Source organism: Calidris pugnax, unplaced genomic scaffold (genome assembly GCF_001431845.1).
Source record: "Calidris pugnax isolate Ruff unplaced genomic scaffold, ASM143184v1 scaffold171, whole genome shotgun sequence".
Taxonomy (NCBI): domain Eukaryota; kingdom Metazoa; phylum Chordata; class Aves; order Charadriiformes; family Scolopacidae; genus Calidris; species Calidris pugnax.
In genome coordinates this window covers 1,188,379-1,459,069 of record NW_015091064.1, presented here as the reverse complement: position 1 = coordinate 1,459,069, position 270,691 = coordinate 1,188,379, and the positions used below count along the sequence as shown (strand labels likewise).

Here is a 270,691-nt window from a genome sequence, read left to right as displayed (position 1 = left end):
TGGCGCGGCGCCCGCCAGTGGCGTCATCACCAGCTGCCGGCGAGGGGGGGAGGGGGGCAGACTCCGCGGCGGAGCGCATGCGCAGGTGGGGGGGGGCGGGCCTGCAGGAGCGGGCGGCCATCCCGGCGCTACCCCTCTCCCGGCGACAGCGAGAGAGGAAGAAGGGCCCGCTCTGCGCTGTTATGCCAAAAGCCAGGCTAAGGAGCCTGCTGACAACCAGAGAGGGCGGGCAGTGGCCCTGCCAGCTCAGGTGCCTGCCTGGGCTTTGCTTTCTTATAAACAGGGCCTCTCGGCCGCCTCTGCTGAGACAAACGTCACAGCAATCGGTTACTAAACTGTCATTAGGCTGGAAATAACACATGAGTCTTCAGCTGCGTTCAAGGTACCAACTCAAGATACAAGAGTCTTGGGCTCCGTGTATTCTCTCATTACTGGATGTGGTTTTTGTTGCGTATTGTGTTGGTATATAACAAGGATGGCACAGTTATCGCTTCCCTTTGCGCCCTGCTAAAAAGAACAAGCCGTGCTCTAGTTTTGAAAGAAGCGGCCTGCCTGCTGATCGGGGTGCTTGGGCTGGCTGTGCCTCTGAAGCGGAGCTAAAGCCTTGCCCTGCTGGGTCTCTGTACCCCAGGCCAGATCCTGGCCGCACCGTTTCCCCGTTGGCCAATTCAGAGAAGGTCCGTGCTGAGGGGAAGGCCCTGCTCTGGGGCAGGTGTGCAGCTCTCGGCTGGCTGCAGGAGAGCTGTGCAGAGCCCTGCTGCTCTGCTCACGTGCCCTGAGCAACCCTGAGAGCAACCGACTTCAGCTTGTAGTTCCACATACGCTATTCCCATGTGTTTTAACAACTTCTTAGGGGCTGAGAGGCTGCCGGCGGTGATGGCAGGAGGGGGACAGCCATGAGGGCTGCCAGGGAAGAGGGCACCCAAGAGACTTCACCCCTGGGGCCTTCAGTGTGAGGGGTTTATGTGAACTGCTGTGCCCTCGCAAATCCCGTGCCCCCCTCCCACCTGATTTGGATGGCTTTTAAGATAGAGCTATTGTGGCGTTACCGCAAACGGGCAGATAAAACTTTCTAAGACTCAATTCAAAGTTTAGAAAGCAGGCACAGGGGATAGCTCCTCCCATTGTGCACACCAATGATGATGTCAAATTTACACACAACAGGGATACATATTCAATGTAATTGCATGAAAACATTAGCATATTCATTACATTTTTGAGAGTTCATTTAGATATTATAACATGTTGGGCATTATAACATATTTGGGCATGTGTAGTTGTGCCTTCTGGCTGTCCTCATTTTGAGTGAGGGTCGTTTCCCTCTCAATCTTCATCTTCTTCACCTGTCCTTCGGCTCACTTTTCACGCTGGCAAAACACTCTAACTGCTTAATTGCTCGTTAAAACTAATGATCTCCCTGTTGCCACCTGTTCGTCAGAGGGTGTCCATGTTTATTGCACCCCTCTCAGGTCACCATGTTCTCAGGGCTGCAGACACCCTTTCTTATCTCACCGAGTCCTTGTAACCCTTGGGGACGGTGACTGCAATCGCTACGTTTCTTTTCCAAAATAAGACTCTCTCCGGTTTAACCGTTTATAAGCTACGTAACACCTGCCTCAGGTATCAGCGGGGCAAAACACAGCCCCCCAACCCCCTGGGCTTTTCCAGCCCTTTCGGCCCCTCTGGCGGCCCGTAGGGGGCAGCTCCCGCCGCGCGTGCGCGGGAAGGGGCGGGGCGGGGCGCACGCGCGGTGGCGGGGGCCCGGCGGCGGCGGCGGTGGGAGCGGGGTGTGGTGGTGGCAGCCCGCCCGGGGCGGAGGGGAGAGGGGCGGGCGGGCGGATGCAGATGGCGGCGGGGCTGCGCCATGTTGCGGTGGCTGGTGGCGGTGCTCAGTCACTCCTGTTTTGTCTCCAAGGGCGGCGGCATGTTCTACGCGGTGCGCAAGGGCCGGCGGGCGGGTGTCTACCGCACCTGGTAAGGGCCGCGGCCGCGCTGAGGCGAGGGGTGTGTGTGGGGGAACCGGCCCCGGGCCAGCCTCACCCCCCCCCCGGGCCAGCCTCACCCCCCCGCCCCCTGTGTTGCAGGGCGGAGTGTCAGGAGCAAGTGAATAAGTTCCCCTCCGCCAGCTTCAAGAAGTTCGCCACCGAGAAGGACGCCTGGGCCTTCGTGCGGCAGCAGCAGCCCGGAGCGGCAGGTAGCTCGTCCTCCGCCTGGGGTAGGGGGAGGCCGCGCTGTGACACAGCCCGCCCACTGACTGTGTAAACAGTGCGGCTTCTGGCCTAACTGGGGGTGGCAGCTTGGGGTTTCTCATCCTCTGCCTCCTCCGGCGGAGGCCTGGTAACCCGGGGACGCCGGGCCGGGTGCCGCGGCTCTCCGGGCACTGCCATGGGTTTGTCTGCGCGGTGGGAGCGTGTCTGTGGGCGCTTGGAGGGCATGGCCTGTGCCCTGTCCGGCCTCAGGGCGTGTCTCCGCTGCTGTCTGATCAAGAGCGACCGGTGTATAGTGTAACGTGTTTTGCCTAGTAGCTTGGGGTGGTATCAGTTTAACAGGCTAGCATTGCTGATAGGTGATAACAACTGTTGTCTTCAGAAGCAGTTGTTTCAAATGAGATTTGCTCTTGTATAGAGTTGAACTTCTTCTTTTTTTTTTTTTTTTTTTTGGAAGTGGCACACGGTCCTCCAGCTGTAACACAGGAAAACAGAAGCCAGGGAGAGGAACCAGAAATAAATGTCTTGTGTTGCAATACGTGCAAAAGGCCCTACGAACAGTCTACAAACGAAGAACACGTTGCAAAGCGTGTGAAACATGAAGAAGTGTACTCAGCGCCAACAGTCAGTGAAGATAAATTTTCATATATGGGTAAGCTTTTTCATTATTCCTGTATTTCTTCTGAGTTCTTTGTACTCTTTCATAAATAACCAGTGTAATTATGGGAAAGCTTTAGGGACATTTGTGTATGGCAGCACCAGGCCCTGTGTAATGTTGTTTCTTTTTAAAATGGAATCATGTGATATTTGTTCACATTGTCTTTCAGTGTAGTATTAATTGCCTTTAACTGGTGTCATTGTATAGCTTAATCTGGTCATTATAAGTGTGTTTTTATGTGTGTCTAGATTACGGACTACTTAAATACAGATGTAGCTGGGAAGTTTTAAAGTTAGTAGTAAGAATATGGAACGTGAGGCAGAGATGCTTCTTGAAGCTGACTGATTTAGGAGCAGCGAGGGTGTGAAGCTGCAGTTGGACTTCTGGTGTTCTGCATTACTGATTTTCATGGCTTCTCTAGTTAACATTTTGAAGGGCTCTCTGGGGATGGAATTTTGGAGGATTAATCTGCTGGCAGACATTTCTTTCTGCTCGGAGAGACTACGTCCTTGAAGGAGAGCTTGAACTTCTGCTTTTGGTGATTCTTTTGTAGGTGACTTTGCAGTCGTTTATACAGATGGTTGTTGCTCAGGTAACGGACGTAACAGGGCACGTGCTGGAATAGGTGTCTACTGGGGACCAGGCCACCCTTTGTAAGTAGCTGGGTGGATTCTTTTTTTAAATAGGTGCTGTTTGTTTCTGTGTATTTTACAATGCCAGTCTCCTTTTGAACATGAAACCCTGCTATAGAGACTCTTAATGACAGTGCTATGAGACTAGGGAGTTACTGAAGGGAAAAGAGAAATTGACTTCTCTAGGAGTTAAGAATGTGGGGAAAATCGGCTTGGAAATAATACTTTTAGGGGCTGAAGCTATAATTAAAGTGATGTAGACAGTTTTAAAATTGGTGTGCACAGAAAATAACAAAAGAAACTGCACATTGTTGGCAGGTCCATATGTGCAGCTTGCACTATGCAGGTCAAGTTAGAGTCTCCATTCATCCTCTTTTATAGAAACAAAGTTAGCATTCTTGTATTTATTTTTCTAATATGTAGTCATTGTACACCACTGAATGTTTGGGGTGATTAATTTACTATACATTTCTTGAACACAGAAATACCAGTGAAAGACTTCCTGGACGGCAGACAAATCAAAGAGCTGAAATACATGTAAGTAGTAAATGTCCTAAAATGCTTCTGCATGTTGGACTGTGGTATATGCTACTCGTGACTGTTTCAGCTCCGGCCTTCAGAAACCGGTTATGGAGCTGTGGGGGAAGTGCACAAAATACCAGGAGTTATGACTGGAAATGAATCGTTCTCTTCAAGTTCTATCGATCCTTATTTTTTTTGAACAAGGAGTAATTCACCTTGGGAGTTCCCAAATATCATTTGGCCAAGTATAGGTTACAGCCCTGCATTAGGAAAGCCTGAATCTGTATAGTATTCGTTGCATTTTTAATGTGGATGTCTCAGACCTTGGGATGAGGGCTGCTGAGAAGTGCTTAAGAGGAGAATTGACTTCTTATTTTGATAGGATCAGAGTATCATATTCCCTAGATAAATACAACAAACAATTCTAGGCTCTCAGGAGTAACTTCTGTTACTTCTGAGGTAAACTTCTGTTGGCAACGTCAGATTTAGTCTTCCCTTCTCGCCTCATTCTTAATTCTGGTACTGCTGCTATCCTGCACTGTGTGTTTGGAGATGAACTGAAATGGGGAATTGATCTGCTTAAAAAGTACAGCAAGTTCATTGTAGCGAGGGACAAACAGAGATGATGGTGATGTGCCAGGGTCAAACTTGTCACTAACAGTTTTTCAGCTCTATATCCAGACTCAACCACTTCTCCCTGTTACTATATTTCAGTGCCAAAAAAAACCCAACAAAAAAAACCCAAAACCAACCTTTTAGGGTTTCCAGACTGTTCAAACTGGTATGAATCTTTGCTTCCCGAAGTTATGGAGAAAATGTCTAAAACATGATGTGCAGTTGGTAGAGGCTTTGATAGGAAATTGGGCAGAGCTGCTCCTACAGTACAGATTAAGCATCAGAATGTTTGTGGTTTTTTTTTTTTGCCAGTGAAACCTAAGTGGCTTCCTTAATGCTTGATGCATTAAGCAGTCATCTGCATGCATAATTTTGGAAACCTCTGTTCCGAAGCATGTTGATACTCATTGACAGAGAGATTGCAGTAATAGTCTTTGTAGTTCTGTGTTAGCATCAGGTACTTGGGTTATTTGATTGCATGTGTTCAAAACACTGTTCTGAACTGTGATTCTGTTGAAATGTTCTTAAGGCAGCCTGCAAAGCAATAGAGCAAGCAAAAAGTCAAAACATCAAGAAACTAATTATCTACACTGACAGCAAGTTCACTATTAACGGTAAGTTAATGATTTTAGTTTTCCTGATTCATAAAGACATGCTGCACATGTTTTCACTACATAAGGCCTGCAGAACATACTCTGGCCTGAGAGGAGGAGTATAAGGAAGAAAATGCATGATTTCAATAGTCATGAATGCTTGGGGAAAGACTTCAGGATATTGTAGGGATTGGTTGGTAACCACATGAAATACAAATAGAGAGAAGGTGCCTGTTACGGTAAAGAATGACAGGAGTAACTAAAGGATTTCTATCTTAAGGCATTCACTGTTCAGTGTAGGATAAATGTTGTTCGTGTGTACTCGGTTAAGGATGTGCTCAGGAAAGTACTCGGGAGTTGTGATCCTGCAGGGTTCGGTTTTGTTTTGTTTGGATTGGAGAGCCTGCCCTAATACACAAATGTGGAGCATATTCAAGTTTCCTTTTTACTTCCAAACTCTCAGGCTAGAATAGAAGACTCAGAGTGTGTATTTGAGGTTTCACCTTCGTCCAAAGATTTGGAAAATACTTTATTGCCTACAAATGCCACATGAAGTAGCCAGTAGGACTTAATCTCTTAATAACTCTTGCCCTTTCCCACAGATCTTCCTCCTTTGATACTTCTGAACTGCCTAAATATTTCTTCTTTGTATCTCTGACTTTTACAGAAAGAGTACATGCGTTAGCTGTTTCTGGATCACTTTTGGGTTGTTCTGTTTTTGGTTTTTTTTTTTAAATAATTCTAAGCAAAAACTTCTGGAACTGTTGACAGAAAAATTAAATGTTGCTCTTTCACACTTCAGTGATTTGTTTGTTTATTTTGTTTTGGAGTGGGTGGGTGTGATTATCCTGTTCTTAGGATGACTTCCTATAATTGAATGCTGATGTTGAAAGTAATTATTTGTTTCATTGCTTGTTACTAAAAAAGCAAATAAATGGTTTATATGTTAAAAATCTTTATATCTGTTCCTCCAAAAAAGTCACTGTGCTTTCCAGAACCTCTCCCTGATACCTGAAAGTGGGGGAATAGGAAGGAAGAGTATCACTTCTCTCCTTTTTCAGGTGGTTCATGTTTGGAAGTAAAACAAAACTTACCTTGAAAAATTTCCAGTGTCGCCTTAAGTAGCAATATCTTAGGACAGAAAGCTACTGAGTGGGAACAAGTGACTGCTAGGCAAGGAAGGAGCTGTTGGAGCTGTCACTTGCTGCTTGTTTCAAATTCCATTAGCTTGCATGTGCATGAAAGAGGTTCCATCCAGAAGTGAAAAGTGTTAAGGGCTGGTGCTTTATCCTCCTGATTCTAGTTTGTAAATTGAAGAAGGGACAGTAAATATTAAGAAACAACTTAAAGGAGTTTTCCATTGCTTCTCCCTAAGGAGGATCTCATAAATCTCTCCTTCGAGTAGCTTATTTTCCCCAAAAGATTAGGTATATCATTTCCTAAAGGAGCAGAATGTGTGTGTTTGTTGGCTGTGGTTTGGTGGATTTTTTGTTGTTTTTTTCAATCTCTGCCAGAAGCATTCTGAAAGAAGGAAGAGTAAAAGCAAGAGTCTCTACTCTTCAGGACTGGGTGTTGCATGATGATCAGTAGAATCCAAGTTCAGAATTTGTTGCAAGAAGCAAGTTCAAAATATTAAGGAGCACAGAAACATCTTTGCAGTTCATTACTTTGTAGGAGAAAAGTCTATACCATCTTGTCTGTGAAACTGGTGTTATGAAGGACAAAAAGTTGCTGTTGGATAAAAATCCTGTTAATCTTAGGTATGACACATAAGTATGAGGGAGGAGAAGAATAATCTTCAGGTGCAGTATCTTAGTCTCTGGTTTTGCTTGCAGTTTGCTCTTGCTGAGTCGCTGAGGTGCAAGTTCCACTCTTGTTGAATCAAAGCTATTTTGTAAATGTGTAGGAGTTACATTTTAAAATACCAGAGAAAGAGGCTTGTGATTAAGTAGAAATGGATGTTGTTTAGTTTGCTTTCTAGGAGGTTTTGCATGTCAGGTTGGCGATTCTCTGGTTCGTGTCTGTTTGTCGTGAAAGTAGTAAGGATGTCTTACATTGTCAACACTAGCAAAGATACTTAAAAAGAAAATAAAATTTGAAATTCTTATTTAAGGAGTAATATGGTAAATTTTCTGGCCAGCAAGGGACAGCCAGAATGTTAGACCTTGTTCTGTGGAAATCTTATGTGGTCTTTCTCTGAAGGATTCTGTTTAGTGTGGAGAAGCTGTTAAGTCAGGTGGCCATCAGTTTTTCCTCTGCATTGTGTCTTCCCAACTTCTCAAAAGAATTAAAGCTGTAGGATTGTTCTGGCTGACTGTACTATCAAGCTAATCCTTAGCTTCAGTTTATTTGAAGTTCATGTTGTAACTTTGTGTGTAATTTGTATATAAGATCGTAGTCTTTAGATTAAATATCTATTCAGGAAAATGGTAATTCAGGTAATTCAAGTAATAATGGAAAAATACAATCCTGAAAGACAGTTGTAAAGAACCAAACGAGAGTGTCTTCTATCTCCAATGTCTTATCCTGAGACTTTGTACAGAGTTAATGTCTTATTAAAAGGCTGTTTGTTCCATCTTGATCCTTGCTTGCTTCTTTAATAGCATTGTTATGGTATTTGCATAGGTATTACGAGTTGGGTTGACAACTGGAAAACAAATGGCTGGAGAACAAGTTCAGGAGCAAGTGTAATAAATAAAGAAGATTTTGAAAGACTTGATAATCTATCAAAAGGCATAGAAATTCAGTGGGTAAGCACCTCATTTTTATTCTTAATGATACCTTAACTGCGCTTCTTGTAAAAACTTCACCATAACTAAGAATTTTATAAAACATATTATTATATGTTAAAATGTACAAACATTTCTTTCATTGCTTATTATTGAAAAATTAAATATGTGGTTTATACGTTAAAAATCTATACATCTTTTCCTCCAAAAAAGTCACTCTGTAAAAACATACAGAGAAACTGCTTGTTTTATTTAAAGCGAATAAGTAATAGAACCTAGGCTCTTGGAACCAATATATTACTTATTTGTTTGCTGTCTCTTGTTACTACTTAGAAAATGCCTGCAATAATTATTTTTAGTTTGTCAGTATTGTTAGTAGAGGAAACTTATGTTCGTGGAAGCCTAAGCTTAAAATGTAACTGTCTTTTAGCTCAGTTTCTGGTTTTGCTTTTCAGAACTTTTTAAGCTGCTGCAGTTCTGAAAGGCTAGGTTAGGTGGTCCTCACCCAGTTTGCTAGTTCTTGTAAAGATGATTTTCACAATTTAGCAAGACTTCCTAGAGGAAGGCGGACCATGGGCATTCCTGGGAAGAACCCAGAAGGATTAAGTGTAAGGAGAGAGCCTCTGAGGAGGTGCTACCCTACTATGAATGAAAGGGTACTGCGTGATTGAATTGCATGCATGTGCTTTTTTCTTTATTTCTTGCATATCTAACGCTCTGGTACTTTTGTCCAAACAGATGCATATTCCGGGCCATGCTGGCTTCCAAGGAAATGAAGAAGCTGATAGACTAGCAAGAGAAGGAGCTAGTAAACAAATGTCCTGATGTACTGGGACCAGAGACTGTTGCAGTGGGAGGAAAAGGACTAACATCAGAGTGACAACTTGAACTGCTGTAATTGTTTTGGATTTGAACTTTGAACTGTACTTCTTTCTGGCCTGAAGCGTTAAACATATACCAACTTCTGGGGAGAGAAAAAACCAACCAAGTTCTCTTCTATAGTGGTGGTTTTTTTTTTTATTTTATTTTTACAATCGAGTCAGTATTTAGTTGATGATGCAGAATGTTTGCTTTTCTCCATCTTACTGAAGGGCCATGGTCAGTGTTTTTAGCTGTCATGTAGACTTCTGAATTCACCGTAAAGACAGACTTCTGAAGAAGTAATATTAAATCTTTATCCTAAGTGTTCTGTATTTTCCTTTTAGTGAAATAAATTAATTTTTTTGTACAGAGAAATATATTAACAGCCCAAAATAGCTGGGGGCAAGGGGACTTTGGGATAGTTTGGTTTGGTAAGAGGTCAGTGGCCTAACACTGAGGTGTCCATTAATGTGCTCTGGCACTAGCAGTAACCTCTCTGCAGATGGGCTTGTAACACCCACCTGTGCCTCACAGTCTTGTCAGGTACACCATCTGTAGATTTCTTTATAATGTTACTTTGCAAGGCAGCATGAACAAACTAAAAAGCCAGGTCACAGGAAAATCTGAACCATGAATTTTTACTATTCTCCTCTCTCTGACTGCTTAATGCCCAAGCTCTTGGTTTCTGGCTTCCTGTTTCCATTAAGTATGGTTTTTTCTGCATACTGGTTCTCATTAGCATTGTTAGTTCCTCTTCAGTGTTGTCCCAGAGGTAATAATTGGCCATTTTATCTGAAATGGAACTAGAAGATGATCAGCTTGTCCAGATCTTTCAGATGTCAAGTGTTTGACTTTTTTTTTTTTTTCCAGTCAATGATAAGATTAATGGAATGGCTAATGTGCACTTGAATTCGAGTGTAATTACCAGTAATCAACATAGTTTTATTTTCTATGCATCTATATGGGAAGACGAAACAGGTTTGGTATGTTACCTTTGTCAACTTCTTTGTGCGGTGCCTTCATCCCATTGAATAGTAGGGCTTAAGCTGAGAGTCACCAATATTTTGGTATTTGCTAATTGCTCTACAGAATGGCAGAGCTGCTGCAGTTTGATTTCTTAATAGTTCTCGTGCATTATAATATCCTTGTTGAGGCCAAGTACGAGCTCTTAAGTCTTTTGAGTCACATGAACTGTGATAGAATGAGGAAACTGGCTAGGCAGGAGTTAATAGACGAGTGAGAATTTTTTTTTTCTTTCATCAAAAGCTGCACAGTGAAGCTCACCTAGGAGTAAGGTAGTGCACTGATGAGATTTTCCCCTCTGCTTTCTTTGTATATATGCACACAATTATCCATCTATTTATTTATCCTAATAGAAGTTTGGCTTGAAGGAAAATACCTCATCATCCCTGATCAGATCTCTAGTTGAAGCAGAACAGTGTGACAAACAATGTGCTAAAGAGGTAGCATTCAATAATCTGCCACTCCTACATCTCCAGTGAAACATGTAGATTCTATCTCCTGTATGGATATCTGTATTATTTTTGAAGCAGCAGCTTTGGAAAAAAAGTGTAAATAATGGTGGGCAAAATCATTACTACCTGAATCTAATAGGTAGATCGGTTATTAGGAAAAAAATTTACACTAAAAGGGTTATTAAACATTGGAACGGGCTGCCCAGGGAAGTGGTTGAGGCACCATCCCTGGAGGTATTAGAAAGACAGGTTGACATAGTGCTTAGTGACACGGTTTAGTGATGGCTTTTTATCAGAGTTAGGTTGATGGTTGGCCTAGATGATCTTAAAGGCCCCTTCCAACCTAGACAATTCTATGATTCTATGATTATAATAGGAAATCTAATTGGAAAGAGTTTGTTAGTTTGATGGCAATGTTTATCATTCTTACCCTTAAAATTCAGCTGAGAGGAAAGTTACAAGATTAAGGCTGATTAAAGGATGGAAAGCGAGTAATACTTCTAACAGCTCAACAGGATTTCACAGGGGCTGAAGGACCCACAGAGGATGCTGGCTGTTCGAGTCATTCTTTTCGGGGAGCTGAACCTGTAGGAGAGTACTGATTTAGCAGCTGTGGGCTTGTATGTGCTTCTAAAAATATGGACAATACCAGCATTAGACCAGGTTAGCTGTAATTTTATGGGTCTTGTCTACCCTAGAGCTGGTCGCTCAGGATGTGAGCATCTCCAGGGATGGAGGTTACACAAGCTTTTTCAGCAGAATGGCAGCAAGTCTTAGCACTGTATTTTCCTTTTTTTTAAGATCATCAACCTAATGCTGACAAACCCACCACTGAGCCATGTCCCCTCAGCACCATGTCCCCTCAGCACCCACTGAGCCATGTCCCCTCAGCACCATGTCTGTCTGTCTCTTCAATACCTCCAGGGATGGTGACTCCACCACTTCCCTGGGCAGCCTGCTCCAATGCTTGATAACCCTTTCGGTGAAGAATTTTTTTCCCCAATATCTAATCTAAACCTCCCCTGGTGCAACTTGAGGCTGTTTCTTCTTGTCCTATTGCTTGTTCGGTGGGAGAAGAGACTCATCCCCGTCTTGCTACACCCTCCTTTCAGGTAGTTGTAGAGATTAAGAAGGTCTGCCCTCAGCCTCCTTTTCTCCAGGTTGAACAACCCCGGTTCCCTCAGCCGTTCCTCATAAGACTTGTGCTTTAGACTCCCAAGATCAAGTCCAAGCGCTAACCTACAGCCGTAGGTTAAATTAACAGCTCCCTCAGCCCCAGTTGCCGAGTTGCAAATGGCGGCCGTTCCAGGCTCCCCCCACAGGCTGGCGGTGCGGGGCCTCTCCCGCTGCCCGCCCCGGCCCCCTCCAGCCCCGCCGGGGCGGGACGCTCCCGCCCAGCCCGCCCCGGCCCGGCCCAGCGGAGCGCAGCGCCCGGCCGCGACATGGTGGAGGCCTGGTACATGGACGAGTCCCAGGAGGACCAGCGGACGCCGCACCGCCTGCAGCCCAACCGCCCCGTCAGCCTGGAGCAGCTGCGCAGCCTCGGCGTCGCCTACCGAAAAGTACATGGCGGCGGGACGGCGGGGGGGAACGGGGGCAGGCCTCGGCAGCGCCTCAGGGCGGCCCGGACACCCGGCGGGGCGGGGAGAGGCCTGAGGGAGGCGGGCAGAACCGGGGCGGTGCTCCCCCCAGGGAGGTTGGCGGCAGGTCCCCGCCATGGCCGTGCGGGCCGGGGTGCCCAGCCCGGGAAGGGGGAGGCAGGAGGGGCGCCGGGCGGGTGTGTGGGCCGCGGGCTGGGCACAGGCTCCTGTCATGGAGCTGGCACGCCTTGTGTGGCCATGGCAGCTGCCAGAGCTACCCCTGGAGCCACCCCCTCTCCAACCGCGCTCCCCACAGCCCGGGCTTTTCTGTGGAGGCTGAGGGGAGACCTTATTGCTTTTCAAGAGGAGGCTGAGGGGGGGCTTATTGCTCTCTACAACTACCTGAAAGGAGGGTGTAGAGAGATGGGGGTCGGTCTCTTTTCTCAAGTCACAGGTGACAGGACAAGAGGAAATGGCCTCAAGTTGCACCAGGGTAGGTTCAGGCTGGATATTAGGAAAAATTTTTTCACTGAAAGGGTTATCAGACATTGGAATGGGCTGCCCAGGGAGGTGGTTGAGGCACCATCCCTGGAGGTGTTCAAAAGACGGGGTGATGTAGTGCTGGGAGGTATGGTTTAGTGATGATGCTCCTTGTTTGTTGTGTGGGTGTCTATTTTTGTCAGTTAGGTTGACAGTTGGACAAGATGATCTTTAAGGTCCCTTCCAACCTAGAAGATTCAGTGATTCTGTCTGAGTGTTCTGAACTTAAGCAATTGTGTCTGAATACATTCTGCCCCCCGCCCCTATTTTTATTTTTATTTTTTGTAGTTGGATGCTGATAACTATGAGACTGATCCGTGCCTGAAAGAGATTCGGAGAGCAGAAAATTATTCTTGGATGGATATCATAACCATACACAAAGACAAGCTCCCCAACTATGAGGAGAAGGTGCGTGAGGCTTTGCTTTGGAGAAGGCTTTGCAAGGTGAAGTCTCGGCTGCCGCTGGAGTGTGCGGCCGGCTGCCCGGCCCTGAGCAGGGGGGAGATTTCCAGGTGTAAGATACCTCCTGTGCTGAAGTCCTTAACGTTAAAAAATTCAGTTTTGATATTACTTAAAAAGCCTTTTGCTTCTGTAGGCTGCCTTCAAAGGGTTTAAGGATAGTTCTCGTCACTGTGTCATTTTGAAATGAGGATTCCTACCAGCAGAGCCCCACCGATGCTGCCCTGTCCTTGGAGAGCCTCCCCAAGGAGGAAGGCAGGCGGTTGCCAGCTGGGCATGGGCTTTGAAGGCTGGAACATCCTCACGGCTGCTGGCAAAATAAGTCTTTTCAAAGTGAATGTTAACCTTGTGGAATCGGGAGGGGTACATTCCCCATACAAGATTTTTTTTTTTTAACTTGGAAAGCTGGTGCCTTGGCTATTTCAAAACAGCTAAAAAGGCTCTCAGCCTCCTAGAAGGAGCTTCCTCCCCCTGGCTTCAGGGTGCTGGTGTGCTGCTCTGGCCTGAGGACAGCAACCCAGTGGCACTTCCATATTTCCATTAAATTTCCATTTACCAGTTTGTTTTAAGCCCGTTGTGTTATACTGGTATTAAATTGATGCGAAGGTGAATGAGGTAGTAACTTAGGTTGCCTGGATGGGCTCTGTCTGACACAAAGATGGGCTGTTATTGGCAGGGCACGTGGGCTTTTGCTCCCCTTGCCACGCTGGATCAGTACCTGCTCAGGGACACCTGCAGTAGCGTGGCTAAACAGCACCCAGATCTCAGCAGGTGATGGTACCTGGCATTGCACTGCTCTCTGTGCACTCACTAACCTGCTCAGACTCTGTTAATTGAACCTTTAAAACATGTTTTATTTTGTGCTGTGTATACAAAGGATTCACCATTCTGGAAAATAAAAGAACCATTGCTGCTGCTGCCTGGGAGGAGGGAGCCTGGAGCTGGGGCTCACTGTGTGGGGGCAGGAATGACATGGTTTTTACATCAGATTGCCATAGATGGGCCATGTTTGGCAATAACTGCATTTTCACATGGAGTTATATTAGCCTGTGGGGCTAATTCAACCCTATACTAGTGTTAAAGAGGGGGGAACACATAATCTGTAGCTGTGTTTTATTTTTGCATGTCAGGGAAAAAAAAAAGGCACGAAATGACCAAACTGAACAACCGCGAGGACTAAATCCTTCAGTGGGAAGTTTTACCTGTCTCTCTCTCAGATGGGTGTAGGCTTTACTGTTGTTGAGAGACTGGTTATGTGCAGCCATAGCTGCTGTTTCTTGCCAGAGAAATTCCTGTCTTCTAAAGGAAATGTAGCAGCCTGCTTAGAAGTGTGCTGAGACAGGGGCTGGCTGTCTGGATTGGCCGTTTTAACCTCCTTGGTCTCATCTGTTAGTTAAATCACTGTGCAGTTACCCTTTGAAAGCCTTTGTCTGCTTTGCAGACAAAGGTTTCTATCAGATTTCTTTGCGGTTTTTCTGTGATCAGTAGTTTTAAGAGATACTTGCTGTTCCTAGATAAAAACGTTTTACGAAGAGCATTTACACCTAGACGATGAAATTCGCTACATCTTAGATGGATCTGGCTATTTTGATGTTCGAGACAAGGATGACAAATGGATCCGGATTTCCATGGAAAAAGGAGACATGATAACCCTCCCTGCCGGCATATATCACCGATTTACACTGGATGAGAACGTATGTTGCTATAGATTAGCGTAAATTTTAATGACAAATCCATGCAAGTGTGTATATAGTATCACATTAGTAACTACATGCCCTGAGACTTGCAGTTCATTAGCAAAACATATTAAATATGAAGTAGGAATATGAAAAATACTAAATAATTCACAGCGGCTGAACCTTTCATCTCCAGGTCACAAATCCAGCTTCCTCTCCTCAGCTGTAACTGCAAGTCACTGCCACGTGGTATCTGTAGCATCTCTTATGTGACAGCAGCGTGAGAGCCGGGCCCTACAGCTGTCCCTCACACAATTGCCCCCACTGTTGGCTGAGGTAGAGATGGTGGAGATGGATCCTTCTGTGCTGCCTTGTTGTGTATCTTCACAGGCATAGACACAGCGTATCTGTGTCTGGCAGTGGCGTTTTTTGCAAGTGCTAAATTCACCTTCAAGGGAAAGAAGGATTTAAGAGTCCAGAGCCACTACTTGCAGCTAGCGTGTGCTAGGCTTGATGCTGGCTCCACAGGAGGTGGCCTGCTTTTGGAGGGTATTTTTGGCAGTGGGATTGTGAGACTGGCACACAGAGTCCTGACCGGTGTGTCTGTCCTTGTGGGCTTTTATAAATATGTTTGTAACCTTAGCGTTATCCCTGGAAAATGGGGAAATGACTGCTGTGTGGCAAAATCCCATCTCTGAGAATGGTGTAATTTTGAGTTGGCTGTCCAGATAGCAGTTATTGTACGTGTAAAAAAGAGATCTGCCGCTTTGGTGAAAAACTTGACTTTTGGTATTTGCATTTTGAGATGATCCACAGTGAATCAACTACCATTGCTCATTGAAGGCTTTTACTTTACATAGACAAAATGTCAAGGATTGAATCCACAAGAAGTCTTAAATGTTTGTCCACTTCAGGAACTTTAGTACAGAAGTGCCATCTTCAAAGTCAAGTCTTCAGGTGCTTCTAGACCTTTGCATTTTGCAGCTCAGCTCTTTGTGTACCTAACTTTATTCTTGACATTGCTGAGCACCTGGGTGCACGATAAGCACTGAGCAGTGTTTACAAAATAGGTAGGGTCTAAACCTGTAGCATTGTTGACAGGAGAGTTCCCCATAACTCAGTGGTTTGGGCACTTCTGCAGGATGTAAAATCCCATTCTCTGCTGCCACAGCTGGACCTTTGCACTTGGCATACTTTTGGTTAACTGATGGCAGGGGCTGTTGCTTTTCCCATTGGAATCTGGAGACTTTTCACTTCTCCTAGTGTTATTTTTTGGCTGGTGTTTGCAGTTCCCATTCAAGCTTTTTATGGCTCTCACTTTGAAGCCTCTGGTATTCCTCAAAAGCACTGTATAGCCATCTTGAGTATTCTGATTGCTGTTATTTAACTAAGCAAGTAGGAATTAGATCACAGAATCATATGGGGTTGGAAGGGACCTTTGGAGATCATCTAGTCCAACCCCCCTGCCAAAGGAGGTCCTCCTAGAGCAGGCTGCACAAGAACGTGTCCAGGCAGGTTTTGAATGTCTCCAGAGATGGAGATTCCACCACCTCCCTGGGCAGCCTGTTCCAGGGCTCTGCCACCTTCAAAGTGAAGAAGTTCCTCATCATGTTTAGATGGAACTCCTCATGTTCAAGTTTGTGCCTGTTACCTCTTGTCCTGTCACTGGGCACCACTGAAAAAAGACTGGCCTCTTGACACCCACTTTGCTGCGTTGCTCCGTATTGCGGGCCCAGCGCAAAATAATTTGTGTAAGAAAGACAGAATATTTTTTGTTTTCTTTGAAAGGGGCAGAAGTACTGTCTCTGCCTGACCTGGAGATGCTGGTTGTGACAAAATATATCACTGCATAGGTGCAAAATCTTCCACTGCAGTAGCAGGGAGCAGGAACGACAGCGTAGTGGTACAGTTTTTTGGAACATGTGAAGCTTTCAGTCCATCTTGAAATGGTTTCAAAAATTGATGCAGACGTGCAAATGAAACCATTATCATCAGAATTAAGATCTAATGGAAAGGAACTCTTAAATTACTTGTGACTTCTTATTCTTTGACAGAATTACGTGAAGGCAATGAGGCTATTTGTTGGAGAACCTGTCTGGACACCATACAACAGGCCGGCTGATGATTTTCCTGCTCGGAAACAGTATATGAAGTTTTTGGCTGAAGCAGCACAGTAATGGTATCTGAAACCTGAGAGGTGGAACAGCCTGAACCCTGCCAGAATAAATGTGACTGGTGGCTTTTTACTGATTAGACTTCTATTTGGATTACACTTAGAATCACAGAATCATAGAAAAAATTAGGTTGAAAGGTCATTTGGTCCAACCTTCTGTGAAGTACCAGGCCAACTGCAAAGTTAGACCAAGCTGCTCAAAACCTTGAAGTCTGGAAACCTGCAGTGGTGGAGGTTTCACAACCTGTCTGGGCGCCCATTCCAGCACTTAGCTGCTCCCATGGGCGAGTGTTTCTTCTTCCTGGCCATCTCCCTGATTGCAGCTTGCTGTTGTTGTCTCTTGCCCTTTCACTGAATGCCTGAGAAGAGTCTGGCTCTGCCTTCTCCACAGTCCCTTCTGTAGTGGGAAACTGCAGTTAGGTCTCCTCTAAGCTGTCTCTTCTCCAAGATAGGCAAGGCAGTGTCCTTATCTGGGCTTTCTGCGCCCCATGTTGCTAAGGAAGATGTTCAACATCATTTGCCCCAGTTTTGACTGCTGAGGAATGTCACTTGTAACCACCTGACAGAGTTGAACCACTGACTGTTCTGAGCCCGATGGTGCGGAAGTTTTTCCAGCTGCCTTGTTGTTCATCCACAGCCTGGATACAGGGCTCCTGAAAGCCTCCCTCTGGTCAAGGGGAACGACATCTGTTTCCCCTCCGCCATGGAGCCTGTCATTGCCTCCTCGGTGGCAGGCAGGATGGTTGGGCAGAATGCTCCCTTGGGAAATTAGCGTTGCCTGGTTGTTCTCCATCACCTGGTGTTTCATGTGCCTTGAACAGCTTTCATAATAGCTTATTCCATAATTTTCCTGGGGACTGGAGTCAGGCTGGTCAGCCTGTAGTTCCCCACATCCTCTTTTCTCACCTTTTTGAAGGTGGCAGTATCATTTGCCTTTTTGCTAGTCAAAAAGATTTCCCTGATCACCGTGACCTTTCAAAGATGCCAGCAGCCTTGCAGTGACTTCAGCCAGTTGCATTTACAGTTGCTGAGGAATCCATTTTCTAACCTTTTTTCCTTGATATTTCTGGCAGGTAGAATTGGGAGAGGTGGGCTACATTAATATTCATTCTGCTCTGAATCCATGCTAATGAACTATGTAGGATTCTGTTTTTAATTAAAGAAAATAAACCTTGCTTCATTCTTGTCTAAAAATGTTCATAAGAGAAATTTGCATAATCGGCATTTTAGTATGCAGCTTCCCTGGCTCTGCCCGGGTACATAAAGCTGTGGTTTTCTCTCAGCAAAATGCAGCAATTTGCTCTTGTGAGTTATTAATAAAATTACTTTGACTTGGGTGTGGGCTTTTTTATTTTTTTTCTTGCGCTGACATTAAGGACGCATTGAACAGCGGTGTTACTGTTAATTGTTAATCAGCTTTTATTCCTTGTGCTGCTGCTGACTCGTGCTGTAACCTGGGACAAAGCGCTGAGCGTGTGCCTCGGGTTCCTTAGCTGGGAGGTGGAGGAGGGTAGACTTGGACACACTGGTCCAGTCTTCAGTAAATGCCTGGTGGTTAGGCAGGACATGCAGCTCCTCAGTGGTGGGCACCCAAGTGTTTTGGAGTGAATTTGCTGTTTGCAGTGAGGAGTGATGTCAGCTGGGCAGAGGCACGGCTCGCTCCAGCCCTCAGTGGATGGATGATGAGAGCAGGGGCTCTGTGCTGGCTGTGTGCCCCGTTCAGCCCCATACAATGCAAGCTCCTGCCTTGCAGTTTCCCGAATAAACATGACTCTAGAAAGAAGTTGAAACCTGGGCTTTTGTGCGTTTTCCTAATGTAGCAGACAGACAGTAGATAATTGAACTTTCCCCACTGTTCTTCCCTATGGATGTGCTCACAGCCCTTCTTCAGCAGGCAACAGCATTTTCCTCACTTTGTGGCTGCATTATGTTTAACGAGGTCTGGATGCTTTATTTCATTAAGGCTTTCTGAAAACAAAGTGGCAATATTGAAGTGGAATTGTACTAGCTTTTATCCTAACAGCTGGAAAGGATGAATAAGAAAGGCATGTGTTTCCTGCTTTACGGTCCTGGGTTGCAAGCTGGGTGAGATGCAGAGACACAGCTGGCCCACCTTTCGGCCACTGGGGGCTCAGTTAGTGGCAGGGGGTGCAGGCACAAGCCACGCTTGTGAAGTGCAAGCCCACCCAGGGCTCCGTTCAGCCTTTGCTGGCTTTTGTGCAGTGGTTCATAAGCCTGTCTGGCAGATGGGTGTTACTGGCAAATGGGAAGTTCAGCAATAGCCAGCGACGCGGGGGTGCTGGGGCCTCTCACCTGCCTCGTGGGTTCAGGGATTTGTGTGCCACTTGCCTGGAAGGAGCACTCCAGTGTCCTCTTATACAGCACACAGGGGCATCCTGGTCCCAGAATAAACATAGGGGATTTCTCGAGGTTCAGCTGCAGGAATAAATGACAGTTACTGCCTGTGGCAAGTTTTATTCCTTTGACTTACATGCCGCAGAAAATTGTGTTTCTGAATGTAAAGTAAAATCACTGTTTTCTCCTGGTGCTGGTATCAGTCCCGGGTATCCAATCGAACACATCTTCTCTCTGCTTCTGTTTTCAATTTTTTAACAGAAGTCAAGGTGAGACTGCTCGTTCCTCCGATGGGCCTCTCCAGTTGGATACCTCTCCCTGCAAAAGGAGAAGCAGAGGCAGCGGCGTGGGCTCTCGGGGACCCCATCACAGCGCAGAACAGAGCCGGGGAGCGACTGGGAAGGGAGAGCAGGTAACACTCTTGGGGAGAGATTTACAGTGTGGAGGGATGATGAGGGCTGGGCGGGAGAGCGGCTGCCCGCTGCGATTGCTTCCAGCAGCTCGCTGATGTGGGATGTGACCTGGGAAGCGGGACTGAACCACCTTGTTTTGTTGCCTCTCTGGAGGAATATATACACCCCGAGCAGCTCCCATCTCCCGGCTGTCAACAATAACACACGATCCCCCTGCTGAAGATCGTTCATCATTTTGATAGCACAATGCATTCTGCCACTGGGAGGTGGCGGGGGCTGCGGGGGTCTTACTCTCATCGCTTTTGAGTCCGTGCCCTTTAGTGCTGTAGGTGTCTTTGAAAGGCTGCTTTCTGAAAGTGGGTTGTTTTTTTTTTTTTTTTTGCCAGCCATAATTAAAGAAAATAAACCTTGCTTCATTCTTGTCTAAAAATGTTCATAAGAGAAATTTGCATAATCGGCATTTTAGTATGCAGCTTCCCTGGCTCTGCCCGGGTACATAAAGCTGTGGTTTTCTCTCAGCAAAATGCAGCAATTTGCTCTTGTGAGTTATTAATAAAATTACTTTGACTTGGGTGTGGGCTTTTTTATTTTTTTTCTTGCGCTGACATTAAGGACGCATTGAACAGCGGTGTTACTGTTAATTGTTAATCAGCTTTTATTCCTTGTGCTGCTGCTGACTCGTGCTGTAACCTGGGACAAAGCGCTGAGCGTGTGCCTCGGGTTCCTTAGCTGGGAGGTGGAGGAGGGTAGACTTGGACACACTGGTCCAGTCTTCAGTAAATGCCTGGTGGTTAGGCAGGACATGCAGCTCCTCAGTGGTGGGCACCCAAGTGTTTTGGAGTGAATTTGCTGTTTGCAGTGAGGAGTGATGTCAGCTGGGCAGAGGCACGGCTCGCTCCAGCCCTCAGTGGATGGATGATGAGAGCAGGGGCTCTGTGCTGGCTGTGTGCCCCGTTCAGCCCCATACAATGCAAGCTCCTGCCTTGCAGTTTCCCGAATAAACATGACTCTAGAAAGAAGTTGAAACCTGGGCTTTTGTGCGTTTTCCTAATGTAGCAGACAGACAGTAGATAATTGAACTTTCCCCACTGTTCTTCCCTATGGATGTGCTCACAGCCCTTCTTCAGCAGGCAACAGCATTTTCCTCACTTTGTGGCTGCATTATGTTTAACGAGGTCTGGATGCTTTATTTCATTAAGGCTTTCTGAAAACAAAGTGGCAATATTGAAGTGGAATTGTACTAGCTTTTATCCTAACAGCTGGAAAGGATGAATAAGAAAGGCATGTGTTTCCTGCTTTACGGTCCTGGGTTGCAAGCTGGGTGAGATGCAGAGACACAGCTGGCCCACCTTTCGGCCACTGGGGGCTCAGTTAGTGGCAGGGGGTGCAGGCACAAGCCACGCTTGTGAAGTGCAAGCCCACCCAGGGCTCCGTTCAGCCTTTGCTGGCTTTTGTGCAGTGGTTCATAAGCCTGGCTGGCAGATGGGTGTTACTGGCAAATGGGAAGTTCAGCAATAGCCAGCGACGCGGGGGTGCTGGGGCCTCTCACCTGCCTCGTGGGTTCAGGGATTTGTGTGCCACTTGCCTGGAAGGAGCACTCCAGTGTCCTCTTATACAGCACACAGGGGCATCCTGGTCCCAGAATAAACATAGGGGATTTCTCGAGGTTCAGCTGCAGGAATAAATGACAGTTACTGCCTGTGGCAAGTTTTATTCCTTTGACTTACATGCCGCAGAAAATTGTGTTTCTGAATGTAAAGTAAAATCACTGTTTTCTCCTGGTGCTGGTATCAGTCCCGGGTATCCAATCGAACACATCTTCTCTCTGCTTCTGTTTTCAATTTTTTAACAGAAGTCAAGGTGAGACTGCTCGTTCCTCCGATGGGCCTCTCCAGTTGGATACCTCTCCCTGCAAAAGGAGAAGCAGAGGCAGCGGCGTGGGCTCTCGGGGACCCCATCACAGCGCAGCCAACCCAGAACAGAGCCGGGGAGCGACTGGGAAGGGAGAGCAGGTAACACTCTTGGGGAGAGATTTACAGTGTGGAGGGATGATGAGGGCTGGGCGGGAGAGCGGCTGCCCGCTGCGATTGCTTCCAGCAGCTCGCTGATGTGGGATGTGACCTGGGAAGCGGGACTGAACCACCTTGTTTTGTTGCCTCTCTGGAGGAATATATACACCCCGAGCAGCTCCCATCTCCCGGCTGTCAACAATAACACACGATCCCCCTGCTGAAGATCGTTCATCAGGTTTTTTCTGAAAGTGGGTTTTTTTTTTTTTTTTTTTTTGCCAGCCAGGAAAAAAGCAATTTGGGGCGGGTATAAAGATTCTACACCTGTGAAGAGATTACATGGGAGATTACACTGGGAGGAAACAGCTGGGCAGAAAAAATTGTTAATATTAATAGAAAACACTCCAGAGAGTGGAGAGAAGGGAGGCAGAACATGCCGTTCCTTCAGATGAAAAACATGGTTTATTTTCATGGCAATTTTTTCTAGTGTTTGTTTTTTTCTTTTATTTTTTTTTTCCCCATATACCACATACCTAAAAGTGCAAAGTGAAATCGATTTTTGGTCCAAAAACATGAGTCTGTTTTACTGCATCTAGTGGAAAATCTCAGTGCATTGATGTAGTATGAAAATTTATGTAAGTGGTTCCAGCAGCATCACGTTGGCAGCGTTAACTCAGGCAAGGGGAATATTTCAACTCCTCCAGGATTAGAGTTAAAAAAAAACAAAGGTAGGAGAAATGGTATTGAATTGAGGGGTTTGAAGGTAGCTTTTTTGGCATCTATGTGTTATTTTCCGCTTTAATTCAAACTTTTCCCCGGTGGCATATACCTCAGTCTCTCAGTTATTACCACCTTGAGAGTGCTTTCCTGTGAGTAGGCTCAAAGTGAACCGTGGATGGTCAGTGGGATTTTTAATAAATTCGGCGGGCAATGCAGGTGTCTGCACAATCTGTGATGCTGCCTCCCTTGTTTCATGTCCGGGGCCGAGTGTCTTTGGCTGGGTGTCCTAACTGCAAAGACGTTTTGGCAGTGATCTGATAACACCCACACCAGGCGCGTGGGGATGCCCACAAATGGGCGATGTTAGGAAAGGGAATTGCTGTTGGCGGGGAGTGTCTCGCCCCGAGCTGCCGAGGGCAGGGGCTTTGCACGTATAAAATGCTGCACTTGACACGTATGAAATGCTGCACTGGGAGCATGGGGTCCCGCTGGCAGAACCGGTGCTCTCCTGCCTGGTTTCTGACGCCAGGATTAAGCTTGAACGAGGAGTTTATGGGAGAGAACGGTTTCCTGACAAAGGCGATGGTTGAGTATCAGCCAGCAGATGCCACCGCACGTAAAGGCTGAGGTGGCAGCTGAACACTGCTTTGAAGAATATCTCTAGCAGCCAAATCATGGGTTGAGATGTCTGGCTGAGGCTGTGCACCTGACCTGTGCTATGCTCAAAAATGACATCATCTTTTTGGGAGTCTTCCCTGCGAAAACAATAGAAATTCCCAGATTTCTTCTCCTCTCCCCAAAACAGGGTCACTGCCAGTTGTCTTCTATTTCCTGAAGCTAAATAAACATAGCAATTCACTGGGGGATGAATTAGTGTTACAACTTAAATATTCCTGGCTCAAAGATCCAGATTGGATCTGATCTGCTGCACTCATTGTGACTTCACATTTTCTGGGTTAGCAAAAAGGTACTCTGCTATCTATACCTGCAGTTTGAAAACCCTGGTTTATGCAGCTGAACCACTAGCTCTCATTTTTTTTATTAACTGTATAAGTACCCAGATAAGACAAGAAGCAAAACTTTGAAAACCAAAATGCTTGGGGAAAAAACCGAGCGATTAAGGCAGCTGTGGAGCTTTTTCAATGCTGGCTCCCCCCTCTGCAGTTCCCTCTGAGATACCCGCGCTGGTTTTGAAAGGTGCCCCTCCGTTTCACTGCCTTCTGTGCTGCTTGAGCAGTAAATCACTGCTGTGCCTGGCGGTGAGCCGCTTTGCCTGGTAGAAAATTGGGCTGGGTGCACTCCGTGCCTCTGGGATCACCTTTGGTCCTCGACACAGCCCGGAGCAGCCAAGCCGTGCTCCTGGCTCCGGCGTGCACTGTCACCACAGGCATTTCAGCCTGGAGAATTTGAGTTGGGTCCACCCTCAGGTTTTTTTTTATTTTTTTTTTTTCCAAGTGATTCAGGCAACTTAAAGCTGACTTGTTGGAAAGGTGGAAGCTGTTCCTGGTGATGCTGTAGCAAGGGGACACGAAGGGGTGGCCAGGTTTGGCTGCTGGGGCCCCATCCTGCTGCCTGCCACTGGAGTGTGCACCAGCAGCTGCAGTACTTGCTCACACCCTGCTCTGCAAACAGTGGGTTTTTTTTTTTTTTTTTATGAAGAGCTCTAGTAATTCTATTCCACAGCTTTTAACTTCAGCATTTTCAATTTAGCACTGACAGTTTTGACAATTTTTCAAAGCTGGAGAGGAACCTTCTCCCTCCTTCCTTCCCTGCCTCAAGCAAGTAACATCCAATTTCTTCCCTCTTTGTGGGCAAATTACAAGCCATTTTTGCTGGCTTTCAGATGGATTCCTTTTAATGATTCTCATACATAGTAAACATCTGCAAATAACTGCCCAAAGCCAGGACAGGATGAGGTGTTGATCCAGAGCAGCTCAGAAAGGTGGCACCTAGGTCATCCTCCCCACCCACACTTTTCTGTTCCTCCCTAACGCCAGGGTTGTGACTGTCTCACACACCCCTTGAAGAGGAGAATCTCTAAACTTGTAATTCCTGAGCTGACCAGGAACTAAGCAGGAAAGCAGCTTTCCACTAACGTTAGTGCTGGAGCATGTTTGCGTTCGGTGCTACTGAACTGCTGTGTTCAAACACGGCAAACTCCGTGCAGACTCCTACGATGTAAAGCACCTCACTGGTAAAACGTGTTTTTTCCCCCCCCGTGTTTTATTCAGTGGGTAGAAGGCAGGGTGGAAGGATGTACGGCATCTTTCTCTGAGCTCGTGTTATAGGTATGAGCTAATGGATAAAATCCACCTTGTTCTAACATCTCCGGTTTCCCTGGCCTCTGCTCAGGACAGCAGCAATCTAGGTTGCCACCTGAGCTGCCTCAGAGAGGTTGGCTCTGGCTGCTGTGGTTCTATCTATTTGGAATAAATTTAAATCTATATTTGACGCCTCAGTCCTACATTCACACGTTTCTCAATTGCAAGTTGAACGGAGAGGGAAGGTATGTTTCTCGCTACAGCTGAATGGGCCCGGAGGAGGGGGCACCACACAGCTTGCACCTCCTTTTGGAGGGCTACACCGCGTGCGGCTGATGAAGTGCATCAGCTGACATACAAGACAGACAGACAGAAGTTAGCTGTACACGCAGACCACTCCTCACTAATTCCCCTTTCCAGTTGGATTTGCAAGACACCTGCAGCAAAGGCTTCGGGAAAGGATTGTCTGTTTACCACTTCTTACACCCCTGCAGGGCAGGAAACCCGGCAGCCTCCAGGTTATTCCCAGCACATCCTTGTGTTGATGACAAATCTGAAGGTGGTGTTTGCTGGCTTGGTGAGGTTTTTCCACCAGGCCTGTCAGCTCATCCAGCTTGCTCACGGCTGCCATGAAGGATGGGGTGGGTGGAGGAGCCTTCATCCTTAACCACTGCCCTGGCTGAAGCCCATGATGGAGTCTCAGGCACGTCTGCACGTGCCTTTTGGGGAACACTTAACGGGTCCAGCCCCAAACCAGAGGCACCTGGAAAATGTAAAGGACCAGCTGGTTAGGGGATGCCGTTATCACCTGAACTGCAGGCAGGTACTAGAAGCAGCAGATAGATGCTTAAGTCCTTTTGAGGATCAGGGACTCTGTGCATAACGTAATTATCTGAATGTCTGAAGCACAGCTTCTTTGCTCCTCTTTTAATAAAAGAGGGAATTTAAATGCAAAACTTCTGTTAAGGCACATTAAGCTTTAAGACTTGAATACAACAATCAGCTCATTCGGGCTACACTTTCCACAGCTTTTCTCACTTAGCCAGATGACACACGCACGCTGTGTTTTAGAACTGAGCTCTGCCCTCATTTACACCAGGAACCCTCATTAAATTCAGCTGAATTCATTGAATTTAACCGGATTGCCTGCTGTAATTAATGTTTTGAGGACAAATTTTGTCCTTAGCTTTAATGCTTTAACACCGTACACAGCATTCGGATGTGTAACTGGCTGAATATAGGGGAGTCAAACACTTAAACTGTATATATGTTAAATCCAAACCATAAAGTGACATTGACACTTTCTTGCATTTTATAAACAGTTAACAATTTGCATACATCCAGCAGTGATACTATGCCTTTGCATTTAAATTTTAATTATTCTGCAGGTCTACCAGGATGTCAGTTGTTTAATGGCTCACTGAGCTTAGAGGTCACCCAGTCCAAGTCTCCTCCACTGGCATTTTTATGCGACTAAAAGCTTCTACTAATAGGAGCACAGCAAACATCCTGAAGTGAGACCTATGTAGTAATATATATGAATTAGAATTTAGAGAAGCTTGGAGAACAGGAGATTATGTTTTCAGAGTGTTTCTTTTTTAATGGTTATTTGACTCTGACTGGGATCATAAATTTTTATTCTCTGCCGATCAGAACACAGGCTGTCATTTACACGTGCAGCGAGAATAAGGCAGTACTGCATCAAAAAAGGAAGCATTTTACTCCTCGATCGTAAAGAGGGAAGTGGCTTCAGCATGCTGGATGATGGGGGATCATCCCACTTTCACTTACAATTGGAAAAGACAAACAAGCTTCCTGAGAGCGTAGACGATAGTATAACAATATAACACGACACCTGACCTTCCGCTAAATGCATAAGAATCTCTGTTATAAAATATGAATTTACGTATCATTGTAAAAATTTTTCACTGGAATCACAGAATAGTTTGGGTTGGGAGGGACCCTTGAAGATCATTGAGTTCCAACCCCCCTGCCATGGGCAGGGACACCTCCCACTACACCAGGCTGCTCAAAGCCCCATCCAGCCTGGCCTTGAACACCTCCAGGGATGGGGCATCCACAATTATTTTCCCAGGCAACCTGCTCCAGTGTCTCACCACCCTCACAGTGAAAATTTTCCTTATGTCCAATCTAAATCCACCCTCTTTCAGTTTAAAACTATTTTCCCCTGTGACTACATGCCCTGGTAAATTATACAGTGCTCTCAAAGTCTATAGGATGATGGTGGTTACGTACCAGGATTGTTTCCTATCTCCCAAGAAACCCCGTGCCCAAGAAAAGTGGAGAGGAACTGAGCTGAACTGGGTCATGTTTCTGCCCTGCCTAACTGGCAGCACTCCTTTCTCTGCCCAGCAGAATGCCAGAGTGGAGCCTAAATCCGCAGGCTGTGGGGCAGGCTCAGGAAGACTGCTGTAGGATAAGAGCTGAAAATACACATGCACAAGTTAAGCAGTTCCTGTAACAACCTTGTGGCTTCTGCTGGTGACACCCAAGTAGAGATGTTGGCCAGAGAGTGGGAGAGGAAGTGAGCACTAGTAGTGTTAGACATACTGAAGCACACATTAGTTTGGGAATAGAGAAATCCTCCACTCCTACCCACAGCTTTCCAGAATCCAAATGCTTTAATCTGAAAGATTTAATGGTGTCACAAACCCAAGAAAGCATAGGGATCAGTATTATTCAGATGATGCAGTCCCTCATACTGTGGGAAATTCACACTGGGGGGGACTCTATGACTCCCTCAAACACCATCTGGGCAACCTGCCTTAGGTGGCCCTGCTTGACTGGGGGATTGGACCACAGTTGACCTCCAGATGTCCCTTCCAACCTCAACCATGCTGTGATTCTGTACGGTGGTTATCAAGCAACCTCCTTTGAGAGCAGTGGACACACAAAGGGATAATACTCAATAGTCAGATGGGGGCAAAACGAGACACACAGGGTAGAAGCAACTGAAGAAAAGTGCATTCAGCATTTCATTTCTGCAATACACATACTGATACTCTGTCAGTAACTCTTACCTGGTGAAATCAGCTCTTGTGATTTGCTCACTAATTACTGAAAAACTGTAACAATCATCAAGACAGCATAAGGTCAAATTCAGTTTTTCTTCTAAAAAGAATCTGAGTAATTGACTGTATATATATGTATAGAGTACACTGTAATGAAGAATAACTAAATGGTAATAGACTTGGAGGGATGAAGCTGGCTCTAGGTCAGCCCAAAGTCCTCACAATGATAGGACTGTTACAGAAAACAGATTCTGTAGTAATGCCACTGAATATTCATAATTGAATAGATTTTATTTCACATTTACACATTAGCAATAGTATATACACTTTAAAAAATCAGCCTCGCTGGAAAAAAAATGAGTTGGAAATGATCTATCCTAACTTGAGACACTGAGTATTAAAGCTATCGCCCTCTTTGATGGCTACAGCCTCTAAAAGTGCCTGCTTCTTCTGCATACTGCGGGACGACTCCAGTTCATACATAGTTGTCAAGTTGAAGAGCACACTCTCGTGTAGGTAGTGTTTAGGGTCCTGCTGAACCATTCCTTCCAGTTGCCGGAGGGAATCCTTCAGTTTTCCCAGATAAAGAAGACAAACAGCAGCGTTGTTATTAGCCTAGAGAAAAATATATTGCAAATATATAAGTAAGTGTGTGTGTATATATAAGTATATTTATTTACAAGTGACGAGAGAGAAGGAAAAAAACAAGTCTAGCATCTGGAGTTACAACAGATTTACTGTGTGCTAAGAATTACTATTTTGTGTGTGCAAATAACTAACATACATTATCAACCAGCCAATCCAGTCCTTTTCTTCTTGTTATTTTCCAGATTTATCCTGTGCCAGCAGGACCTGCTGACTTCTAAGAGCTGAAACTCTAAAAGACAGAGTCTAAACCAAAATATAAGTAGTATAAGACATTAGTCAGTTAATTTTCAAAGTCTATTGAAACAGATTTCAGAAACTCCAAAAGGCTCTGCATGCTGTCCTTCTCATAGTTTGGGGTTTTTTTAAATGACTTCACTCTATCTTCAGAAGTGTTCTCTCTTGCTTACATACAGAAGATCCACATAAGCAACAGGAAGAAATTATTACAAAGGCATCTACCACTGACTTCAAGTAAATTCAGCAGAGAGGGCAGCCTAAATACATCATAAATGATCAAGTCAGGTTCTATTTTCTTTTCTACACAAAACGGGTTTTATGAATTCCCCAAAGATTCCAACAGCACTAAGTCATATAACATGTTTAGCAGCAGAAACTTTCACACATTGTGAAAGCTTCAGAGAAAGGAAGAACACAGCCTTTTAAAAAATAGACGTTGGCAGCTGCCCCTTTCTTTTTCTGACGTGTGTCTACGCTAAAAACAGTGAATGCAAAAAAAAAAAAAAGTGCTTCTGCGAAGATCCCATAAAACATGATGTTTTGGAATTTCCACATGCATGCCTAAGTGTTCATGCCCTTCATATAGACTGGTTCCTCATTTCCCACCCCATTTTGAGTCTTATCCTTATGTATACTAAACCCCTTTGGCACACATGCCACATCCAATTTTTCTATAAAGCTCTGAGCATACTCTAGGTACTAATTAAATCCACGCATGAAGCATTACGAGAATAATTTAGGTGTTCATTATAAATGTAGCAATTTGGAGATTTACCACAGCGTTGGATGAGTCGATCCTTAAAATTTCTGTGAAAAATCGATGAGCTTCTGCAAAATTATTCTGACCAAGGTGGAGAAATGCTCTAGAAAGTAAGTGACATATGAATGAGTTCTCCTCAAAACCCCAAGGTGATAATACATTTTAAAAAGAATGGACACCATTTTTTATTTTTCCTGTTATAGATGTGAGAGTTTCTGACATTTGCTCTTCACGGTGTAATTACAACCAGCAAGGAGACACTGATTTACAGACAAATGGAATGACAACTCGGATCATTTGGCTATTATATATTCTGCCGACCAAAGCAACAGTCTTCATTGTGTTCTTATTAATTTAAACACAGGTACTCTCTTCCTGGAATTATTTCTCTTCATGAAATTAGCCATGCTATATAATTTTCAGAGCACTTTTGAATAGTTTTTTTCTAAATATATTAAGCCAATGTGCTAACCGTTACAACCTGAGTCACCCCCCACCACGCAGCTCGATGTCCTACAGCGTGTTCCAGCATCCTGTGGAACTACCAGGTGGTAACTGTACCAGGAGATCTGACTGGAGGGTAAGGGCCCAAAATAGCTTCTCCTCTCCTAAGAGCTATTTATGCAAATATATATTGAAAAAGCAGAGTGAAAATACGCAATGCCTGGAAGAATAAGAAAAAGCTTTGTAAAATCAACTGAAGGATCACAATTTCAATCCAAGATAATGTGACTGTACCGAGTAACACGGATCTCCTGGGTCTATGTGCCATTCAGTTCCACTTATGACAGATATAGTCATATAAAAGAAAGAGAATGGGATTGTCTCGAGGGTAGTTTAATGCTCAAAATGCACACTTTGCAAAACCGTATTTTAAGGTTTCATTTAGCGATTAAATTATCTACCTGTTCATTAAAACCATGATTTGGCTCTGTAGTCCATCCAATTTGTGAGTCACTTTCTCAACGTCTTGGAAATATTTTTCGGCAGTTTTTATGTCTCCAATCTAGACAGTAAGATCATAAGAAAGTTACCACAACAAGAAGAAAAGAGATTATATCTATTACAAAGGATAGCAACATGAAAATGTATTAAAGTCCATCATCTAATTGCCTGACACCAAGCTGACTGGGTAACGTCTGCTATCAAATGAGATGTTCAAAGAGCCATGCTAAGACCGTGAAAAGAACCCCAAAAGCGTGTGCAGGTTTATCTAAGGCTGCATGTCTCAGTTTCTGTGGGTTGTGGAGCATTCATAGACTGTATGGCAGGGGTGGGCCCATGTCCTCATTTGGCTCTTTTGTTGTTACTGACTCCAGAGGTTATATAATTAGAGATGGAAGAAGAAGAAAACTTAGTACTGGGTAAAATAAATCTATCAAAAGGAGTAAAAATAAACTAGTTCAGAAGCATAAAGCCATGGAAACTGGGCAGCGCTCAGGTGAGGAGATTCAGGGGGCCTTCAAAAGATCACCTGTTTGTTCAAGAACAGGACCAACACTGCCAAAAATATTTGAGACAAACGTGTTGAAGTCTCCTTAAAGCTCTCAGATGGTGAGTATTACACAGCCTCCCTAGGAAACTTATTCCAGAATTCTTAAATAGACAATACTAGAAAATACACAAGTCTACCTTGTGCTGCACCCCAACCCTTTGCCCCATCCATAGTGGTCAGGGAGAACAGTACAACTCCTCTTGTTTAACAGCCTGTTACATACTTGAAAATTTTATTGCACTTCTCCTATGTTTCTGCTTCTAGAATGAGAATCAATTTTCACGCAAATGATTGTTCATCCCTTCCGCACAGATAATACTTTCTGGATTCTCTGATCATTCTTGCTGTTCTTCTCTGAGCTCTCCCCCGTTACTTCACATCCTCCCCAAGTGCCTCCTGAGCTCCAACTGATCTCTCATCAGCAGTGAGAATGGGAGAATTACTTTATGTTTCACATGCAAATATGAAGTTTGCTTTTATGCTACAGTATTTTGGAAGTCCAATTTGTTTGCCCATGTGTAGTTTGATTACCCTTAGCCTAGTTCCTTTCTGCAGAACAGTGTGTTGTTAGCTGTTTCCCATTTTGTGTATTTGTGCATTACTCCCAGTCTTTGGTAGTATTTTGCCTTTACTGTTTGAATTGCAGCCAATTTAACATTTCAGTTTCTCAACTTGTCAAGATTATTTTGCATTCTGATCCTGCCTTTCATAGTGTCTGTACCACTCCCACCTTGGTATCATCTTTTTTTACAAGCACGCTTCTAATTTCATCATACAAGCACCTAACCAAAAAATACAGAGGCTGCAAACCCTAGAGATCCTTGTGGAAAAGCTCATCCAGCAAGTCCTTCTAGTCTACCAGCAAATGACTTTCCAAGTAAACTTCTCAGACATAGCAAACATGCATCTTCAGGTTTCATCTAGATTTCTTCCCAATTTGCTTATGGGAATATCATAGTGGCAGTATCCAAAGCCCTCCTGACATCACTGATACAACAGATGCTGCTTTACCTCTAGCCACAAGACCTCTCCCTTGACAACTTAAAGAAATTACTATTTTTCACGTTTAGGGGATGATCCAATTGGACACTGCACTCAAAGATGCAACTGTCCGTCTACCAAAGCGTTTATGGAGTTTCCATTAATACTCCATCTAATGAAACAGATGCATTTCTCCCAGATGTTACATAACTGGACTCAAACAAAACAAACATTATTCATTCTAAAAACTTTTACATTCAGTTATAATGATAAAAGATACGATTTCTTTCTGTAAATACCACTAAAGTTGCAAATCACCAGGTAAATAACTACATTTATCTAAAGAATAGTGCTGGCACAAGTGTAAATGAATCCATCCTTGAGTATTTTTAGCCTGGAAATTAGAAGGAAGCCTTTAACCATGAGCATAATCAATTTCTAAAGCAAACTACCATTTTGTTCCACTGGGAGCTTGATGAGTCCAAATATAATATGCTTTGAGACTAATCACACCGTATTTGGGTTTTTTAAGAGTTCTCATTTCTTAGCAGCATCTTGTATCTTCTTTTTTAATTCTCATTTTTCCACAGAGAGGAAACAGTTTACTTTTTTTTTTGCAAAATATTAAAAAGAAAGAATTAGAGCTAATTGGTCATTAAAATGTTACATTTTTTAAGTGATCTTCATCACTTTATTTATTTAACTTAGTTCAAAAAACATGACTTTAGTATCCAATAGTTATTATTAGCACTTTGAATAAAAATGAAAATTCCTCCATAAACCTCAAATAATCATATTCTCTAACAAGGACCCTCCAATATACGATGCGCTTAAATTTGTTGTTTGTCTGGAAATCAAGCTCCAGGACAGAACCTGGACAAAAGAAGGAAACTCCCAAATGCTTTCTCGATGAAGGCGGCAGTTACGCAGTGTGACTGAGGGCTGCATGCAGTTTGAGGCAGTGAGAAATGAGACTTTTAATGAAATTCTGGCTCTCTGAAGTCAATGGGAGCTTTACCATTAGTTTTAGGGAAAGCAGAATGTTGCTCTTTGGTTAAATTACTAGCATAATTTTCTACGGCGTGTTCTTTTTTCACTAATGCACTAATATTAGAGGTGTGCTGCGTTTCCTAACTTCACCTAATATCACATGGTAGAAGTTTTGTGTGTTTTGACCACTGCATCACTACAACAATTTTCAAATGCAACAATTAATCCCCACACAGCTGTCAACAGCAGCATTACCTAGCAGATTCAGAATAAAATGCATACCTGCAGGAAAATCCTTCCAATTCCACTCAACAGCTGAGGCTCTTGCTGTGGGTAGTACTTGATGACGGTGCGATAAGCGTCTACAGCAAGCACATAGTCCTAAGGGGTGCAAAGCACACGATCAGATATTTAAGCTCAGCATCCTTCAGTCTTTATGGTGCCTTCTTTTTACAGGCACAGTCAAACAGAATTGCAGTAATTGCAACTTGTCAGTGGGACAGAATGTCTGTCTATCACAGTAGGCACAAGTAACCGACTCCATTGGTCTCCATCATAACCGAACCGCAAACACAGGGATCTTCCTTTCTTTTTTTCAACTGGACCATATCCTGATCGTAGCTAAATGTTGAGAATAAAAAATCTAAACATTTATTTTTCATCGTAGGTTATGATCAGGATGAAAGTCAATGACTGGGGCGAGTGGGTATACACACTTGAGAAGCGTTGCCTGCTTCACATATGTGTACAATTTGCCTGGTTTAGCAAACTGTTCCAGAGCTTTGGGAACGGCTTGTCACATGCTCTTGGGAAAAGCAGAATGTGACAGAAGCTGCAATTCATGCACATTTTCAGATGACTAGCACTGCTGCCAAGGGAAATAAGACCTTTTCTGTCCTTCCACCCAAACTCATGTTCCCTTCTACCATACTGTGTAAAAGGAAAATAAGCAGGCAATCTAAACAGAAAACTGATTTGGGCTAAAACTAAGTGAGGGGTGGGCTGGTTTTGAACTCCAGGAAGCTTTGCAAATGACACCCCCACACGCACACCTGTGGAAAGACTGTGCTGGCAAGTGGCAGCTCTGAGATCTGCCTGCTCGAGATGCTGTGCCACCTTACCCTCCAGATAACCATCACTGACAGAGGATAAAACAACACCCTGGCCCAGTTTCCCCCAGGAAAGAAACGCCAGTGTGACTGGTTACTGCAGCCCAGCTGTTACCGCAGCAATTCAATGATCTGGGCAGTAAATGCCTTTTAGAGCCTGGCTACATGGTCTTTGGCAGGGGTACATGAGAAACTCTGCATGTTCTCCGTGCTGACCTGAGAAGAGGGGGCACAGGACTGCACGAGCCTCAGCTACAGCATCTCGGCACAATCCAGAGCAAAAGCAGAGAAATCCAGCCTGTGGTTCTAAACGCCAGGCATATGCAAAGAGAGAAGTCTCCCTGTGCTGCTCTGATTGGGTGCTTCCTGACAGAACTGCCCTTCAACTTAATACAAGAATCTGTAGTGGGTGTTAAGAAGCAAAAGACATCAAAGAATAATCTCTCAAAACTGCACAGACGTCTTGGGATACTCTCTACCCTGCCATTTTTCTTGGTCAAATTATAGTACTCATTTAACTTGCCTCTAATGTGATCACAGCTACTGGTGAAGGCACTTACCCTTCATCTGCTGCTTCCTCTGAGGCTGCAATGTGCCCCAGGTGTAAGGAATTTATTTTCCCGAGGTCACACTTAAAAGGATTGAACCCTCCTTGACCCATGCACCAGGTCACCATTTGGAACATACTAATTGTTTCATACACGCAAGAAATCAGGAGAAGCCTGTGGAGTCTGATCTGTACATGAGAGAAATTGCATGTCCTGTAACAATAGAGACTGCCTTAAGCAGCCCAGGAGGCACTCTGCGGGACCTGGTATACTTCTATATTGTGGGTATAAGAGTTAATTTTGAATAGTTAAATTATTAACATCTAGAGTTTATTCCAAATCTAGTGTGCCATGCCATGTTCATGCTTATTATTTGTAATGGAAAGAGTTCAGAGCAAAGACAACAGGCTATATATGCAAAAATATATTTATTTAAATTCTGATTTATTTAGAATTCAGAACTCCAATGTGACAAAGTTTATGCTACCAAAATTTTTTATAAATTTATGACTTGGGAAAAACTCAATTTTCCCTGTAACAGCTCTCACTAAAGGACTTCATTGATCATGCAGTCCCACTGAGTTAGGCAGGCATAAACAACTTGGAATAGGGACCCTCTGAACTGGCTCCTTAGAGGAACCCCAGCCTTGTGTTAATACCTGGAGAAGAGTAATTTACAAAATCTGAAGGATTGTCTGTGACTGTGAATTTTATCCCTTTAAGCCTAAAACGTGCTCACTGGAGAAATAATTTTCCTATATAAAACTTTAGCTTTTGTGCTGTGTGGTGGGAAGCTGCCCCCTACCCAGCGCTCAGGCTCCCGCACGCTCTCAGGCTCAGCCCACGCCACGAGGGACGGGGCCTTTGCAGTCCCATCCCCAAACTGATGTGGGAACGACTCCCGGGAGCTCGTGCAGTTCAGCTGGTAGAGGAGTGCTCCTGTCAGCTGAGGTTACAGCTCAGCACCAACTGACTGCAGAAACGTCTCGGCCAGAAGCAGCTGCACGAGGGGGCACTGTTTGCACAATTATGACACCGCAGGCTCCCGAGCGTAGGCACCAGCCAGCCTTGGTGGGAACATGCAGCCAAGTCCTGGAGGCCCACGCTGCAGTGGCTTCATGGTCTTGGCCTCATCGGGCAAACGAGGCCTCTTCTCCTTTTGCATTCCCTATCAATTATAAATATCTAAAGGACGTATGTCAAGAGGATGGAGCCAGACTATTTTCAGTGGTGCCCAGTGACAGGAAAAGAGGTAACAGGCACAAACTTGAACATAAGAAGTTCCATCTAAACATGAGGAGGAACTGAGGTGGTGGAGTCTCTGTCCCTGGAGACATTCAAAACCCTCCTGGACACGTTCCTGTCCAACCTGCTCTGGGTGAACCTGCTTTGGCAGGGGGCTGGACAAGATGATCTCCAGAGGTCCCTTCCAGTCCCTACCATTCTGTGATTCTGTGATCAAGTCACTGTACATCAGCATATGCATTATAACTAGGAGTACGTCACCACTCACACCTCCTAAAACCTGAGAGTAGAGGTGAAGCATTAGGAGTGTCTGCACTGTACTGGTGGATATGGCACCCTGTTTCCATACGACAGGGCAGCACAGAGCATCTGTGCTTACCTACCCCAGGCCTTGCAGTACCTACCACAGGAATGGGACCCATTTCTTACAGCAGATGACAGGACACTAGGTTATATATGTCCAAACCAACCCCTAAGCATAAGCAAGGATGGCCCCAGGATAAAACTGCAAAACATTATCGCAATATCCAGGCTCACTTCTAAATACAATCTCATTTTGTAGTTACTCCAGGATCCCACAGTGAGTTTTATATGCATTTACTCTTCCCCCATGCTATCACGGAAGCAGCAGTATATTTCCAGAGTATCCTAACGTGACACAGAACCATACTATTCCATGGTAAGTTGTAAAAGCATCCTGTCTGACAGTTCCTTCTGAAGGAGCATATTGTAAAGTAGATGAGATTTGCTCTCATTTACTAAAGACTTTGTTTCCATTCCCAGCTTTGCTAATGTCACATCAAAAATTATGAGAATAAACAACAGACACCCTCCCAAAGGAGTGAAGTTGTGGTTGATACAAACTGTGGTTGTGAGGAGTAAGAGATACTAGGTACTGCCGTAATAAAAGCAGTAACTACAGCTTGTAATCTTAAGACTAAAAGGTGGGGTGGATGTAATGTCATGGTCTTTAATGTCTAAAGATTGTGAGCCTTCAGATTTTCCACACCTTCATAAAAAAATTCCCAAAGGCGGCCTAAAGTTACACCATTCAGGATATGAGTGAGAGTTGGCCTGTTATTTCATAATTCAGTATCTCTTTTATTATGAAAATTTGGAGCTAACATTAACATACTCATCCGAAATAGTTCTAGTAAACCGTTGGATCTACCTGCACACAGATGCTAAGTGGGGTTTGTTTTCCTTTGATGCAGTTGCAGTGTAACTGCATTTCCCTTGCATTGTACATTTTCGTGTTTCCCTTAAGTTTCCCTTAAAATATTTATTATCAGCTATTAGAAATAAGCATGTAAGACCCTGATGTGTAGATTTTGAGAGCAGGTTCAATAAACCCTAGACTAAAAATCAGCTTTAGTTATATAAAGTGCATAGTTCATAAATACTGTATTTTGGGAAGAGAGGGCAGGGATAACTCATCTTTCCTCTCCATCTGGTGCACCTGTGGAAGGGGCATGAGAGCCGAGGTTCACAGTTAGGAACCCAAAGAGCAGCACAGTTAGGCAAAAGACAATGATTCACGCAGTTTTTCTCCTTTAAATCATCAAGGAATCAAAGTCCTTAGGCATCAGTCCCTGGCGTCATTAGTACAAGCTGTTACCTCCTCCTTTGTACAGTTTTAATTGTATTAGACGCAAATTAAAATAAATTCTAATGCTTTTGTTTTTACGAAGGGCAAGTTCTACAAAAGCTAAGACAACACAAAGAAATCTAAAAAGTGCAAAATGTGCCTTTAATTAGAGTGCATTTATAATATATATGGAAAGTACTTAAGTGTTTATTCCTCAGAGAGGTAAAAGTCTGGTAAGAGAATGTCAAAAACAATTTTAGCTCAGATGAAAAGAACTTAAAAAGTTTTCAAGGCACTTCCATGGTGATTTAGTAAAATGACAGATGTTTTGCAATTAGATTGTTGAAATGAAGCAATGCACACCATCAGTTGCATTTTAAATTGATATTCCCTCAAGCTGCTCTATTCAGGGTACGCTTTCATAGTGACTTACACCCACAGCTTTTGTAAATGGAAGTCTATAGTGACACGTTGCGCCGTCTCCCCTTCCCTTACCCCTGTATTTCCACCTCCTCCCTTACGACGCCCCTCGTTCACATGAAATGGGAAAAGCCAATTCAGTTGGTAGGACTGAGACCCGGCCTTTCTTTAGCTTTTTCCACTTCCTTAAGTCCAACAGTGGTGCAGGGAAGGAAGCTAGAATACATTTAAGAAAGGCTGTACAAAGAAAAGGGGATGAGCAGGGAAAGACCACATGGTAAGACTGCCTTAGGCTGCTACCGAAGAGGATCAGCGGTCACACAGGTAAAGGGAAACTGCAGGTCGAGTTCAGTGCCCAGGAAGGATGGTCCCAGGGTAAAGGTTCATCTCCTGTTGCACTGCAGGCGTCCTACGCACATCTGGGCGAATCGCTTCTTTGCACCTCACTCACTATTTTGAACCAAAAAAATATATCCCTCCATCTGAAGAATTTAATGAGTTGTTTAGCTGTGCAACTAATGAGGCCATATTTAAACAGACAAAAATCATTGTGCTACATAAACAGAATTCCTGGAGTCAGATAAGTAATGCAGAAGAGAGATGACATGAAATAAACCTAATTAGAGGTGAGAATAACTGAAATAGATTCAAATAGTTATAGGTCCAACACCTAATCAAAGTCTTTTTTCTTATTTTCAAGAGTCAATCCTGACAAGATTGTTCCCTATTAAATACTACTGAAGTTTTCTGGCCATAGAAAGAGGTTAGTAAAAATATGATAATAAATTTTTCTTTTTTTTACCAATGTCGCATAATTTTACTTTAATAAATGATTATTATTAACCTACTAATAGCATAAGCTATTCCATTCACTTAATATTACTTGGGGATGAAACGTGACCATATTGCAATATCGTAGATGTCCACTAGATGGCAATAGATGGCACCGACTTGGAGAATGGAATCAGTTGTGGGTTTTTTTTGAAATACCTGAATAAAAACAAGTGCAGTTTTTATTGTGTATTACACAACAGCAAAAAATTATAAACATGTGGAACGCTTTTCAATTAATATAATTGTTCATAAGAGAATTAACAAAAAAATATTTGAAGATATAGTTTCGTACTGAATACTCTAGAAGGTGGAGATGATGATTATAGCATTGCTGCCTGTTAGAATGGTCTTACAAATTATTAAATTTATAAATAACCAATATAATTCTCTCACAGAGGATCTGTCACAAAAACGGAGAAATTACATTCATTTACCACTGATTTTAACTGCAATATGACTATGTTTGAAAAAATGCACTGAAAAGCAAATTTGAGATGGAAGTAATTATGCATAAACATGCAGTTGTGGGTAATTTGGAAGTTACGTGGAACCATAAATTTTTAATTTAACAGCTGTGAGACAGGCCCTAAATACAATTGGTCTTAAGAAGTATCTAAGCTGCAGCATTTCTGGTGATACTTGGTATTCACAAACATACTTCTATTACTAGAAGAAAACAGCACTAAAAGGACCACAGTAGAAGAAAGGTGAGAACTGTGCATACACATGGATTTGTGTGTACATGAGAAGAAAACCACTGAAAGTGTTAAAAACAATGCACAGTCAAAAGTAAAGTTAAATTCTTGAAAAAACACATTACCAGCATTTTCCTATTTCTATATTGTACTGGTTTTTGGGATGGCAACTTGTGCTTTCCTGCACTTGCTTTTTGAAAAAGAAAGTTCCTTAAAAAGTGAACCCATGTCAAGTAACTGCTTCAAACACAAATGATTACTAATTCTTAAAAATACCTCGTGGCTTAATGGACAATTATTTCTATTCAAGACAGAAAAGCTCTGATCACAATATCATTTTGAATACAAATTTATGTTTTCTATAATTCTCATAAAAAGGATATTCCAATTCATGTCAAGCAGTATTTGGATAACTATCTTATCTAAAAAATGCATACTTTGTGAGGTATTGTAATATGAATAATGAAGCCCCGTTTGGGAAGTAGCTTAGTAAATATCAGAGGGTCAGGTTTGGCATGTCCTTGGGCAACCAAAGAGCAGGGAGCAAGAAGTGCAAATCTTGGCCCCTGAAGATTATACTGCTGACAGCTCTGCTCCGAGGCTGCTGCTGCTAATTGATTTGTGAAGTACAGTTAAGCTCAGGATAACAGCAGTTTGCTGCAAGAATGGTGATATCCCCGTTCCCCTGACCGTGAGGTGAACGGCAGAAGCAGCTTTATTTCTAGTTCCTGAATACAAGGAGAAGCTGAGAGTTGTTGCACCAAATGGAGCAGGATTGGTAAAGAAGTTAGGAGGAACCAAGGGGAAAAAATGCAACAGTGGAAACTTTTGCTTTTATTCCTTCCACCCCTACCCACTAGTGAGGATTTAAACTTGAAAGAAGGTATCTTACAATTAAGATAAGCTGACAAGGGAGGATGTATTTAGATGTTCTGGATCTTCATCGTATACAGAGGCTACAGTATTATTAATGCTCACAAACACAGCAACATTCCTAGTGCACAGTTTGAAAAAGACAGAGCACGTAATTGCTTTTAATTACAGCGTTTAGTTAAGTGTTTGAAAAATTCAATTTAAAAATGCAAATTCTGTATTGTTATTGCACGTTCTCCAGGATGATTTGGGGAGAAGTAAGTACAGATACGTTCCCAAAGAACATTACTGCAAACGGTTATCTATTAAATAAGACATTATTAAGTCTAATTAATTCTTCACTAAGCGAAACCTCCACGTACAGTCAGGTAGCCTTCCCTTATCTGTGCACCAGTAATTCTCTTGCACTTGCTCTGGCATTCTATTCCGGCATATACGGTACCTCTGCAGCTGCTGCCACCCACGTACCTTCATCATTAGCAGACAGTTTGCCATGGAGTACATCACCCGGCCCAGACGTGACCTCCACAGCTGAACAGAGGCTGCAAAGTAAGAGCAGCTTGTGAATTCACACAAATAAATCAGAGGTTCTCTCTTGCCATCAATTATTGGTTCTACGAATTACGATTTTGAAAGATCCCCCTCATTAACACCACTGGGTTTTAGCCGAGAATTGGTAATTCTCAGCCACGCGGCACCACGGGATGGAGAATTCTGCATCTCCCTGAGGGAACTGCTCCAGTGGCTCTGGGGACCCCACACCATGCACAAGGGAGAGCGATCCACAGCTTGGAGCTCAGGCCAAACACTAAACGTTAAAAAGAAGCCACACATTCTTCCATTATCAGAACAAAAGGTGCATAAAAAGACTCAAGTGATAATGAGCATCAGTTTAAAAACATGTAATCTACAGCATTAAATGTGATAAACTCAAATATCAAACATAGCTAAAATGTCATTTCAGAGCCAAAGCATGCAGGGTGAGAACTGTCTGAGTCTGGGACTGTTTGTGCTTGCCTCTGGCTTAGAGATATGTTGGAAAAAATCTGCCAAGCCTGTCTGCTTCCCCCATGCTCGGGAGCTTGCAGGCATGAAAAGCTGCAGCAGCAGATTTCTCTCTCTTGCTTTGCAGACAGGCTCCTGATGTTGTAAGAGAATGGTTCACATACATCCTCATTTTCCCTTGTGTTACAGCACCGTAGATCAATGCTAGAAATATTCCTCTAATCCTCAAAAATAAACATGAGGAGTATTAATTTAGTACATCGGGAAAATAAATGTATCTCAGTCAATCAGCTGTCAAGGTCACTGTAATGATTTGAAAGGGGGGGAGGAAAGGGAGAAGAGGCTATTTCAGTGAGATTGTGATAACTGAGACCACTCATTTGTATCAATAATGTAGTCTCTGATGAAAGCATGGCAGGTCACACAGATAATTCTTTCAGCACACATAAATGCCATTATAAATAAGAAGAGAGCTTGGTGAATTGTCTACTCCCCTTCCTAAAAACAAAAAAACTCTTTTAATCCTCTCCAACAACGAAACAAAAAAACCCAACCTATGAATATTTCCAAATTATCTTTGTCAAGAGGAGCGTACTGTGGGACCCAAGACTGAACCCACTGTACCTTAAAGTCATTCATTACTCCTACCTTTTGTTTTAGAAATTCCCCCTTGACTGCACATCCCTCCTGCTATTAACGGAGAGGATGCTGTAAACCATGAGCAAGCATTTTATGCTACATTTCTATTCTTCTTTCCTTGTGGGTGTCTGTAAAACCTCGATGTAATTAAGTAACCCTTCTTCATTATTTCAGTTATGTTAATCTCTCCGTTTTGCATGTCCTCATAGTTTGGTAACAACATTCAGCTTTTTAGGACCTAGGTGACAAATGAGATGCTGATTCCTGCAGTGGAGGTATCTGGGTTTCCTGTTAACAATGCAACAGCACCAGGCACAGTTCTCACAAGGGCTGCAAAGCAGACAGACCCGGTGTCTCCAGTCTGTGCTATAAACTGAACAGCAACCTCATCTGGAAATGCCGTAGCCCCGTGGGATGAGGCTTCTTAGCACTGACAAAAAGGGGTTAGGGTTAAAGAAAACCTGCAAAGCAGTAAACAAAACTGAAAACCCAACAGCTGATCACTGTATGTCACTGAAATGCCTGACACCCACTCTGCAGGTCCATACAGCCAAGCTTTTGCTCCAAGCATTTGTTTTCCCTTGTTATTTATCAAGGGCTCCGTACTCCACACTGCCATTCATTTCAATAGGAGCTCTGTGCACTGAGAAGTCACAAAATTGGGATCTTACAGAATGCGTTACCAGGCAAGTGGTGCAATGCTAAATCTCTCTGCCTGTTGAAAAACTGGCGCTGTGTTCCAGACTAGAGGAGATGTACACGATAAATCGATTGGTGTGGCACCTTCTTACACCAGCAATACGGAAATTACATGCTAAGCATAATCCCTATAATGAATTAAGGCTGTCTTCACATAAAGTTAATAAGGGTTGCTTCAGCGAGTCTCATATGAAAGAAACCAAGGCCATTATCAGCCTCCTGGAGCTCCAAATGCAGGGAAGAAGCAGACAGGGAGCAGACCTGGCTGACCTCCACCGACAATAGCAGTCAACACTCTCTGCAAAGGTCCCACGGGCTTTTTGGCAGTCTTAAGCCTACAGGCAGCTGCACAGCAGCCATGCGAAGATCTCTCCAAATTTTCAGCAGCCTTGTCCCTTGGTAACTAGTAGCTGCTGCTTTTCTAACTACGCCTCCTCCTGAGCTCATCTCAGCTCTAAAGCAGCAGCAGCAGAGAGGAAAAGCAAGGAGCCAGAAACTCAGGAGCGAAACAGACTGCGGGATGCAGGATTATGACACAGCTAGGAACAAGTCCTTGTACCTTAAAGGAGGATCAGTGCCTTGGTTTTAAAGGGGTAAAAAGGAAAAGAATGTGAGGATAATAAGGACAAAAATGAAGGTAGAAAGGGGAAAAGTAGGTAGAACAGAAGCAAGAAGAATAGTAGTTACAAGGAGAGAAGAACAGAAACTCCTGGAGCGCTGTGGATAAATCATCACTATCAGATGATTTCTCTTTTTCTTAACCCTGTTGAGGAGTAAATGTATTTGACTATATTTGCACATGCCTCTATGATATATGCTGCTTACATGTGCGTTCGCTGTTTCAGGATGTATCTAGATGGTACAGTACAGTAACACATTAAAGCTGCTTTACCTCCAGTCAATTTGAAAATCAGGCAGAAGAATTCAGACAGATCTTCACCCTTCCATACAGACACTGTTCTCAGGAATTGTTTATAATAATGTTTTAACTCTACTCGGCCTCTTCCTGTCTCAGAGGCAGACTTTTACTTCCCACAGGCTGTAGGTGAATGTTACCATCCTAGAAGGAAGCTGCTAAGACTATTAGCTGAAGCTGAAAGGTTTTTGATTTCTCAGTGTGAAGTTTTTAACTTGCTTGGCACCACAAGTGGTTCATATAATCCATAACAATGCCCCAAATGTCACCTCTTGTCCAAGTCTTAAGTGTACTCAAATGACCTCACTAGTATAAATTCTATCAAAAAAAAAAAAACCCACCCAAAAAAATGCTTGGACAACTGATTTGTCCTGATGACCCTTCTTTATGCAGTAATGTATCCTATACTATTGAAGTTAAACAACTAGGAGGGAAGGAACAGGAAAAAAACATAACTGCATATAAAATCATGAAAATGATGATGTAGATTAATATAATTTAAATCTTATTCTACAAAGTGACTTAGGTATTTCAGGAGCCTAAGTACTACTTAGAGAATCAGCCATCCATGTAGCCACATCCTAGGCCAGTGCAGCCCTTGCATGATGGCAGTTCCATCTAAACAATTTCAGTGGATTTCAGACATGAGGACAGAGAGGAGCCAGTCAGCCAAGGCTTAAGATGAAACATCCATCTAACCATGACACTTATATATTCATCACTGAAAGATAGCAGCCATGTTCTTTGTTTCTTCTAAGCAGGAAAAAAAAATTGATTTAGTACATCAGTTTGATCAAGGGCAAAACTGTGAAATTAATTCCAGCAAATAGAAGTACAAGGTGTATCATTTTGGAAGCTGAGCAGGCTATGAGATTACAAAAATACTGTTTTAACAACTCTGGGGCATTCTTCTGAAAACTTTTGGCATACTTAGGCAAGCGATAAAAACACATTGCCTGTGAAAAAAATGTTTAAAGAATACCTACCTTGTCTGTTCTCCTGTGTAATGTTAGTCATACTTCCATCTTCAGCTAAGCCTTGCTCCAAATTTTCTAATATCTGTAGTAAAATTTTTAAAGTAACCAACATGAGTTTAAACAGCACTATATATTAAATGCAAATTATCTACAATTGACAGTCTACAAGTAAACCAATTCAGGCAGGAATGTTTCACCGAGGTACAGTTCAAAATTACTGATTATTACTACAGCTAGATCAAGTGCACAAAGGAATAAAACCATTGTACAGTAGAAGGTTGTTAGAGTTCAGGTTTATGATACTTACAGAACATTAAATGTCAGCACACTCTAGGGACATGCACATTTTGTTAAGCAAAACATGAAATATGTTTCACCAGAGAATGAATGTTGATGATCATGAAGAAAGTCAAACTGATTTTTCATAAAAAGCCACTGCCTCCTGACTCCCCCCTCCTCCCCAGGCATGGGCTCTGGTTTCAGCCTTTTGTCCTTAATGAAATATTCCTCTTAGTTCTTATTTAGTTCTACTTCTCAAAGTTTGGGTTTTATTGCTTCTTTCTGTTTATTATAGATTTTAAATCACGTAAACTGTTGAGTGAATGAAACATTTGTTGTATTATTAAAGAATGAAACAGTATACTTAATGAAGCCTGTGTCTTAAGCACTTTTACAGTATATATGCAAGTTTCCACTTGAAATTCAAGTGGAATTCCTTTTTCTAATCCTGTTACAGTTTCTCCAAATTCGTTTTCTGATTCCCACAGATCACCCCATTTTTCCCATTACAGATTTATAACTCTGGTTGTAGAGCAAAGCTTGAGATTTCCTTCAAAAAACCATTAAGGCCACTTGCTCCTCCATCAGCCGCTGTGGTTAGCCAATTAGGGAAATACAAGGCGCTTCCTCTTCCAAGGACTAAGTGCACTTCAGAACACAGAGCTCTCAGCTTCTGTCACTGTAAGTAGTATTTTTTTTTTCCTGCACCAGCAAAGCGTTCCAGTTGTGCTCAGTGCTTTGTAAGAAAACAAAGACAAGACAGGAAAACCTCCAAAGCAAAGACAGGTAGAATTAATGTGGCCTCAGACAGCACGTTGGTGCCTCCTACAGCCAATTGGTACCTCCAGGGAGCGAGTTCATGACACCTATTTTATACATCTTAAGGTGGAAGGAATTGTCCTAAGAGATGCCAAGCTCTTTTCACAGCCTAGAGTGAAAGCTTGAAGTTAGGTGCCATAAATTTTGCTGCAAGGAACTTCAGAGCAAGGAGAGACATATGATGAAACGACAGCAGTTACCGCATGCCAGCTGAGCCAGAGCAGTTTTCCTGATAGGAAGTGTTAGCCTGTGACAAATACAAGGTAATATGATTTAGTGTAAACCTTGTTCACAGAGGACTAGGCTAAGTTGCCTTACCTCAAATTCTGAGGGCCTAGGAGCATATGCCAGTAGGTACCACAGCTTTCCTGACAGGTAGCAGTTTCTGAGATGGCAGTGGCACGTCTGAGACTGAATCTCAGTCCCACTGGCAAAAGCAGCGTAGCCACTTAGAATTCACTTAGAAACCAAAGCACCACATTTAAGTGTTAAATGCCTAGTGTGTAATGAGACACCCTGTCAGAGAAAAAAAGGTTCCACTCATCTCCCACAATCCACTTTTGGGTCTATTTTCTGTCCAGTCTAAAACCCACAATCTTCCTCTTCCCCTGAAAAACATGTCGTGACCACTTCTCATTCTCAGTAAGGCTCCATGGTCTTACTCTTGAAATGGTCTAAGCATAACAAAGTGCCTTCATCAACAAGACAAGCTGTCTTTTTCAAAAAGACAATGGCCCTTCTCTGAAAACATGCTCAGTAACATTATCAAAAAAGAAAAAAATAGATACTGGCATACAATTAGAATACTATATTAACTATTCTGTGACATTACTTGGGGATACCATGCCATCACCTCAAGCTCAACGTAATTAAAACAGAACTTGGTGCTGATTTAAGGCTAATTGGTTAATTCCCTAGGTCTATCTCCTTTTGCCTTTAAGTGTAGTAAAATCATCTGCAGTCTTTCAATAGTCGGGTATTTCCTAGTTTTCCAAGAATTGTTTAATAATAATTAATAATTTAATAATGATTCAGGTAGTTCCTCAGTGTAAGCCATCTGGGTTAGTTGATATGAAATATTTAATTTTAGGAAATCCCTTCATCCCACTTTTCCACAGATGGTTAAAAGCTTATTCTAGCACTATCACATGGGATAGCTCTAAACATTCTGGTTCGCAATATAAAGAGAAATATGACTGAACACTTCTACCATCTACATTGAACACCAGTTTTATGTATGACCTGTGCTTTTTCTTGTTTTGAGTAACAATAAATACACACTCATTAGTTTTACTGGCTAGTATTATTTCACTGATTCTTCCATTTCATTCCCTATCTATTGCTTGTATACTGTTAACTCCTAACCTATGTGCGCCACCAAAGCAAAACCAAAGAAACTGAAAAGGTCATCAATTTGGAAGCAAAACAGAAGATCAGGAGATATGAAGAGTGTGTATGGAAGGGCCAGGGAGGAGCAGAACTACTCATGAAGGAGAGTGGTGGAACTACAGAGGGAGAAGCTGATGGACAAATAGCACAAAGTATTTTTGAAAAGTTTTGCAGAGGCTATTTTAAGAAGCTGGACTGTTAACCCACTTGCCACTGCTCCACCCACCTGGTAGAAGAGCCCAGTGCAGCTCTGTCACTTGGAGGATTAGGGTTAAAAAGTAAAATAGGCTACACTCTGAGATGTGTGTATTTCCAGAGCTCTCCCAGAAGCTTAGGTACAAACAAGGGAGGAGTTTAATCAGCTTGTTCTCAGTGGCATTAGCACTAAAGTCATCACATCTATATTTTTAAAGGAATACTTGAACAAACTCTTTTGTGATTTAAAAAACTATTGTTGTTCTTACTGCTTGGCTGTTTGGTGAGCATTTATTTTAAGGCAGATCTATAAAGGCAACAACTCCTTGAAGTAATTAATGGGAAGTCATTGAGGCTGGCTGGGAAGACCAGGAACACAGAGACGGTAACAATTTCACTGGATTCCTCCCCCAGGACATAACAGGCATTTGGCATTACAGATTATTTCTTTCCCCAATGTTGCACCTATAGGCAGAGATGTAAAATACCTGACCAGATCTTCATGACAAATTTTCAGGAATACTGGAAAAGATAAAAACTTTACTGTCAATACAAGGAAAATAAAACCTATGTTTTTGCACTCAACCTCCAATCCTGCTTCAGGTACCAGAAATACGCAAGTTGATGGGGGCTGAAGAGACCAAGTTACCAAAATAGTAACAAGGTAATTATGGTTAGATCTTGAAGCCTAATGGCTGATCCACAGTTGACAAGTGCCTGTAGAACACGTACAACAGAAGGCAAGAGGGAATTTAGCAGGTTAAAAAGAGGTATCAGACAGAAATAACACAATTACATTAAGAAAGAGAAACAAAATAGCAAGACAAATTTTCTTGTGATAAGAATGCATTAGCATTAGCCTGGAATAGCCTCCCAGGGGATGTGGCCTCGGCTCCATAGGCTGCCTCATTAAAAACTAGAAAACAACCTTGCATTGCAGAGAGACAGACTAGGTGAGCTAATAGGTCTTTTCTCTCTTCTAGCTTTTATGACTCCAAGATCATCTCATTTACATAATGACTATTCGTGCACCCTTCTGTAAATACAGATGACCAAAGATTATTTTTCCACTTTTTAAAATAGGGAAGTAAAACACTAGAGGCTTTTGGTTGAAAGCTCCCCAATTAATTCTGTTATAACCCAAATGGTTCCCAAGTGTCATATACAACTATTAAGACTAATGAGTGTACATCCTTTATGTTATTTTCTTGGTTATGCCATGGGTTTTCATAACTATCATGCACTTTATTCTTGAGCATTCCAGGTGAGATCGAGATTATTCAACTAACAGCATTCTATACAGAAATCAAAATATATATATAAACAATTGTCAGCCAACCTTGACTTCAAACAGTTAAATTATCACCAATTTACAACTGTCTTTTAAAAATGTATTTATCTTTACAAGCTGTCCTTTTCCACACTCTTGTTTCTACAGTTGTCTTTGAATTGCTCCAAAAGACAAGGTATTTAATTGAATGCAAACAAATGAAGTAATCTGCAATGAGGTGTCTGGAATAACTAATCAGAAATAGTCCCTTGTGAAGGATGGAATGTTTTATTTTCTCGTTTGTAGTTATCTGTGTACCGTACTTTAAAAAGGAGCATCCAGCAGCACAGACAATGGCTTGTCCTGGCTACTGTACCCTGGCTCTAGTGGAAGCTGTCAGAGGCAAAGGGAGATCATTCTCTTTCTGCCCACAACTGAACATGCCAACCCAGGAGAAACTTTGTGAGCTCAGACACGGGAAGGCAGAGAGAAAGAGAGGTAATCTGCAGCCAACAGCAAGTGTGGAGAAGAGGGGGCTCCTCCCTCAAAAGAGTATGTGGAAGCTGTAGAGCCAGCCTCAAAGAAGCTTTCCCCAAGGGCACGAGGGATCACACAGAATTCATAGTGACCTAGGCAACTGTAAGCTGATGAATGAAAACATGAGTAAGCAGATCTGTTCTTGAAGAACTTAACAGGCAGGGAAATATGTATATATTAATTTGTAAATCTCCTTTATTTCTACTTCAGCTTCTCCAGTATATTGAGTTTCCCTTATTTAAACAAATAATCAGCCTAGTTCTTGTTCAAACAAAATCTTGTATTGCAGTTTGAAAGCTTCCTTGGTACACTGGGTATGCTCTAAGGATATGCACTTCAAGGAAAAGACCACAGGCAGAGCCACCTCAAGGTTGTACGTGACTTTAAGGTCTTGTAAAGAAAGAGGAGGGGAGTAAATTTCCTTTTCTTTCATTCCTCTATTGACCAATAATCTTGTGGAGAATCACGGCTGGTCACACTGTAACTGAGATAAGGTCTTTCCAAAAATCAAGCCAGATGGCTGATGAACGCCCTGCTCAGCACTCACTTCCTTGCTCACATTCATACCATTTTCTCTCTCTGTTACAAGATAAAGGAACTTAGAAACCAGTTAAGTTTTTGGAATCTCGTGGCACCTTCATGCCTGAGCGGAGAAAATGCAGCACTTAATATCAGATCGCATAAAAACAAGATGTGAAACAGCTGATCTGCTGGAGACTGGGGTAGGCAAATATCAGTAGAAGCACTGTGAAATCCTGCAACAGAGAGGTATGACTTTTCCAAGAAGAAAAAAATTACTTCAAATTGAAGATGACTGTTTATGAAGGAAAAGGCTGGAGAGAACCGCCTGCCAGCAATATTGTCAGATGAGATGGTCATGAGCAGGTAACAGCATTCATGAAGTGCTAAAAAGTAGCACTTCTGGGCTGCTTCTCAACTGCTTCCAAATCAATTCTTTCCAACTCTGTAACGAATGCCACATTCATCTTTTATTACCTAAACCTTTCATCTATTTCCCTCATAATACAAAACCTGTTATTTTTCCACTGTAAACACTGGGTCATCCTAGTAACTACTGTGCTAGAAGCAAGTTGATTTTATATACATAAGGCCATTATAGTACACAACTGGCAATTATCAAATCCCTTCACTTCTGTTATCCACACTATTTTCAGAAGTAAATACAGGAACCTTCCATGTAATACTGAAAATAAAAATTAATCACATGTATTTATCTTACATACAGTTTTGAAATGTCAAGTGTCTCAGATAAAACAATAATGTTGCATTTCTTCTAGAATTTACCACACTGTAACATTCCTAGTCACTCTTGCATTAGACTACTTGGGAAAGATTTCTGTAAAAAACCTCTAATGATGAAAGATTAACAGTCAAGGGTATTGGGTTTAGTGAATAAGGTTAGTGGTCACAACACCATCTCTCCAATTTCAGCACCGACACATCCCATGTTACAATTTAGGCCATGATTTTGTATTACAGCACTTGACAAAACAAAACAAACACACCAAAACAAACTCAGCAGGTTGTATTTATATTCCCAAATGAGTCTTGTTTCCAAAACCAGCTACTCAGACTATTTCTGAAGGATCAAGACTATTTTTTAAGGATCAAGATCATTAACAACTGCGTTTTGAGCTAGCTGGAGACAGCTGAGTGAGGGAAGAAAGCTCTCCTACTTGCCCTTAAACACATCTGCTTACTGTTCTCCATGTCTTGTCTGGTAAAAGCACAAAAGCAAGAACTATGCAGAACCATGGTGCCCTCTGTTCTACTCATTTTGGTCAGAGGTACCACAGAGGAGAGAAGGATGTATCCTCAAATGGAAGCACTTCATGCCTTCTGTTACTGAGTTCCTTACTTGTATCAAGATGAAGTAAAAAATGCGATCGTTGAAACTCAATGTTCTTTGTAAGTACCATAAAATATATTTCTTAAACATTAAGAAATGTTAGTGCATAAAGAAGCTGTTACCTTGGCGCAGATTATCTTCATGCTATGCAGTCTGTCAAGTGATTCCTGAGGATTTCCTAGGTACTGAGGAAGTTCAGCATGTAAAATCCGCATGGAGAAAGGAACCATGGAACCTGGAAACATAATTAATTTTATCAAATGTGTTTGCTATAATGGTCAGTTTGTGATTTGCCTACATTAGACAAAGTATTTCTCACTAATGTATATGACACAAAGTCCATTTTACCTTCCTATCTTTTTCTTCTGATGAAAGATGTGAAAGATGAGAAAATAGCAAATATTTTCTCAGCTATAAGACGTTATCTATTGTAAGATATTTTAAATAGGTAAACACACATTTACCAATGACCCAATCCTCTAAATTTATGAGCATCCTGGCCGACTTCAAGGGCAGTTTCAGGAGCTGTAGGGAATCGTAGTGTGTGCAACATCTTGAAAAGTTTACCTGAACATATTGAAAAATTACCTGAAAAAGTAACTGCCTATCCTGATACACAGACAATAATTCTGTACACAAACTAAACGCTACTATTAAAAACCAATCAGAACTAGCATAACGGGGAAATAGGCCTCGCAACATACTGTGCCACAGTTCTAATATTTTAACATAACTTATTTGCTTACTTAAGACATATTCTAAGGGGATTTCCCTCTCAAGTCACCTCTTGCCTCATCTTTTCTCCAAAACAGGACTCAGGAGCTTCTCATAAAGGCTTTTGCACCTTTTCTTAACAGGCCTGTATTTCAAAGAGGTAAATGCTATATACAATGAGTCACTGCCTCTAGACATTTTTTTAAAGGTTGACAAAATTTTAATCACAAAACTCACTAATTATGACCTTCAGAGTAAGCCACTTATATCTACATAAGTACTCTTTTGCCAATGCTAACTACTCCCTGTGGCTTCCGTGACTGCTGTGTTCTCGTAACAGACGTACACACAAGTTTCATGCATCATCATACATGGAATAGAGACTAAGAAAAGACTTTCAAAGGCAGTTTTGCTAAGAGAAGAGTGAAAGGTTATTCAATCATTAACAAAAGACAGGAAGCATTCCATGTATGTATCCTGACCAGTACCTAGCATGACACAAGTAAAGACACAGTCAGAGTGTGGGGGGTGAACTACAACAAAAAGGAAGGCAAAAATAATTTAAGAGTAAATTCTGTGCCAGAGCACCACAGAAAAAATGCTTTGTAGACACACTGTGAACCTAAGAACCTGCACTGCAAACCTATGGAAGCAAATGTCACCTGGGGCTGGTTCCACCTCTACCACCCCTCTGCTGACCAAGTTCTAACTCCATCATCCAACAGCAACCCTGACAAAAGCTGCAGAGAAAAAGACTTTTCTCCAAAGAGAAAGAAGAGAAAGAATTAAGAATAGTCTTAATTTACTGCAAATACATGAACCATGCACCTGCTGCTGCACTCAACAGGACTTCTGAGGCAAAGGTAAGAAGGGGAGAACTTTTGTTCATCAGCAAAGCTTTGGAAAATCTGAGATATACAACAAAAGGAATCTAAAGTTTTATCAACATTTTTGGTTAATGACTGTGTTCTAGCATTTTCAACTCCAAAGAAATTTGTATCATTACATTCCCTTGTAAAATGTGGCAAAAGGTCAACTCAATAAATACTCACACTGCAAATCTGAATTGGTAACAGAACAGCTCAACGTACAGATAGACGAGTATTTAATGGAGCGCAGATGAAATGTCTCACGTTATCCATTTTAATAAAAGTTTTATAATGTTTTGTAAAACACTTCTTAGTATTGCATATTTTGTAAAGTATTGATCTTACATATTGCTGAATGAAACCACACTATTACCATCCACGCGAGGGGAAGGAGTAACCCATTACCAATCTACATCATCAGAAGCGGTGTCAGAGGATGTCAGAGTGATGAATGCTACTCCAGGCCAACTTAGATTCCATAAGAATCTGATTTATTTCCTATTACAACTAAGACCTCCATTGTAATAGGCATTCAGAACTATATTACTTCAAAATGTACTCTATTAATGTTTTATTTCGCAACCACTTTCCATCAGAGCATGTGACCAAAGGCATTCCAGTGTGATCCTTAGTAAGCACATCAAGTGTGATGACGAGTCTCAAAGATAACCAGGAGGAAGCTGGCCCATGGCGTAAGGGTAGTCAGTGTAATGACTTTTCAAACCATAGTTTATATTACTATTTCATGCAGGAAGATCTAAAACTCTAGCATCTGTTTCTTTGTGAAACTCATGGCATAACTAGTGTCCTGCAAGAAACTTAACTGTAAGTATACAGCAAATCCATCCAGTGAGTTTCTGTTACTGCTTATTAAACAGGCTGCTAACTTCATTTAAAATGTCAGAAGCGCCAACAGTTTCTGCCCTCTTCCTCAGTTTCCCTGTAATCCTTCTGAATAATAGAAAATTTTTTTTTTTTTTTTTGGAAGAAAGCACACAACTGTATGTGTGCTCTCACACAAGTGTGGGAACTGAGGAAAACAAAAGAGAAAAGAAACAAGCTTTTACCATTGGTAAGTCTGTCTTACCACTCCATGTAAACAGAGTTTTGTAACTTCAAGTCAAATCAGATAAGCAAATTGTTCATAAAAAATCTGCAGCGCTTATCCAAGCCACTCATCCAGACATACTCCTTAAATACTCTGTTTAAAAAAGAGAAACTCTGAGATTTTTGGTTAAGTGTATTTTCCCAGATATATTTCTGTCTCCAAGTAAGCTTCTTTTTAGTTAGATGATATGAGGTATGGGTAAAATATCTAATTCAGTTCCCACATTAATAAACTGATTTTCTGGTTAAAAGGAATGACCATAAATTTACTTCAGATTTGGTAAAGCACTACTTATGTAGTAGCAATGAGTACTACTTAGATAGTAAGTGCCCATACAATTTATATACACGGATCAGGAAGAAATATGTGGCGGTAATGAAAAAAAATGCACGTGAAAAGAACTCTTCACCAACATAATCCTGTAACTCCTGGTTAACAGGTGTGTAAAAACTGACAACACTCCTCTACCCCAGAGTACCCTATTTCTGCATTGTCTCCAGCATCCAAAATCTGAATCTATAATTTTCTCAATCTAAGAAACTGGAACAAACATCTTTGAATTTGTCTGAAACAAAGATGTCAAGAAAGAGCCTGAGAGGAGCAACAGGAAGTTACTAAAAATCTTTTCAGAGGGTGGATGGTTATGAACCTTTGTTATCAAAGTAGCTGTGTGTGCACCACGGCGATGAGAACACCATGAGCATAATGGGTTTGAAATGCAGCCCAGCCCAGCTTCATGGGGTGAACGGGAGATGAAAAAGGTGAAGGCAAACCATAATATGACTTCAGTGAGTCACATCAGTTTACTGATAAAAAGGTAAAAAAGCAAAAAATAAGAGAATCACAGAAAGTGCTGACTTTGAACATTTAAATGAGTTAACTCTGAGCTCATAAAGAATTTTGGTCTAAACAACAGGACATGGATCTGTTCTCCTATGACAACACTGTATCATGTTGCATCAAAGGCTCATCATTCAGCCGTTTTCTGCTGCAAGAACAACAGTGTAGAGGAGCTCATTCCTGTTGTTACAAAGTATATACGAGAGGAAAAGAAACTGCACACAAATCTACAAAACCACAACTTCCATTCTTTCTTGCAAATGCGGAAATTGAGCCTTCTGATTAAAAAAGTATTCCCTAATATTTTAATGTGAAGATGGTGACAAACAAAAAAGAAATGAGATCTAAAAAAGGTGTGTCTGGGACTTCAGAAAACACTGTGATTTTCATTTCACATTGTCTAGGTTAATAAGAAAACAGTTGGGAAGAGGTAAGTGATGATTTGTTGATGACTCTAATAGATCAATAATAATATTGTTAGGAAGGTCTGCAAGGCAAGTTGTAGAATTCAGTGTACAAAATTTAATTAAAAAGCAGATCAACATTAGGCGAAAAAACCCTACACTTGCCTGAATAAACATAGTTACATTGGGAGAATAACAAAACAAGAAAGTAAGATTGACTATATTAACACTAAACTGTAACAGAAATACATGCACTTGTTAGATTAAGAATTACAGTATATTGTCTGAAAGATTTCACCTACTTGCTTACTGGGAGGCCACGTATTTAAGGCACACAGCGTGACACATATTTCTTTGTAATAGGCTCCTCTACAAGTGGGCATATATATATATATTCCTGTGCTATCTCACTAGGGATAAGAGAATTTTATGTAAAATAAAATGGATTTTGGCATGTGCTGCCTTTTGCAAAACTACTTGGAACCAAACCCATGTCCTCCATTATATTTCACTCAGCACTGAATTTAAGAAGGCAACATGTCAAGGAAATATTTAAAACAAGCAGCGTATCTTGTAATTAAAATGTTTACTGAAGAGCTCAGGAGAATGGATTTTGCTCTCTACTTCATGCTTTGGATTTCCAAAGAAGTAATGCCACCTTATACAGCACAACCACATCAACTAAGCCTAGATGATTTCAACAAAGGGCAGTATCCTGCAGTTATTGTATTGAGATTTTATTTTAACTAAGTCTTCTTCTAGCTTGCTGTTTTACAGTTGACCTCTGTTGCTCCCCTTTAGGGGTTTCATAATAATTTAATCTATAAAAAATTCATAATGGAAAAATGGTTTAAGACAATTCTTTTCTTAGCTATTGCTTTTAAATAGAGATATTTTTTCCAAAGAATATTATTTTTGATTGTCACATTGGCATGAATTAATCTCATTCATATCTACGTTATCAGCATATAAAGAACAAAGCTAAAAAGTGAAAAAAGGTCAGCTGAAAGGAAAACAGATACACCAAAAGCATGGTAACAGATGGAATAAATAGTAAGATCAGGTAGAATTTTCTAAGACCACAGATTTCAATTTCTATTTCGTTATGAACAGCTGGACATTTCCATAACTGTCATAACATAAACATCACCTCATGCCAATCAAATTCAAACTGCAGCCCTCATCTGCAGCCCCTTTAGAGTAGAAAAATCGAGGATTCCAATGGCTATGTGTTTTATCTTCGTGTGTTCCTGCTGTAGAATCAGTAACCAGAAATGCTTTCTGATCTGCATTCTACAGCTTATTCAACAAATCTTAAATACCAAAAAGCAGCAGTAGAGCAAATTATCATTTACTGAAAGGATAAAGTGGAATCTTATGATAGGTATACACACAAGATGTATATCCTTGCATTTATATGCACACAAACACTTTTATGTAATTCTACAACAGCAAAATTTATAAGGGGATTTTTAAGAGGGATGATATAGTAACTGTGAATCTTGGTCTCACTGGCTGTCAATTAAAAGCACGCTTAGAAATCCAGATTCAACAGACTAGTTGCCAAGGTTTTGTTTATTACTTTAATTGCAGACTGAAGAAGAAATAGGAGCCTAGTTGTTTGTAACCATGGAAAGAAAATGTTTCGAAAATTTTATCTCAAATGGCATGTTTTCATATATGTCACAATTTAAAATGCACCTGACCTAAGAACACAGCTATTCTGAATTAAGATCTGGTTTTGAAAGGTTTCAAAAATACTTTGTCAGTAATCTGGAGTTATTTGCACGGAAGCAAGAAAAACAGAAGAGAAAGAATGCAGAAATACCCTGCAACAATTGCGCTACCCCAGAGGGATCACCATAAATCTTACCTACTGATAACCGGAGTAAGGCAGAATTTAGAGTTACTCGCTCACTTAAGAAATACTATTAAAAGTTGGTACCGTCTACAATGAGACTACATAGCCTTGGGTAAGAAAGCACAATTAAGTGCAGCACACTACCCCCTTGAAATTATATATACATTTCTTAACTAAAATATCTGTATTATTGTAGAAAAATTTCTATTTGCAAGTCTGTCTACTCTGAAAAGCCAACTGGAACCACAATACTTGAGTGGTATTTATTCAAGTCATATAGCTGGTTTCATAGGTAGAAGGTAGCTCTGAGTGTTTTCACAGTAAGCGTAATGTCTCTGTGTCAACAGACATATGGCAAGTTTCGCATTACAACTTTTGCTATTTTATAGGCTTATTAAATGTAATGATAATAATTTATTAAATTTCACCTTAGATGTCAGAGCTGAAAACTTGTTTACAACATAGGCTTGAATGACAGTTCTAGACCAGATGTGATAGGATTCCTTTCAGGAGATCTGAATTTCAAAACTGAATAAAAGAAACAAATTAAGAGCCCTGCCTGAGCAAATAAGGACATATAAAAAAATGAAATCTCATACAGCCAACTACTTTTTGTATCAATTTTTTGATGTATTTCTGCTAAAACTTCTAACTCACGTGGATATTGGTAAAGTCAGAAAAGTAATATAGACCTAGTGAAATATGCTAAAAAAGTAGCAGCGATGTCTAGACTCCCACTACTTTGAGAGAAATATATATATTTTATAAATACATAACATAAGTATTATTTTTTTAAACTGTCACTGTCTACCTGAAAGTATCAACCTACTGCAGCACACGCTAGTCGGAACACAACCACACCTTAAAAAACCCTTGTGTTAGAATCAGTAAGAGGGTTCATGGGAAGGTGTACATTGTGAAGCTTCTAGACCACATACAACTAAATTTTTAAGAATATGCTCCTTATTTAGGCACTTTCCGCCAGAAAAATGAAAGAATGACTTCATGTTAGAGAAATACAGATGATGCTGTACCATCACAAGGAGAATGAAAAGGGGAAAGGAAAAAACCCACCCCTATACACAAAAACCTCTGGTCAGGGGAATTAAAGTCCTATTTTCACTTGTGCGCTGGGTTATTTTCTTCCTTTGCAGTTCAAAATAAATTATTCTCAATTATTGTAGCTTTAGAACACTGATTTTGGTAGCATTAACTTTTCTGTAACTTACCGGTCTATTTAGCAGAAACAAGACCAAATTATCTCATAAAAGAATGAGATAGCATTTTAATGTTGCATTTTAATTGTTGGCTCTCTCTCTCTTTAGAGACGCACAGGCATTAGCAATGGAAAGGATAGCTCAGGTTAGCCCATCTAGCGTACCAGAGACTTTATGAAGTATCACGAGGAACACAGGAACAAACAATATGAATAGAAGTGGGTCAGACAAAACCCTAAAAAAAAATAAATCCTGAAATCCATTACTCACAAGAATGATGACAAAAATTCAGCCTTATATACCCCATAGAGTACAGAACAGAGCTCCTAAACTAAGTACCTACCTATTGCAAAACAAAAAAATTCTATATAATCAGGCTTTTTGGCTTCTCTCCACAGATGAATTTAGAAGAAATAAATCTGTAAGAGATATTACTAGAAAATGAGAGTGGGATGCTCTCTGCCCCATATCAAATGGGAATGATCAAAGAATGACTTAACTAATTTCACTGGCTGATACAAGGATCCCAGCAGATCCTACTCCCCCCAACAGCACACACCTACAGGCAACGGAGGTGACCACAGAAAGAGACTTGACTGGTAGAAAGCAGGAAAGGAAGACTTTAGAAAGATTAAATCTTACAGCCATGATGAAGAACAGTAATGGGATCAACACACAGCACGGCTGCAAATGCCACGAAAAGTCTCAAGACAAAACAGATATTAGAAGCGTTGCCGAAAGGGAAGAACCTTGGGAGACCTTCAGAGGAAAATTAAGAGGACCTACCGGGCACAGTAAGTTAAATTAATGGAAAAAAACATCTTCCACTCCTCATACATTTACTTGGAATTTAAATTCTTGGAGGTGTATTTCTTAGAGATTAATGGATGAGGGACTATCCTCACTACTGTAAGAAGCTCGGGTATATAAACTTTCCCTACTTCAAGCACAGAAAACACATAAAACCTTCTAATTTGTTAATTTCTTATTATGAATATTTTGAATACAAAGAAATGATGCAAATATTGTATGCATTACATCTAATACATACATCATTTATATCTATACTCTCATTTCTTAAATTGATTTTAAAGTGCTTGCTCCATTTATAGACCATGAGTCAAAATTAAAATGTTGAAACAAAACTCTTCCTTTTACGCTTGTTACACCACAAAACGATTTGCAAAATTACCAAACACCAGTGGATTGTGAATTCATACTAACATATATCAACCAAAATATATGAATGATTTATATCCACTTTATTATTTAAATTAGCTGGTTAATGATGCATGTATACAAAACTTCTTTATCCATAATCCAGCACTGCACACTTGAATGCTGGCCAGATGAGAACTGCTTGCTTTCTTCTACATCCCTGCAAATAGCATCTCTCCATCTCCTCAAAACTACATAAGGAGGGTTTGATAGATCTTCCTACATCTTAATCACATTGTATTTATATGAGGTATCTACAACCAGCATGTCAGCTCCATCCAACCTTGGTCTTATTTTCCTTAAAGAGGATCAGATTATGGTCCCAGTTGGTATGTTCAACTGTAAAAAAATGAACTGAGGAATATAATCATGAAATAGAATATTTTGCTTATGCTCACCTTTTTACCACTGACAACTTCATAATTTGTATGAAATAACTGTGGTGGTTGAGTGGTTGCTGCAAAGACAGTTTGGATCCATAGTTCAGTCACACGACGGGTGGCTGTAACAGCTGGCCAAACTGTCCAGAACTGTTGGTAGCTTTATGCTCCATGGCAAGAGGACTGAAATGCCTCAAATATTGACATGACCTGCAAAGATTCTTTTCTTACGCAAAATAACTTAACTAATACTGAAAAAAGATGTGGAAACATACATACAGCTGAGGGAAGACTACTTCTGTGCAACACTTTGTCATGTGCAAAGCTGCCAAAATATAACCAGATCCATACAGCTGTCCAACCTGATGATCAACACCTCTCTCTCAAAAATAAAACAGTTCCTTCTCAGTGCAGTTAATATATTCAAAGCAAAACATGAAATTTTTGCCTGTGATTGCCTGAAAGATGCTGAGTAAGGTCAGATGGCCTTGTTCTAGGCAGTCCACACTGGCCTTGCTGGGCTACAATTGATTCTTGCATCACTAAACAGATGAAACAATCTTCTGCAAAAGACCCTGAGCTTTCTTGACACCAACTCCCCTTCCTCAGCAACCTCGAAACCTCGGTGTCTTTCTAGCTTTCCTCATTGAGACTACAAGCACCTACGTAAAATAGACTATATTTTTTTCAGAGTGACACTGCCTATTACAACTGTTACAAGCATTTTATTATACATTGTGGTTCAAATATGAACGCCAAGAAACAGTAGGATCACTCAACAGTGTACTTGCATCAGAGTTATTTATTTCTAAATAACAGATTTAGGAAAAATAAGATTTCAAAATAGCCTGAACAGGAGTGAAATAGCTCTTAAAAATAGTAATTTTTCAAATTCAGACTCCTGGAGGACTAAAATATCCTGGGTAGTGGAAGTATCTGGTTAACCTATTGGCTACTGGGAGCGGTGGGAAGTAGTACAATTATAACTAGAGATAAACCGCTTATAAAGAAATGAGGCCTGTGGTGTCTGTTTTCCTCTTCAACAATTGTACACATAGCATGTTACTGATCTTTATTTAGTTTCGATTACTAAGCAAATAATTTTACATTTAAACAGTATTTTTTTATTAAGGAAAAATATCAAATTAGCTCTAATTTCTTATTCATAATCGTAAAAACCAGGAAACCTAAGAAAGCGCATGGACATGCGAGTGTTAAAATAGCATATTTTAGTACCTGGATGAATGTAAGAAAATAATAAAGTTAATCACATTCTTCTGGGGAAAAAAAAACAAAAACAAAAAACCCCCAATCAATCCAAAGTTCACCAATGCTTTAGAATTAAAAAATATAAAATAAATCCATTATTTTACAATGACTGGAAAGAATAGCAAAAATAAAAAGCATTTTATAAATCAAGTATATTACCTTTTCGTCCAGGGTATACATGAGGGTAATATTCATAATAAAGATCAGGCTGGTCTAAATTTCCAAATGGTTCAAATTCCATTTCTGCATTTTGGAATAGATTCAGTTTTACCAGCAACGCGAGTCTTACAAACCACAACTAAAAATTAATACAAAAAAAAAAAAAAAAGAGGAAAAAACAAGGTCTGTTATTACTTCAATCTCAAGCCACATCCAAACACAATTTCAACTTTCTAAATTTTTCTGATAAAGTTGAGTAAAGAGTTTCTGTTACTTACTGAATTGGGATTTCTATTTACATGCTTTTTCACAGAATACCTTTCACAAGATCATTAAATCAAAACCCAGAGGACTGACATTTTAGTTGTTTGTAAAGGTATTGAGATTTTGAAGATGAGGTTTAAAAACTAGCCTGCTTCAAAATTAGAACATCTCTCTTTAAATTGAGCTAGCACGTAAGAATTATTGATCTGATTTTTAATTGTTTTTCCCATTTTATGCAACTCTTAAAATCTGCTATGATTTCAGTGAAATTCCTTTAGCTTAATAGTTACTAGGCCCAGAACCATGACTTGTCATCTGGTCATATTTTGTTCAGAAAAACCCTTGTAATGTTTCATGAACCTTTATCAATTTGGGTTCTTATAATCATAAAACATTCTTGTAACATTTGAAAACTTACTATAAATTCACAATCTAGATAGCATCCATAAACTTTAGCACAATGTGTCTTCCAAGTTAGCAAAACATATTCCTTTTGACTAGTTTGGTTACCTTTAAAAACATACAATCAAGATAGAATTTTACTTTAAAAAAATGCTTTGTTTTGAATGAAGACCTACTTTACATAAGCAAACAGAAAAAGTAATTTGCTACAATGCTTTAATAAGCTCAGTTTCTAGGTGTCAATTAGGAAACGAAGTTAGATAACGTTAAAAAAACATGCCACTGTGAATCTTGCTGGAAAAAAAGCGTTGTATCTTGTACAAGGTTGTATCTTTAAACATACCTGTAAAGAATCTGTTGTATGGTTAGTAGGCAGTCCACTTTTTTTATAGCCTTGACCATGTGCACCTAGAAGCCGCCCACACAAGTCAACTGCTGCCCTCCAGTTTTTACTGCTCTGGGAAGAAGAAGAGAGTAAATAGCAAAATCATGAAGTCCCTAAAATGCCCAACTGCTTATTTTGCCTGAAGCAGCTACATGTACCCATCAGTAATAATGACAAGGTCAGGAGAGCTGGCCGGTGAGAAGCAGAATGTCATTTGTCAAAGTTGCACATCTAATTAGGCAGAAAGTGAAATCAAGCATGAGATAAGAGTTAATATTATCAGACCATTAAAACAAAAGAATATACAACATCATATGAGATTCTAAACTTAAAGCTATATCACGTTTGCTAATATACCTGACTATAATATTCAATTTTGTTTTCTCTCCAAAAGGAGAAAAAAAAAAGCCATATTTCAATAACCGCATCCAAGTTACTCTACTTGTTATAACTACTGTTATAAAGCACTTAACACCTATTCCTGCCTCACTGACTTCAGTATATCAGATTGTAACCCCCAGTGCAGTTCGTTTAATGAAAACACTTTCCTAACATTGCCCAGAACACAGAATTCCCATCAATTAAGAACAAAGGACAAGAAACAATACAATACATAAAATGGTTAAGAACAGTAACAATTGTTTCACCTATACAATGTAAACATTTGAATTTCCATGGCACGGCTAACTTAAAAATATTCTTATATATATTTTCATTAATAAAACAAAATAATTACTAGTTAGACAAGACAAACTGTCTTGTCACACTGCAATCCTATTAATGTATACAGTAATGCAGCCATGTAAATAGCTAACACTACCAAAAACTTAAAACACAGGCTAATGCTTTACATGTTTTAAGCTATCATGCTTTTCTGTCATACAGCAGAGTTTTTCAAGAGATGTATCCAGCAGGCAATTATAAAACAAATTGTCTTGTTCCTGAAAGTAGCCTTTTCCCAAATAGCTTCCTATAAAAAAAAAAAAAAAAAAAAAAGTAATAGAAAACTGGTAAGTTGCCTGGTGAAAGGTACAGGAATAGAATATGTTCATATTGGTGCTTGCAAAGTTCAGGTGCTCACCCTGAATTGGTATTTTATTAAATTCTCTCCAATGTTTAGAGTTTAGAAAACATGTCGATAGAGCAAACATAAAAACTAGTAGTAAAGATGAAGAGTTTTCATACTCTCTGGTCCCCAGTTTGCAGCCATATAGTTCAAGGGGCCACTACAGAGATCCACCTCATCTCTCTCCTCTGCCTTGTCAAATCCCAGATAAAAATTTGAATTCCACTGGAAATACAGAAGTTGGCTGACAGCAAGACCACAAAGCAGCATAGTAGTTTCTGAGACATCTATTGGCTGACAGCAAGACCACAAAGCAGCATAGCAGTTTCTGAGACATCTATGCTCTTACGAAGAGCAGGAATTGATAATGCATTTGTAACATCCTTCAACATGTATCCGTATCAATTTAGAAAAGCTGAAAGACACTGACATGGATTACCTGAAATTTATTCCTCTTCTGCCGAAAAAAATTATTTTCTTATTATCCTTAGAACAGAAACAGACACAAATTCTAAAACTGTTCAGCTTTTTTTCCCAAGTGACAGTTAGGACCCAAAAATAATAATGAAACATTTATGACAAACCTAGCAGCTACAATTTTAAAAATTCTATTTCAGGATGGACAAAAAGTACTTTTTCTTTATCGAACAAGACAGACAGGGGAATCAAATCTGATGACCATTGTACAAACAGTCTTTGCTGGAAAATAAAACATTACATTCATAAGGATTTCAAAATTAGAGCTGCCTGCTGGTCTCTGTGGAAGCTTAATAGAAGGCTGCTGGAAGTATAACTTAGTTTGCAATTAGTACGACACATTATTGTCTCTGGCAAATTGTACAAGACTTACAGTTGCCAGCCCACCAGAAATCTTTATCCAGTTATTTGAAACACTCCCCAAAACCCTGCAGGTCCCTTTCACATTTGCTTTGGTCTACAGCCACACAGTCCTTACAACCCAGGTCTTGTTCCTGAAAGTAATAGGGATTAATTTTGTTTGTAAGTCATAGGTAGAAGCTCAAAGCAAATATGGATACTACAGCTTCAGATACAGCATTAAAAACACTGAAAAATATTCTCAAAGAATAAAATAATTATTCTGTGATGATCAGGACATGGTCCTCCAGCAGCAATTGTGTGAAAACAATTTCTCCTAGAGAAAATCCTGGCAAGCAAATATTATTGTCAAACAGTTCACCAACACCGTATCGGCCTAACAGAATTTCTTTCTACACCAGACATTGGCAAATCTTTTTTTCACAAAAAGTACAGAGCTCTTGCTCTTTTAACGAAAGGCACCAGCTTGTATGATTTCTGTGCTTTTTACGCACTACTAGTCCAGATGTTTAACTTCTGAAGGGATTTCTTTGGGTCCATAAAACATAACCAAAAATTAAAAAAAAAAACCAAAACATTTTGGTACTGACTACTATACACACACCAAAGCTAGGACAAGCAGATCAGCCACCCAACAGACAATGTGATTGCATTATTCCTTGCAGAACTTCTGTCTTCTTCACAAAATCAGAGAAGGTCCTGGGGGAGGTTTCCTTCAGATGGGGAAACTGCATAGGAAAACAGGTTTCAAATAAAAAGGATTCTTTTTTATTTTTTTCTTTAAGAAAGATAGAACCAGCTCAATAATTTTTTATCTCTTCATTGAACTTTTAAAGTTGTTTGAGATTTGAATACAATGACTCCAGTTTTAAATAAAAAAAAGTAGACATAGTGCCAGGATTTTGTCAGACTATTACCCCACAGAAGTAGGAACTAAAAGTTTTATGTCGCTTGAGGTGATAGACTTGTGTGTTACAGAAACCCCTCACTCATCCTTTCTTTTTTTTTTTTCTTCTTCCTCGATCTTGAATGAGAGCTTACCTTGCACACAACTCCAACGTGCCTTTTTTGGAACAAGTACAGTATGTTTATTATCTTATTGCTTCTTTTGATCGCACCTCCAACCTAACCAAATACTGTATCTGCAGTTTTAAGAGACACAAATGACAGTGTAATGGGATCAACTCTCAACTTCTCATTTTACTGACTTACATTCCACCATTTTCAAAATAAGAACCCAACTAAGACGATCATGATCCCCATTTATGAAAAGCAATAAAAGAAAACAGTCTAAAAACTATCTGAAATGGAGTAAAAAAAACTGAGTTATAAATCCTGATAAATGCACATCTAAAGATCTGGTAAAGTTTCTAGTCCATTTTGTCAAAGTTAAAAGTAACTGAGATATTCTGTACACCTCAATACCTTCTATAAGCTTATTTTCTACAAAGAGGAGCGAAGGAATGGGATGTAGGATAGAAAAGATTTCCAGTGACTAAAACTAGAATGTTAGTAGCTCAAATACAAGAAAAGCACTGACGATGTTCTATTTTTTAGATTCAGAAATGAAGAAAACTTCCAACTGAGTAAAATGACCCAATACAAACCAAAACTGTTGTCTGTCCAGAAAAAAACATTTTTTACATTTCTTCCTTTTCTAACAAAGTGTCTTAAGAACTTTAATTATCAGAGTTTACACTATATCTGAAAGAATGTGTTTTCATTCAATGATGAAGTCATTCAGTGATTTGGACTGAAAACAATACTACCGAATAGCTGAGTACCACTGTCTCACATGTATAACTGTTTCTTGGAAGTCTCCTTGTGCAGGTCAATTTTGCTTAATCTTTTAATTACAGTTGAAAAAAAAATCACTGGCATTTGATTGCGAAAGTCTTCATATTTCTCTTTCATATACAATACTGTACACTGTCTTCCTGACTGAAAGCAGTGAAGCAACAAATACAGCTAATACTCAGGTAGAATTCTTATGTCAAGCAAAGAGAGTCATGCAGATTGGACACCTGCAGAAAACGTGTTCAATGGAAAGGGAAATCATCTGACACATGAAGAGAATTTCTAACACTGTTCAGTCGCTCAGGTAAACAATTTTGACTCAGAAGTAAGCCCTGAAATTTTATCCTATTGGATTGATGCTTTTTAGTGTAGAAACGCAAACACCCCCCACAAGCCCCCAGTTACTGTTTGTGCGACTCGTGTCTCTCATATTCTCCCAAATCATCTACAAAAACTCTTGGAAATTGCTCACTGATTTAGAAATAAAGGAACACAGCCACCCCTCCCCCATATTTTTACGGATAATTTCTAACTTACTAAAGTGAGTATGTATGCCATACCACTGTATCCAAGTTTGTTATATCTGCAAATATATGTAAGAGTACAACATTAATCACGTGCAAAAGTAACAGTATATGATTTTTTTTTTAAAATAGACTCAAAGGGAGTCATTAACTCTACATGTAAGACCATTAAAGTGATTAAAATGTCCTCCTCCACTAGCTATGACATTCTTCTCCCCTGTAAATTACATTGGTAGAGCACTTTCACATCAGTTAAGAAAATGTAGTTAGTAACCCTTTCCTGGTCTAGTAGCTTGAAGAAAAAATTGCATATTTAAAGCAAACTTTGCGTATTTAGAATCATAGAATTGTCTACGTTGGAAGAGGCCTTTCAGGTCACTGAATTCAACCATCAACCTCACACTAACAAAAACCATCACTAAACCATGCCACTGAGCACCATGTCTACCCATCTTTTAAATACCTCCAGGGATGCTGCCTCAACCACTTCCCTGGGCAGCCTGGTTCAATTTCTGCTAACCCTTTCCATGTAGAAATTTTCCCTAATATCCAATTTAAACCTTCCCTGGAACAACTTGAGGCCATTTCCTCCTGTCCTATCCCTTGTTACTTGGTAGAAGAGACTGACCCCACCTCTTTACACCCTCCTTTCAGGTAGTTGTAGAGAGCGATAATGTCTCTCAGCCTCCTTTTCTCCAGGCTGAACTATCCCAGTTCCCTCATAAAACTTCTTCTCTAGACCTTTCACCAGCTTTGTTGCCCTTCTCTGGACACGCTCCAGCACCTCAATGTCCCTCCTTCAGCGAGGGGCCCAAAACCAAACACAGTACTCGAGGTGTGGTCTCACCAGTGCTGAGTACAGGGGATAGTCCTGCTGGCCACATTATTTCTGATTATTTCTGATACAAGCCAGGATGCCTGTATCAGCAAGCCACCTGGGCACACTGCTGGCTCATGTTCAGCCGGCTGTCGACCAACACCCCCAGGTCCTTTTCCGCTGGGCAGCTCTCCAGCCACTCTGCCCCCAGCCTGAAGCGCTGCAGGGGGTTGTTGTGACCCAAGGGCAGGACCCGGCACTTGGCCTTGTTCAACCTCATAGCGCTGGCCTCAGCCCATCGATCCAGCCTGTCCAGATCTCTCTGTAGAGCCTTCCCACCCTCCAGCAGATCAACACTGCCACCCAGCTTGGTGTCATCTGCAAACTCACTGAGGGTGCACTCAATGCCCTCATCCAGATCATTGATAAAGATATCAAAGAGAACTGGCCCCAATACTGAGCCCTGGGGAACACCACTCGTCACCAGCCTCCAACTGGACTTAACTCCATTCACCACCACTCTCTGGGCCTAAGTGGGCCATCTTTATAGTAGCAAGACACAGTAGTGGTTTTTAGGTATGACAAATATCAAAGACGTGATTCTCCAATGGCTGCAAGCACCTTAAAACTCAAAATATCAGAAAGATCTCTATAAGAAGTACTGTGCTGTTTATTTAAATGAGGGTAAACAACCTAAAATATGGAATAACAGGAACTAACATAATTGAAGCTTGCACCTTGTATGTATAATTAATTTTTTTGCTGCTGTAAAACAAAGCAGTGCTGGGAAGACAAACTCTTGCTTACATTTATTTGCTCTAGTGGTAAATGCATGTTCCTATACCAGATTAATAAAACTTTTCAGAAACTGAAAACGCAGGTTTTCTGTTTTCAGTTGAATAATATAAACACTTACAGATTTTTACACTACACAGCCTTTGCAGATGTGTAACTATTTACAAGTTATCACCTTAATGATAAGCACATAGATTTACAGTATTGCTTTGCTGGACTGCTCCAGCCAGCACTCCTGTATCTCTTAAAAGCCTCAAAGTTGTAAAACTAGTTCAACTGCACAACCTCCCCACCATTAGTCTACCAGAACTTCCAATTGACTGTTACACATTCCATGGTAGAAATTTAAAATGCAGAAGTATAGTTGCTCAATAAACCAACTACCCATCTTTGGGTTACTGGTACAAATCTTACTAAAATAGAACAGAGACCAAATTCATGCTGAACAAATAATTTTGTTAGCAGAGTTTAACAACCTGAGTTCAGTTCCTCATGAATGACTATTTATCTTAGAAATGATGCTGCTGTTGGTGGTCTCATCAGAAAAGTGTACCTTTGGAAGTTCAGTTTACTACCTTCTAGATAACATTTGCCTTCTGACAATTAATTGTACTCGAGGAAACTTTTGCAGACTGTTTGCACAATGAACCACCAAAAAGTTTTTTTTTTTAAAATAGACTCAAAGGGAGTCATTAACTCTACATGTAAGACCATTAAAGTGATTAAAATGTCCTCCTCCACTAGCTATGACATTCTTCTCCCCTGTAAATTACATTGGTAGAGCACTTTCACATCAGTTAAGAAAATGTAGTTAGTAACCCTTTCCTGGTCTAGTAGCTTGAAGAAAAAATTGCATATTTAAAGCAAACTTTGCGTATTTAGAATCATAGAATTGTCTACGTTGGAAGAGGCCTTTCAGGTCACTGAATTCAACCATCAACCTCACACTAACAAAAACCATCACTAAACCATGCCACTGAGCACCATGTCTACCCATCTTTTAAATACCTCCAGGGATGGTGCCTCAACCACTTCCCTGGGCAGCCTGGTTCAATTTCTGCTAACCCTTTCCATGTAGAAATTTTCCCTAATATCCAATTTAAACCTTCCCTGGAACAACTTGAGGCCATTTCCTCCTGTCCTATCCCTTGTTACTTGGTAGAAGAGACTGACCCCACCTCTTTACACCCTCCTTTCAGGTAGTTGTAGAGAGCGATAATGTCTCTCAGCCTCCTTTTCTCCAGGCTGAACTATCCCAGTTCCCTCATAAAACTTCTTCTCTAGACCTTTCACCAGCTTTGTTGCCCTTCTCTGGACACGCTCCAGCACCTCAATGTCCCTCCTTCAGCGAGGGGCCCAAAACCAAACACAGTACTCGAGGTGTGGTCTCACCAGTGCTGAGTACAGGGGATAGTCCTGCTGGCCACATTATTTCTGATTATTTCTGATACAAGCCAGGATGCCTGTATCAGCAAGCCACCTGGGCACACTGCTGGCTCATGTTCAGCCGGCTGTCGACCAACACCCCCAGGTCCTTTTCCGCTGGGCAGCTCGCCAGCCACTCTGCCCCCAGCCTTAAGCGCTGCAGGGGGTTGTTGTGACCCAAGGGCAGGACCCGGCACTTGGCCTTGTTCAACCTCATAGCGCTGGCCTCAGCCCATCGATCCAGCCTGTCCAGATCTCTCTGTAGAGCCTTCCCACCCTCCAGCAGATCAACACTGCCACCCAACTTGGTGTCATCTGCAAACTCACTGAGGGTGCACTCAATGCCCTCATCCAGATCATTGATAAAGATATCAAAGAGAACTGGCCCCAATACTGAGCCCTGGGGAACACCACTCGTCACCAGCCTCCAACTGGACTTAACTCCATTCACCACCACTCTCTGGGCCTAAGTGGGCCATCTTTATAGTAGCAAGACACAGTAGTGGTTTTTAGGTATGACAAATATCAAAGACGTGATTCTCCAATGGCTGCAAGCACCTTAAAACTCAAAATATCAGAAAGATCTCTATAAGAAGTACTGTGCTGTTTATTTAAATGAGGGTAAACAACCTAAAATATGGAATAACAGGAACTAACATAATTGAAGCTTGCACCTTGTATGTATAATTAATTTTTTTGCTGCTGTAAAACAAAGCAGTGCTGGGAAGACAAACTCTTGCTTACATTTATTTGCTCTAGTGGTAAATGCATGTTCCTATACCAGATTAATAAAACTTTTCAGAAACTGAAAACGCAGGTTTTCTGTTTTCAGTTGAATAATATAAACACTTACAGATTTTTACACTACACAGCCTTTGCAGATGTGTAACTATTTACAAGTTATCACCTTAATGATAAGCACATAGATTTACAGTATTGCTTTGCTGGACTGCTCCAGCCAGCACTCCTGTATCTCTTAAAAGCCTCAAAGTTGTAAAACTAGTTCAACTGCACAACCTCCCCACCATTAGTCTACCAGAACTTCCAATTGACTGTTACACATTCCATGGTAGAAATTTAAAATGCAGAAGTATAGTTGCTCAATAAACCAACTACCCATCTTTGGGTTACTGGTACAAATCTTACTAAAATAGAACAGAGACCAAATTCATGCTGAACAAATAATTTTGTTAGCAGAGTTTAACAACCTGAGTTCAGTTCCTCATGAATGACTATTTATCTTAGAAATGATGCTGCTGTTGGTGGTCTCATCAGAAAAGTGTACCTTTGGAAGTTCAGTTTACTACCTTCTAGATAACATTTGCCTTCTGACAATTAATTGTACTCGAGGAAACTTTTGCAGACTGTTTGCACAATGAACCACCAAAAAGGACTTGTCTCCAACATTCTTTGCTGTGAGAACTAACCTCATCTTATTCACAGAATCATCTTTTAACTTGTACAAGTAAATGTATTTTACTGGAACTTTTATAAGGAAGGTGAGAAATTACTACTCAAGGATGTACACTGCAATCAATCCAATTTTAGATACTCTTTTGTGACTCTGGTGAACAGAGCTGGTATCTGCATTTGCAGATGTAGTCTAGGAAGTGTTGTCAATATATGTAAGGACCACGTAACTGAACCGGGATCAGATGATTTACAATATCAGAATAATAGAAAAGGCAAACCACAATTATTAACATGGAAAGTTATGTAACTTACAATATAACGTGTCTGAGTTCTAGACAGCGATAATAAAAAGATGTTAGCTGCAACTGGAAGAGACTGCGAGAAGAGCTCCTAGGGTAATTATGAAGACATTCATGATGAGAGAACCAGAAGAGTTACTTTTGCCTTTAAAAAGAAAATCTGAGAAGTGGAAATGTCATTGCTGTCTACCCATACAAAGTATCAGGGGGCAGGAAGCAAACACTGAGAAGAGAAAATGACTTAAAAAGCAACATGAGATCAAAACACTTAAATTGTTGTAAACAACTTTATCTTTGATTAGAAAAAAGATTTTGAGAGAGGATTGATTAGAATTCCTTTGATTAATCACCAAAGGAATTAAGTTCTGGAATAGCCTTGAAAGTAGTAGCAATCTGTATTTGTTAAAACAGCAAAATAAGCCAACAGAAGCAACTGTATGGTAGAATAGAGGAGCTTCAGAGTTGCCACTGAAGGCCTGTGGTATGAAGATTTGGGATACTGATGAGCCATTTAGTGTGATTTTCCCATTCACACGGGATTAAACAGTAGCCAGATACAAATGAAGCATTTTCCTCTGGAGTAGACAAGCTTAGAATACTGTTTGGTATTTCTTTTTTCTTTTCTTTCCTTCCCATAATAAGATATAGTTCATCCAAGATCATCTGAGACTTTAGCCTAGCAAATTTCCTTAGAACAGGACTTAACATCCACTTCTGGTTTCAGCTGCCACTGGTGCCGTCCTACAGCATGTGATAGTTTTTGAGACTTTCAGATGGGATCCCAGAATTACGCGTCTAAATTTAGATGGGATCAGTAACTGTAGTGACTACATCTCTTTTGACTTAAGAGTTCAGACATCAGCTCACACTTAAACAACTAAATAACAGGTATCAGTCTGAAGCTGAAGTCTATCCTAATTCTAATAATTTCTCTTCTGTACTGTGGACCTCTTTGAAATAGTCTCTTTTAAGTGGCTCTCAATTGCTGCAAGGGATTGAACTGGGTGATTGAAATGACGTCATTAATTCTCATGTTCATGTGTGGTTCACATGGATACCAAACAAACAGCTAAGGAAAAAAAAAAATATCTTAACTCTATGGAAACTCCACAGCAATATTTCCAACTTTCACCAGTTTTTATCCAGATGTTAAGGAAAATATCCCCATAAGTGGCTCTCTGCATTAAAAGATACATTCACTGAACATATGTGGTCAGAAATTCACTCATAGGGAAAGTAAAATTTGTGGTTGGTAACAGAGCACTTACTATATTCCGGCCCACTGTGTATGTAAAAACCACGCATCTTTTTAATTAATATCATCTAGCATGGGATTTTAATGTTTCTAGGTCTGAAAGACCTTTTACCTTTAAGATTGTTCTCATAAGAAATATATTTTCCACAGTAAGAATTTCAGAAGAAAGAGCAATGTTTGCAAAGAAAAAAACCCACCAAAAAACTAATTCCTATCATAAAAAGAGCTCCACAGACAAAACTGAAAAAATAGTTATAGTGCATACTCAACAACCAACAGCTAGTGATTGAAAGCCTTGAAAACTGAGGAACATCCTGATTTCTGGCTGAATGGCCGCAATTTCACCAAAAAAAATTCCTTCTAATAAGAGAAGTTTTAAAAAAAATCTGCTACAGGTAGCAAAAAATTTGACAGCTGCAGATTGCCTCCTTATTCTCTGCTTTGATACTAGAAGCCTTAGCACTGCTCTTCTGGAGCTTAAGAGAACACTCAAAGCTAAAACAGCTTCAGTGGCAGCACCGTATTAAAGGTACAAGATGGTCTGCAGCACAGAAGAGTATTTTGCACGTACACAGCTACCAGGGCAAACAAAAAAAGACTTCCCATGCATCAAAACTCCTCTTCTGGACAGAGGAAAGGAAGCGAGGAAAAAGGCTTTTCCTACTTAGACACTGGTGGGGACAGGATTTCTTAATTTTTTTCCTGCCTTCAAACTCTCAAGTTAAGCAAAACACTGAAACAAATAGAAAAATATCTAACTCCGGGATGGAGATCACAATCTGTTTTTTCAGTTTAAGTCTCAAAAATTACCTCTGAATTGCTTTAACAAAGCTTAAGGATACCACCTAGAGTTTTCCTAACACGACAAAATGTCTCTTCTGGAGCTTTACATGGAATGTAACTTAGTTAAATACTAAATACAGACTGCCCTAACACTTAGAATTCCTCACTGCTTTTCCTCAGTAATTTTTCATCTTTTTTTTTTTTAAAAGCCTAAAATATTTTCACTTTTACACAGATTAAGTAAGGCTCAGTCATGTAACAGTAATGAGTTTCATACAGGAACACAATGGCTGAAAAAACAAGGCAAGATTCATGAGGCTGCAACTATTTCCAGGTCCGAAATATGTACATTAAGGAAGGGATTTGAACTTAGAGAAAATTAAGTTTTCATTTGGAAGTAATTTAGTTGAGTTTTCCTGTACTGAAATAAAAAATTAAAGTAGTTGAAACTATTACACCAGCATGTCTTACCTTTTGTAAAACACTAAGCTGAAAACATAAATACATATGCAGATAAACAAAAAAGACAGTAAAATCTGTTTTGCAATCATCTATCTTACATAAAAATTATCAGCTGAGAAGATAAACAGTAACTGAAAATTACCTTTTTTCTAACTTTTGCTTATTAAAAAACCACGTTTGCTACGTTATTTACAACTCAGTATTTAAAACCCAGTGTCATTCCCACTAAAAACCTGGCTAGTACTTTTGCAGGATCATGAATAAACTGATATACAAGGTTTATTTTTTAGTTTCTCTTCGCAGTCAGTAGCTCCCAATTATCTCGAGAAAAGCATGGTATTTAATACATATTGAATTATGAAGATTGTTACTTACAATTAGCTGTTTCAAGCCAACAAATGACTGTTCTACAGAGTTGGCGTTTAAAACTTGTCTCTTCACTGCAGCTTGCTCCCCCAGGAAGCGAAGCATTAAGTCTTTTACTGCATCTCCCTTGGTGGTCACAAAACAGAAAAAGAAGAAACATAACAAGACACTTTTAAACATTATTTCAGCAAAATAAAATGTTGAATTTAAGCTAAGCAACATAGGTGTTTTCCCTTTGAGAAATGCTTGTTTTCCAGTACTTTTTGTGTGAAATGACTATAAATGCATATATATTTACAGCATTTTAATGAAACACCTTGATTTACTCCACTTTCTTTGCTTTTTTTTTTTTTTTTTTTTCAATGTTTAGGTTTCAGTTAGCATAGAAACATTCAGGCTTATTTGCTGCTCACATTATTATCCTTCAAAGATCTTACAAAATAATCTTCAAATATCTTAGAAAACACAGTAAGTCTTACAGGTTTTTATAACAGATATTAATGTTGAAAGGTGCAATCTACTCACTGAAGACAAACATGCCCATGATTGGCTGGCCCTAAGTATTCACAGGAAATAAACTTGGAGAGATCACAAAACCAAGTAGACAGCGACCCTTCAAGATGTGTTCTTAATTTCAAAAGAATTAACTGACAGACGTGCCTCCTATGACATTTGTCTTCTTCATTCTTCAGTCTGCTTTTCTCAACAGAAATACATCCAAGGGCAATGAATTCTACAACTTACAAACAGCTACATGGGCTGCGGAACAGTGACTCCTTTTGTTACCCTTATTACTCAACAGTTCCTCTGCCATAAAACCTTTCGCCGTGAAACTATTTATCTTAATTATTTTATGAATTTTAGATCATTATTGCTCTTGTAAGTCAAAAGGTCCCCTTCCTTTTAGCTACCACTCACAACAGAGAACCTCCGCGCTCCTCACCATCTGTCCTCTCCCTCCAATTTGTTTTAATTCCATTTTATCTTTTCAGATCTGTGTTAACTAGAATGGTATGCAATATTTAAGATGTTAAAGCAGAAAGTGACTATGCAAAAATGCAAGCATACCACTGAATATTTGCAAAAATCCCTCTAAAGGCATATAAAAACATTCACTTGAAGAACTGAGGCAGGAAGCTGCTAGCACAGAAAGCAAGCCACTAAGCCTTTTCCCTAAAAAAAAGGTGAGCTGCATAAAACATGGTAAAGCTTAGCTATGCTAAAGATAACTGATATTAACTGTTTGCACTTTCCACATGGACAGTTACAGGAAATACGCTTGTGTTCTCTCTGTCTAGTTTCTTGAAGAATGAGACCACAACTACTGCTTCCCTAGATGGAAATTTTTTACCTCTAATGCTGTCACCTATCCTACAAATAAACCAGATTTCCATCTTTCGGACAGAAGAGTCTGAAGGATTAAGAAAAGACAGTGTGCGCAAAATGACATAAATACAAAAGAATTTTTAATTCCCCCCCAACAGTACTTTGGAGTGGGAAACATTACAAATGAATGTAATGAAACAAAGGACATAATGACAGCAGACAGTAACTGATGAAGAAAGGCGTAACAGAAATAGCATAAAAAGCAGTGCTTGTTCCCAGACTCAGAGAGCACAGGTATGGATAATCTGTACCATACACAATCCAAGACAGTTTAAAAAATAATGTTTCTTGAATGATCAGCAAAAAGCACCACATAGCTGAAATCAAGAACATTTAGTATTTTTCTAGGTGTGATTTATCCACTTAATTTTTAAGACAACATACTCGTAATAAGAACAAAAACCTTCTGAGTGAGCAGAGAAAAAATAACTACCGAGCTCTTCAATATACATCATACAGAATTTCAGTCTTTCCCTGAAGCACACTTACACTTCACTGTAAATGCACTTTTCAACTAAGTCCTTTGTCAACTGCATGCAGTTTGGTTTAACACCTTGCATTAACATTTAGCATTAGCAAACTACTCATGCCAAGAGTTTAATGACCATTGTTGGAAGCTGATTTAACATTGAAAACATGCCTCCCACAATGTTTCAGTTGGCATTTCAAGTACTCTACAATTATAGTTTCAGTTAAATACACAATTTGCAGTACTAGAAGCATATGGAACAATGATACCAAACTAGGGGATGTCAGGTCAGTCAAGGCGTGCGCTCAGCCCACTGAAAAGCAGTAACTGGAAGTGAGGAAAGTTGTATAAACACAAAGCACTTCAAAACTTGTCCCTGATGACATGCCTGTGTGACCGTTTATACATTATAATCAAGGTAGAAAGCAGCAGGAATCCCCTTTAATACCACTGATTTTACAGCAGGTACATGTAGAAATACATCACATGGACGATGCCATTACATCTTATTTTCAGTTACGTACTGAATGGTCGATCTGCATATATGCACATGCCCAGATTCAGGGAATCACCAGCACACCATAGCCTTTCACCCTTGACTAAACCGAGGAAGGTGAGAGAACTACTGTGAAAAAGAAGGCCTGCAATAAAGAGGCTCTCATCCTTATAAGGCCTGTGGAAGGGATCATTCCTTTTCTCCATCCCATTAGCTGTTAGGAAAGAAATACCACACACTCTTGAATTGCTCAAAGTTTATGGGATTTTTTGGGAAAGGTGGGAAGGAGCCTTTTTTTTTTTTTTTAAGAAGGAGCAGAGGAGGAGTATCTTCCTATTAGCATGTCTTCTTTCACCCTAACTATTGGGCTCTGTGAAGACAAACAAATGTTTTAAGATAAAGCTAACCCATGAAGTAGCAGCAGGACAGCATACGTCTAAAACTGATATCATCTGTTGCTTATGACGGAAACCTAAGATTAATCAGATAATTCAGCAACAAATCTGCACCTGATTCACTCCAGAAAGTTTTCTGATAGTTCCTGCAGATTGGGAAATTACTGCAGACTGTTCTCTGCTTGTATTTGACTATTGACTGATAGTCTTCGTTATACTACAATTAAGGATTAAAGTATCAAAAGCATCAGCACTATATCTCTAAACAGCAATTCTACTATCCAGAGACACAGTTATGAAAGAGTAGGATTAGCCTATTTCAAGAAAAAAATTTCATTATGATACCTGGCTGAGCAGTCAGAATAAAACAGCTTCCTGAGAAATACTGAGTAGATCCAAGTGAAATTTCTCAAATTCTGAAAAAACACTTTATGCCTTCTCAATAGTTGGGAACTCTGATAGAAGAAAAGGAAATGAGATGCTTAAGGGAAAAACAGTAGTGGAAACCCATCTGGAGTTTTCCCTTTAATTTTGGGGTTATCCCTTCCTAGTAGATTGCTCCAGCACCCAATTTTTCCTCCAGGTTATACCTTTCCACTGCTTAGGGAAGATAAAACCAATTCAATTTCAGTCATTATTGAGAACACTGTGAACATCAGTGAAAAATGGTATTTCTCACTTGGTTGCAACAGTGAATTCCACAAACAAACAAAGCTTTCAGACTTTGCAGTACGGCATACTGATTTTACATCTATTCCAAATGCGAGCATTATCTTACTAACTAGGAGGACCAGAAACAAACTACTTAAAAATACAACCAGCTTTGGATTCCATGGAAACTGTCAACTCTGTTTTTTAATGTACACAACAAATTTCACAATGAACAAAACAGATCTGTTTTTAGGCCTTTCATGTTTGAGTAGGCAGCAACATTAGATTTTCTAATAAGGATCTTACACAATATTTCTAAAATATATTAATGCACTGAGATACAGTAATAGACTCTTACCTGGATATTATCAAATTTTAATCCAGGCATGGTGAGATTCTCTTTATCTATGAACACAGTGCTGTATTGCTGTGTGGCAACTGAAATTAGAACATTTCTGGTTTCCTCACTAGGAAGCCAAGCATCGTTTCTTCTATCTAGTTCACTCATATTTAAGGCTGTGGCAAAGGGGTCATCGCTTCCAGCAAAAACAGCTTGGATTTGTGAGAATGGCTTTGGGGACTGAGTTATTTCTACAGATGATGGAGGATCACCTGCTTCAGGCCTCCCATTTTGCACAGAGAAAGTAGGGTTGGATGAAGCACAAGAACTGTCTCCACCATTAGAAAGAGAGGACATTTGTTCTGGAACTGATGAGCTTGCATTGGGATTACTAACAGAAATAAAATTGGATGTGGTAAATGAATCAAAAAAATCAGAAGCTAAAGTATTAGTGCTAACGGTATCGCCGAAGAACTTGCTTAGACTAGGACTTGGCTGAACCACCTGAGGATTAGACTTCACTGGAGTCTCAATTATACTACTAAAACTGGGAGATTTTACCATCTGAGGCTCAAAACCATCAGGTAGGAACAACTGTGGCTGGGTATTAACATTGTTTGCTTGGCTGAAGATGGTACACACAGGAATAGGCTCAGCCTCCTTGCTAGTACTGGGTGACATTATCTGGTCCTCACGTTTGTTTTCATCAATAGGATTTGGTTTTGTTTCAACAGGAACATTGTTTCCCAACTTTGGCTCCTCCTTCACTGCTTCCTGAATTAATTCTTCCTTTAAAGATGCCTGATCATCTGTTCCAATCTCAGAAATGTCTTTGGGTGTTTCTTCATGTTCAGTTTCACTCTCATTACTTAAAAACTCTTCTTTATCCACTTTTTCTTGTGCGTTTTGATTATCTTTAGCTTCCATTTGTTCTACAATCTCCTGGAGACAACCAAGTTCACCTGTGTCATCTTCACTGTTGTTTGGAGAATCTGAAATAATGACACTCTCCATCATTTGTTCATTAAGTTTATCTACAAAGTTATTTGAATCTTCTGACACAGTTTCATTCCCTTCAGACTCAAATTCATCTCCACCAAGATCAATGGTTTCCTCATGAAAAAGAATTTCTTCCTGAGCTTTCTGCTGAACTATGTGTCCGCTGTCATCGTCATCTGAGGTGCTCTTTGCATCCTTAGGATTACTTTCGTTATTCTCCATGGTAGCTGAAGAGGGAAAAAATGCCCCCAACAAAACAAGTATTAATTTTACTACTCAGGTATTGCTCAGGTACCACCCTGAAACCCTTAAGTATCATACTTATAACGTTTAATACTTAAATACTGAAAATTTTGCTTCAAAAATACAGCCGTTTCGCTCACACCTTTCATTTAACATCTACCCGGACAATAAATTCATTCCGAAAACGGTCTTCTCTTCATCCTTTTTTTTTTCCAAGTCGCAAAAACAGTGGGATTGAAGAGCAAACGCCTCCCACCAAACACAGACGAAACGGCATTTGCTGTTAGGCTGCCCAAGGCCGGCTGGGCCCCCACTGAAGGGCAGGGACGGGGGAAGGCGGGTCCGCGGTGCCACCGCTGCGGGCTGCCCGGCCCGGGGCCGCCCGCGCAGGCTGCGCACCCCCACCGCCGCTTCCGCCCCGCCGCCTCGGGGAGCGGCCCTGCCTCCTGCGCCACCCCGGGGTCCCCGCCGCCCCGGCCTCCCCGCAGAGGGGGCGGGCGCGGCCTCACCCCCACAGCCCCCTCCCGGCGCAGCCCAGGGAGTGTGCCGCCGCCCCCTCTCCCTCAGAGCCGGGGTCCCAAGGCTGCCTCAGCACCCGGCCGCCCCTCAGGCAGCACTGGAGCCGCACCGGCCGCCTTCCCCTCAGCCGCTCTCCCCTCGTCTCCCCTCACCTCACCTCCGCGCCCAGCGGCGACACCTCCCCTCCGCCGCCGCGCCGAGCGCCGCTCCCCACCGCGCCTGCGCTGCGGGCCGGGGCGGGCGGTACTGCGCCTGCGCAGGCGCACCTCCCGGAAGCGGCGCCGGACGGGCAGCGCCGAGGGCCAGAAAGGCCGGCGGGACAGCGGGGTGTGTCGCGGCGTGTGTGTGTGTTGGAGGGGGCCACCATGGAGGACGACGCGCCGGTGATCTATGGGCTGGAGTTCCAGGTGGGTGCTGTGGGGAGACTGAAGGAGGCTGGCAGGCGTCGGTCCTATCTTCGGGAAGGTGGTATCCGCGGGGCTGGGGGTGCGGTGGGGCAGGGGAGTGCTGGGGAGGGCTGCGGGGCCCGCTGGCGGGGAGACCGGCGGTCTCACGGCCTCTCTCAGCCGGTACCGGTACCGCTGTTGGTTCTTGGTACCTGTCCGGTCGCGTTGCGGTGTGTAACGGTGGCTGAGCGGGTGGCAGGAGTTGGTCCTTGTTGCAAAACTTGCTGTTTCTCGGGCGGGGGCCGCCGGTGCTGGGGCAGGGGCCGAGGGTGGGGGTCCTTCCCCTCATGGCCGGGGGCAGCCTGGGTGGGGGGGGGCCTGCTGTGTCACCCTCCCTGGCTCACCTCCGGAGAGCTCTTCTCTTGCTCTGGGGTGGCAGGAGGGTACTGGCAGTCTCAAAGAGATGACTGTAGTTGTTTGTTCATTTTCAGAAATAAAAACCAAGTTGTGTGAGGGGAGGGTATGAAATAGTTTCTGATAAGTTGTAAATTTCAGCCGGTTATACCTAACCGTAAAGCTGCTTGATGTTCTTGGGTTCCATGGGACAAATCTGGCCATCATATTGGTGTTCGTGGCTATAAGGAGGTGGGACTGCTGTTGGACTGTCTAATTTAGGAATTTATTTATCATTTTCATCGAGCAACACAAGTCTTGCATTTAATAAAGTTTCTATAAGTTCTGGAAAAATAAATGGCTGGGTTGCTGGGTGGGTGACAGAGACCCTAATTTATGGTTTGCTCCCACAATAAGGGTTTTATGCAGCTGTTAAGTGTTCTCTTTTGCAACAGCTGAATTATCATCATTGCCATTATGGCAGTAATAGGAGGTGCTGTGTTTCCTCTGCAGCTCACAGAACAATGTTTTGCTTAGATGTGTTAATATAAATATTTACACATCCACTTTTTTTTTAGTCACCTTTACCAAAGTGTTCTCAGAAAGTAATATATGAAGGTTCTTTCTAACAGGTTTGGGTGTCCTGGCTACAGAGTTGTGACTATGGTGATAGATTTCCTTAGCAAATTGTGTATTTGTTTGGCTTTCCTCTTGTGTAGGAGCTAGGGTGTAATATCCACCTGTCCTAAATGTTAAATCTACATAAATCAGATAATATACTATCATTTTATGATTGGCTAGAGATGACTGTAACTTGAACTTCAAAATTAATAAAAATTATAATGAAATCTCCTTTGCAGAATAGAATATATATCCTGTACTTGATAAAAGTTATAGCTTCTTTCTAGGAGGTCATACATAATAAGTCTTCCAAAGATTTTGGAAAGCTAACCTTTATGTTGTCTGGGACGCCTGTGGATTTGTGCCCCCTCCCCTTCCCCCATCATACGTCTTCTACAGACCCTTTTCTGCAAAGTATGTAATAGGGCTGTCTGCTGGGAGGATAAAGCAAAAGGGCTAAGAAGGTGACTGTAATCAAAGGGAATTACAGATAATACAGATAATTTAGGGAGAAGGTAGGGAAAGAAAAGATGGTTTATGGCAAAGTTGGGAAAGGAGCGCAGAGATGAAGGTTCTATTTCTGATCTCCATTAACTGCCAGTGTGGCTTTAAAACAAGATGCATCTCTGTGCTTCCTGAAAAAGGCTCTGATGGAGCCTAAATCTAGTATGTTTTTTCCAACTTGCATGTCCAGGTCTAGTAAGAAAGACGATTATTCTGTTTAAGCCTGGTTTCTTCTATGTTGCTAGATAATAATGGCTACCTGCATCATCACAACTGCTTTTTTCCAGTGTGTGTCAGAAGCACTGTGACTGAAAGAATCAGACAATTGATTTGAGCGCGTGTGTAAGCACTACTTAATGTCTGGAAATGCTGTACTGGTGGACTGGCTGATGCTTACACCCCTGGAATAAGCTGTGTGGAGAGGTGTTTTCCAGGAGAGGTGTTTGGGTCAGTTGCAATGCCAGCTGTGGTTCCTGGGGGGGGATGGCCTACATCTCACTTTTTTAAAAGCGTGCAGATGTTAGCCAGCATCATAGGGGTAGGGAGGAGGAACACTGCTTGTTCCAGAGAGTGTTAATTACGGAGCATGCGTTTGGCACATTTAAGGGATTTTGGGTATACCGCAATACCGAGCTGACTTTCAGCCAGATACTCCTGAATGCCAGATGCTCCTACTGCATGTTATATGCCAAAAATACACAGACTCACAAGGGAGAAGCATAAGGAGCAGGTGGGAAGGCCAGGAGAGAGCCTGCTGGCTGACCACAGGGCCATACTACACAAGGGCAGGTCAGCCTGCACCCTGAGATGGGATCTGGCTGAAGATGGCTCAGAAAAAGCACTCTCTGACAAGGCATTAGTGCATGTACTGCATTGTGGCCCTGTTGGCTTATTGGATAGGCAGTACTTGGCCCACATTGTATTACCAGTTAGTTGTTAACAGGTTTTATGAATCAGAACAGCAGCTGTTGACTTTTAGGACTTTATTGCATGTTTGCAAGAGTAAGGCGAAACAAAAGTAACTTCTTATTCCAAAAAAACTTAAAACAGTGCAAAATGCCAACTGAAATAGATGGGTTACAGGTCTCATACAATGTGTATATATGTATAGTATCAGTATGTATTGAGAATAGCTCAATTGACCTACCTTTGATCAAGTAAAAGGCAGGTGAAGATTTCTTGGAAGGAGGGGGAAAGGAGACTTCATAAGTTGGTGTGCGTTTCTTGTGCAGTAACCTGGGAGAACTGCTGCCAGTATGGGAGTGGAGCAAGTGCAGAGACTCCTGCTGGCTGTGGCGTTTTCTTCCCTGGGAGAGCTTTTCTGGTCTTTTGTGGGATGAGAGAGAATGATCTAAACAGAATGAAGGATATAATTTTGATACAGCTTTAGAGGTGTCTTTGGAGGATTTATTTTGAAAATTGAATTGGTTCAAGAAATTGCATGATAATGTCTTAGTGAAATTTCTAGGTTTTGTCTCAATCCTGTTTTTTCTAAGAATCTTGCCCTGTGAATGCCAATCCTGTATATTTCAATCCAGGCTGAGTGTCTGTTCTCTTGCTTCTTTCCCTGTCTGCCTCTTGAGACCTTCTTGAGAGCAGTGTTACAGTTGGAAGGACTTCTTGTGGAAATTCAATCTAACATATTGTTAGCTTTAAAGTTCTACTGGGGGGTGGGGTGGGAAATAGCTAAGTGGCAAAACTCTTAAACTCTCTTAACTAATCCCCCACAGATCTTCACAATACAAGAAGTAGATTGGGTGGAAACTATTTCTTTCTTTTTGGACCCTCAAAGAATTAGCAGGATCTTGGTAATGTTGGTACAGATGGATCTTGCTGTGGTACAGGCTAATGACAAAATGAAAACATAATTACATGAACTTGAAGGAAACTTTTAAAAGATGATTGTTAAAATAATGGTTCATGATAAATGAACAGCAACAGTGTGACTATGGGATTTCTAAGGATGATTGTGCTATGCAAGGGTTTGTGTGAGGGTTGCTTTTGTTGCTGTGAGGGTTTACAGAATCTGTCAGCCTTTGGAATAGGGTCAGTGCACTAAATACAGTAGTAGTGGGAATTCTTGAGCTGTGAAAGGCTTGGAGAAAGCAGCTGTCTGAGAGCACAAAAGGTCACCTGGGTACGTGTGCTGCCAGCCTCTTCACTCAGAGTCACTGCAGCTTATTACAGTTGATGATAGAGGTCTCCTACTGTGGTGGGAGGAACAAGGCTGTCCTACCTAAGTAAAGATCAAAGTATACCTACTTGAAAATTGAAATTATGCCAGAAGGCAGAAATAATATTCATGATGTTATCAGCCTAGGGCTTCCCTAGAGGAGGGTGGGGGGGGAAACCTTGTATTTTAAGTCTAGAATGAGGCATCAGCAAAGCCAGCCCCCTTTCCGTTCCCTTCTCTGCTCCCACCCTCCCAAGTAGCAGTATACTATTTCTGGGTTTGAGCATAAGCAGATGGCCAAATAACTTTGAATTCAGATTTGGGGACTGCAAGCCAAATTCTGTGTCCTTTACATTTTGTATTGCAAGTTCACTGCTTGTTACTACAGATTGATTGTAGGCATTTCAGATGATACATAGGTTGCAGAAATTCTTTTGATTGTGTTACACTTCATGCACTTAAATCAAAAGTTTGGGTCGGTGTATATTTTCTTGTTTGCTGATACCAAACCAGTATAATGCACGAGCAAGACAAGATATGTACTGAAGAAGTATTGATGCTTTTTTCTTTGCTTATTGATGCCCTAAGTAGTAACAGTGTAATTAAAAAAGGTTTTGTTTTGTTTTTTTTTATATTTGGGTGGTATTTCAAAAGACATGGAGAAAGGAAAGTTTCAGGAGAACTTATGAACAAAATGTACAGATTCAGTGTATTATGGTTGCATAAAGCACTTGCTTCAGACCAACCTTATCTTTTTGAGGTTCATTTTGGTCCTCTGGATCATCTCTTGCTGTTGTCAAGGTCCCTTCTCTCTGCAGGCTCTGTTCTTTTTCTTTCTCTGAGAGGTTTTCATTATTCTGCAGGTGGTATAAATTGTCACGGTAAGATAGAAGGTGGTCTTTGCTCAACATCACACTGACCTTGGTGTAGGCATGGACATGATGCTGGGTCTCCAGTTAGTTGTTCCTGCGTTCTGCCAGAAATTACCGTTTGTCACACTGGTATTCTAGGTTTTTGCGTGCCCTTTGCATTGCATAAATAAATGTCTTTTTGCAGTGGATTTGCAGTTAAGTCTTTGTTGTCCTTTGCCTTTACATGTGATGCATTTCAGGACAAGGGAGCAACTAACTTGTGTGGTGTCAAAGCTGTGTCTTAATTCGGTGTAAGCTTGTTATTCTTTTGACCATAATTATCGGGTATGCAATAAGCTCTGTTAAGCATGTGTGCCAGATAGGAATAGCTTTTCAGGGACTGAGTTTCTCCTGATGAGTGCACCTGTGGTTTTTGGGTTGGGCTTGGTTGTTTTTTTTAGTAAGAGTTTGCTCAAGCCTTTGCTCAAGCCTGCCTTTGTTACCTTATGGTTTATGGCAGTTTTTTTTCCTTGGGTTAGCTTGTCCCTGATGTGTAGCTGCACCTGTTCCCCATCTTAATCACTGGGTAAAAATATTTGGTTGTGTTCCTTGTAATTTTTCTTTCTTGTCTCATGGAAACCAGACTATGTATTTAGTTACCTATCCTGTGAACTTTTGGCAACATCCTACTAGCTTCCTATGAGTCCTTTGTTGGGTTTTTTTGGTTTTCTTTGCCTGCCATTTGAAGATAAATATTTGAAGTTAATGTAGAATTTAAATTATTCTTTCCACATTTTAGCATTTTAGGACAATTTTTTTTTTTTTTTAATTTGCCTTAGATTGATCTTAAACTTTCTTGTTGAGATTGGATCTTCGTAGCCTTAGGCTGAATGGCTTTCCCTGGAAGTTCAAGCTTACTCTAGGAAACAGCCAGAATTTCCTTTGATTAATATGTCTCAGCTTTTTTTATTTCCCTCTCAAGCATGTTTTGCTGTATCTTCATTAGGCAGTTTGGCAGCCTCTTGCATATTAACAGGATCTCTGCTCTTTGCCCACAGTGCACTCAACAAAATCTGATTTAAAAAAGTGCATGACAAAGGTTTCAAGCTTTCAGTCCTTTCTCCTGTGAATCATTTTCACAGGTGTTCTTATAAACTGGTAGCAGTTCATGGTAGGTGATGTGCTATTCCTTTCATTTGCCCATAAACAAGCAATATTAATCTGGTCTTATTTCAGATGGATATAGCATGGCTTTCTTCAGTTGGTATAATCTTGGTCTTCTAAAAATATATTGGAATAAGTCTTTGGAGTCTTCACGCTATCAATATTCAATCCTTTTCAATTTTTTTAAGCCATTTTATATTCCCTTTTCTATTCCCATATGAGTATCTTTTCAGGGAGATGTGTCTACACCTTTGTCTTTGGTAAGGGCAATGGAGTCTAGCAGGAGTCTGTCAATTGCCTATTTTAGTTGTAGACTTGATAGAGATTCTGATATCTAGTAGTTCTGGGTTCTGGTGCTCTTTTTTTTTTCTGTTGTGGATTAGCAAATTACTCAGTTCTGTGGCACAGATTCAACTAAGAGCATGAGGATAACTTCCAATAGTGGAGTCACCTCTCTGAAGTGAACAATAGTAGAGACACATCAGCACTGTGTTTCTCCTCAACCCGCTGTATTCAAACCTAAGTGCACTGTAGGAGTAAGGTGTGCTCATCTGGTGGGTGTTGGAGATGTGGACAGAAATCTATTATGTCAGCTCCCATGGAAAGAAGCTGCCACGACAGTCTGTACAGCTCTGCTGATTATAATGGTGCAAATTCCGTGACCAATTCAGTTTACTTTGCAAGAGTTTCACAGGATCACAAACTAACGTAGGTTTCAAGGGACCTTTGGAGGTCTTCTATACCAACGTGTTGCTTAAAGTAGATTCAATAGATGAGATTGTTTAGGGGCCTTGTCCAGCTTCCTTCTAGACTGTTAAAATATTTGATTAGAGCATCAATCACAATGAGGTTGCCTCTTCAACTGTTTTAAAATCCTTGTTTTAAAACCCCTGTTTTATAAATCTTTACCTGCTTTAAACCATGCACGTTTCCTCATAAAGCTGTTGGTGCATGTGAAATTTGGACATGTAACCAAAAGGTTCTTTGTGCTTCACAATGTTTTCATCTCTGCTTGCTTGTAGTTTTTTGCTAGTCTCAGGGCTTCTTTAAAAGTGGAGTTATCTAATTACATGCTTTGTTGCATTGTGTGGAAACATCAGTTCAGTGGGGCTTTGCTGTGATGGTGTGCGTAAGGACAATTTGTGTTCTTACTGTTCACATCTTTCAGATGTGTGTTCTTGGTATTTTCCATGCATGAAGGCAATTTTCTTAGTAAATAATATTTTAATATGTTAGGTCATAAACTCTTTTTGGGGCTATATGCAACTTAGTATTCTGTGGATGCTAACTCTAAAAACAATAAGCTCTATTGGTTTAGATTAATTGATATTCACTATACCTGCTTCTCTTTTATTTTTCTATCTGGTAGCTGCAATCATGAGGCAGGAGGCTTTTGTGAAGGATGTTATTTGCAGCCTGCTCTGACAGGTTATACTACAAGATGACAAACTTAAGCACTCTTCTTGATCTTGACAGCACTCCAAATTCAGTTATGTTGTTCATCACAAGGGTTACTCAGTGTCTTAATCATCTGTTAAAATAACTTCTGTTTCTCTAAAAGCAGCTCAAAGTAGACAAAATTAGACACATATCTGTGTAGGAGACAACAGATAGTCCATTGTTATTTCTATCATGAATCAGATTTTTCCGATTTGTGAACGCTTGATGAGTTTGAACATCTTACTCTATGGCTATTGTAGTTTTTTTTATGACAGAGAATAAACAGTAGTGTGTTTCTTGTAGTGAAATGTGTTTATTTTTCTCAGGCCTTTGCTTTTTTTTTTTTTTTTTTTTTTTTTTTTTTTTTTTTTTTTTTTTTCCCCTTGCAAAAGGGGAAATAATTTTTAAAATACTTTAAAGAAGGGATAGAGAAGCTGATGACAAACATTACCATGTATTGACATAATCTTGTTTAGGGCACTTTGTGTCTAACCTGATGCATTTTTTAAAGCAGCATGATAAGACCTACTTGAAAGGCTTTAAAAGGGGTTTATTTCTTTGTTGTACTGAAGATCCTGGAGGTCTCTTCTGTTTGACTTACAGAAACAACAGAAGCTTTCTTGATTGAAAGAGATACATAGCTGTTGGCTTATTTCTAGTGTTTTCTTCAAAATAATTGAAAGCGGATCTGAAATGAACAGAATTTACATTTGCAGATCTTTGGCAAGAACTCCTTTTCAAGACCAAAGAAAAGCTTTTCTGCGGTCTTTTCAGTGAACTCTAGTTGTTTCTGTCAATCAGAACCACTGTCTAGGCTTGTTGTAGCTAGTGCTGCATAAATAGGAGAGTACAAACAAATCAGTATGGATTCACACTGATCTCTGATCTGCATTTGAGTATGTTTTGAACACAATCTACTCATCGAATCATGTTCTCTAGTGCTTTTTTCTATATAAATGTTACGCTATTAGTAGTTACTAAGCTCATTGCATTTTTTAACTTTTTATGCTAAATCTTAAGCAAAATATTACTACTTATCTTGCATCTGAAATGTGTGATTTAGACAATGTATCTACTCTGTAGGAGTTCAGAGCTTATTCTGAAAAATTAGTTGGTTCTTATTTTTACTTCCAGACCAGAGCTTGGATTGCTTTCCTTATTTAAGAAAAATCAAATCGGTTCAAGTTGCCATTATAGGATTAAATTGTTCTAAATATTTCAAATATTCCCTTCCAAGCTTCTAGTCATCTTTCTGATATTAATTTTAAAATAAGCTTCAAACAGGACTATATTAAAGTGAAATGTTCCTGAATCCAGAATGTAACGCTAGCTGCACACCAGGATAGCAGTAGGGAGGGCTGTTCAACAGTTGCCTGTGATCCTTCTGAAGTATTTGCTTGCACTACATGCTTTGGTGTCTGAAGAGATCTATTTTGTGCTGAATAGGATGTGAATTATAAAGGTTTGTTTTTCTGTATTGACAAAAAATTCATATTGAACAATATTATTAGGGTATCTTTTGAATGGGAAGTAGGGAATATTCCTCACAGTTAGCTTAGGGTTGCTGAAAGTGCCTTTGAGTGTTAGTTTACCTTCTATTTATTCAAAATTAGCCAAGAGAGTCTTTACTAATGACTACTGCAAACTAGCAATTGTGGTTTTACTTCAAGCTGTACTTGATTCCTCAGTGTCTCCCATGGCCCTTAACCGTTTTGTTTTGTTTTATTACAAGACTATGGTTGTTGCAAGCTGAAGGAGAAAGACAGAGTCTAGCATTCTCGTTAATGATAATACAACAAAATAACAAGATTATGACAAAATTTGGATAGGTAAATAACAAATTGTTTCTTCTGTCGTTCAGACAATTCTTACCCCTAGTGACCTGGAGTGGAAGAGAAGGGGTTTGGTTTTTAACTTTCTTCTCAACTTGGTGGTTAGTGGTGAGAAGAATTCATTTTTATACAGGCATCTTTATTCTGAAAACTTCTGCAAAACAGCCTCTTTCTTGGATATTGTAGCTAATGTATTTAAGAATTGTCGACTGTTCTGTGGAGTTTTTTCAGTTGATAAAGGAGAATCAGTTTGGAAGAACTGCTATAATATTGGATGTTATCAGTGCTATAATGAAGGCCAGATAATGTAAAGCACCTGTATGTTCCACGCACCTCACAAATGTGAGAAACTACACCAGAACCAAAATAGACATAAAGGGCAGGAAAGTCTGCAGGTTGTAATAATATAATGCTTAACATGATAATTGATACATAAGCTTCAAGATTTGTGCGGAAATTACTGGATTGTATTAATTGGACTTTTCTAATGGCTTTCTCCCTCCCTAGGCAAGAGCTTTAACACCTCAGACAGCAGAAACGGATGCAATAAGATTTTTGGTTGGAACACAGTCTCTTAGATATGATAATCAGGTAATTTTTCTGTCAAATGTCAGTTGTAATTTTTTTCTTCTTTTTTTAAACATTGTTCCAATATCTTTCCTTCTCCTTTCTCCTCCCTGTTGAATTTGAACTTTTGTGACTAGAATGTAAAGGTGTTGGTAAGAACTGGAAGTGAATGAAAGCTGTGTGTGATTTCTGAAAATTAAATTACTCTTCTAAATTGTATTACTAAATCGGATTGGTTTAGTAAAGGAACTGCCGTATTTTTGTTAATTTAAATCTATAGATTCTCTGGAGCTATCTTTAAATCACAGAAGAGATGTAAAGTAAAACAAATGTCTTCAACCTGTCTTTGCCTCTGATGTGCATGAAGGAGGAGGCCCAGTTCTGTGTATGTGAAGCTTCATAAACTGTTTTTTTCATTATTATTTGTTGACAATCAGCTATGTCCTTTCTGATAATGTTTATCAACAATTTAAACTAAAATTTGAGTGACTTTTGCATCTCAATTTGTATTGGATTGTTTCTTCTGCAGTTAAAAGTACAGTACTTCTACTTGTGCAGGAATTTTATTTTTTTGTGATGAAATTTTAGTAAATACCTTCATACTGAAAGAAGATCTTGAGGCCAGAAGAATTGGAAAGCTGGACCGAGTGCAGGTGGTAAGGCTTTGGTAGCCAGGGGGCTGCAGTGGTGGCCTCTGTGAGAAGAGGGCAGGGGTTCTCTCTCCCAGACATGACTGGTTCCAGTGAGCCTGCCACAGGACGCAGCTGAGCCAGTCAGCCTGGTGGCACCTCTGTAAAAACATTTAAGAAATCAGGGAAAATGCTGGATGCAAAGAGAAGGAGGGAAAGACTGAGAAACAGCAGAGTAAATGACAGAGTCAGTCCCTACTGACCAGGAGCAGTAGGAACAGAAGATGCTCCATGGTGGAGCAGGTATCCGCTGTACCCTGTGGAACACCTGCAATGGAGCAGATGAATGTTCCTGAAGGATCTGTGGCTCATGAAGACCCCACACTGGAACAGAGGAAAAGAGGGAGAAGTAAGAGAGAAAACACTATATACTGACCATAACAACCACTGCCCCATGGCCCCCTGTGCCCCTTGAAGGGGCTTAGACAAGTCTGGAGTGAAGTGAAGCCTGGGAAAGTGGGGAGAGAAGGTGCTGGTTTAAGGTTTGTCTTTTTCTTTCCCATTACCCAAATAAGTAATTACATTTTTATTTCAATTTGCAATAAATTAATTTTACCCAAGTCAAGTCTGTTTTGCCTGCAACAGTAATTACTAAGTGATCTCCCCGTCTTTAGATTGGCCCATGACCTTTCTCATTGCTATTCTTTGTCTTTCCTCCCCCTGTCCTGTTTGGGGAGAGCAAGTGGCTGGGTGGGAATCTGGCTGTTAACCAAGGCTAACGCCCACCACAGGACGGTGGCTGTAATGGACTGCACAAAATGAACTTGGAACTGTAGGTCTGGGAGATGTGAGCTGTCAATTTCCAGTGAGGTTTTGAGTTTGTTGCTCAATGGTAATACTGGATGAGGCTGAAGGAAAAAAATATTCAAAGGCATAAGGGAGATGGTGTATTCAGTTTCTTTACATTTCAAGTAATACTTGTGAGAGCAGTAACAGAAGAAGTGGCAGACAAACTTAGTTAAGAATAAATATACACAATTAAATGTTCTTGATTGTGCTATCATGGATGTTCTTGACATCTAGTATGAGTCTCTCCATCACCTGTGATCTCCATCAACTGTGATTTCTACAGTGGCTTCAGACATTTGGTTATAGTGTGGTTTTTTACTGTGATTTCTACAGTGGTTTTTTTTTTATGTCTTGGTTCAACTAATTAAATCCTAATACAAAAGGAGTTGGATAATGATTGTCACTTATCAGTTGATATCCAACAGATCTTCAATAATTTAAATGTTCTGTTTTAGTCAGTTGATTGGTCGTGTATTATGAATTTTAGAAATATTTACACATATTTCAGCTTTGAGTATGCTTCTCTCTTTCTGATGTATACCATTAATAATAGAAATGCAGGACACTTCCTAGGGTATTAACAAATGTTTGGGGCTTATTGGCCTGTAGCTGTGCCTCAGGCCATCAGCTCCTCTCAGCTAGTTGCTAATCCCCAAGAACTGCTCTAGGCCTCAACTCATTATTGCTTAATTCAGCACTAGGTTCTCTAGATTTGCTTAAAAAACTTTTTTAGTTACTTGACCTAACTTAGGAGCTGGCTTGCAGCCTCTAGTGCTTGGCAGAGCACTGCACAGTGAGAGGTTTCTTACACAGCACCATCATTTCTTCCCTTCTGGTCACGGGCAGGTGCCGTGCAAGTGGAAGAGCGGTAGCTGTGCAGCTGACGTGGGAACTGCTGCCTCATTAAGGTTCGTTGCTGTATGAAGCAATTCAGGCATTCATAGGAGATCTGGTGAAAATATTTTGCTATTACCACTGGTATTTCAAAGCAAAGAGAAAATGTTTGTAAGATTTTATGTTTTGTCAATATTTGAGATGTTGACAGTGTATGGTACTTGACATTTGGTCCTCGTAACTTGCTGGAAACTAAGTAGTTTCTCTTTGCACAGTGTAGTTTTGGAACTTTTGTCCTCAGTACTCACATCATTGCTAAACTGGGACTTTTTATATTGGTCTTAGTTTCATGCAGTGGCTTACTTTTTTTCTGATCTCTCTCATTCTCAGAACTCTTCAAGTTATTTTCAGTCTTGTGTTGTAGAACCTAGAATGCTCATTTTCATGGTTTACCTTAATGGATGGCATTGTATGGGCACAAAGAAGGGCATTGGCTGAACTAAACCAGTGCTCTAGTCTCTGCTGCCTGTGAATGCCCGATAAAAGAAAATCAATTATGGAGACTGCATAATTGAAGAAAAAGATATATTTTGTGTTGAAATGGATTAGTCTGAGTCTCCCTTTCTTAATAATTTCCTTTGCAATTAGTAGTTCCTCCAGATTTTGAGGAGAACTAAATAGTTATTTGTTCTCATCCAAATCTCACTACTTTTTCCTTGATACTTAGACTTGTGTTCAGTGGGAATCTTTCCCAGTGTAATTAAAGCAGATTAGTGAGTCATTTGTTTAGTTACCGGTAATAAAACCAGTCACTTTTAAGAGGTGTGTTCCACAAGAGTTATGATGACACATATCATTAACCATTACACTACAGTCATGTTGAGAAAGTTCTTTGTTTGGGCTTGACTTACGGGTACTGTTTTCTGTATCTTCATCTACAGTGTCCATATGCTGCACTAACTAATTTTCTCTAATATTGTGTAGCCAAGGTGTTTGCAGTAATTCAGTAGTTAATTCAATCATTATGGTAGGATATATTTTGCTTTTTTTCTCTTCATTTTTCACCCAACTTTGCTAATGAATTTTTAATGAGGATACAGTTCTCTAAAAATTGTGGATCTTCTAGAATTTATTTGTTTTCTGTTGAGCTTAGTGGAATTAATCCCATGAGTAAAGTTACCTGTGTATGTTGTGCCAGGCTAGGATCTTTCTCAATTTCTTCTATTTCTGAAGCAACTATAGAAAAACAACTAACGAAAAAAGGGAGGAAAAATTAGAGTAATGTAGACCTATTTAAAAACAAATCTGCAACAAACAAAAAGCAAAACTAGCTGTATCTCTTTAAATTTTTTTCTGTGCATTTAAACATTACTGTTGTTGTTCTTAATCTTTCAGTTCAACTTCTTTTTTCCCCATAATAAAAAAAAATTATAAATTTATAATTGGTACAGATACGTGATTGCTGAAGTGAACTCTCAATTTCTTACTGACATTTACAGTATTTGTTTCAAATGACAGTACTTTCCCTCTCTCCCCTTCTTTCTTCATAGGTTGTTTGGATTCGATGGCTTGGCTACAGAATTGTTGCAGACATTTAGACTAAGGATTGTAATGTTATTTTTTCTGTTTATTGTAATTCAACACTTCTTACAGCAATATGAGTGACTTATTTACTATTAGCTATAAAATGAAAAATCACCTTCAAGACTTGAGCTGCAAAATTGAGAAGAAGAAACATGGTATTTCCTCAAAACAGGGAAATTGCTTGTGTTTTTCTAGAGAAGCATACCCTGCATGAAATCAATGATGTACTAAATTGTTAGTATAACAATTAATTAAGGTAGATATTGGTTATAAAATTCTCATTAAATTGTCCTGTGCAGTCTTCGTGTATAATTAAGGCCCATAGGAAAACATTTGAAACCCTAATGTTCTCTTTTATTGTATTTACAGATTCACATCATAGATTTTGATGATGAAAACAACATTATAAACAAAAACGTTCTCCTTCATCAAGTGGGTGAAATTTGGCACATCAGTACCAGTCCTGCAGATAAAGGTGTGCTAGCAACCTGCTACAATAAAAGTAAGTCCTTTCTAACCATGTTAAACTTGTTTAAATGTTTTGATGTTTGAGTGTTCAAAGATTGAACATCTAGCTATGTATAAAGACTTTAAATTGGAATTATCAGCACAGGCATTTTTCAAAAAAATGTTCTGTGCCTTTACCTATAACTTATTTGTCTCATATCCTCATGTCATCTTGTTTAGAGGTCTACTTTTGCATTGATGTCAAGAAAAGCAGAAAATAAAAGTATTGCTTGCCTGATTAATGCAAAGCTTGGGAAATAAAATATATTCCTGACGTTTTAGGCTTCATTCTTTTTATTGTTTTATATGTTTGCTTTTGAAAGTGGAAGTAAACGTATTTCAAAACAGCATCATGTCACCATCAAACTATCTTAAAAATTGCAGCTGAATTTTGTGTATAATATTATTTTTCATAATTGTCTTCATAATTGTCTTTACAAGATGCAAATGTGACCACAGAGATCAAGAAATTCTCATCTAAATATCAGAAACAGTAGAAATGCTCCTTGTGTAACTTAACACTGAGTATTGAGATTAGAGATTGCTGCATTTCCTTGGTGAGGCAGGTGTGAAGACTTGTCATGAGGCTTGAAAAATCCCCTTGCATCATTTGGGGAAGGGAGTATTACTTCTCTCCTGACAAGCAAGAAATCTCTGCTGTCATTTGGAATAAATATTATTTCTTCTAGTAAATATTAGTCCATTCTTTCATGGAAATACAATCCAAGAATATAAAAATAAGGGAGTGAGTTTCAGACTTCTTTGCATCTGTGGACAGCTGTAGAGATGTGAATTCCTGCTGCTCAACCTAGTGGTGTGTTAGAGAGAAGGCTCCAGGATGCTTCTGGGTTGAAATAACAGTGCAAAAATTTTACTTTCTTTTACAAATCTTAAGTGAATCTTGTAAAGACAATTATGAAGACAAGTAATGAAGAGCTTTTCACTTTTTCTAAACTGGAAATTATTGTGGTTATTTTGACTGAGAGAGCACTGAAATTGCGTTGCCCTGTTTTTTGATTACTACTTACTCTCTGGTTGACCTGTTGGATGCAACTTCCTTACCTTGCCAGTGATCCGTGGAGAAAAAGGAGAAAGCAGTAATCAGGCCTGAAATTCTGAAGTCCTCTTAATTTTCTTGCTAGTTTCAGAGGAGACTGAGAAACTTTTTTGAAGTCTCTTTTAAAGAAAACCAAAACAAGTTTGTTTCTCTAGCATTTCTGAGTTAATTGCATTTTTTTTCTTAAAGAATATTGTGCTGCATGGAATAGCTTGAAACACTTTAAAGAATTTACCTCTTTTCCTCTACAAAACTGAACAGCAAGGTGATATGAGATAACTTATCAAGTCCAGTATTTCATGTACATAATGTACCATTTAATGCTAACCAGTCTTAATTCATTCAATTTGTATATATTTTTGAGGTCGTGTTGTTCTAGCAAGTAGGATGAAAACAATTTTATACTCTTTTCTAAAAAAGGCCTATATTTAAGTTTTATGTTTCTTACAGCATGTTGTAGCAATTCCTTATAGCAATAGGCATATGAATTGAAAATTCTGTTTGGGAAAGAGCTTACTGAGATTGCTAGAATTGAGTTTCTCTCCAAACACTCTAACTTTCTGATTTCCACTATTTGACTTATTAATTCATATGCATGTTTACTTTTCTAGCTTCTTTTTGTTCTAGATTTAGTTTACTTAACCCAGTTTCTGAAGATTAAGCTTTATTGTTTGTACTTCACGCATCTTCATTCACAATCATCAGCCATAAACTTTCTGCAGAAAACAAGATCTGATTCTTAAATGATTATCGATGACTCTAAATAGCAACATATAGAACAGAGAGCACACAGCATGGGATTCTAATAATAAGGAATACTGAGTTTAGCAGACAACTTGTTTCAAGTAGCAATGCAACAAAATTAAGCAATCGAAACCTTTAAAACTCTTATGTACTGTGTTTGTTTAGTTGTTTTAAAAAGACTCTTAACTATTTTCCTCAGGGAAGTACTAGTCAAATGAGTTGATGCTGTCAGGAAGTTGTAGATGTTGTGACCATCTCTTGTGCCTGAGCCCAGTGCTTCCGGCCAATCTTGACTGTTGTTGAAACTGGGAGACTGAAGAAATGTGATGTCAGTTATTAATAGCTATTCTTTAAAGTTGCTTAAATTTAAGCAGTGAAATATGGCATATAAGAAAAGTGGAGTCATGTACATTTTACATTTCATAGCTCATTGAAGTGAGCTAATGGAACAGAGTGAAGCACTCTTCAAAAAACAAGAACAACAACAATAAAAAACAACCAAAACCCAAAACTTTGAAATTTCCTCTTCTATATTGGGAGAGATACTGAGTTTCTTTTACTTTCTCACACTTATAGCTAGTTAGCATAGCCAAGGTATGAATAAGGTCTTATATTACTTAATGAAGAAAAAGTATAGTAGATGCAAACAAAAGAGCACCATTCACAGCTCTTCTGCTGTTTGTTTTCAAAGAGGAGAAATACACCTTTAATATAGGAAGCTGGGGAATGTAGTAATGGTTGAATTGAAAGAGTAATCTACTCTTTCTACTTTCCGAGTATACACTTTAAAGAGAGATTTTTGAGTCTTGATAAACTCTTTAAAAGCATTCTGCAGCTAGTGATACAGGAAAAAATATTGATTCCTGAATAATTTATTTGTTTGTTTTAGTGCTTCAGTCATCTGGACTTGCTGTTCTTCAGATCACAGATTGATCTTTTTTCTAGATCTGACTTATGCAAAATACAAGATTTCTTTTTAAACATGCTTTCCCCAGATTTTAGCTACTCTTCCCTTTTTTTTTAACCACGCTATACTTTGAAATGCAGTGAAAAATCTTTCTGGAGTATCTTGTTGTTACCATCCCCTGTTTATATTCTTGAGACATTCAAACTCTTTTTTACTTAACTACTTGACAGTTAATACTACTGCCTCAAAAAGTCAAAGATGATGCTAGCAGTTTTGCTATATATTTTGAAATACAAGGGATCTGGTGGTTTTTGCTTCTCTTTTCTCTTCTAGGGATAAAAGTTAGCAAAATAAAGTAGTAAGCAAAGCTTTTTGTTAATTTCTGCTGAGTGCTAAGAATTGTATGAGGGATAATGATACTCAGATTCAGCTGGTAACAGTAGGTAATTTGTGGGGTCAGGAATCAAATGGAAAGTTGTAAGCCCTCTGTGTGTATTTGAGAAGGCTGCTGATGTAATTATGTTTGGAATGTTTTATAGTTCTGGTTGATAGAGGCCTTGAATAGATGTAGGGACTCTTAAAAGTTGAAAGATCTTCATGGATGGGGAAGTTCCTATGTTTATTTTTTTTCTTCCAATAAAACATTTTAGCTACTTCTGTCATCATAGTGTGGGATTTTATATATCTGAAGCTTTTTTCATGTGCATGGAGATGTGTATGTATGGGGTTTTTTCCCCCTTGATGTATATACTGCATCTGCTTGCAAGGTCATAGTTATGAGGCTTTTTTTCCTGAATCATACAAGTAGGAAACCTCCTTCAAAAGGAGTAATACTTACGGAGAAGCACTCTTCCCCTATCACTCTCCTGGAGATTTACAAATTATTTTTTTCCTGCTTCATGGGTATGTGAAATCTTTTTATTTGTCCTTGACACATAGAAGTGAAAGAGGCATAAGGAGGTAAAACTTCAAATGTAGATTAGTAGTAGTATTATTATTATTATCATTATTATTATTATTGGTACACCAACTGAAGAGCAAAGTCATATGCTTGTGAGTCATAAAACAGCAAGGCTTCCATGCCAGTGAAAATTAATTTTGTTATTGCCCACTTGAATTTTTTTTAAAATGCTGACTTCTGATAAATTCAGGGTTTTTTCCCCGCATAAACAGCTTGACTTGCAGGTGACCACAATCCAGTTATAATTTTGAGATAAGCTTCTATTTTTGAGAAAGTCTAGGCAAGAGCTGTCAAAAGTGCCTGTCGTGGTTTAACTTCAGCTGGCACGTAGGACCATGTAGCTGCTCCCCAGCAGGTCCCAGTTGGGATGGGGAGAAACTCAGAACACCATCACTACAAATGTCCCCCCTGCCTCTTCCTTCTCTCCCCAGCTTTATGTACTGAGCATGTTGTCACATGGTATGGAATATTGCTTTGGTCAGCTGCCCCAGCTGTGTCCCCTCCCAACTTCTTGTACCCTTGCAGCCTGGTCACTGGTGGGGCGGTGTGAGGAGCAGAAGAGGCCTTGACTGCTTAGCAACAAGCAAACCCACTGGTGTGCTGTCAACACCATTTACTGTCCCAAATCCAAGACACAGCACTACACTAGCAGCTAGCAAGAAAGTTCATTCCATCCCAGCTGAAACCAGGATGGTGCCAAATACAGCACATTTCAACAACTGGAAACAGACTCTCTGTTCTGATTTTTTGCAGACATGTCAAATAAGAGTTACCTATTTCAGGCCATCATTACACAGAGAAGTAACTTTTTTTAATGCAAAAATGTTTAGCAGCTATTTGATATTGTCAGCATTATAAGAATTAGGAATGATCTATTTTACTCCAGATTCCCTAACTAAAGGGAAAAAAAACCCCACATAAATATTTGAAAGAAGCTAGGTATAAGAGGGAGAAGAAGGATTAAAACCTGCATATCTAGGGAATGGGGGAAGAAGGCTTTGTAAAATTAATACTTGAGATATCTAGATGAATTTATGCACTTGAGACATCTAGGTGAATTTATGCACTGTTAGTCAGTTCTGTGACATATTGATGCATCATTTTTTCCATCTACTGCGGCAAGTCAACTGAACTAAAATAAGGGGTGGTGTTTTTTTTTTTTTCTTGAACAGGGTAAGATTGTTAATGACTTCTTTAAAGTAGGTAAGAATTAAGAGAGGGAAATGGGTTTGGTAGTTTTCTAGCTTTAGAAATTAGATTTTTGAAGTTCAGTGTGATATAGAGTAGGCTGTTTGTTTTGGTTTAGCTTCTTTGTTTTTTTTAAAAAAAGGATGGATTGTTGTGAGAAGAGAACAATATACAGAGGGTTTTCAGTGATGATAATAAAGGTGGCAATAAGCTAGAGTGCTACAGTTAACTTTTAGTTGGTTAATGCTTAGTCTCTGAAGATTTACATGCACTTATTTGCCTCTGGTATTTATGAATAACTTAAAGTACTACTCAATGAAGCAGAAATCAAATGATTTGCTTCACAGTGGCCCAGAAATTAAATGGAAGATACTGTGTTTAGTGCAAAATCCCTGTCAGAACAATTCTAGGAACTTTACACCTTCCTTCTTTTTTGCTATTCTGACTAGCTGTAGTCAATTGACTGTTCATTTTTTACTTTCTTTAAATTAAAATGTGACAGGAGTGACACTTTTTAAAAAGGGAATAAGAAAGGTGACAAAGTAATTAGGGAGATTATAGCATCTTAGTAGAAATGCACTTTTAAATATCAGAAAAGAATAATGATGGGGTGGGGTGAGGGTCAAGAATGTACCCTCCAAATAATGATATAAACCAATGAGAATAATGACACACTAAATATAATAAGTAGTTTTAAAATGGAGATAAATTAGTCTTCAAATGTGCAAGAAGTTGGTAGCTATCCAAGGGCTCTATTCACTTGCTATGGGGAAAATAATTTCACATGTGTATTACTACTTAAAGTTTGAAAGAAGGCTTGTTTCACTATTCAAAAGACTGTCCAGCCTACAGTAGGATAAATTCTTCATTGTGGTGAGGTGAAATACCAAAACCCTGTAGATGACACTGGAGTGGAGTCACTTATAGTATGCCCTGAAGACTCGGGGGAGAGCATCTGTTGCCATCTTAGACCAATGCAGCCTAACCCAGGACACTCTTGGGAACTAGAACAATGAAATCCTCACAAAGCTCTAGACCCTGTTGGAATATGATCCGTATGTGGTCTCGGTATTGCTGAAGTTTCAGGCTACAGGAGGGGAAATAGGAAAGCCTTTTGAACGGAATTTTAGTAGTGTTCTGAGGCAGGGAGAAATACCAACAAACTGGAGTGTATCCAATATCATTTTTGTATGTAAAGTAGGAGATGGAAGCCTGAGCTCTAGTGTTTACTGAAAAAATTGGGATCCCTGGGTTAGATGAGGTTAGGGAATACTTGGAAATACATCGATTTCTGAATGATGCCCTCTTTATCAGTCCAGTTTATAATACACTCTCATAGGGTGCTTGAAAAATTTAGCAGTTAGGTGGATGCTCAGTGATAGGTATGTGACTTTTGTGAGTGTGTGTTTGTGTCTGCTTGTGCTTTGTTTCATGTAGAACTTCATTTTAACCTGTTCCCCTGTTTATACATCCCTCCCCTTCTCTCACTTGTCATTTTAGGATGCTATTAAAATGGAGGTGGACTATTTTCTAAGGATTTATTGCTGTAGAAAGTAAATTTCAGCTCTGTCATTAAAGGAACAGGGAATGCAGAGGTAATTTGGGTAATTTGGCCATTTGGAGAGTTTTGCAGCCATGCCAGTGTGCCAGCGATGGATGGCTTCTTTCTGAATGACTTGGGTTTGGTCTCCGCACAGCAGAATATTCAGTAAAAAGGGTAAATATGATGCTGTGTTTGAGGAAAACTATCATTCTAAAATAATTTGTTATAAATGTAAAGGGAACTTTTAATGTGACAGTTTCTACTTTATTTGCAGAACCTGAATACAACTTTCATTATCTCCTGTAAGCTAGAATAAAAACTCAGCTTTATGCATTGCTCTGAGATACCAGTGAATCTATTTAGAATGTCATCGAGAAGGTAGTGGTTTGTTTAAATTTTGGCATTATGTAATGGCTAGCTACTTGGGTAGTTACTGTGTTCTGGTACATGTTCTCCAGGTGCTTAGAAGAGATGGTAAAATTGTTTGAGAAGTCAAAGTGCCAGGTGAACTGTTGGGTTTACATGAAGTGATGGGGAGATACAGAGGAGGAAAAAAAAGAAATGATCCAGACTAAAAATTCTGCATTGGTGGAAAATGCAGTTTGCCTGCTGAACCTCTAACTGGATCTAGGTAGCTAATTCCATTACTGTAAAGGTCAGTCTTCAGGGAGTGGTCGTAAGCAGCTACATTGAGTGTCTATCAGCAGAAAAATCTGTTATTGTGACTAAATGTCTGCCTGTTCTGGTTTTTTATTAGTGGTTTCTATTTTGCATTTTGTTTCTTCATCTGTGGCAACTCCCCCTACTTTCCTGAAACCGTATGTTCTTCCTTTCCATGCCACTTACTGAAACGATCAGTGAGATAATTTGTTGATTATTAATTTGTTGAGTCTAAAATTTAGTTTTGATGCTGCTAGAAGATGAACAGCAGTCTGAAGACTTCAACTTCTCTTTTTCCTGTTTCAAACTCTGCTGGCAAACTAAACAAGATATTTACGCTGGTTGTTTTTGCAATTGTGAACTGGGTTGAAAGGGTATTTCCACAGTTGCAAGAGTACCCTTGTGTAATTTAAAACTTGAAAATTAAAAAGTGGCATAATTGGCAACAAAAAAATAACAACCTGATATTCAATAATGTCAAGCGTTATTAAATGCTTAGGTGTAGAAGGTTTGTGTGAGCTATATCAACACTGAAAATGATTTAAGAGGAAAATAGCCCTTACCTGCTAAACTTGTGAGGGGTGAAACCTACTGACTAAAACTCTTAACATTGAGTAATCAGTTTTTGGTATCAAACAGCGGGCTGCTCTTGGTTTTTTGCATCAGTATTGCTATAATGACAATTTTTGCTTTAAATCATAACTTGTAGAGTAAAATAAATAGTCTCAGGATATTAGACTAACATTTTACGGTTATATGTGTATTCCAGTAGCTTGACCTGGGGACTGCCTTGTAGTAGTGCCTACTGTTAAACTGTTAGCATGCTCCCTGACCAGTTTTGCTGGGAGCCACCTAGCACTTTGAGGCAATGATGCCCAGAGTTAGTCCAAGAATATAATGAGTAGTTGGAGTATAGCCCCCTTCTTTCAGCTTACCATGTAAAAAATTTGAGCTTAACTGTGTTAGCTGGCCTCAGGGCTGGAAAACTGTACCTGTCTTTATTTTAAGTGAGTTGCCAAAAAATAAAGTCTGTCATTGTTCTCCGTTGCAGATTGTTATAAAATACACAGATTATTTGTTTTGGAGAATGTATTGCAGGGAAAGATGCAAGTACTTCAGAAATTAGACAAAAGACATGATGAAGATATACAGGAAATAAATGAAGGTGTGAAGAGATGGTCAAGAATTTCTGTTCTGCCGATTTCAGTGGTAGGATGGTTCTGTTGTGCAGAACCACAAAACTGAGAGAAATAATTGTAGAGACACTTTGGTCCTTCTAGAGAAGAGGATGATTTGGAACAGTTATTCTTTTTGAATAGTATTTATACAGTGTCTGGTGCTATGGGATGGTCGTGTTGTGATTAAGATTGCTAAGTATTGTGCAGGTATGTCTTAAAAATGCTGATGAATTAAAGAGAAAGTTTCACACTTCTGAACTTGAAATGAATGTTTCATTACTGCATATTAGGTGCACACATTCATTGAGGCAAAATATTTGTCTAATGATGAAAACTGTCTAATTTATCCTAGCTCTAGAGTATACTGAAGAATGGTTTTAGGAGTTGCTTGTGATTCTTTCACCTGTACTTTTCATCACTGAATGATTCTGCTGAATGATCTTCAGCAGAAAAAAGCTGACGTCTTGTTCTTGATGGCACTGAGACCATAGACAGTCCTGAGCAAAGTTGCTGGTGTCATGAGCTGTCTGATACTTCTGTCATCCTTGAAATGCATCAATTCAGTCTCATCAAGTACAATTAAAAAATGACAGCTATTTTGAAGGAAGGCACTTTTTCACAGAATGCTTTATCCTGTACTGCTTGGAGAGGAATGCTCATCAGTTATTTCTCTTAGGATTTTCTTCTTAAAAATTCCTGTGGGAACAGAGGATGAAAGACATGTTATGTACAACTATGCGCAGAAATGCAGGGCCAAAAAAAAAGATGTGAATGTGTGTTTTTGCTAGAGTTAGTTATTTATTTTAAGCTGACAGTCACAGATCTTAAAAACATTCGGAAGAGTACTTGTCACCTTGTTCTTTGGATGTCTTGTGTAGTGGTTCATGAAGGAAATACTTAAAGAATGTATAAAGAAAAGTTTTAGCAGGAAAATCAGCCATAAGATGTTTAAATGCTCGTTGATATTTGGTTACTCTTAACTGTTACTGGAAATGCACCATCAAGTGAAGGCAAAAATGATTAAATACTTTAACTTGTATGCTTTATCTGAAACTGCACTAGCTGTATTAACATAACTAATATAACCATCTGATGGCAGTGTACAGACAAATTTAAAAGTATTTTATCCTAGTGGTATATCAGCATATCTTACCAAGCATTTGACTTAGGACTTTTATTTGTAGTGTTTTCCACCCTCCATTTGTAATATGTGCCCTACCTGTATTTGTTACAATTTATTGATAAATTATAATACCTTTGAAACATTTTTATTTATTAATTTGTGTAAGTTTATTCCTGTGGAGCTCTAGAAATGTATTAAAATTTTTTGGTTAAACTCCTATTACCAATTTCAGCAGTTTAAGCAACCAAAGAGAACAAGTGTGCTTTTCAGTAATTTTACTTTTCAGCTAAGCCCCTTCTAACTAAGGTCTCTGAAATTAATGACATACTTTCAGACGCTGTTGGCTTCTAGCAGTGATAAGGCATGATGTTTATAGTGAATACCAGGGGATGGTATGCAGAGAGGCTCTTGCTTATACTTATTCCCATAACAACCAAGGTCAGTTATCTTTCTTTGCCCCATCGGAAGGTCGGAAGTGGAAAAGCGTAGAGGGGTCGTACCTGCGGGAAGGAGTGGACAGGACAGGTGACCCAAAACTGACCAACAGGGTATTCCATCCCATCTGCATCACGCTCAGTATAAAAGCTGAGGGATCAAAGGGTCAGCTCCCTTTCTTCAATGGCCGGTGTCTGAGGAGGACTCTTGTCTGTTCACGTGCCTTTGATGCAATCCATGTGTTCCAGAATCCAGTTCCAGTCTGTTGCTGAGTGCAGTCTGGGACTTTCCCGGTGCCTGCCAGTGACATGATTGTCATCCTCGGAACTTGATACAGGTTGTATCTTGCATATATTATTTTCTTTTTTTATTTTATTATATTTTCTTTTTAGTATTAGTATTCATTAAAGTACTATAGTTTCTTTTTAACTCAGAAGTCTCTCTCTCTCTCATCCTTCTCTCCCTGAAGAGAGAGGGAGAGAAGGGGAGAAGTTGAGAGAAGGAGAGAAGGAAAGTTGGGGAGAGCATTTATCATTTGTTTTAGTGGCCAGCTCAGCCCAAAACCACAACAGATTTGCCCAAACCATGACAAGTGATTTTAAATTCTATTTTCTGACTTGCAAAGTAAAATTGCTTACAACCAAGAAAATGTCTCTCCAAGAAGGCATAACCTCTGATGTTCTAAGGCCCGGGGTTTTGATAATTCAACACTATGAATAAGAGTTCCTTGGAACTTGCTGCATCTTTGTTATATCCCAGTTTCACAGATGTGAAGCAAATCACTTCAGCTATTTTGAAATTTAAAAAAAAAATATGAAGTAGGCTAGACATATGATCATTTTTAATTCAATTGTACTTTGAGTGGTATACTCGCTTGCTTATGGAAATGAAAATTTATTTCATTCTATTGCAGATTCCTGGGCAGGAATTGTTACATTAATAAACATCTATTGTACCATTGGCATCAGTATATGCCATTGTATCTGTTCTGCCTCGTATTTGTTGCTAATGAAACTAGAGATTTCTTTCAAAGCAGGGAAATGTGGTTGCAGTCTGTCAATTGCAGAGCTGCTTAAAATCTAAACCAGCTATCAGTGAAGGTGTCTCTTCTTTATTTGTAAATGCAAAACGATTTGAAAATCATTTTGTGAAAGGAAGAGCAGGGTGGTCATTTTTTTTTCTCCCATTCCCTTCATAAAAGCAAGCAAACCAAATCCTGTTCTTTTGCTCATCTACTTTCAACATTTTTCCCCTTCAGATTAGAACTTGTCTTGCTGACCAGGGAAACTGGCATCCCAGGATGTGTGTGCTGATGAAGGAAGGGCTATTGATCAATCTGTTTTCAGACTTTCATTTTATTGAGCAGCTACTTCGCTTCAATGACTAAGAAAAACCTGGAGGAATTTTAAATACTGTTGGGAAAAGTCGGAATGTCTTCAGTGCTGTAAATGAATCTCTGTGTGTTTAATTCCCTTCCTGTGCCTTCCTTTTGTTTTGAAAAATACATTGTTTAAGAATTGGTTATCACAAAGCCTGGTACGACTTCCTATCCATTTCTGCTTGGGGGGTTAAGGGGAACAGAGGAAGAGCTGCTGAGATATCATTCCTATTTATCTCCAAAATAGATCAGGAAGAAAGAGAACCTAATTATCTTGATTGATTATCAGGGTAACCTTTGCCTATATAGAATTAAAAATTTTCTAGGACATAACTATCGGTTCTAATGGAAAACCTAGAGAGGTGGGCAAAATAAAGAGTGACACAATGATCTCTTGTTTGTCAGTGTGAACTGTTCTTAGTATGGAGTGGATGGGTGAGATGCAGGAAGGCATTTCACCTTCATGCTGCCGTTTCTGAGAGTTAACCTTACATGTATGAGAACTACCTTTACCTTTTCCTTCCAAATAAAATAGTGCCAGCCTGATGATCAGAGCAATGACTGGCTCATCTGTACCAGTACTTTGACTCCTACAGCAGCAACAGGGGGTCCTGTGTAGAACAGCATAGACAGATTTATAGACAGGTCCTTAATCACTTTTTGAACCAGTTGGAACTGTCTTTGGCCACAAACTTTTGTAACATCAATTTTCAGTTTGCTGCTCACTGGTCAAACTCCCCTTGCTTCCTTTATAAACTTACCTTGTACAATTTCAGTGAGTCCACTTAGTTCTAAGATTGCAAGCTTTGGCCTGTAATAGCAATTTCACTTTGCCACTGCTTTTCTCTTTTTGTAAACTTAGGTCATGTTCTTCCCAAGGTGTTTTCCTTCCAAATGAAATAGTCCTAACCCGTTGAACACTTAAGATGACACTTGCTGTATCTTCATTTATGTTGCCCTTCTCCATCTCTGCTATGCACTCCTTTAAATGCAAACACCAGAATTGCACTCTCCGTTGGAGATATGGGCATATCAAGTTTTTATGGGGCTGTGAAACAGTCATTTCTGTCTTATTGTCAGTGCCCTTTGTAAGGATGCCCTGTGTTTTGCTGGCTTCTGTAGCTACTGCTGCACCTTAGGTCCAGAGAACTGACGGTGTTGACACCAAGAGCTTTTTCCTGAGTTGTAACTGCCAGTTCTGAGTGCAGCATCATGTCAGGATAGCTCAAATTATTTTTTTTCTACATGCATTAACTAACTTTTGTATACAGAGAATCTCATATGTCATGCTTTTGACCACCAAGTTTTCAGGAGTCCTTCAGTTGTTCTCACCTTTGGCATGGAATTACCTGAAAGTGTCAACTCTTAGTCTTACAGGAGTTGTACTTACTGTGACACTAATAACACTGTTTAGGGAGCTCACAATGGAATGTCTCTTCTGTTTCAACTTTAGCCTTTCAGAGAAAGCCTTGTTTTAAATCCATGGGATAAAGCTAGATGAATTCCTCTCCCAAGGAAGAGGAAAAGTGAAATTGAAAAGCAAAATCTCAGTCAAGCATAATAATGTGGAGGTTTGTTTGTTTTTTAAATTCGGGTTGTTACCACTGCAACAAAAATTCTTTGTGTAAAGTGAGTGGCTAACAAAAGCAGCACTCTTAAAGTTGTTCAAAAACCTTTGCCAGACCATTTTGAAGTGAAATACTTGACAGAAACGTAGAAAATTATTTTTCCTCTTCTGTGTTTGTGCTTCCCTCTGCTTCTCTTAAGAATTCAATTTCTTATTTAAATCCATGTGAAATATACATGGGAACCGATTTATTTTCCCAGTGCAACTGTGTTTCTCAACTCCTTCAGCAATCGGTTCTGCGGTTCCCTGGCGTGTAGGGCCCGGCAGAGCCAGCAGGGGGCAAAGGAACGTGGGACTGGAGAAGGCCGCCAGCAGCAGCTTCACCCCCGGGGGCGGGCACGGGGCGAGCACACGGCCTGCTGCTCTTCTTCCAAACGAGACAGGGGCCGTTCTGCAGCGGTTATGAAGATTCAGTATCAACAGCTTGGGTTTGTAGTTCCAGAACATACTGACATACAAACACAAACCTGCTGTTTAATTTTGATTGAAAGGAGAATAAAGCTTGTATTTAAAATCCATTAATTTAAAACATTAAATCTGCCATGAGTTATGGCTCTCTGATGCATTGCGCTTATTGCACAGTACACTTCTGTATTAAAAAAACTTTCTGCTGAGAAGATTCATCAATAAGGGTATTGGAAATAATGCTGCTGGTGATACTTTCAGCTGCTTGGTTTTGAAGACAGCAGGTGACACTGATTTCACTGGTTTCACTTCCCTTAGCTATAATGAAAAAAGTCAAAGTTTCAAGGGAAATCATTGTTACAGCCATGGGATATGCTACAGTCGTTAAAATGGGGAGGGAAGTTGAACACATGTCTCTAAATATTCCCCAGTGCTCTCCTCAGCAGTAGCGGTGGGATGTACAGAAGAAAGTTTATTCCCAGAGTTTGAGTGAAGAAATAAATGTTCTTGGTGTTCTCCTAATATTATTTGTAGCTTGTACCTGTTGTTTTTCTAGAAATTCTAGCTGTTATATGTCATTTGTAGTGTTCTTTTCAAAGTACTCTTCAATAATCTTTTAAGTGAAATGATTGACTATCTGATCATAAGATGGAAAGCCACTACAGAACTTGTGTATGGCATGAGAAATTGTTCCATGTTAATTGCTATTCAAGTTTGAAGGCCTCTGTGCATATTGAGTTCAGTGCATAGGACAGGTAACATAACATAAGCATAACATAAATCTTAGTGTGTGCTGTAAACATATTCATATGTAATGCTGCTGTAGGAATTGAGCTCAGCAATGTCTCAGCTGGTGCATAAGAGCAGATATATAGGGAAAAGTGTAAGAACTGGGGGAGCGTATATAATATAATTAACTTGAAGCACAGATACTTGTTATCCCTTGATTTAGGATTTCATCTTTATTTGACAAGCATCATCAGGATAATTGTAACGTTTGTGCTATGAAGCAAAATAGAACTAATGTCAGAAAGAAGAGGGAGGAGAAAAAAATGACTGAAATTGAAGTATTACAGGATGGTCATGATACTGAAAAGAGTGCTTCTAAAATACAGAAAGTAGATAAAATGCTTCTGAATTAGAACTGTCACTGGGAGAGAATCTGTTGAATTATCAGGCTGTTCTATCCTTCAGCATTAGAGGGTTTCATTCTCCTCCTCCCCCTTTTTCTTTTTTGAGCATAGAACAAGGAAAATGTTTTTCCTTCTCCAATTTCAGATAGCTTTTAACTCAAAAAATTCAAATATTGAACTGAACTAGTATAATAAACTGAAAGAAAATGTGTTCTTTTTTTGTCTCCAGTTGATGCTATTGTATTAGTGAATAACATTTTACAGATACACATAAGACCTTAATGCATTTAGGCACTCTTGTCCAACTAGCTTGTTAAGTAAGTGAAACTTGTAAGCTTGTTTTTCTCTGGATTGTATTAAATTTCAGAGTTATTCCCGAATCATGCAAGTAAAGCCAAGTATACTGTGCAAGTTCCTTCCAGGAAACGTTAAGACATTTTGTGATTTCACCTTTTTTGCATTACATCTTCTATGGCTCTTTTCTACCATGGACAGATAGCCTGCTTTAGCTTCCCCATATCCCATCTCTCTTGGAAAGCTGGAGAGGCTGAAGGAGAGTCACTTGCTTGATACTTGAGTCGCTCTCTTAAGAGAACACTAAATATTATTTTTTTTTACTTTTTTCTTCTGCTGATTTGTATCAACATCACAATTCAAGTCCCAGCTATATCTTAAATATTTAGTACATTGATATTTTTTTGATAAAGTAGGAAATCTAGAGCTTGATGTAGTCTTTGGACAGACTAAATCTGTAGGCTGTTCTCTACAGTGCTTATGTGAAAATGTGTTAAAAAGTTTTGAAGACTGTTAAAATTCAAGGGGTTTCTCCTAATTTTTAGGTGATCGTTTGCAATCTTAATTATATTGTGTGAGTGTTTTTTAAAAGGAAACTGTGATTATATTGACTTCATGTGTCATCAAACAACCATCAACATTTCTGACCATTAGCCATAAAACTGAAGAACCATTGCAGATGTTTCTGCTGCTGTAGCTACTGGAGTGATAGATAGCTACAGGGAGTATAAGAATTAGAGAGTATGAGAGTTTTCTGGCATTGTGAAGCCTATTTTGGAGTTCAGAATAGTTTTATGTTTGTTGTGGTTGCATGTGCCATCTAGCACATTAACAGCGCTTCTCCATTGTTTAAGAATCACAGGATAATTCAGGCTGTAAGGAATGCCAGAGTGTTGTAAGGGATGTTGAACTCGAGTTCAGCCTCCTACCTGAAGCAGAATCAGCAATGATACCAAACCAGGTTTTTCAGGGCCTTATATGGTTCTTTTCTTACACTTAAGTGGAATTTTCTATATTTAAACTTGTGCTTATTGCCTCTTCACACTGTCACTGGCTGCTACTGAGAGAGTTTGACTCTATCTTCTTTAGTTCCTAACATCATCAGTTATTCATGTAGTAAAACTCACCCTGTGCCTTCTCTTTTTGCTGCTGGTATATCTGTAGAAGCCTTTCTTGTTGACTTTTGTCTCTTGCCAGATTCATTTCCAGATAAACTTTGGCTTTCTCACCACATTCTTGCATGATGTCCTCGAGTTCAATAAAAAAAAAAACTATGGTGGGGTTTCTCTCCTATGAGTAATTCAGAGCTATAAACAAACAAGGAGAACTGTGTACTCGTTAGCAGCCAACTAGCAACGACATGTATTGTTTGAAGCCTCAAGTTGAGAAATCTGCTGACTAGCATAGGGCAATATTTATTCTTTTTTTTTTCCTCTGGACTTTCTGGGTGTGCTAGCTGTTGGTATATTGAGCAATCAGGTATGTGGAACTCATCTAAGAAAACCTAAACACAAGAAACTTATTTTTCTTCTATTAGTAAAAGTAGCTTATTGTAGCATTTGTAACTGACTTCGTGAATGGAAAATCAAATTATACTCTATCTTGCTAGTAATTGTTTATAATTATTTTCTTTCACAAATTGCTTGTGCTTGATGTATGAGCACATCTGAAATTAGCTGCCCAATTTGGCCAGAAAATGTAAAGATATAAGCAGATTATGACTCTGAGTTCTAAATGCTGAATCACAAGTTATTGCTGGAAGAAAGTTTGTGTATGTCTATAGTGGCCACACAACTGGGTTTCAGCTGAGGGAAAGCAGGAAACGGAAACTCTGAAAGGCTGGTATTAAGGGGTAGTGGACCTGCCTTTTCAAATCAAGGTAGTGGTTAGAACTTCATACCAAGCCTGAGGCAGCCACATAAACTGTGGATGTTGGATATAGTGATGTTTGTCCTGTTTGAAATAGATTTCCATGAACTGTCAAGTTATTATATTTGTCTTTGGAACTCCTGTAGAGTAGAATGGGAATGCTAAAGGTTATTTAGATAGACCATTGACTATGCAACTGTCTAGTAAAGTGCCTGATTCGATGGGGGGATAAGTGGTTTGCAGTTCCCATTAACTTGTTAAGGAGTATAGTGCTTTAATACCACATGAAACATCAAGTGGGAACCTTAGTGCATTGCTGTCATCTAGCCCTACTTCACTGACAGCTGCCGTGGCTTTGCTGGTGATGAAAGTGAGTGCCTCCATGAGACTCCTGCTTTCTCTTTGCCCTTTTTTGTGTGTGTAAAAATATCAATGTTGATAATGGTGTTCGGCTTCGCTAGCCTTAGTGATGATGGAAGCCAACATGTAAATATGGTTTGTTGGCTTTTATTGGTGTATTGTGCAGCTCTCCTCGGCACAGGGTTAAATCTCACAATGCTTTTTGGATGGCCAGCTGATACGTTGCTCCCACTGTTGCAGTTGTGGTGTACTGGTGGTAACAACAGCAGGAAGATTATCACAAACAAAAGCATGTAGTTAGTGCTAATTTCTCTGGGTTGGTTTTTTTTTTCTCTATTAAAATACCTAGTGAGAGATGTCTGAGATACCAAAGAAGCCGTAAGTCATTGTTGTGACTTATGAGATCTGGCCATGCGAAGTGGCAGAAAGCAAGCACGCCTATTTGTGCTGCTGAGCAGCTTTCACAGTGTTGCAGCCGGATTCTGCCTGAAGAGCAAAGTTCAGCTCATCAGTATAGCGATGGTTGCAGTTCTTCACTTGGGCTGTCCCCATATGGCACAGTTCCAGAAGTGCAGTCAGTAAATCTTGAGCTCCCTCAAATAGATGTATATCTGCAGAGTGTATTCCCCCCCAAAAATGTATGTTGCTGCAACACTGTCTCAAATTACCTCTAGATAGCATAAGAAGCATCAGACTATAAAAAACAGGCAATTTATGGCTCCTCCAATTTTTTATCCTCCTGACTGCCTGCTTGCTGTGGGTTCTGTCTCCCATTGTATGACATGATGGGTTTGCCCATCTCTCCATGTCATGCCCTATGCCTTCACACACTGCCCAGCACGTGAGGTTTCTTAAAACCTCGACAGACATCTGTATATACAATGCAAACATGGGAGCCTGTTTTCTAAGAGACCTAAGCCATATCCGTGTTATATTGGTGTGAAGTAAGTGGGAATTTTTGGTCACCTGTGATGTGCATGCTGATGAGAAGGCTGCTGTTACTCAGTGCTTCCCAGAGGCTGGAGTAATGAGACAACAGCCAAGTATGGAAGATGTCCTGGGCATGAATATGTCTGGACTGTTGCGTGTTACTGTTTTTCTACTAATTATTTCTACTTTCAGGTCCACTTGAAAACATACTTCTATTAGGATACAGAGTGAGCTGCTGTGTTATGTTTCTGCTCTGTTTCCGTGTTTATATTTTTCAAAAATCAAAGGCTGTCTTTTAGTAGCTGAAAAGTGCATCTAAGTGATGGAAAGAAAAATTAAGCTGCCTAGAACTCGTTATTCCTGCGTGTATCTCGCCCCATGTATTTCAGAAAAAAGTAAAATGAAAGACTATTCAGGCTTTTAGCACAAAAGATGAAATTCTTAACCCAGAAAAAGAATTTTATGTTGTTTTTCCCCTTCTTTTGCCTATGAAGGACACGTTGTCAAGTAAATGGAATACGGTTTATCTTTTTATGAATTGACTAAAAAGGCTACAAGGTCATTCTTTTAAAAAAAGATGTGTGCTTGAATCATTTTGGTTTTTATTTCTTCATTTTATTAAACTAGGAGAAGGATGTTTACATTCATTAATAAGGAAGAGTGATAACTCTGTTTGTCAATGTTAAGAAGGAGGCTTCTGAACACTCGCTGCTTGTTCCTGTCATACCGAGAGCATTAATGGGCACCAGCTGGGCTGTAGCTATAGCAGCTTCACCACTTCAGCCTCGCACAGCAAGAGCTGCTGTGGCAATGCTGCAGAAGGGCCTCCTGTGCGGATTTAGGAAGTATACACTTCAGTTGTTGTTCCCTGGGCAACAGAATAACTGCAACCAGCTGGCTTTGCACCACCTGAGCTGATCAAAGAGCAAACCCTGTCAGGCACTGATACTTCAGCTCCTCCAGGTTCAGCGTGAATGTCTGCAGGCAGTGATGTAGGAAGCATTGTCATTTGGGTTTCAAGGTTAAACACAGGGGAATGAAGTAGAATGACAGCAGAAAGTGAAATGAAAACATTGTTCCTGTAGATGCTACCATCTGATTTGTATAGCTATTGATCATATAGAATTAATTTCTAAATGCCGACTTACTAACAAACATACAAAATGTGTTTTGAAACAATTCAAAAAGAGAATAGGAGAGTAGCAGAACCAGCTTGAATATATTCTTTGGGGAGAAAAAAACAATCAAGGGTGATTTATGATATGTGTTTAGTTAAGGAGGACCATAAAGAGTGATTGAACACAAAGATTAAAATGCTTTGTAAAATGATATAATTAGGGAGGACTGAGCAGAGCTGGATCTGGTCTGCTTTGGGTGATTGCTGTTAGCTTCTGACAGGTCAAGACTGCAGTTGTTATATATGTCACAGTGGCATGGTAGGTTTTATTCACCACGTGGCACTGAAAGAATAAAAGGCAGATGATTGAACAACAGTGAACTGTAATGTTGGCTGATGTGAACCTGTCTGATTGGGATCAAAATCCACTTGAGTCTGTTGGATAGGGGAGGGAGGGGAGGGCAGGTGGTAGTATTTTTTGTGTTCCCATTGAACTCTATTCTTATGCTTTTCCCTTTATATTATGTCAACACCTACTTAACACTTTGCTTAAGAGGGGGGTTACCTTCTTAAAATCCTGTTTTAAACTTTGTTATAAAATACTAAAGATTGATATTGGTTTTAATCACTCTTAAAATAAGTTTATCTTTCATTTTTTCTAATTTCTCTACTTACTGCCTGTAAAAGATACTAACTTCACTTTTGGAGAAACTATTCCAGTGGGTGAACTGGTGGCAGGCAGAACGTGGGTAAGCAATAGCGCTTACTGACCTCTGTCAAGTTCTGGGTGCGCCTCAACCCTGAGACACCTGAAAGAGGAAGGCAAATGGAGCTGGTGGGTTTCTCCATGTATTCAGACCTCTTCTTTGCTGATAGTGCAGAGTATTGACTAGCATCCACACCTCTGAGGATTTGTTTTTTGTATTCCATATATTCCTTTTTGTTTTTCTATTTCATATTTGTTTTAGTAAAATTTACTGTGACTGATGGAGACACCTCCAAAATTTTTCAGATGGCAATTTTTTCTGGTTCTGGGCTGTGTTTTTTGTTTGTGCTTTTTGGTTTGCGTTTTTTTTGTTAAAACTCACAGTATTTATGTTCTCAATAATATAAAAGCAAATGGAGGTCTAAGTGAGAACACTTACTCTCTACGGTGACAAACTAGACTGCTCTTTCTTGTTCATCTATTCTGATTTATTGCATCAGTTGTTCAGGTATCATTTGGTTTCTTAGTATGGTTATTGGGGTTGCGAGTTATGTCCTTTTTAGAGCTGTTACTTATTAAAGAGAGCAAATTGTATCTTTCAAGAAGTCTGTATAAACAGATTTTTAGGGCAATTGATGTTCAGCTGACTTTTTTGTAGATTTGGAGTCCATGGCATTTTCTGAAGGAATCTTTATAATAATTCTGAATTACTTAAAATTTTAGGTTCTTCTCTCTGAATCTGGAGACACGACAGAGCTCACTTCTTTCATTATGTAAGTCTTTAACTGTGAGAAATGCTGAAGCAATATCAAGGGTTGTGTGAAGTGCATAGATAAGCCCTTCTAGCTTAAAATCTGCAGATTCATTAAAAAACTATAATTTTCCACAGAGGCAGGAATGACTTTCAGTGTCCTGAGCAAATGTCTTGCATCCAGAATCAGCAGTCTGCATTCTTATATCCACATTCTTCTTTTTGCATCTAGTTCCGAAATGAGTGTATACTTGTTAAGGAATATCTGTTGGCTGTTGTATTCCAGCAGCAACAGCACAGTGAATTGATCTGTTGTGTGTGACATTAACTCTACAGAGTAACAGGTACTTCTAGTTAATGTTACATACGTGTTTTTTTTCTCAAACTCTCATTAATAACTTCTAGTTATGTTTACCTTTCAGGCAGATTATTTTCCCAGGTTTATTTCTTTCTCAGAGGCTGTTACTATAAGTTGGAGCAACTCTCCAAGGGGAACAATGTTTGGAGGAAGACAAACGGCATGCTTCACCTGTCTACAACTTTTACTTTTTTTCTATGTTGGAACAGCTGGTAGTGGAAAGCTGAAAATTGTCATGGAAATAGCCCTCATTGAGAAGTCCTTTTGAGTGCTGCAGTGAAAATTGGTATCGATTTGACCAAGTTGTGACCCTTTGCAAATTGCACGCTCTGCATGCAGAGAGTTTTCTCACTTGCTCGACTTGTAAAGTAGACATCTAAAGAGGGCCTCGTGTTCTGTAGCCGTGGTTATCTCTCTTAGGCTTTGGCTGAACTTGCCAAAGTTTGTTTCCTGCAGTTGGTTACTGCACCCTCATTGCTGCCAGCATCATGTATGGTTGTTTCCCAAGTCAGTGTTGTCAAAATGTGGGATTATTTACTTATTCTCTGAATTCTGGTTTGCTTGTTTGTAAGCCTGGAGTTTCAACAGAACCAGGTAGATGAAACTGTCTATATAGTCACTCGAGCAGATGGTATCCTCTGCCCAGGAGATAGGATTAATGAATGTGGGGAAACAGTGCTTAACAGGGGACTGTTGCAGTTGGAACAGTACATCTAGCTCCATCCTTACCTGTGCCTTGCAAAAGGTAGACTGAAGATGCACGATGAATTAGACAATGGAATTCTCTTGAATGAGGAATAAAAACTGTGACAAAGATTAAATATTTCATTGTCTCATTCCTGGATTATTTTTGTATAAACAATGCTTTAGGAATACAGCGAGCCTCTCTTCTGCAAACCTTTCACTTGTTTTCTATGAAAGTGTAACATTCAGGTTCACAGGACAGGTTCAATAGTGCTTAGTTAAACCTACCAAGATTTTTCTTAATATGCTCAGTGATAAGACGACAGCAGAAACTAGCTTAACCTTATCTATGGTCTTCTGCATTGGTGCTGTGACATAAATAAAAATTCTGGTTTCATTGGGAAGTAGGGATGGAAAAGTGGTTTCCAACTATGTAAATAGCTTTGAGGAAGGCGTAGAAGCATGACTTAAATAGACACTGTGTATTTTGCTTGTTTTTCTTTCTTTTACAGAATAACTGGCATTGTCATTTAAACATTACACTCATATTGGTCTCTTAAGAAATAATACCAGAGGTGGTAGATAAAAACATTGTCATTTTGTATGTATGTGTGCAGTAGGGTGATGTGAAGATACGAAAAGAAGGGAAAATCTGGAGTTTCTCTTTGCCTGGAGGTATTCTAGGTAAGCAGTAGCACTACAGAGGTGGTAGTGAAATTACTTAGTAATGCTGGGTTTTTAAATTTTCATGTGATCACTTGGGAAATAAGGCTATATGGGTAATTCCACAAATACTGCATACTGCTAGCGATCTTGTCACACAGCTACGAGAGGCTTGTTGTGGGACTTGGATTTCTGTGCAATGAGAATTGTCTCATGGCTATGCATTCCTGTATGTTTGTAGCTTGTGGTTATTTGATTAAGAGGAATTTTGACCCACAGGAAGTTTCAGGGAGATTTAAGTATATGTAGATGTTTTCTTCAGTCTCTCTCAGTCTTCAAGCCAGCGCTTGTTTAGTTGTTTTAGAGTTTTCAATCTGGAAATCCGATTGTATAAGAAACTAAATATTTCTTAAAGAGTTATTGATAGGAGCATACCATCACAAATGCAAAGTGTTCCATTTTAAGAAGTTAAAATGACATTTTAAGGCTGTCTTAAGATTCATGGTGCTGTGCTGAGAGGAAGGATGGCTTGAGAAACGTGTAGTTTCTTTTCCATTATTTGCTTTTATGTTTCTCTGCATAGATCCTGATGGAAAAGCTAATGCTTTGTATGCATGGTACAGACCTTCTAGTAATTACAATCTACCAGAAACTTCTTTGTGATGTTCTTTAATGTTTTGTCACACATTGAGTGTTGAGGTGAAACATTCAATAAATCTTGACTTCTTGAACTCTATTGCACTTTCAGTTTAGGTTATCTATTATTTGTATGGTGCACAATGCATGCTGTGTGTTGATTTGCCCTTTGCTAAAGAAAGGTAGCCATCTGCTGCTGCTTCCTCCTCTTCGTTCAGTGGCACATGGATTCAGAGTAAAGGATTTGCCTCAAATGATTGGGAAATCCCTGTTTAGTTAGCATGCACTACAATTAGTAAAATTAAGTGTTAATAAATAAGAGATTGTCCATCATCTTTAGATGTACGGTCTCCTGATACTATATTCAATTTGTAAATGCCAGATTGCTATAGAACAGTTATGTGCATCGTACATACATTTTATATTTAGTACAATCTATCAAATACCCAGTGCTTGTGTGTTCTGAATTCTGTGCTTGAATTTGAAGTCCTTCTCCTATCCCTGTATTCCTTCTCAAACAAATGGTCTTTCTCTTACTGGTTTGACCTAACTACCTATGGTTTTTATGTCATATGTCTACTTTTAAAACCATGTCTGCATTCTTGCATTTTGGGCTTATTTACTATATATCATTACATATCAACTGATTTTTGTCCAATTATCTGTTGTTCGATTGCATTTTTGCATGTAGAATATCTAGATTAATGACCTTTATAACAGGCTTTTCACCACCCATCATTTTAGCCTAAAAACGGCCTCTTTCAGATTTACCATCCTTCCTCTATGAAAACACTCTCATTAGAATTGTTCCTGTTTTCCTTTCCTCTCATGTAAGTTGGTCACGTCTGCTCATGGCTCTAATCAGGCACTCTGCACTAGAATCAGCTAAAATGCACTTGGAGACAGAAGCCTAAGAAAGAGGCATGCGAAATGACCTCGGAACAGAAAACATGTCTTTTGTTGCTGCTTATCCTCTGGACTTCTCATTTAACACGTCCTCCAGCAGGCAGTCGCTCCCCCTGCCTTCGCCTCACACCGCTGCGGCTGGTTTCTTTGTTCCTGCTGTAGTGGATCACACTGACATACCTGTCTTCTGTGAACCCCGGGCCAGCGGCTGCAACACCGTGAACATAAGCAATGCTGCTCTGGTCTCCTCCCATCCTGCACTGCTAAAAACTGCTATATTGGGTGATGGGTGATGCCATATGTGCATAGACCATATGGTATTTTCTCTTTAATCTACTGTTGGCTTGTTCATCATACATTGTAATATTTTGCTATAAGCGCATAAGTTCAGTTTGTCTTTTGGAAGCTGCTTTTATTTGTCAGAGTTAGAGGAGTGTACTGACACGGAATACTTGGCTGTGTAATAAACAGTAGTAAAGGGTACTGTGCAATGCTATAGATTCAACTGAAGATGGCTATTAAAAGGAAAATGTTAAAATGATGTCTAAGTCCTTACTGTTAAGGAGTTGAGCAAGGTAACTTGCGAGTTGTTTTCATTAACATCAATATGAGGAATGAAGCTTGGAAAACTTGCCTCCCAAAGAGTTATGTTTTCATGAGTGCTGACTTTTGCCTTTAAACAGGGAGAAGCGCATTAAATGTGTGCTAATTATGAGTTTTGCAGCAACTTGACCGCTAACTTGAGGTCTGTGTCTGTATCTGCATTTTGCATTCTTGGAATTCATCTTGGAATAATATTTTTAAATATTTTAAACAGCAGATGTGCATTGCTTATAGATTTGTGTAAATGTTGATGCGCTGTATACAAAATATGTCTCCCATACAATGATCTGTTGGCATTATTCTCTGTTGGTTAGCTTCAGACAGTAAAGTCATGACATGTGCTGCTGTTTGGAGGATGCCGAAGGAATTGGAATCAGGCAGTCATGAATCCCCTGATGATTCATCAAGCAACACTCAAACCCTGGAGCTACTCTGTCACCTTGACAACACAGCCCATGGCAATATGGCCTGGTAGGATTCTGCATATTTTATACTCCTAGAAAAAGCCTAAAGGATAGACCTGTGCTGTTAGTTTTGTGCAGATTTATATTGTAGAAGCTATGCTATACACTTTAAAACTATTCCATCTCTTTTTTTTAAAAAAGGTACAAATTGGATTTTTAGTCCCAGATGTTTCATAGATTAAAAACATTTATTATAGTCCTGCAAACACATATGGAGTAACAGCCTGTGTACTGTTTTAATGTGTTTCTCTCCACCTGCCCCCATCTAAAACCTTTGTTGCACAAAGGTATAATACTTAGCATTTCAATCTTTTTATGGAATATAAATTTGATGTTGCACTTTGGTCTTTGTTTTTCAGTCTTCACTCGACTGATTTGCCATAAGTGCAAGTAATTTATTGTTTGTTAAGGATAAGAATTCTTTATATTATATGGTGCCTGTTTAACTACTCCTTACTGTTGCCTAAGAAAAGACAAGGAGAGCTGCAGTACTGCAGAGGGTATTACAGAGGTTTGTTTCCTTTTCCTTTCAGTTATTTAAAAGAAAGTTAAATTTGTCCATTGTATATTTGAAAGTTCTTTGCTTTACAAATGTGTATATGACTTGTTCCCAGTGCTTCCTGAGTAGATGCAGGGCAAAGTAATGTTAATACACTCAGTCCATATTTAACAACTTCAGTGTTGTTTGACATAATTTTGGGACCACTTGACCACTTTCCACTTGCAGAAAAGGTTGAAACCGTAAGAACATGGTCTGCTATAGTCCTAGGAACACCTTGTCTGGCAGCAAGAATACAGAGTAGGAGGTGATGATGCAAGTTGTACAGTCCAAGTGCAAGTACACAATTATCAAAGAATTTTAAGAAAAAAAAATGGAATAACTCAGCAGGTTTTTGTAAATGAAATGTGACAACTCTGAACTGAAACTGAATAAAGATAATGCAACATCAATGTCAGATATTGCTGTAAGTGTCTTACATGAGAGTGGAAAGGGCGTCTTTGGTTTCTGTATTCAGATAGCTGCTCTGTAAGGTATCCATCATACTGTCATTATACTTAAATATATTCTAGTAGGAGTGATTTTAGATTATATCAAAAGAGAACAATACTTAAAATCAGACTCAGTTCCTTTTAAAAATCCAGGCGCATAAAAAATTTCTATTCATTAACTAACTAATAATGCACTAACTAAATAACTAGTAAAAAAAAATGGAATTTAGAACTGATAGTTAATTCAGTTGATTTTTAATTACGTCATACATTGTAATGTATGCTTTAGGCATCTATTTCTAGCCACTGATTTCTAGTTTGAGCCTTGTAGATTATATCTCAACTGAAAAAAAAAGTAACTAGAAGGTAATATTTGTTAGGTGGTTCTCGGACAACACTGGACATATTGGTGTAATCTAATGAGTGTCTAGGCTTCTTTTTTTCAAAAATCTCAGCTTCCTGAATGTTAAACTTCTTCATGGCAGTACCTTTTAATTCTTTGCTACTCATTTTCATATGAATATTTCTCTTTATAACACTTTGATTATATTAAACAATTCCTGTTTTATTGTTAAAACCTTTTGATAATTAGATTCCATATAGTTGGGAGTATTATTTTTTCGTTTGTTTTAATCTTCACGTTTTACTCCTTAAGATTTGTACTTTTTGTCTTCCATAATCTGTTTCTCTCTGATGCTGGGATGCCAGGACTCTGTGTGGTAGCCTGATCACCATACAAGGAATAAGGGAGCGTATCAGGATATGAATGCCAAAAATCAGGTTTTTCCTCTAATATAGCTTGTAGCAAGTTCATGTGCAATTTTCTGTCTCTTGTTGTCTGACTTTGTTCAGTACTAGTGCTTAAAAATATCTGCTACCACTTAATACTTACTATCTATATGTGTAAATATATGCATAAAGACTTGAAAATGTCCTGTGTTACGGAAAGATAAAAGGTATAAGCGGAATACTTGGCATAGTACCTCTCACATCATCTCAGGCAAGCACAGCTGAGTTAAAGGATCTTGTTCTAGAGCAGGCTTTTCTATTCTGGCCTCAATCATAGCAGAAACAGCTCACATAAATCAGTGAAATAAATGTTTTGTGCCAAATCTGTATCACTTAATAGACCATGTCCCCCTGAGTGGTGCTGACTACAAATAGCAACTCAAATATTTTTTTACATTATGCATTTCAGATGTTTGAAAAATGCGAATCTTATTTTAGATGCTTATGGTGCAATTATTGTTAGAACCAACTGTAAATCAAACAAGCAATGTGTAAATACTTTTCAAACTTCAATGTAAGACCAACATTCTAGTCTACGCAATCACTTTGAGATCAGCAGTGCTCTGGCATCATATACTTGCAGCACTTATTCTGGCTCTGTCCTTTGCTTTGCAATTAGAGCATACTCTCTTACTTCTTACAAAACACAGGCTGGAGACTGAACCCAGGGGTTCAATATGATCACATATGCTTTAAGGAGGCTGTATAATCCACAGAGCGCAGTAGAGCAATGTACCACAACCGCTACCCTCGGTAAGGGTAGAAAAGATTTTAAGTCAGTGATAGTTTTTGAAATCCTACACCTCAGATTTAATAAAGACTTATTTTTTTTAAAGTTAATTTTTAATGTGATTAGTCAGAATGCATGCCAATCCCCCCCTTCCCCCCCAAAAAAAAAACAAAACAACAACAACACAACCAAACAACCCAAACCCCATAAACTGGGCTTCCAGCACATCTTCGTAGGCTGGGCAGGGAAGAATGCTGGAGTTGACAGTACAGTTGAGAGATGCAGGGTGTAACGTTGATGTGAACCTTTGTGGTTCCAGACAGTGGTACATGGGAAGGTATTTTGTGTGTCTTGGCATCCAGAGCATAGATGCTTCACAATATTCATGGATCTGGGTTGCAGGTTATAAGTAATTGATATTTGACTGTAATTAAAGGTCAAAAAGCAAACCTATCTTGAAAATGCAACTGGCTATATACTCAGGCATCCACTGCCTGTCTCAGAGCTTTATTTGCTTGTACTTTTGTTCGTGTTTTCCCTGCTCTGCTTTATTTCTTAACTTTTTTTCTTTAGGATTTATCTTTTTGCATTCTTTTTCTTTTCCATTATAAAGTCTGATAGTTGGAAAAACTACCTCACAGATTTTTCTATTTCTAGTATCATGTATTAGGGAATACAAGGGGTGATTTTTTTTTCCCTAATGTTCTGTCTGAGGTTTTGGTTTTCCTCAATTGTTTACTGGCATTAATAGCCATCTGTGATATTACAAAAATGAAGTATAGAGAAAGTTTTTCCAAAAAACTTACTATTTTCCAAAAAACTTACTATATGACAAGTGTTTTCAGTGGGAGTGTAACTTGCAGCTGCTTAGCAGTACTCTCATTCTCCCCTTTATATTCTGATCCTTTATAAAATGGCAAACATTTTAACTGTATCTTATGTTCTACTTCTCTCTCCCTTCTTAATTCTGTGTGTTATCCTGAATTCTTTACAGGATTTCGCTGTCTTGAATCTTAGATTTTCCTTCATAGTAAATAAATCATCCTGTATTGTAAATAAATCGTGTATTATATCTAAATCCAAGTCTTCAACCATTTGTTATCTCTTTCTTACATTTTCTCTCTCGTTTCCCCCTTTTTTTCATCCTGTGAAACGTGTCTGGAACCAGTAGAGTAATTTATAACACTCATGTCTCTTTTTCATTCCTTTGAATGTTTTTGGTAATTTTCAGTGGTTAGTATTGTGCAAGTTTAAAACTTTAGGCTATTCAATGTAATTGCATATACTAGGGAACAATTTTGATTCATTAATTGAATAGTGAAATAATAAAACATTGTTATGTGCCAAGTTTATGGTGTTAATTTTTGATCAGAATTTGACTCTAGTCTTGTATAGCCAAGGGAAACTTAATGAAAGTAAAATCTGACATTGAAGCAAATAATAAGGGAAAAATATGCTGTATATCATGTATGTGAACTTGCTGTATGTATTCAGTTAACTTATGACCACTTCTGATAATTTCAATAGATTTCATATGCTTCAAATGAAAATTAGTTTTGTTGAAGTCTGCAGTTTGTGTTTACCTTGGATTTGTAAATCACAATACAGAAAGTACAGAAAATGTTACCCTACAAGTAAAAAGCAAAAGGTTTGTAGGGTACTATTTAACTTCTACTTCCCAATTTGAAAGTAGTTTTTTGCTTTAGCTCTCACTGTGCTGTCATATTTCCTAGTTTTACTGCCAAATTAGTTCTGATTTCTGCATACTGAAAGAAAATCGAGTTATTTTTATTTATTTTTCCTATTTATAATGCCTCTTTAGCTATTCTTAGCACTAAAGAAAAGGAGGGTTACAGTCTGCCTCAACTTATTTTGCAGGTTAAATAGATACCAACTGTTTTTATTTTCAGTTTTTATTGAATTGCTTAAAAAGTTGTGGGACATGTTAAAAAAAAAAAAAATGATGTTGCAGAACTGGAAAAAATTAGTTATGCAGGAAAATTTTAAATGTTCATGAGCTTTCAACAGGTGTCCCCGTTTTCTTGGTCTCAGACTCCAGTTTGCTCTCCAAAACCCTATTAAGCATTTACTATTTAGATTATTTGCTCCTCGGAGTAGAATTAATTCCTAGCGTAATATTCTGGAATGATTATAGATGAAGTGATATTGCTGACACTTTCTTACACAGTAGTTAAAAATTCAGGGCTTTGAAATGTCTTTTCGGTGTCTGTTGGATGAAGGAATGGATCTTTGTACATTTGTAATTAAGTACATCTATTTGGTAAAATGTATGTGAGGGCTGAAGGGGTGCCCTGCAGCCTCAGACACTCCATCCAGCCCAGTGTTCAGTCTCAGGCAGTGGTGGTGGAGAGGTTATTTATTGAGACTAGCTAGAATCCCAGTCACTTCTTGCAGTCCATTCACCTCAAATTGCCCCAGTATCCAGAGTTACTGGATTAGGGGTGTTGGAGGGTACATCTCTGCCAGGTCTGTGTAAACCTTTCCTGGTTTGGTTGTTCTTCTGAACAGGAATGGTGATTTTCCTCAGCTGTCAATGCAGATCCTGGGCAATCATAATTTTCTTCTTAGGCATGTGTCAAATCATTGGAGAAATGGACTCCGAAGAATACTCTGTTTTGTTGGGTTTTTTCCCCCCATCCAACCATGCAGATGTCCTGTTTGTTTCAAAGAGCAGTAATTTAGGAAAAAATATGCTTTATCGATGTTGCCATCTTTTGAAAAATCACATATGAAAATACTCAAATTGTCTCCCCAAAAGCAGATACGTTTCCTCTAAAATGAGTCTGCTGAGATTGGGTTTGCCCACTCTAGCCCTTCCACAAATAAGCTTATTTCAGCTCTTAAACTTTACATTAGTACATGGAAAAAATTATTTTCATAGTGTGACCTCCAGAGGTTGGGCAGGACTTTTACCTGACAGCTCCCTGTGTGCTTTCCTGCCCAGACACTGATACTACTGAAGTTTTCTTCCTAGGTTGAGCACCTTACTGATCTTTGACAGATGAGTTGTTTGCATGTTTCTTTCATGATGTGTCACATACCCATAATATTCACGTTGGGGTTTTTTAAGTCCTATTCGAGCAACGGAATGGACATGCTGTCCATGGCAGCAGCTGCTCCACGAGCAGTATGTTGTAGAATGATAGAGGTGACTTCTGTCCATCTGCTTTGGAAACGAATCCTAGATTTACACACAGTTTCCCCACCTCCCTCCAGTTTAATTGAAGAAACTCATATATGTGCTGAGGGGTCCTGCTCTTCTATATGTGCTGTTGTATATTGCAGTTAACTCTGGGTGACAGTAGTTTATCATAAGCATCTGCTTATGTGAAATGCGTTACTCCTTACTTAAAAGCTTGCTTCCCATTGGTATTAAGAAAGAAGGTGAAGACAACTTTCAATACTCATATAGATCTTTAAACCATACATACTATTTCAGACAGTTCTTATTTGACTATTTGGCCACGATTCTTGTCCAAGACATGTCAATTGACTCTTTTTCATATTAATAAATAGGTTTTAGCTCCTCAGTGAGTTGTTCCAAAGACTGTTAAAAAGATGTGTCTGTGTGATAGTATCCTCCAAGCAGATACAAGCTTTATGCTTAGTACTGTGCTTTTTCTGGCATGGGATATAGATTTCACCAGGTACCATAAACTGTGCTGCCAAAACACTGCACTGCATGTACTCTAGACCTTTTGTTATTGTAGATATCTCACCAAAAAACCCCTGCAGCTATAATGCATTTTGCTGTCTCAGCACACATATCTCACATGGACTTGTTCTAAAACACTTGCAAAAAGAAAAAAGAACTTCCAAAATGTTTTAAAATAGCCATTGAATCCTCAGACATTTCAGCCATTGGTAACAGTAGAATGATTTAAATACTACTGTAAAATATTAATTGTGGTAATGTGACAACCTTAATAAAAATTTTGGAAGAGCTGTTGTATATGTAGACATGTATTTAGCAATCGAGTAATATGGGAAGGCATGGATGAAACAATGAAGTTAAAAGGGTCTTGCATATTTGCCTTACAGCATTATATGTGAGTGTTTCTGTTGTAATATTTAGGTATTCTTGCTGTAAATAATCCAATATAAGTGACTTTGAGGAAATACATTCTTAATCTATTGTATTCTTTAGACTGTATCTGATATTTCATAGAATGTCAGAAACAATGCATAACATTTATAATTAAGTCCCCCCCAGTTCTTCTCTCTCCTCTGGAAGAGAATATGGAGAATAAATCAGGTTTCATTTAAAAAACAAAACAAACCCAAAAATTATGAGCTAAATGAGAACTGCTGAGTAAGGATTAGAGAGCAGACCACTGCAGGTGACACAGTACTGGAAGACTGCTTTAGGTGACTTCATCAGGAAGAACAATTAGATGAGGCCTTCTACAGATAGCTATAAGTAGCCTTATATTTACAGGGCCTGGTCCTTGTGGGGGACTTCAGCCACTCCAGAATCTGCTGGCAGGACAACACAGAAGGGCACAAGCAATCCAGGATGTTCCTGGAGAGCATTGATAACTTCCTGACCTGGGTGACAGTGGAGCCAATGAGGAGAGATACTCTGCTGGACTTCAAAGAAGGATGATCTAGTTATGGATGGGAAGGTCAAAGGCAGCCTTGACTGCAGTGACCATGAGATGGTGGAGTTCAGGGTCCTGAGAGGAGGGAGCAGAGCAAAAACCAAGCTCACAACCCTTGACTTAAAGAGAATTGACTTTGGCCTCTTCAGGGATCTGCTTGAATAAGTCCCATGTGATTGGGCCCTAGAGGGAAGAGGGTTCCAAGGAAGCTGTTTAATATTCAAGGACTACCTCCTCCAAGGTCAAGAGCAGTGTATGCGAACAAGCATGAAATTGAGCAAAAATCCAGGATATCTAGGTTGGATATGCTAGTAAAAGGCAGACCTTAGAGGAGAAGCCAGTGTCCTAAAAAATCTGGAAAGCTGAATTAATATTCATCATCTATCTGGAATAAATACATGTGACAACAGACAGGCAAAATTAGCTTCACAATATCGTTTATCAACTGTAAGGACCTGTCTGCAATACCAAACAAACATGGAGAACGCTCATGACCTTGATAGTACTTTGTAGCATAGATTCCAATTAGTGCTATTCATGGGTTCTTACTCTGTGGAGTTTTTATATGAACACAGAAGAAAAAGTCGGCTTCACCCACAAGTCAGTGGGAAAGAATTTAGGATTTATTAGGTTACTGCAATCTGAAGAACTATAGGTCACGCTTGTAAGAACTGTCATGACACAGTGTACAAGAACTGTGTATAGAACTTGTGTATTTTGTTTCAAAAATAAATGCAGTAGAACATGGTTGACTGATGTCTGAAGTTGAAAAATGGTTAGTCATGGCTTCCTTCCTATAAAGTAGGTCTTGCTGTTTCACACATTTTGCTGCGTAGCTTCTTCATGCTTTGCTCTTATGGTGCTGCAAGTATCTGCAGAATGTAGGTAAGTTGGTTGAACTACAGATTGGAGATGTTAATTCCGATCCCAATGTTTCATGGCTTCAGATGTACCGGTGACAATATTTGTCAGTTTAGCTCACATGGAGAGCTGGTATAATCAATTTGTATGATTTTGCTTTGCTATTTTAAGTGTTACTAATATGCAAACCCATAGCCAACCTGACAGAAATCTGAGACTGTTAATGAACTATGAAGGTTGTCACCAGTTGGTCTTTAAATCATGAGTAGCTCAACAGGAATTTAATGTTTCTACAAAATGGGTATTTTGGAGCTCCTACTTCAAATCAATGAGTCCTATATGTTGCCTTCTTGTAACAAATTCACTACCATGCTTCCTATTAGATTGTGAACTCCTAGGATTCAGACTGTGCTTATTATGTTTACATGTACATAAATACCTCTTCACTCCTGAAATTAATTGGTCCATAAAACAAGAACCACAATTCTTTTTCTTACTATAAACTTCATTAATCGCAGCTGCAGTAGACAAGGAAATACAGTGAATATCAAGGATGACCCTATATTATTTTCCTTTCTGCTTTATGGTGTTTTTTTTTCAAAAAGACCTTATGGGGTTGCCAACACTGTAGTATGACAATTTAAGGAAAAAATAAATACATTTAGAGGCAAGTGCTTTTTATGTGTCACCTTCTTTTTGGGATACTTTTGTATTCATTCAATGTAAAAATAATTTAAGAGCCAGAATAAAGCCCAGCTGCCTTTGGGCTTCTTGTCCAAAATAATCTTTAACTTCATTTTTCATTCTTCTCAGCAGCCTCTTAGCTAAAAAGGCACCTAAAATAAACTCGTCTTTTCCTTAAGTTTCTTTTTAGGAAGCTATGGTTCTAGTTTTACTGTGTATTGAGGAGTAAGACACCAAAATATATCTCTGAGGATGAGAATTTTGAGACAAAGCGTAACTTATATGTGCTTCCTGCAGTATGGACTTCAATACACCACAAATTAGCTAGAGACATTTTCATTCAGAAATGTGGCTGCTCTGTAGAGCACTTGGGTAAGGAGTAAGAATTGTGAGTTCCAGGTTGTCCTCAGTCTGATCACCTTCCTCTTAGAATAATATTCTAATCACCTGATTAGTAGAGTCGCCTCTCAATTTGAATCATTGTACTGCAAAGAAGGCAGGATATTTCTGTCCATAACACACGAATTTTTCTGATGGGCTGTGTTGAGACTGCAGGATGTTCTGCTGAGTTACTAAATGCTTGGGTGTATTTTCCATTTTGCAGTGCATAAGAATTTTCAGTCTAGCAAAATTTTTCCACTTAAAGAAATAAATGGTTGTCACTTCTATAATTATGGTTAAGCAGTAGTTAATGCTTGCATTGTGGCTGGACTGCAGTTCACGTCTATGAAAAAGCGTTTGTGTGTTCCTTTATTCTTCTTTAGTCTATAATGGAGAACTTTGAATTGTTCATTTGTAAAAGCTCAGTACGTTAATAAATGATGGTGTTAACTATCTTTTCAGCATAAAACACAGATAATAGAGTCCTTTCATGTGTGCATTTGAGCGAATATTTTAAATTCTCTTTTTACTTTACTAGGAAAATGTTCTCTGTAGGATTTAATTTTTTAACCAGAAACTACTAGCTAGAAGCTAATTTGAAGCATCAGGAGTCAGATGATAACAAAATAGGGTAAAAGGCAACAAATATAATTGCTTGTCTGCTGTTTATAGATTATCTAAAGAGCAGCCGTGAAGTTGACACTTAGTGTCTGAGTGGCAGCTGTGAATTTGACAATTATCTTGTCCATTTCCGAAAACTGTAAGCATCAGCAACTGTTGGCACACTCAGGGAAATGGTATTGCCTGGTTTATCTGTTTTCCTTTTGAGAGATTATCACCACCTCTGCTGTGTCTGAAAATTGTTCTAAATGAAAACTTCAGTTTTTCTAAAATTTGTATCTTGCTTTGAAAGCCAGGGTTTTTTTCAGTCACCAGTATTTTATTATTATTTTTTTCCTTCTCCACGGTATTTCATGTTTAATATTCTACCGTCGTTTAACCCCAGCCAGCAGCTAGGACCACACAGCCACTCAGTCACAATGGGGGAAAGAATTAGAAGAGTAAAAGTGGAGAAAAAACCAAACTGAGATAAAGACAATTTAATAGGTAGAGCAAAAGCTGCGCACACAAGCAAAGCAAAATAAGGAATTCATTCACGGTTTCCCATGGGCAGGCAGGTGGCCAGCCATCTCCAGGAAAGCAGGGCTCCATCATGCATAATGGTTACTTGGGAAGGCAAACGCCATCACTCCAAATACCACACCACACACACATCCCCCCCTTTTCCTGCTTCTTCCCCCAGCTTTATATACTGAGCATGATGTCATCTGTCATGGAATGTCCCTTTGGTAAGTTGGGGTCAGCTGTCCCACCTGTGGCCCCTCAACTTCTTGTGCCCTCCCAGCCTGGTCACTGGTGGGGCTGTGTGAGGAGCAGAAAGCAACAAACGGAACCCACCAGTGTGCTATCAATATGGTTTGTAATCCCAAATAACCCCCAGCTTTATATACTGAGCATGATGTCATCTGTCATGGAATGTCCCTTTGGTAAGTTGGGGTCAGCTGTCCCACCTGTGGCCCCTCAACTTCTTGTGCCCTCCCAGCCTGGTCACTGGTGGGGCTGTGTGAGGAGCAGAAAGCAACAAACGGAACCCACCAGTGTGCTATCAATATGGTTTGTAATCCCAAATAACAGCCCTACACCAGCTGCTAGCAAGAAAGTTAACTACATCCCAGCTGAAACCATGACACATCCAGGCATGGCTACGGAATACAGCTGAGTGTGTTAAAAGAGTGATTTGAGTAGCGTTTGCTTAGACTGTAAAATCTGAATGATCACTACAACCTGCACCCATGAAATGATGAACTTTCATAAAGACAAATTAAATAGAAGCAAAATGAGCATCTCACAAGGACAGAGTGAATATGGAGAGACGTTTTCATTCCAAGGTATGTCACCTGGGTTATAATTGGCTCTAATTAGCACACAGTATTCGGTTATAAAAAATTCTTTATCTTGAAGCTCAGTGACACTCAAAGATGTGAAATTTCTTCCTACCTTCGAAAACATCAAAGAAACTGCTTCCAATCTGGCTTTTACAATTGAAAGTTCAATGATCAGTGCAGGAAAGGTTCAAATACACCAACAGGCATAAAGAATATTGATGTCTGTCTGGAAGAACTCTTAAAGAGTTAATTGGTCAAAACATTTAATTGTCTATAATTAAAAATATATCTCCATATATCAATGCCAAATGCCAGTTATACTTTCAGCAGTATGTAAAAAAAAAATGATGAACCTAAACACAATCAGAATTAAGTTGAAAATTTCTGTTACCTATTCAATGGTGTGATGATCCTGATGTCTTTTAATTTCACTTTAAAAAGCTGGTTTGTGGGAGGGTAGCTGTGATCACATGCAGGTTATAGTGCACTAACTTTTTTTGATCCTGGTACACGTGTTCATAAAATGTTTTCATCTCTTTGAAGGATTTAATTGGTATATCTGTGCAGCAGAACTATATGAAATTCTGAAATACCTGTGCCAGTGCTAGTTGGTTACATCTCATTAGTATGGGCAAAATGATAGTTGAATGTCTCATTGAAACTGCTTCATCATTTTTATTATCAATGCTCATTTTCAGTTGTTTATAAGTTTTTTCCAAGTTGTACCATGCCACTTTAACAAGAAACACTTTTGAAAATAAGATTGGCAATACTACAGACAAACCAGCCCAATTTAAAGCAAATCGTAGAATCATTCTAGTTCCATGTCCTTGTTAAAACACATTTAATAACATGATGGTAGCTTAATGTGCTAAATGAAGTGATTTTGTCCTAATACAAGAGACCTCATTACAAATGAACTTTTTATAAGTAGTTAATTTTTGTGGATTGAGAACATAATAAGGATGCAGGTCATGGTTCCAGGAGAAAATAGATGCAGAAGTGAGTCCATCCTTTGATCTGCTGTCTTGCCTTAAAGAAAAGTTCAATGGGTGATGAGTCAGCCAACACACCCTTTTAGTTATAGTTCCAGCCTTTTCATCTACTTGGTGGTTTTGGTTTTTTTTGGCATAGTTCTATCTCTGCATAGTCTGGCTTCTCTATAACAGCAAACAGGTGCACTCATCTGTCTGTATAGCTAATGCTTGTTCTACTAAAGTGTAGAGTAAGAAGCAATGGAACTCTTTATTGAAGAAGCAGGAGGATTTTGACAGGAAGGTATCAACTGAGAATAACTGAGGTTGTGTTTCATTTGCGGTGTGAAAAAATGACACTGTGACATTTCTTTCTGTTATCTGTAACTTCCTATTTTCTTGTCCTTGTGCTTTATACTATAAGATTAGATCGGTTCATTAACTTAGATCTGGGGCCAGCTGGGTCATACCCACTGTCTTAGAAAGGTAGGAATAATGCACAATTGGGGATAAAATAAGAGCATGCATTGTATGCAGCACTGAGTTAGGAAAGTAGCTCATGGCTGCCTAACGTTGGGCTCACTTGCCCAGCGATGCAAGGCTTCATCTACTCATGCAACCTTCTGTCATCTCTTCAGTCCAGATACTAAACTGATTCATGCAAAAAGCTAAAGAGATTAGAAGACTTATGTTTAGTGACAGACTCTTGACAAACTTCAAGAGATACTTCTTCATGTATGCACTGAGGATGAGAAAAGCATATCAAATGCCTTTGAATAACTTAAGGGTTTTTTTCTAGAGCTGGAAAGAAGATTCTCCACATAGCTATTGATACTAAAGTTGTGATCTCTGCTTTCAGCTATATTGTGTCAGTACAAGATGATTGGGAGGTTGCACAACTTCGTTTTAGAAGTCTTGTATATGGAAGCCTATTCTCATAAAATAACAAGTATTACTCCTTTAACCTTACTGTTATCTCCATATACTTCGCTGTGATGCCAGTACTGACTGGTTTGAACATACTGCTTCTCAGAGGCAGAACTAGAGATGAGGAGTGCTTTCTTTCATTCCTTCATATATAGCACAAAATTGGTGAATCACAGGTAAAAAGTGTATGTTGGTTGAGTCATGGTGACAGCTGTTGAACTGGAAAACGTTTGCATCAAAGTTCTAAGGCTTATGATTTTTGGTGCATATTCAAAAAGGTTGCACAATGTTACGTATGAAGAACTCTGAGGTTTCAATCTAAAGCAATTAAATGTAAGTGTATGCCAAGGTCTCTTTTTTTTCCTGTGTATGTGTGCAGAATGACTGATACAATGACATAGTCATTGTTTTGCACATTTGCTATATGATTCAATATGCAGAATGGACAACAAATAGAGTAAGGATTTCGAGAAGTCCTCTTGTATTGGGGCTAGTTAGTATCGAGTATCTATCCCTAGATACTAGTTAGGCTAGTATCTAGGGAAGCTGGATGGCACTCCTTTTTTTGAAAGATTTGGACACGATATCAAGAGCAATCAGAAGAAAAACAAAAGGATCTGTACACCAGTACTGACTAAAATATTCCATAAGCAAGCCTAAGTTTGCTATCACATAGCTTTTAAGTAACTCATGTAGCAATAATGTTCTTCTACTTTGTGTAAAAAAAAAAAAATTGCTAGATTGCTGGTTAAGAGCAGATTTTGCACTTAAAATATGGGATGGATTTCAGCTGAAAGAAACTGTAGGAGTTTGGTTTAACATGTTTTAGAATAGATTAGATCCGTAGAGTTAAAATGCCTTTCTAGTGCAAATTCTGATTGGTTTTAATGTTAGGTTGTTGGTGGTTATTTTTCCATTTTCTGTTTTACAGTGTTATGTGGGAACCAATGGGAGACGGTAAAAAGATTATTTCGCTGGCTGATAATAACATATTATTGTGGGATTTGCAGGAAAGTTCAGCCAAAGCTGTGGTAAGAATTTTTTTTTTTTAACAAATCATGATATACTTGAACATAGTACAAACAACAATGTTTGCTAGCCTCAAATTTGTTAATCTTTTAACCACACCTTCAGAAATATTTTATTGCCTTTAATGTGTGTGGGGGAAATGAGTACTCTATCAGTTGTCTTGAATGTGAGTGTTTAAGGGTAGTATTTTGTATTTGTTGCTAGGGGTTAATTATTTTCCTTTTTCTAGATTTCCCCTTACTTTCCTACTGATTTTACAGTAAATAATCCAAAGCAATGCTAATTTGATAAATGTGTATGAGGGAAAAATAGGTGATCAATAAAGCTAAAGGTTATTGAATTCAGATAACAGTGCATTAACTCATGTTGGTTAATACCATGCAGCCCTCTATTTAATTTACAACCCTTGTTGTATGTATAAGCATAATATAACTTTATTTACTATGCATTGATTTGAGTTCTTAGTATTAATTTAATTTAGTACTATACTGTCTATTCAGGTTCTATCACTCATTGTTAAAACCTTCTTATACAGGCGCATATACAAGATGGTGTTATTAGCATAGATTTCTGTTATGCCACCTCTTATAGATAAGCAAAAAAGCTTACTTATTTATGTATACGAAATAGATTGTATATAGAAAAATTTGAATGTTTCTAGATAGAGTAATTTAGGTCAGTATCTGTCTTTAAAAACAGAAACTGCTTATGCTGAAGATATTATTATTCAGTTGATTTGTAGTCACTTCTTGAATTAATTCCCCAGCTTGACTTGTCTAGAGTTAGTTTATTTTCTTGGTTGCTGCAGAACCAGACTTTTCACCTGGCAGTTGCTTAAAGACTCAAAAAGTTGTGTCCATAAACTCTTCCCTGTTGTACCATCTGACTATGTGCAAGTGGGTGAAGTCTTGAGTTGTTACTATTTTGCTAGATTTTGCATAGTGTAAATGTAATGTAATATAGATTAATTTTTTATGTTCATAAGTAAGCCCTTTGCGTTACTTCACTTAGGAAAGTTTAGCTTTTCTTTCAACCTGGAACTTCAGTCAGTGTTATGTTACCTTCCAAGTCTTCTTCAAAGCAGCGTTTGTTCTTTATCAAATTGATGTTGAGAGTTTCTGAAGGCTGATCTCCAGGAGCTTGACTGTAGCTTGACTGTCCACTGGTTTTGCATTGCTACTGCATTAGTCAGTATTTCTTTTCTAACGCCTGCGTAACACGCAGACTTCATGGAATGCCTTCTTTAAACCTAGTGAAAAACTATTTCTGGGGGTGGTGCTGCTTCCATGCTGCAACTCTTCATGTCTCTTTGAAGTGCTGGAACTGCTAGACTACTTGGCATTTTCCCTTTCTCCTCATTTCTCTCTTCAGTAAGAGAGGACAGAGCTGCCCAAAGTTCTTTTGAATGTTAATTAGTCTTTTTCATTGTCCCAACCACTTTCTCGTAACTGCCTCAAATTTCTTCCTAATCTCTCTGAAATATGATTTCCTTTAGGATGCTCTCTAGCGTGTTACCAGTCTCTCTATATGTATGTGTGGAAATCTATCAATGAATGCCCAATTCTTTTTTTTTTTTTTCTTCTCATTTTATTTTACTTGGGAATTATTTACTAAAATTTTGCATGTTGTGCCTTCCTTTTACCATTCCTTTCCCCAAAACTAACCTCCTTTCTCTGTCACACAAGTAATTGTGAGTCTCACTATGACTTCCATTTTCTTTTCCTTCAATTGCTCAAATTGGGGTCTGCATAATTTTGGAGAGGACTAGACTCTCCAATCTTTGTAATTTCAGCATGATTTTGGAAATCAATATTTCTGTCCTCAAGCAATATTTAGCTCACTGATCCCTTTAGTATTTCAATTAGCATTCCTTACCTAGAGTATCTTTTATGCTGTTACTTTTAAAATATGCCTATACTGCATCAAATATTGATGGCAAAATAAGGATTCCAGAAGGCAAAACGATAAAGGAACCAAGGGCACTTAATCTGTGGCATTTGTTATATGCTTATATTTGATAAAAGGAAGCAAGAAAAACCAAAAGTGAAATTTTGCATCAAAAAACATGCTTCATCTAATGAAGCTAAGACTATGAAATTAGATATATCAATGCTTAACTGGCATCTTCAGATAGGAGCATTTTGAAGGGTCTGTTAAAAACTTTTCTTTGAAGAAGTTAGGAGCATTATTTAGATTTTATAGTCAGGCATTCAAGAGACCTGATACAGAATTTGACTGATTTTCTAGATTTCTATCTAAAATAATCTAGTATCTCATGTGAGTGCACTGTAAATTAGTATTGCTTGTAATTAAAATTTTGCCTGGAAATGACTGTTTACCTTATGCTCTAGCAATTATGTTACCCTTAGATGATATTTCCTTCATCACTGAGTCAGTGACCACTTTTAGAGTCAAGTTTAATAGTGAAAGTCCATGAAAACTTGATTCTCAGAAAACGTATCTCCAGGCATTTAAATCCTAAGGCAGGTGAATCTCTTCTAAGATGACTTAGATGACTGGTATTGTTGCATTTTTGTTGAATTTTTGTCTGTAACAAATTTGTCTCAAGCATGTCTTTGGGAACCTGAGTTAACCACAGTCCAGCTGAACAAGGCTCTGAGAAAAGCTTGATCATTCTTTAAAGTGTCTACCTTAGACTTTCTAGTAAGTAAAATGATGGCAATCTGAAGCCCACTGTAACAGGCTTTTTCAGGCCTGGAATTAACTGCTATGTATTTCTGAAATCTTCCTAAACTTACTATATAGCTCTGGGGTTTTTTTGTTGGTTTGTTTTTGGTTTTTTTTTCTTCCCCTTTTAGTGTTTTTTGCTAACTTGTTTCTTCATTGCAGTACTTAATACAAGAATATTTGCCTGTATTTGCATTAAGACAAGCTTCTTCTCTCCTTTTGATCACTCCCTTTATTATTGTTTTGAGGACATTACCTTCTGGGGTGAAACTAATCTTATGCTCACTGCATCATTACCTTTTGCAATTAAATTAGCTATTCTTCGTCATTTATAATCATTAGCTGAACCCAAGAGAAGACCAACCACTCCACAAGGTCTGGGTAGATTCTACTGAAAAGATGACAGTTAATATTTCTGTGTACAGACTTTAGGTCAGATGTTCCCAGATCACTAGAACTCTACCTTGGGTAAATGCAATATGGTTTGGGACAGCAGATGAGTGCAATTGGAGATGTTAAAATATAGATATTTTTCTGTTTGCCTTATGTTTTCACAAAGGGGAAAAGTAGAGGTGTGGTTTTGATAATTTTTATCCAAATGATCAATTAGATTCCTTTTAGATTTCTTATCCCTTCTGGATTTTTTTAGTAGCATTTAACCTATAGGTGATCTTAATTCAGAACAACAGAAAATATCTGAGAGTGGCATTCCAGGCAAGACAAGATCTTGTGGGGAAGATTTCACAGTTTATCTGGAGGAAAGGAACGTATCCAAATGTAGGAAGATGTTAGGAATAAGCATGAGATGCTTTCTTGGCAAGATGGCTGCTGGTTCTCAAGGCAGGAAATACATTGTGGACTTCAGTGAAGAACTTTGTGGAGTGCCCCCTAATTACTGCAACTAGAATAGACATAGATTAATTATAGGAGGGCAAAAAACTGACGAAAAATGAAAGAGAAATTACTGGGTCAGAAAGAGAGTAGAACACCAGTTCTTAAAGAGTTTGGTGTTGTGATCAATTTTGTTTAATAGTCTCCTTAATGAAAGCATAGGAGTAAGAGTGAAATTACGAAAGTTGTTCATGACAGAAACTTGGAACACATGATCTGTATATAGGAGTAAAATATATTTCAAAGGATGAACTTGATGTTTACTTTAATTTTTATAGTATAAAACAGAAAACTTGTCTTTAGGAATAAAAATATTTTCTTGCTGTGCCATACAAACTCCACACTTAAAAACATGTAGATTCTGTTGCTTTGCTGTTCTGAGAATGACTCTGAGCTGCCAGTGTGATGAGCCTTTGGAAAAAGTGAATGATTGTAGGATGGTTCAGGAGACAAGAACAGCTATGAAAGGACTACCTGGCATGGTTGCCTCATGGCAATGAATTTAAAGTCCTCATCAATATTTCTATTTCTGTCAATAACAAGCCAGAAAAACACTCATCCCTTCTTAATGTGGGTCTCAAAATATTATTTCAATGACTTTGTGGTTATTACAAGGGTGTCTCCTTGAGGCTGTCTTGAGATCTCCGCACAGTCTCCAGCATGAACAGGATTGTGACCCGTTTGCAGTTGATGAGGATATGGTTAAACAGCAAAAAAAAAACCCCAAACATTGTATATGATTTATCTGAACGAGTGTAGTAATCACTACCAGGAATTAGCTTCTTCCAGTTGATACTCTTTAGAAATTCTAAATATTTATGGACTTAATTAAGATTTCTTCACTACCCTGTCTTCACTGAGGAGTCAGTCAAGATCATACAAGCATGTGCAGCGTAAGCCTGTGAATATTTCATAAATGGAATAATGACTTAGTGGTCTTATCTAGAATGCACTTGAATGTCCATCAGTTTTACAATCTCTTGGGGAAGATGTGAGAGTTCCTTAGTGCTCACTTTTTGATGGGATTTTTGTTTTTTAAAATTTATTTATTTATTCCGTTTACAAAACAGCTGCTGCTGTAGAGGTAAGAAGACTAAAATTATTAGAGAAATTCTGAGCTTTGTGTGGCCAAGACTGATTACTAAAGAAACTCAGTTTAATTTTTGAAATGACGCACTCAAGCTCTGGATATTCTCTTCTGCCTAGAATCTAGTATGTGTCAGAAAAAACGTGCAGTTCAGTTTATTATCCTGCATGCGGTCTCCTGTGCAGCGTTTTTCTTTATATATGTTAATAACCTGCAAGTTGTAGAAAGGCTTTCAGACAGTTTTTGTACTTGAGGAATGGTGCTAAGGGAGTAGGTTTGGTCACAGTTTCAAATCATTCATTAACACGAGCCATATATGATCTTGCATGCTGGAAATTCTACGTTCTTTAAAGAAAAAAATCTGAAAAATTTTTGGAAGACAACACATGTAGGTAGCCTAGACTTCAGTGACAGAAGAGCTGTAATTTCTAGATTGTTAATCTGAATGCTAAACAAATATGATATTCTTGGTGAAACTGTAACAGTAAAAAGTTAGCAAAATACAGAAATGGGCATTGGTACCATTTACAAACAGATTTAAGCAGTCTTGTATTGACAGCCTATCTTTCTGCTGATGTCATTAATGTGAGCAGTATGTATGTTTTAATCTTTTTCATCCATCAGAGTGTAATATTTCTGCTGAGAAATCTTCTGTTTAATAGAATATTAGGTGATGTATTAGGATTTAGGTAAAGGAGAGAAATGATCCAATGAGATCCAGTGCAGTAATCTGCTTTTGTAGAATACCTATTAATGAAACATTTTGAAATATGACCATTTTGTGAAAGATGACCAAATAAGTCTGATGTCTGCCTAGCCACGTGAAATGTGTGTAAATTTTATATCTGATTAAAATGAAAGTATTTTGGTTTTCCTTCCCCTCTTCCCCCCTTTAGATATTAATCCATTTCAGTAAGTGATTAGAAGTAAAAGTAATTTGCAGTGTCTGCAGCTTCATTTTTCCCCATGTTCCCATGGAATTGGAGTATAACTTGCTGTACAACTTCAAAGAGAAAGTTGATTGCTTTGTACCTTCTTTTTATTAAAGAGATGCAGAGGTGGCTGCTCAACAACAGGTAAACCTGGTAGTGGAACTGAAATCCTTAATTCTCACAGACTGTAGATTTGTGGTCTAGTACCTGCTATTATTTTAATAGACATGTATGTGATGATGTGGGCACCTGGGCCTCGATTTTTTTATTTTTAAAAGCCGCTATACGTTTATCAAAGAATCTTTAACACTATAATTCTGTTTCTACAGATAAAATTTTCCATTTTGACATGGAAAAACAGTCTTGTAAGACTGTTCATCAGACTAAATGCGTGTGTTTATTTGTCTGAGGCAGCTAGAAATTTGTGCGATGTGCCCATATTGTTTATCTACTCTTTCAATAAATGATCTGAAACTGTTTATTTTCATTTATAAAGTAGTATAGTACTTCTGATATTTGCAAATACATTACACTGCATCAGCCTTTGTAAAAATTACTTTGTGAGATACAAAATCAGCTCTAGTTTTTAATTTTTTCCATTTTTTATTCTAGGATTTTGGTGATCTGTTACACTTGGAACAATAGGCTATTGTGCAGATTTTGTCTTCAGTGGAACTAGTTTTATTTTAGCATTACATTTAGAAACATTGCCAGCTTTGTTTCGTTATTTTAGCTCTCTAGTTCTGCAGCCTTGGAAGGGAAAGGACAATTAAAATTTACTTCTGGAAGATGGAGTCCACACCACAATTGCACACAGATTGCAACAGCCAATGATACTACTGTTCGAGGGTGGGATACACGAAGCATGAGGTAATGAGAAATTTCAGTCTTGTTCTCTAAAAGAGGCAAATCTCCTTTGGAGTTAGATTTTTTTTTTTTTTTTCATTGCTCCTAACGTTTCTGTGGGGTTTTTTTGTTTGTTTGTTGTTTTTTTTTTTTTTTTTTTCCCCCTAACTTTTTTGGGGGGTTTTTTTTTTTGTTTGTTGTTTTTTTTTTTTTTTTTTTCCCCCTAACTTTTTTGGGGGGTTTTTTTTTTTGTTTGTTGTTTTTTTTGTTCTTTTTTTTTAAAGATTAGAAATGTGGCAAAGTTATCGCTTGTAAAAGGAATGCTTGGGCTTGCATAGCTGATACATTTACAAGTTAGTAAAGGGTTTTCTCTGGTTTTCCCCTCAGCTTCACTTCTAACCTGTGTATTGGTTTTTATTGAAGTATATACTAGTCTCGAAATGATTTTCTTAATGCATAGGTATTACCTGAACAAAGGTGTTCTGTAATTCAACCTGAAAATGATTTAACAACAGTCCTGACTATGCTATGAACTGTCTTCATAGCATACTATTTAAAGATAACTTCAATCTCTGAAGGTAATTCACAGGTTAAGTTCAATCTTTTCTGATTTTAACAAAAAGCATACTATACTATATTAAAGATTGTAGCATGCTAGTTATATGAAACCACTGAATCTATCAAAGTCATAACCAAATCAATTAAAGCTTTGAATATACCTAATAAGGTGTTTACCCCCCTCCTCAGTTGTGATTTTGATAAGGAAAGGAGTGATGTTGTGCACATCTGTTGCCATGACTACTAAAGCCTGTGCAAGCTTTTTTAAGATACGCTTTATCCCCTTAGCACATAGTAATTTATCACTAAACCGAGAAGACTGATGTCTTGTAATAACTTTTGTTGCCTTAAAGGGGGATGACTTTAAATTTAGTTCTATGGTTCCTGCCAGCTCAGGGGTGTAGCAATAAATCCCCATGTTTGCCAGCCTTATGTGTTTTTGCCAAAAAGGTTTATTTAATTTAAGAAACAAAAGCTAAAAATACAAATATAATAATTAAAAGTCACTTCCTCTATGCTTGTCATCAGGTTTGAAAGTCTGGTTCTTTGCCTTGTAAAAGGATACATAAAAAATCTAACTTGATATGTATTTGTATATTTTTCATTTATGAAGACTCCTTTAAATGAAGTGTACAAGAGAGGAAAGGTCAGTCAAAGGAAAAAGGGTGGGTTCTTAAGTTCTCTTTTTTTTAATGTTTTTGTAATCAACCTTTTTTTAACAGATAGCATGCAGACCTTAAGATTAAAGCCTGTGTTTCTAAATAGAAAACGTTAGATATTGTGAAGTCTGCTTCATGCTCTGTCTCATTAGAAAAAGCCTCTCTATCTTGCATTAAATGAATACTCTGAGTAACTTTTATGAAAGATAGGCCAGATATTAAGAAGATCCTCAGTGAAAGGGTAGCTTGGTTAACAAAAGCAAACCCCACAATTCCAATTACTTTAAGTGAAGCTCAGGTTAGGTAGTCCTTGAACCAATTTATGAGTACCAGGCTCTGCCAAAGAGCTGTTTGCAATGTACTTGAAAAATATGTGCAAGAATAAGTCTCATCTGCTATTACACTGTAATATGTCTAGAATGATGTGAATATTCGATAATGACTAGTTAGGCTGGAAGTAGGAGTTTCAAGTCAGGGCAGTATAAACTGTGGCACTGCAAGAAGCAAAAAATGAGAAGGGGGAAAAATCAAGGACAGAAAACTGCTATACCAGCAAACAATAGGAGAGGAGAGATACTGAAGAAGTAGCTGGAATAGCTACTTCAGTGGAGTGCGATTATGATATCTGTAAGATAGAGGGAGGTAAATGATTTTTCACAGAGCAAACGAAAGGGCAGAAAAAAAGAGGTTGGTGGGAAAACTCTTAGACTAGACTGGGAAGCAGTCTTAATCAGAGAAGAGCTTGTGAAGCAGAGGAGACAGACACTGGGCTGAATGGATTTAGAAAGAGAATTGTATCAGGAAAATTCAGACTATGGATAAATTCTAAAAAATATGGAAGAAGAAGAAAATGAGAAGATGGATCCAGTAGATGGAGAAAATGTTCATGTGGTCTGATCTTGATCTTATGAGGCAAGTGGGAAATTCAGTGTAGGTGTTATTGCTGTAGGTAGGATGATAGAGTGAAAGAAAAGAGTATTCATATTTGGGAAGGGATCACGTGGTCAGAATAATAGTTAAGTTGGAATAAAGGCTTTCATGGTAAGCACTATTGAATATAGTGGACAGTGGCATTTCTTTTAAAGCCCTTACACAAATCTCCATGAGCAATGCAAGAAGTGCAAGAAAGAAGTGAAAGGTGCAATAATGGAAGAAAGAAGTATTTTATTCCTGCAAGCATGCTTGAGATTTAAAAAAATTCCCATAAAGATGTTTCAAGAAATTGAAAGGAAGTGTTAAATTCAGCTCTCAGCTGGTAGAAAGGCATACCCAGGTGTATGCCATACTTCTCAAACTCTGAGGAGAGTGCTGATGTTGGGTATCTAAGTAATATCCTCTATAGAATAGAATCATAGAATAGTTTGGGTTAGAATGGCACTTTAGAGGTCATCTAGTCCAACCCACTGCAACAAGCAGGGACGTCTTCAACTAGATTGGGTTGCTCAGGGCCCTGTCCACCCCGACCTTGAATGTTTCCAGGGATGGATCATCTACCACCTCTCTGGGCATCCTGTTCCAGTGTTTCACAACCCTCATCATAAAAAAAATTATTCTTTATATCTAGTCTAAATCTTCTGTCTTTTAGTTTAAAACGATTGCCCCTTGCCCTATCACAACAGGCCCTGCTAAAAAGTTTGTTCCCATCTTTCTTGTAGGCCCCTTTTAAGTACTGAAAGGCCCCAGTAAGGTCTCCCTGGAGCCTTCTCTTCAACAACAACAACCCCAACTCTCTCAGCCTGTCTTCATAGGAGAGGTGCTCCAGCACTCTGATCATTTTTGTGGCCCTCCTCTGGTCCACTCCAAAAGGTCCATGTCTTTCTTGTGTTGAGGACTCCAGAGCTGGATGCAGCTGAATCGCTATCCTGAGAGACTGCCATAGCGGTCAGGATAGGGCTTAGTATGGACCTGGTATGCTTTGAATCTCTCCTTGTGGAGTTACTTTGCCTTATATTAGTAGTTAGGTACTAACATCAAGAGACTTCTCTCTCTGGTCTTGACAGAAGATCATATGTACTGTGCAAGAAATACAAAATTTTGGTAAGTCTATGTTTTCCAAAACAAAAAAATTTTCTTTTAAAGAAAGAAAAAATGCTCACAAAGTGTTGACAGTTTCTAGCAAATATTGTAGGAGACTAGCAAATCTAAGCAGAACTTTGGTAGATGGTGGCTTTGAGAAAGGTGGCAGTGCAATAGTGGAAACAAATAAAATCCCCAAAACCTAAGTTTAAGAGGTGAGGTAGACAGACAAACTGATAGAACACAATGTTTTGAATAAGGGTGCTAGGTTGTTAGCAGTATTCCAGATGTTTTCTGAGGTAGTCCAGATGCATGAGTATGCACATGGCTGTGTAGTTTAAGGCCCACAGGTAAATTAATGATAAATGCCAGAGATCAAGAAGGTAAGTTCAAAATAGAGCAATAATAAAAACTTGTTCATATATGTTGCATGTCTTGCATCTCAGCTTTTCATACAGGGAGACCTAGAAGTCATAAATACAGAATTAGTATAACTGCTTCGGGGTAGAGAAGCTCTTATCTGCAAATGTTGTGGTTTAGTAGCAGACATTTTGTAACAGTTGTTAAAGAGCTGTGCTAGAATCATCTGGAGCTACTGTTTCCTTTTAGCTCCAGATGATCCTAGTGCAAACAAGGAAAGCGCAAAGCTTCAGAGCAAGCTGAGAAATCTATACAAGTCGCTGTTGTAAACAGCTGGGATTTCCCTAAACTGTGCACTAGCAATGGGAACTCTAGGTCTGCGGGTGCTAAGGGGATTATGCAAGTTTCCAGGGAAACAGATTCCTGTCAGTGGAGTGCAGTTAGCTTTTTATAGACCATTTAATTTTTGTAATGTGTTTTACAGACAGATATATTGCATAGAAAATGCACACGGACAGCTGGTACGAGACCTAGACTTTAATCCCAATAAACAGTACTACCTGGCTAGCTGTGGAGATGACTGCAAGGTGAAATTCTGGGACACAAGAAATGTCACTGAACCAGTGAAGACACTGGAGGAGCATTCCCACTGGTAGAACAAATTATCTGCATGCTGTTTTGCGGGTGGATGGCTTATGTAATTTATTCAGCTAATTATTTTACTGTTTAGGAACAATGCAAACTAACTATGTTTGTGCTGTTGTCAATAATCATTTTTCTGCACAGAGGAAAGGTTTCAACGTGTGAATGTTACTTGTGTGATTGCAAATTAAGAGTTTAGACAGCGTTAGTCTAATTGGGGGGAAGCTGTTGTTACGGTTGTTGGGAGATAGGGGTGCACCTTCGAGAAGCACGGCACGGAACGTGGCCCCCAGCTGGGACAAGGTGTGCCCTCCCAAACTCAGCCTCATCCCCAGCACCTCATCTATCCTGCTCTTCTGGGATGGTTGAAATGCCCAAGAGCTCAGCCCCAATTTTTTCATGCTCTTCATAGCCCTTAAGCCAGAATATGCAAGTGAGTCATTTTATTCTCTGAGATAATATTTAGAGCTTGTATGTACCGCTCTGGCCTGTGGCTGGAGTGAGGAAAGAATCTTGTCTGACGTTTGCAGACTTCACTGGTGAAGAAAAGATGAGTGGTTCATATTTTATAAAACTAGGGTTGGAGTAATTCTTGCAAAATAAATCTGGACCCTGAAGCTACTTTGAGGGGGAATGAAGATGTGAATTAACAGAAGCAGCATTTGTACTTTTTTCCAGAAGATTAAAAGAAGAATAATAAAACAGGAAGCATAAGACATTTGGTATTAACTTGATATGTAAAATGTAAAAATTGAAGAGAAATATAATCCTGCTTTTGTTTCAGGGTCTATTTTAAACTTTACTGTAAGAATGTTGTGAGATTTTTGTTTAAAAGGTTATTTCTAATCTGTGTTTTGCTTTGGGGAAATTTTTATATTTAGAACTTAAATATTTATCTGATTTACTAAACAATTAATTGCCCTGTACCCTCAAGGAATGATACCACTGAATAGTGTGTTTTGTTCTTTAGATTTTTTTATTTTTTAAAAAAAACTTATTTGTTGAATTGTAAAGACACCTCATGTAAAACAGATGACATGCCAGCATAAAAGCCAAATGAAGATGGCAAAAACCAGTCTTTGAAATGAAGCATGTCACCAGTATGTATACTCTAGAATATTTCAGTCAAAGATGAATTTTTAGTGCTGTTTAAAAAAAAAAATACTCACTTAACGTTGATGCGCTACCTGCCAAAAATAGCCTCTTATTCTTTCTGATTTCATTTTTTAGGGTCTGGAATGTCAGATACAATCATTCTCATGATCAGCTGATCCTTACAGGAAGCAGTGATAGCAGAGTTATCCTGTCTAATATGGTATCAATTTCTTCTGAACCATTTGGGCATATGGTAGATGATGATGAACTAAGTGACCAAGAGGACCAGCATCAAGAAGAGAAGTATGAAGTTTCCTGAGTTTTATGCAGATATTTATAGTTTGTCTTTTCAATGTAATTGTTAATATGCTATATTTTTGCTGACTAGGATTTTTGTATACAGACCTTTCAGGTAAGTAGTTCCAATTCCTTCTTTGTTCTTTTTTACTCAGAGTCTTGGGAGGAATACACTCTTTAAAAATCTGAACAGCACTGTCACTGTATGTTCACTGGTAGGAAGGGTCAATGGTGATGCTGAGGACCAGTCCTGAAGTGGACTGGATCAGGGAAAAGATTCACTTCAAGGGAGCTCTGGATCAGCCAAGCACATGCAATAATCTGGTTTAAGTGGGAGTTGAAAATCTGTTTTTTGCATTTTGTATACGTTCTAACGTTTAGGAAACATTACTAGTCTAATGGTGAGTTACTGCATAGGCAGAAGAAAGGAGGTAAAGATACTGTAATTTTTGCAAATTTGCTGTTAATATTGCTGACTGCTCTAGAAACCAGTAACTCATCAGACCTACTTCAAGCAAAGCAGAAAATTGGTTTTGACACTCTTGGTAGAGAATAATGCATGTTATTGCAAGCATTTGTAAACACCATACACTTGGGTGTGTGAGGAAGCACGTGTTTTGCATGTGAATTTTGGAGGGATGGGGTTTTTATTAAAGAGTTAACGGAAATGCCGAAATAATAATTTTTCATTCTCCATTTTTGTCTACTTTCAACTTTTTCATTTTGTAATATATAAGACTTACTTTCCTCCCTGTACTTCTTTATGAATATATATATATATATATATATATATATGTATGTATATAGGGAGCTTTGCAGATCTAGTGTGGGGATGATGCTTTCTAATTTTTCAAGTAGCTTACATGGTGATCTTCACTTTGTAAAGGAAGAGTTTGCTGAAGATAATGATATTGAAACTCATGTAAAATATTTTGAGACCAACAGGCTTTAGTCTCTATGTTTCTATTCTTTGCAACTCTGAATATCCATGTTCTACATGTCTGCACTGAGCAGTTGTTTTGATACTTCTGTTAATTTATTTTAATATGCAAAGCTGTCTGCGATGAAATAGGCAGATTACCTCCTGGAGAATGAAGAGGAGTCAGATGGGATGAGAAACAAGGAAATTACAAAAAAGATCCCCCAGTTACTCAGCTGTTTGCTAGATGTTTCAATTAGAATTCTATATAAAGTTTAGGGGTTTTTTAAGGTTGCTCTTGCACCTTTATTTTATTGATAAAGATGTAGTTTTACTCCAAATAGTTTTGACATTTTGGCTTCGCATAAAGGAGTTCATATTAAATAAGGAAGCTACCCCATATATAGAAATGGTTATTTTAAATGTACAAGATTAGAAGAAATAGGTAATGTAAGTACCTGGAAAATCAAGGTGTATCAACTTAAGTGGCTAAAAAGTTGCTCACATCAACAGTGCGTACTTACTTTCTAGAACATAACCAAACTACAGCATTTAAATATGATGTACCTTTTGGTTCCTAAGTTTAGCTGGGCATTGCAATGTGTCCTGTTGGGGTTAGAATATAAATAACATTAATGGAAGTGAGAAAGACACTGGACTTTTTTTTATTATTAAATATGGTGAGAATATACAAAATAGAAATAACTTCATAAGTAATTGGTGTTCTGACAGATGTTGTATAGTAGGTTATCTGGGGTTCTGAATTTCTGTTGATTGTAGACCGTGTAGTTTGCCTCATTAAAACACAAATTATTGTTTCTAGAATAGGAGTTTTTGAAACCAATAATATGCAAAGCAACACAAACAAATATAACGTATCATTTCCTTTGGCTATGTGATGGATGTAAACCACATCATGAATGACTTACACAGTAATGATATAGGGCCCTTGCCTATTCCCAGAGACTACAAGAGTATCAATACTGCATTTGCTTTTTAAATATATGCTTTTTAGCTGCTGATCTGTTCTCTATAAAACCTGGGAAAGCACACTAGCTTTTTTTAATATTTGCTTGGTATTGTGAGAGTCCTAGTTTTGATGTTTGGGTGTTTTTTTTACCCCCTTCCTTATTGTGAGTTGGGCTGGAAGGATGTTTGCAAGGTGCTCACCAACCTTGAACTGTTGCCAGAGGAATGTCTGTTTAGTTCTGAGTGCACTAATGAAGCAGGGAATGACAGCTGTTGGGAATACCTCTTGTTAGTCAACCACTAGTGCCAAATATTTAGGCTTTAGTACCCTTTTCCCTCCTGGAGACCTCTTTGTATAGTCTGTTGCAGCATCCCATGGATACTGCCACTTCTGTAAAACACAGGGGTTTATTGTATGGTGTGATGGGGGTATGTGTGTTTGTGTTGTTGCTTGGGTATGTTGTAGACTTTCAAGAAAGTGTTATATTCTCATGGGGTTCATTTTCATCCTGTTTTGGAGGACGTTGGGTTTGCTATTAGATAGCCCACAAATCTTGGAAAAGAAAATTACTTTTATGGGTGTTCCTCGAAATCCAGCAGGAGGAGCTGGCGTGTGTCACCTTCAGACTGAGAGACTAAATCTCTCTCAAAAGAAGGCTAAAGTATCGAGTGGAAAAAAAAAGAAAAAAGTTTTTTTTCTTCATGGGATACCTATTTTTCATGATCTGAATAAAATACCTTGCAAAAATACTCCTTGGATTAAATATAAACTTAAAGAGTATGTACTAGTTATATTTTCAGAGTTTTGTGGGTTTTTTTCTACTTGGCAAAATCCCCATATTTTAAAAATGTCGACTTGTAATACTGTTCTACGCAGCTAAGACTTCTGAGATCTTTAAGACTCATGTTTATTTTTACTATATTTTGGAGTAAACTTTCTAATTTTTATTGTATTTCTTGGCTGGAGACAAAAACAAGTAATATATCAGCTTAACCTGTCATTGTTCAACCACGTAGAACTATGCATGAGTCTACCCACTCATTTATTCTTGCCAGATTTTCTGTAATAAGTGCCTAGTTTTTAAGTTTCACAACTGAAAAATAATTATTGGTAGTTAACTTTTTTTTTCAAAAAAAAAAAAAAATACAATTTCACCGACTAATGAATACACAACAAACCAAAAGTTACCGTATTCTGTTCTTACTAACGAATTATTCTTTGAGGTTTGTCCTTTGAGTGTTTGTCCATGTATGTGTCGACATTTTAGGATTTTATATGCTGCCATCTTGGAGACCAGAGCATGCTTGCATAAGCAATATAACTAGGACTATTGCATGAGGATCTGTCTCTTGTTGCAAATGAGTGACCTTACGTTCATCTTAACTGCTGATTCAGATCAGATCAACTAGTTTGCTGTCTCTTCCCTACTTTTTAACTGCTAGAGTTGTTGTTGTTTCTCTCATCAATCATAAAAAAGTGAGAGCAGCAAAGGTCTCCCTAGCCTGTGTCATGTCTCTGATAGCGGCCAAGAGGAGAGATTATAAAAACAGGCAAAGGAGATGATACTTCCTCTGGGTATGCTTCTAGTCCCTGACTATTTGCAGCTCAGCTACCTTTGCTGCCTCTTCTGAATCACCTTTGGAGACTTCTGATTCTTCCCTTTAGGATTTTCTTTTGCCATCAGCCATATTCTTGAGTTTAATGCTTCTCACTAACTGTGTTTTTGTTTGTTCCAAAACATGCTACCTGTGAATGTGCTGCCTTTGTGAAATGTGCCTGGGAGAAATATGACAACAAAGGCTTCAGTGCTTTCTGCCTGGAAAGCCCAAAGTCTCTCTGTTGTAAATACATAGTCTAAATAGGATCGAGCTCTGTCCACAGAGAGGAGGTATAGGCACATGGACAGAGGAGGTCTGTGGTGTATTCTTGTCAAGTCCCAAGTCAGGATAATTTAATGCACAATTCAAATATGGAAAAAAAATAGCTGAGAAGTGGGGAATAAAGTGCTCTACTCATAGCTTAATTTCTAGCACCTTGATCCACAGGTACGAAAAAAGTGTACAAACCAAATGGAAATAGAACAGATGAGGTGAGTATTTGGGGCGTGCTTAGCTTTTATCCCCAATGCTAGTGTTCCTAGGTAAGAACATACGGAGTGCTTTTAAATGCCTCAGTTTGAACAAAATGTTTAAAATGTGGTCATTCCAGATCTATGGATGCAACCAATTAAAGCAGGCTTCTCCTTGACTTCTCCTGTAATATCTTTGCACTCTGGTGTTGTAACGACTTCCTCCCTGCAACACTGAACTTGCCTTAATTCCAGAACTCCTGAATGTGTCTGTCAGTTCCCTTTTAGACATCTGCAGAGCACTGAGGACTTTCTTCCTCTGAAGCAGGGTGGTGACTGTCTTATATCCTTTCATCATTCTTTGGTCATCCAAAATCCTTATGTTACTGAGTGAGTCTGCATTTGGTTGTGTTAAGCTAGTCTGTCAATTTAATTCTACATTGCTATTTCCAATAATAAACAAAAACTACTAGGTTCTTGCCATTTAGCATGACCAACTTTATTCACCAATCAGGATTCCTTTTCTTTAGTTATTGCAATATATTTGCCTTATAGGTTTGATTTTTAAACTCTGTAGGTCTCTGTGGTATATTGATGATATGCAGCATGAGAAGGCCATTTGCTATCTTAGGAGCACCAACAGCCAGGGACATGCTGCATCTACAGCAGTGTTTTCAGTCTTCGTGACTTCTACAGCCAGAACTTCATGACAATTTTCGATGGATAATGGGCAACTTGGTTTGTAAGGAAAACCCACATTTCTGTATCCATACCAGTGAAAAGATTTATATGGGCAATAATATTTTGAGCTTATATATCAGTCCTGAAGAGGAAGCCATCCTTACACTTTAATTTTGCAGAATGACCTACCTGGTCTCTTTGGCGTTTACAGACTTAAGCTGTCTGCTGTGTTTCCAGTGGCAGAACTGATTACTAAGGTCACTATGCTGCCTTCTCCCTTATGATGCTTTTTTTGACAACATGCTCTAAACTTATTCTTATCTTTGTTATCTGTTGAAAATTTTACCAGAAATTCATGCTAGCAAATACATTATTTTTTTTTTAGTGTTTTTCCCTCAAGTCTTTGTTTCCATCTTTTTCCCCGTAGATTTTAGCCACGCTCTCCTTTGATACAAACAGAACAAGATCTAAATCGAGCACTTCTTACCGTTTTGCAATTAAAGTTGAGAGATGCAAAGGATTTGGTCCTTCCAGTACAGAGTACCTCTTTGAGATAGTGAAGTTTTCAATGAGATTTTTTGTGTAGGAACATCTTCAGGAATCAGAATGGACCAGAGAGAAAATAGTGGCTGGCCTTTCTGTAGAAAGAGATTTCCTTCAAAATTCCATCTATAGGCAGTGATGGTTTCTACTTTTTCTGATAGAAATGTGGTTTGGAGCCTTTTGAATAGTAAATCATGTGGTTTTGCAATAATACATACAAACTGTGATCTAACATAATACCTTTGTATACGCATTGTGACTTCAGGAGAATGAATTGCCAGCGTTGGTATTTTGAAATATATTTTCTAAACTTTCATGATAAGGCAGGCTTTCAGGCTATTTTCACACAGTTGCCAATAGTGTTAATTTTGATTATATTTTTCTTGTGGTATTTATATCTTGGAGAAATCTAGAAATCATAGGGATATTCTATGGAATCAACCAAGAGACTCAATTAATTAAAACAGCTTAAATAGCTTCTGTTTTGGGGAATGCCAGTATTCAGGACTTGACTTGGTTGGATGCGTAAGAAGCTGGGCCAAATCTAGTGCAGCAGCACTTTCCAATTCCTAGACTGTTTTGCTTTAAGAGTGTCTCTTTTTTGAGGTGTTTTTTTTTTTTTTTTTTTTTTAAATTTATTAATCCATATAATTGCTTTGAAGAAAACTTCAAAATTAATTCTCTCTGTAATGGGGGGAAAAAAGTATGTTCTTTTTTTTTTTTTTTTTTTAAATTGCTTAGAATAGTATGAATAGCCAATTATTATATATAAAAATTGTGCTCTGGTATAAACATTCTTGAATTCTGTTTTCCTTAAAAGAGTGAAAAGGGAAGTAGTGTGTTATCTAAGGTTTCCAGAAACAAAACCTTGGAGTTGCTGAGTTTTCTCCTGCAGTTAAAGGGAAAGGGCATCCACGGGCCATATTCTGGAATCCACTGGCACGCTTTTCAGGATTTATTTTGGACGCTGCAGTACATGTTGCTGCTCTATTGAATCACATCTATTTCGTAGTAGTTTTAGATTAAAGAGGATTTAATTTTGACTGTGATAAGGAATTAATGGTTTTTGGTGACTCTGAAAAGCATATTTTATTGAACATTGTGGCGACAAAACAGAATCGCAAGCACTGCAAACTTAAGTGGTTGTTAGCATGAGAAGTAATTGGAAATAACAGCTCTCTACATGAAAACAATTATCCAAGGCTTAACAGGCTTCTCTCTCAAGTCTGTAACACAATTAACCTCAAAGTTATCTAGTAAAATGAAAGCTCTTCTCCTTTCATAGCAGAAGCTGGTAGGGGTCGTGCTGTGTGAATAAGACTACAAAGAGAAGGCGGTCCGGTTTCAGCTCTGTGTGGCGCAGGTCTTAAATTTATGCAGGATGTAGGTAGAGATTACACATTTCTTACTATGAGTTCTTGATGACACAAGAGTTTATGCCTTGTCAGTTGATGCATTGCAAGAACATATATGAGGAGAGAAAAAGGTGTTTTTGTCTGGCCAGAAAAAGTCTTTAAAACCATTGCCCCTTGTAATATAGGAAAATTAGAAACTAAAGGAACTTTTTAAGGGTCAGGGAGATTTAGGACAAGGAAGATTTCCTAATCTTGCCAGGCATAAGAAGTGATTACCAAGTGTGCTTATCAAATATAGTCCAGTCAGGCTGCTTTATCAAGGGTTCAATAGGCCAAGCACCTACACCTATGGTACACTAAACTAACTAGAGCATAGCAACTACCTTTTTACACCAGTAACCTGCAGCGTTTATGTAAAACTAGAAATCTCTGTCTAAAACCTGCCAAAGATCTTCTGACTGTCCCAGTATCCAGTCCACTTTGCATGCTCTCCTCTTCTGTGTCCGGTGTTACGCATCTAACCTAAGGCAGCAAATAACCTGGGCATTGTCGTCAGGAGTTGGTACCTATGAAATGGAAAGTTTGAGACAAGAATAATGCAGGTGAAAGTATAGCAATATGCTTTTAATCATTACTACATTATGACTAGTGTATTAGAAAATAATACACTTATCAGTGCTAGGAGGTGTTAGGCTCTGAAATTACCTATTTCTCCTGTTAAGGAGAAATAAAATTGTAGCAGCTGTTAAAAACAGAAGGATAATTAAAATAGCTAAATAGACAAAAACATCTTAAGATAAATATAAGTTGTTTTGTATGTGTTCCACTAGTATGTGCTGTGGCCAAAATAATCTTTTTCTGTAGACTCTGTTTATACATATATATATACACATACATATTTTAAAGGTACTTCATCTTACTTAAATAAATGACATTGTCATAGCTGTTACGTCTGTAACTTCTTGCATTGACCAAATTATATTTAATATCTAGGGAGTTAGGAGAACCTGAATTGATTCTTTAATAAATGTGCAAAAGCTGTGTAAAATTTCATGGAGAGTAAATAATTTTTTGAGGGACTCAGAATTATTCTAAGTATCCTAGATTCAGATAGATTCAAAAATTGTATCCTTAGCCTGTTCTTGGATTACCAAAAAAGCACATACATAGCCAAAATGCAGACAAATCTGGGGTGTTTTCTTAGAAGTGTCTCAGCGTGGGGTAAGGTGGTCTGCCTCCAGAGATCCCTGTTGTGAAAAAAAAAAAATCCACCACAAACAACCCTGCTCCTTCTTTTTTGTTAATCGTTTTTAATCGTCTTTCACATACATGAAATAAATTCTGCTCTTTATTCCGGTAGCAGAATCCTTCTGAGTTTATTACCCATTACATAATTCAAAGGCTAATCTGTTTTCATTCATAGTGTTTGTAAAGGATGCTCATGGACAGTTTCTTTTGGATCTTCTGTATTGTTCCTGAGACAATGTCAATCTGAGAATTTTTTTTTTTTTCCTGATTATCTTGTATAGTATCCAGCTGTTTTACACCAAGCAATCACTTCCATAAGGATTTTCTCAGATTCTCAATAACTGCCTCAAGGCTATGCTCTTCTTCTGCACAAGTAGTCTATACATAATATTATCATAGATCATTTAAAACAAACAAAAAAAAAACTACCGAAAACTGAACTCCTGTGCCTGAAGAACCACATGGAGTATCATGCTTTCTTTTTCTGGGAAGGCACAAAATCACTTTCCTACCTAAGAAGAAATTCAGTGTATAGACAATAGTAAAAGACAGTTTAAAAATGTAGTTACAAATGCAAATGCCAAACAGAAGTTCATCCGCGGGCTTCTTTCCTGAACACTCATTCCCCTGTGAGTTCTGTAAATTAAATTAGATGAACTGTGTTATTTAAATGAAACACTGAAACAACTCTGAGCATACAGAAAATAGTATCATCTAGGAGCTTATTTGCCCTTGTTTATCCAGCCTTTGGTTAACTGAGGCTCCTGGTTAACTGAAAGTCGGCCGTGTCCCCTGACAGCCATGTGCACCGTGCATTACTCCCCTGCTTATCCGCAGAGACAGCTGAAACCTTCGGAATAATGGAGTTGTGGGTAAGTGGGTGAGCGCTGCGCGAAGCACATTGCTGTCTGGGGACGTGACCAACTTTCACTTAACCAGGCATGTCAGTTAGCAGGAAGTTAGAAAAACACATTGCAGGAGATGAAGTGTCTCTGTGTGTGTGTGTGTGTGTGTGTGTGTGTGTGTGTGTGTGTGTGTGTTTATTAGCTCTCTGCTGTTAGATGGTTTGTATCAAAGTACATATTCAGGAGAACTGCAAAACAAGCTTGCTCGTTGCAATTAACCGGGGGCTGGCGTGGTGTTTGTGCTATGACCTTTTTTTGTTAGTTGACCTTAAACGTGGTATAAGTAACTGATAAAAGTCCTTGAGACTAAATATCTGAAGCTATTCTTACAGTATCAGACTGCTTTTAGTTTATTCATTAAATTCAATTGACTTTTAGCTGCGAGGTTAGGCTCCCAGCTGGTGAGGCTGGCCAGGTGGAGCAGCAGGACCCTGCGAGCCATTCGAATGCGGTACCTCATACTCTTTGTGGTGGTGGAGACGTGTGCTTTCCGAGAGCAGCGGCAAAGGGCAAAGACAGCCGATAACAAGGCTTAATTTCTGTGGCAGCAGCGTCTGTTTAAATGATTGAGTGACATTCACAAGGCTCTTTGGCTTTGCTTTCTGTTAGGAGGATTGCAGCCTTAACACCATGCTGTTCCTGGGAGGCAGGGGGATGCTTCTGAAAGGCTGACTGATTCCTGTCAGACAGAGGTGGTCCTCTGTGGGTGAAGGAGCTCTAAGGTCATCCTCTGAAAACTCACCTACCCTGTAGCTACAGAATAATGTGCTGTGGTGTTGCTGTGAGAGGAGGGCTTGGGTCTGTGAGCAGAGGGAAGAAGGGCTGTTCTCAGCTAGCAGAGAACAATCGGTGACTCCTCGGTGGTTTGGACTTCAGAGAATAGCCTGAATCTGTTCTTGAATATTTGCAATGCAAAAGAGAATCTGTCTGTCCCTCATGATGTAGGTGACCAGGAGCCTTGGGTATTGCAGTGAGAGGTGAGGCATACAATAATAGATGAGAATCTGGTGTTAGTATAACTCGGAACGGGAGATAAAAAATTAAGCTGTTTGGAGTGGTGCCTCCATCTCCCTTCCACTGCTCTGCAGAGAATGGGTCCAAGATGGCAGCACAGGAGAGACTGTGATGTTAAGGACTGCAACTTCTTACCTACCTCCATGTCTCTGATAAGATTTATATATTATTTTAGAAGTTCAATTAACAGCAAAGAGGGAAAAGAATGGGAGGAGCATGATAAGAGAAAAGTTGTTGATAAAAATGTGTGTTTAAGTGCATTTAGATGATACCTTTTAGTTTAACTTGCTTTAGAGAGAGAGAGATGCTTATCGTAGATTCTGAGAGACTTGAAAATGCTCTGGAGTTGAGAATAACAGGTACTTTGTCCCTGCAAATGGGATCTCTAATATTGACTTGACTGTGCTGTATTAATCTAAAACACAGGTACATGCAGATATCTATTATAAAATATTTCCTTAAAGCCTACTACTGCATTCTTATACTTTAAATGGAAGGTTGCATATTTAGATGTGACACTTAATATTGCCTTTTAAACCGAGTACGTTCACAGATCCTTATTTTCTTTTTTTTAATTTTCTTTTTTGTCTTCAATTTTAGGATTAAAGAGCCCCTCCAGGACAGTGTAATAGCTACCTATGAAGAACATGAAGACAGTGTATATGCAGTTGAATGGTCCTCAGCAGACCCGTGGCTATTTGCCTCTTTAAGTTATGATGGCAGACTTGTTATTAACAGGGTTCCCAGAGCTCTTAAATATCACATACTGTTATAATTTGTTTGGATTATGGGAAGTTGTTCTCTTGATGTACACGATCAGTAGGTGTTGTTTAGGTTTTTTTCAGGATCTATTTTTATTATGTATAAATGTTAAAATTTTGTTAAGAATATCTGTACTAGTATAGACACTTTAATTTTCTCTTTTGTATTTGCCTTGGAAAACTATGAAGATTTTTTTTTTTTTGAGGGGCTAAACACTTTGTGAATTATTTCTAGGGATATTGGGTACTTCCCACACTATTGCTTTATTACTTCAGCTTTATTGCAAATATAGTGGATTACACAGGTGTTGTTATGCGGATAAAAATCTGGGACAATGTAGGATGCATGTAGCAAGTGATCTACTCATTTACAATAATAATATTTTATCTTTCTGATATAAACAGCCTTTTTTCTTAGCTAGGGCCATGTTCTGCTAAGTATTCTGATCATTCTTCAATGTTTATAGACACAGTTGGGAATGGTCTTAAAAGTCTTTCTTAATTCAGTCTAATATTTTAAACAGTTTTTCTCCAATTTTGCATATCCTCAGAAGAAATATTAATTGTGAAGGTGAAACCTTTGAAATATATTTTACATTTTAATCCTTATGGTAGTATCAACAGAGCACCATCCTGTAATTTGCAAACTAAATGCAATTTTGAGCTATGTGTTGTTATTTGAAACAATATTTGGCTTTACCGAAATCTCTTATACTCCCATGTTTATAGAACTCAGTTGTGCTGTAGTATATTTTGAGAGACTCCGGAGCTACGCCGTTGTTAACCTGAAAAATCTCTTTAGTATTTGCAAGTAGTCTCTCTCTCTTACCCTCTTGGCTCGGTGCCATCCTGCGGTAGGCTGACATGATGTAGCAGGCTTTCACCTAAGCACGGAACACCCTTTGCTGTATCCTGCTCTGTGCAATACCTGACCCAGGCATCGGGGACTCTCTTGTGACAAACGCTGAGAACAGGCAGATGCTGCCCCGCAGGAGGATGCACGGAGAACTGGAGATGTGACTGGAAGGCGTGGTGGAGCGTGCCTGTACGGACTGACACCCCCCTTCCCCTTGCCTTCCTGTTAAGGTGAAAATTCTGCTGCCTGCTCTTTGTGTACTCAGCCTAACCACGGCACTAATTATTCCCTGTTGCCTTTTCATCGCTATTAACTTCAGAACCTGGGTCTGTTGGTTGTGGTAGCATTGTGTGAGGCCGCTCTGAAGAAATGGCAAGAACATGGGATGGAAAGATCAATACCAGACTGTTTCCGTGATGCCTCCCGTTGCTATGACAACCATTGGTGTTAGTGTGGAGGGCCAGCCTGCTGCTCACCTCTGCTTGTCCTTACCCACTCTTGGATCGAAACATGTCCAAATGTGATTTGTTGTGTATACACAGCTGCTTCTGTGAGAACACGCTTTGAGAGCATGACTGACTGCCACAGGCCAAAGCATCCGGAAGAGATGAAAGCTGAATTCTATTTCTGGCTTTCTTAAAGAGCTTGTTTGGAAGAATTCATAGGAGCAAAGTAATCTAATTAAATCATCTGTACTATTGTTTGTGTTAGGAGGCTGCCTGTGTGCTCCAGAATGAATGCTTCATTGGAAATTCTGATGGTCTGATTTTCTGCATTAAGATTTTAAACTTGTGCTATTTCAAATTGTCTCAATCTGTAATTAGGCATGAGCTATTCACCTGTATGCTGTAACAAAAATTACATTTCCAAATCAGTAGTGCTTCAGTTCTCTGAATATCAAAATCCTTGGTTGGGCTGCAGCTTTGTATATTGAGCTTTCAATCTTCAGACAGAAAACCTTGTTGGTTTTCCGCCCCCCTCCCCCTGAAAAACCCCACCCCACTGCAGTATATCTTTAGTATGCAGCAGAACTCTTTAAAACTTTCTTCACGTTAGCAATAAAGGTCTGATGAAGCTTTATTGTCTGGTAATGTATATGGCTTGCAGCGTGAAAGTGATGGGAAATTACGTAACAGTATGTGGGATTTGATTTCATTTTTTAACATGTAATAAATGTGGGACAGAGTTCAGACTAATTTTGATGTGGCTCTATTTCCTTTAATATTGCAAGCTTGTACAAGCTGGAAAGCTCCGTAAACAAATAATATCAAGAAATATTTTGGTTTAGTTTTGTTGAATGTGTATAATATCACTCAACTGGAGAGGGGGTGAACACTGGAAAGGGAGTAGCAGGTTGAATTTGAATGAAATGCATTACAGTAGAATCGTGAGAGCAGGAAGGGTCAAGTTTTAATCACTTTCAGCTGTCTGTGAAGCAGGATCTGAGCTCCATGTACAGCACTGGCAGCAATATGGAAATGACCTTCAGAAAGGGAAGGCTTTTGACAAGGTTTCGTACCAGGCTGTTAGAGAAAGCAAGCTGCTGTGCAGGGTAAGAGGAAGGGTTCAAAGATGGTTAAATAACTGATTAAAAGATAGGAAATAGGAAGCAGAAATAAATCATCACATTTCATGGCAAAAAGAAATTAGCGATGAAGTCTTACAAGGATCTGTGCCTCGGCCTGTGCTTTACAGTATACTCGTGACCTTTTTGGTAAACGGGCTGCAGAGAAATATGGCAGAGTCTGCAGAGGATATTCAGAGTAGTAAAGATGACTGAGTAAAGAATTATGGAAGGGCCTTACCCCATGGAGTGACTGGATGATAAAATGGTAGATGAAATTCAGTGCAGGAAATGTGAAGTAACGGATATGGGAGAAAACAGTCATTTTATGTAACTCCTGGGGACCACCAGTGGATGTCTGTTACTGCTTGGAAGTGAGATCTTAGGGTTTTCATAGATCTTTTAAGATGTCAGCTTCATAGAGATTCAAATTCTAATTAAAATGTTGGGAATTACTATAAAGCAAATAGAGAAGAAAATAAAGCATTGTTAATAAACTAAATAATAGATATTTATAAATCAGTGGTGTATGTGCATCTTGAATACTGTGTGTCATTCTGGTTTCTTCCAGAAATGTCTCAAACCCAGTATAGTAAAACTGGGAGAGATTTTAGAGGAGGGTGACAGGAATGATGAATAGCATGCAACACCTGTATGAGGATAACTAAATAGACTGAAAGGCAGATGGTTTGAGAGGGAATGATAAAAGTCCATAAAATTACAAGTGGCAGAGGGAGAGGATGAATAGGGAGTGATTGCTCACTGTCTCTCCCGATACCAGGACTAGAGGTTATTAAATGGAATCTGCAGGTGATGGCTCAAGGCATACAGAATCAGGTGGTCTCCACAGGCGTGCGGGTGAGCTATGGCACTCCTCTTCAACAGCCCCTTCTCTCCCCCACAAAAAAACCCACCAAAATACCTAAAGAAACAAACAAGAAAAAAACCCTCATTAATGTAAAGTTTACATCACTTGAAAGTAATTGGACCAGTACTTGAAAGATGAATCCATGAAAGGCTGCTAAATACAAAGGCAGCACCTCTGGCTTAGAAAATCCTTTTGAACTGTGAATCGCTGGACACTGCAAAGAGTACTGGCAGAGAATCCCTTTGTGCTCGTCCGGTCTTTGCTTACCTCTCTGGACACGTGCTATTTGCTGGTAAAGGCAAAAAATAGAAGTGAAAAATAATAACGTATTCTCTACAGCTTTGTCTCTACTGCTGAGACAGCGCGTTGCTCCTGCGTGTTTCTCTCACAACTGTTTACTTTGGTCCTAAGTTGTGTTTTAGGGATTTCAGAAAACACTCATGTCTCAGATGAATTCCTTACAGAATCTCAGTGTTATTTCTGGAAACAAACTCCTTGGCTTGGAGACTGTGGAGACAAGCTGATTTCTGTACAGCAAGGAGTCCATCACCACTTTGGAAATTGAAGTCATGGTCTGACTGATCTCAGAGCACCGTGTTGTTTCAGTGTCTCACAGAGAATGCTGTTTGTGCAGTCACATACCAGCGTTGGTGAGCGCATAATTGTTGTGTTTTCAAACAAACACCTCTTAAATGTTTTTTTCTTTCTTTGCAGACTGCATCCAGGTAAGAAGCTTTAATATGTTTTGGTTTTGAAAAACTGAATTATGGTATTCCTTACAGTCAGATTGTCTGTGTTGCCACTTGTTTTGTTCCAGGTTTGGTGCTGAAAATCTTTTGTTTGTCACCAATGTAATATCTGTGTCTGGTATGGAATTACACAAATGCTTGAGATGTGATATTTTTATTCAACAGAAAGTGAATTGTTGAAGAAGAAAGGAACTGATAATATTTTTAAAAAAGGTTTTGAGCATGATCTAAATGAAACTGACCAAAGTCAATACAACTCTTGGCCATTTAATGAGAAGCTTGAAATTGCAATCTGTTTCACTTGAACTGAAAATGGTGCTAACTTCAAAATGAAAAAAAAAAAAAACCAAAAAACACCACAAAACACTGGAAGAGCAAAACCCCTCAGTACTGATCTGGACTTTGCCTGTGGTGTCAGCGCTAAAATTACCCTGACCTCTACTGAAGCTCATGAAGTTAATGAACTGCTTCTCAACTTCAGAACTAATGAAAACCGTGTATTGGATGGCATTGGTAGACTTGATGTTTGGTCCAGACCAGTTCTCCTTACCTCATACTTCTTTGCTTAAAGGTGAGTGGAGAGAAGAAGCCATATGATCAGGATTATGCTCAACACTATAATTAGCTGAAAACGGCGCTTTGTAAAGAATCAAGCTGCCTGACCATCATATTTTCCAACTGACAACAGAAAGCATTAGTTCTGTATTTATCTCTTCATTTGTAATTCCCCCCTGTATTACAGCCTGGTGCCTCTTGCAGTATTTGGGACTGAAATTCTGCAGCTTGTTAAAGACAGCCTTCAACAGTATCGTCTGACTGTAGTCTGACATGGGAAGACACCGTAAGGTAGATATGCCTTTGATATAACTGAAGCAATGAAAAGTAGGTAATGATAACTGTTAAGGTCAGTATTTACATACAGCCTCATAATGCTATAGAGCTGCTGCTTGGCTTCACAGAGGATGTTGAGGGTTTGGGGTTTTTTTGCCTTTTCTAGGGAATATGAAGAAAGTGCTTAAAAATTCATTGTGGAGCCTGTGGTACTGAATGCCTTTCTGAGGCTGCGGAAAGCCTCTGATTTCTGGAACAGCAAGTGAAGTGACTGAGACAAAAGTGCAAATCAGTTTTTAGAGAATCCTGGCCTTCCCATAAAGGGAGCTGCTGGGTGTGAAGCTGTGGATACTCTCCAGAACAATTTGCACATTGCTCCTGCTCATTCCACCTGCCACTTTGGTCAGTGAGGAACTAGTGAAGTGAGAAGAAAATGATACAGAGATTTGGAGAAAAAGACAAAGGAGAAGAAGAAGTAAAAGGAAAGCTGACAAATACAGAGTGAAAAGTGAATTGAAAAAGACAAGATCAGGGAAAGATGGGTTTGGAAAACAGAAATAGGAAAGATGGAAGAAATTGGCAGTAAATGAAGTAAAGAGAAAGTTACAGGGATAAGCAGGAAAAAAATGGAGAAGAATTTTTACTTGCTTGTTTTAGTGATATTACAGGTCCTTAAATCTTCCATGTTACCTTCTCTGTGTTAATGGATTTAAGTGCTAGAGAATTGCCGGTTTACCTTGCAGCATTTTAGTTCTGATATTGGGAGATGGCTCAGGCAGGATAGTAGCTGTCAAGTTTGGCGTAAAGGAACGTGTTCTTGTTGATCCAGAAGTTATTGGTCCCAACTCATAGGTTTGAAGGGATTGGGATTTTCAGCTGGTCATTATTCTTTTCAGAGGTCAAGTTGCAACTGCACGTGTGAGCAGTTGTGGTCAACCCGAGGAAGCAGTACCCTGGGAGGCAGGGAAAACATTTCAAGTGGGCTGTTGAGTCACACTAGTTAGATCTGCAAAAGCATCTGCTTATGACAGACGCTGTTTATCCCCCTGTTTATAACTTCAGGGAAATGCCCTATGAGAACAACTCAAGATATTAGATGTGATTAATAAAGTATCTGAGGCATAACCTCCCTTCCACACTGACTTACCTTATAGCAAAAAGAATTTTGAGCTGTTCTTGAGAAAATCCTCTCTGTTTTGATGATACAGTTTTTGGTGCTACAGCAGCCCCAACTTCATAAAGGGTTTTTAGTGCTCCAGCACAGAAGATAGCTGTGGGCAGAAAGAGATGAATGAGTCTTACTAAATCCAGGAGTCAAGCTCCCTGTGAGGAGATGCATGGCAAATATGTGGGTTGCTGTTGCCCTGGAGCTATAGCAACAGCTGCCAAGCAGCTGGGCTGAGCAGGGAGGACCTCTAATGTACCTTCTTAGCAAATTGTCCATTTATTCTGATGCTACCCTGGGTTCAGGATTTTGGCAGGAGAAACTGGGGAAAAGCTTTTAAACGGAATGAATTTGGAAGAGGATGGGAAACCTAGGAAAACCCAAAGATGCCACGTAGTAATCGGCAAGTCTAGATGAGCTGAATCCTGGGGTGGTAATAGACTTGGCAGACAAATTCTCTGAACCATTGCCAGTTTCTAAAAATTTGCAGAAGACTGAGAAGACAAGAAAGACTAGAAAACAGCAGAAATGGTATTGATATTTGGAGCTATGTGGAACAGCAGCACATGGAGTTGGATAAGGAAATGTGTTTCAGAGTGAGGAAATTTTAGCCAAATTGTGAATGTTTTATTTGTTGGGGTTTTTTATTTAGATTTTTTTTTTTTATAAACACCTGTCAAAATACTAGCAAATATCAGAAATCATGTGATTCCATCCATGCAACAAAGTATGGGTTGTCCATTGTATTGCACAGAATAGCCAGAATTATAATCTGAACCCTCATATCATAAAACACTCATTTGAGTACTTTCAGGCGTGTCTCAGTATATACATATCAGTATTTTAAGCAGAAGTTGTCTATCTAAAACTGCTTCCAAAAAGAATTATGCTAGTCAGGATCATGATACACCAGCACAAACAGGAAAGCATCTCCTTAAAATTAAGAATATTTCCTTATTCTTGAGAAAGTAGCTGTGTAGCACATTTATTCGCAATGACAAGAGAGGCAGGCTTGGGTGCATGGGTGCATACATGTCTGCTGGTAGCAGCTGGAAGGTAGATGGAGCCACAGATACTTTGATGCCGTTGGTTTTTTTTCTATAAGTCAGTCTGGGTAAAATGGGGGAAATCTGGTAGATATGTTATTATTGGAACGTCTGGTAGGAAAGGCACAAATGAAAGCTCCATCACAATGGGAGCTATTTAGTCCTTTGCAAAGCAAATACCAGAGAGCTTCAACAACTGTTCTGACCATCCTGTCAGATGGGAGTGACAGTTACTTGGATTCAGTTTCCTAGATAGAGGCATATTTTTGATCTGTGTTTTAACCATCTATTTTCAGTGTTAATGCTCTTTGAATATCTTCAATCTATTGTTTGAATGACTTGGCTAAATGCTGTACAATTTTCTGTTGCAGTTCCTATGCGCTTGTAAGACGGAGGGAAAAGCTGCTTTTGTTTTTAAGTCTCTTCATGCTGCTGTATCGGGAGGTATTCTGGTTTCCATTCTTGTGTCCTATACCATCACACTTGAAGTTCTACAGGTTTCAGACTGGTCATCGCTGAGGGCTGAGAAGAGCTGTGGATGAAGGTTGAGCGTGACTGACGTGTTCATATTCATCAGAAAACGGAGTCAGCTGGAGAGAAGGAGGGAGTAATTGTTGGAGTGCTCCCTCCCTCGCTGCTTGTGCAGAAAGACATAGGCTGCGGGGAGGAAGCTACCTGAGGTTATTAAGATTAATACTGCCAGAAATTCCAATCAACTCACACAAGGCTGCTCCTCAAGGCTGTCAGATGCCTACTGCTTTCTCTGATTCAGGCGGGGCCGCATCAATTTCGAATTTCCCAACAGAGATTGCTGTGATTTATGAGTTTAGGAGGCTGATAAATGTGGTTAGTTGAAGTGTTCATGAAGTAATTGAATCAGAATAATTTCAGTCAGCTGTGCTCAATTTATTTTCTTTCATAACCACAGGAGGGTGCAATTTTGGATTGGGAGCTTCATCTCAAGGAGCCCTGTCACTGAAAAGACATTGTGGAACTTGGAATAAGAGCAACTTAATTTTGCTGCCGGGCCTGTATGACAGCCTTATGAGCTGAGTAAGACCCATCAGAACTGGAGAGTAAGTACCTTGAGTTCTTCTGGTATTGCCCGTGATAGAGGCTGAGTAAGTTCTGGTTTATGCATTGTGGGATCATGTCTGTTGGGAAGAATAATGAGAGTTCCACTACTTAGCGTTTGAAAACCACTTTACTGTTCACTTGGAAGGCGTTGTTCTTTACACTTGTTTGTAGCAAATTATTTTCAGATGACAAGTTTTATGAATATTTCACTTCTGGGTTCTGAGCATTTTTCTGGAGTGGTGATCAGTGTCAGTTCTGTCCTTACGGCAAAAGGAGTGCCTAAGAATCCCTGAAGAGTGTAATAGGAAATTATTTGTCCATATGAGTTTACTATTTGTCTGCTGTAACTTTCCCCCCTACCCGAAAAAGAATTACAATTTGTGTGGATTGTCGTAGAAAGAGTGCTGAATGTAAAGGGTGCTGTGAACAGGAAGGTGAGCAGATCTCAGCGTTAGGATGACTGGCTGAGGTCAGTATGGAATGGGGAAACCCAGCAAGCAGAGCCAGGGAGCAAGCATGTTGCAGACAAATATCTTCCTGTTGTCATGAGCAAGATGTTTATCATAATCTGAGAGCTGCAAGCAGGGGAGGGGATGCGGGAAAAGGCGGTGGTTTGTGTCTGCCTCTGTTAGTTCAGGTATCTTTTGAAATGCACAAAGAGATTTTGCAAGCAGGAGACAGGCAAAAATGTGACAGGCTACTGGGTCTAGCATTAGTATATTCCCTGTGTCTGGTAAGACACCTGAAGTGACTTTTGGTGGCCGGGAAGGTGTCAGTAGGTTGAGAAAGGGTTGTCTTCTGTGCTGCTTGGAACAGAGTTGTAGAGTTGCCATCTTCCAGCTCCATTTATCCCATTTGGATTTTATACCTTTGCGTTTTGGTGTCTTTTCCCTATTGAATCCTTGAGCTGCTAAAATTTCCCACCGCAACAGCATTACCTCTGTCTGCAATTTTATGTTTATTGTGTGTGGCTTTTCCCCACAGGCTTTCATACAGCCTTTTCTCACAACTCGTCAGCTTTCTCAGAACTCGTGACCGGAGCTGGGCAGCGTGCCATGGATGGCAAAGGGGTGCTGAGAGAGCAGCTTTCCCAGGAGTCCTAATCTGTGCAAAATAAAAATGGGCAGGTTTATTCTGTGGTGAGCCGGGAATGCAGGCTGCTAGAGATACGAGTTACCCCAGATGGTTTGTGTCAGCGTGGATATACCAACGACCATATGACATAACCTGGCCTGCATGTGAGCTATTCTCTAGTCACCCATGGCTGAAGGGCTGTGGGGTAGGTCCTTTTGCCATATGGTGAAGAACAGCCCTGTGCTTGCACAGCCCTGTGCTTGCACAGGGGTTATTGGAAGTGGGCAACACGGGTTTACCAAGGGTAAATCATGTATGACCAATCTGATAGCCTTCTATGATGCCATAACCGGTTGGTTGGATGAGGGGAGGGCAGCAGATGTCATCTACCTTGACTTCAGCAAGGCTTTTGACACTGTCTCCCATAACATCCTCATTGGGAAACTGAGGCAGTATGGGCTGGATGAGGGGACAGTGAGGTGGATTGAGAACTGGCTGTGTGACAGGACCCAAAGGGTAATTATTAATGGAGCAGGTTCAAGTTGGAAGCCTGTAACCAGTGGAGTCCCCCAGGGGTCAATACTTGGACCCGTGCTGTTTAATATATTCATCAGTGACCTGGACGAGGGGACAGAGTGTATCCTCAGCAAGTTTGCTGATGATACCAAACTGGGAGGAGTGGCTGACACCCCGGAGGGCTGTGCTGCCATCCAGCAAGACTTGGACAGGCTGGAGGGCTGGGCAAAGAAGAACCTCATGAGGTTCAACAGGGAAAAGTGTAGGGGCCTGCACCTGGGGAAGAAGAATGTCAGGCACCAATACAGGTTAGGGGGGGACCCGCTAGAGGCAACTACTGAAGAGAAAGATCTAGGGGTCCTGGTGGACAGTAAAATGGCAATGAGTAAACAGTGTGCTCTTGCGGCCAGGAAGGCCAATGGTATCTTGGGTTGTATAGGGAAGAGTGTAACCAGCAGGTCAAGGGAAGTCATTCTCCCCCTCTACTCTGCACTGGTGAGGCCACAGCTGGAGTACTGTGTCCAGTTCTGGGCTCCCCAGTTCAAGAGGGACAGGGAACTACTAGAAAGAGTCCAGCGTAGGGCTACAAAGATGATTCAGGGATTGGAGCATCTCCCTTATGAGGAGAGACTGAGAGAGCTGGGACTCTTTAGTCTGGAGAAGAGAAGGCTGAGGGGAGACCTTATCAACACCTACAAGTATCTCAAGGGAGGGTTGAAGGAGGAGGGAGCCAGACTCTTTTCAGTGGTTCCCACCGAGAGGACGAGGGGCAACGGGCACAAGTTGGAACATAAGAGGTTCCACTCAAATATGAGGAGAAACTTCTTCACGGTGAGGGTGACAGAACCCTGGAACAGGCTGCCCAGGGAGGGGGTGGAGTCCCCTTCCTTGGAGATTTTCAAAACCCGCCTGGATGCAGTCCTGAGTAACATGCTCTAGCTCTAGGCAATCCTGCTTCAGCAGGGGAGTTGGACTAGATGATCTCTATGGTCCCTTCCAACTCTAGAAATTCAGTGAAATTCAGTGAAATCTCTCTCTGAGCTGTTATTCTCAAAGTTCCCTTGCCGTGGAACTCAAACATTTTTGGATTTTTCATGAAGTTTATTTTCTTTTATTTAATTCTGTCCATGATCTTCAGTTAGGGGTGGGAGGGTGTATCAGAATATGGGGGAAGCAGTAGGATTTGGGGGTGAAGTATTCTGACTACATAGATTTGTGACCCTACTGTAAAGTACTACATCCTTTAGAGTCCATTAAGGAAATCTGTGTAGTGGGGTAGATCAGCCTTAGGTATTTCAGCCACAGCGAGCACAAGTATTGAAGAAGCAGCTGGAGCACTCTTGGTTGTTTTTTTTTATTGGAAAGTAAGTGATACTCTGAATAACAAAGTCCTGCTAAAATTCAGCTACTCAAGTTTGATGACTTTTCTATGAGTACATGTTAATTCCTGGAATTAATTCTTGATGGTTCTTTTGTCTCTAGTGATGGTTTGTTTCCAGATACTTTGGTACCATCCCTGCCTGCTGTAATTTATTTCTGTAGTTATTATATAAATGCCTGTTTTGTATAGTTTGAAGAATGTTCTATGCAGGTGCAGGATCTCTTGGGTGCATGTGCGCAGTATTGTGGCAACACTATCCTATCCAGGAGTACAGTAGAAGTTAAGAGAAAACTGTTTGCTAAGGTTTTACCTACTTCCTTTTTTACCGCTCAGCAGTGAGGAAGATGCTTCCATGAATACCTCTTAGTGAATCTCCTTGCTGAGGAGATTGGCACTCCTTGCCATGAAGTGCACGCTGTGCCAGAGAATGGTGGGGAGGACATTGTGAAAAGTCTGCTGCTTAGTTGGGACGTAGATATAAACCACAGAACGTTTTCCAAATCAAATTTGGATTTGAGGCTTAGCATAAAATCAGGGCACAAAATAACTACACTCTGTGCAGAAAATGCTAATAGAAAAAGTCAGGATTACAGTAATGCGTTTTGTGTGGTCTTTGGTGAGTAGAGAACAGCAGAAGGGCATGTGGCAGGACTGTCTCACTTGTGGTTTTGCTTCTACTGCTGTGAAAAGCGTTTTCAATACTTGCATAATTTAGAGCATGACATTATGATTTTCAAAGCCTCAAATTGGAGTAAAGCATTTACATAATCTAATTAAATCATGTAAATGTTTTATGATAATATTCAAGTAAGTGCAAAACTTGTTCTGCAGATGCATCCCATTCTTAGACCATTGGGGAAACCCAGTTTACGCATGCAGATATGCGTTTCTAACCCTGCATGCTCTGGGAGGTCAACAGGGTACTTACTGAATGCTCTGTTCTCAGTATAACCTCTGAAGCCTGCTTCTCAGAGCATCATCTTTCCAAGAAGCTTGAAGGTAGGCTGGTACCAGAGGGAAAGGCAAAGCAGATTTAAAAGGCTACTTGCAACCTCTTATAATTTGAATGAAAGCGATACTACTGCAGTATGTAATAAATTGCTTCCATTTCAGTGAACATTAAAATAATCCCATGGTGACCCTCTTAGCAGCAGCCCTGCCACATTTAGTATCAGATCTCACAAAGCATGCATCGTACTTGGATGGGAAGCTACCAGGGGAAGCCCCACAAATCCTCCTGATGACTCTTGAGTTTGTTTTTGCCTCTGGCTGCACTAACTCACAAAATATTGGAGGCACTTGGCCAGCATCCATGATGAGAGAGATGCTGTCTTGTAGTGAGATTATTTAAATATTATTTTTTTATCAGCACATTCTCACTAGGCTGTCTTCAATAGTAGTTCTTAGTGAATCCTGTCTTTGTTAGGCCATACTCCTACAATAAACAACTGAATTGAATCCTAATTTTCTAAAGGTAGCCAAGGTAATGCTATGCTAGTACTAATGACATTCTTTTAGAAAGTACAGCACTGCTTTGCTAAAAGGAATTCAGGTAATTGCCAGAGATAGGTTCTTTAAGACCAGGTCCCTCTCTGTTTTGAATAAACTCATTGCCATTGACGTTTATCAGTGCCATGCTGCTTTACTCTAACTGATGGCAGAAATGTGTGTGTATACACTGCCAGGTGCTCTGTGCTTTCACAGTAATTATAGTGGTTAGGAAGCACTTGGACATTATCCGTGCCAGACTGTTGATAAAGCCCTTGTGCTGTTAGAGACGTCGGGCTGACTGCACACACGGCGTTGACCTGGTTTGTGCATACACTGGGACCGTGGTGAGCCCAGCAGCTCTGATTTTTATCTAAAAGTGGGGATGTTTTAAGAGGAGCCTGGATCTAACATACCTCTGAATCTGGGGATTCTATTATTTACTGTTGCAGTACATAGTAATATCCAAAGTTTGTAAATTAGTTTGGAGCTCAGTGGTATGGAAAGCTCTGAATATGTGAAAGTCATTGCTAAAGTAGCTCACAGAAAGGTGAAATATATCAGTAGTGAATTAAGTCTTCGCTAATTAGACATAGAAATCTAATTACTGTGCAGATTTTTCATCTAATTTTTAAGGGAGTGAAGCTAGTGTAAATTTAAACTGGAAGCAGAGATGTTCAGCACATAGTGTTAACTGCCAAGGAGAACAACACGGTGACCTTATTTGCAGCTGCACATGCATCATGTGTAGGAATGCCTGTCATAGCCATAATGATTTAACATCAGGGCAGGCCAATATTTCTTGGTTCTTCCTCCGCAGTGTAGGCAGTTTCCTTTATAGGTGGAATGGGAAGCTGTAGGTGTTTCTGGTGAAAAATGGTAATGCTGGAGAGGTGCCCTTTACTACAAATCCAGTACTGCTCGCTTTAGTTCACCTCCTGAGAAAGAATTTTGCAAAGTCACAGCCTGGGGAATGAAGTCCCAGCTGGGTGAAGCTTAAGTTTTGGCATGGTTGGATTCTGCTTTTTTTGGAGTACTCAGCTGTTGATTATACCAGGTTTAAGCATAGTAGGTGACATTGGGGAATTTTAAAGCTGCTGAATTTTTTTAAGGTGATAACACTATTTTGTTGCAGAAAAGAGTGCTTTTAGTTTAAAACCTGGTCATAGTAGATACTTTACATTTAGACATGGGAGCTGCTAGAACTAAGTTTAATTCCAAACACTTAAGACATTTACCTTGGTACAGCTATTCAAATTTAAGGCATTTTGTGAGAGTACAAGTATTAACTGCCACTAAATATCCTGTGCGAATTGCTGTTAATAGTTCCATAATAAAATCCCTTTCAATTACCTTTCAATACTGTACTGACTTCGAGCCTGATATATCATCTATTTAAACTCTGCTGAAGGATCTCAGGAGGCAGTCTTTAAAAACATGGGGGGCACTTACCCATCAGGTTTTGTAAGCACCTGATCCACAAGCATCCGTGGTCACTGGATCAATTCTGACCCCAGAGCTGCTCTGGTAAACCCTTCATGGCTTATATCCCTGTCACTGCTCACCTGAGGCATCCACACTTCAACAGGAGGCAGAGCATTTAAATCGGCTTTTTTTTTATTGCTAACAATTGTCATTTAGGTTGCAGATTGGTGGTGTTTGTAAATTCTTGCTTCCAAATTACTGTAATTTTTGAGAAGAATTTGATCTGAGAGGTTTGGGAGAAGGTAGAATTAATGGAAGAACAGCTAAGACAAACTTTAATCCTCTCTACACTCACACAGAAAACTTTTTCAACCTTAGCAATATCCCCAGATGTATGTTAACTATCTCTGCAACTATGAGATGCAGCTCATAAAATAGAATTATTTTAAGAGGAGTAAATGCTGAGGAATGATTGAGCAATGGGGTCTTTCTCTGTTTTTCACAATGCATCCAGTGAAAATACAAGGTGGCAAGTTGAAAACAAAAAATGCTTTTTCTCATGGCAGGTAATTTTTTTGTGGAGCTCACCAATGATGGAGTGAAAACCAAAGGAAGAGAGGAATTTTAAAAAAGCGTAGGCATGTTATGGACAATAGTTTCAAGGGTGGCTATAGTAGCAACTAGTCCCTACACGGCTTTTGCCTCCAAGGTCTTTACTGTAGGTTGCTGGAACAGAACAGGTGATAAGGCTGAACTGGCCACGTTCTTGCATGCTCTTGAATTATTTCTACTGGTCTGTTGTGGAGGTAGGGTGTGCGTTTAGATATCTTTGATGTGATGTAGTGCAGCAATTCTCTGTCTTTCCCTAGGAGTGCAATCTGGCCTCCATAAATAACCGTTTCCTTACTTAGAGCTGTGCTCCTTTCCACTTTTTAAATAATAATTTTTGAGAGACTTATTAAATGTGCGTGCATGTGTGTATTTGGATCATGAAACTATATAGCCCTGTCTGGGGCATGTATGAAACTCCCATCACCATATAGTCACCACCAGGGGAGCCTGAAACAAAGCTCATTGATGATGATGAAACCTTCGCTGTGGTTGCAGCAGTTGTTTGGTTAGTTACAATATTTGTGAAATGCCTTCTGCCAAGGGGTACAGGCTGAGGTTTGCACTTGTAGTCAATGAATCCATGAAACTCGGTAGATTTGTGTTTAAGTCTTTGGAGAAACATCATTAACATTGTCTGTTTAAATAGAAACAAATATTTAGCCAAGTATTAATACCAAGAGAGAGTGCACTAACTTTTTCCTGTACTTTAGCATGTTTCATAACAAAGATCTTAATGCTGTGTCTCACCAAAATTTAGAAAATTATTCTTAGATATCCTATACACCAAAAGGCAATCTTTCTCAGTATTCAATTTCTTTGTTGACTTCAGTCTAAAAAAAATAAATCTGAACTTGGTTCTGATATTTTTAAAAGTATTTTTTATTTTATTTTTTTAGTATAAAGCAAAAACTTCCACAGCATGGGGGATGGAAATTCTTGTTTTGGTGCAGAGCCATGAGATTCCATTACTCTGTATTCAAAGCCAGCCCAACCAAGTTATTGACACTTGGTGTGGGAGCAGGGAAAGAGGGAAGACCTAAGCACCAACAGCATTGTGTTATTTTTTTTCTTAGTCTAAAGCGGCAGGAACTTTTATTACCACAGAACTGCTTAAGAGAGTGCAGAAGCCACATGGAAAAATTTTCACATTGAAAGCTGAATCTCATAGCAGTGCTTGATAAGTCAAAACTTTCTGGAGGAGAGCATAAATTGATTTGTATTAAAAAAATTTCGTGATTCTTCAGCTCTGGTTTGTTGCCACCAATAATTTTTAACCATGACAATTCCAAAATGTAAAAAGAACTAACTTGATCGTATTATTGGCATAGTCTGTATTTGCCTTTGTACATTGTTCCTGGTGTAAGAAAGCCTGGTTGCAAAACTAAACTAATTCTGTCTTCCTGGAGAATGGCACAGGTTCATTCAGTACTTTTTCTGAAGTTTTTGATACATTTGTTAATGCAACCTCAGCATGTTCACTACAGCTTTTTAGCATACTCACTACTTTTCCTTTTGCTGCTATCTTTTAAGATGGTTTTGTAAATGCCACAGTTAGTGTCACTGACAGCAGAGCAAACACGAATGAAACGAGAAGGCATAGTCTGATCTTCCCCAAACCCCGAGTCTAACGTGACTCTTCTCTTGTCCTTAATCAAACTGATTTGCATGTTATTCTCATTGGCCGTAGGTTAAAATGATAACTGTATATTTTTATGTATCTTGAGAATCCTCTGGGTCCTGTTAATCTTGGTATTCTGAATATAGAATCCGTTTGGTCTTCTATGACTACAGTGTCTGTACACATAACATGATTAATTTTATTTGCATTATATACAACTGTAGGAGAGAAGGAAGGATCCCATTGTAATACCTGGAAACAAAGGCACAAGGTGATTTAAGGGTTTTACTCAGAAACAGAACGTGCCTGTGGATGTATCTGAAAATGTACCCCAGGGTCTTGAGATTCTGTCCAGAAACTCGGGTTTTAGGTTATCGTTTTTAGCATTATAGAAACATTACATTCTGTTGGTATTTATTAATAGCATCACGATTCAGGGAAAACACCTGTAGGTACAGTTTTGTCCTTGGTAAACGTGTAATTGGAAGAAAGTAGTTAGATGATTAGTTACTTTAAAATGTCTGAATCAGTTCAGCGGCCAAGATCATGTCAGTGAGAACGTCCTTACCCCAGCAAAATGTCTGTTTAGCAAAGGAAACAAGCTGTCTCATGTGCTCCATAGCTGGCTGTAGGTCATGGAGCTGTTTGCCATGCTCTATGATCACAGTCACATCCGTTTTTCTTTTACCCTTGGAGAACAGAAAGATGAGCTCAAATGAACAGAACGGGAATGCATTATAAGGATAAAACCTCTGCACTGTAATTCAGAATTAAATAGTCTTTCGTGATCTACTCTTGCAAAGTATGGTCAGTTACTGCTCCATTATGATGGCGTGTGATCTTAAGTGTTGGGAAGGGAGTTTAATTAAAAAAAAAAAAAAAGACTTCAGTGCATCTGGCAATGGAAAAAAATTAATTTTGTTTAATTTTTAATCAGACAGCCTGAGACAACCACTGAGCACTACTTGACAATTAGAATACTAATGAACTGCACACTGGGTTAGCCTGGTTTTAAAGGACAGCAAACAATGCAGTCAGAGTTGAGGGATTCTATTTCATTCCAGTCAAGTCTTCACGTTTGCCTTCTCACTTTGTAAGAATTCAGGAAATGTTTGCCTTGTTGTCTTCTTTAAAATCCCCACCCCATGGTTAAGTATTTTTCAAATGCAAAAAGCACAGAAAGTGGTAAGTGGCTTTCTTGAAAACGTTCTTCAAAAATATATAAACAGTGTAAAACATTAATTGTCACTGTTTGGCACACCTTCAGTGCCTTAAGTGTCTTCTTTTTGTTTGTTTGTTTTCATTCTTCCTCTAGTGTATTTGCAACTCTCTACCATTCTGCAACAGTTTGAAGTCTTGGTTTTTCATGCTTTCTATAGATATTGTAGTTATTGCTCTATAGCACGCAATTTCACAAAGGACTGTCAGGTTGAAGGAAGAAATAAATTGCCCATACCTAAAGTGTTTATTTCTTATAACCTTTATAAGCAGCTATCTGTAGCAAGGCTGAATATAGTAGGAAATGCTTAATGAATTCAGATGAGTTCTGAAACATAAATTAAGTAGCCTAACCATCCATAGTAGCCATGTCATACCAGCCTCACTGTGAAATGGGTATTTTATTGCCCCCTCTATCTCACATTGTCAAGCAGAATGATATAATTATACCCTAGCTGGGATGAAGGATTCTCACTAGCTCACATTAGACTCTCTTCCAGTTCCAGCTTTAAAAGTTTGTGGAGGCTGTAGCTGACTGTTCTGGGATGTAATCCTTTTGGATGTTATCCTTTTGTTTGCTCTTCCAGAATGCTTGGAAGAGTGCTGAAGCCTGAACTCTGGTGCTTCCCTGATGCCCTGACCCGAGGCTCGGCTCTCAGCACGTTGGGTGTTGATGCAACGTCTGGGGCAGATGTTTGCTGAGGGTGGCAGAACAGCTTAGAGGGGGCTGACAGCTCTGTCTAGTCCAGGGCCCAGAAAGCCAGGCTTGCTGCACCTCCTCTTGGTAGCAGAAGATGAGTTGAGGTGAGGCCATTGTCACTAAGAGGAAGGCCAATGTTACCCTAAGTAGAGTCCTTGGCCTGCACCCCTCCTGCTTCCATGGGGGAGCAGAACATCAAGCCTGACTCTTTAGGGCTTTTGATACTCTTTTCAATTAGCTCTTTGTTCTTCCCTCCTCCTCTTCTCACAGCAAGAGCTGTCAATAACCACCACCTCAGGCTTGTGAGGCAAAATTCAGTTCTTCCTATGCTGCTGAGCTCTGCAGATTCTTGGTTTGCCCTGATCCATGGACTCACTCTGCATTTGCAGAATCAGTTTGGTCCCACTCCAGCTCTGAAGGTGTTCCTGTGGGGGGCAGAACCAAGTCTACAGCAGGGAATACTACTTTGAGGTAATACAACTTTGAACGTCAATGGTTCAAAAGGACACCAATTAGGGATGGAAATACAAAACAAGCTGATGTGTCCCACCTTACGCAGGAATTATACTATAGCTGTTGAGAACGAGGCCTGCCTGAACTTTTAATGATGTGAATAAACTTTGGTTCCAATACCTAGCAAATGAGCTGAAGACCAAATCATCTAGGTCGAACTGGGATATACCAAGCTAACAGCTGTCAGGCTTAAAGGAGAGGTTTGCTCACTGGTTGTGAATTTGCTTATGGGACAATATATAGGGAAATTTTCTTTTAAGAGAGGGTTGCTTAAATTTTATTTCTCTGTAAGATTGTTTCAGTCTTGCCTTTACTTTGCAAAAAGACTGTGTGAAAAATTCTGATCTATATCCTCATTCTGATATTTTTTTCCATACTACTGTACTGAACTAAAAAAATTTAGTTAAGGAAAGCAAGAGTTTTGATTTTAAGGGTTTTCTTAAAACCTAAAATTTAGAACTTTAAAAGTTGAACAAAAGATTTGCAATCAAACATCAAAATTAAATTTGTTAAAAAAACCACAGGTCAATTTCTATTATGCCAATATATGAAAACAATCTGGTTTATATATTTCTGCATATCGTTCCTCCACTAAAAAATAAAGCCTTCATTTAAGAGCTTGCATTATCTTCTGTATGCATTCCTCATGTCAAGAGGTTGAATTTTTCTGTTAGGCTTTCTGCTTGTATGATTCCCAGTTCCAGGGACTATCACTGGTTTTCCTGTTTCTTTGAAACACACAAAAACATCTGTCTTTGTGGACTGAGGGAGAATTGACGGGGGGTACTTTTGCTGTAGATAGTGGGTTTGTGTTTCAAGAGAAGATGCATTTTTAATAGTTGGTTCGATGTGGAATCCAGGTTGTGTTGTAAAATATCTATGTATCAGTAGAATTCCTTTTTCTTTGGATGCCCATAAAAACTTTCTTACTTTGATTAGATGAAGTTACCATTGTATTTTAATATTCTTTAATTTTTTCCCCAGCTGACATTACATCAGGAAGAGAATGTTATGTGACAGTCATTTTATAGTAACAGTGTTATGTGCAGATAGGTAAATTCTTGTGCAATGAGCAACACCTGGTGTTTTCTTTTAGTTATATAGACTAAACAAAAAACTAACAGTTAACCCAGGGGAGACAGAATATTACCTAAATATGATAAACTCTGTTTTGGAATATAGAAACAGTTGGCCATGTTTTGGAAATAAAACTCTGCTTCACTTAAGCTGCCGGTACCTTTGTGTTTAAAGAAGTATTTAATATGTAACACCAGGTAACTAAGATATTTAAGTGAGGGACCTTTCTAAGATCTTTCCTGGGATATGAACAACCCAGCAGTGAAAATAGGAGGTAAGGAGTAAAAAAGAAGAAATTCTGAGAAGAATGTGGAGAATACCTTGTCCTCCAAAGAAGATGTAGCCGCCCATGGATGACTGTAGATGTTCTCATTGTGAACTGGGCTCAGATGAGCAGAAAGGCACACATTTTAAATAATAAAAACTTATAAACAGATAGTCACTGGAATGAGAACTTCATATTCTGTTCAGTGTCTAGGTTTTACTACTGAAAAAGTTGTAAAAGTACATGATAAAGATGGAGCTGGTGGCAAAGAGGTGGAAAAGGAAGAGATCTGGCGTCACATCTAGGAGTTAGTTTCTCATGCAAAGGCAATGTTCCAGCTCACTCCTGTATGAGGTGGCTCTTCCTCCGGTGCAGGGATGTGAGCTGGGAGTTGCTGGGTTTTTTTGGAAATCTGCTGAGCGGTTCTGTTATGTCTCTGTGTGAGGCAGTAGCTCCTGCTAAAGTGCAACTGTTTACCAGAGACAGTGAAAAATAACATTGGTACTGAAGAGTGGATGGTATGGCTTATTGGCATGTGCTGCTGTTAGACAGCACTCAGGCTGCAGAGCGCTGCTCGCTTATTTGTCAATCTGTAATTCTCAGTAGTAAATGAGTAGACACTGAATTTACATTAGAAAGTGAGGGAACTCAGAATGATGTCCCTTGATGCTGGTAGTCCAAGCAGGCACTCTGGTTTCATTTGTTTTTTCAGGGAAGGTGTAATAAAATCTTGAGGTACCACACTGGGCAAAGCAAGGCAAAGGAGTAACGTTTGTTTGATTAGCAAACTGAGGCTGTCTTCAGCTAGACAGTAGAGACTTTTCCCCTTTTCCTTCCCCAATCTCTGCTCTCTAGGCCATCAAAGTTACAGCGAAAGCAATTGCGTGTTGGTTACTGCCCTGGCGGCTGCTCTGCTCGGTGGTGATTTGTACTGCCCTGTCACTGTAATCTGTTTCTCAACCTTGCTGCAGTGTACGTATGTGAGAGCTGCCTGGCACGTCTGACGGTGCATGGCAAGCCAAGTCTCTTGTGGTTTACAGGTGGCATTTTTTTGGAGCTCATCAGAGGACACTAGAAAAGAAACATTTCATTTCTTAAGATGTCCTAATCAGAACAAAATAGTACAGCTCAGTGTTTTGTACTAACAGTGAGTAGTATTAATCAGAAGTCAAATTCAGTTACCTGAGTAGTTTTATGACAGTCCACTGTGTGTGATCCTCTTTCTTGGAAAAAAAGGGGATTTTAGTTACTTGTACACAAGTAGTTCTGTACTGCAGTCTTACAGAAATGTGTGGTATTTACAACTAACAAAACAGTATACTTGAAATACCTGTCTCCTGCTTTGAAGGTGGTCACCATTTTTAAATGTCTCAAATTATCCTTTTTTCTCTACATAAATTATCTGTGGTGTGCTACTGTAGCCTTGGGAATTCTGTCAAAAAATCCTCTTTTTACAGTAGAGGAAAGGTTTTGATAAATGTACTTATGTACAAAATTAACTATGTATTTAAGTTAGTAGTTGCCTTCATATAAGTGATACTTTTCATCATAGCCATTCTTAAAGTACTCTGTAAAGTCATTTCATCCCTCCTGAAGGGTTATCTATTATTGGTGGTCTCCTGTTTATGCAAATATATAAAAAATTACCAGTGAGGAAATGCTCATTGTCAGTTGGAATAGTGTTCTTTCAAGGGCATAATATATTGTGAGAACTAAAGTGCAGTAAAAATAAACCCATTATCTGTTGTCAAAATTGTACAGGCTTTTTTTTCTTAGCACATTTGTATTGTTTATAAGGACAATCTTAATGACTGATTTTATCCAAGAGAAAATGAACAAAACGAGAGGGAGACTTTTTATAACCAGGTGTCTCTAATATCCATTTTAAGGCATCAGTCAGATTATCTTCTAAGCTGAATAAAAAAGCTTGCAGTACTCAGCAGCGCTCAAAAGTTCATTCAAATATATTGAACTAAGAAAGGGAAAGAAGTTATAGTACCATATAAATATGATATAAATAATATGAACATAATATCACATCTCCTAATCACATCTCTAAATGTTATATAGTGAAGCTGAGTGAGATTACAGACAGTAGTTTGAAGACTGATCCAGTATTCTTTTGATTTGGGGTTCCTTTAAGTTACTTTCCTTATTCCACAGATATGTTTTAACATACAGATTAGGAGAATGATGAATTTGTAAGTACCTAACATCTGGAAAATGCACTTAGATGTGAGTGTCATAAAAATAACTGGCTAGACATAAAAGGCCTGATTAGCAAACTCAAAACATCCACCAGCTTCTTTTGAGAAAAGCTCCATGATGCTATCAGAAAATGAGAGAGGGTGATTCTTCATTGTTTGGAAAAATGAGCCAGGTCCATTCATCAAGGAGAGTGAAAATGCAGGTTTCGGGCAAGTCAAGCCCATTTTCAGTGCAATCAGGTTTTGCATCCACAGATACATGCACAGAAATGTAGCTGCTATCTTTCCAATGACTGAGGCAGCAATGTTAATAGGTTCCAAGCACAGACAAGCACTATCTGTTTCCAGGAAAAAAACCACAGTAATTGGAAACAATTAGGAGAGTACACACTGAATATAAAATAAGTTGAATAGTTGCTTGTCCTGTCTGATCAGTTTAATATTGCTGTGAGACCTGGAGAGAGCGTATTCATCCCAGGAAAATTCTCCTCAGGTGCCAGGGAGTGAGAGATACATTACTTGACATCTTTAGTTTGCTTCGTCCTTCTGACCCTAAATGCAGCCAGGGATATTAGGAGGAGTAAATGCAGGGAGATTTGCAAGCTGGCTTCTCTCCTGTTATCCCAGAGTGAATATAGAACATCTTTCCCTCTTGGCCACGTTTTTCACCAGATGTAGGATGATTGAGCAACTGAGGTTACCTCTGCCCTATGATCAGAATCCAGTAAATCTACTGAACTTAGACATCCATTCCTTGGTCTCGGAGGAGACCTCAATTGATTTCAGTGTTAGGAATTTCAATTAAGAATGTTTAAGTCCAAAAATAGATTTTAATAGGAAACAGCGATTTAAAAGAAAACTTCTAGTTCTGTATACAGGCATGTTTAATAAAGAGAAATTATTATGGGAAAGCTGTATAGCTACGTTTTGGAATTATTCAGCATTTTAGAGTATACTTCCTGTTCAAAAAGGCCTTGTACAACACCGTTTCTAGACTTGTTACTTTGTTATATATTTAGGCTTATACTTGTTCAGCTCAATAGGGTGGGGGGTTTTGCCATTTTCAATTGTGCCAGATTTATATAACTCTGGGAAAGAGCTGGACACTTTCTAGTGTATGCTTTTGTTTCATTACAATTCTGGTAACAGTTAAATGACAATTTCACTCTGGAAAGTGACTAGGAGAAATAGTTTCCTGATCATTTATTAACTGTTTATAAACCACTCTGTGACCACATTATCTGTGTTATTCCTAACACATCTGTATCAAAGGCTGACTTCCAGATTACTTTGTGGAGCTAGGGATAACTGAGAAAGAAACCTCGCAGTATGAAAACATAGCTTGTTGGATAAGGTTTTTTGAAGGTTTTCTGGTACTTACTTGCTGGAGCAAAACTACATCTTAAAGAGTTTTTAGGATTGTCAATAATCCATAACATTCACTGAAGCTGATGGTTACTGTGAATGAAAAGAATTTTGGGACCAAATGGATGTAATGACCACTTTTCTATTTCAATGTAAGTTGAATAAGAGATTTTTTTAATTGTAACTTTGACGACATGTAAAAGCCCAGTTGTCCTCTGTTTTAAACCAAAATGGAGACTAACCAGAGAGAGCAAACACAGTTGTCACCAGCAAAACATAAACCAAAAAACTTGGTGCCTAATTATATGGTTTTCAGAAGGCAGCTCGCTATTCAGGCCAGTGGTGGGAGGAAAAACTGGTGTGAGAATATCTTTGTGTTTGTGACAGCAACATTCTAGTCTCATACATAAGGAAAATTCTGAGTAACAGTTCTTCTACCTTAGGACTCTCATGCTCTTCAGCAGGCACTTTTGGTGATGGGTGAATAATCGAGTGTAATTATTTTGGGAATATCTGTCTGGAGGTTAGATTCCACTTGCCTTGTCTTTTCTGTAAGTCATTTTCCCCTTCCTTTCTATTCTTATCTCACATTATTTTGAGCTGATATGGTATTTCTTGCTTTGATGTACTCAGTATGGATGCCACAATACAGAACAGTGTGCTAAACCTCAACCAAATTAAATTAATTGGACCTCTACCATGAATTTTTGGGGAGAGAAGTCTTCAGGCTTAACAAGGAGTGGTCTTGTATCTCCCTGATACTTGGAAATTATTTCAGAACCATTTTGATGAAATAAGAAAGCTTTGCTGGAGCATTTTATCTTTGTCTACAAAATCCTTTGGCTTTCATACATTTCAAGGATTGAAGTTAACAGTTTCTCTGTTGAGTCTGTTCTGTTCTTAGTTTGTGTTTTTACTTGTAAAATGAATAAAGCATCTCTATATTTATAAGTTATGCTACCATGGCCTTCAGCAAACACTGCAGTTGATTAAAACATTGGGCAGAGCAGGTTTATCTGACTCCAATTCATCAGCGTCCAGAGGTTATGAACCTCAGCTTATTAGGGCTGTATTAATGATGTGATTAATGGTATAATACTTCTTCCTTCCAGTTTTGCTCTGGAGGTTGACTTCCACAGCAATAGGTCATCATCAGGGAAAATTCTGGGGTAAAGTGTATTAATGATTCTCATCTTACAGCTGGAAACTCTGAATCATGTTGGCATCACACTTAGCAGTTAGAACTGAACCCTTACTAGAAAACACATTATTAGAAAGAGAAAAATGGATGGGGCATTGATTCTGCTAAAAGAGCAAAACTGAAATGTGTCTCTTCTCTGTATTCGTGTTTTAGGGTGTGGTTTTTTTCCTATTTTTGCTTTCAAAGATGCAAGTGGTGGTTCCCAGTATTTGGGACTACCACATCCATAAACCCACTCTTTTAGAATGAAAAATGTTGAATCGGTGTCCATTGTACAACAGATTGTGTTTATGCAGAGGAAATGTACATGTGTGACAGGATTCCCTTAAGAGAGGAGCCAGTAGTTTGTTGTCTTAGAAAATTGGCTTGGAAGAGACTTGGAGAAGCCATCCTTGTGCCCCAAGTAGGATCTGATTGTCATTTCTATTTTGTAGATCATCAGAGATGGAAACCCCATAGCTTCCCTTGACACTCTGTTCCAGTGCTTCATTATTATTCTCAGTGGACCAGTTTTCCTAAAGTCTATCCTGGATATTTCTGGTTGGCATTTGAACCTGTTACTACCTGTTCTGTCTACCACTAGTATGGAGAACAGATAATTTTATTCTTTTTTTGGTATTTTGTGACTCAGGTTTTGCAGCTCTGCTAGTTCTTGTTGCTCTGTTTTTTAATGTCTACTGTTTGTTCATGTCTTTCTTGAATATCCAAGTCACCTTTTTTTTTTCTTTTCCCTTTTTTAACAGAACTAAGTAACTCTTCCTTATCTTATATTTGTGATAGTAATCACTGTTTTTTTTAGCTTATCAAAATCTATTTGAATTTTTCTACAGTCTTCCAACCTACTTGCAGTGCCTCTTACTGTCAGGGGTGCTGTCTTCTACCTGTCATCTAGATTGTCAAGAGAAATGCTGAAAAGGACTGGACCCTGGACAGACCCTTTGAAGCCCCATGCAATACATCTTTGTATTTGACAGTCAAACATTGGTCTTCTGTAGTTAGTTAGTTTCTGTTTCCAAATTTCATCACGACTTACTGAAGTCAAGATGTATGACACTTACTCCTCTTCCACTAAAAAGGCCTATTAGCCACACACAGGAAGAAACTGGATTTTTCTGTCAGTTTGTTCTTAACAAATCTATATTGATTGCTACTTATGTCTGTGTCATCATATAGCTGCACACAATGGTTTGCTTTTATCCAGAAATGTTCTCCAATCTGAAGTTCAGCTTGAGTTGTCTGTGGTTTCCCAGCTCCTCCTCCTTCCCGTTACAAGCACGGGCAATACGCTCGCCCTTTCGCCCCTCTTCCATGAGACGTCACAGAGTTGCTGTCAGTTCTTATGTCTGTTCAACTCTTGCTTTATGTATCTTAGCTGGTGTTTGTCGGGCCAACTAAATTTGAAAAATGTAATTAATCTAGTAATCTCTGCTCTTAGTTGAGCTCTGACTGCTGTTGCTATTAATTCTGCTTGACACCAATAGACCTCCTTCATGAAGATGAATGCAAAAGGTCATGGAACCCTCTGGTTTTCTTTGCATCATCTCTACGTTCTCTCTGAATAGTTAGCTAATGTCATCTTTCTAGTTGTAAAGGCCAATATCTGCTTTATTTACCTGTTTGCAGCTTACTATATGGATGCTTTATGTTGTGTTTCATAGCTCATATGGTTCCCTTCTTGTGGCTGCCTGTGTTTGGAATCGTATGGAAATCTCTGGAGAGGGAGACTGATCCTTTCTGAAGAGCATGCTTAGGAGGGACATATTTCTGGAAGGCAGACCATGGCAGCTAGGATTTGAAATTATGAGAGTGAGAGACTTATGAGACAGGTAACAGATTGGGGCCAGGAGGAGGTTAGAGTGTTTCTGTACCTGGAAAGGGCATAGTGGCTGCTGGATTAGAACAAGGTAAGAGGATAAACTGAGTCTGTAAGGACAGGCTAAGAAGAAAGAGGCTTCATTTTCAAAGCTTTTTACATCTTATTTGACCAGTCTGAGACTTTTTGCTATTTAAAAAAATTACATTGTTCTACTTCATGTTTAGAGATTGCAAGCACTTTGGTGTTTTGGAGCATCCACTTCAAGGGCAGATTATGGTCAGATCCACTTCAGAAGTGTGCCTGACCTGGTCTCTGCTCAGCTGTGATCATAGGGTTCCTTTGTTTCTTATGGTCATGTTTTGTGTCTTGACCTTTTTGCTTGTGCTCCAGCTGCTTGTGCTGTTCTTTTATGCTCTTCTTAAGTGATCTGACCTAGTTGGTAAGCTTCTTTCCTGTGCTTGAGGTCAATGAGGAAGCCATGATTTTGCAAGGTCTCTTACAACACTTCTGTCCTTTTACATGGACAAGGGCAGAATTTGTGTCCTCAGTATTCTCTCCCATGCTGCCAACTCTATTTCACTATTTTTTTTCATACAATGAAAAGAGCAGTAATGCCTAATTTCAAGGACAAAAGGTCTGACACTTCCATAGGGTTCAGTTCCAACTTTCTCCAGGATAGAGTAGTTGCTTCTAATCTCATGGCTTTCGATTTTAACATTGTCTGGCCTTCAGGTGATACTAGCAACCAGCTTCTTCCCTATGGGATTGCCAGATTATTCTTCACTACTGGCTCACGTTTGGTATAGCTGTCCCTGTTGTTTGGGATAATGGCCTTTTTATCCTTTGGCATCCTGGTGATCACAGATGTATCCTATGTATCATATCCTTTAGGGCTTCTTTTTGCTTCCTAAAAGTTTATGCCCGCAGGCACCATTGAATCAGAAAATCTCCTTCCAGGCCTTCACTGGAGCAGAAATGTAGGTGTCTCTTTTGTCAGGTACAGTTCAGGATTATGGCCAAAGTATTCAGAATCCTATCTGGGCATGGCTCACAGCTGCAGGTAGACACAGAACATAGAGATGGCTATGGTGGTACTGTTTGTCCTCATTGGCCTTCTGTGTATTACAGCCTTTACCAACTGTTCTTCATATCTCCTCAGGAATTTCTTCTGTTTATTGCATAAACATATTGGGCTATGAAAAGTAGTAATAAATTAGTGTTAGTTGCCAACTAATGGAGTTCCCATCTTCTCCACCTCCAAACACACAGTCCTCTTGTACTGAACCCTACCTGTCTGTATTTTCAAGAAGGAAGAATCTGGAATAAAAGATAAGATCTGACTGTATCAGTGAAGAAGGACATAAAGGAGAAGGACATAAAAGAGAAGACTCCTATTTAATATGGTGCATAATTAGACTACTGTATTCTGAATGTTCATATATAATCTTGGAAGAGTACGGCCAAGCATAGAAGAACATATTTAGACCTAGAACTGGATTATGTGATAAGGAACTTCACCTCAATTATCTTTTACAGAACACTCAAACAACACTTAAAAGGCTTTTACAGTGCAAACTCTTTACTTGTTGACAGCAGTTTGGCTTCACTGTTGTGAAGTGAAGCCATTTTCAATTATTTAATTTACTTGTTAAATTACCGTGGATTTACAAAGTATTCAAGAGGCAACTTTGGAAATATAAGAAATAGAAAAATTTGGAAAAATAAGATAAAATATTCTACTTCTGTGATGAATTTTAAAAAGCATTTATAGTTTATATTAGCAGTGTAATTTATTGCAGGAAGATATTGAAAAAGAGGTCAAAAGCACGTTACATTGCTGTAGGAATAATGGGAACATTCTCATTGCAAAAATTCCTTTTCTCGTGTCAGGACACAAATGACTATTGATTTGGCTTAAGATAAAATATACTTAGAATGTATAGGTTTCTTGTGCCCTTATCTGAATGTCTGATACCAGCTGATGTCCAAGACAAAATATTTAATTAGATGAACCTTGATTGTCATCTGGAATGACAGTCTGCATATTTTGGCTGATATTTCCAAAAATGTGTAGACACAAGTTTTTTCCCAATCTAAAATTTTGCACAAATTTGCTTTTCAGCTGTTTTTTTTTTTTTTTTTCCTTTCATAAAAGATAACTGTTCATATCAAATCAAAGAAAGAAATTAACAGGAGTGAACAGAAGTCAGTAAAGCTGAACATTTTCATGATAATTTTTTATGTGGCTATGAAAATGATGGATTTCATGGATTATTTTCTTTACTGTAGGAACAGTACTAATTGTAGTTTGCCACCAGTGTTAAACTAGGATTTTGAATTTAGCCTGTGGCAATATAACAAGAATTTATGCCAACTCGCAGCGCTGTGCAGCTGCTGAAAAACCCTGCTCTAGCAAGAGCCTTGAAAATGTATGAATGCAGAGCTTCAGCTCTGTCGGTCATCTTTGAAAAACGTTGGAGCAGATTCTACTGTAATGTGTGCCAGTATAAACCTAGAATTACTTCTGTGATGACTGTTGAACAGTTTTCATCAATGCAAGTGTGATAGTGGTTTTGTTCATTTAAACAGGCAGGGATTTGTGGGGAAGGGAAGGACTAAGAAGGCTAAGCTGTCCAATTAGCATCAGACAGCCTGGCACAACCCCCTTAAACTGGGGCTGTGTCTGTCCCCGAGTGGCAGTAACCAGTGTAGCAAGACTACAGTAAAGCTGAGGGTGTAACTACACCAAAATAAGAATGTCTTCACACTGTCTTCATTAGTTTTCAAAAGCAGCAAAGTAAATCAAGAAAGAAGCCTAAATAAAAGCTTTTTTTTTTTTGTGGAGCTTCATCCTAGAAATTCCTTTTCAAAGTCCATTCTAAGTCATTGTAATTCAGTTTTCCATTAAATTGTTAAGATAAAGCATTTCAGTGGTAATATAGTGGGACATATATTAGCATGACACCAAACATATCCCTGCTGTAGTTCTGCTGAGGAAAACTGAAATGAAGTAGTAACAAGGACTAATAGGAAACTTTTGAGGCTGCACTTAGGGTTGCCTCTACTGGAATCGTTGGTGAATTTAACTTTGAGCATTATTTTCAGGGCACATAAGGAAGGTGTGGATATTGTAGTCATGAATAGTTTGGCCATATAATGTACTCATTGTTAACTCTTCAGGAATGAAACCCAAACCAGCCCTGTTTCTTCCTTTTACCTCTCAATAATGAGAAGGCGAGATATGGCTCTTAGATGGGCTTTATGTTTCTCTGCCACCTTCGGAGCTATGCAAGCAGGAGGGATGGAGAACCTTATTCCAGTGTGGAGTGACTGGTTCCTCACTGGCCAGTAACTACAACGAGGTTTCTGTCCTTTAATTTGGTCTGTCTAAAAGCCAGATTTCTACACTGAAGTAGGCATTTCTACCTTCCATAGTCATTGGAGAGCAGGGGACAGCTGGAAAAAGCAAGTCATCCCATCTATTTTAGGATGTTAATTTCCCTGTGAAAGTAGTTGTTCCTCTCCAGTGATACTAGAGGAAAGTCAGGCCATAATCTCAGCCTATTAAAAATGGGTGAAAAGAATCTTTTTGTAATGGGAAGCTGTTAGTAATCAAGCAATTAGTCCCACCTGCCTATATGCAGGAGTGCACTGATCTCAGTATTGCTTTGCATATTTCTCTTAAATGATTCAAAAGGATGTGTGACTCGATCTAAAAGCAGCACTTTGATAAGGCTTAGATATTATTGTAACTAGAATAACTTCCTTGTTTGGAGACCTCCATCTTTGGTACCTGTTCTGGTAAGCTCCCTGGGAGGGAGCTCTAGAGGTCATCTAGCCTAATCTCCTGCCCCCAGAGCAGGACTGACTTCAGAGTTAGATGAGCCAGAAAAGCTGTCATGTGTGGGAAGTAGAAGTCAGCAATCCCAGTCTTCCATTTTTTCTTATTTTTTTTTATTTTCTTCCATCCTATGACAGTAAATCAGCTTCAGTTGAGTTTACATTTTAGAATTACCCTCTGAGCTGGTTGCAGACTCCCAAAGGATACAATTCCAGTGGTCAGATCAGGTGCTTCCTTGGGTATCATGTAGCAGTGTTTGAGGCATGCCCTCCAAAGGCGTTGCCAGCCGAGCATGTTTTGCTTTCTTGGGAAAGGATGCTTTTCATTACTTTCTTAATTTCATTTTGAATTTAAACATCTCTGTAAAATGTATAAAGGTACAGAGCAGAGCTGTAGATTTTTCTCTGTTTAGTTTCTATTTCCAGGTAGTTGTCTTGGAGACCAATGACAGGCATTTGGAAAAAGCCAAAAGCAATACTTCAAGTGTGTCCATTGGGTAAGACCAATGGCAATAACAGAGAACTTAGATTTTCAACTTATTCCTTCAGCCTATTTTACTTTTGTCTTTAAAAGGCAACACTGTAGTTTCAGATACTCAACTAAATCTGGGGAGACAAATATAATTTGTACAAAACTGAGAAAATAAACGTTCTGGAATCAGTTGTTTGTCATCTCCAGGTGAAAGAGGAGGCTTGTTTCTTACTGTACAGTCCTGGTTTGCAGGACTGTGAGTACTTGGTGGTACTTGATACTGTGAGTATCTTGGTGGCATTCCATGATTTAGCTTGCAGGTTCAGTAAATTTGATTCAAGGAGACTTTGTCATTTGAGGTTTAGTCAGTTCCAAACTCAGATTAGATTTTTTTGATATTAGGAGAATTCCTGACTTTCAGCCTTGTTTTGAGAACTGCTGTTTCTCAGGCATTCTTACGGACTCTTCTGAGAGTCCTGAGTACTCCACATTTCTCAGGATTACATCTTGCAAAGGCATCTACTGTGATTTTTTTTTTTTTTCTTTTCCTTGATATTAAGGCTATCCTGTTCTGCCTCTGCTGCAGCACCATTATAAATTGCTTTCATATAACCTGTGTTTCCCACTGAGGTGCAGATGCTTTGGATTCAAGAACAGCCCTGTAGAGATGAAGCTTTCCTGAGAATTTTCATTTCTATTAAAGCTTACAATGTTAATATTTTTAGTAAGGCTTTTCAACTTACATTACAGAAGGTGTGCTTTCCTGAGTAGATGAGGCATGTTATCTCTCTGTGGGAATCCTTCTTGTGTCATAGCCAGAACCAGCAGTTTAAAATCTTCTGTTTGAACTTCATTACATTAGGCAGGACCTTGCAGTGTGAAAACCCAGATGTTTTAATGCATAAAAAAATACTCTGTTGCATACACCTAGCCAAATTAATTATTCGGTAAAATGTTTGTGGTGAAGCAGCAGTTAATAGGAGAGTGGCAGATGTCACACACAGAAGTGTCCATTTCGCTATGGTGCTTTATGGTCTGTTGTGAAAGCTAAATGAAGCAGCTCAACAGCTGTCAGCGTGTTAATGTTTTGGATTAAATAAACACACTTGGAAGAACTTTCCTCTGATTTTTAAGGCATAATGACTGTGAAGCAGCCCTGCTTCTCTGTGGATGAAGTTTGAAGTGTTCTGTAAGTGATAATAACATTGGACTGTAAGGTAAACCAGGATATTTTAGTTTCTTTGGAACTGTGTAACTCTGAACCTCAGCGAGGCTTAGAAATTCTTGTTCAGTCTAAACACCAGATGTAAAGAAAGGTTGCAGTGAGGTAGACACTCTTCATCCTTTGCTGTATAGTCCTTAATAAGCATAGAGAAATAAGCATAAGAAAAGAGAAGCTTTTAATTTGTGAAAAGTGAAGAGACAAATCAATCAAAAAAGCTGGACACATATAAACCTAAGCTGAATATAACTTCTGTCCATTTCTGTTAAATTCAATCCAGAAGACTCGGAGCTGAATGTATGATCATTTTAAAATATTTCTGGTTTGGTTTTTTTTGTTGTTGTTGTAATGTCATCAGCTGATTCTCCAAGAAATCTTCTGTTTTGCTTGAGGGTATTCTTGATTGCCTTCCTGACCCTGGCTGTTTGGGAGTTGCAGTGCCTGATGTGGGTGTCATATATGGACAGATTCTGCTGCATGTAGCTGGTCAGTCCTTAATAGTTTTCAGGTAGCTTATCCATTTCGTAGGATCTGAGAGGGCATCCTTTATTGTAATGAAAAATACAGCTGGTGGCATTCTCTTTAGCATGATACTTTTCATGCTTGGCTGTCAAATTGAGTGGGGGGCATATCTTTCAGCACCAAGGCTCCTGGAGAGCAATGAGATAAATTATCATCACAGTTTTCTCCTCTCCACCTTGAGTTCCTGCTGCTTTTTTCTCTGAGTGTCTGCTGCTGACTGTGGCTGGATGGTTGGTGTCACAAAATGAGAAACGCACAGGAAACCCAAGGTCTAGACGATCAGGCCTGCAAGAATGAGTGAAGGTTTACCATCATCGAAGTATCTTAAAAGTTGGAAAGAAGCATTTGTGATGGCATGTGAGGAACTGCAAGGGAGATGCATCTTTAACTGTACCAGTGGATGGAGCAATGACCACTTATTTCCTGGCACTCTGCCATTCCTGGCGTCTAATTCTTAAAGAGTGCAAGCATCTGAATGTCTTGCCTTCCTGCTCTGTCCTCATTTCTTCAGCAAAGAGAAGTGGAAGCTCAGTAAGCTCCTTTGAGGAATGCACCAGGGCTGTGGAAGACTGGAGAAGGGTTTTGTAAAAAGTGATTTTAGTATCTTTTTCTACATTAACCCTGGGAGCTTTATTACATAGCTTTCATTAGGAAAGGTAAAACCAGCAACAGATAGATAAACTCACCTTTTAATCTTTCCAGTCTTAAAAAAATGTGATATAATTATTACAAACATTTGCATGAAATAAGTGGAAGAAAAGTGTAATGCTGCTGAAAAATGAGGGTTGCTGCAACTTAAGCATAAGAGCTTGCAGACTTCTATTTGGACACTCACAGTTGTAAGTCAAGTTGGTAAAATACGTGGAGGACTAGAACATCTGAAAATCAGATCCTTAATCTATTGTCATGACTGTCAAGAATTCTTAAGTGGTTTTGGTACCACAATAGAATAACAAGTACGTGGCCATTCCTTTTGGGCTTGGAAGCATCTCTGATCACAAGCGTTTTTCACTACTTCCTCTTTCATGCTCAGCCTTAAATTCTCATTTAAACAAGTGCTTGGCATGTAGATATTTTAATTTAAATTTTTGAAACCTCCAAAAATCTGTTGCTTACAGCTGCTTTTTTCAACTCAGTAAGCAGATTTCCCTTGAAAAATACTTTGTTGCCCTTACTTTTCACCCATATGACAAATAAATGAGCTTTAATTACTGTTTTTGTAGGGGTTGAGTCTCTTTCAGGTTTTGATTTCTAATTTGAAATTGGGTAAATAAACTAAATGTGATATCTATGTCAATAGAAGGCAAAAGAAGACTAAAAAGTAAGGCACTACTTCTATAGCTTTACAACAATAGAATAAAAAATGGAATAATGAACTGTAAATGTATCTAATTACATAAATAATGCATTTGTGTAATTGTCTACTAGGGGTGTGCTAATGAATCAATTATTTTTAATTGTAGGATGCTTGATGGTTTCAGAAATATAATTGATTGTAATCAAGAATCAATTAAATGTTGGTAGTAATTGTATTTCTCAAATTTAATATATTATAGTTTGAATTTTTTTCAAAAAAGGAAGTATTAAAGGACTATACTAATGTTATGTCTTCATGCCATTGGGCTGATGGGGTGGCGCTTACTGTAATATTGCACAATAAAGAAGAAACGTTTAATTTCTTCTCATCTTTGTTTCCGATCTCATCTGATCTGTCAGGGTAAACAAAGGTTTAGATGTGCTTGGAGTTCGTAACTCTTAGCTTGCTATATGAAGCAGGCTTTGGTAGAAATCAAGTGAGACCATGTGAGACTCTTTTAAAGGTGTGAAACTTGCAGTCGTGACCATGTTGTAAAAATAGTTCTTTGCAAATGCGCTGGGAAGCAGTGATACGCTTTCTCTTCTGAACTGTTTTTGGATTGTAGTGTGTCATGTGGACCTGTTAGCTTTTACCCCAAACTAGTTATTGCTCTTTTTGCAAATAAAACTTTAATAATTTTAATTCAAAGGGGCTTCGTGTACCTGATGTGCACAGAAGAGGCATTTGGTCTGCCTTCCCGTGACTCTCCTGGCTATACAAATACAAAGGACAAACAACTAGATGAAATCCATATGACTTTAAATGGGTAGTGAGCTGACCAGGTAAATGAAGAGGGCTTTGTTTTAACAAACCTCTTTTTGTTATCTTATGCAGATGTTTTGTTAATGCTGAACCTTTTTTTGACCTTTGTCAAAATTTTGAAGGCTCATTACACTGTGGATGGGAGAGTGGATTATCTATTAGCTGCATAATGTACAGATCATATGTACAGATCATGTTTCCATGGGTTTACGGGCCCTGATCAACATCCTTGACCAGCTTGTGTGCCTGGGGAAAACTGAAATCCACGCTGAAAAGCAGGTAAAGTACAGAGCTCCCCGCTAAGGGAAGCTGTTTAAGCACCTGTGATCTCCTACTATAGTTCCATGAGAAGAAACGTTTTTTTGGCAAGTGTGCAAAATATGTATATAGTAAATATGGAGGGTGCCATCTACTGACGTGTAAGGGGAGAGTATATATGTGGCATTGTCCAGAAATGTGCCAACTCAATAAAGTTGTTGTTATACTCCAGGTGGCTTCCTGACTGTAGCTGCAAGCGTGAGTCTAGTCTGGGCTTGTCTTTCCTCTGTAGTGCTGTGAAGGGATCAATCGAGCTCCCTGATGTCATCTTGGTATTTCTAAAAACTTCTCGTAATTGAAAGCCGAAGAATGATCTGCAAAATTTCAATGGGAAGGAGGAGGTTTTTTAGTTATTATTTTAAATCAGGTTGGGAAGAATCTAAACCGTTTATTTTCTGAAGCTTTTTGGCCTGGTGTCACTGGAAACCTGGTGTAACCTCTGCCTTGTCCTTGGGTCTTTTGCTGGATGGGCTGCGGAGGAGCTGCAGAAGAAGTAGGAAGTTGGGTCACCTCCCCCCTTTTTGTTTTCTCTTCAGGAAATTGAGTGCTGAATTCTCATTTTACCACAGAAAAGTGCTCTATCAGAAAATATCTGACTATTACTATAAATTGCTCCTTTCTTTGACAAAGAGAAATTATCAGAATTATTTGCTTTCCTGCCTGTGGGGGCTAATTATTTGAGTGTGAGTTTCTGAACTTGAGGAGGATGAAGAAAATAATTTAATTGGGTCACCTCCCCCCTTTTTGTTTTCTCTTCAGGAAATTGAGTGCTGAATTCTCATTTTACCACAGAAAAGTGCTCTATCAGAAAATATCTGACTATTACTATAAATTGCTCCTTTCTTTGACAAAGAGAAATTATCAGAATTATTTGCTTTCCTGCCTGTGGGGGCTAATTATTTGAGTGTGAGTTTCTGAACTTGAGGAGGATGAAGAAAATAATTTAACTATTTTTTTCTTTTTTTTTTTTTTTTTTTTCTCTCTAGCACTATTTTTTAAATGTAAAGGGTATGTGTGGAAAAGAGAGCACAGTAAAGGAAAAGAAAATTTTAGGCTTCCTCTCCCACCTCTGAGAACACCAGCTTACTGATCAGAAAAAGTTAAAAAGACAAATCAAGTTAAGAAATACTAGGCTAGGAGTGAAGAGCAAAACAAAGAACCTCACTGTATAAATCTGTGGTGCGTTGTATGTGGGATGCTGCATATGCAGGTTTGGTCTTCCTGCTTCTAAAGAAATGTTCCACAAACTAGAGGTGGGCAACAAAGATGATCAGGCGTTAAGGAGCTGCTGCTGTGCTCAAGAGGGTCCTACAAAAAAGCACAGAAGGAAGGAAATGGTTACTCTCCACTACTCACCCTAAAAGAACTGAGAGGCAACCAAATTTTAAAAAATATTCCTGTGGAATAGTTGGTGCCATGGTATGATCTGAGAGGCAAAATAATGGGATTCGTGAAGAATTCATGAAGAGTACTTTGGCTGTTAAAAGTTGCTGCAATTGCAACCTTTGACTGGGCAATCAACCCGGCATGTCCAGGAAGGATCACTTTATTCTCATCCCTTTTCTCATATTTTCCTCTGATTACAGCCTACTGGACCTCACAGGAAATAGCCTGAAAACCAACCTGGTTTAATAATCCAACCCAAAGCAGCAGGAGCCAGAAGTTAGGACCTTGCCTCTTACCCCATGTCTGCAGAGTCATGCCCTATTTTCTGTCTGCTCTGTTTGTCGCCCAAAGAGCTGAATAATTTTTGCACAGGTGCCACTGGGTGTCATTTGGGATGACAGGTAGGCTCTGCTCAGGGCACCCCTTGGGAAAGGACAGACGTGTGCCCGGAACAGGATTCCTGACTCCGCTTTGTAACACAGCTGCCTCCAATAACTAGGGACTGCAATGCCAGCCTTTCAGCTTCCCAAGGCGTTTATTGGCTCTGTCCCTTAATTATGAACCAAAGACAATATTCTTCAGTTCATCTGTAAATATTTCTTGAGGCTTCTTGTCAAGAGAATTTATTCTGTCTTTTCAAACTCAAGTGAACTATTTTGATGATAATATAACATAAACATGTTACTAGTCACGTGAACATGTTTGTATGTAAGTTTGCTGCATCATTTCCATTAGATGCTTGAAGTGGAAAATAATTGCAGACTTCTGCAGCTGGAACTCCTCTAGGTGTCCTCAGTTTCTTCCCAGGTATCTCCCTACCTTTCAAACATGGTACGCCAGCTTCCACATTTCTGTAAAAGCTTTGGTTGTCAAAGCAGTTTTCCTTATCATTGTAACCATACCATTTGCCTCACATTGAACGTCACCATTGGCCCATGTCAACAAATCACATTCAAAGGATTAAGTGATTCTTTCCTTCTGTCTCCTTTGTTGCTTGCTTTCCTTCAGTAGTAGTTTATCATTGAGGTGATGCCATTGAGATGTTCCTCCTCATTGAGGAACAGTATTTCTGCCATCTTTAAATATACAAAAGAAAAAAAAAAAAAAAAAAGACAAAACCAGAGAAAGGTCTTTGTTCCAGTCAATTAGCAAACCTAGCAATCATGCCAGCTTCGGAAATCAGTTGCCACTTACATTCTGTAATGTCTTTGCTTCCTGTAGTATAAAAATTCTTGTCGCTAGCCTTGTTAGTAGGACTCTTCCTGTGGTCTTAACACCCACATTTAATTTCTGGGCTCATTCTTGTGAATTTTTATCCTGCTTGCATACAAGCTAGTGTCAGAATGTCTGTTGAGGATGGTTTCACTGAAGGAGGCTGGTTGGAAGGGTATTAACGTCCTGATGCAGCTGAGTCTTGTGAGCTTGCACCTGGAGATGGGAACGTTGCACTGATATCCTTTTGGGTTTTTTGTTTGTTAAGTGATGGAGCACGTCTACTGTGAAGAAATGTTCTTAAGCAAAGTTAATTCTTTGTGATTGAAGTAATTTGCTGGAGAATGGTAGTTGGATTAGAAATCTCAGTCCTTGCAGTGCTGCCATGCTACACCACTAGTCCAGGAGGTCACACTTTGGCAAACACAGAGCTCATGCATTTCTTTCAGTGATAATACTGTCAACTCCAATTTACAGCAGTCTGGTTTAATGCAGAGCTTACCAATAATTTGTAGTGATCAGAAGATCAATGAGATTTAGTGTTCACGTTCTGAATGAATAAGTAAGGGTTTGGTGGCCTCCTGGGGGCTTCTTTCTCATTTTTGGCTGTGACAGCTGAGAGTCCTCAAAGTTGAAGCTGTAATTCATTGATGTAATTTTAATTTTAGGATGTAAAAACCTGAACACTTGATGTTTTTAAAGTTAGTGACTCATGAAAGTTAAATTGGGGTGCTGTGTCAGTGGTGGAATTTTATCCCCTTGTTTTTTAGCGGTACAAATGTAGGCAATCCCTGGCTAATGGCCTCTGTTGTTAGCAGCAGCGTGCGCTGACACAGCGGTGTGGTTGGTAGCAATCTTTCTTAAGGCCTTTCTTTTCCCCATGGGGTGACCTCTTTCCTGGCTCATTGAGATTAATTCTGCAAGATTCTTGACCTGATCTGATGGAGGTGGAAACATAACGGCAGTTTTAAAATGGGTAGTCTCCACATGAGCCCTGCGTCTGGCACATGGTGTGCCTTTAAAAATGAAATAAATAAATACCCTCCCTGCACCCAGAACCCAGCCATGGCTTTAGCATCTTCTGGCATAGAAGCATTTCATGCCACCTGTTGAACTAAAGGGATCTTTTTTTCCCTCCCTGTTTCTAATTTTTATGTATACAACACTGAACTTACTCAAAGCAGCAAGGCATGAAGAATAAATTGCTGAGAGCTCCAGTGAGAAATGTGTCATGTGAAATCACGCAGGAAAAAGAGCCAGCAGCTATTACTGTGTTATAGGAGAAAAACCCTTTCACAATGAAACACAAGGATAAGACAGAAGAAAAATATATTTTAGCTCTCCTAAGCTCTAGAGTTCCCCTTTTTTTTTTTTTAATAAACCTGAAATCTGTTCTTTTACGTTGTCATCTACTGCAGCCCTCTCAGAAGGAAATCATTGATATCTGAGACTGCACACTTGATATAAAGCTACTTTTGATTTAGAGGGGTGAAAGGATATTAGAGAGAAATTAAGTGTTTGCCTGACAAGAAATGCAAATTACCTGTAATACTTGTTGCTAGTTGTAGTCTTGTAGGTTGGTCGGTGTATATAAAATTCCTCCACTAAATTACAAGATTAGTCTGGATTTTGACATATTTGCAAATATTTACTATGGTTATCTTTCACGCACATCAAATGCATGTATGTTAATGTATGTGTTTTTAAAAGAAATCAAAGATCAACTGCAATTTATGGTGTAAGAGTGATACAAGGACATACTTATCCTTAAGCTTTTGTACTCAAGAGTAGTTAAGAAAGACAAAACAACTTCACAGTTAAAATCAGCAAAATTCTAAGATTTAGGGGTTTGTCAAGAATTGACAAGTTATTTTTGCTGCACACAAATAATACCAGCTACAGAACAGTTACAGCAAATTTGGTAGGTTATTGCTCAGAATCCAGTATCTCCTAAACTCTAATGACTACAAGCTCTGGATACGTGGATTTCATTAATATTCCTGAACTGAGTCATGTAGGCATGAGTTATTTGAGGTGGCATTGCAATTTTTCCCCTACCTGCTCAGGAAAAAACTATTCAGATTCTGCTCTCGCTGCTTGGAGGAAGCTGGCACCTTAATCCACTTTGCTTATTTTGCAGGTATTTAAATTTATTATTTCGGGGGAGGATTTTTTCAGAACCTTGGCCTCAAATTGCTAAAAGGGCAGCTCTGGAGGAGCTTTTATCCTTCTTTCTTCTGTATAGGAAGTGACAGTGTAAAGGATTCTTCCGCTTCCACGTTGCTTTTTAAGGTGCAGACAGCAAATGGCCTGAGCAGAGCAGGTTTGTCTCAGGCAGCGTGGCCGGGGTACGGAGCTCGTCTAGTGAGGGCTCTCTGCCTTCAGCATTTCGGAGTCTTTTCCTGTCCCTGCCATTTGTTGTGCTGACTGTTTTCAAGTGCATAAATGCTCCCAGTAGCCTGTAATTGCAAGGTCGCTCTAAGGTGAAGCTGTGCCTTGTTTAGGGAAAGACATGAACAGTCTGTTTAGGCCATATGTTGTTGCCTTGTCCTTTTCTTGAAACCTTTGGGTAGCTCAGCATGTTACATACAATGATTAGGAGCACCAAAATCTTTCAGAGCACACGGTTGGGGCCAGCTTAGCTTCAGTGGAACTGGCAGCTTTGTGGAGTCTGTGCTTGAATCTTAGATGGGCATAGCAAGAAAGCTTTTCTGCTCTGATATTTGATTTTTGAGGGTGAACTGCTCCATATTCCCTAATTTTTCTTGCTATCTTGTGCGCTTTCATTGCAGAGAACGGAACCCACCAGGTATTTATTTTTCTCATTTGTTTACAAAAGCACCGCTTTTCACATCCATGGATGTGACTGCTCTATATCAGCCCACAGCTAGCATCTGGAGGAAACTTTTTAAAAAAATATTAGTTTTTTGTAATAATTGAGACTTTCTTTGCCATGAATGCAAAACCAAGGAGAGGGTCAAACTATGTAAGGATGCTGGTTTGACAAGCGGCTTGCTTACGGCTTTCCATTGATGTTCAGTCTAGACTTTTGCTCTAGCTATTAATTTGGTTAAAACACTTAAGGACAGGGATCTATTATTTCCTCGCTGAAAAAAAGAACAGGATAAAGCTTTGTTTTAAAACCGATTATGGTTGCTAAGTAACAGTCTTCCCTAAATTGAGTGTCTTCCTCAACAACTAATCCCAAAGCCTTAAAAAGTGAGAAATTAAAGATGTGATAAATCTTACTCTGTCCATGTGATTAACAGACATTTTGATTTAAGCCTTGGTCCCACTGTTGGTGGTGGAGAAAGCTTCCACCGGCTCAATGACATTTCTCATCCAGAGTAGAGAAATCTGTAGTATAACATACCTATTTGGCAAATTCTGTTCTTTTTAATGAACTAATTACTAGAATTTTCCACATTTCCTCCACCTTCTCACTTCTGCGCTGATTTTTTGGTTTGGTTTGGGTTTTTTTCGAGGCAGATGAAGAAATACTTAAATATAGGAATTAAGTGGGATTTTGTCATTAAATCAAAAGGCGAATGCTTCAGGTTCAGCTAATGATGGTGGTTTCCAGCAGTGCATACATTCTGTTCCCCAGTGGGTTGTGGGTGTAACGCAGCTCTGCTTTTTCCTGCAATGCTCACAAAAGGACCGGAAAGCAGATTTAGGTATCAGGCTGAGGGCTAGAAGCACATCCTTCTGCTTGGCAGCCGGTGCTTAATACTGTAAGTCACGGCACCTCTTGGTCAAGTCAATAAATCTCTTGCGGTGCGGAGACGCCCAGGGTAACAACGTCTGAGTTAGTAGCAGAAATGGAAGCAGAACGGGCATGTCAATGTGGCTCTGCACCTGAGCTCTGCCAGAGAGGGTTTATTAGCTCTAGTCAAAGTCCTGCACCAACGCTTTTGGACCAGGGTTAGTTCACCTGCGTGAGGCTGTGCTGAACAGAGGAGTGAGTGAAGTGTGGTCAGGCACTTGCTTGGTTGGTTGAGCACTGTCTACCCCCGTTGCAGACATGCCTCCCAGTAATTTTATTGGTGAACCTCTTGGTTGGGCCACATGGTTTCTATCTCTCTCTTTCTCGTTTGAAGGTCTCCAGGCTGTTGACAGCTTACAGAAGTTGGTAAATATTATTGCAGTTGAAACTGCTTTTATGTTTTTCTGGAAAAGTCTGGGGAGATGATGAGACCAAACTGACTTAGAACGGGAATTTCTCACTAAAATATGTAGAAAGCAGGTTTCTTAAGTATCTCAACAGGGTTAAATGTCTTCTCTGGTTTTCAGGTGTAATTATAAGAACAGTACTGATGCTGGCATACACAGGATGATTATTTTGTGTGTTTACAACTAACTAGACAATGCAGCAAAGTTAACATATTAAGCGTTCTGTTTCCCAACCACTTGGTGCTTCAGGCACCTGGGCCTCGCGCGCTGAGGGTTGACATGGAGCTTTTGTGTTTGGCCTCCATACGTTCCCCATCCTGTCCTCGCTGTGCTGTGCTTTTTCAGAGGTGCTCAGCTCTTTCTGCACTCAGGTTTGAACCGCTGTGAGCTTCCATCTCAGTTAGAACCTCTGCCGTTGAGCGGGGACTCTGTGCAGAGCTGCGTTCTCGGCTGAAGAGCTCCTGGCTCTTGCCAAAAACATGGGCATAGGTAACCTGTGTTTCAGTGGAACTCTCCGAGGTGGGGAATCCCCCTTCACCCCCCTCCGAAAAAAAGGCTTAATACCCAGAACATCATCAGCCTCAGGAAAATCAGAAGCTCGTGCAACTGCATTGTAAAACAGGGACTATTCAGTTATCTTCCTCTCCCTTCAGATTTAAGTCACTGAAGGTTGTTTTGTCCTTGTCTGTCTAAATGTAAACTCTTTACAGGCAGCTTGGTTTTTTTAAAAAATGAGGAAAGAACACCCTATAAAAACAGATCCTCTCTGTTTTCTGCCCAGCAAAAGTAGCAAACTGAGAAAATCCTGTCTGGTAGGTGTAACCTGTGCTGTTTTTCACAGAGGTGGGCTGGGTGTTGTTTTTTTTTGGTGTTAGGATCTATTTAAAGCATAGTGATTCAGATTGTTTGTAGCAATAACCAGCTCCCTCATTACTCACTGCTCCATGAATCTTTGTCAACTACAACACTTAACTACCAAAGATTTTCTATTCTCATTCATAAAAAATATTCTCAGATCATCAATTAAATATGTTGATGAGAATTAGACCAAAAATGATCTTTGAGGAACCTCACTGTTTAGTTGCCCAATTCATTAATTTTTTTCCCAGTCACTTTATTTTCAGATATGCTGGTAAAGTAGTTTTTAATACCTTTAGTGGGTGTTGCTACTTCCATATACTGCCATTTTTAAAATGGTCAGATTTTAAAATCAAGATATCACATAGTGTTAAGTCAGATTATTTTTTTTTAAATGAAAATACGCTATCGAAAAAGGCTGGTGTTTCATTTGACAAGACCTAGTTACCATGGAACTTGTTGACTGAAATGGTTTTATTTTTTTAGCATCTATTTCTTTGTTGGTAGTCTCTATTTTTGAATGATCTATTTAGATATCTTAGAAGCTGTATCAGGTTACTTAGACTCTAAAACCTTATCAACACCATCACCCCCTGGTTTGTTTGGTTTTTTTACTTCTTAAAAAACTCCTAACCATGGAACCAAATTTACGTTTTTGTAATCGTGTAGAAATAATCTGGTTTTTAAAAAGATTTATCAATAATTAATAAGATTTGGGACATTTCTGAATCTTCAAAAAAATAATAAATTGTATTGTCATTATTTTTTTTTCTCTCTTTATTTTTATATAAGTGTCTTTTATGTTTCATCACTCCTTTTGGGGCATCTAGTAATGTATGTGTAATTTATTCCCAGTTTTTATTAATACCTCTCTAATACTTCTGTGCTCTCAAAATGCAGTTATGGTGATAGCTGCTTAGAGCTTTGGGAAGCTGGCTCTTTTAAAAGTTCTTACTATATTCTTTAGTGTTTGGTGTACCACATTGTCTACTGTTTTGAAAATATAAAAGTATCAGATGTTTTCCAATTTCTAAATACTTTTTCCATCTCTTGCACATCATGGACAGCTATTAAAAGAAAATCTTGCCTGTTTTCTGGTGATACTTGCTATTTGGAAGGAGTGGAGTGGATGCCCTCCAGTATCCTGTCTTTGGTGGTGTGAGTCAGAGTCCTCAAAGTCTAAATTGTCTGCTGGAAAGATGATGTAGACCCAGTGACGTACCATGTTGCTGGTAAACTTCAGTGTCTGAGTACTGTGATCCATGCCACTGGTTTCAGTACTGTGTTTTTTCGTCTATATATAGATATCTTCAATTCCTCTTAACAGTTACTTAGGTAATAGTATACTTAGGGTACAGTGTTTACTGATAGGCACTTCTTAATTTTTTTTAAAGTATGTTCTTTGAAAGATTTATCACAATTGGATTTATGTTGTTGTGAGACTAGCTTACGTAACAGTGTTTGTGCCTTAATTATTCTATTGAATGAAAAGCCTTCCTGGCTACCTAATTCAGTTTATTACTTTGGAGAGTGAGATTTTACAAAGATGGGGTCAGCTGAAGCATAAAACTCCCTCAATCATGGCAGACCTTTCAGTACTTCACAAACCAAAACCTGTCTCTTGGTCCCCCACCAACGTTTTAGCTCACCCATAGCTTGCCTTGGAGCTCTAGCAAATTCCTTGTTCTGGAGGGAAAAGGGACATTTACGATATAACTTTCCAGATACTCCCCTCCTTTAGCAACCTGAGGTTTTCCAGGACCAGTGGAACACAGGTTGGTAAGGTGTCAGAGGTACCAAAGGAGGTTGCCGCCAGACGAATCACCCTTTACTCTGTCACTGCTGGAAGGAAGAAAACTGTCCTGCTTGGAAAATGTCCTGATTGTTCAGAAGCCCTGTGAACATTATCTCCACCAGAAGGCTTTCAGAACTTTGTGGTAAGTCTGTGTGCTTTGAGCTGGGCAGCAGCTCAGTTCTTTCCTCCTCCTTCTTCCCTTCTCTTCAGATGCCTCATTCAGGATATCGATGTACACATCTCTGAAGATGTACTTTCAATCAGCTTCCAAATTGACATTGCATCTGGGTACGTTAATGAAATATGTAACTTTAAGATGTATTCAGTCTTTTGCAGATTACAATTGCAATAGTGTCTACAAGTGTATGTTGTCACCAACAATATGATCATTAGAACACCTCGCCCAATTTTAAAAATTATGGAAGTAATAAATACCTTCATTAGTTTTTCCAAACTCATTTCTCACGAATGAATGATTTGTCTTCAGAAGTAAAATTGCACTTATTTCTGCATGATTTCCAGAATTGCCCTGGAAACGTATAATTTTATAAGATAGATAAGAAGAAAAAAACTTTACACGAAAGAAATAGTCCATTAGATATCAATTATATTGTGTTCTATTACCTTTGGCTCGCTATCTAGATCTCTGATTAATTTAAAATGAACTGCTAAGTAATTTCAGTAGGGGTTTTCCCCCTATTTTCTCAGATTTGTCTTTTCCTTTCTTTTCTACTGTGACTTAGCTTTAAACATCCACTTTTAATGTTTTGATCAAAGCCAGAAAGATCATTGGTTTTATTTGAAAAGAAGTAGTACAACATGAAACTCTCTTCTCTTTTTATGATATGCTTATTTGCGATCTACTGTAATAATTTACAAAGATGCTGATGAGAACCTATACTCGTGGGCATAAAACTGGCTAAACAGAAATTCTTGGTTATGTGAGGAAAGAACCATATTGAAATAAAACAATAGCACAAAGAGATTTGAAAGTATTGTATTTTAGAGGTCAAGTTATTGTGGTATTATTGTAATAATAAAACATTTTCATAGGTCATCAAACTTACAAAGAAAGAGATTGATTAACTTAGGGAACCTATACGGACAACTAAGGCTATTTAAAGTATTTATGACACAGACTCCTGAAAATAACAAGTGCCTTATTAAGAAGAAGTTCTGTTGCTAGGAGACAGTAACCACAGTGTCAGAATAACATGTTTTTATTTCATATAAGAAATGCTGGTTAATGCACATAGTTAGGTAATGAGCAAGGACAGCCATGTGGTGTAAGACTGGGTGAAAAGCTTAATTTGTGAGATGGGAAGCCGATAAAAAGTGCAGGTCTTTAAAGTCTACCTTAGTGTAGTGTGCCACAAGAACATACCTGTCAGCCTCACCTCTGAGCCTGGGAAGATCATGGAACAGATCCTCCTAGAAGCTAGAAGTGGTGAAACACTGGCACAGATCACACAGAGGGGTGGTTTCAGGGTGGATGCCCCATCCCTGGAAACATTCCAGGTCAGGTTGGTCGGGACTCTGAGCAACCTGGTCTAGTTGAAGATGTCCTTGCTCATTGTATGGGGCTTGGACTAGATGGCCTTTAAAGGTTCCTTCCATCCCAAACTGTTCTATGATTCTATTCAATGGTCTGTGAGAAGTTGCACTTGATTGCTGTCAGTGGCTTACACAGTGGCTGCTTCCATTTCCAGTAGGGGAATGTGGGTGAACAGCATAAAAATGCTTTCAGATATTTACTTCAAAGTTTCTATGTCCTCCCCTCCTCTACCTGTTTTGGACAACCTTTTAGAAAATGCTTTAGTGAAATACTTTACTGGCAGAAACAGCAAATGTTAAATACATGAAAGTAAGTAATTGAGGAAATAATTTTTCTATCTCTTTCAAATGTAAAATTATCCTGTTATATTTAACCATTAAGGCAACAGAAGAAAAAAAACAAAAACAGCACCTGATATTTGCAGCCAGTGAAAATTAATAAAAGTGCACATTTTGAATGTAAACAATTTTTTTCAACTTGCTTAGGATCAGACTACATGGGCCTAGGTATGATTTACAAAAATTGCTCAATGAATAATGAATGCATTTGTGATTTATATGCAAACATAAAAATTGTAAGCTGCTCCTGGTTAATTCACAGAGAGGGGAAAACAACAAAATACAAAGATTAATTAATTTGAATAATTTATTCCTCTATATAGAGTCAGGCATTCAACTTGAAATACATTTCCATCCCCGTCCGCCGAGGCTGTATTCCCAAATTAAGGAGTAGCCAGAGGGTACACGCATATTTTACACATGATCGCAACATCTGTGACAGTATTTCCCCCCAGCCCCAACCTGACCTTTATCTCCCGTAGCCTTGCTCCAGTGATGACCAGCAGTGGTGGTCATAATGGATCTGTCTGGTCGTGATGGCAGCATCTAGCTCAATGTGAATTCCAGGGAGACAGAAAATGCCACCAAGGGCTAACTTGAGCAACGTGCCCACCTTACCACACTACTGGTACTGTGGGCAATATGTAAGCCTGACTGTAAATCAGTCATCTTACCTCCATAAACAGTGAACAGCCCAAGAGCCCCCCGAGCCCTCTCCCGCACAGCAGTGGGCTGCAGGCCAGGGTCTCCCCTGGAGTAGGGATGCCTCTCAAGATTGAGAGATTCCTTGCTGCAGCAGATCCTCAGGAAGTGACCAACAGCTAAACTTTGAAGCTTCACTTAAAATTCTTTCTTAGATCGATGGCGAAGGATTGTGATCCTTTAGACATAAACTGGGACTAAGACTGGATCCAGTCGCACCTAGATGCCTCCCTGAGAAGAAGTTCAGAAAGCAATGGGGTCTTCTCAGAACCTTGTGACTCAATGGGAGGGTCTCCCTGACAGTTCTGTCTGACCCTGTCCTCTGTGCAGTAAATAACCAAGTGTACTTTGCCATCGAATCTTGTTAAACCACTGTCGCATTTACTATCAACCTTTGTTAAATCGCTGTTTTATATCCATAAGTATATTGCTGCTTCTCTTACAAGTGAAGTGCATCAGTCCATCTGCAACAACATCTCTAGAAAATAGACCTGGGACAAATTCCAGCATGACTGGATTCCCACCTTGTCCTGCACTTTCTCTCTGGACACTGCTAGTAGCAAAAAACGGAGGAACTTGCCAGTTGGTGGTGAAACCTTTCTTACAATTTCTGTATGTTTTAGATGATGCCTCAGAATAGATTCCTCCTACAAGATAAGTTGTGTTTTTAAAAAGAAATGTGTTCTCCTATTTCTCTTCTTCCTTAGGGTTTGCAAACCAGTCTGATATCTCGGGGATTACCTCTACCCTGTCAACAGTTTATGTTGGAGATGAAACATCTTCCTGACTCCTATTAAAATGGCTATAGTTTAATGGGTATTTTTGGTTTTGGTGGTTTTTGGGTTTTTTGTTTTTTAACTGGATTAGAGGATGGAAGAGAAGAGGGTATATGATTCTTTCAGTTAAAGATCAGAACATCCATATGCTGACAGTAGCATTTCACTGTATCATAGCTCCTGTAGGTCTGAAGGTACTCGACCTGAATGAAGTATCTGACCAATACTGTTGATGAAACCACTCCTATACTCTATCTTCCCCAAACCCACAGAAGAACTCAGCTTCAAGGCCAAGTATGGACAGGTAAAAGAATTATGAAGCAGAAATAAAGCAATGAAATTTCAGATGGCTTTACTAAAGCCACAAACACCTGAAAATGTAATTTTATGATGGAAGCTTTTGGTGTGATAGTTTGGTTGTCTCTGGTTTTAAGTTGTCCTTATTTAAAATGCTGCCACCTAACTGAAAAGCAAAAGAAAAGTTTATGAATGTTTGTTTTCCTTATTGTAGCTATTTAAATTATTTCATTATAAGAACTATGATGTTTTTAGGATTACTTTTCTTTGTGTACAGTGAGTTGGATCCCACTCATTGTTCCCTTCTTAAACAATGGGTATTTTAGCATAAGTTTACAAAAGCTGTGAAAAAGTTTGCAAATAAGGAATTTATTTAATTTTAAATGTAATTTGGAGTAATAGGAGTTTGATTCTCATTTTGAAGGTGGGTTTTTTTGTATTTTGAAAAATTAAGAAATTATAATTCTGTAAGACTGTAAGAGCAGACAATATTAGAAAGGACTTAACCAGAAGGAAAGAAAGAAGAAAATATAATTCACCACTTGTAGTTTTCATGGAACTTTCATTGACCTTATTGACAGGTACCTTTTGAAATTTAATCAGGATAAATGCAAAGCCATGCACCTGGAAAGGAAGAACCTCTTGTAATAGCAGAAACTGGGGACTGTCTGGCTTTGGTGAAGAGATCTGAGGGTCTTGATGGTCCACAAGCTGAAATAAGCTTGAATGAAAGCATAGTTAGAGGATTGATTCCCTTGATATTGCTGTGCCAGTGAACGTTTAGCACGCTTGCATATCTGGAAGCTTTTGGGACTTAAATTCTGTAGTGAAAGGAACATGCAAAGAAAGTTCTAGCTGATAACAATTTTTTGAGAACATGGCCTGCAATCTTTGAGTAAAGCCTTCTGCAGCGTTGGTGATTGCAAACTTTAGCTTGGGCTGACAGACAGTTCCATGACCTGAATTGTCAAAAGAACAGATTCCCATGGGATAGCCAGTAAGTTTAATCGTGTTTTTCCATGTGTCATATCTGTGAGCCTGTCTGTTAAAGAAAATAAATGACAAACAAAAAACCAGTCTTCAGACTGCAGAACTCTTAAAATGTCTGAATCGGAAGTATATCAGTAAAAATATTTCAGAACAACAATTCGACTCTAGGGTTTTGTGTAGTTTAATCCACTCTCTGGCTGTCATGTAGTGATAAAATAGCAGCTGAGTAATTTCCCTAAGTCTTACTCAGTCATATATGCTTTATTATTCGAAAGAATTGTTCAGAAGACATGACCACTGGATAAAAAAAAAGCAAGCTTTACGATACAAGGTTTACTGTTTGGGTATAATGGTAGTTAGCCTGAGAGTTTCTGTACTCATGCTGGTTTGTATCCAGCTGGGTAGGTGCATGTACGAGGGTTGCTTCTAGCAGTCTGTATCTATCTGCAGAATTACAACTGTGCCTGCAATTACAATATCTAACAAAGAATAAGTTGTGATTGTAATATATGTGACATGGGAGATCTTGAAATCCGCTTTCTTCTTAGTGATTGGCAAGAGAGGCTGAGTGGCTTTAGCCACTGTACTGAAGTGTATTTCTGAACTGGTTTCACCTTTATTTCAGAGAAACCAGAAGGGTAATTATTTCATAATTTCATAAAAATGTTATGATCAAGATCTAGAGAAGAGTGTTGTTCAAGTGAATTTGGAAGAGCATCCAAGTGATGGCTTTGCATCAGTAAGCTTCAGAGCGCTCTAGTAATTTGTCATGCTCGACAGGAAGAAAACCAAATTGAAGGAAGTGGGTGTATAGTGCTCTTAGCGCAGTTTTGGATTTAGCTGAACTTTACTCTTCAGTTCACTGGCTTGCATGACATTAAGAAGACAAGAAAGGTCAGTCAAATGGCAACATCAAAAAGGTTCTTAAATTTCAAGGATGGCTCTTGACTTTGGCCAGGCTAGTGAATCCTTAGCTGTTATCATGGTATATGAGTAGACACGCACTCAAGTCTAGATGCAGAACTATATTCTTTTGATTTCAAATAATGTGCAGTGGTACAGCAACACTCCCAAACTCCCACTGCAATCAAACAGAACATAGATTTTGCAAATGTGTTACTTAACACTTTTAGCAGATTCTAAAAGATGGAGGCTTTGATTTGTGTAAAGCTGTTTATGGTACTATTTAAGATTTTATCTCCACCTTGATGCTATTATAAGTGGGAATATAATTAATATTTCGTCCTGGCACTAGGGCGAGCAGGTGAGTAGTTGCTCAGGAAAGGAAAAATGTTATACCTATGCCAAATAGGAGCTCTGCTTTTTGAAGTTCTGCTTGTACCAAGCGAAGTTTCAGACTGGGTGCTGTAATCAAAACCTTGAAAGTGCAGAAATTAAGGACTTCTTGAATTACATTTCACCTAGAAGTTTTTTTAACCTCAGTGGACCTCCTGTGTAGACTTGTAGCCAGTTTGGCATGCATTTATCCACTATACCCAACTCTTATTCACATGAATGGTGTTGAAAATTGTAGTAAGGCTGGCAAGCTTCCAGAGTTAGCAAACCATTGTAGAAGCACCTTCACTCTTTGAAGAGCAAACAGTAAAGAATAAATGAGTCTTCCTCAAATGTCCACAGATGGAAATTAGCCCTGATCATTTATGGATGGATGTTAGCAGAATAGTGGCATAAATTAAAAATACCAATAAAATACTATTCAAGTGATTTAATCGAAGGCATCAAGGCCAGCTAGTTCAAGAAAGAAAATGAAAAGGAATAATTCCAGAGATGACTGCTGATTTAACCTGTTGCAATTAATACACTTCAGTGCCCTTGGTATGTCTCCAATTGATGAATGCAATGGTAATGACTACTGAATTCATCAAAAATAAACATATTCATTGTGGCTGACTTTTGAATTTAGAACAGCCAGAACAGAAAGTTAAACCATTGGGCTAATTTGAGGCACCTCACTACTGCAGTAGATAGTATTCTGATTTCTTGTGTAACGTACGCCTGTACGCACCTAGCAAGAAGAAGACTTACAGAGGTGATGAAAATCATCACTTAACAGAAAGTTTTCTCAAAGTTCCTAAGAGATATTTATGCATCAGTTCATTTTCCAGGCTAAATATATTTTGCAACTGAGGGGGGGTGTGACTACTGAGATGTACTTTTCTGTGCATCAGTGCAGATTGATTATTCTAGGTAGTGCACCGTAAGTATTACATTTGTTCCCTCAAGATTAAAAGCAAAGTTATTCCTTGGAACAACTTTCTGGATTCTGATAAACAGCGGCTTCCTCTGCATTGTAGCAATTCAAATAGCTGAATGGACAGATCCTGACAAGACCAGTTAGTGGTCTTCAAAAATTTTCTGTGAATGCTAGGCTTAATTTTTGTTATGCACTAGACTGATAAGTTTCAGTGCCTGTAGAACACCTGTGAATAGATACCACTGTGGATGCGAAGAGCATCTTAAAGCTGACATCCCAGAACTCCAAATACTGAGTCAATAGCAATTCTGCTGCTGCTATCAACAGCAGTATAAATACATAATGATAACAACAGCATTAAAATAACTGTTCTAATGAAAGTTATAAAAATCTGAAAGGAAAGCTAGATATAGAATAGAGTATTTCAGTTAGAAGGGACCTACAGTGATCATCTAGTCCAATTGCCAACTGCTTCAAGGCTGACCAAAAGTTAAATCATGTGATTAAGGACGTTGTCCAAATGCCTCTTAAACACTGACAGGCTTGGGGCATCAACCACCTCTCTGAGGTGGATATGCAATACAGAATCCGTAAGATTCTTTTATAGCTAACTGCACCAAAGTATTGCACCTCAATGACGTTTCCCTTTCAAAGGAAAGGCTATGTAAAACCTACCATTAACTACTTTGCTGTAGTCAGTATTGGTAACATAGTGGCTGGTTTTTATTTGCTATGAAAGATACTTATGTAGTTATTTTTGGGGGGGGAAGCCCCCTTTTTGTCTATGTCATTCAAACCATCTTAATTTTAAGTTATAATGGGCAAATTCCCAACTTTCTGGTATTCTCTGTTAGAAGCCAATCCCAAGCCTGTCATCATGATGGTAAGGAACAGAGTCTTTGGAGAGGCAGCATCTCATTTGCAGTGAATTCCTGGATGGTTTTTCTTAAATTGGCTCTTCCCCAGGAGTAGCTTAAATGTGCTTATTCATTTAAATAGTTTACTACTGGGAAAACAAAGCTCTATAAAGTACAAGATCTCATTTGCAAAGGGGGTCCTGGGGACTGAAAGTGGATACACACGTGCCATGTGTTGCAGTCTCCATCTTCTACTTTTCCTGCTGTTAGGAAATAATTTGAAAATTACCTAAAATAGGAACAATATACTCAATGGCTGAACAAAAGGCTCGGATGTGTCTCCACAGCAGAACCCACAGTGGTAGCCTTCAGCAATAGTTCCCACAGTCCACAGAAAAAAAACCAGCAAGTGTTTATTGGGAAGAACAGGACAGCTTCCTCCTGGGAGGGATGTCACAGGCCCGAGGGATGGCTTGGCTGTGATGTGTGGGAGCCTCTGGCCGTGACTGTACTAGTAAAAGGGATGTGCCTAGGACCATTCTTTGGTCATGAGAGCATCTGGCACAGAACAGATCATGTCCATGCTGATTTTTTTTTTTTTTTTTTAAAAAGAGCTCTCTTGTGCTCTGAAACAGAGATGCTGCATCAATAATGTCTTTGGAAATTATTTCTGGCTGATGCCAAGACTTGAGTCATGCCTATGCCTAAAGTATGACAAGGATTCATCTGACGACAACAAAAGTTATTGACTTTCAGCGCAACTTGTCTTTTCAGAGATCCCTTGGAATTGTAAAATGAAAGGTGTTTTCACCTAATTTAGGGGCAGAATAAACTAAATCCTTGGAACATTTGTGCGTGTCAAAGAGCCCGAACCACAGGTGATAAAACCTCTAGGAAAACAATGCTTTTGTCAACATGTAAAATTTCTTCACTTGGAATAGTTTCTTGGTTGAAAATATCTTTCAGGAAATATACTTTAAAACTGTCATAAGCACAATTAATTGCCCTGAAAATAATGGTCATTTTACTAATGACACTTCAGCAATGGCCCTTTTTTATCTTACGCATCCTTGAAACACAAGAAAATTTTTTAAACGCTATCAGAATGTCCCACAAAATTATATTTGTTGGAACAGAACCTGACACCATCAGTAAGTTTAGTTTTATTGTCCAACAGAATTAAAAAAAAAAAAAAAGTCCCAGAAACAATTGCCGCCTCCTTGGAGGGCTTTTTTAGATTTCACCCAATGCTTCATTCAGGCGCTTGGACAGTCTGTGTTTGGCTGAACTCTTTCTGGAGAATCTGAAAGACTTCTGAGACACTTCTGAAAGTGTTTATGTTAACTACAGAGTGTAGAAAAGAAAAAGGGGGATCTTCAAATTTGAATTTGTCCATAGAGAGGAAACTGACTTTAATGGTTGATGGTACTTTTTTTTTTGGCGTATTATTAGAGTTAAAATGTAGTATTATGTAGGAAGTCAACTGTGCTATTATACATAAATGAATCATAGAATCTTTTAGGTTGGAAAAGACCCTTAGGTTCATCAAGTCCAGCTGCAAACCTTACACTGCCAAGTCCACCGCTAAACCATGTACTTAAGGACCACATTTACATATCTTTTAAATACCTCCAGAGGTGGTGCCTCAACCACTTCCCTGTTCCTATGCTTGATAACCTTTTCAGCAAAGAATTTTTCCTAATATCTAATCTAGACCTCTCTTGGCACAACTTAAGGCCTCTTTGTCCTATCGCTTGTTACTTGGTGAAAGAGACTGGTGCCCACCACGCTACAACCTCCTTTGAAAGAAAGAAGAAAAACTCAGGTAAAATATGTAACTTAAAAAAATTGCATATTTGTCCTATATATTCCTCTTTTTTTTCTCCTTCTATTTTATCATAAACACAGAAGCTAGGTACAGTCCCCAAAGGAAGGACTTAAATTTTAAAATGCAGATACAGCTTTTTTTTCAAATACTCTGAAAAAACGAGATTTAGATTTTCTAAATGCAATCACAATTATTAAATTCAAGAGATGTTTTTTCTATTTATTAAGGGGGTAACTAAGAGAAGTGAGCTGAACTTTCATATACTTTATAAATCCAGTTTTTTATCATGTTGATGTTTGTCTTCTTGCCTGAACAACTGTTTCTATTATTGGCTTGTACAATTATGTCTGTATAATTATTAACAGTTTCATAAAAATATGGAGTTTTTACTCCTTTTCATTTTTTTTGTTCATTCTGTCTGGAAAGGATTTTTTTCTCTACAAAGACAAAGAGCTCAGTTGCCTGAATGTAATTGCATTCTCAGTTTACTTTAAGCAGAGATTTTAGTTGATCTAAAGTAAAAAATGTTGGGTTTTTGCTGTAAGCCAGGTGAACAAAAGCTGTGCTTTCCCATTTTTTCCTGACTTTATTACCAAATTGTTATTCCTTATTACAAGGTGTCTGGCATTATTTTATTTCTTTATTTTGCAATAGGCTGCTTTTCTCTTACACTCATTCTAACCGGTAGTAAACCCTTAATGCCACAGTGACCAATGGAAAATGGCCGTGTCTGACACTGGGAGACAAAAGAAAAAGGAGGGATCTGTGAAAAATGCCTGTGAGAAGCAAAGCACAGTGTGGATGGAGATGATTCACATCTCTGCAGTGATTCTTCAGTAAAAGGTAGCAGAGCAGAACCAAAGACCATTTTCACTCGTCTTGAATTCATTTCACCTGATCTCTAAAGTATTTCCCTGCTACCCACTGGAGCTTTGAAATGGGCTGGATGTCTGAGTACTGGATTTTTTTTTTGGTGTGTGGTTGTTTTTTTTTTTAATTTCCAAAAAAGTGACTGTGAAAAAGGCAGCTAACAGAGGGAGAAGCTATAGGCAAGTAATGCAGAAAAGAAACCCATTTGGCCATCTGTCCATCCATACCTTGAAATTTTCACAGATTTTTGTGCAATCTGATTTAGAATAAAAAGTTTTTCAAAAACATGTAATGATCTTAAGTTCCTGAGTCAAATGCTTTTGAAAATGTTGCTAGACATTGATGCACCCATATTTAAACAAAGAAATGCTTTCTATTTAACGAAGCTGCTAGAATTTTTTTATCTATTTTAATGGATATTTTAGTTGCTTCGTTGAAAAATGTTCTTTTTTTTTTTCCTCTTTTGCAAGGATTTTAATGTCTTTGATTTAGTAACTTTCAGCTATCTTATTCCTATTCAAGCCTGTGTAAATCTGGATGCTTTTAATGGAGCAGAATCAAACCCCTTGCCTTCATCCTCCACAGCTATAGGCACATGCTTATGTGAGTCCCGCACAGAATCAAAGTAAGTAAATTTAAGCTTGCATGGATAAAATGACACAGGGCTGGGAGTGACCTTGTGGATCACTGTGTTCCCTTCCAGCACAGGCAATCGCAACCATCCCATTAGCTGGTTTTCCTTGGGGTTAAACCAGTGATCGGGCTCACACTGTCAGTATTACTGAAAAGATGCTCCGAATTTTCCTGCCTTCATGGTTGAAACCTTTTCTGGCATTCTAGCTCACGTCTGCAGAGACCTGAGATCCAAGTCTGAATGCTCTCTGATTGACTTGAGCTGGGAAAAAATCAACCAAGATTTTGGCACTATTGAGGTATTGAACCAGGATCCCTCAAGTGTTTAAATTTAAATTTAATTCCACTGGGGAGTGTCTTACCTTGTTAAATTCTGTGGGAGGTGCTTGCATTTTTCTGAGCTGCTTGATCTCCATATGTGTAACCTAAAGTTTTGCAGGTGAGACTTTCATCACCCAGTCCCCCTCTGTTCCATGTGGGGAACCAGTTGCTACTGCTCATTTTGGATGGATTTTGGATCTTTCTAAAAAAATTTACTTTTTTAAAAACTTTATCCATGTAGAAGCAATCTCATTGTTACTTGTGCGCTACCACACTATGTAACCCTTATTACATGATTTAGGCTAATTACGCTGTTGAAAGTTTAAAAGGGAGCTGCTAAGGCTGGTGGATCTGAATCTTTGCTAAAGAAACAGTAATTTACTACCCAGAAAGTGATAGACAATTAGGGCTGGCAATTGCGATGCCATAGGAAAGTAAAGAATAGCCCATTTCCTCTTGCACAAACAGGACATAATCTTTTTATGCTAAGTACTCTGCTTTGCAGACACACACAAGAGCCCCCGTGCCTACTGCTTAAAAGAATAAGCCTACCGATGTAATATATATCGAGTTCGTGGATGCTATATATTGTAAGGGTTTTACTGTAGAAGTGCTTTTGCCTTGCCAGGCTTAGACAAATATCACATCAACCTTTTTATTTTGCTGCCATCCCTGATGTTCCAGGCCCTAATAGCTAGAGGTAGGTTTCACTACGTGTCAGGGTAATTGCAGAGAATATGGCACTCAGCCTGCCCTGTCTCAGATCTGCAACTACAGCTCAGGATGCGAGACAAAGGAAAAAGAGAGAGAAAACGTGTGTCTGTGCGTGTGTGTGCACATGTAGGCAGTTTTAACAGAAGGGAATTAGCTGGCTCAGAGCTTCGGTTATCAAATACAGAGAATTTCAGCTCTGGTCTATTGTCTGAACCAGTCAGATCCACGGTATCCAAAAGTGGTTGTCAGCTGATGGTTGTTTGATTGCCTGTGAAGTAATTAGTTCAAACAGCAAGACTCACCTGGAGTTTGTATGCCCTCTCCAGGGGCACCAGGGCCAGCTGAAGAGGTCAATGCCTTCAGCAAACCCCCAGTTCCTTGCAACCAGCCCTTTGCTGGAGCGAGGGCTGCCTCTCCCACCAGCCTGCTGCCCAGTTGCTGCTGTAATTGCTTCCAAATGCTTCTTAGTCAAAACCAGCCAAATAACCTTAAGAAGCTGAAATAATTAGTCTCAGCTAACCTGGGCTGGTTTTGCCTGGGAAGGCTGGGAGGTGGCTACACTGGCTGGGAGAGCTGGTGGGCTGCAGAGGAGGTCAGTAAGCTGTATAGCCACCATCCTGCACCTGGGAGGGGATCTACAAATACTAAGCTGCTTTGTTCACCCTTGTGACAGCTCCAAGCCTGCTCCTAGAGACTAAAACCGAGTAAGAAATGATCCATTTGACCTTACTCGTCATCCTTTGATTTTCCTGTTATGGATACCAGTCAGTAACGATTGCGGCTTAACGTATCAAGACTAAACCTTGGTCCCATTACAAGAACTAACTAATAATCATTGTTTTCTATGAAATCAGAGGTCAGTTCTTAAGTAACAAGAGGGTTTTTAAATCTTTGATCTACAACAATGCAGAAGTGCTCAGTGCAGGGAGTATAAACACTTGTCCTGGACCAGCCTGATAAACAAATGCTCCTGTTGTTAGACCTGATCAAAGTGAGTGGGATGGGGTGTGGGAGCTCCTGCTTGCTGCCAGTCCTGCATCCAGGATGCCTGATCTGGGTGTAAAAAGGCTGTGATTCCAGCAATTCTGACAAGCACTGAATTCACCGTTAAATATTTAACAGGAATGAGAGATTTTCTTTCAGTGCCAACAACGTTTCTCTGGTTGTAGTTTTGCACTGCTGTTGTATTATAAATCATTTACTGTACTAACAGGATAAGCTTAAATTTCTGTGGGAGGGAGCAGCAGCTAACTGAGGGATGGGTATGAGGTGTGGCCCTGAGCCACTTTCTCAGCATGAACTGAGGATAATAACCACATAATGGGAGGTGTCACCCTTTGGCCTCTGCACCTCTAACCCTCACATAATGGACAAAAGTGTGAAGTCATTCAAATTAAAAGTTTTACATCTGTCAAGCTATAAATACTATAAACACCAAGAGAAGGTCTGTTATTCAGTCATGTTAAAAAGAAATTGAAAAGCCTCTGAACTGGAGCGTGGTTGCCATTAAATAAGAATACATTTTTAAAAAGCATACTCTTATTTTAATAAAATTGTCAGTTTAACCTTCATTTTTTTCCTCTTTCATTATTCAAGGAGTAGCATGTGTTGACTCCACTAAAACTAACCCACTCTGACAGTACTCTGTTGTGCGTGTGTGTTTTACACACATCTCCCCCGGTTTGATCACCCGTTGACAAGCTGGTTACCTCTAATGATCTGTTTAGTCACCTGGTTCCCATTACTTCAAGGTTCAGTTTCTATTTTCTGATGCTAATTGGCAATGTGAGCGTGAGATGTTTGCTAGTGGGTGCCTCTCCTCGTGGCAGTGTTGGGCTGCAGCTGGCCCATCTCGGGAGGTGCAGGAGTGAGGGTACCCACCTGGGCTTGCACCGAGGGGCTGGCTGTGCTTCTGGAAGGGCCATCAAACCCACAATGTTGCCCATTAAGCTACTGAGTCCTCCCATGAATGATGTGACTTTGCTGTGTCAGATGCCCCGTACAGGTTTGAAGAAGTGGCTAGGGTATTTCTGCATGGCATTTTATTGGGCAATCGGAGCAATTTACGCACAACACGGAGTGACAGGTTTGCTGCTGTTTGTTTGAACTGTTGTCCTCTGAAAGCAGTATTTGGGGTAGGCTCAGCAACCCCACCCCGCGTGCTCCAACTACTTTGCATTGAAATTTTTGGGTGAAGGTATGGGCATACATGGCTGTTCTCTCTGTGCCAGGGCTGGATCAAGCAGGTCCTGCCCAGCCCACCCTTTGCTGCTCATTCCTTCTCCTGGTACCAAAGGGTAGGTGTCATGGCTCTATGGGCTTTACTCTTTGAGAGGTTTCCAAGCAGGGTGAGAGAGGATCCTGCTTTAAAAACCCCTTAAGCTAGGGATTGTGTACAGAAGTCAGGAAAGGAGCAAAATTTGAGTTATAGCTGGAGCTGATGATTCTGTCACAATGAGCGTTTGCCAGAATTTGGAGATGTTGCTGTGTCAGTGTATTCTCTGAAGAAATGTTGTAGGACAATACCATCTGTCCAGGATCTGTAAAGTTCTTATTGATTTACTAAAGTCAGTATTATTAAGGTTTTCTTTTCAAGTATTTATATTTATTTAAAGATGTGTCTACCTGTGAGTGTTCACAGTGCTCTATGCTTATTTATTTATTTGTGTTTACTATGACTAGATAAAAGCCTGACCAACACTTTCCAGGGCTGATATATAACATGGTGTTATTTTAGCACAAATACTTACTGTTCAGCACCTGCATAAGATCAGCCATGACAGTTCAAAATTTAGGATGCATCACGTTGTCGATATGATTTCAGTTCCGAAAACATACAAACTCTACTTTAGTCTCCTTGTCTATGCACATATAATTTTGAGTAAAGATAGAACAACGCTGGGCTCTTCTGACAATTTTATATCTTATTGCATCATATAATATGGATTATATACAGCAGAGGCAGCTGAAAAGCACAGTTTCCCTGCAGACTCGGCCCTGACAGATTTGCAGTCTGCTGAATCCTGCAGAGAATTGAGGGTATGCATTACAATTCGTTGTCTCCTGCAGGATGCCGTGAACTTTCAAGTTGTTTTCACTGTGTAATTGACACAGTTTTTAAAGTCAGGTAATAGCAGTGGAAGACTAAGTGATAGATACAAAAAATACAATTTATGATCAGTGTTTTCACGTTTAGAGTAATACACATAGTAAATCAGATCATTGTCTAGTTTGCTTAGACATGGCATGTTGTACTGCAATGTAAAACTAGAGTAGAGCACTTACCACATCTGGAGTGCTATTACTTAATTGAATGCATATCACGTGCCAAAAAAACCAGACATAATATATATAAGGACAAAAGTGGAATAGGATGACGTTATGGAGAAAGGCACAATGCTTTTTGCTTTGACACCGGATGATGAAGTGGCCACAATCCATATATTTCAACCCTTGCCATTCACCTATTTCATGCCAGCAATGGTATTAATTTATCTTCAGCATTAAAAAGATTAATATTATAACTTGTAAATAATATAGCCGGATGCAGAATTATATATTCAAAATCAGTGGTGGGTTTATCACAACACTGCACTAAAGAAATCATGGTCTTGAGATTTAAAAGCAAAATTAGTAATAAAGTAAAGAAATAGTGTGCTGGGGTCAGGTTTGTCAGGAAGAAGCCTAGCAATTTTGTAAATTTGACCCATCCTCCAAAAATGTTACCTAAGCTAACTATTATTAATTTGATGTTTACTTTTTAATGAGCTCGAGTTTAAGCAAATGTAAGGCTTGTCACAAACATTTATTTCCCTCCTTATATTTATAGTCTGGAAAGGCTAAACTGATGTATTATGCAAATGGCATTGTCTTTCATAAGCCTACCAACCCACTTCATCCACACTGACTTCTCTGTGTGTTCCCATGTTGAGACCTTCATTTTGAATATCCCTTCAATCTTTTATTTATTGATTTATAGCCATCTCATCAAGAAGATCAAAGCTTATTCTTTCCTGTTGGATATAAGATGTTGGTAAAAAGCAACCTCTTCAAGAGACAGCTTTGGACTTGCTGCGCTTGGGTTCAAGGTTGGCTCTTGGCATGAGTAAAGGACTTGCTCTTGCTCACAATCTGTGCTTTGAGAGAAAATCGGGTTATAAATACCCTCACTTTCTGAGCCAAACCATCTCTGTCATGTGGAGTGACCAAGCCAAGCAAATTTCCATCTGATGTAAAGAAACAAGTGTGATAAAGGGGCAAAAGTGCTAGTGATGACTAGAGCTCACTCCCAGAAAACTAATACGTATAAACTGAACCTGAAGAAGCAACAGCATTCAAGACCCTCCAAAATTGCAGGGCAGGATTGCTGTACGCCATGAGCTTGACTTCTCACCTCCCATCCCTGCCTGTCTTTTCATACCGCTCTATGAAATCCACGCAGGAGCTTTTCATTTATGTACCTCTTTGTAAACTCCCCAGTGCAATTTTAGGAAGTGGGAAGAGTAACGCGGCAGTATTAAGGCAGCATGAACAGTAGTGCTTGCATCGTTCTTCTTTCTTTAGAAGCAGCACTGATTGCTCCTTATGCTTATTTTCTTATCTGAAGAAGATAATAACATAATAATAGTACTACTAATAATAAAATAGTAAAGAATCAGGGCTTCTGACTTTAAGTGGTCCTCACTGTAGAAGCTTCTGGAAAGCAGGTGTAAATGTCCATTAAATTTATACATAACAGAAAGGGCTGGGCCTAAATTATTGATGTGGTGTGAGCAAAGCACAGACAGCATTTGTTGCTGCAGGACGGTACTGAACTTGTCACTGGCCCTGGTGTGAAGAAATACTACACAGAGGGGCTGCAGGCAAGACTGTGCATGAGGGTCGAGGACGATGTATTTATTGTGAGTGTTTATAATTTCTCTGATAATAGATTGTCATGTTCAGTGCAGAGAACAAAGAGCAACTCTCACCTCTCCTTCCCTTGAATATCAAGTCACCTTATCCTGTGATGTACAAGGCAAAGTAATTGCATCTCAAATGTGTGGTGCATTTTTGTTTAGAAGGTTAGTGCAAAATTGATTTATGAAACAATTTTCCCTGTTTATGTCAGAGAGGCCGTTTTCTGGTGAATAATTAGATGTGGGTTTCTCCTGTATGGTGACATACACTTCTATGAGGCTAGGTATAGTTGCTGCTTTTCATTACATAAAACTCGGAGGAAATCCTGTCTAGTCGCTCATGAGAAATTTTTTTCCTGTAACATCACTTTAAAGATTGATTCGAGTTGATTTTGGAAGAGTATGTTTTTGAATTGTGTTTACCTGTGCTCACTGTGACATGCAGTAAACAATGATCTCGTGCTGCTCTGGAGGTTACTTCCCCCTTTTCATCTCAAAATCGATTACTTGTTAATCTCAGATCAATGCATATGAGAATATCTGTATTGCATAATAGCACTTGACACGGAAAAAAATTGTCTTCCTGCTCCTCAAACTACCACCTGGGCTTTCAGTTTGGTAGTGAACAGCTCAGGGCAAAAATATTCTCCTGACCTAGTGCCATTATTTGATTGCAGTCATCTATCAGAGGTAGCCAAGGTTTATGTATGCTGTTTGGGTTTGGTTTGTTGGTTTTTTTTTTTCCTTTTACGTAGCTTTTTTAGGTCATTTTTCAAACTTTGATTCCTAAAGTTATGTACATAAATTATGGCTTGTTTTTTTCTGGGTATCCATTTTAATCATGTAAATACTGGATTAGATTCATATGTCCAGTAGATTTAACCTCCTAAATTTGAAATAGTGCTCTGCTTTTTATTAGGCATTGAATTGAACTGATTTTTTTTAGGAAAGTTATAGGGTTTCCAATGAGTTTCCGTAAAGCATAATTCAAATCTCATCAAGTTTAAACAAGAAAAGCTGAGCATTAAACGTGCTATTTACTTTACATAGCCTTGTATGTAATCTGGGAATACATCAGGCAAAAACTTATAGAATCTATTTGGTATGTTATTGGCATATTAACACCAAAATTTTTAAAAATAGTATATTTATGAATTTGTTACATTAACTGGATCTCTTTTAAATGTACTATATAAAACGGGAGTTAAAATTCATTGAACTAGCTGATGCAGGGAAAGATCAGACCCAACTTTTAAGAAACTGTGGTGTTTATACAAGTCCAGAATTATTGTTTCAAACAGGTTTCTTTTTAATTTGTGGATATTTTAACTCTACTCCCTCCCTTCCTTAGTGTAGACAGTAAATGTACACTGAAAATGATAATCCATTCCTGATTCAATTTTAGCTCTAATTTCAGAATTTCGTTTTTGTGTTACTGGAAGTATTCTTATGTGTGATGATTTGTTTACTGTTTGTTGGGACAACTATGAACACTTCTTTCTTCCTACTTAAATGTTTTAGTGCAAGCTCTCTTTTTTTTTTCCCCCCCCTAAATGCTTGTAAATAAAGGGCATTATCATTAGAAGAACTTATATTAGGATTCTTTGGAAGAGAGGAAGAGATTTTATTCTAGAATATTTCTAGTTAGTAACACCATGGATTTTTTTCGGCTGGTTTAATAGTTACACAGTTTCTCTAATAAAAACGATGTACGTATCAGGTTAAATGCCTTGAAGTATATTTCTCAGTTGTTGTCACTTGTTAGGCAGAAACTTGTACTGGAATTATGAAAAATGTAGTGCACAGAGAGGAGGGAACTGTATTGGGTCTGATGAGCACACAGAGCATCAACAGAAAGTTCTGCTATCGATACAAGGGCTTCCGTAAACAGGATACATACAGGGTAATGCAGAGCCAGCTCTGTAACAGGATAGGCAGTTTAAAACTCTTCAGGCGATGATTTCTGACAAGGTGGTCCAAAATTTAAACTGCTGTGACCTTCTCCCAAACCTTAGATAACAAAGGGAGATTAGAAATAGTACTAACTGCGGTCATAAAAATCATCCACCCAGACTGAAATCTTCCTTAAAATAGAAGTTACAGCCTTCTTGGGAGGATCGTTCCTAAAGATTAACAGAGCATTCACTACTTGGGGGAAAAAAATGGACCTAAAATTGGAAGGCGTCGTTTTATAAAGCAGACATGGCAGGACAGAGACGGCGAGTCGTGGTGAAGGGAAGAGGGGCCACTCCTGGCATCTCAGAGGAAGTAATTAAGATGAACTTAGTGTGGGGGGAAAAGAATCACCCTCTTGAAATGAACATTACTAGGAGACCGGCGAGTCCCCACACTGGCTGACTCTGGTGAGTGGAGGCTAGACAGACACAGAACTCTGATTGTATTGATCTGGGTAATAAAAAATTTAAAAAGAATAAGAAAAAGATCTTTTTTTGGGTAGGAGCAGAAATGACCTAGGAAACTAATTGCAGCACAGCCTGGTAACTTATTGATCACTGTTCAGGGCAGCTGCAAGTGGAATAAAGGATACAGGGAGGGGAAGGCCAGAAACCACCCCACAAATAGCTAGATGAACTCTGGCTAGCATATGGGAAAACTGGGATCCAGATGTGTAACCTCTTGATCATGCTCTCTGGCAGAAATTTAAAAGAGAAGCAGAGACAGGAGGCTTCCCAGTTTGTGAAGCTTGCAGTTATGCAAATTCTGGGACAGTCTTTCATTTCAAGTTTCTCCTTGCTCTGCCTTAAGAGGTTGGCCAGTCATTGTCCACTGCAATTTTTTACACACGTGTTGACATAGAAAACCATGTTGATAAGTAGATGGTTGAGATCAATAGACTTGTGGTGGCATTAACAGACATATATTATAGCATACAGAGAATTGATTATTTATTCATACATAGAATAGTTCACAATGGACTAGATGTTTTACAACCTACATGAAAAATAAGCTCAGTGAGATCAAAATGTAAATGTTATAACTCATGTGGGAAGGACTGGAGTGGAACAAATGTGTAACTTTCTTATAAAAGAAAGTTCATTAAAAAGTATATTTCCATAACAAATGAAATACCGACAATGCCATGCTGTCCTCCATTTCAGCGTTATCAATAAGCTGATTGGCATGGCAGCAGACTGACTTTAGCAAAAAGTATTGGAGAAGCCTTATAGGTTGTTCTAGAGGATATTCTATATTCTGTTGTGTCCTGACTTTGCTGGAGAATGCTGAGTAGAATATGTACTCCGCACTACTTACAACTTTGTGCTACAACCAGCATGCGTTTCTGATGGTTTTTAGAAATTTATGATGAAAATGGCCCTAATTTGCTAACCTACTAACCTGCACCATTGTTCACAAACCAGGAGCATCTTATGTGTTACTTAGCTAAATTGCTGCTTCTGCCTTTTCATTCCTAAATAGCAGCAATCCAGTGAATGACAACTCCTACAACCAATATGTAAGTGACTTGATTTAATATTCTTAAAATGTAATACTACTTCACATATGATTTAAAATACAGTGAAAAGATTGTTATCTTTTCATATACAAGAAAACAAATTTCAGCTTGGCAAGCAGTCTGGGCCTGCTATAGAAACACTATAATAAAGGAGGTGACCGCCTTTTAATGATTTTAGACTGGTGATGACATATAATACTCCAAAATAGGAGAATCTGAGCAAATGTTATTTCCATTGAACATTGGTGATGAATATTAATCTGTCTTTATCTGTAATGCACTGTCTTTAGTAGTATCAGCTCTTCCTGTTTTCTATGAAGCATTTGGTTCAATGCAGGCTCGACTTCTTGTGTTTTCAATCCCTCTAGTTTCAGTAAGTCCAGTCTACATTTTGTACAAGTGTTTTGACTGAGATATATTCAGATTTCTTACATATATCCTACAGCATTCATTTGCCAGATTCATAGTCTGCAGGGGGTTCTGCTGCAGCCTTAATGAGAGAAAGAACCTGAAATCTTACGCCTCTTTCACACCATTATTAGACACAGAGGTTTCATGTACCCAAGGTTTTTCTGAGGACTATGAGAAGGTTTTGAGGAGATTCAAACGTCTGTCTCATCCTGCTATTGAATGACAAACAAATGTATCTGTAGAGAAGAAACAAGGTCTGTAGCTCTGATATTAAATACCATCTTCCATCTTTGGTGATACTCAAAAGCCATCTAGACGTTTGCAAACAGCTCTAGATCATCTTTTGTGAGCAGTGTGTTGGACCTCTCCAACACTCTCTTCCATCATCAACCGTTCTATGATCCTATAAGTTCTTTGATTAAAGAAATGAAGAAGTGTGTGTATATACATTTCATAAGAACACTGTCTTATTGTCATTCATCATATATGGTTATTTGAGATTCTCATTGCTACAGGGTACAGCCAGCCAGAGAAACATGCATTTTCTTCTAATGTGCATATCAGCCAGAGGTGTACTTTTTTGAGCTTTCAGATCTAACTGCATATTGAAAGTGTATAATTTATTGGAGCTGGCATTCTTATGGATTTCTGTACTCACAGGATACCATTTTTGACCTCCTTTTCTACAGCTTAACTTCTTGAGTTTCTCATACATCACTTTATTCTTTACAAAATATTTCTATTTCTGAACCACAGTTCAGTTGTTATTGCCCTTCTTAGAGCTTCTGTCTTTAGTTTCAACCATCTCCAGCCTTGAATATTCAACTGTTTGTGACCCTTTCCTGTCATCTTTAGCTGAGTATTTGAATTCCTTGAAGGGAGACAGAATTTTGTCATGGACTTCCTCGTGGACTGGTGTTGTTGTTCCTCTCCCAATACTACTCAGTTGCTCTGACACTGCCTATGAGTGCAATATACTGATGATAAAGCAAAATTGTTCTTCATTCCTCAAAGCAACACTAATACTTTAAGGCATCCAGTTTAAAGGTCTTTTGCTCATTGACATATTCACAGATTTTCAGGAATAAGTCAGTAAAAACAAAACAGGAAAAGCCCAGAGTATCTATGAACTCTTCATAGGCTTCCATACCATGATTGTTGCTTTTTGATTAAAACAGTAATGTCATGACTCATTACAACGCCCTCACACACACGCATTTGCTTTAAAATGTTATATCTGCTAGGAACACTTGAAATTGCTATAGTTAGAAAATAAATCTTCTTCCTATCCTTTTAAGTGTATAACATCATTCTCTGGTCAACCTGCTGCTTATTTCCAGATATGTATTCAGTTGGACCACAGTTACTGTTAGTGCTTGGATTCAGCGATGAAAGTTATCCATGTTCTTGAGTAGGTTTATGACCTGAGTTAAGTGGGGTTTTTTTTGCTTTTTCCTGCAGGAAATAGAATTCTCAACATAGGTCTAAGAACAGTTTACGAAAGCTTTTATATAAAGTTTTATATATGAAAGTGTGCATGAAGAAAAGTACTCATGTTTTTCCCCCTCCAATCTTCTGACTTAAATCTAGATTTATCTGCGTATAAATATGTAGAACATTTTCTGTAATTACTCTCATAGCACAGGAGATTAGTTGTCAGTAGATAATAATATACTGAACACTTAAATAATTCTTTCATACGTACTATTAAAAAGCATTTTGCAAATACAGTCCTAGTAATGACCCCTTTACAGAGAGAGAAAGAACAGAAATATTAATTGATTTGTTATGAGCCAAGCAATGGATAAAGCAGGATCAAACACAGAGCACTAAGATGAAATTCTTACGTGCTTTATGTCAATGAGAAGTTTGCTGTTCATTTTTGTGGAGCAACAATTTTATCCCACGTCTCCTAAGCTCTTATCTATTGGGGAGCAGAGCCTCGCATCCATTGCATTTACCTGTATGTGAGATAACTGTCCTGACAAAGGTGTTAACTCTTAATATAATACTTCGATTTAAATTTTTATTCTACTGCTGTGCCTATGAATGAGATCCCTCTCACTTCAACCATCTGCAAGTAGAAATTTAAGCTTAAGATAGTTTTCTGGGCTTGCTTTGTTGTCAGTGAAGAAAAGAGATGCAACTCCCGAACATGCCTCATTCCACCTATCTGAAGGCAAAGGTAAATTATCAGTTTAAGCTGACCCTCCTGTGAGAAGCAGCAGTCCTGGAGTCTTGCCCCTTCTTCGTGCATTCATCAGAAGGTGAGAGATGCACTGTTTGGTGAGTGGATCTGAGTTAAAACTAACCTAGGGGAAAAATGGCTAGTTTTCAGCCAGATCAGCTCCCTGAAACAATTTAGCACACAGTTGTACAAATGTTGGTATCAGCACAAGAGACAAATCTGTTCAGGGCTGGGAATAAGGAGATGTGAGCAAAAGTATACAGGACTTTCTTTCCCTTGTGGCATCAGGTTAAAGGATCTGTTGAACTCTTGTGTTAGCCACCTGTGCTGGTTTTAGCTGGAATAGAGTTAATTTTCTTCATAGTAGTTTTTATGGACTATGTTTTGGATTTGAGCTGAAAAGAGGGTTGATAACACAGGGATGTTTTCATTATTGCTGGGCAGGGCTTACGCAGAATCAAGGCCTTTATCTGCTTCTGATGCTACCCCACCAGTGACCAGGCTGGGAGGACACAAGAGGTTGGGAGGGAACACAGCCAGGACAGCTGACCCCAGCTGACCAAAGGGATATCCCTTACCATCTGACATCTGAAAGCTGAGGGAAGAAGAAGGAAGGGGGGGACATTCAGAGTGATGGAGTTTGTCTTCCCAAGTAACTGTTACACATGGTGGAGCCCTGCTTTCCTGGGGGTGGCTGAACACCTGCCTGTCCATGAGAAGCAGTAAGTGAATTCCTTGTTTTGCTTTGCTTGCATGCATGGCATTTGCTTTACTGATTAAACTGCCTGTATCTCAACCCATGATTTTTTTTTCACTTTTACTCTTCTGATTCTCTCCCCCACCCACCCAGGGGGGAGTGAGTGAGCAGCTGTGTGGGGCTTAGGTGCTGGCTGGGGTCAAACCGTGAAAACACCTACCATGTTAAGCAAGGCTAATCTTACCTAGAGTTTATGTGCAATCAGCACTACCTGGCGCTAATGTTCTCAGCTGAAGTTTAGTGTGATATCAGCTCTACAACAAGGCTTTTTCAAACTCCACCTCCATGAAGGAGTCTGACATGGTTAAATAACAAATCAGAGAAATACTGTTATTGGAAGTGGAAATGATGAATCTCTGTTTATTTGTGACATCTTAAACATGAAGAGGTTGTTCGCTTCTAGACATTCTAATTATTAAAATTTTAAGGAATATAAAATTGAAGAAGACTGAACAGGTTCACCCCATCCTCTGATTTTATATTTGATCTAGTTACAATTCTCTTAGATACTTATTTATTTTAGTGAGAAGGCAAGCCCAAAAGGATTAAACCTTGCCTGCAGCTTTGTTTTTGTGCAAAAGTCAATTATGGCTGGCTAAATATCCCTGAGGTAAACATGTGTGAGGTTGATAATGTGGTTAGAATAGCAACAGCAGTTGTAAAGGAGACACTGGTGTTCACGGAGTTAACACATTCCATATTGCTATCATGCAAAAAATTACAGACACTTCCAGTCAGGGAGCATCAATCAATTTTTGTTAACTTTCAGGATTTTTTCTTCCTGATGGAGCTAATATTACATCTAAATATTATGTGTGCTGCATCTGTAAATTTCATTCCATTTGCCTAAGGAATCCTTCTGTATGAAAGATGTGATTTAAAAATCTATGTTATTTACATGGTGCCACAGGATTGATTGTAGAATGGGTCAAATTCTGCCATCCTTAATGAAGAAAATGTTGACTAATGGCTTAAGTAAATATTATATAAATTCAATGAATGTTTAAGTCTCTTTTATTAAGTATTCAGAAGAGCAAAAACTGGTTCGTAGCTTTTTCTCCTATGAGTGTGCTTAACCATCCATGCTCACGCTTACTATTTCCTTCTATATTTTGCCAATCATAATGATGCAGCTTCAACAGACAGTGCTGCAAACATCATACATCATGCCATTATGCAACCCAGCAGCAGAAGAATTCACCTGGGAATTTCAAGTTCCTCAAAATTAGAGAAAGGAATGGAAAGTACATTCCTACAGGGTAGCTGAGCACTTTAACTACTGGCGTTGGGTAAAGGGAGCTAGAAGCTGCAGAACAACTGTCTTCCAACTCTATTTTGGAGAAAAGAATAATTTTACTCCAGGAGAAGGTAAAGGGACTGTGACATGCTGTCAGAGAGAGAAAGAATAGCATCGCTTCAGCCCTACAGAGTGGCAGGGTTTGGCACACCTGTGCAGCACCAGCTAGCTTGAGGTGACTCCTGTACAGGACATTGATCCAACAAATCCCAATGTGGGATCTCAGGTTCTTCGGTGCATTGTTTAGGAGCCTAATGCCAAACTTTGGTCTTATTGTGGTTTAACTCCAGTCAGCAACTAGGACCACACAGCCACTCACTCACTTCTACCCCTTCCCCTCACCCCAGCAGAGTAGGGAGAAGAGGGGAAAGGGAAAAAAACCTTGTGGGTTGTGATAAAGACAGTTTAATAGAACAAGAACAGAATAATAATAGTAAGAAGAAGAATGGTAAAAAGAATATACAAAATAAAGACACAACACAAGTTGTTCTCACCACTTGATGATTGGGTGCCCATCCCAAGCAGCAATTGTGGATTCCTGCCCCTCGGCCAACATCCATTTATATACTGAGCATGACATCTACGGTATGGAATAGTCCTTTGGTCAGCTTATGCTGTCTGTGCTCCCTCTCAGCTTCTCTGGGAAGCTAAAGAAGTCCTTGACTAATGTAAACATCACTTAGCAACAGCTAAAGCAACATGTGTTACCAAAATTCTTTTTATACTAAATCCAAACCACAGCAGCTACTAGAAGGAAAAATAATTCTATCCCAGCTGAAACCACGACAGATCTATGACTTTCCATGAGTGGTAGGGCACCTAATGCCTTTGCCTCTTTGCTTCTCAATGTATTTTATTGCCCAGTCTATAAAATGGGAATAGTTTTATCTCTTGGGATGGTGGGAACAGAAGATTGCAAGACAAGCAACTATTTATATGAGCCATAGTTAAAATAACAAAACATTGACAGATAGCAAAAAGGTGAAGAGATCTGATTTGTAAAACATTCATGGATGTTATTATACCCATTTTGTTGAAATGGCTAGCCAGGAAAAGAACCAATAGAAGTTGGAATAGAATCATAGAATCATAGAATCGTCTAGGTTGGAAGAGACCCTTGGGATCATCGAGTCCAACCATCTACCCTACTCTACAAAGTCCTCCCCTACACCATGTCCCTTAGCACTGCATCTAAACGGCCCTTAAACACATCCAGGGATGGTGACTCCACCACCTCCCTGGGCAGCCTGTTCCAATGCCCTATCACTCTTTTGGTGAAAAATTCCTTCCTAATGTTCAATCTAAACCTCCCCTGTTGGAGCTTGAAGCCGTTCCCTCTCGTTCTGTCACTAATTACCTGTGAGAAGAGACCAGCACCAACCTCTCTACAGTGTCCTTTCATGTAGTTGTAGAGAGTGATGAGGTCTCCCCTCAGCCTCCTCTTCCTCATACTAAACAGTCCCAACTCCCTCAGCCGCTCCTCATACAATTTGTTTTCCAGCCCCCTCACCAGCTTCGTTGCCCTCCTCTGCACTCGCTCCAGCACCTCGATATCTCTCTTGTATTGAGGTGCCCAAAACTAGACACAATACTCAAGGTGTGGCCTCAGCAGTGCTGAGTACAGGGGCACAATCACCTCCCTACTTCTGCTGGTCACACTATTTTTGATACGAGCCAGAATGCCATTGGCTTTCTTGGCCACCTGGGCACACTGCCGGCTCATATTCAGCCGTTTGTCAACTAGAACCCCCAGGTCTCTTTCTTCCAGGCAGCTTTCCAGCCACACTTCCCCAGCCTGTAGCGCTGCATGGGGACCTTGCAGTCCAGGGACCTTCCAGTCAGCCAGTGCTTGATCCGGCAGATCGTGTGCTCATCCACTCCGTGTGAAGCCAGTTTTTCCACTAGATTTGTGTGGGAAACCGTATGAAATGCTTTTTGGAAGGCCAGGTATATTATATCGACAGCCTTTCCCTCGTCCAATAATCTGGTTATCTTGTCATAGAAGCAGATCAGGTTTGTCTGGCAGGACCTGCCTTCCAGAATTCCATGCTGGCTAGGCCTGATCCCTTGATTGCCAATTATGTGGGTTTTGATGGCATTTAAAATGACCTGCTCCATGACCTTCCCTGGTATCGAGGTTAGACTGACAGGTCTATAGTTTCCTGGATCCTCCTTTTTGCCCTTCTTGTAAATGGGTGTTACATTTGCCACCCTCCAGTCCATTGGGACCTCCCCAGTCAGCCATGACTTCCTGTAAATGATGGAGAGCGGTTTGGCGAGCACGTCTGCCAATCGAAGTTAGAATAGACAATTTTACAACAGGCACTGTTTTTATTTCTTGGCAATCTATGACATACATCCTTCAGTATCAGGGTTTGGGCTGGACTCACCACTAAACAAACAATAGATGCTTTCTTTAACCTCTTTTCCTTCAGCAAAGGGAGAGAGAATAAGAAAGAGAGAGAGACTTATGAGTTGAAAAGAAACTAAATTACTTTAATGAAATATTACCAATAAAAAGAAAAGATAAATACATTAATAAGGAAATAATGAAATATATACATCATATACAAAACCAGCATCAAGTTCCCAGGATTATGATCATGTCACTGGCAGGCATTGGGAAAATCCCAGACTGGATTCAGTGACTGACAGGAGCTGGATTCTGAATCTGGATTCAGGAACTCATGGATTGGGATCAAAGGCAAACAGAGTCCTCCTCAGTTGCCAGCCATTGAAGAAAGAGAGCTGACCCTTTTCGGCTTCTGACCCTCCAATGAGGCACACAACAAAGTAAGCTGACCTTCGTTGTTACAGGAATAAGTGTGATCAGGAGCCTCTCTGCATACCATTCTTTGGTATTAACCATAAACATCAGACCTTATCTCTGCTAGAAGCTGAGAGTGTCTGAAAAATATGCTGTTAATTAGTCAAAAATGATGCTAGTTAAAATTAGTTTAAAAATGCTGTTAATTAGTTAATTAAAACTAACTGCAGTTAGCTGGAAGAGATTTTACTGAAAAGAAAATAATTGGTTCTGTTTTACCTCAAGTTCAGGAAGTAACCTGATTGCCATAGGGTGGGAGAGGATTCATTCCTACCTGTTTTCTTAAGGTATTTTGCATTTATTTACCCGTGTGTGTTCTACGGGGTCATTTTCCTGAATCTTCCATTTGCTTTCCACTCCCCTCTGCCCTTCCAGAAAGGTTATGGCAAATAAAAAGGAAATTGGTGACCCATACGAAAACATATTTGGCAACATACGTTGATCTTATATAGTATATTCCCTCTCATGGGGAATTTACTGGGGTCTTACTGTTTAACAGTCTGAGTTACTCATTCAAAAATAAAATGCAAAATAAATAGCAACAAAAATTTAAAGGCACAAATATTTTAAGATTTTCAGGTACAAAATTATTTCAATGAAAAGCAGGAACTAAAGTGCTTTTAAAGGTCTAGGCAGCGGAGTTTCATTTTCCACTAAATTACACTATTGTACTTCTATTGGCATTAGTGTATTCTACCTATTTAATGGAGTACAAAAGCCCAATTTATCAATTTTCCTCTAGGCTCGCATTATTCATGTTATGGTGGAATATATTTATACCTATTGATTCAAAGCTGTTTCAATTCCATGACCAAATGCATGATGAGCATGGGACAATGAGTATCAAAGCACTCTCAACTTATTTTGAGATGTAAGAGCATAGAGACTTCCTGAGAAGGGGTGAAGTCCCCATCAGTGGAAGAAAGTTGAATGTGTTGGACTCTGAAATAAATTATAAAGCTGGAATAAAACAATCCTACAACATTATGAAAGATTTCATTTGGAGAACTTTAAGGATGCACAAATATTGAAAAATGCTAGAAGTCTTTGCATTCTTAATATGATGCCTTTCAACATACGTAATGCGAAAGTGTCCTTAATTACAAGATCTCATATGATTTTTGTCACAGTCCCTCCCTAATTTAACATCCTGAGTGGTTGGTACCCACAAAATGAGTAGTTATTTGATATTTCCTTTAGTTTTGTTTGTTTGAGATGTGGCCCTCCCTTTTGTTTCCTTTACAGGATTCAAACCTAATCATGAATGTAGAGATACCAACCTTGTCAGTGTAGAAATACTTTCTATAGTACTCTTGCCTGATGTCCTGATGCTTCTTAGCTGTTTATTGATGTAACTTCAGTATGTTCCTGTGTTAAAGGATGTCATTATCCCCATTTTACAGATGGAAGAGCTAAAGTAAAGAAAGACTATTGTCAAGATTCCCAAACGTGTCTAAAACAAGGTAAGAAATGTTTTTTTCATAATTTGTATTCATAATACAATTTCATAATTTGTGTGCGCTATTAGCAAAGATCCCATGGACTATGAGGAGTAACCCTAAGTACTTACCTTATCTATAAACCAGATTTCATGGTCCATTTGGGGCTATAAAATGAGGAGCACACAATCATCTAGGAGAAGTCTGATGTAAGGGACCTCTGTAACTGTACACTGACATTATAACACAGCAGCTCCATAGCAGAAGTAAGAGTAAAGCTTAACTGTTCAAGGTAATGCGTGCAGAATTACGTTTCTTTGCACTCCCTTGTCATGCTCATTACACAGATTTTGGCTTCTGCAGTGAGTGATGTGAATGGGAATCTGATTCACCCAGAGCCCTCTGAACTGGTAGAGGGCTGGCATTGAATGAGGTTGAGGTGCTATTGTGGGGAAAAAAAAGTGTGAAATTTTTCTTTATATGAAATTCTTTATGATTATTTGTAACATAACAGTGTAATATCATGTAGTTTTAAAAAATGTCTGTAAAGAAGCATATTTGGTGTGGAATTTTTTTATCTGAAGCAGGCAATACGAGCAGTGTCACAGGAGGGCATGGTCTTCAGTGGGCTTCCTAGATAATTATTAATAGTAGGACAATGCCTGTAACTCTTCTAACTTGGTTATTTCAGGCTGCCCTTGTCTTTCTTTAGCCACTCTGTTCCCAACATTAAAATGAAAACCTGGGTGTCATCCCACATGAGTTCCGCCTAAAATATCAGATATCAGCCTTGAAAATACCTTTATTTCACGCGCTCATATTTTCACAATATGAAATACAATAGACTAAAAAGATCTTACCTGGATTGTTGCATTTAAGTACTTCCAATGCAAATCTCTAAATAAAAAAAGTCCACAAACTGAAAAGAATTCCAGTGTCTTCCCTTTTTCTTTGTTTAGTCTATGTAGGTTATAAAATTGAACGTGTTTTTTTTTGTAAAAACCCTTTCTTTTCAGTGAAAATACTGCATCTTGTCCATTTTGTCAAGTGTTCATTCAGGCTTTTCAAAGTGATCCATGCATAGTTTAACTCCTTTTGAGAAGTTAATGGTGAGCTACAGTCATAACAGGTGTTCCATATCTCTTATGTTATTTGGTATGGATATAAAAACATATTGTATTATCTGCCTTTAATGCTAGGAGAACCAATAGTAGCTGATAAATATGCAGATATTAAATGCAATTCCTTTAATTGAATTAGAACATTTCCGTTAGAAGCACAAAGGAAAGACTTGCATTTTTTATGCAAGTAAATGTAATAAGGATGTCTCTTTTTTTTTCTCCCCCAAATGTCTGTGCCTCTAACATACCATTAGGGATGAACTGCTGTTTTAACAACCTAGGGGGTTGCTTCTAGTAGTGGTTGCCCTTGGTGAAGAATATATTTGCAAAGGATTCTGAATGACCTTGTACTTTTGAGCCAGATCGGTGCTATTAGTGTGTGATTTTGCTGAGAAACCCCTAAAGAGGCAGTTACATTTTCTGTCACTGCACGTACAACAGCGCCATGGGAATATGGAAAGATGGACAGAAGTAGATTGCACAGAAATAACACAAGTGATACTTGCAATATCATTACATCAAAACTGCAGAGATTTTTACACTTTATTGATACCATAAGGTTTCAAACATGCAAGAAGTTTTTTTGTGCTCTCTTTCATTCAAAATAGCAGCACATGTGAATGCTGAGCTACACTCACAGCAGGTGTTCCAGGTCTTCTTGAAGACACAAGATATTAGTGTCCCTCCTTTTTCAGTTTGTGGTCCCCTTAAATCACTGACTTATTAGCTGTCGAAAAATGAGGGAAAAATAAGGATCTCAATTTCATCCCCAAAATGTGGAACATTTCTTGAAATCCTGAAGTTGCCAAGGGACAGAGGATGCAATTTCTCACCCAGATATACTAATGGTAGGTTCCTGATGACTCATTGCTTGTCATGCATCAGAAGCAGCGGTGACCTAAAGAACGAAGTCTTTTGGAAAAACAGGGAAGCTGGGTAATGCATTTCTCAGAGGATAGTTTTAGGCATAACAAAACTGGAGCTGGAGTATTATTGCTATTTGCTCCCATGTTAAAGAAAGAAAGTGAAAAAAACCCCACCACTAAATACTGAATAATCAGAAAGACTTTAATATAATGGGTGTGAATTTTGTTAAGGAGCAGGCTGTGAAAAGCATAAACTCATATAAGATTTTATTCTATAAAATAATAATTTGGGATTGTCCCCCTTTCTGTGATGCATTCATTACTGACAGGAGCAGGGCTCAGAGTATTCCCTGACCAAATAGAAGAAATATGTAATGTTCCAAGTGGTCATTGGCATTATAAGGCAGTGATCCTTGACTAATTTGGATATATCTCATTAAAAAAAAAAACCACAAAAGAAACCCCCCCAACCAAACTGAAAATCCATACATCTAAGTTAAAGCAAAAAAAACCCCCAAAACCCAAAATCCCTCTACAGCTATCTGCAGCTCGATTTCCCTTTGGATTTGAGGTTCACTCTGCACACTCTCAGGCCTGAGCTCTCAACTGGCTAAATTCCTGCTCCAGTTAATGTGTCTGCATCCCTGCATAGAAGGTATAACCTTGTGTCCATCCAAACAATATTTGAATGCCCTTCTGAGACTACAGTGGGAATTTCTCCTTCTTGAATCATGCTTCTTTACAACAGTTAGAGCAAACATATTTTTTTTTTTTTTTTTCCGATTCTTAAAGTCTTCTGCACAAAAACCTTTACTCTTTTGTATAGGGAAAAACATAAGCCGAAAAAGCTAGAAGAAATAGTCACCTCACCTTTTTATATATACATTAGCTGAACTTTCCATTTGCTTTCTATTTGCAAGCAGGAACACATTTAAGCTGCTGTGTAAGTGCAGAATTGTCTTTTGGAAGGTCAGCAAAGACATTCCTGTTATCAATTGCATGCTGGGCTTCCAGGATTCTTGCATTATTAAAGCCTACAGAATGTGATCCTATAGGGTGCTGCTACTTTGGCCTTGGTCTACCAATGCACTTACACATATTGGTGGGATTTATTTACCAATAATACTTATATGCTGTTGCACTAGGCTTTCTGTTATTATGAACTGTAATTGACAGGGTGACAGTGCAATGTGAAGAAGCAGTTAGAACCCAGGATCACCCCAACAGTAGGGAAGAGAAACCTTCAGGAGGTTTTTTGAAAGCAATCTGAGAGCTGTTTTGAAAGTTGCACTTACAATACGGTCTGAAATCTGAAATGCTGAGTAATAGCTCTCATGAAAGGAAATAAAAATTTAAGTGGAATTTGCTTAATTATTTTTCAATGTTAATAGCTTTCTGCTTTACTGAGTTGGATCAAGTGGTTTGCATAGGAAGGTAAGTTCCATTCTCCTCCTTTTACGTTGGCACAGAGAGCTGAGATGACTTGACCAAGATCACTTAACGGATCACACATAGCCAGGCTTTGAATCCTAAAGAAAAGCAAGTGAATAATAGTTCTTGTGTGACAAACGCACTGTGAAAGAAAGGAGTATTCAGTGATGCATTTTATAGGGGACTCAAATTAATGAGCGTTTGTTGAATGATATTGCAGATAGGATGGTTCTTGAGCAAAGCATAGCTACCTGGGAAAATTTAATGATTTAGAAAACAGATTGTTATAAATATACAAATAAATATAAATATAGCGTATTACCATATTATATATATAGTAATGTATACTATATATAGTAACAAATATGTTACTATTTATATGCAATCATATATATAATGTCTAGATTCTGTGCAAATCCTCAATAAATCAGCCTGGGTAGGAGTTCACAAGATGTCTGTACCTACCTCTGATTTGAAGGACTTAAATTTTTTTGAGGACCTTGATTTTAGTTAATTATGTTAGAAAAGTTTAGTAACCACTTGTAAAGCAATCGCTTCAATTTAGCTAAGTAATTCTGATATCAAAAACAGTGTGATAGGATATTGCTTGAAGACTGCTTTAATGCTTTATAATTGGCAGATGTTCTTAATTTTCCAGCACACCAACCAATCCCAGAGGATTTTTAGGGGAAAAAAAAATGTTGGGGTTGCAATATCAATACTACTCATTTCTGTAACAGACAAGAATCTAAAATGAAGCAGTTAATTCACTTTTCTGGTCTTCCTGAGAAAAGATTTGGTCATTCTTTTTAAAATTTCTTTTTTAAAAAAAGGAAATGCTGTTTTTAGTATTAATCAAAATTAAAAATATTTCAACTTATGAGTGAGAAAAGAAGTGATGAGTAGGATTTAATTGGTCTCTGGGTTGAGTTAGTGATGCCCATCAGGTAAAACAAGTGCCCTAATCATACAGTTGCTGCTATTGTATCCTTCCTTCTCTATCTTCTATCAAAGCTGGTATGCTCTCTGTATATATTAGGCTTAAGAGAGAGATAATGAATCAGGCAGCGGAAGAATGTAAGTTGTAGTTGCTCTATGAACTCCTTCCACTCGGGCTGAATACTCAAAACCCCAAGCCCCAAACTCAGACATCTATTTTGAATACTCAGAAATGAAAGAAGAAAAACATGTGCTCCAAGCCTTGGGGAGCAGAGTTTGTTAGGGTGTGCACGGTGGCAGGGAGAAAAAAAGGGGAGGGAGAGAAGAAATAAGAATGGCACCAGGAAAAGGAAGGCAACTGCTAAACAAAGACAAAACAAAACATCACAAACAGCAAAGCAAAGGGGGCAAAAGAATTTTGTAGAGCTTTATTGAAGGATGGATTTTTTTCTGTCTCCACACTGTGGTCCCCTGTGCCTCCTTCCTCCCTCTCTTGTGATGTGTTTATTTCCTCTTTTGTTCTCATTATGATGTGGCAACTAGAGAGGGATCTTTCTCTACTAGTTGACTTGTTTTGCATGTTTAGCACAACAAGTACTCCCATATCTTCTCCTAGTTAACTTCATAAATCAATTAGTGCTTGTTCAGTTGTATTGAACCCCATGCTTTTTGGTTTGTGGTTACATACCCTCAGACCCTAACATCTAATGGATAGCAAGGACACAGACTGAAAAAACTTTATTTCTGATCTACCTGTCATTTTTGGGTTCGACTCTTACATTTATATTCCATTAATATTGTAGTTTCTGGACTGAATGAATACGAAATCTAATCTGTGCTCTCCAGAGGAAATCACTGTAACACTTGAGCATGTTACTGTTGAAGGGATTTGGGTCAAATATTGATTTTTTTCCCGTATGCCAGTATCAATCAGTGTATTTTAATTTAATTCAAAATACAAAAAAACCAAGAGTTCATGAAAACTAGAGTTACACCAAAATTGACTCATTTTCTCAGGGCTGCTATCTCTCAGTCTGCTGACACAGTGAACAACGAGATAATTCAGTACTTTAGGAAACAGCTAGGATGCTGGATTGAGATAGTCTGTATTTATACTCATTCTGATTAAACTGAGAAGCAGTCTCTTAAGGAAAGTCTCTCCAGAGGAGCCTGAGCAAGGTGGCCTTCAATAAATAGAGTTAAAGCCCAAGGGACTGGGTTGGGGTGGTAGAACTGGTGGAGGGAACTGATTTAGTAGTGTACTATTATGCTGCACAGTAAAATAAGAATATATGTCAGAGATTCCTAATCCAGAATCTCTAGTAGTGAACATTAAAAAATAGACTGACCATGGCAAACTTCAATTGTAAGTAGAGAATGAAAGCAAGCAGTGTTACTGAATGTGTACTCCTACCCAGACATTTTCTACTCCAGTAGAACTACAGAATTCACAGAAGTGGTGGACTCCTCTGGACGTGAAGCTGAATTCCAGATGATTTCCGTATATTTACTATTGGGATTTCTGGATAGTACAGGGAGAAGGTTAGAGAAATGTGAGAATAGATTTCATTGATTAGCTTACAAAGGAGAAATTAGGAAATATCCCCCAAAATTTTAGATACACAAGTTTGAAAGTTTTGAGCCATTATCTAAGATACAAAGTTTTGGTCTGAAAGAGGTGCAAGGAACCTCTGTGTTGTTTCACATCTCTCCTGTGAAATTGTGTATTTGTTGTTTCTGCACTGAAACAGATTTTCTAGGGTCCAATGTTGTGCTGTATTCTCAGCGCAGGGATTCTAATAATCCTGGCAGCAGATTGATTTTCAATAAGTAGAGTTCAGATTATGAAATCTCTTCTCTTGCTAACAAACACCTGCTCCTGCAGACAGATTCATTGAGACAAGTGGAATTACTCAAGAGTGCTGACTAATTTCAATGAGATGTCCACAGTCTTGGTCCCTTTGACTAGTTAGCTTTAATTGTGTTTAAAAAGGAACGGAGCCAAAAAAAATGTACAAGGGGGAAGATATCTCAGTGGTTCCTATAAATATGCCTTCATAATAGGAGAAATCCACATTCTTATCTGAGGTTTACCCCAAATCCCCCTCCTGCTGTTCACATCCCCCTAAGTCCTTGCTTGCCTGTCCAGTGAATATTGACATATTTGCTTAGACAGAGCTATAGGATAAAATCTGTGCTGTGCTTTAAGAATTGTTCTAGCCCATCTACTTTACAGTGAGCACGTGAGTGAAACGCACTTTGTTTCCCCAATTCTATTGTAAACCTGAGAATTTCTGACCTTTTTCCTTCCTTCTGCACCAGAAACTACATGCATATGTGTTTGTGTATGGTTACCATTTAAATCCTCATTTCACATACTCTGCCTCATATCTGACCAGCAAAATCTCTCAGCCCAGGAAAAAAAAATAATAAAAAACCACCAAAACTGTTTGAGGTTGGTGGTTGCCAACCAGAGCACTGTTAAGTCAGTCATGATGATACTCATAGGCAGAGCATGTGAATGACTCTGCCTGCTTCTGAAGGAAAGACAAAAATTGGTCTGTGCACCAGGCATACATAAACACATCTTGGAGTATCTTATCTGTGCCATCTAATTTAGAAAGCTGAGTCGGAAGCCGGAGTGGAACATTCAGAACTAGATGGGCAGCAAATGACCCAGGGGGTGGGGAAGAGCGAAAGGGAGGACAGGGGAAAAAGACTGCATTATCAAAGGTGATTGTTGCCATTTACTCCCACACAGTATTTCATAAAGAAGTGTTTTGAGTTGTCCTCTGGACCCTCCACTGATTCTTGTACAGGAGGCCAAGATTCCTCATTCAGAAATGCAGGGACCTGGGCAAAATTTGTCACTGTGCATCCTTCCAAGGGCTTCAAGGCATCTCCAGAAAAACCAGCACACTCTTCAGTAGCAACCCCTTATCTCTTGAGTCATGACCCTGCTGTGGTTCTTGCAGCACAAATTAATCTGCCACTCCCAGGAGAAGATTTCTTTCTTCCCCACTGACTTTCTACTGTCACCAACATTTGTGGTCTTTCTGTCTTGTAGCAATGAAAATTAGAGCAAAGCCTCCTTTCAGTGCACGCACTCAGCTCTGGAGTTACTGCTTTATTCACTGCAACTTCATTCTTCACATAGCCCTGGTATTTTTGGTTTTTTTCTCTGTATACTCTCAATGCAAAGCCAAGTGTCATGCTAATGCCCATATTTTGTGAGAGCACACAAATGTATGTGGATGGTGAAGCAACTTCAATTTATTTCAGGAAAGAAGAAATAGGGGTTGGTAAAATTCTGAAAAACATGGCAATGGGCAAGTTTGACAACTGACCACCCACAAAGAGTTTGCACAATCTTTCTTTACTAATCCATGTACCCTCCTCCGCGAATTTTGGGGCCACTCTGTATTTCAGATGAAGATCTGAGGTCAACACTGGTGAGTCCCATAGCAGGAAGAGGAAGGAAGGAAAAAGAAACAGACCCGACATGACCTGGAAGTTATGCTGGGTGAGATAATGGAGATGAATCTATGGCAGAAAGAAGCAGCCAAGTCCCAGACTAGTCAATGGCTGCCTCTACCTTTGTGACTGTTTTACTGAAGAAATAGCAGCAAGAGTGGGAATGTTTCCCAGACAGTAATCAATATAATAAGTGCTAGAAAAACTATTGTACTGTTATATTCTGGGTCACCTCAGATGGAGTTGCAGGGAGATGCTAGGGGCTTTCCCTTTGACTCATTCATTCTCTGCCATGCATGATCCAAGACAGATTTACACATGTGAAAAATTGAAGAGTGGAAGAATAAGTTTACTCCAGCTACATCTGAACTGATTGTGAAGCTTGTGATCCGTTTCACTTGCAATTTTCTGTTCATAAATCTATTATTTGGGCAGACTCTTACGGTGTTACGCTTACAGCACTGTATCAGACAATGCAAAAATCCCAGATACTGTACTAAACTAAAATGTCCCTTGGCGCTTGTTGTACTTCTGATCCTTCTGTTTTTTTGGTTATATGTCTGAGAAAAGGAGATTCATTCTGTTGCTTGTCATTTATCTTCCTTAATTCAGCACCCTATTCATCTGAGTGCGAATTTACCCCCACACACCTTTTTTTTTTTATTTGGCTATTGGTGCTTGATAATATTTTGGTTTATTTTATTTATAAGGAACTGAAAACTAACAATAATGTTCTTGGTTGAAAGAAGTTTCCAACAACTTCAGTAGCTACTAGTCTTGTTTGGTGGAAAGCTGCCTAGTGAGGGTGTCATGAAATATCTCTCTTTCATGTAGATAACCAGTTTTCTAATGGGAGTTTGCAAAAATCACCCCTACTCCAGATTTTATCTGATTTCGCTGCTGCATCAACTTTGTCTCCTTGTTCAACTCACCCCCAATCTTTTCTTCCTTGGAGTTTTATTTCATTGGCTTGGTGAGGTCTGGGCCAGTCACAGAGTCTCTCCATGTACTTTTTCCACCTGTTAAATGGTCTTACACATCTTAACTAGCTGGTCCTTATTTGCAGAGTACTTAAGGCAATTCTTAGGTACAGTGCAGTTTCCTGCACTGTTTCTGTATGGGTCTCTCTTAACTGGTTAGTCAAATCACATGCCCACAATTCAAGGATAGGTGAGTCAGTTTTTTATTTCTCATCATTTCACCTTGCCCACTACTGGAAGATGCAGAATGTCCTTCTACTTTAGGTTCATACGAGAACTCATTTTGGCATAGGCGCCATGCAATTTAGTCCCCGAATTAGGAGTCATCAGAACCCTCCAGAACGACCAGAACGACCAAGGATCTGGAGGAAGGAGAATGTGAAGGATAGATGAGCTGGAAAAACAGGAGGAGGGGAGGTTGTTTGCCACATGCTCCTAAACAGTGCTCCATGCCAAAGAGTCTGAATCACTCCCTGAAGGCTTGACTGACTATTCAGTGAAAGCAAGCTTCTATACCAGCACTCAGCTTAGATGCTTAAGGTTGATGCAAATACCTGCTCACTTCCCCTCTGCCCCTCGTGTCCCTTTAATAAGGAGAAAATTGATTCCCTGTTTCTGAACAAAGGTTTGTAGCTAGGAGAGAGCATGGTCTCCCTGGCTGAGTAAACAGCTGGGGAAAAATGAATAGACCATATGGTGGAGAGCAGCCGCCAGAACGTTGGGACAGAGCTGTGGACCACTGCCAAGCCTCATAGCTAAAGTCACAGCAGCCAAGGCAAGGGGTAGAGGGAAACTGCTCAGAAACACACTCTACACTGGTCTACTGTTAGGGACTGCGACATATAAATACAGAACAAAAGAAGGAAAAATTACTTGTTTTCAGAAAGCTCCTTGGAAAAGAAAGTCATTACACAAGTAGTCCTGAACATCCTTGTCAAAACTTGCTTAGTTCCCTTATGCTTTCTCTTTTTTTACCTGCCTGGTCATGCTCAGGAAAGCCTAGACTGTTGCAGACTTTTTAGCTGAGAGAGTCAGTGGCTCCCGATTTCTTTATTTCAGCTTTTCTGCCCTTGCTCCTCTTTCTCCGGAAGCCAGTTCATTACTCTTTCTCCTGTGACCTAGGCTCAATGGCAGGATGGGGTCTGCTCAGGTGAACATCGTGAGCAGCTATAACAATTCTGCAGCCTCTGGAAGAGGAGCGTAGTTTGTGAAGACTTTTATGCAACAGAAATCGATCTGCAATATGTTCACTCTGAAACTTTGTACCTCCTACCTGTAAACTGATTACATATGCCAGTCTGTTCCAGGCCCACAGAGGATGCCCTTGGTGGTGATGTATAATTTTATTGGAGGTGGACTAGAGAGCTGAAGCTAATGAATTCACTGAGCTCTGAGAGAGAAATTAGGAAGGAGCAGCAACAACCCTCAGGCAAAAAAAAAAAAAAAAAGAGGCTCAGACTGGACCTGAACTGTAACCACACGAGCTGTGGGACACAGTTTTTTGGTATGAAATATCACTGTGAGCTGGGATGGCTGGGAGCAGCTAGCCCATTCTATACTTTGTGCTCTCTATATTGGATGCTGCACACCTGATCAGTCTTACTCTGTGCACGTGTAAGTCAATAACTAACTTGCTAAGTGGGAAAACAAACCAGAATCTTGGCTAAGTTTTGGTTTTAAAAAAAGGTTTGGGTTTGTGAAAGGCAGGTCCTGCTTGACAAACTTTCTATGACAAAGTGACCTGCTTGGTGGATGAGGGAAAGGCTGTGGAAGTTGTTTACATGGACTTTAGTAAGGCCTTTGATATGGTTTCTCACAACATTCTCCTGGAGAAACTGGCTGCCCATGGCTTGGACAGGAGTATTCTTTGCTGGGTAAAAAACTGGCTGGATGGCCAGGCCCAGAGAGAGGTGGTGAATGGAGTTAAATCCAGTTGGAGGCTGGTCACGAGTGGTGTCCCCCAGGGCTGGGTACTGAGGCTGGTTCTGTTTAATATCTTTATCAATGATCTGGATGAGGGCATTGAGTGCACCCTCAGCAAGTTTGCAGATAACGCCAAGTTGGGTGGGAGTGTTGATATGCTTGAAGGTAGGACGGCTCTACAGAGGGATCTGGACAGGCTGGATCGATGGGCTGAGGCCAATGGTGTGAGGTTCAACAAGGCCAAGTGCCGGGTCCTGGACTTGGGTCACAACAACCCCATGCAGCGCTACAGGCTTGGAGAGGAGTGGCTGGAGAGCTGCCCGGCGGAAAAGGACCTGGGGGTGTTGGTCAACTGCTGGCTGACTGTAAGCCAGCAGTGTGCCCAGTCGGCCAAGAAGGCCAACAGCATCCTGGCCTGTATCAGGAACAGCATGGTGAGTAGGACTAAGGAAAAGATCGTTCCCCTGTACTCAGCACTGATGAGGCCCCAACTCAAATATTGTGTCCAGTTTTGGGCCGCTCACTACAAGAAGGACATTGAGGCGCTGGAGCATGTTCAGAGAAGGGCAACAAAGCTGGTGAGGGGTCTGGAGCACAAGCCTTATGAGGAGCCATTAAGGGAAATGGGGTTGTTTAGCCTGGAGACAAGGAGGCTGAGGGGAGACCTTATCACTCTTGACAACTACCTGAAAGGAGATTGTAGCAAGCTGGGGGTCGGTCTTTTCTTCCAAATAACACATGTGATAGGACAAGAGGAAATGGCCTCAATCTGCACCAGGGGAGGTTTAGACTAGATATTAGGAAAAGTTTTTACACTGAAAGGGTTATTAAGCATTGGAATGGACTGCCCAGGGAAGTGGTGGAGTCACTATCACTGGTGGTATTTAAAAAACAGGTCAACCTAGTGCTTAGAAGTATTGTTTAGTGATGGGTTTTGTTAGTGTTGGGTTAATGATTGGACTTAGATGGTCTGAAAGGTCCCTTCCAACCTAGACAATTCTATGATTCTATGAAAAGTTTTAAAGTAAGGCAATTCTCTACAAAAATAATATATGGATGTTATTAAAAACCACACTTCAGGTTTCTAGTAAGAATCACATTAATTATAGTCCTAATTACATTTCCTTAATCAGATCTCTTCTGAAAATTTGTGCTTTAAAACAGAGTACCTGCTTAGAGACACTTAAGCAAAAATGGTGAACAGGTCACATTAATCGATTGTGACTGATTTAAGTGAAACTTAATTGCCTACATTGCTGATACTTATTTATCTAACAAACCTAAATGAAAGCAATTGGAGAAAAAAATCCTTATGCAGTGTTTTACACCTTGTTGGTTATTCCTCTCTAATTAGTAATTTTAGATTCTAGATATCCAGTCCAGTGTAACTTGTCATATATGGGCTTATAATGTTTAAAGGGAAAAATAAATGAGAATATGCTTCTGGAATGGTGGTGATATCTACCCAAATTCCTTTTAAATATGCACAACAAAATGGATTGTTAAAAATAATCCTGTGAGGATGGTGCCTCTTTTGTCAGTTTTCTACCAGAGTGCATCCTGCACTCTGATAGAAAATTGCTCATTAATCTCCAAGGAATGACCAGTTTTTCAAAATAGTCACTCAACTACGCTGCCACTGTTAATTTTTTAAGCATTATGGGTGCCATTAATTGCTTGATGTGGTTGGTAACAACAGTAATCCTTTTTGAATGGGACATTAACTCCAAAACAAGTCATTAGCTTTTGTCCACATACTGTAATTAACACTTACTTTCCAGGAGGTAGACATCATGACTTCACAGAAATTGCAAAGGCCACCATGTCACTGGAGATTTGACATCTCTCTCTAATCTTTACATTTACTCTCAAGATATTATGGTGGGGTGTTTTTTTGGGTGATCACTGTTTTACTAGCAACCGCTTGCATTCAGAGGGGTAGATATATTAGAGGGATCTGATCCACACTTTCACCTGTGGAGATTTTTCCTTTCTTTTTTCCCACCAGCTTTTTTACTTCCTAAAATAGCAGAAAGGTATGAATGCCTCAAATTGCTTCTTCTCAGATGTGTGAGATAGCACCATGTTTGGTGACATGGCAGGGACACATTGAGCCATCTTTTGGAGCACAGGAGAGGTTGTTACTGAGTGTCTGCAAAAACGTGGTTAAGGATGGGTTGTGGTGGAAAAGACAAGAAAGAATATATTTTTCTCTCTCAAACACAGCATACTTTGTCTTAGCAACATCTGCTTATGTGACTACATCTCATCCCAGTGGATGCTGGAATGAAAGGCGAAAAAATAAGGAACAGCTGAACATCATGGAATGGAAGAACCTGCCAGAACTGGAGCTGCTTAGATGTAATTTTGTCAAGAAAAGTTATGTCTTTGTTTTAGCTTTAAGGGAGATGTGGAGGGGTTTGTTTTCAATGTCTGTTCCTCACTTTGATACTTCTCTTGCAAAAGGTGCAGAATTTAGGGTGTGCATATGCGCATTCTGGAGCTCAAAATCTCTGCAATAGTGTCAGTTTTCCCCCTGAGCTGCTGTTTTATGGCTCTGATGTCAGCAAAGTCAATTCTAATTCACTATGTTATGACCTTAGACTCAGTTCTTTTGATTTTGAAGTCTGGGACCAAACCCAGTGTGTTGAAGTACACCTACATGTGCAGAAAGGTGGAAGGGCATAAAATATATTTGTTTTTATATTTAGGAAAACAGTTCTTTCTTTGGTCTATGCTTTCTAACCTGCAAAGTAAACCTCTAGTAAGTCTATTTAGTTGAGATTTTTAAAAGCACTACATGATTTAAGATATATGTGTTCCCTGAAAACCTAAGAAGTTTGTGCTTCTAGGCTGCTAAATCATATTTGATATACCTGTTTATATTGGATTCTTTATATTGGATTCACTGGTAGCTTAGCTCAAATTGAAGCAAAGCTTTGCTATATCATTTGTCCAGGACTAAAATGTCAGCTACTGACAGGGTAGGGTTGAATATTTTCTGTTTCTGGAATGTGCTTTTTCAGGACGTTGCTTGGTGGTATCAAAGGGCACTTCCCAATGGCAGCTTCTGCTGGTTGAAAAATTAGTAACCTGGAGATGCTCATAAGTCTTGCCTGCTTTGCTCAGAGATAGCAAACATTCAAGCAAAATTGCACGCAAGCAATACTCCCTGCAGACACTCCAAGGAAGGCACTGGAATTTCCTAACCCTGAAGCAAATATGCAGCTTACTTCAACATGGCTTGCTTATCTAAATATTCTTTATCTACTTATTCCCATACTCTGGCCTACAGGTTTGGGGTTTTTTTTCCATTTTTTTCCCCAATTTGCCTAATGCCATGGAGTGTGTAGAAAAGGCTGGTATTAAGTCTCAGTGCAGAAGCTTTAGCCATAAGGTCATTTGTGTAATGTTCTTTGGGTGATGCTGTTGTCTGGTGGTGTTTTGTATTCTCTGTATACTTGGAAGTATTGCAGAATTTCCACTCCCCCTTTTTAATACATTTTTACTCTTCCAGGTTTTGGGCCTCTTGCATTATTTTAACTCAGTTTTCCAGGCCTTTTTCCACCTGGGTCAATATTCTTTTTGTTGTTGTTAAAAATATATTGAATCATAAAAATGACAGAGATGTAGCATGCTAACAACTGAGTCAATAAAACTCCATACAGTTAAAAAAAGAAGGTGTTTTTCTCTTAGATCAGAAGGATTTTGGACTTCAGACTTCATTTATCCAATTCTTTAGGGATTTGATTGCTGATACCATTTTCTGTAATAACCATTCTGACCTGGATATATGTTCCATGCGCTATAAATTATAGTGTAAAATATGTAAACCGTATATATTTAAAGCTATGCAACCAAATATAACAGATTTTGGTAAGAATTTATAGAAAGTAGATGTCTGACCCAGGAAGACTGTTTTAACATTATGATAATGAGTATTGACTATTGTTATTGAATATTAGGGCAGAGTTAAAGTTGTTGGCTATAAAGTCAGTATAAAGGTTAAAACTGTGTAGATACACCTTTGAAACTAAAAGTCATTTGTCTACATCGGTGTGTGTGTTTTTTCAGGCAAGTGCTTAGCTAAGTAAAATCTTCATGGGATTATTTTCAGATTATTTGACTGGAGCTCATGAAAGGAGACTTTGTTTATTTTATCGATTTACATACAATTTCTTTAAAACAATCTTTTTATAAGTGGGCCAGTAGATCGTATTAAGCCACAGGATAAATATGAGTTTTCTTGCTGCTTCTTGTATTCTGGAAGAGATGTGTCATTTACTGTCCTTGGTAAAGGAATTTTTTTTTCTTTTCAGAAAGTTCGCATCTTGCAGAAGGGACAATGAGGGTATTTGGTAAGATATCAACTTTAGGTTTTTTTAAGAAATGTGTTGGGAAAGACTTTGAAGAAAAAAGGAAAAAAATTACATCGAAGTTGGGAAAAACTGAGTGGATTTAGTGAAACTTGATAGACAACATTTTCTTTGGAGGTGATGGAAGGCATCAAACCAAGCTTTTCTCATCCAGTGGCTGCTGACCAATAGGGCAAATACATGGAGAATGACAATGCAGGATTTTTTAAAGTTGTTCCTCAAATTAATTTTATATTTTTTTAGCAGGTGTCTGAAAAGAAAGCATTTCATTTTGATTTTGAAAGGATATTTGTGTTGGAGGAAACAACATTTACTGGTTTTTTAGGTTATATAATTGAAAAAGATTGTGTTCAAGTTAATCTGAGTCTGTCTTAATTTTCAGTTTGTCAGCTAACACAGTGTATTCTGCAGAGTACCACTTTCTTGTTGGATGCCAGTTGTAAGGGCATCTACAGGTTTGCAGAGTTATTCTGGACATATTTGCTCACCCCTAGCAAAATAACATCTGAGATGGCTGCAACAGTAAAAGAAAAAAACAGCAGAGATTATCTACTGTTACCACTTCCATTAATAATATAATCTATGTCTAACTGCCCTCATTGCCACGCTTCCCTGTGATCAGTTTTAGAGAAGCTGAGGAGTTGTTAAGACAAGGATATCATTCAAATTTTCCTTCTTGGCTATAAGGAGCTTTCTCATGCAGCAGCACCCCTAGGGTAATTTCATATTCTCTAAGGGAGCAGATAACATACATAACTTGTGTTTTGGCTTGGGAATTGGTTTTCCTCTTCTTTAAGAGTAGTCAGCATTAGGAGGTGATGTGAAGGTAGGAGGTTTTTAGAGCAACAGCAGTGGCAGCATAAGGAACATTAATCTGTGTGGAACATGTGATGGGACAACTGCAGAACATTATAGCTGAAGATATCAGTAAACTAAAATGCAACTCTGTTGAGATCATCCTATTCCAAGTCCACAAGGAAGAGAAAATGGGGCAGCAATGATTTTAAGAGTCTGGCCGGGGATAGCCTGTGTTGAGAGGTTAGATGCAATAGTCTGCTTCATTAGGTGAGCTTGATTAAATAAATTGTATCAAGAGTATTCATACTGCCATAGAAAAGCTGAATAAACAAAGTAGGTATAATTTCCTGCAGAAGTGGAGAGCTGTGGGATCAGAGGGCTGTGGATTTAATGGGAGAGATGAGGTGGTGCAGAGCACTCCCTGGAAATCCATATCTGTAGGGTTTCATAGTTCTGCTGAACCTGGTGGGAGCTCAGAACCTGCATAACTTTTTAGGATTTGTTTGGCACCAGCTAGGTCAAGATATCTGACATGTGAGAACATGAGCTCAGGGTGCCGGGTGTTCCTGAGTCTGTCTTAATCCAAGAAAGCACCTGCCCCTGTGTTTAAATCTCACTGGAGTTACAGAGATTTGAATTCAGGGTTAAAATTAAACATGTGCTTAGACTTGTTGCTGAAGAGGAATGAACCTAAGTGTTTGCTGAATTGGGGCCCAGAAACAGTAAAGAAGCTCTTTTGCATTGTTCGTTCTTCTTTTACAATTCCTTATTCCTGCAGGCCAAGTAGCCACTGTTCACTTTCATTACGAGAGAAGGGATGGTAGTTCAGTAGCCATACTGCACACCTTCAGCCCCCTGAATCAAATGCTGAACTGAAACGCTGAAATGAGCAATGGGATGGCTTACACTCTCTCAACCTCTGACTACATCATTAGGGTGATAATATTATTTAAACTTAATGTATCACAAGGAAATGGTTCCGTTGTTATCCAAGAAAATGGTTCCATTGTTATCCAGTGGAGCCCCCATAACAATGCCACGGTGACTGAGGCTATAATGAGGACCTGTAAGATTTCAATGGCAAAAGGGATTCATTGCTAGTCCATGACCTCATGATGAAATCATTACAATGCAGTCAGAGATATGAAGTTATTATGGGAAAACTATTTCACAGCAAGTCTATAAGGACCTTTCTGATGATGCCATTATGAAACCATTACAATGTAAGGTTATGATGGCAAAATGGTTTCAATGAAACCCTATTATGGCTTAAAAACAGACTAAATGGTGTCAGTGGAAGTTATTCCTCCTTCTAAAACCTAAAGGACTTAAATAGACCTCTGTCTCTAAACCAAAATAAGGACAAATTAGATGTATGACTTACACTTGATCAGAAGGAGAGAAATTATGATCTCTTGTGAACAGTCAACTACAATTTCTGCTGGAGTTATACAGGAGGAAAATAATGGTTACTGAGTTTCTAGGATCTTCTTTAATTAAGTAAATCAAAATGAAATATCATCCTCGCATAACAGTTTGCATTAAATAGCATTCTTCTGAATCCTCCTTGCTCTATTACTAATTAGTGTATTGCAGTTTCTCATTTTTTCTTGTGGTTGTGGTGTTTCTGACTTTCATTTGCTCTGATAAGGATAGCTGTGGCATACCTCAAAAACAAATTAAAATTCCACTGCCACTCCCAGTCTAGAATTTTGAGTGACATCTGAGACTGACTGTCAAAGAAAATAGTATATTTCAAAACTGAGTAAAAATCCCCCTACCTAAGACTGACATCTCATCAGTAAGATTGTTACTATTTATCTGATTAAAATCTAGCCTAATCTAATCATCTGCTCTATCGCTGGTGCTGGAAGGGAATAAAATGCACATTCAAAAGTTGTTTTGGATAATGCCACCTCACTATGAGATAATTAGAACAGTATTTCCACAGAGGAACATGCCTCTGAAGGACATCTGGGTTTTCCAGGTGGAACATCCAAATCTTTCTTGTCAATGCTGTTTCATTTTCAATGAATAATTACATATTTGTTCTTCAAAAAGTTCAGTTAGAGATGGTTTGATAGCACGGGGTCTTGGATGTTGGACTCCATGGAGGCTGTGCTGTTTGAATGCCCACTGGCCATTCAGGAGGGGGTGTCTTGGGCCACAAGGACAGAAAGTCTATCCCAAGGCCAAGAACTGTTTTATTGGAATGAGATTTCTGCAAAATGTTCCAGTTTGTTGGTTTTTTTCTGCTCTACATTGAAACAAAGAAACAGAAAGTTGGAGACTGTCTCCTTGAACTTTAATAGATGTAATTGTTACATGTGCTGGAGTATTGTTATGGATTATGAAACCTACAGTCTTAAAGGAGAATTTCAAAACCAGGTGAGGGGCTCTTTTTACCCTCCTCACTCAATATACATGTGAAATGATCTGGCAGACTGCTATAGAGGCCCATTCTTTTTATTACCAAACCACAGTGACAGGTGTGAAACCTTGTGAATAGTAGTTGCTGTTTCCTTGATAATCTACATGTTCTAAGACAATATTGTTTTTCTGTGCATCTTTGTCTCTGAAGACTGCCACCTCTGAGGACATATTTTTGGATAGAAGGGTCAGGATTCTCTTTAGCTACTGAAGAATCCTATTCCTTTGCAAAACTGAAGGTAGAAAGCAGAGCCTTGAACAAGAGGTTTCCTCCTGAAAAGCAGTCTCAATGGTTTACACCAACTTGAATTATGCCTTTTGCATCTCCTTTGCAGAGACCTTAAAATGGATGCTTACTATTCTTTTTTTGGACCACATGCCTTTTCTGTACAGAGACAGCAACAGAAAGTGAGATTAGCAAATGACAAATGAGCTCTATATTTCCAATTTCAGATAAACTAGAAATTATAGATTTTTTAAATTATTTTGATATTAAAAACTATGACCTAGCTATCAGTTCATCAGTCAAATAAATATCATCAAATACACTAAAGGATGCATTTTGTCTTCTGATATGTTGTATACCAGGGATAAATAAGCTCTCCCACATTTGGTGAGGAAAGCCTCTGTGTAATACTGTAAAAACATGTAATATCCCAACATCAATTGTCTCAAATTCTGCCATACTCATTCTTTTCAACTTCTTAATAAGTTCAAAACCTATTTGACACCCTTGGAACAATGCCATCAATCTCTGTTATCTCTGGTAATGAGGAGGTTATCCTGGAAAATGGTATAAATTGGATTTCGCAGGTACTGTGGAGCTCAAGGCAGAGAGAGAACTCTAAATGTCTACTGCCAACCTAGGTCTGCCATTGATAGAATTAAGCTTGAGATGATAATTCTTCCTGGACTCAATGATTCCTGATGATCAATTGAATGCCCATCTCATAGTCCCACTGCAGTAGATGCTGGGAGGGTGTACAGCCTCAGGCACTGGTCAGCACAGGGTCTGCTTGTATACATTCGTCTCATGCAACATCCAAGATAGAGTGAAAGGTGTAGTGCAGCAAAACATAGGACAGACATCTCCAGGCCATGCTGCTATCAGCAGGTCATAGTCCTTACCTGAAACCAGACATCTACAAAGACAGTTTTCAGGTTCTTCATCCTCCTCATGCTCTATGAGGAGTAGCCTTGTAGTTACAGTGCTTTCCAGGGGAGCAAAGCCTTCGTTTCAGTTTTAGCTTGGATGAGACAATTCATATCCTGTATCTTTCTCTGCCTCTGAAGAGTGCTGTGCAGCATGTTGCAGTACCTTGGTGATATCTCCATGCTCTTTTCACTGGGCTGCCATGGTTGGTTTGCAGCTGGTGGGACTTGTGAGCTGCCGACTGGGATCAGAGAGGGAATGTGGACGCCAGGCCTTAGACATCATCTGCTGGTAGACTGCAAATGATGGACACACATTGTCTGATGGTTCATACTCCTGTGATCAGATAACATATCACTACCCTGCTCTTTCTTCACAGCATACAGCTGATGGGCTAATGGCAAGAGTTATTGTCATTAGTCTTTTACATTTTATTCTGCTTTTTTATTATTCTAGGGTCATCCATCACTCCCTGTCCTCTTGTTCTTCAGTGGTGACTGTTATCTGTTTAATCAGCAAATTTTGTGACCAGCGTCCTCCTTTTTTTCCCCTCAAAAAGTCATTAATGAAGATATTAAATAGGATCTGTCTTACTAAATAAATTTACCCTTAGCAAATTCTGCTATTTCTCTCTCTCTTTCGCTTGGTAGCATCCCTTTCAAATGAACCTGGAAAAAAATGCAGATCAAGTGAAATCACTGTGTTGACCAAATTTACAGACTTCACAGCAATCCATACATATTTCAATTTGAAGAACAATTTCCCATATGATACTGAAATCCATAAATGTTAGATGACTACCTCTTCTTTACTTGAAAACAAGAGAGAGCATTGTAAATAGTTTGAAAAATAGTAGGCTCCATTCTGGTCATCATTACTTTTCTATCTATTTCTTTGTTGCTGACTTAATGGAATATTGTCTTGATACCCAGTTTGACCATTGTAATTTGACTAGTGCTTTTATATGACAAGTAGGATAAATACAACTAGTGATTTCTTTAAAAAGAAAAAGGTTGGCTAGATTGGAGGGGGAGAGAGAGACAGAGATTGCTATATAATGTGAGAAATCACTGACAAAAGTTTCAGAAGGAAATACTAATCTCTCTAATTTTTGGATCAGTTCTTAAAGTGTTTGATATAATTTAGCACAGTTTACAGCAATATCTGTTCTGATGCTAAGTACCATAAGCATACATTACTAACATATGTTAGTATCTGATGGAACTTCAGACTTTTCAGGTTTCCAAAGTCTTGACTCTCTGGTATTTTTTTCATAATTATTGTTAGAAATAACCTCAGGGAGCTGGTTATCTCTGTCTCTCACTAAAATGTGTGCTGGATAGACTTTTCTTTCCTTGGTGGACCACAGATTGTTTCCAACTTAGACACCTGAGTTTCTATCGAGACATGCAAAGGGATGGTGACCATCGCATCCTGTTGTAATGTACAGTCAGGATGAAATACTATACTGATGGGTTAGGAGGCATGTTGGGGCATCACAGTTTAAGATATGCTTTAGCCATATGTATAGAAAGTTTAGAGACTTATTTAATGGAAGTTTGGTGACATATATTCTCTTTGTACTCTTCTTGCTTTGTTGTAATGTTAGCACATGAATAACTCAATGACAGCCGGTGTTCAAAGCTGCCATTTGGGGCTCATCTGCAGTAGATTTTAATTTTTTTTCTTTCAGTTCCCAAGTAACAGCAGCTAAAGGAAATGTAAAATGGAAGCAAAATATTAGTTGTAGCTTGCAACAAACACACAGGGAACATCTAACCTTTACAAACATGGAAAGGACCTTCAGCCTATTGATGGTTAATGAAAAGTCAAACTCTTTGGTGAACACAAATATTTATCATTTTGAAAAGCATCATGAGACAGGAGTAAGGAGCACCATTGTGTTAATGTTATTAGTAGCCTTTGGGGAACAGAGATAGGACACACTGGATTGTTAGAGTCACAATCATCCATCACTCACATGATACACATCATGCATGGTACACAACATTCACATTACACACGTCTTCTTAGAGTCACATGCTGATCTGACGTGAATCAAATGTTTCATTACATCTTTTCCTGACCATATTGCACTCTTTTAAAAGAGTGGTTCCAAATACATCCACAATTTAAATTAGCAAGGACAGCAAAAACCCTTTTGTTTAAATGCTCCTCCCCAGTGCTTTTTACTTTTGCTGTGGCAATGATTCAGAAACACACCTCTTTAATACCAAATTCCCATTGAAAAAAAAATTTCTTTAAATATATAAACTTTTTATCTTACTACATCATGAGAACGCTACAGTTTAGCTGATTCTTCTATAAATATTAGTTTGTGTAGAGGACAGCTGGATTATAGAGATGTTTCAGAAAGTCTTTAATTCATAAAAAAGTTTTATATGGCTATTTCCTTTTTCATTTTTCCAACCTCTTTTCTCTTCCCAAAGTATCAAGAGGGTGTCCTCTAGGAAACCAGGGCAGCAGATACCCTGTTGGAGAACTGAGCTCTGTACAAAGTCTTTGAAAGCATCTGTCACACAGAAAATGCAGGTTCCACAACTGCATTTCATATTCAGAAGAACTTGGTTCAGTTTATAAAAAAGAGAAATGCAAACTAGCAATTTTAAAATATCCACTGAACAAAGGTAAGACTAGATAAAACTAATGAAACATTTTCAAAATATGTCTATCAGAGCTGTAGAGGTATAAATGAATGGAGTTCTCATAAATCTTTCTCATTACTACCATTATTATTATTATTATTATTGCTAATACTACTACTATTACTATCAGTCACTGTTCTGGGCTGTGCTTTATCTGTTTGGTACAGACAAAGATAATTTCTGTCCTGAGAGTTTATGCTTTGAACTACTCTTTGGAAGAACATAGCAAACCCCCTAGATTTTAACAATACTTTCATATAGTTCTAAAGTTGCTTCTTATCTTCATTGTGACAGAAATCAGCTTACAGAGAGGGAAAGTGGCAGTAACGGTAAGAGGGAAGCAAAGTACTCTATGTCTGGGCAGTGTGGAGAACTGCAGCTGAAAGTGAGGACAGGGAGTAGGCTGTCAAATGTGACATTGCCCAGGAAGATCTGAGTGCGCATGTACAAATGGACTAACGTGAAGGTCTGTCATATTAGAAAATTAAGGAAGTGTGGTATAGATGAGTCCTGGTTGTGTGACAGAACTTAGAGGGTTCTAATTAATGGAGTGGGGTCAAGTTGGAGGTCTATGACCAATGGTGTCCCCCAGGGGTCAATACTTGGCCCAGTCCTGTTCAACATATTCATAAATGACCTGGACAAGGGGACAGAGTGTATCCTCAGCAAGTTTGCTGATGATACCAAATTAGGAGGGCTGGCTGACACTCCAGAGGCTGTGTCGCCATCCAGCGCAACCTGAACAGGATGGAGAGCTGGGCAGAGAAGAACCTAATGAGGTTCAAGAAGGACAAATGTAAGGTCCTGCACCTGGGGAGGAAGAACCCCAGGCACCAATATAGATTAGGGATGGATCTTCTGGGAAGTACTACTGAGGAAAAGGATCTGGGAGTCCTGATAGATAGCACACTTTCCATGCACCAGCAATGTGCCCTTGTTGCCAAGAGGGCCAATGGAATCCTGGGCTGCATAGGGAAGAGTGTGGCCAGTAGGTGGAGGGAGGTCATTCTCCCCCTCTGCTCTGCACTGGTGAGGCCACAACTGGAATACTGCATCCAGTTCTGGGCTCCCCAGTTCAAGACGGACAGGGAACTACTGGAGAGAGTCCAAGGTAGGGCAACAAAGATGATTAAGGGACTGGAGCACCTCCCTTACGAGGAAAGGCTCAAGGAGCTGGGGCTCTTTAGCCTGGACAAGCGAAGGCTGAGGGGAGACCTTGTTTACAAGTATCTAAAGGCTGGGTTGAAGGATGATGAAGCCGGACTCTTTTCAGTGGTTCCCAGCAATAGGATAGGGGTCAATGGGCTCAAACTGGAACAGGCTCAAACTGGAACATAGGAAGTTCCATTCAAATATGAGAAAAAACTTCTTTACGGTGAGGGTGGCAGAGCCCTGGAACAGGCTGCCCAGGGAGGTCATGGAGTCCCCTTCTCTGGAGATCTTCAAGACCCGTCTGGATGCAGTCCTGAGTAATGTGCTCTGGGCAATCCTGCTTTAGCAGGGGAGTTGGGCTAGATGATCTCTAGGGGTCCCTTCCACCTCTGACAATTCCATGATTCCATGATATCAGCAGGGGCAGAATTATAAAGGACCTTTTGGGGGAGGAAAATGTGTCAGTATTTATAGGAGGAAAGACTATTAATGTTCTAGGTGGGCAGGGATGATGAGGATGCCAGAAATATCAAAGATGAAGGCAGTTCTAAGCACCATTCATGGACTGGGGTTGAATCTGACTAGGAAGAGAAGTAGTAATATGATTTGGATGTTGCTTGTTCATGACAGATCCAGAAGAACAAAGTTGCAATTGAACTATATGGTAATTTTAGATCTATTCTATTCTATTCTGATCAAGGTGTTATCAGGGAGAGGGAACTAGGGAAGAGAAAATGTACAGGAAAGATGCACGAGCTCCAGGTTATTAATTGTCAGCTATTAGCAAGTATCTATGGAAAACTGTAAAAGAGAATAGCTGAAGGGTAAAACAGGGAACAGGAGGCAGAAGTGGACTGTGACTCAACAGCACAGAGTGACCAGAGCAATAGTGCAAAGGGATGAAATAGCCAGTAGAAGTCAGTGCTCCAAAGACATAAGGACTACTGTCAATAGAATGGGGTTAATGGACCAGCACATGTTTACAAGGGCTAAAGAGCAGGTTATGCAGAGCGTTATTACATCCAGTCCCAACAGGGACTGGATTTGCTTTGCTTTCTGAACTGTGGCCCTTACTATTAGTTAAGAGTCTTTCTTATTAAAAGGGGATAACATACTTACATACTCCTTTTTTGTCCCCACAAATGCACCAAAATTCTCAGTTGTGAATCTCTTCCTCAGTGCTTTTGTCCCAATGATAAAAGCTTGGATGTTCTATCAAACTGTTCTGATATATTTCTATCACATCATTCCTTCCTCATGTCTCTTACAAGCTGAAGTATTTTTTTTAATTAAAATGTCCTCCTATGAAAGACTTCCCATAAGGTTATCTTTCTGTCGCCCTACACTCTTCTTTTACAGGCTTCACCTAAACTTTCTTGGGATGACCAATATTGGGTCCAGTGATCAAAATGCAGGCACATCACACAGCACAGTGCCTTTATGATATTTCCTGTTTTGCTTGCTACATCTTTCCAATTAATTCCCCTTTTTAATAGCAGCTTCTTCATTTGGTGACTGCTGGCCACTGAGATGTAATTTTCAGAGAACTGTCCTGATTTCTTTTCATAAAATGTAGTATTTCACTGAGGAACTTGTTACTGTATCATAGTACAAATATCCCAAAAAACAAATTCATGAAAGAACAATTAATCAGTGGCTATTAAATAATGGAGAGGGAACGTTGCTCTTTCAGGAGACTCATGCATCACAGACTGTCAGGAGCTGGGAGAGTATGCTGGGAAAGGACCATTAACTGCCTTTTCATACTTCTCTCTAGACTAGTGATATTGGCCTCAGTTAGGCAGAATATTAGACTAGGTGGACCTGACTCAGAAAGACCATTCTTACACCACGTTCCTGAGCAGGAATAGTTTGTATATATATCACCAATATACAATATTGGTGCTCTTTCCACCATGCTGCTGATTTTGCATTTGTCAGTGCTGCAATTCACCTGACAGCCCACTTGCCTTGACACTTTGATCACCACTGGGTGACCACTGGCAAGCTTTCTACTTCTGTGTTGGGAAAGAGGTGTTTTTTCATACTCCTTTTGCTTTTACCAGGCTGTATCTGAGACCTTATTAATGCTTAGAAGTATCTCAAGGGAGGGTAGAAGGAGGAGGGAGCCAGACTCTTTTCAGTGGTTCGCAGTGAGAGGACGAGGGGCAACAGGCACAAGTTGGAACATAAGAGGTTCCACTCAAATATGAGAAAAAACTTCTTCACAGTGAGGGTGCCAGAGCCCTGGAACAGGCTGCCCAGGGAGGGTGTGGAGTCCCCTTCTTTGGAGATTTTCAAGACCCGCCTGGATGCAGTCCTGAGTAACATGCTCTGACAAGCTCTAGGCAATCCTGCTTCAGCGGGGGAGTTGGACTAGGTGATCTCTATGGTCCCTTCCAACTCTAAAAATTCAGTGAAATTCAGTGAAATTCAGTATCCTGTTTAAATTTACATTTCTAGTTTATTCTATTTCCTATTTTCCTTATTTAGACAAGCTTCTATTTTCAGTGGGATGTCTTCTTACCACCCTTCTGTGATATGTACATGTGTGGGGCAGAGGGAAAAAGACTTAAAATCTTTTTGCTGCATAGTGTGTTTTCACTGTGATGTCTTAAAACAGTCTCCTTTGTTGTTTACAAACATTTATCCTTTAGCTGGTTTTTTTTGGCCTTCAGAGGACTTCTTTATTTCTATGCAATTCCCTCTTTCTAATTTTAATTTTGTCAGACTGAGGGTAGTTCTTTTTTCTTTTCCACTCTTACAAGGATGCTGAAGTTCCTGCTGGTATCATAGTACAATCTTTTGGCAATGATTTCCTAAAGTGAATTGCATACCTTGTACAGAACCACAACAAGATTTGTGTCTTTTTTGTGGCACGTAGTGGCCAGAATTTCAGTTGATGTTTGGTCAAGTGGCTGATGCAAAGTCTGCTTCAGAGAGCAAAGAGAGCAAGTGACTTCTGGGCTGGTTTGTGGCTACAGGAGGAATCACTCTGTTGTGGTGTGCAGTTGGCCTGGCACGTGAAAACAAGTTGGAGGATGGTCTGTTGATGGTTGTCTTAACAGCTGCAACTGACTTATTTCCTCCTACAGCTGTGGACTCATATTCTTCAGCAGTCCCTGTGCCAGCCCTGCATGTGATGTAGGATGTTAATATGACTCATATGATGAATACTGAAGCCACATTTACAAGCTGCATTTAGTTCAAGAGCTATAAGCTGTTCGTCCTTGCTGTAGAGGTAAGCCTTTTTGTCCTTGGGGTCTGCCAACTTGGTGCTTCTGGCTGTGGCCATTGATGAAATGTAGTTCCTTACCCTTATAGAACAGTAGCATTTTTTAACCCTTTGAAATGTAAGGGATATTGTGACTCCAAATCTATTCTTGGATTGTCCCCTGGCTTGGATTATTCCCTGGTACACAAAAGTATGACTTTTTATGAAACTGTGAGTTTCCTGGATCAGGGAACATCTTTTATGGGTAATTGGACATCACCTAATAAGCATCATTGCAAACACATTCATATCGTAACACCCTCTACTCTATCCTTTTGACTTTACCCACATCATGCATATTTATTCCTTCCACTGGTACAAACATTAAACTCCTATCTTGCATTAGATTCACATATTCATTCACTACTTGAGAAAACAGAGAGGGAAGAGGGAGTGATGGAGGAAGAGAGGGGCTTTTAGCATTCTGTAGCTGAGCTGTCTGATGTAATGTGTTAGAGGATATAGGTGCCAGTAATGTGCAAAGAGCTTGAAAAATGACCAGACAGTGCCAAGCCCACAGTGCATGTTGTCAGGAGGGCTAACAGTATAATAAATCAACCTGTCTAGTGTCAAGGGTCAGGTAGTTTGATGTTCAAAGCTGTTTGGCCAGCCTGATCCAACCAGGCATATGCTATTCATTTATGCTATTCATTTCTGAGCTGTTAGCACTATTACGATACTAGCATCACCCTAAAGCAGTGCCTGCCCTGTGATGCTTTGGGCTCTAAGTTAAGATCCCAAAGGGGAAAGTATCTGGGAGAAGAGAGCGAAGTGCTGCTTAGTTCCAGGTCTCATGCTTCTACCATAATTTTTACTAAGAGTACTGAGAAGACCATGGAAAACTGCTTCTCAGATGGGTTTTTCCTATGCTTTCTGTGTAGGACAGTTGTGCTTTAACTTCTTCCAGCTTCCAGCCACACAAGCCCATGGTGGTAGCTGGGGACAACAGGCACTGCCCCCTTCTGTTCACACGACCCCATACACACATAGACAAAACGTCTCATGTTGAGTGAGTGGAGGATACCAAGCAAAACCTGATCCAATCTCCAATCATAGCAACGGTACATTTTGGTAGTTGGGTCACTTCCTTGTAGGTCTCATTCCTGCTGTGCTTTTTTACCTCCATTCTGTGCTGTTTGGATGGGCTGAAGGGAGAAGAACCTGCCGCTGACCCTGCCAAGTTAGGAGGGTCTTTCCATATGTGTCTTTTCTTACCCCAGTGTTTGTAGGGCTGGGTGGGTACAGGGAAGCTGCACTAGGCATTGCAGGCCAGTCAGAAACTTCCGATGCTCAGGAGCTTTAATTAGCTTTGCTAGTTGGGAATACGCGGGGAGAAAGTTTAAGGCAGCAAATCAGGCTAATTACAGGCTGGAGGTCCCAGGAGTTCAGATCAAGAGATCTTCCCTGGCCCTCATCTCTGAGAAGGAAGCTGTGAAAGCCGTGCTGTCTCTGCTAGTGCTGCAGGGCTGCTGGTTTTCAGGCCAGGCACACGATGACTTCCCAAAGGGCTGCGCTGCCACGGGTAACTGCGAGCAGGTCAAGCTGCAAACCCAGGTGAGCTGGGTCACAAATTAGAATTTCCCCTCAGTGCTTTTGGACGGTGATAGCAGTAGGTCCTAGATGTCTGCCAGAGCACTCGGAAATTGGCAGTCTATAAATCCTTAGAGCTATGTCTCTTTTTATGGCTCTTTGGGCTCCTTCCCTGCACCCCAACTTCTCTTTCAGCAACTTAATATGCAATCCCCTCTTCCATGCCATTTCCCATCGCTGTGAAAGTTCTCTTGCACTTTCGCCCCTCCCCATCTGCTGCTTGTGACAGGCCCTATTGTTGGCAGACTGATATTTCTGGTGCTATATGAATTAGTGCCCAAACTATTAGAATTAAAATGTCATGGGTGAAGTTTGCTAAAAACAGGCAGCTGTGGTACCAAAACATCCAACTGTCAGAAGCAAATTGATGTGAGTACAAATCACATGGAGCAAAAAGGCTGGCACACATTTTACATAGCAAGTAATTCTGCAGCCTAAAAAATATTTTAGAAGAGCAGTTGGGCGAGACGCTTAAGGAACTTCACCAGGTACAAGGTGGAGCCAGTTTCAGTGGGAATCTGTCTTGGTCCAAATAGAAAAAAAATACTACATAACAACCCCAAACAAAAATCCAAACATGAAACAAAATTCCAACTCCAAACACAAAGACCACTCCCCCAAGCCTGCAAAACAATGAGGATTAAACAATGTTTAGAGGGAAGATGCATCAGGAGAGGCTTGACTCGTAGTAGCATAGGAATTAGATTAATTTGCTTCCAGGATTTTTCTCAGAGGTTTGTAGACTCCCCAGTTAGAGAGTTTATTTTGTTTAGAGGAACAGCTATGGTTATAATGAAAGTTATAATTATATGTGGTTTTTTTTAATAATTTCATATATCCTACATGGACTTTATTCCCACTGGGCATTTCAGTGATTAGGGTTTTTTCTGCAAAATTACTCCGCTTACCTAGTCCCCACAAATGCACTGGTTATGTTCTTCTCAAACTGGAAAAAGTCTTCTGTTTTTCTTGACATACACAGATCCTGGGAAAGACTTTTACAAATTGAGATCAAAAGTTGTTAAAGTACTGGACTACCAATAGTCTCCTATTCATGCACTGTGCAACAAAGTCAGCTCTTAGCAGCTCATTTCCACGTCTGCAGAGACCATGGTAATGCTTGATGCCTTCGTAAATGGCTTTGAGAAATGTATAAGAAGTCATTTATATAAATAAGCAAGCCAAGTCATTATTGGCAGAGTGCCTAACTTGAGTATCAAGATGCAAGAAAAAAGACAAAATCCAGATTTGATCAATTGATGCCCATAAGTACATAGGTAAGATTTAAAATATATATTTTTTTTCAATTTATGATGCCAAAGAAACTGCCAATGTTAAATACTTCTGAAAAATCCCACCTACATATTCCAGTAGGAAACTTTATAAAGATGAGGCATTAGACGAGGGAATATTGTGCTCTCTGCAGTAGTTTTAGGCAATGAAATAATAACAATAGAACAATAGAGTGTAAAACCAGAGCAAGGCAGCAAATAGCAAAGACTGAGGGCAGAAAGGACCACTCAATGTAAAAGTAAAATATATTCTTTGGCTGTAGCAGTAAAATCAGTACTCTGGATAACAGTGTTGGACCGTGTGTTATCAAGCTAGACTTAGCCAGTGAGCAAGACTATCATATCAGAGACTGAAGGGGAAAACTATGAATTAGAATGGGGGGAGCAAATAGAAGGAAATAAAATGTCCAAAGTGTGACATATGTTTCTGCCAGTGAGCTAACTGAGGAGATGTTTTGTAAGGCTTTCGTCCCTCCGATGCTTTTATGGTTTGAAATGTGAGGGTGTCACTATGTGATATGTTGTCTTTGGCAGCAAAGCTGACTTGAAAGTTCCCAAGATCCATGACCAATTTACTGCCCTCTCAGATGTGTTAGTAAATGCTTATGGTTCTGTGCACCAAACTGGGTAATTCAGACCATCTGGAGTGAAAATAAGCATTCAAATCGACCCAGTACTAAAAATCTAACTGTTTTGGATGATAAGGTAACATAGAGTACAAGTTTCAGTTTGCTGCTGAAACGCAGGACATATCTAGCAACAACAACAAGAGAGCTGTGCAGTCTTCCACTTGAATACTTCACACTTGTGCACACTTGTCCAGCTGTGTTCCCAGTCTTTGGCAGGACTAATCATGTGCAGCCAGATATAATGGACTCATTCCCATCATGCAGTAAAAGTAAGGTTTTTACATAGGAAAAATATTATCTGCTATAACCAATTAGTACTTGCAGGGTAAAGAATTACCTTCAATAAATAGGTTTCTTTCTGTTGCTTCATTTCATGTCAGGTTGCTGTTAATTTCATAGATTAAAATTATTTGCTGTTTATTTCTACATACATGTAGCAAAAAAAAATTATAATGCAGTAGTTGCTTGCTGTTTCACTAACAGGTTTTTAATCCTTTGGGTTTTTTTACAAAAGAAAGTGCATGTTTAACCTGGCACGGCTTGATTTTTAAATGTTGTGGGAGAAGGGAGCTTTTAATTTCCAAAACACTCTGGACTATTACTATAGCTAGTCTAATCATCCATTATTTAGAATAAACCTAATATGGCTGTCCCCCTATGCACTTAGTGTTTCTTTAAGGTATGCTTACTTAAATTCTTGTGAAGTAGAATGCAAATGCTTTTTTATTGTGTAGCACATTACTACTGATACTTGTTAAGTTTCATAGTGCAGTAGGTGTGGGTAGTGCTTTCTGGATGTACAAGAAGGAAGAGATTGGCATCAAGCAACCAAAAATTAAGAATGGACTCTGCAGGACCCTTTAAACAATCAGGCAGAAAAACATGAGGATCTTCAGAACTGTGCAACATTCAAGGTAAAGAATAAAGCCAGTGCAAGAATTTTAAAAAATCCATTAGAGGTATTTCCCCTGCAATATTTTAATAGTTTTATGAATTTCACGATCATTTCATTTAAATATTTTAGTGCAATTTGTTTTAGTTTGTTTTTCATATTCCTAATCCTTTCAAGATCAGGTGCTGAGCAATGGGGATAATTGGAGATTAGTGGCAGACTGATGGTGTTAATGCACTGAGTTATAATGAGGCATCTGCAATGTTTTTCCAATGTGTAGCAGCCAGTTGACCCTGTAGACTGTGGCTAATACAAAGCAGAACTATGCATTTGGTGGCCATCAGCAGCTATGTGGGGGTGGCATGTATGTAGAGATAAAATATTTTTCCATTCCTCTACAATCTTTGTTTTACCAAATTAGAGAGCTGTTTGCCCGAGCAGCCTGTTGCTGTGCCTTGGGTGACACACTCCAAATGGCAATTATTTATGTGATTTAATCTGGTATATAGATATTTTTGTTTCTGAGCAGTTTCCAACAAAGCAAATCACCTGCACGCAGTCTACCCATGCCTAGGGAAGGGGGAGGATGGGAATTAAGGGTTTTTTCTGCCCTTCTTGAAATATTCCTTTGTGTCCCACAAGGGAAGTGCCTCAGTTTCCTGCAGGGAACTGACCCAGCATGCGGGGAAAAGGGACATCTGTATGTCCATGCCTCAAGAGCGTGCACTGGTCTGGGTGCTGCTCTGCTGCTCAGACTGTGTTTGTGTCCACTCTTTGCTGCACAGGTCTCTTGTTCACTGGCTGATCTTGAAGTGGCCTTGCTAAAAGCACTCCCTGCCATTTCTAAAGGAGATAAATCTCCCTAAAACACCGGGAAGCAGACATGCTCCTCTGCTTGAAGGTGAGCGCTTGACCTGAAGATCTCAGAGGTCTGTTGAAACAGATGGTGCTGGGTTTCCAGACGTGGAGCTGCAGCTCCCGAAGCACTGCAGTGCTGTGCAGTCCCAGCACCCTGCAGTACCTGGCCCCAGCCCACGGATTCTCAAAGTCCATGTTTGGGGCTGCAGGGTCTGGGGAGGGTTGCTCTGTCTCGTGGGGTGATCACCAGGCTCACCAAGAGAGGCTGCGTGAAGAGCAGCAGAAACAGAAATGTGTCTGAAGAGTCCCATTTGTCCAGAGCTTGGGGAAATGAGTCATGCTTAGACCCCTCTCCTGGAGACAAGTGTCTATTACTTCTCTTTGACAGAATTCATCTGGGGTTACCCTTGAGATTAAGAAACAGAAAAACCTATAAGAATAAATGCTAAAGGATGCCAAATTGTACAGGTTGGTAGATATTTTGAGAGATTAAGCATTTTTATATGCTTATTTCTCTCACCTAAAAGTTTGAAACAACAAGATTTAAAACTTTAAGTAAGCAGTTAAAAACCCCTGGAATATCAAAAACATATTTCAAATTTATAAGTGCTGCTGCCTGCTGATTGACCACATAATTTTCCTCCAGATCTTAATTTCTGGAAAATGGTAGATTTTGAATTTTTATCTTTTCTCTAAGTTGGAATTACTTTTTCAGGGATGGAAAGTGGTTTTCCCTGAATCTCTCATCACAAAGCAGATGTTCCTCTTGGTGACAACTTCCCAGCCAGTGAAAGGCCAGTGACGAACTGCCAATTACCATGTCAGAGCCCTCCAGCTTCTGAAGTCACCATAACCTATGCGCGGTGCTCTGTGGAGGAGGACCACACAGCTGATGTGGTGATGCAGCTACAGCTTTTCTGAGCATCCCTTTCAGAGGGTGGTACTTCTGTTTCATGGCAGCTTTTGTGGCTTCAACATTGTTTTCAGTTGGCATGGGAACAAAACCAGAACCTCTGTAATGTTTTTCTGAAATGGTTGGTTTGAGGTGAATAATCTTGTGTTTTCAAAGTGGACTGCATGCTTTCTCTGTCTTTGCCATCAGAAGCGACCAATAGCCATGAATCTTGAATACCTCCCTGATTAAAACTTCACCTAAACAGACATGTTTTCTGCAAAATATTTTGGCTCTGACTACGCACCATATTTTGATGAGATTTCATTGAATGGAAATGTTCTGACCAGCTCCAGATGCATACTTTAGATATGCATAGATAGTTTCGATTGCCTAGAAAGAACCACCTAGTAGACAGAGAGGATTTGCCAAAAGCAATTATATTTTATCTCAGTTCAGTTTCAAACCATTTGTGACCATCCAAGATCGCACTTTGGTAAAACAAACAGATGTGGTCCACGCTGCAGCACGACAGAAAATTTTAAAAGACAAATGCATCTATATGTTGTTTGTGTTGGAGTGAAAATTAATATTATGCTGCTAGAGAATTCTGTCTACATCTGGAAAAAAAAAAAAAAAAAAAGAGAGAGAGAGAGAGAGAATTATAGGATATTATATTCTGAGGAGCAATGTGACCAGTGAGGCAGAACTTGATCCACAATTGCCAAGTTACAACCTGATAATACACCATCAATTCTGAACGATACTGATCCAGGATGGCGCTTCACAATCTAAGCAATTGCTTCAAGTGGTTCAGCAAAGTTCCAAGATCTACTGTATCGAAAGCAGCAGAAAGATCCATCAGCAGGAGTACTGTAATTTAACTTGAATCAGCAGCTGGTGATAAATCATTTGTGACCTTAACTAAAGCAATCCCAGGACTGTGGTACTCCCTGAAGCCAGACTGAAACCTCTGATATAATCCATTCCCAGATAAAATTGCTGGTAGTAAAAGGGCAACCACTTGCTTCATCTTTCCCGTCTTCACATTCCCCAAAAAAAGAATGCCAGTCCAGTTATCACTAGGTAGAACAGAAATCTGCAATTAAGAGAGGGAAAGCTTTCACGCTTCTGCTAACAAAGAACAGCTGCAAATTTCAGCAGATCAGGAGACGTGCAGAAAGCAAAAAGTCATTAACCATGTTAGCTATAAATGAAGCAAAGCACTGAAAGACTGTCCGTGAGCAGCCATATGGGCCAAGAGTCAAAACCAGGAGTAATGGAGCATGATTGCTTTCCCAACTGTGTGATCTCAGCAAGAAGCAAATACAAATGTATAACACTTGCAGATACAGGCACTGGTAGCATAATTACCAGCCGCAGCGCTGAACAGTTGCAGCTGATTAGAAATTCACTCTGTACTCACTGAATTCCTTGCAGGAGGCAGCTGAAGGATTGTGCAAGAGGAGTGATTTGTGGTGCAAAATGTGATCAATAGCACTAAATAAGGCTACAGGTCCGGTTTTCCTCGTTAATAACAGGACAAGAAAAAGTAGATCTGGCTGGATCACAAGCAATGTGCTAAGACTGCAACAGCTTGATGCTTCAGGAGACTAATTTCTGGACTAAACAGTCTTTGAAATAATTCCATATCCCGAGCTGCCGTCTTCACCTTAGTCAGGTCCTGTGATTACCAGGGCAGATCAAGTAAGGCACAGAAAACTGAGGATGAATCGGGAGCTTCACAGACTGATTTGTTTTTTAAATGGAGGAAATAAGAAGAAAGAAATCACGATTTTTACAAAATGATGAGGTGGATACATTTTATAAGATTGGTAAAATAAATATTGGTTCTCTCTGATTGTCTTGGAAGACTTTGGTGTGTTGATCAGAATACTGCATAATCCCAACATGAGATATTGCATGACAAATTGAAAATTTTTATCTCTATCAAGTAAGTACAGATATCAACATGGTACTAACTAGACTCTACCTTTAATGCAGGTCATCTTCTAGCAGACTCATTATAATACGCTTATTCTAGTTGGTTGCCCAAATAGTTTCAGTAGTTCACTGTCACACTTAGACTAGTGTTGAAGCAAAAAAGCCACCCACTTCTAATGTTAAATATAGTGGAAACACAGCAAAGAACCAGAGAATAAAAGAAAATACCACCACTCCTATAGGATCACCGATTTTATACTGACTGCATCTCGACTGTAACTTTTAATGATCTGAGTCTGGGACTCCATTAGTGTTTAATAAATAATGATGAAGATACCCTACCTGCACAATGCACGCAAAGCTCCCATTGATGTTGATGTGAGTTCTCGGCGCAGACTGATGGCAGGATACTCCTGTGACAGAGATGAATTTTCCATTAGAACAAAATGAGTAAGACCTGTCTCAGTCAGCAGAATTCACAGCAACAATAGACGTTCCTCGGGGGCTCAGTGAAGGATGCCCATCCTGGGTGGTTGAAAGCAAATTGGGTGGGAAGCAGTGAAGCAGACTTGGACAGCCACAAAACCAATTTGGGCTGAGGTAAAATTGCCCTGATATAAAAAACCCCATGCAATTATATCCATATTTAATTTCTATCACCTGGAAATTGTGGCTTGCTTTCTCATCAAGCCATAGGGGAAATTGCTATTTTTTTTTCTATGAAGGCAAAGGATGAAATTAATATTGGGGGAGGAGGAGAGAGGATGTGGATGTATTGAACTACCCTTTGAAAACCACCTTTTATTTAGAGTAGATAAAGAAAAAATGAAAAGCCGTTTTGGTAAACAAGAGAAAACCATTACCCATACAGAAATTTGGACAATGAGCCAGAACGTTCGGTTGGATCTTTTTCTTCAAGGATTTTTTAAAAAATACAGAGACAAGGAACTGATGTGAAGCCAGCTTTGTGTGAGACAGAGAGGCAGCTAAGCACAACAGGGGCACAGAGAGAAAGCTCTTATAGTCTAGTCTTTGGGAAAAAAAATGAGACAGGAAAGCTTTTGGCAAGGGATTGACTGAAAAGACCTGAATTTGTAAGCCAAGAAAAAGTCTCTCTGCTATTTTGGAATTAATTTTGTTGTGGAAAAGAGATGTATTTTCTGTAAATAAAGAATGGTGCCTGATTTTTTTATCAGCTTCTCTTGGAAGACTGCATACTTTGCTTGACCATTTGAGTTTAAAAAAAAAGTAATATTTCTACCATTTTCAAAGGTGATCACTGAAGAAAAAAGGAAAAAGGGAAAAGAGAAGAAAATACAAGTAACTCATTTACCTTTTTGATAGATGTTTAATAGTAATAGATTGTTGCTAAGTGAACAAGTATATTTTCAGGAGAAAAAACATCATTATTAGAACACATGCCTCAGAAAAACAGGTTGAAAGGATCATTTCGGTTAGGGGAATACCTTTGCTCCAGTCTTTACATTATAATTATGATCACAACTGAAAATCACATCTTAGAATAGGTTATTAAAAGAGTGCAGGAGACCGTCATCTACTTAAGTGAACAATCAAAGTCACAAATGTTTATAAGCAAGAAGGATGATGAATTTTGCCTATCAGTTAAATAAATAAAATACACCAGAAAACTTATTGTTGTTGTTGTTTTCTACCTTAGAGTATTAGGTACAGATAATACACAGTATATGGTCAGGTTTATTGGCAGTTCCCATTGTTTTCAATAACCATTTTTGGATGTGCAGAGTTGTGGTATCTATCTAGTAAGTGTGCATTTTCAAAACACAAGACTGACAGTTCATGTCTCTTTACAATTGTGTAAATTGGGTACCCAAAACCCAAAGTGGTGTTTTAAAATTTTGATCTGGATTTCTCTAAGTGCTACTAGAAAATTGTGGGGTTTATTTAGTAATATTGTCAGCTTTTATTGCTCTAAAAAGTGATCCCAACAGTTTGTTTCACTCTCATTACAGCTTTTACATGACACAGTGCAAAAAATGTAAATATTGCTTGAGCTACTCATTGGTGCAAATGGAAATGTGAAAGTATTTATTGCTGAAACAAAAGTACAATCTGTATTGTTTAATTATGATAATCCAAGGAAATTATTCTTGCATAATGCCATATAAAGTAGTAAGATAAAATATAGCTAGCTATTCTTTTCTTTTGCAGGTAAGATGTTTGCAAACTTGCAATTTCATGTTGAATTTCTTTTTTAAGCTATATTTTGGGAAAGTATAGTTAGTACTTTAAAATACAATCACTATTACTTCTGCTGGGAGAAACACTGCTGAAGCGCTGGGAGAAGTTACAGACGTAATTTCAACTTATCTCTGAAAATTTAGGGATTTTTGTTTATATATTTTTGCTTCTTAACCCTTTTCTACTTCAGGGTCATCAAGTTGTTTTCTAGAGTTTAGGAAGTTTTGAACAGAACCTAAGTTATTCTAGTCCTTCTGGCTGGAAGATATCTTCTTAATACAAATAATTACTGCAACTAAGTTTATAGAGTATGTAACCCTTGGGACTGTGGAACTCATTACATTTTGTGTAAATATATGTAGATTAGGCTTGCTTAATGTGAAATTTTGAAATCTGTGCATTTAATGTCAATTCCTGCTTTGGGACAACCAGCTGGAGAAAATAAATTATTATGGATTATAGAATTTGCAAGACGTTTTGTCAGGGTTACATGGCAAAGAAGTTTACCAGCTCTAAGGCTTCAAAAGGCTTTCTGGGAAAAAAAACCAACCCAGATTCCAGCAATAACAAATAATACACAGTGCTGTTTTCCGTGGTGCTCTGTTAGTTTTTGCCTGGTTGGGTAGCTAATAGGAGAGACAAGCATTGAAACTTTCCTATGGCTGGAGCATTCCTTTGTCTCTTTGGCTGCTTTGGTGTCCAAAAGATCTCCTGCCATTCCCTGTTGTGGGGACTCGGGCTTGAGTCTCCTCCACCTGGCTGTGTTAATGTCCCTGATGTCTCTAACACCGCGTCAGAGGTAGCTTAAGCAGGCAAAGTGATTCACAAGTTACTGAGGGGAGGTGGAATCAGACATACAAACCAGGTAAACTCTTTCTTTAGGGGACCAGTTGGAACCAAGTACTTTTTCAGTCCCAGACAGAAAGTGGTGCTGCTTCCTAAGGCAGAGTCTGAGCTCCCAAAGGAAAACTGACACCTCATTTTTCCAGCTTAAACTCTGTCCTGCTGCTGCCTCACAATCACTTCAAGCTGAGTTGAAACCAAGCTGCTCTGGAGAGCCCTTTCTTCTCCCTGCTGCTTTCCTTGCATTGGGTCTACAGATGTTTCTTTAGGTGGCTGCTCTCAGTTAGAGCTGCCAGTCATCCAGCTGCAGAGTGAGAATGAGCTGATGATGGATTCCTGCTCTGCAATTTATTTTGCTTTGTTTTAAAAATGTTTGAGTGTAGGGATTATTTTGAAGACAGCTATTTTATGGGACAGCTATTTTTATTTTTTTCAGTTTTCAGGCCTTCAGTTTGGCACTGGGAAGAAGTCAGCTGAGTGAGTTGCCTTCTCTGTGGTTTCAGAAAGGTCTGCAGACTTTATTTAGCTTTGTGGTGGGTTGACCCTGGCTGGACACCAAGTGCCCACCAAATCCACTCTATCACTCCCCTCCTCAGCTGGACAGGGGAGAGAAAATACAACAAAAGTTTTTTGGGTCAAGATAAGGACAGGGGAAGATCACTCACCAATTACCATCATGGGCAAAACACACTTGATTTGGAGAAAATTAATTTATTACCAATCAAATCAGAGTAGGATAATGAGAAAATAAAAACTAAATTTTGAAACACCCTCCCCCCACCCCTCCCTTCTTCCCAGGCTCAATTTCACTCCTGATTTCTCTACCTCCTCCCCCCGAGTGGTGCAGGGGGGACAGGAAATGGGGGTTTTGATAAGTTCATCACACGTTATCTATGCCGCTCCTTCCTCCTCAGGGGGAGGACTCTTCACACTCCCCTGCTCCAATGTGGGTTCCCTCACACGGGAGACAGTCCTCCATGAACTTCTTCAGCATGGGTCCTTCCCACAGGCTTTAGTTCTTCATGAACTGCTCCAGCTTGGGTCCCTTTCATGGGCTGCATTCCTTCAGGAACAGACTGCTCCCATGTGCGTCCCTCATGCAGTCACAAGTCCTGCCAGCAAACCTGCTCCAGCATGGACTCTTCTCTCCACAGGGCCACAGGTTCTTTCAGGACCCTGTTCCAGCATGGGCTTTTCATGGAGTCACAGCCTCCTTTGGGCTTCCACCTGCTCTGGTGTGGGGTCCTCCACAGGATATCTGGTCCACCGTGGACCCCCATGGGCAACAGGGGACAAAGCTGGACAGGGGAGAGAAAATACAACAAAAGTTTTTTGGGTCAAGATAAGGACAGGGGAAGATCACTCACCAATTACCATCATGGGCAAAACACACTTGATTTGGAGAAAATTAATTTATTACCAATCAAATCAGAGTAGGATAATGAGAAAATAAAAACTAAATTTTGAAACACCCTCCCCCCACCCCTCCCTTCTTCCCAGGCTCAATTTCACTCCTGATTTCTCTACCTCCTCCCCCCGAGTGGTGCAGGGGGGACAGGAAATGGGGGTTTTGATAAGTTCATCACACGTTATCTATGCCGCTCCTTCCTCCTCAGGGGGAGGACTCTTCACACTCCCCTGCTCCAATGTGGGTTCCCTCACACGGGAGACAGTCCTCCATGAACTTCTTCAGCATGGGTCCTTCCCACAGGCTTTAGTTCTTCATGAACTGCTCCAGCTTGGGTCCCTTTCATGGGCTGCATTCCTTCAGGAACAGACTGCTCCCATGTGCGTCCCTCATGCAGTCACAAGTCCTGCCAGCAAACCTGCTCCAGCATGGACTCTTCTCTCCACAGGGCCACAGGTTCTTTCAGGACCCTGTTCCAGCATGGGCTTTTCATGGAGTCACAGCCTCCTTTGGGCTTCCACCTGCTCTGGTGTGGGGTCCTCCACAGGATATCTGGTCCACCGTGGACCCCCATGGGCAACAGGGGACAAACTGACTCACCATGGTCTTCACCACGGGCTGCAGGGGAATCTCTGTTCTGGTTCCTGGAGCCTTGGAGCCTCCTCCCCCTTCTTCTTCACTGATCTGAATAAGGTGTGTATCTGCAGAGTTGTTTCATATATTCTCACTCCTCTCTCTAGCTGCTGTTGTGCAGGAGTGTTTTGCCGCTTCTTAAATATTTCATCCCAGAGGTGCTACCATTGCTGCTGATGGGTAGTGTCACCTTGGCCAGTGGTGGCTCCATCTTGGAGCCAGCTGGCATTGGCTTTGTTGGACATGGGGGAAGCTTCTGGAATCTTCTTACAGATGATACCCCCTGCTACCAAAACGTTGCCACTCAAACCAAATACAAGCTTGCTCTGAACAGCGTGGAAGTGCCCAAGTAACAGCTGAATAGGAAGATTGTTGATTTCAATGGGAGCTGGATTGTGCTGTAAATTGTCATAACTGGCAAAGTTTGGGCAAAATTCTGAATTTGAGAACATCCCCTTTCATTTCAGTAATTACTCTGGTGGTAGACGTGAGAAGACTGAATAAAGACGAGCCAGTCTCTAATGCTGCATATCTCACTGAACACTGAAATCACTGGCTGCTGACACCTGATGGTGCCTCTCCCCAGGTTCTTGCTCATCCTCCCTCAGAGTGAGCGTCTTCAGCATGAATTTTGGTGCATGCAACACAGAATACAGCCTAAATACAGCCCTTCTGCAGTACCTGGAATAATGCAATTTATCCCTGTGGCCCGTGTTTAGTTTCAAGGTGACATCGTCTGAGGAAGATCTCAGGGTCCATATAGTTTTACCATGTCTGTGTGTGATGATTTGGATACAGTTTGTATTTAAAACTGCACTACTGTGGCATCATTATTTATATATATCTAGGACAACTAGTGTGCATTGATTACATGAGATGAAAAACCAGTTTTTTCAGTGAAGACGTGTCCAGAGCTGTGTGACCTTTCATGTATTGTTTGTCCAGAAACTTGGTGTCATCCTAGCACAGTCGTATTTTCCACCCGATTTTCTGGCCAGAAGAGAAAAGTGATTCAGCTTTGTTCGTGCTCTTTTATGCTAAATGAAAGGGCTAAGCTCTGTTTTCCGGCCTTTGTTTTTGCTTTACTGACCGTCCTTCCACACCTGCTCCTTTTGTTTCTTCTTGCTCTCCTTCTTGCTGGATGACCTCTCCGTTCCCAAGCTGCTCTGGAGCGCCCTTTCTTCTCCCTGCTGCTTTCCGTGCATTGGGTCTACAGATAATTCTTTAGGGGGCTGCTCTCAGTTAGAGCTGCCAGTCATCCAGCTGCAGAGTGAGAATGAGCTGATGATGGATTCCTGCTCTGCAATTTATTTTGCTTTGTTTTAAAAATGTTTGAGTGTAGGGATTATTTTGAAGACAGCTATTTTATGGGACAGCTATTTTTATTTTTTTCAGTTTTCAGGCCTTCAGTTTGGCACTGGGAAGAAGTCAGCTGAGTGAGTTGCCTTCTCTGTGGTTTCAGAAAGGTCTGCAGACTTTATTTAGCTTTGTGGTGGGTTGACCCTGGCTGGACACCAAGTGCCCACCAAATCCACTCTATCACTCCCCTCCTCAGCTGGACAGGGGAGAGAAAATACAACAAAAGTTTTTTGGGTCAAGATAAGGACAGGGGAAGATCACTCACCAATTACCATCATGGGCAAAACACACTTGATTTGGAGAAAATTAATTTATTACCAATCAAATCAGAGTAGGATAATGAGAAAATAAAAACTAAATTTTGAAACACCCTCCCCCCACCCCTCCCTTCTTCCCAGGCTCAATTTCACTCCTGATTTCTCTACCTCCTCCCCCCGAGTGGTGCAGGGGGGACAGGAAATGGGGGTTTTGATAAGTTCATCACACGTTATCTATGCCGCTCCTTCCTCCTCAGGGGGAGGACTCTTCACACTCCCCTGCTCCAATGTGGGTTCCCTCACACGGGAGACAGTCCTCCATGAACTTCTTCAGCATGGGTCCTTCCCACAGGCTTTAGTTCTTCATGAACTGCTCCAGCTTGGGTCCCTTTCATGGGCTGCATTCCTTCAGGAACAGACTGCTCCCATGTGCGTCCCTCATGCAGTCACAAGTCCTGCCAGCAAACCTGCTCCAGCATGGACTCTTCTCTCCACAGGGCCACAGGTTCTTTCAGGACCCTGTTCCAGCATGGGCTTTTCATGGAGTCACAGCCTCCTTTGGGCTTCCACCTGCTCTGGTGTGGGGTCCTCCACAGGATATCTGGTCCACCGTGGACCCCCATGGGCAACAGGGGACAAACTGACTCACCATGGTCTTCACCACGGGCTGCAGGGGAATCTCTGTTCTGGTTCCTGGAGCCTTGGAGCCTCCTCCCCCTTCTTCTTCACTGATCTGAATAAGGTGTGTATCTGCAGAGTTGTTTCATATATTCTCACTCCTCTCTCTAGCTGCTGTTGTGCAGGAGTGTTTTGCCGCTTCTTAAATATTTCATCCCAGAGGTGCTACCATTGCTGCTGATGGGTAGTGTCACCTTGGCCAGTGGTGGCTCCATCTTGGAGCCAGCTGGCATTGGCTT

General features: G+C 39.6%; 4 protein-coding genes across 9 annotated transcripts; 3 read left to right on the top strand and 1 right to left on the bottom strand.

Annotated features, from left to right (window-relative positions):
• Positions 1-1,817: 1,817 nt before the first annotated feature.
• On the top strand, positions 1,818-9,141 carry RNASEH1 (ribonuclease H1). Of its 2 annotated transcripts, none has more exons than XM_014956775.1 (8): positions 1,818-1,974; positions 2,085-2,194; positions 2,665-2,859; positions 3,419-3,518; positions 3,980-4,034; positions 5,164-5,248; positions 7,853-7,977; positions 8,695-9,141. In XM_014956775.1, exons 1-8 carry the CDS (start codon positions 1,865-1,867, stop codon positions 8,779-8,781), a joined length of 867 nt encoding a protein of 288 aa, XP_014812261.1. In that variant the 5' UTR covers positions 1,818-1,864; the 3' UTR covers positions 8,782-9,141. The 2 variants fall into 2 exon arrangements, with proteins under 2 accessions (XP_014812261.1, XP_014812260.1); XM_014956774.1 differs by having other exon boundaries at positions 2,662-2,859; positions 8,695-9,139.
• Positions 9,142-9,337: 196 nt separating this feature from the next.
• Positions 9,338-18,057, top strand: ADI1 (acireductone dioxygenase 1). Of its 2 annotated transcripts, none has more exons than XM_014956777.1 (4): positions 9,338-9,800; positions 12,701-12,820; positions 14,386-14,565; positions 16,602-18,057. In XM_014956777.1, exons 1-4 carry the CDS (start codon positions 9,708-9,710, stop codon positions 16,722-16,724), a joined length of 516 nt encoding a protein of 171 aa, XP_014812263.1. In that variant the 5' UTR covers positions 9,338-9,707; the 3' UTR covers positions 16,725-18,057. The 2 variants fall into 2 exon arrangements, with proteins under 2 accessions (XP_014812263.1, XP_014812262.1); XM_014956776.1 differs by lacking the exon at positions 9,338-9,800 and adding an exon at positions 11,681-11,854.
• A 9,719-nt stretch (positions 18,058-27,776) lies between these two features.
• TRAPPC12 (trafficking protein particle complex 12) lies at positions 27,777-79,163 on the bottom strand. 4 transcript variants are annotated; one of them, XM_014956768.1, is made up of 12 exons: positions 78,579-78,600; positions 77,213-78,420; positions 73,467-73,583; positions 61,577-61,690; positions 60,568-60,706; positions 50,651-50,763; positions 44,179-44,251; positions 40,402-40,475; positions 32,904-33,002; positions 30,061-30,161; positions 29,171-29,258; positions 27,777-28,125 (listed from the first exon to the last, which is right to left on the bottom strand). In XM_014956768.1, the coding sequence occupies exons 1-12, from the start codon at positions 78,583-78,585 to the stop codon at positions 27,883-27,885; spliced, it is 2,376 nt and encodes a 791-aa protein (XP_014812254.1). In that variant the 5' UTR covers positions 78,586-78,600; the 3' UTR covers positions 27,777-27,882. The 4 variants fall into 4 exon arrangements, with proteins under 4 accessions (XP_014812254.1, XP_014812255.1, XP_014812256.1 ...); XM_014956769.1 differs by lacking the exon at positions 78,579-78,600 and adding an exon at positions 79,113-79,163 and having other exon boundaries at positions 27,783-28,125; XM_014956770.1 differs by lacking the exon at positions 78,579-78,600 and adding an exon at positions 79,108-79,157 and having other exon boundaries at positions 27,783-28,125.
• A 72-nt stretch (positions 79,164-79,235) lies between these two features.
• Positions 79,236-156,489, top strand: TSSC1 (tumor suppressing subtransferable candidate 1). Its single transcript, XM_014956773.1, has 9 exons — positions 79,236-79,362; positions 88,827-88,910; positions 93,152-93,284; positions 117,820-117,976; positions 131,805-131,904; positions 138,234-138,370; positions 142,424-142,591; positions 143,812-143,979; positions 154,277-156,489. Exons 1-9 carry the CDS (start codon positions 79,321-79,323, stop codon positions 154,449-154,451), a joined length of 1,164 nt encoding a protein of 387 aa, XP_014812259.1. The 5' UTR covers positions 79,236-79,320; the 3' UTR covers positions 154,452-156,489.
• Positions 156,490-270,691: the final 114,202 nt, after the last annotated feature.

Coding starts and splice junctions, on each gene's coding strand:
- RNASEH1 (XM_014956774.1), top strand. CDS start 1,865: ATGTTGCGGTGGCTGGTGGCGGTGCTCAGTCACTCCTGTTTTGTCTCC. Junction 2,195..2,661: donor GCAGCAGCCCGGAGCGGCAG/GTAGCTCGTCCT, acceptor TTTTTTTTTTGG/AAGTGGCACACGGTCCTCCA. Junction 2,860..3,418: donor AGATAAATTTTCATATATGG/GTAAGCTTTTTC, acceptor ATTCTTTTGTAG/GTGACTTTGCAGTCGTTTAT.
- ADI1 (XM_014956776.1), top strand. CDS start 11,735: ATGGTGGAGGCCTGGTACATGGACGAGTCCCAGGAGGACCAGCGGACG. Junction 11,855..12,700: donor TCGGCGTCGCCTACCGAAAA/GTACATGGCGGC, acceptor TATTTTTTGTAG/TTGGATGCTGATAACTATGA. Junction 14,566..16,601: donor GATTTACACTGGATGAGAAC/GTATGTTGCTAT, acceptor ATTCTTTGACAG/AATTACGTGAAGGCAATGAG.
- TRAPPC12 (XM_014956768.1), bottom strand. Junction 73,584..77,212: donor TAAAATTTGATAATATCCAG/GTAAGAGTCTAT, acceptor GTGACCACCAAG/GGAGATGCAGTAAAAGACTT. Junction 33,003..40,401: donor ACTGTCTGCTAATGATGAAG/GTACGTGGGTGG, acceptor TGCACCCCTTAG/GACTATGTGCTTGCTGTAGA.
- TSSC1 (XM_014956773.1), top strand. CDS start 79,321: ATGGAGGACGACGCGCCGGTGATCTATGGGCTGGAGTTCCAG. Junction 88,911..93,151: donor CTCTTAGATATGATAATCAG/GTAATTTTTCTG, acceptor TTGTATTTACAG/ATTCACATCATAGATTTTGA. Junction 93,285..117,819: donor AGCAACCTGCTACAATAAAA/GTAAGTCCTTTC, acceptor TCTGTTGGTTAG/CTTCAGACAGTAAAGTCATG.